Genomic DNA, 288,358 nt, shown 5'->3' with positions numbered 1-288,358 from the left:
TAACCCGCTAAAACAAAAAAGTTATATACTCACCTAAGAGGAGAGAAGATCCTTCGGAGCCTTTCCTCTCTGCATCCCCTCATTCCACAGGCCTGCTCCCATGTTGGCAGTACTGAGCCACTCGTCTTTGGAAGGACTCAAAGACCTCAGTACTTCTTTGGCCTTCTAAGGAGATCCGGAGGCCTCCTTAACATTAAAGTTGGAGGGTGGAACGGGGGCCCATCGGTGGAACGAGGGGGTGCAGGGAGGAACGGGAAGGTTCTACTGGATCCAAAGCCCTCCGTCCTCTTAGGTGGGTATGCAACTTTTCGAGAGACATTTTCATCTTGTGTTGTCATTATGGGTCCAATTGGACGTTACTTAATTTCTATATGGTGCCCATCATTCCGGTCGTCAGAAAAATCGCATAGTGGTACGGGCCTTAAGATTTTCATAAATTAGGAAATTGTCTTAACCTACTTTTGACATGTTTTAATACTAAAAAGGACTGCCTCCAAAATGCAGCTATGGTATGGTTTACTGTTGTGAATTTTTTTTTTATTATTCTTAGGACCTAGTTACCCCTTCCATTTTTTCCCCTGATATTGCTTCCTCTTGATTATTCCAAACAAAGAACCTCAGAACTGTATAAATCCACTGATGACCTTAATTCATAGCCTCTTGGCTTTAGGACAGTCCCACCACACATCTTCCAGTACAGTAATGGGAAAATTGGAAAAGGAGTCCAAAGGTGTGGCCATATCAGAGAATCTGTCACCGATCACCCAGTTCCCTCCCCCAGGAGCCACCAGATCCTTAATTCCAAAAGAACAAGCAGAGAAGGTGGCACTCCACTGGCTGCAAGCTAAGAAGTTTAGGTGTGCCACCTCGTTTCTTCTTTCTACAAAAATAGTTGCCACTTAACGCTTTTTAATGTGTTTTGTCTTCAATTGTAAATTAATATGAATAAAATTAAGTTAAATACTGTATTTTTTGGACGATAAGACTCAGTTTTTTCTCTCCCAAAAGTGGGGGGAAAAGTCACTGTCTTATAGTCCAAATGCAGGAAGTTCCTGACTTGTGAACGCTGCCAATACGAACCTCCAACCCGCCACAATGTCACAGACTCCTTGTACTGTGCCCATGCAAAGGAGGACATGGGGGGATACAAAGGGGCATAGAGGAGAACACAAAGAGGACAGAGGGGGACACAGGAGGACAGAGGAGGACTCAGGGAGGCACAAGAGGTTTAAGGGGGCACAAGATGCCCCATCACCATGGATGCACCAGGTTTAGTATATACATTTTGTACCCCCTGGTTTTGTCCTCTAAATCTAGGTGTGTCTTATGGTCAGGAGCGTCTTATAGTACAAAAAATACGGTAGTTAACTCCTGATTAAGTATTATTATTGGAATGCAAACTCTCTGTTTCTTTATGCTTAAAGGGACACTTAAGGCTATTAAAACAAATGAGTTTTACTCACCTGGGGCTTCCACCAGCCCCATGCAGCTGTCCGGTGCCCACCCAGTCTCGCTCAGATCCTCCTGGCCCCGCCGGCAGCTACTTCCGTTTTCGGCGACAGGCACCGACAGGCCTGGGAACGCGAGTGATTCTTCGCATTCCTGGCCGCAGTAGCGCCCTCTATACTGCTATTGCAGCCAGGAACGCGAAGAATCACTCGCTTTCCCAGGCCTGTCAGTTCCTGTCGACGAAAACGGAAGTAGCTGCCGGCGGGGCCAGGAGGATCTGAGCAAGACTGCGTGGGCACAGGATGGCTGCAGGGGGCTGGTGGAAGCCCCAGGTGAGTAAAACTCTTTTTTTGTTTTATGTTTATTATATAAAGTAAAATATGTTTACAAAAGCATTCAAAATAATATCCATGTTTTTCAAATGTGTATAGACAGAATATAAATGTGTATTTACACTACTCTAAACTAAGCCCTGTTGTCCACCAGCTAAGCTGCACTACACTACACTACTCTAAACTACACTAAACTAAACTCCCCTGATCCTGCTGCCATGCTTCTCTCCCTTTCTCTCTGGTCCTGTAGCTGCAAATGTGGTCCTTCTCTCCTCTGGTAGTTTCCTGTACACCGTGGCCACCTGGCGCTATACATATTTGGTCCAACATTCTTCCTGGCTGTCTCTTCTTCCTGATTAATGGTTCCCGGTGTGACCCCAGCTGCATACATGCACTGGGGTCAAGTATGTTGTACAGCACACGTGTGCTTCTGGGGTCATGCATGGAACCAAGAATCAGTTAGTAGGCCAGGTTGAACAGAGGCTCGAAGATGTATAGCAGCAGGGGGCCACGGTGTACAGGAAACTTCCGGAGGAGAATAGGATCACGCGTGGAGCTGCAGGACCAAGCGAGGGAGAGAAAAGTTTGGCGGCAGGATCCGGTAAGTATAATGTAACGATTGTGTAATTCTTTCCGTGGTCAGCGCACAGGATGCGCGCTGATACTGCGGAAATCCTCCACAAGCGTATAATCTGAGAGAACCCAACAATGGTGCTATGCACCTGTAGAGAGGAATTCCTGCCGGCAGATGGAGCTGTGGAGTGCAGAGGAACAGATCCTCTGCACAGCCACAGATGCCAGATAGGAATTGTATGAGGGGAAGCAATGCAGCGCAAGATAGCCCTTAAAGAGAGAGCACAGAGACAGGGTGTATGTGTGTTCACCAATCTAGTCGCCATCCAGCGACGATGAACACACAACCGTAGAAACAAAGTAGGAACATAATCGCGAGAGAGGCGATTGCCAGAAGTGACACAAGACTGAGCAGGACAGAGCACGAGAGTAGCAAAGGCACAGCAAACAACAATGAGAAGATAAGGAAAATAACAAACGCTAGCTAAACGCGAACACCGCACTCATTCGCAACAGCGAACGCGTTTACGGCGCGGTCTCTGCACGTTAAGCGCAACAGAGACAAGCACGCCACCCTGACTAACGAATGAACACAAATGGACAAATAACAGGAATGCTTGCTAAACGGCTGCCTTACCGTAGACAGCCGCAATCATTTTCTCCAGACAGACAGATGAACGGAAAACAGGAATAGGTCAGATAAGATCCACCGCTCTTCCGCCAGAGCGAGTGCGATCCGGGTTCAGGGATAGGACAGGAAGGATCCACTGCTCTTTCCGCCACAGCGAGTGTGATCCAAGCAGAGAAACAGAGCTAGCAGGATCCACTGCTCTTTTCCATCAGAACAAGTGTGATCCAAGTACAGAAACAGAGCTTAGCAGGATCCACTGCTCTTTCCGCCAGAGCGAGTGCGATCCACACGACAAAACAGACAGAAGGAGTAACCCGTAGCAACCGCTGCTACGGTAAAACTCCAAGACATAGACTAGAGAGATCCACTGCCGCTAACGCTAGGGCAAGTGCGATCCAGGTTCTGGACCAAACGATTCACCATCGCCAACTGCTGGCGACAGTGCAATCGTAAGGACAACAGAAGACAGAACAGGCAATACAAATAACTACAACCTGACTATACTAGAGGGATGCCTAATGCAGTCCCCAGGAATACTCTAAGATAATCTTTAGCAAACAATAGCAAGGCTGACGCTCCAGGAGTGTTTTAGCAGTAACAAACCATGATGACCAGCAAAGGATTGTGGGATCACATGGTATTTATGCTGCAAGCCTTCAAGGGAGGCGACTAGGCAATTTGCATAATTAGTATATGCAAATTCCTCAGCAGCAGAGCAGGTCTGAAGCTTGCAAGCAAAGACAGGTCTATTATCCAGAGACCTGCATCCCACAGACTTAAGGAATGGTCAAACAGCTGTCTGCCTGTGCAGCCAGCTGAGCGGATCATTACATATAAGACACAGTTTTGGGGGGAGGGGAGAAAAGTGTGTATTATATTCCGAAAAAATACGGTATCTGTTTTTTTTTTCTTTTCGCCTCGGGTTTAGTTTAAGTTCTGTCGACACTACAGAAAGTGAATTAGGTGTAGGTTATTATTATTTACCATCAAAGGGAAAATAATTGCTGCTTCTGTTGACTTCAGTATCCATAAAATGACCAAACAAGTTATCTGAATCAGGGTGAACAGATGAACTTTCAGAAGAGGAACATGGCGAAGATAAATGAGGTCAGGTTGATGCTTTGGTGGGACGAAAAGTAATTTCAACCGCTCCATAAACTGTGAGATAAAAATAACAGATGTTTAGAAAGTATATGTGATAGTAGCATATTAACTGACATGGAAACAATGGCATTAGATCTAATTAGCATTGAACTGACTTTAGTTTTAGCCTGCATTCCTTAGTAGCATGCATACTAGTGTTAGGCCTTGTTCATATTGCATTTCGATCGCGTTAGCGTTCGCGTTGGACATTTTTTGACGCAATTTTTTTCGATATTCCCGGCGCTTGGGTGGATGGTGCGTAAGCGATTTTCTAAGCGTTTTTGCAGATCGTTTTTTTCATTCACTCCCTGATGCAAGTCAGGAAGTGAACTCTTTGACCGGGAAAAGAATAAATACAAAGTATTTATTCTTAAAAACGCTCACGCAATCGCTGCACAAATCGATTTTGTGAGCGTTTTGCATTTTTCCTATACCTTCCATTGAGGTGGAATCGCCTCAAAAATGGCCCATGCAGCGCTTCTCTGAGCGGATCGGAAACGAACCGCTCAGATGTGAACTCTCTCATAAAGAATCATTGCACAAGCGTTTTTAGGGAGATTTTGAAAATCGCCTGCGCTTGAAAAAAGGGCAAAGATGCCCTAGATGTGAACGAGCTCTAAAGAAGCATTGGAAAAGTGCTTTAAATGTGCTAGGGAGAGAGGGGCTAAGTGTAGACACCATTACCTAACTATGAAGATGGGTATATTACATTTTACTACACAAAAACATCACAAATAACTGCATTTCTGTATTCAAAAGTATGACTTGTCCTCCTTAAAGGGAAGGTCTGAGCTACTTAAAAAAAAAAAAGATCTACTTACCTGGGGCTTCCTCCATCCCCTGGCTGCCGTCCTGTGCCCTCGCCACAGCTCCACTCCCCGCCAGTGGCCCGGGGTCCCCTCCAGTGCAGATGCCGACCTGCATCTGCAGACAGGCATGGGCTTAAATGGGCTTAAATTCGGATTCGGGTGATCCGGATAGTTACTATCCGGATTTCACCCAGTAATGCTGTGTGGGCTGGGCAGGGGGTTCAAGCTTACCCGTCTGACGTCTTCTTCGCTCGTCCCTCGGCGCCTCCCACGATGCGTTCCATTGCACCGTCACGTGATTACAAACACTTCCTCCTTCAACCCGGAAGGAGGAAGTGTTTGTAATCACGTGACGGCGCATTGGAACGCATCGTGGGAGGCGCCGAGGGACGAGCGAAGAAGACGTCAGACGGGTAAGGTTGACACCCCCCCTGCCCAGCCCGCACAGCATTACTGGGTGAAATCCGGATAGTAACTATCCGGATCACCCGAATCCGAATTTAAGCCCATGCCTGCCTATAGATGCCGGCAGCACTTCACAGAACACTCCGGATTACGTCAATGCAGCTGCGAGCGGCTCTCGCACAGGCGCAGTAGATGCAGACCTGGCAAGGTCCGGAGGGGACCCCGGGCCATCGGCGGTGAGGGGAGCTGCGGCGAGGGCACAGGACCGCTGTCAGGGGCTGGAGGAAGCCCCGGGTAAGTAGCTTGCATCTTTCCTTTAAAGGACAACTGGGTTGATAAGAATATGGAGGCTGCCATATTTATCTCCTATTAAACAATACCAGTTGCCTGGCAGCTGATCTATTTGGCTGCAGTAGTGTCTGAATAACACCAGAAACATGCATGCAGCTTATCCTGTCAGATCTGACAATAATCTCAGAAACACCCGATTTGCTGCATGCTTGTTCCAGGGCTATGGCTAAAAGTATTAGGCAGAGGATCAGCAGGATAGCCAGGCAACTGGTATTGCTTATAAGGAAATAAATATGGCAGCCTCCATATCATTCTCACTTCCGATGCCCGTTAAAAAAACAATACTTTCAAAGTATTTTCAATCTGCTGGCCCTTATACTACATAGATTTGTTAAATCTGTACAACCAAGATTTCATGGTGTGTGGTGAGCCTTAAAATGTCCATACATCAGAAGATTATGGGCAGATTCAACAAAGAGACAAAATTCAATTGAATCTGACTAGAGATAAAATTATCTCTTCATCAAAGCTGCCTATATACTGCAGGCCGATTCCCGTCCGATTTCAGCATGAAATCTTCAGGGAATCGGTTGAGCCCGCAGCGTCTGTCCTGCCGCCGCCGCCCCCCCCCCTAATGTATAAATGTGCGCCAGTGCATGTGCGGAGAGCTGCCCGGAGGTTACAGACACCGTGTGGAGGCTGGCACAGGACAGGTCATGTATAAATGCACACAGGGGGTCGTTTTGTTGAAAATCAGCCGCCATACCGCCGCACTCCTGATCAACCAACTTTGGCCCGACATCTTGCACCAGGCGTGACCGGCTACCGCAACCAATATCGGCCCAAAATTGGTTGCATCGTCGGTTTGGCCTGCACTTGGCAGCACTGATTTTCAACCAATTCGATCATAATAATCAAATTGGTTGGTCGTTCGGCTGCCAAGGTCGTCTGATGTATGGCCACCTTTAGTCTTTTGGTGCCAAATGCCTTAAGGTAGCCACACATGATACAATAAAATGTTACGATTTTACAGTAATTCGATAAAAACGATCGGATATCCTGAAGAAATCGAAAGCTTTTTTTTTCATTCGACTGAAAAATCCGATCAGATTTCCCGTTTTCTTCGATTTTTATCGATCCGGAATGCCGGATATTTTTCTTCAATCTCTCTAAAGATTGTATGGTGTGTATTCGAGGAAAGGTAAAGATTTCTCATGGTAAAGGGGTATCGGCTACTAATTGGGATGAAGCTCAATCGGTCACAGACCCTATTCTCAACCCTTAAAAGAGTTTTCAATACACACTAACTTAACCTGATATGTTCAACTAGCGTTCACCAAAACCTTTCCATATAGTAATATAATGTGACAATAATCCTCATACATTATATTTATTGCTATAAAAAAAGACAGCTCTATCCCTGGGAAGATATTAGCTTCAATGAGGATTAAATACCAATTGAGTGGATAAAATGATAAAAAACAATTATTTGGATAAAATGATAAACAAAGTACCTGAATGCTTTTCAAAGCTGCCACGCCCATTTGAAGAAATATTCCATATAATACAGGCATTGGAATATACTATAAAAGAAGAAAAAGTAGTTAAATATCAGGGGCGTGACTAGAAATCACTGGGCCCCCCTGCAATACTTTGGATGGGTAAAACAAGAGATGGCGCTCTGGCAAGTAAAACACATCCATATAAACACCATAGATCAAAAGTCCATGTACAATACACCTAAAATTCTAAAATGTCCATAAACATCTGAAACTTTGAGGTTATCTTCATCTAATATAAGGTCATGGTCTGCTGCATATGCTGCCAAGATTGCATGTGAGTGGACCACCACCAACACCCTTTGTGTGCCACTCACCGCTGTATTAGACCAACCAATGGTCTATATGCGCCTTGGGACCGTTCCCGGGTCGTCCCCCACCTCTCGATCACAATGCTCTCACAATGGTCATAAAAGCATACAGTGATTTTGGCACTGGCTCTCCCCCGCATTGATGGCCAGACTCGGTGGAGTCTGGTGCGGAAGCGGACCTGGTACGGCTTGAAGTGGTGAGGACGGGCGAATAGGTGTCCCAGCGTCCACCGTGTGCGCAGCAGAGGAGCAACAGGGTCTAAAGCCTGCCAGCCTGGCCACCAATGCGGGGGAGAGCCCGTGCCAAAATCACTCTATGCTTTTATGACCATTTGGAGATTGTAAGTGCAATTGCTTTTTATAATCAAAACGTTTTTAGCAGTATTACGCTATGTGGAGTATCTTTCATTGAGGTGACACTGTTGCTTAAGAAGGCATATCTGGATTTAAGAGAGCATTGTGATCGAGAGGTGGGGGACGACCCGGGAACGGTCCCAAGGCGCATATAGACCATTGATTGGTCTAATACAGCGGTGAGTGGCACACAAAGGGTGTTGGTGGTGGTCCACTCACATGCAATATTGGCAGGATATGCAGCAGACCATGACCTTATATTAGATGAAGATAACCTCAAAGTTTCAGATGTTTATGGACATTTTAGAATTTTAGGTGTATTGTACATGGACTTTTGATCTATGGTGTTTATATGGATGTGTTTTAATTGCCAGAGCGCCATCTCTTGTTTTATATATATCTAAGTGTGAAGAGGAGGCGAACTGGTTGATCAGTTTAATACCTGCTGTGAGCGCTGACCTCTTGTAACAAAATACTTTGGATGGGGCTCCCTCCCCCCGCACACTGAATAGGGACTGTCTACAAATCTTTGTATACAAAACATTGCATGATTCATTATCAGTGGCTTAGCAGATGCAGTTATTAGAACAATTGTGCAGAGAGCAGAAAGCTTTTAGTCTCCATGCCCTTAGTTGTCAGTCTCTCAAGACGGGGCCCTCTGTGGCTTCTGGGCACCCCTGCGGCTGCATCCCTTGCAGGGTCTGTTGTTACGCACCTGTTAAATATATATTTTGTTTCTGTGGAAATGCACTAAAAAATGTTTGTTTCCTGCTTAGGATGTTGTTGCAACGCCCCACTCTTTCTCCATTCTCCACAAACCTTTTAACTTACACATATGCTAACTAGAGGGAGCTGCAGAGGTATACAGATATGCACATCTAAAGGGATACAGAAAAGCCTTTTTTAAATGTCTCCCTCTCCTGCACTGAAGTCACACCCTCCAGAGTATCAGATCAAATGGGGTGAGAAGCTGTGTGGCTCTCCCTATTGGCTGTCTGGCTCTTCCTATTGGCTGTCTGCTACATCTGTCAACTTTTACTGCATAGAGATTTGGAGTTACCAGCTGGTCAGATCGGGAGGTAAATACCAAACACTTTTACTTAAATTAACTGAATGATTTAATCTTCGTGAATTGCAATTACTTGAGTAATTTTCTGCACAAATTGGTAATTTACCTCACTAGTCGGTAATTTTACTTTTGAGAGAAGTAATAGGTTTAGTGAATTGGCATTTGGCAAGGTGAACGGTAAAATCAGCTGTTTTATACATTAGCGAATGTGGTGAATTGAGGCTTATGGCTCTAATTGAATTAACTTTTCTCCAAACTTGTCTCCTAATAGATCATTTTTCAACTTTTGTTTAAAATAACTTTTCAGCACTTTGCAAGTGTCGGGCTAGCCGCCGCAGGGGATCACATGGCCCCGGGAGGATTTTTTAAAATAAAAATTTCTCTATATCCTTCAGCTAGCCCTTTGCTAGCTAATTATGTCCCCCAAGTGCCTCCAGTCCTCACCGATCGCCCCCGATCACCGCCGTAATACATACCCCCCAGGGATCCCGCAATGGCTCAGCCTCCCAATCAGCTCCAGGCTTTGCTATGGGGAGCATCGGGAATGCGCATGATGTCATGTCCGATCGTCGCCATAGCGACGACTGAAGCTGCATTGTGAAGTTGCGGCTCTCGCGGGATCGCGGACGGGTAAATATTACCGGCGACGATCGGGGGGATCAGAGCGGTGGCGGACATAATTAGCTAGGAAAGTGCTAGCTTACACATATAGCGCAACTTTTATTTTAAAAAATCCTCCCGTGGATGCAGCCTCTAAAACTGCGTACCGCCAGGGAGGTTAAATAGGAACGCCAGTGAAAAAAATGTAATGAAAAAGTGCTTCGTTTTTACAATAATTATGTATAAATAATTTAGTCAGTGTTTGCCCACTGTAAAAGCTTTCCTCTCTCTGATTTACATTCTGACATTTATCACATGGTGACATTTTTACTGCTGGCAGTTGATGTCAGTGGAAGTAGCTGCTGCTTGCTTTTTTGGCAGTTGGAACAGCTGTAAACAGCTATTCCCCCACAATGCAACAAGGTTCACAGACAGGAAACTGCCAGGACCCTTGTCCTCACAGTTTCCTGTGGGAGGGATATCACCACAATATCAGCCATACAGCGCCCCCTGATGGTCTGTTTGTGAAAAGTAATAGATTTTTCATGTAAATGGGGGTATAAGCTACTGATTAGGATGAAGTTCAATTCTTGTCATGGTTTATCTTTAAAAGTTATTTTTGATAAGATGTGAAAATATCACCTAGGAGAAAACTTAGGAGAAAAAGTAAAGTGGCTAGTGCCCACAGTAAACTGAATTGAGGAGATTTGGGCGCAGCCGGTGCCACTAAAGGCCGTAATAGGAATTATGGCTATAGCGGTCGCTCAGTGAGTAATTTGGGCACCATCAAAAGATGGAGCACAAATTACTGTAAAAACAAAGCAATAGCTGGCAGCTGAATTACATCATTCCCCCACTATCCATGGTGCCCCGGAGGGGGAATAGTAATGAACGCCGCCGGGACTTGTGCAGGAGAAGGGTAAGCCGTTTATCGTCTTTACCCTGCGCCCAAATCTCTCGGCGGCTAATTCATATGTATGCAATTGAATAAGGACCTATGTTCTTTACCAGTTATTACGTGGTGTAAAAAAGTAGAAGCCTTCAACCCAAAGAACACCATCCCCACAGTCAAACATAGTAATGGGAACCTAATGCTTTGGGGGTGTTTTTTAGCCAATGGACCAGGGAACCTAATCGCAGTAAACGGCACCATGAAAAAAGAGCAATACATGAGGATTCTCAACGACAACATCAGGCAGTCTTCAGAGCACCTGTGGACATTTCAGCATAACAATGACCCAAAACACACAGCAAAAGTGGTGAAGAAATAGTTAGCAGACAACAACATTAACGTTTTGGAGTCCTGACTTGAATCCATTTGAGAATGTGTGGAGGGAGCTAAAGATCAGGGCGATGGCAAGAAGACCCTCCAACCTGAAAGATTTGGAGCTCATTGCTAAAGATGACAGGGCGAAAATAGCTGTAGAGATATGCAATTGTAGGAAGCGTTTGATTGCTGTAATAGCCAATAAAGTATTTTCTATTATTGAGAAGGGTACGAATAATTTTGCACTTGACACTTTTTGCTCAAATGTAAATAAAAGCTGAGAAATGTTTTTTTCCCACAATAATGCCACTTGTATATCATCTTATTATCTTTTGGGAGACTCCTATGTCATTTCCCATCAAAAAATTACTTGCTGGTTGAATAAAAGTAAGTAAGTCAAAATTTGCCAGGGGTATGAATAATTATGGGGAGCGCTGTATTTTCAATTTTACAATGTTTCATGACAGTGTTCCTTTACGTGTTCATTGTTCAAGTACTATTTAATATTCAGAAATACCTTCAGTACTGGTGAAAGAAATACAGAAAGTCCAGTTAGGATGAAGACAACTAATCCAGTTACCCTTTGCTCTCTAAAAAAAATGGATACATTTATCATAATGTTATAATATCAATAACTATGTTTAATCAATAATCAATACATTTAGTATCATGTAATAATGTCCAAAAAAATAAAATGAGGGAAAAAGAAGAAGAGGACATCAGAGGCTAAGATGGCTAGACAGCATAAGTGATGCTATGAACATGCTTATACAACAGCTGAAAGAAGCAGTGACTGTCATGCACCTCTGGTGTGCAGAAGTACATATGGTCACAAAAAGTCAGTCGACTAAACAAATGAGGAAGAATAATGGCAATAATATACTGGGGCTGATTCATTAAGCTGCGCTGCTAAAGCTTAATTAGGGGAGCGCGAGTTATGCGCATGCTACACATTATGGTACAGCATAGCGTGTGCTGCTAACTGTCTCATGCTCCTTCAGGTACAAAATCACATACTTACCTAAGGGCTCGTTTCCACTATAGCGAATCCGCATGCGGGCACTGCATGCGGATTCGCATACTCAATGTTAGTGTATGGGGCTGTTTCCACGTGTGCGGCGGCGGCAGCGTTTTTCGGTGGGGGAAAAATCTGCACGACAGGGTCGGCAGATTTCGCGTGCGGCAGGAATGCGGGCGAATCGCCGCTAATGCATTCAATAGTGAAATCGCATGCGGCTTTGTCATGCGGATTTCCCCGCGATTTCGCATGTGATTTCGCATGAAAGGCAATGGTACTTTACACAGGCAGTGACATGGTTAAATTCGCCTGGCTCCTTGCCATGCGAAATCGCATGCGAAATCGCGGGTAAATCCGCATGGGGAAACGCAGCCGCATGCGATTTCTTCAGCGGTGGAATCCAGGCGATTCCGCACCGCTACAGTGGAAACGAGCCCTAAGAAGAGGGAAGCCTCTGGATCCTAATGAGGCTTCCCTTGCTGTCCTCTGGTCCACCGTTGCTGAGCACAAACCCTCCAAAGAATACTGTCAAGGGCTTGTTGGTAATCTGATCAGGGCCGTGCTCCTCTTCAAGCACAAGTGCGGCCATACTGCACCTGCGAGAGTAGGGACGTCCATGCACAATAAGCCCTGCTGCTGTACAGGCGTGGCCACGCTTGCTCAGCTGCACCAAGGCCGTGCTTGTGCTACAAGAGGAGCATGGCCCCGATCAGCTGGACGGAGGTGCGGGGGACCAGAGGACAGCGTGGAAAGCCTCATTAGGATCCAGAAGCTTTCTTCTCCTTAGGTAAGTATTTGATTCTGAACCCGAGCTTTGGCTTTGATTGTCTTTTTAGAAAGAATACAACAAAGTTTATATAAATTGTATACTCACAACAAAAACCCAGAATGCTAGTTCATTAGAATTAATTGGATGCAAAGTGGACAAACAGAAGAACGCCATAAACACCTTGACAAGTTAATTTCTTCTGTCTCGTTTTGAGACCGATATTCCGTTTATTTAGGGGAAGGGGTGCACCATATAATCTAATTTTTACAATCACGTCACAGTGAGGAAACTACAATTCATGGGGCCCCCAGCAAAACTTTTATGAGGCCCCAAAATTTTCACACCCCTTCCTTTGTCTCTCCTTTGTGCCCTCCATGGCCTTGGTGTCCATCTCACAAAGCTCATAAAACAAGTGTGGCCACAGCCACACCTGATCTGAAGTATAGTCCCCTGTATCAGAGGAAGATAGGTTGGTAGTTGGGGCCCCCACAGTTCTGGGCAGGTGCTGCTACCCTCTAGTTACATCCCTGAATCACGACCACCATTCCTCTTTGACATCTATGGACATCTCAAAGCATGAGTGCTGACTGTACACATATCATTGTGAATATCAGTTATCTCTAGAATGAAAATAAAAGTTGACATTCTTGTACGCCCTAGACTTATTTCTCTTTTAAATGCTTGAAAAGGTGCAGCGAGCAGTGTACTGACTCAATGATGACCTGAAGAACCTTTACAAACATATTGACAGCACAGTCATTGTTATGATCAGTGGCCCTGTAGCAATGAACCAGGCATGTTTGGTGCACCGAATGCCTGACGTCTATCCATAGACCACAATATTGGTTTGCAGCTATGGGTTGCCAGGGGCCTGAGTTTAGGCTTAGTAAAGTGCTCGGCTGTCATGCATCTGATCTGAAATTTGGCGTGGTCATTCGACTATGATGTAGTCGAGCACCTAGAGTGGTGAGGCAAGCGGTGAGGATGGAAGGCACTCTGATTGGTAGTGAGTTTGGCTACATATTACAATAATGGCAAGGGGGAAGGTTAGAGTTAGAAGTCAAGAGAGGAAGGTTGGGATCTGTGTGGCAGGTTAGTCAAGGCCGGATTTATACTTTTTCGCCCCAGGCCAACTTTCTTGCAGCTTCCCTTCAGTGTGCAACACCCCTTCCTATTCCTTGTGCAGCCCCCTCTTTCATGTCTGACATTCATGTACTGCACCCTCTTTTAGTTCTATACAGGTCCCTTGGGCAGCAGCTCTCTATTTCCATGTGTTGCTCCTTATTTGCAACCTCTGCATTCCATTTGCAGCCTCTTCTTCCATATGCAGCAATCCCTTTTCCACCCCTTGGCCATATGCCACCCAAGGCCCGGGCCTTGGTGGGCTTTCCTGAAATCTGGCCCTGAGATTAGTGTCAGGTGTTACAAGAGTGGAAGGTTTGAGATTAGGAGACAGAGAGGGAATAAGACGGGATATTGCCAAGAATGTTTGCCTGTTGCAATTCATAAATCTAAATTTGTGGTAGAAAGCAAAAGCCCTTGCTTCCAACGTATTCATCAAAACTCTTGAGCATTACCTATCTAATATAGTAATCATTAGGGGCGTAGCTAGAGCGGAGCAGTCCCTGGAACTGCAGGTGGGCCCAGAACTGTAAGGGGTCCCCAACTACTACTTTATTTCCTCTGGTAAATGGGTCCTTCCTTCAAATCGGGTGTTTTTGTGGCTACACTTGTTACGGGGTGAAGATCATGATGGCCACACTTGTTTTATGACCCTTGTGAGATGGGCCCCCAGGCTGTGAGGGTCACCAAGGGGTAGGCAAGGGAAACGGTATGAATAATGGGGGTGCCCCAAAGTTTTTCTGTGGGGCCCATGATTCATAGTTACGCCCCAGGTAATCATATAAAATTGATGTTATTAATAAATTCCTTAGACTACGTGAGTTAAAGTTTACCTGATGCCCAGAAATTTGGGCTGCTCTCCTGGAGCCGAAACAGTGGTTTCCATTTTTAGGCTGTTCATGTGAGCAAGAGATATCACCGTAGCGGAGACGTACCATGGAAGACCCATAAAGGAGGTCAAAATAATCAACAGAGCTATGCAGAAGAAGTCCAGATGCAGACCTGCACCTTTCTGTAAGAGAAATACAGTGCACATTGTACTTGGTCATTCATTAAACATTTTCCCCTGTGCAGTTATACATTTCAAGCTAACCTGAGATGAGGGAGGTAAAATAATTCATACTTACCTGGGCTTCCTCCAGCTCCATGACTACCGTTGTCTTCCTCGCCGTCCTCCCAGGTGCCTCTGTTCACCTGCTGTCGGCCCCGGTAATCCGCCTTCAGTCCCATCAGTCGGACTCTTCTGTGCATGCGTGGCCCGGCTGCACGCCCGCTGCATTCATGTCACTGGGAGTGTTCTGCACCTGTGCAGGTAGTACTGTGCAGGCACAGAGCGCTCACGGCAATGTGACATGTGGCCACACATGCGCAGCAGAGCCAGACTGACACTACTGAAAGCGGATTATCGGAGTTGATAACAGGCGATCGGAGGCACCTGGGAGGACGTCGAGGAAGGCAACAGTGGTCATGGGGCAGGAGGAAGCCCCAGGAAAGTATGAATTCTTTTACCTCCCTCATCTCAGGTTCTCTTTCAGTGTTCCTATTCCCTCAAGTGATGTGTGGTCAAGTGTTAGGCGTGTAGCAGATATGCTGACATCAAGCCAACAAACATAGATTTGGGTCAAACCTTTAACGACTAACTGCACGTGGTTTATTGCAAGCTTTCAAACCATCAAAGGTTTCTTCTTCAAGCATTATACAGAATTGTACCATTAATATTCTACTAGTTAAAGAGACTCTGAAGCAAGTTTAAATTCACGTTTTTAACTTTCATTAATGTTAAGCACTATAGCTAGTGCTAAACCACCGCATCCCCGCGGCAAAACGAGGGGTTTATAGCCCCCAAATCCCCTCTGCTAAATCTGGGAATCGCTTCCTGCTTGAGGCAGAGCTTATGGCTGTAGCTCTGCCTCTTCGCGCGTCAATCCCCGCTGATCACCGCCTCTCCCCACCCTTCTCATTCTTCCGTTACTGAAAGGGGCGGGGAGAGGCGGAGATCCGCTGGCAGATTAACGCGCTTGGAGGCAGAGCTACAGCCCTAAGCTCTGCCTCAATAGGCAGCAAAATCCACGACCAAGAAAGTCGTGGATTTTGCACAGGGGATTTGGGGGGTATAAACCCCTCATTTTGCCGCGGGGATGCGGTGGTTTAGCACTAACTTTAGTGCTTAACATTAATAAAAGTTAAAAACATGAATTTAGACTCGCTTCAGAATCTCGTTAAATCCGATAGTAAAATATTGTTCATCTTTACTGATTTACTATGACCTTGCCTAACCTTACCCTAACATTAGCCCTCCCACACTAACCGATCCCACCTGGTGGTGCCTAACACTAAAGACCAACCCCCTTCCTGGCACTGCCTAACCCTAAGGGCTCTTTCACACTACAGGCAGTGGTAAAAAGCTAAAACGCTGCATTTTGGCTGTAGGCGCTTTGAAGGCGTTTTGAAGGCATTTTAACGCCAATACATTACTATCAATTGTAATGAGAAACGCCACTGTAGGCCCAGAAAAAGCTCCTGGGAGCGTTGAAACGCAACACTACAAACCGCGGCGTTAGATGTGAAAGGTAAAATAAAAGTCTATGGACTTTCATTTTACCATGGAAAATGACAACTTCGGCCGTGGCGTTAAAACGCCGAAAAAGCCCTCTAGTGTGAAAGGGCCCTAAGGACCCCCTGGCACTGCCTACCCATAAAACCCCCTTGGTCATGCCTAACTTTAACCCCCCCACACACATCTAACCCTAATGACCCTGCCGCTGCCTAACCCTATCTGTCCATATTTTCAGTGCTGCCATATTCTGGCAATGTTGATAGCTGCAATTAGCTGCTATTAGCAGTGATTTGGGAACCATGTTCACCCGGAGGCGCTTTTTTTACCTGTTTTGGCAATCACAGCATCTAATAGATGCCCAAAGTCTATGTGCCAATAACTACCTCTCCTACTCTGCCTATGTTGGGATACCAATCCTCAAATTGCATAAATACCCCTCGCTCCACTGCTGTTCCCCTTTTGCAGCGATCTGACTTTAATGTCGAAAAAGGGATCTCCGTATAAGGCTTCGTAAGTGATCGGGTCGCCAAGTACTTCTGAAGACGAGTGACTTGTGCATGACCAGTATGGATCCACTCATCTTCAGAACCGAGTACTTCAGAAGCATTCCGAGAAGACATAGGTGTTGAGTTAATATAACAAATAGCGTGCCTTAACTGAGTTAACATGCCTTATCAGAGTTAGCGTGTCTTATCAGAGTAGCATAGCTACAAACTTATGCCTGCTAAATGGCAATGATGAGAGCTCCACTCATCCTGCCCTGAGCCCCTGCGGATCCAATCACTTTAAAGGACATTATCCCCGCACTCTGATTGGCCCAACTGGCTGCCTGTGAAGTTTCCTGTCAAGTGACAGGCAGCCTATTGGGTCAAAGTGCGGGGATAATGTCCTTTTAAGTGATTGGACCCGCAGTTGCAGGACAAGTGGATCCCTCGTAATTGCCAGTTAGCAGGCATAAGTTGTAGCGCTACACTACCAAAAACAGAAGAATCTTAGCCCTCATCTCCCGCAACTATTGGTGGGATGACACATGGCTACAGTTTACCTTTAGCTTGTATTCCTTGCGATTAAGGATGACGGCAGTAATTTGTTGGTCCATGAATAAAAGGATTGTGATTAAAATTGCCGGAATACCAGAGAGAAAGCACACCCACCACGGATTTTCCCCAAATGGACACACGAACCAACTTCTGTTTGGGTTTGTTGGCTTTAAAAGAAAACAAAGAAACAGTCATGAATATAAGAAAAGTGTAGTTTTAATCTATAATAGCAGTGTTGGGTCTATTGGGGTACAGTACATGTTACGGAGAATATAGTTAGTATTAGAGAAAAAACATTTAAGGTACACCTAAAATCTATAGCTCATGGGGGGGCTGATGCACAAAGCAGTGGTAATATTGCTAGGTGCAGACAGCACAAGGCAATACTACAGTTACAGCTGCCAGCAGTGTACTGCGTGTTGCGCAGTTAGCACGACCAACGGTACATGGATAACGTGATTGTTATGCTGATAAAAAGCATTGCGCATAGGGTTGAGCCGAAATTTTCGAAATTTCGCGTTACTATAATTACGCATGCGAAATTTGCTATTACGATGCGAAATTATGGTAGCGTAATTGCCATTAAAATCGTAATTGAAAATACCGTAAGCGTAATTTTCAACGCGTAATTTCGCCTTTCGTTCATAACGTAATTTCGCGTTAAACCATAACGTAATTTCGCGTTAAACCATACCGTAATTTCGCATTTCTTCGTAATTTCGCAAATTTCGTAATTACTTGTTAGCTATAAAAAATTACTTGTTCGCATTAGCCAATCAGAAGCGAATCGGCGGTAGTCAGACGAACGCTAACAAATTTTCGCATATAAACGCTTTTTCGCGTTAAATAATGTAAAAACTAAGCATGCGCAGTTCAAGGGTGTAAACTACGCTTACAAACGTTTGCATGCAAGGCAAACGTAATTTCGCGATACCCACCGTAACGTGAAAACAACGCGAAAATTAACGCTTACAGTAATATGAACTATCGCGAAATTATGTTATGTAACTACGCTTACAAACGGTTGCATTCAAGGCAAACGTAATTTCGCGATACCCACTGTAATGCGAAAATTACGCGAAAATTACGCTTACGTGGAATTTTGCGAAATCCTTCTTCATTACGATTATGTACTTACGCCCATAATCGTAATTACGCGAAATTTAGCGAAATCGTAATTAAGTCATTACGCTCATCTCTGATTGCGCAATTGGCCTAATGTCACTTAAAGAACTACTGATCTGAGTTAGTGCTGACTAGTTCTACACTGTTATTTTAATGATAGTACCAGCTCCTGTTGGCAAAGCAGTATATAAAGTATAACAACAATTACAACCTTTGTCCAGCAGACTTCCAGCAAATCTACAAGAGTATCTGTCTGTGATACAATCAGAGACAGGGATGTAGAGTAGGTACGCTCTACAGGTGATCATTGAATTATCCAAACAAAGAGACCTGATTCAAAGCTAATCAAAAATTAATTCTGCTGCAGACCTATCAGAACTGATCAATGAATAAGTCCTTCTGCAACCTCTCATGCTAGTAAATATTAACTGGTCCCTAAACATGTTGACCCATGTACATAGGCTGCAGATTGTGCGATGTATACGGGATTGGATGGATGGTTTAAAATAAAAAGTTGTGCAGGAATGGAGACCAGATTTGTTTTTGTTTTTTTAAATTGAATTGTGTCATTTAATATAACTCTTTTTTTTATTTCCTAAATGTATCTTTGAACACTTTATTACATGGTTTCTCTGGCCTCTTAAAGGGAATTTAAAGCCGAGGGGAAAAAAAGTTTTTCAGTCATTCACTTGGGGCTTCTACCGGCCCGCTGCAAATGTCCTGTGCTCTCGGCACAATAGTTCTAATGACTGCATCTGCTCAGTCACTGATAATGAATCGTACATAGATTTGTAGACAGTCCCTAATTAGTGTGCAGCAGGGTGTTATATACAGCCCCCAGCCTCTCCACCCCTCCCCAAGTGTTGTGCCAGTTCTGCTCCATCAGAGATGGACAGAGTGAGTGTAATAAGCTGAGGCTGGGAGCACACTCATCTTTCGGTTTTCTGTAAGCATTTTCTGAACATACAGTGTGTCTGTATGTGTGAAAACATGCACGTTTTATCACAGAAGTGAATGTAATTTATAGAGAAAATGCGTGCAGTGCTTCACTGCTGTCTGTTTCTATCTGCATGGGGAAAACACATTCAAGTGTGCCCGGGAGGCCACAGGGGGAGGAGCCCATTCAGAAACTCCGCAAGCCTTGCCTACTCGTGACATGTGAGTGGAATGTTTTAATAAATGTTGTCAGTTTTTAACAATGCTGCGCAATGAAGGCGTATTATTGTCATTGAGGTATTATGCATAGAAGAACGTACTGGTGATTTGGTTGGAAAAAGTGCTGGCAACTGGCAGGTGAAGGAGTTCGAGAGGCAGGAGGAGCCTGGTAATGCCCCAAAAGCTTGTGACGGCCACTGTAACCCTGGCCCATCGCCGCTGGTGAGTGTGGATTTCACAGCGTGAACTTTGTGGAGGTGTAGTAGAAAAGGAATCGCTCAAGGCAGAAGCGTACCTGAAGATAGACTGCTATTTCCTGGGTCTTTTGACCAGGATTCCTAGTTCTTGAGAACTGTGTTATATAGATCACATTGATTGTACTATACCTTCACTCATTCAATTGGACTGATCTGTATCAGATTGATTAGAGATATCATATTGATATATGGTTACTGATTATCTTGAGCGCTGTGTACTTTAGTGTAATAGTGTGCACTAGCCAATTGATTAACATTGGTTCTCAGTTTGCCTGTGCAGAAAGCGAGGGTGGAAGGCCCCATCCAAAGTTTCGCAGCGGGCCCATGATTTCTAGTTCCGCCCCTGCCGACAGGGATTTGAGTGGCAGCAGGGTGAGCGGAATGACGGCTCACCCTGCACCTAACCCACCAGGGGTGTACACATACGTATGCCCACAATCAGGGTGCAGATTTCAACTATGGTCATGTGTACAGAATGAATTAGTGGAAATGTAATAACAGTGACTTCCAGTTCCAGGCACATGCTATTGTATGCTTAGTAGCTGCAAATATTTGCAGCAGTCATACAAATTGGTTTCCTTGGTGCTCAAGGGGCTTCCTTCCCAATAATGCCTCCAAGGGGTTTTTGAGGATCTCTTCCCCATTGTAAAACATTTTAGGCACGTTCACGTATGAGCTGAAATCTGGTGATCATGATTGGTGTGGCATATTTGACTAATCTGCCCATTTATACCACTGCATATTTAAAGAGAGATCGACACCAAGAATTGAACTTCATCACAATCAGTAGCTGATACCCCCTTTTACATGAGAAATCTGTTCCTTTTCACAAACGGATCATCAGGGGGCGCTGTATGGCCGATATTGTGGTGAAACCCCTCCCACAAATGATGTCAGCGCCTCACAGCACTGACGTACTGATATCACACTGTGGGAGCCTTGTTGCATTGTGGGAAATAACAGCTGTTTCAAACTGCCAAAAAAGCAAACAGCATCTCCTTCTAGTGACATCACCTGCCAGCAGTATAAATATCACCATGTGATAAATGTCTGAATGTAAATCAGGGAGAGGAAAGCTTTTACAATGAGCAAACACTGACTAAATCATTTATACATAATTATTGTAAAAATGAAACACTTTTTTATTACATTATTTTCACTGGAGTTCCTCTTTAAATAACAAGAAACTGCCTTCAGCAAAAGTATTGTCGTCTTACCTTAAACTCACTTGGGACTATGAGTTTTGGAGTTTCAAGCCCACAAAAAACGTCCACAGCACAGAAAATTCCGATTGTCAATATCACTGAAAAATCACCAATCAGCTTCCGTATCTGCAGAAAATACACAAACCACCATAGTTAAATTGTAACCAGTTTACCACTGAGGGTTTTTTCCCCTTGTGGACCAGAGCAATTTTCAGCTTTCAGTACTCCTCCCATTCATTTGCCAATAAAGTTACCACTACTTAGCACAACAAAATGATCTATATCTTGTTTTTTTGTCACCAATTAGGCCTCTGTGTCCCATCTGCACCTCCTGTGCTGCCTCTGGTACACTTTAAGGGAAGATAAGAGACAGAGGTGTCAAAGTTTACTGATGGTCTTTGGATTCCTGTCAGGGTTGGAAAATGAGTTACAAAGGGGCTGATTCAACTAAACGATGGTAAAATTGCTGTGAGAAAATAACCAAAGTCTGCGGTCCTATACCACTAATTAGTGCTGCAAAAAGGTTGGAACTTCCCATAGGGACAGTGCAGAAAATATAGTAGGGAAAGTACTGTCACCAAGCCTGCTAAGAAGAGCAATTTAAGCTTACAGTCCTGCTTTGTTCATTAGTCATGGAAGCAGGATAACCGAAACTACATTTATTTACAGGATTCACTAGCTTTCTACATGAAGCAGCTATTTCACTCTGTGTTCCTATCTAGCAGGAAACAGGAACCAACGATCCACGACAGTCTAGGTAATCTTATGCAGGCATGCAATATCACAGTGCAAGCTACAGGCCAAATGTATAAACACCACAAGTCACATTTCAAAATTATTTAAATGCTGTCCCTTACATTACATACCGAAGTAGATAGATATCTGCTTCCTTGGAAGTTCTTCAGTGATGTTGTACACACAAATGTACCAAAGAATAGGATGACAGACATGAGAAGAACATCCGGCACGTAATGGCAACTGGTGCCCTCTAGATGTCCTCCCAGATCTGTGCACTGATGCAGGGTCAGGTTTTCAGAGATATCCTTATTCTGTAGAGAGAAACAATGAGTGGTTATGAATCTATTCACCAGTGTTGAATAGATAGTAAACTAGTTTGAAAATATGGAACTAAACAATATATGGTGGTTTCGTAAAATATCATATTATAAGGAATGTACTTGTTAATAATAAGGTGCCGCCGAGACCCAGGCAGAAGCTGACACTTTATCCCCGCTGCCGGCCCTGTCGGTGACTCAAAGTCCGCACATGCTGATAGGCGGAGGGCGCATTTGCAGTACACCCTCCACAAGGGTAAACAATAGTCAGCTGACCTGCTCAGCTGACTGGAGCGGTGTCAGCTGATCTCCACCTGACAGGCCCTTGCTGTGTGATTGGTTGTGCGGAAGGTGGCCGGCCACTGATTGGAGAATGATTGATATTTAAATGTGCAGAATGCTCCCAGTCATCGCCCGTGATAAGCATAGCTTTGGCTAGTTGCTGGGCGCGCACTCTGATCATTGCTGAAATTCTGGACTTTGACCTCGGATTGTATTTTGACTACTCTGCTGTGATTAACCCTTGCGTGCTTCCTGGAGACTCCCTTGTCTGCTGACTGGTTTGACTCTTGCCTGTTTACTGGATACTCTTCTATCTGCTTCCTTGACTTGACCTTTGCCTGTTTACTTGATACTCTCTTGTCTGCTGCCTGGATTATACCTTACCTGGTTACCACTGACTCTTGATGCTGAGTGCTTCAGTTCCTCTGAGTCCAGGTAAAGACCTTTGTGATACCCTTGAACTGTTGAATTGTATATGTGATACTGCGGAACTGTGTTACTAACCCCAGTAGTAACCTCTGGCGGTACTCTGGCTTTCTCAGCCTCAGCCGTTATATCTTGCACCTCCAAGGCCTGGGTGTAACCGAAGTCGGGCAGGTGTTATTTCCTCACCTCCCTTCAAGCGGGGATAGATTAGAGTATAGTGGCTGAAAGAAAGCAGGAGATCTGCCAGGCATTACACATATGCTGTCCTTTAGATTGTAAGCTCACAAGGGCAGGACTCGCTCACCCTTTTGTGTCTTGGAATTTGTTATTCATTTCATAGCTTGCAATCTGTTATGCATTTTATTCATCAAGTTACATTTGTCGTAATCACCAGCTCTGTATTTTGCACCAGTTGCCATATGTGATGTATATCATTGTCTGTATTATTATGTACCCCTTGTTTGTTTTCCTACTTTGTACAGCGCCACAGAATATGCTGGCGCTTTATAAATTAATAATAATAATAATAATAATACAGACAGTCCCCTACTTACAAACTCCTCGACTTACAACATTTCGGAGATACAAACAAAGTTGTCTTCATCTTCAAATAAGTAGCTTAAAGCGGATCCGAGATGAAAAACTAACTATAATAAGTAACTTGTCTATATATCTTATCTAAAGTTTAGATAGTTTACACAGCAAATCTAGCTGCAAACAGCTGTAATAGAATATGATTATTTCTTCCTGTGATACAATGACAGCAGCCATGTTTGTAAACATTACACAGAGGCAGGCTTATCTGCATCTTGAGCAAAAAAACCTAATCCCCCTCCTCCTCCCTCCTCCCCTCTGCCTCTGAAATCTCTGGCTAGTAATACCTCCTCCTCCTCCTGCCCAGACTGAGCTCCCATGAGCCCTTGCTACTGTCTGAAAGTGCCTTGGCTCTCTGAAAACCTGTGGGCGTGGCTTGTTTAGTTTATTAGTTTATAGGGAATTAGAGTATTAAAACAAAAAGAAAAAAGTATTTGGCTTGAGGAATGCCCTATAAACAATAGAAAAGGAACACAATTATGCAATGAGTTAAAGTCCATCTCGGATCCACTTTAAAACACTTTCAAAGCATGTTAAAAACAACCAAAACCCATAACATTTATTGATAATGTGTACATACATATTAAACTGCAGATCCATAAAGCGTAAAGCACAACAAAACATACCATGTGAAAAACAGAGTCATGGACAGTCATGTTCCACAAAGACCAGTTTCCTACGATAAAAAATAAATATACATGTAAATTGAGACTACATTTAAAGTGGAAGTAAACTCAGAACTTCCTCTCTGCTCTAAACGATTAGCGACAGCATGATAACCTTTATGGAAAAAAGATATTCATTATAATTTATGGAGATCCTAAAAACCCTGAAGTTTTCCTTGGTTTGACTTTTGCAAAGAGCACTGAAAGGATTAAGCCTCAGTGTTTACTGATGTAGAGCAGCTTTGGTAGAGCTCTCCTGCAGACTATTCAATTGCTGATAGGAACTAATTAGACTCCTCAATCTGCCTAAACAAACACAGAACACCTAGTTGTAGATTTCTTCAACAACTGTATAGGGACCTATACACTTAACGATTTTCCCACCGCTATACAGAAGAATCGATCACTGTGATCGAATCTGCTGTGAAATCGTTGCGCAAACGCTGACCGAACGACGTTTTCCGTCCGAAATCGATCATTCCTGTCGATCCGTCCGTGCGGAAGATTTGACTCGATCGATGGCGGGTCGGGAGTGCGTCGATAGCGGCGTTCGAATGTCCGACGACTGACGCTAGCGGCAATACATTACCTGATCCAGCCGGCGCATATCCCCGCTGTCACCGCTGCTCCTTCTCCGCTGGGCTTCGGCAGGCTTCACTTCTTCCTGTCCGGACAGGAAGTTTAAACAGTAGAGCGCCCTCTACTGTTTAAACTTCCCCGGACAGGAAGTACGCTGAAGCTGCAGCCCTGTAGCCCAGAGCGGAGAAGAAGACAGCGGAGACCGGGGGACTTGCGCTGGCTGGTTCAGGTAATGTATGCGGGGGGAGGGGGGCAGCGGCAGCTTCACATATGGTGAATCGATTTCATGCTGAAATCGATTCACAATCTGTTTGCAGTAAAGGCAGCCATACGATCCCTCTTTGATCAGATGCAATCAGAGAGGGATCTATCTGTAGGTCGATCTGATGGCAAATCGACCAGTGTATGGCCACCTTATGCTGAATAAAGGTTAATCTCGTTAAGTGTGCCACAGTTTGAAAGTTTGGGGTAATTTATTGTCCAATAAATATTTTTTGCCTTCATACAAGAGGTAAGTCCACCGCTACCTATCTTTTAAACTGTTTTTAGTGTATTTTATCCTTGTTGGTGCCTCTGTTTACCGATTGTTTGATAAGGACATTTAAGTCATTAGGTCCCGTTTCCATGGGTTGGCTATTCGGCTGTCTGCTTTCTAGATCATTAAAGAGACACTGAAGCGGAAAAAAAATGATGATATTATGATTTGTATGTGTAGTACAGCTAAGAAATAAAACATTAAGATCAGATATATCAGTCTAATTGTTTCCAGTACAGGAAGAGTTAAGAAACTCTAGTTGTTATCTCTATGCAAAAAAGCCATTAATCTCTACGACTTTCAAAGTCGTGGAGAGGGCTGTTATCTGACTTTTATTATTTCAACTGTAAGTGAACTAATTACTTTTTCTCTGCCAGAGGAGAAGTCATTAGTTCACAGACTGCTCTGAAAGAATCATTTTGAATGCTGAGTGTTGTGTAATCTGCACATATTAGAGAATGACTCAATGTTAGAAAAAACACCGTATACCTGAAAATAAAAATATAAGGATATTTTCTTTGCTGCTAATGTTCTAGTAATTATTCATAGTACACAACCAATTCACTGTATCATATATTTTTTTTCGCTTCAGTGTCTCTTTAAATGGAATTAGATCTGACAGCTCATGTAAAATCAGTGGCTTGTTTCCATACTTTTTTGGGTACAACAGAAAAGAAACTAAAAACATGTCACCCACTGCTGTGCATAAGAGCTCTCTGGACGTCTTCCTGGCCTAGTGGAAAACTCCAGTAACGAAGGGGAGATCAGTTACCCATCACTATCCAGGCGTCTTTTGCCAGCCCCCCAACCCATTGGCCATAAGTCTAAAAAGTAGCAAACACACCACACTGCCTGCTGTAATATTTTACTGTACTTTTTTGTTATGTTGAAGAAAGTCTTTGGGTTTCTTCTTCTAATTGCAATGTTCGCCTCTGGAGTTGCTTGCAGTATTCTTAAAGCTTGCTTTAAGGGTCTTCTCATCTTGCTTGCCATACACCAACCTCTGTGTTGCAGCTTTCTAAACAGATGGTCATACGGCATCTTCATACTTTGAGCTCCAGTGCTTGCTCAATTCATATATTCTGGTGAGCCACATGATGATTTATACATGTGATAGAGGAACTTTACCATTTGAATAAATATACGCATAGCAAGTTGGAATATGTCAGTTGTCAGAGCTCAAAGTAAGAAGATGCTGGATTTCATGTACTGCAAGCTAGAAGACAAGGTTCTTCAAGCCAGCTGTAAGAAGACTTTCAGCAGGGTCGAGGAGGACTGCAGGCAACTCTGAGGGCCAAAATGGCAATCGACATAAGGAGACCTAAATCCAGATAGGGTTCTGGAAGAAGAGTCCCCAAAACTTCAACCAACAGAAAGATAAAATAAAATATTACAACAATCAATGTGGTGTGTTTATTACTTTTCAGACTTATGGCCATTGGGTAATGGAGCCTGGCAGAAGACTTCTGTATTTATAGGGAATTGATCTCCCCTTCATTACTGGAGATTTCCATTAGGCCAGGAGGACATCCAGATAACTCCCGTGAACAGCAGTGGGCGCTGTTCAATTTGGGGGTGGAGGGAGAATTTGCCACATAGCCTTTGCAATATACTGTATATCCCCACTGCAGACAGGTGGTACTTCTTCATTATGTGACATTTCCACTGTGACATCTCAAAAAGATGACCAAAAGAAAAGCACATGCCTCCCCTCCCCCATTATAAGGCAGACCCAAACTGCCAAAAGGCACAGGATGGCTATTAAACAGAGCTAGGGGAGCTCACATACTAGCTGATTCTCTCTCTACACAATACCAGACCCCTTGTCTGGAGACAGAAGATAAATTATGTGTGAGTTTGTGTATATGAATTAGACTTTAGATCTCTAAAAGCTCGTTCTAAGAAACTTATAAGCTAAACATTGCCAGATTTGTTTTTACAATGCATTTCAGTCTCTGTAAAGTTGGCTATATGTGGTTTAATTATTTTTTTTCAACCAGAAAAATCTGATTTATTTTTCATAATTTTTCTACTTGATCAACAAAATTTGAAAAATACTGTATACAGTACCATACATTTGAATTGGTTTTTCCAAAAATTAGAAGAAAAAAAAAATCGAACAAAACATTTAGTTTGTATGTCTATTTGTTTTTCCCCAACTCATCTGATCAGATTTTTATTTAAAAGAAAAATTCTTTTTTTCCTCAATCGCAACAAAAATATTTTCCATTTTTGTATTCAATGAATCAATTCTATTTAAAAAAAAACTGAGAATCAGACGATTTTCTTGAATTGTGTATGACTACCTTTGACGTCACTGATTGTAAACTAGTAAAGTTGCATGCGCATGCTTACCTGTGCCATTCAAAACACATTTACAGTTGTACTCTGTTACATCATCTATGGAGTATCTCCAGTTAATAGGAAACTGATCGGCCAAGTGTATCATCTTCTTCACAGCGTCATAAATGAAAATACAGCTTATCAGAGCACAGAAGCTCTCCTCTGTAAACCGAGTGAAATACTGCACCAGGTAAGCAGCATTAGTGGCTACTGATAAAAGGCAAAAAAATGCTACCCACAATCCAATCCAAAGGCGAAATTCCAAATAGGCAAAATTGTAGTTCCTGAAAATACAGACGAATCAGCGGTTAAAAAACACACACAAAAATATACTTTTTTTTACTGTTTTTGTAACATGGCTATAACTGATGTAGTATAACTACATTCATTCTAATATATGTTTATGCTTCTTGCAGGAGATATTGATTAAAATATAACTTTTATTTAACCACTTTCCAACCACAAGTTTTTTCCACTTCTAGACCAGGGCAATTTTCACATAACGCTCCTCCCAATCATTTGCCAATACCTTTGACTTGACTACTTATCACACTGAAACGATCTATATATTATTTTTTGCGGGACAAACTAGGCTTTCTTTGGGCAGTACTTTTTGCTAAAAATTATTTTATTATATATGCATTTTACAGGGAAGAAGAAGAAAAAAATTGCTAAAATTCACCATTTCTCAGCTTTCAGCCATGTAGATGCCATTGTGCCATTGTAGGTAAAACAGACACATTTTATTTGCCCATTTGTCCTGGTTATTACAATATTTTAATTACTTCCCTAGTATAATGTATGGCGATAATATTTTATTTGGAAATAAAGGTGACGCGTAGCAGCCAGCGTGATGATGTGGAGCGTCCCCGTTCCAGAAGACCCAGCCGACCTTCAGCCCGAAAGTCGGCGGTAACGAAGCCGCCAATAGGAACCGGGAGAGGAGTCAGGAGGACGCCGTGGGACCTCGCGGCCTACGGTGGGCCGGAGGAAGCCCCAGGTAAGTACCAGTTTCATTTTTTTGAGGGTCCCTTTAAATACTATTTCCTCTTCGAGCTGTAACAACTTGGAGGAAGATGATGTAATTGGGTCTGGTCTGGTGATCGCTGGATCCCGGGATCACCCTTGTGCGGGGTGCGTAGCATAGCACTAGTGCTATGGCGGTGCCCAGCTTTGGCACTTGGCATTGAACACCAGGCACCGAAATGACCGGCTTCGGTTTATTGATTCAAAGGGAGTGGACTGGTCCAATAAAACGTGTTGTCTTTTGTACTTTGAATCAATAAACTACTATTACCATTTTGGTGTCCTTGCTGGAAGGTAGGCCAGCACTTATTTCCTTTCCTGATCAGTTTTTAATTATCTTCTAATCTTTTGCAGTGCTCTCCGTGTCGTATCATATTTGAAAGAGAGTTGCATAGGCAATTGTTAACAATCTATGTACAGTGGGATGTGAAAGTTTGGGCAACCTTGTTAATTGTCATGATTTTCCTGTATAAATCGTTGGTTTTTACGATAAAAAATGTTAGTTAAATATATCATGTAGAAGACACACACAGTGATATTTGAGAAGTGAAATTAAGTTTATTGGATTTACAGAAAGAGCGCAATAATTGTTTAAATAAAATTAGGCAGGTGCATACATTTGGGTACTGTAGTCATTATATTGATTCCAAAACTATAGAACTAATTATTGGAAGTCAATTTGGCTTGGTAAGCTCAGTGACCCCTAACCTACATACACAGGTGAATCCAATTATGAGAAAAAAAGTATTTAAGGGGGTGATTTTCAAGTTTCCCTCCTCTTTTAATTGTCTCTGAAGAGTAGCAACATGGGGGTCTCAAAACAACTCTCAAATGACCTGAAGACAAAGACTGTTCACCATCATGGTTTAGGGGAAGGATACAGAAAGCTGTCTCAGAGATTTCAGCTGTCTGTTTCCACAGTTAGGAACATATTGAGGAAATGGAAGTCCACAGACTCAGTGCAAGTTAAGGCTCGAAGTGGCAGACCTAGGAAAATCTCGGATAAACAGAAGCAACAAATGGTGAGAACAGTCAGAGTCAACTCACAGACCAGCACCAAAGACCTACAACATCATCTTGCTGCAGACGGTGTCACTGTGCATCATTCAACCATCCGGCGCACTTTACACAAGGAGATGCTGTATTCTAGAGTGATGCAGAGGAAACCTTTTCTCTGCCCACAGCACAAACAGAGCCACTAAGGCACATGTGGACAAGCCAGTTTCATTTTGGAATAAGGTGCTGTGTACTGATGAAACTAAAATTGAGTTATTTGGGCATAACAAGGGGTGTTATGCATAGAGGAAAAACAACACAGCATTCCAAGAAAAACACCTGCTACCTACAGTAAAATATGGTGGTGGTTCCATCATGCTGTGGGACTGTGTGGCCAGTGCAGGGACTGGGAATCTTGTCAAAGTTGAGGGACGCATAGATTCCACTCAGTATCAGCAGATTCTGGAGACCAATGTCCAGGAATCCGTGACAAAGCTGAAGCTGCAACGGGGCTGGATCTTTCAACAAGACAACGACCCTAAACACGGCTCAAAATCCACTACGGCAATCATGCAGAGAAACAAATACAACGTTCTGGAATGGTCATCTCCGTCCCCAGACCTGAATATAATTGACAATCTGTGGTGTGAGTTAAAGAGAGCTGTCCATGCTAGGAAGCCATCAAACCTGAATGAACTAGAGATGTTTTGTAATTGTAAAGAGAAATGGTCAAAAGTACCTCCAACCAGAATCCAGACTCTTATTGGCACCTACAGGAAGCGTTTAGCGGCTGTAATTTCTGCAAAAGGAGGCTCTACTAAATATTGATTTAATTTATTTTTTTGTGGAGCCCAAATTTATGCACCTGCCTAATTATTGTACACTTTCTGTAAATCCAATAAACTTAATTTCACTTCACAAATATCACTGTGTGTGTCTCCTACATGATATATTTAACTGACATTTTTAATCGTAACAACCAACGATTTATATAGGAAAATCATGAAGATTAACAAGGTTGCCCAAACATTCGCATCCCACTGTATGTTGCGAAAGAAAACCACAACATTATTAATGTCTATTTGGGGGCTCATACCATCAAAGATGGCATATCTTTAAAGCACAGTTCCCCAACCCTGTCCTCAAGGCCCACCAACAGTACATGTTTTGAAGAAAATCACAAACATTCACAGGTGGGGTAATTAGTGTCTCAGCAGAGCTGATTAACTACCTGAAGACCACGTCACACCAATGGGCGTGACCCCGGCGGCAGCCCCAGGACCGCCTAACGCCAATTGGCGTCAAGTCCTGGGACCAGCTACTGCAGGAGATCACGCACAGGCTGGGCGCGCATCTCCTGTTTGGGAGGCGGAGCTCCGCCTTCAGTCTGCCAGTGGCCTGGCCTTTAGGAGGGTTTAGCACTGTGGTCCCAAAGTGATTAACTACCTCTGTGGATTTCCACAAAACATGCACTGGTGGGCCTTGAGGACAGGGTTGGGGAACACTGCTTTAAAGGACAACTATCAAAGTTAACTATAATTTTAAATGCCACATATATTTCCAGTAATTTCTAGCACATAGCAATACAAATGCTTTTTTCATCTTTTCATGTTTTATATAAGAAAATGACATTTACTGAGAACAGTTCTCACTGTGGGCATTACTATGGAGGACTGAGTCCAGAACATCCAGCACACAGATACAATCTTCACTCGCTCTAATACTGTGAGTAAAATGTGTTCTGAAGGATAGAAAGCAAAAATATAGCTTCAAATGTGTGTAAATAATCATCAGCTGAAGCTCTGTGTTCCTGTCTGTGTGTCTCTCTCTGTCACGTAGTATAAAGTAAACAGGTTACAACCAGGTTACAGTTCAGCTCTGCCTCCCCCTCCCCCCGATGCCGACACAAAATTGTTACAAAACAGCTGGTAAACAGCTTTTTTTCATACAGGCTTTGATGTGAGGCCTCTGAACAGCATTTTAGTGTTGCTGGCTAAAAGCTCATAGGTATGTGGGGTTTAACCTGCTGGGCGGTCTGGACGAGCTCAGCTCGTCCAGTACCGCCGGAGCCTGCCGCTCAGGCCCTGCTGGGCCGATTTGGCTCAAGTAAAAAGCAGCACACGCAGCCGGCACTTTGCCAGCCGCGTGTGCTGCCTGATCGCCGCCGCTCTGCGGCGATCCGCTGCGAGCAGCGGCGAAAGAGGGTCCCCCCAGCCGCCTGAGCCCAGCGTAGCCGGAACAAAAAGTTCCGGCCAGCGCTAAGGGCTGGATTGGAGGCGGCTGACGTCAGGACGTCGTTTGACGTCCATGACGTCACTCCGCTCGTCGCTATGGCGACGAGGGAAGCAAAACAAGGAAGGCCGCTCATTGCGGCCTTCCTTGTTTATTCTGGGCGCCGGAGGCGATCGGAAGAACGCCTCCGGAGCGCCCTCTAGTGGGCTTTCATGCAGCCAACTTTCAGTTGGCTGCATGAAATAGTTTTTTTTTATTAAAAAAAAACCCTCCCGCAACCTCCCTGGCGATCTTATCAGAACGCCAGGCAGGTTAAAGAAAAACTGTTTCTTTGATAGTTGTCAAGGTCGTTTGAGGGTTCTTTATCCACTTAACGCACAGCTAGTCAAACTTTAAAGGGCAACCCCTATGGGGATAGATACATTTTTTTATGGACAGGGTGTGGTTCACCAACTTGATCCAATTCAAAAAATAGGATAGGAAGGTCAACAGCGAATGGACAGGGTGTGGTTCACCAACTTGATCCAATTCAAAAAATAGGATAGGAAGGTCAACAGCCAATAAACTGCAATTATTATTTTCTTGTACACAGAATTGATTATTTAGTACTTTTAAGCCACTGACCATTGAGAGACAATTGACAACTCCCAGGAGACAGAATTTAGGGTCTAGCATGTTAGGTTAGCTCATTTCATCCTGGACAAGTTGAGACAAGTTTTAGACTTACTTTTAAACCATTTTCAACATTATTATTTTTTGCACAATAATGACATATATAAATAATATCAATAATAACACTTACTTGCTAAAACTAAACAAAAGCCTCTCAAAGACAAGGACGGGTCCTGTGCTGCTTAATATGGTCAGAGGCTGCCCCGCGAATAGACAAAAAACTCCTCCACAGATTGCAGTTCCAATGAAATTTTCAAGAACTCCCTAAAAAAAAATAAAAAATAAAAAAAATCTGTTAATTTTCCTGCTCACGTATAATACACTTTGAAATACATTTAAAGCAAACCTAAACTGAAAATGAAAAGTCAAACTAAACATACACAGGTCATACTTACCACCTGTGTAGTCTACTCATCAATCTCTTTCTCCTCTCCTGCGTCCTGTTTATTCACCGGGATCAATAGAATGCTCCGTCCTCCATTTTGAAAATGGCTATTACCCCATAACAGCTTCCTGTTCAGTACACTATTAAACTGTAATATTGCCCACTTGAGCCATAGGGAAACGTGGACATTACCTTGCTCATCAGTTGTCCTGACAGCAACTGAAATATAACTGACAGCAACTGATATATTTCAGTTCTGACAAAATCCCATCAGAACTGGAGGAATCGTTGTAAGAAGAAAATGGTGAGCTTCTGAGAGGAACTGACGACGAGGTAAGTATATAATATTATTTTGCAGGTATATCATATGTTTGTATTCAATAATTTTACTTGATTCAAGTTCACTTTAAATATGCTTTTTTTTCTGTCTCTGAATATTTTGTCTTTCCCTCAGAATCCTTATATCCTGCTAGAATGTGTTTTCATACTTGTTATGAAGAGTCTTTTGTTCTTTTAAAGGAATACTGTAGGGGGGTCGGGGGAAAATGAGTTGAACTTACCCGTGGCTTGTAATGGTCCCCCGCAGACATCCTGTGCCCGTGCAGCCGCTCACCGATGCTCCGGCCCCGCCTCTGGCTCACTTCTGGAATTTCTGACTTTAAAGTCAGAAAACCCCTGCGCCTGCGTTGCCGTGTCCTTGTTCCCGCTGATGTCACCAGGAGCGTATAGCACAAGCCCAGTATGGTCTGTGCCTGCGCAGTACGCTCCTGGTGACATCAGGGGAGGCGAGGACACGGCAACGCAGGCGCAGGGGTTTTCTGACTTTAAAGTCAGAAATTACAGAAGTGAACTGGAGGCGGGGCCGGAGCATCAGTGAGCGGCTGCGCGGGCACAGGATGCCTGCGGGGGACCATTAGAAGCCCCGGGTAAGTTCAACTCATTTTCCCCCGACCCCCCTACAGTATCCCTTTAAGTGACTCTATTATCTTAGGAGCTGTCAGTCAAGATACAGTGTCTCTCTCCCTTATTACATCTACTTTGCAGGTATCATTATTCATTTTGACTAGTTCACACTTATTTGAATTTGCGTGTGTCATGCGAAATTGTGATTCCCCATTTGTCATACATCTAATGTATTACAATGGCATCGCATTTTACCTGCCTTTTTTTCTTTTAATTGCACGTTTTGCGATTTTTTTTGTGTTTTTAAATTGTGCAGCATTGATGGTTTTTTTTTTTCCTTTGCAATGTTTGATTCACATTTAAAGGAGACACTGAAGTGAAAAAAAAAAGTTATGATATAGTGAATTGGTTGTGTAGTACGGATAATTACTAGAATATTAGAAGCAAAGAAAATATTCTCATATTTTTATTTTCAGTTATATAGTGTTTTTATAACAGTGCATCATTCACTAATATTTGCAGTTTACACACTACTCAGCATTCTAAATGAATTTAGAGCCAGCACAGTCTGAGCCAGCACAGTGTGCTCCCTCCATCTCCCTCTGGCGTAGAATAGTACTGCACCTGCTCAGTACTATCTTCGGCTGGAGGAAGATCGAGAGAGAGCACTGTGCTGGCGCAGAGTGGCCGCGGCTGGCCGAACTTACGGGACCCGGTGCAGAAGACTGGGGACGACGGCGTGGGAGCGATCTGTGCGGATGAGGCTGGAGGAAGCCCCAGGTATGTATAAAACTTTGACTAATTGTCATCTCTGGTTTCCTTTAAAGGACACATCTGGGCTAAAAAAAAACAAAAACCCCAAGATCTACTCACCTGGGCATATTCTAGCCCCTGGCAGCCTATCTGTTCCGCCCCGCAGCTCCGGTCTCAGCTGTTGACCCAGGGTTCCTTCCGTTGCGATTACTTCTGCGTCTGCGTGAGCGTGCGACCACGCTCCTGTGAGTGGGAGTGTTCTGCGCTGATGCAGTACTTCTGAACTGCACAGAACGCTCCAGGCTACACGAGCCTTGGGTTTTGTTTTTTTTTAACCTCAGACATCTCGGCTTCTGGCCACAACTGAAGAGGTGATAACATTATCTTTTGTTTAAATTACTTTGTTGCTGCAATTAGTATACAGGCAGCAGCCTGCTGAAACTGACTGCACACATTGTAGAACCAGAGAGAGCTGAGAAGTCATTCACTGGATACGCTATAACATATAAATATAGCAGCTACTGTATGCAGTAAAATGCAATGGCAGCTTTCAGAGCAGATAAACTGTACTTTGGAAACGTATAATTTGTACAGAGACAATAATATTTGTGCACAAAAGCAAATATGATAACTGTATGGGTAATAAAAAGTAAAAAAAAAAACATTATAATTGAATGTTTTGTTTTATCCCACTTTAAGTACATGCCAAACATACCCACAGATAATCGATGTAGGCACACACGAAACATACCTGCATATTGTCAGTAGCATCTCCCAGCATGCCACCAAAGGTAATGGCATTTGTTACAGTTGCAAGATAGATAAAAAGGATGGTTGAGAAACATTGTATATTGAAGGCATCATAATAGTCACTCCAGTACCATGGAGCCTTTCTTCTTATATCTTTTATAAGCCCACTAAAAATCCTTAAAGTTGAAAAACAGAACATTACTACAGTTTATATTGTGCTTTGTTAGAGCACCTACGTTGCATTTTCTACAGTTCACATCAAAAATACAGCATATCTTCGAGGCAAAAAAATAATCATTTCGACTTGGATCCATGAAACCTGCAATCGGGAGGGTTGAGGAGGAGATCTCGGGGTTGCAAAATTTAAGCATCATAACTACCAAATGCTCAGGTTGCAGCTATCCAGGGAACTTGTGGAAATCACTTTTGTCTTCCTTGCTGTGATACCGAAGGGAAATTTAGGCACAACAGGCACTTTCTGACCCTAGAAGAGGGGACAGAAAGCTACAATGAAAATAAAGGGAGCATTTTTGAATACACGAAAAAAGAGATGGCAGATCTTTAGATACTTGCTCAGGAATACAGTATTTCCATCTAAGCTGACCATATGGCATAACTTTAATGCCCCCCACCATAAACAATAAAACAATTAAACCAGCTCTAATTTGCCTACATTTCCCAGAATGCAATCCATCAAAATATTGATCCTACTAGTGCGTATAAATATTTATTTGGCTAAGCAGACAGCTGATACATGCCAGGGTGCGTAGATTTTTTTTTGTTCTAAAGAAAGGAAAATGTAGTTAAGCCTGCTACACATGCATGTCGCCCTTTGGAGATTGGTACCCGATTCCTCTGGCACCATGGATGGGACGAGGCTGATAGAGGCGTCGTTAGCCTTCAGGCTAGTGTTATGTTACGTGACATCACGTGGTGGGCATGGCAAGTAGACAGGACAATCTCTCTGCCATAAGTTGGCTGAAACGATCCGCCAGGCAGGTCACTGGTCGAGCGAACAAGATAGATTAGGGGCTGCAGTACACATGCTGGATTCTCCGCAGAGGTAGGCGTTATCAGCCAAGTTTTATCTAGCATGTGTACAAGGCTTCAATATACAAATTTTAGGGTTGATTCACAAACTTTATCTCTCTCTCGGTGAATAATTCATTAGATAAACTGATAAGAAGAGGTACATCGTGAAATAAACAGACAAGGATAGATATCTCGTGTGATGCGCTAAGAACTGGTAAGGGCCACGGGGAAACGCTGCCTACCTGTAACATGGCACGGCTTTCAGACTGCGGCTATGCTGCAGAATGGGAGCCACGGCTGAATCGGAAATGGAAATAAGCCCTAAAATCGATGTGCGCAGACAACATACATCAGTGTTACCAGTACTATAGTAGAAGAGCTGCTAGAGTTACCCTATTAGTGCAACATGCGGCAAAGAGACATCCTTTGGGTCGGTCCCCTCTGTTCTGCCGCTGTCAGCTCAGAAATTCCTGTGACTAGAGCTCCAGTCGCACCCACTGCCCATGTGCCGTCCCATTTGTGCCCACTACAGGATCGCAGTTTTGTAGCTAGGAGCATCTGCGCATGTGCAGTTCTCAAAAGAATGAACTACGCATGAGCAGATAGCTCCCGGGCTAAGTGATCATGGAGCGCGCATGAAGCTGCCAGTGGTGGGAGAATGGAGGGGTCCCATAGAACGCCAGTGGAGCTGCCAGACTATGAGGTAAGTTAAAATCCACAGTCTTGCTTACAGTTCAGGTGACCAGGCCATTTTTTACAATACAGGGCTGTGCAGCTTGGTCAGGGTGCTGCACAGCCCTGCAACTCAGCACACAAATCATGTTTTCCTCCTTTTAGTGTCCTTAAAGAGGTAACTGATTGCTGCTGCAATCTTTTTTTTTTTTTGGGGGGGGGGGGGGGGGGGGAGGGGGTGGAGAGGGTGGAGAAAGGGAGGATTTGTAAACGAAGGGGAATTCTTTTCACTGTCAGCTCTAAATAGTCTGCTAGCCGCGATCGCAGCTAGCAGGCTGATCATGGAGCGGAGCTCTGTGAACCAGCAGGGTACGATTGCGCATGCGTGCACGCGTTCCCCGACAATCTGCAGCTCCAGGACTCGACGCCAATTGCCGTTAGGCGGTCCTGGGGCTGCCGCTGCGGGCACGTCCATCGGCGTGATGCGGTCATTAGGTAGTTAAGGCACGTCCACTTGCACAATTGCTGCTGAAGCAGCTAAATTTAGGGAGTTGCCAGCCAGCTGTGTAAGTTACTGTTTGGGTTGCAATATTTTTCGCTGCTCAGACTGCAAGGGAGAAGGCACAGACTGAATCTCTCATGTCATGGCTCCTGAGTGACCACCAGTGATTTACTTGTCAAAAGCCAGTCAAGGAATGCGGTTATCCAGTGACATACAAAGGGCAGATGGATATGAGACTATATGAAGCTATAGTCAATATTACATTATATAAAGCATTGGCTGTTTACATTTTTTTATTAACACTGTGAGAAGTCATACTTAGTGGTCTTTTGCAGTTCTTCGCTAACATGATGGTGCCCATGTGCCAGCTTCTCCTCCTCGTTATAGACGTTGGCATTGCTGTGATATTTAGCTTCTCTGTGCAACATTGATTTCCTGAAAATAAAAATAAAATGATACATTTAGGTTGTGATATACAGTATATCTATGGTGTAAAAGGCACGACTTATTGCCCAGCCCAAACCCATCGACAGAAGTATGAATTTAGGTATGTATATTCCTTTCATTATGTAAGCACCCGCTAAGAAAGGATTTTTTGAAATGACACCTTTAAGAGGGTGAACATGGCTGAATGGACACCAGGTGGCAGCAGAGAGCATGGCAGCTGGGCTCCAGTAGAAGCATTTACAATGTGAGACAGACACAAGAGTGTTGTGAGGAGGAGAGATTGAATAAAAGCCCCATCCACACACTCAACAGCGGTCTTTTAGGCTCTCACAACTTTTTGTGTAAAACACCCCAAAAAAATCTCTTGCTATTGTTCAAGCAGCTGATAAGACTGATAAGAGTTCAATCCAAATGTTGAATTGACTTCTTATCAGTCTTATCAGCTGCTTGAACAATAGCAAGAGATTTTTTTTAGGTGTTTCCCAAGAAAAGTTGTGAGAGCCTAAAAGACCGTTGTTGAGTGTGTGTATGGGGCTTAAAGGGTATCCTGTAGGGGGGTCGGGGGAAAATGAGTTGAACTTACCCGGGGCTTCTAACGGTCCCCCACAGACATCCTGTGTTGGCGCAGCCTCCGGTTCACTTCTGGAATTTCAGACTTTAAAGTCTGAAAACCACTGCGCCTGCGTTGCCGTGTCCTCGCTCCCGCTGATGTCACCAGGAGCGTACTGCGCAGGCCCATTATGGTCTGTGTCTGCGCAGTACACTCCTGGTGACATCAGCGGGAGCGAGGACACGGGCGTGCAGGCGCAGTGGTTTTCTGACTTTAAAGTCAGAAATTCCAGAAGTGAACTGGAGGCGGGGCCGGAGCATCGGTGAGCGGCTGCGCCAACACAGGATGTCTGCAGGGGACCATTAGAAGCCCCGGGTAAGTTCAGCTCATTTTACCCCGACCCCCCTACAGTATCCCTTTAAGGGCTTGCTTCTCTATTATAACAAATAAAAGCTTCAAATATCTCGCTTTGCTTGTAATGAGTCTATTTCATATATTAGTTTCACCTTTTAAGTTGAATTCCTGAAATTGGACTTTTACATGAAATTCTAATTTTTCGAGTTTTACCTGTATATTTTTCAGAATACATTAACTTTAAATATTAATGTATATAAGGCAAGCTATCGAAATCAATAGATATGAAGAGATCGGCACACAATTACAGAGTGGCAATGGGGGTGGATATGGTGTGTGGTAGCTGTGCCTCCGGACCAACCATGCAAAGTAGCGAATCAAAAGGTAAAAGATTCCGGGCCCCAACTCCAGCAGTTGCAATCACCTTACTATTATTTTCATCCACATACACATGGCAATAAGTGCGATATGAATGGCCTAACAGCCGTTTCGCAAGTCTATGACTTGCTTCTTCTGAGGCAACATTCCATACCAATGGGGATGAAAATAAAAGTAAGGTGATTGCAACTGCTGGAGTTGGTGCTCGGAATCTTTTACCTTCTGATTCGCTATTGTAGAGAGTGTTGAAATGTCTTACTCTGTCCCGTGATAGCCCGCCCCAGAGGATCCAGAGGTTTCCCTCCCACGAGGTAAGTATCAAACTTTTTAATTTCTAAAAATCACAGGTTTAAAGGATGATTATGTACAACTGTGATTTACTAACCTTTTTTGGGCTGATGGTACAAATTTTGGTGGTTGGATTCGCACAGTGGGGTCCCATTTGCCAGGTGGTAAAATAGCAACTTCATCTAAGAAATCATCAATCCCCGCTGTTAGCTCATCTTTGTTCACGGCCTTATATGCTATTTTCCGGAACAGCTGGAATACAGTTTAATGTAATGTATGGAATATTTATCAAGTAAATATAATAAATTATGTTTTCACATGGACAGCCGTCAAACGTCTTCGTGCTTTCCTTTACTATCCTTCAGATGACACCAGCTCACCCATATTAAGCCAACACTAAACTTTTATTTGTGTTTATTGGAACAGTTCATTAAGTAGTGGTGATCTTAATCTGCTAATTTCGCAATTACGGTGAAAATTACGCAAAATTACAGTTCCTGATTATGATTAGACGCAAAATTATGATTTTATATGAACTTTCACATTATGATTTTGCTTCGTAATTGCAAATTACCATGCAAAATGACTGTTATGCGAAATGTGTGCTCATCACTATAGTGATGTGAACAGTGGTATAGGTACAGAGCCAAGGATTCCAGTGCAAATTTTATATGGGTGCTTAGAAGTTCTGTGCGTTCTTCCCCTCAGAATCAACTTCCCAAAGAGAGCATAAGTATGGAGTATGGAACAGTCTTTTAATTAATACCTTTATACAAAGCAAACCTACTGTATATACTCGAGTATAAGTCTAGAAATTTAGGTCTGATTCACTTCATAAAAGTATAGGGGTCGACTTATACACGAGTCACGGGCAACACTGAGCGCAGTGAGTAATGTGTGTACTAATAATGACATTCCCATTTGCAGCAATTTACCCAGTGCTAAGTGAGACTTTGAGGAAAGGAAATGCCAAGAAAACCCAGGTGTGAAAGTCCTGGCCAAAACAATTAACCACTTAAGGACCAGGGGATTTTGCCTTGATCGGTGCTGCGTGGGCTCTTCAGCCCACTGCACAGATCACTTTGCAGGCAGGGCAACCAGACTTCCCCCTTTTTTCCCCACTAGGGGGATGTCCTGCTGGGGGGTCTGATCGCTGCCGGCTACCTGCGTTTAGCGTGGGGGGGGGGCTCCTCAAAGCCCCCCTCCCCGGCAATTCCCAGCCTCGCTCCCTTTCCCTCCTCTCCTCTTTCTGGGCGGCACAGGATGGCGATCCGTCCTGTACCGCCTCCAATAGGTTTCAGCCTATCAGATGTCGGCGATCCCCGGCCAATCAGAGGGCGGGGATTGCCGATCTCCTTTACGGCGCTGCTGCACTGCAGCGCCGTATGATGTAAACACAGGGGATTTCTTCCCCGCGTGTTTACATTTAGCCTGTGAGCCGCGATCGGAGGCTCGCAGGCTGTTCACGGAGACTCCCTCCGTGAACTGACATGGAACGGCCGCTCGTACCATGGTAACACCACTTTGACCTGCCGACGCCTATCGGTGTTAGGCGGTCTTTAAGTGCAAGGAAAGGGGTGGGGGAAATACTAGGCTGCATTAAAAGGGAGTGAATAATTGCAGCACTTGGGGCCTGGAGGAGGTATTAGCAGCACCTAAGGGACAGGAGGGGTTAATGGCTGCAGTGCAGTCCCTCCTGAGCCCCAAGTACAGACATTAACTTTGCTGGGTAGACACCCCCTTCCTCCTGAGCCCTCTTGTATTTGCAACCCTCTTCTTCATTCTCCAATTGTTTTGCCACGAGGTATGAAAATGCTCTATGAGTCATTTGGGCTCTGGCAATTGCTGGAGTACAAATAACGTAAAAAACCCGATGTCATATAGGTACCAGCTACAGAAAATTATGTGGGGAGCTAAACAATTAGGTATTCAGTACCGGATAGTTTAAAAAAAGAAAAAAGATTTGGTAGAGCTGGGTGAGGCGTTTTTCAGCTTCACCCTGGGCCCAAATTTCGTGGGGTCACTTTTAGATGAATGCCATAAAAATAGGTGAAAAGGTACTGTCAAAATTATTCCCAACATTCTCTTGCTGGCTGGTGGCTTAAAAGGCATTTTATTGTTAAGCAGTAAAAATATCTCCTAGGATAAACTATGAATTGAATAAGGGCTGAAAAGAGAGAAAAACCTGTGACAACTCCTTCCTTATCCTTCAAAAGACATTGTAAATTAATAATGAGACATTAGGTTCAATGTAACACTTAAATAATACGTTTCAGATGTCAACAAGGTAACTAAAAGTGCACCTGTAGTGAAACTAATATAGAGATCGTCATTGCTGGTTTTCTGAAAATACTGTTAGGACCATAAATATTTGGATAGAGACAACTTTTTTTTTTTCTAATTTCAGGTTGGAGTGAGCTCCGAGGTGTCCCACAGTGCATCACTGCTGAATATGCAAATCATCCTTTGTTGTCCCTGTAAGCTAGCCACACCTCCAGAACCGCTGGAATGCAATGATGTGTCAGCTTGTTAATTGTATAGAGCCACAATAATCCAACATGCATACAGACTGTTTCGGATTGGTTGTTCCTCATTAGTGCATGGCATGGTTTCATTTGGCTCTATGGGGTAGGACTTGAAGCACGGAGAGCTTACTCCAACCTGAATGATCACAAATACCTTCTGTTTTAAGAGGGCAAACATCAGTTTCCCAAATATTTATGGACCTAACTGTACTCGATTCCTGGCTGTAAAATGAATTGATAGCTCTCTATAATACCATATTTTTTTTTAATTATCAACTGTTTATTTGAACATCTAGTACCATTACTTTCTTTTGAATTATGTTAGTAAAGAAAGAAAGATATGGTGGCATCCGTATTCTCATCACTGCAAGTTTCTTTAAATGCTTACCTCATCAGTTAGCAATGTAGCCATAGCCCTGCCAATTTCATGATATGCCTTCAGTTTGTTTCTTGGACCCAGCAGAATAAAAATAAATCTGTAAGAAATATAATATCTAAAATTATAATGTCAAAAAGACAAGACTCAAACTGAACACTGAGTTAGAATTAAAGCATTACTTTTTATTCTATTTAAATTACTACTGTCCATGTAAATTTGAAGGATGAAGGCTATGTAACTTGCTAGCAGCATAAAGAGACTCTGAAGTCTCATAAAATTCACGTTTTTATTTTAAAAATCACTTTAACATCAATGCCCTAACTAAAAGGCTGCATCCTGGCGGCTGAACACTAACAAAATCCCCCCAAACTCCCTGGGGCACACTGCGGGGAGCGCTTCCGTGAGAGGCAGAGCTTTCGGCTGCAGCTCGGCCTCTACACACGTCCATCAGCGCAGATCGACACCTCTCCCTCGCCCCTCTCAGTCTACCTTCACTGAGAGGGGTGGGGGAGAGGCGGAGATAGGCGCTGATTGACGCACATGGAGGCAGAGCTGCGGCTGAAAGCTCTGCCTCCCAAGAAAGTCGGGGGAGGGAGTTTGGGGGGATTTAGTTCGAGTTCAGTCACAGAGATGCGGCGTTTTAGGTAGGGCAATGATGTTAAAGTGATTTTTAAAATAAAAACGTGAATTTGATGAGACTTCAGAGTCTCTTTAAGGGTTGGGCCCACTACGAGCGCTTTGTGGAATTGCAAAGCACCCTCACTTTTCAAAAACGCGGAAGTGCCACAATTTCCAAGAATGATCGCGAATTGCCTTCTGTACCTTCTGATGTGATTGCTCTGGGATTGCCCCCAAACTGCAGCAAGCCAAGTTTTTGTGATTGCAATGCTGCTAGTGAGACTACCCCATAGGTAGGGGCGTAACAATAGACCCTGCAAGGGATTCAGCCGCAGGGGGGCTCCATGGGGGGTGAAGTTTCTTCCCTGGCCTGAGAGACTGACAACTAAGGGTGCGGAGAGAAAAAGCTTTCTGATTTCTGCACAATTGTTCTAATGACTGCATCTGCTCAGCCACTAATAAGGAATCATACAAAGTTTTGCAGACAAAGATTTGTAGACAGTCCCTATTCAGTGTGCAGCAGGGTCTTGTGTACATTGCCCAGCCCCCAACCTCACTACCCCTCCCCAAGTGCTGTGTACTGTAGTGATTGACGCTTGAGGAATCTGGGCACGGAGAGAAAAAGCTTTGTGCTCTCTGCACAATGTTCTAATGAATACATCTGCCCAGCCATTGATCTCAGTTTACCTGTGCAGAAAGCAAGGGGGGGTCAGTAGTTTTGCAGGGGGGGCCAGTGATTTCTAGTTACGCCCCTGCCCATAGGGATCCACTGGCACTTTGTTTTCAAAACATTTTTGATTAGCGGTAAGCATGTTAAACAAACCGGGTTAATGGCGTTGAGTATACAACCTCATTTTGAAAATTATTTTTAAATACTCTGTGTTTAGTCAACAAGTGACCCTGTACAGGGTCTTAATAATGCTTAAAAGAAAAACGCTAGTACAAAATTCCAAACAACTGAAAGTAAAAGTACACAGAACAATAACTGTAATAGTAACAATACCAATAGGAATCATCTTCAAAGAAGAAAATGAAAAAGTAAGTAATAATGAGGCAATACATAACAGAGTGCATCTTAGTCTATCACTGTATTGCCGTGACACAATGTTATAATGTCATGATATAGCCCCACCCTAATTTGGTATCTGCAGGCCAAACCAGTTCAGAATTTCTCATAGTCCCAGTTGTCACTCAGTCTGGGCAATCTATTAACCTTTATATATCACTGGACATAGTTACAGTATTACTCCACAGCTCCCAGTTTCTCAGAAATCTCTCCATGGAGCATACTGCATACATATAGGAGAATATCACATCTTTTAAAATTATCACCATTCTTAACATCATAAATTCATAAAGATATAATGAATCTTCTACAACCACAGTTCGAACATTTTAAGGGTACCGCTACCATTTACCATATCCTCAATGAAGCAGGTTTTGTTAAGTCTTCTCACATCAAAACATGGGAAGAAGAATTTGTAAACATATAGCATAATATAAAAGACAATATGATTTTCAACTAATTTAACACACTGGGCTATATGCAATTAACTTTTTCACCAGAGTTATCTCCTAGGAGATGATTTTCATCTTCTCTTTAAACTAACTTTACAGCATTTTACAATTGGAAATGTACCCAAAAGTTGGTGAAAAAGTACTATTAAATTAATTTTAAGTATTTTCTTGCTGGTTTTTGGCTTAAAAGGCTGTTTACGACAAGTTGTGAAAATATCACCTGAGGGAAAACTCAGGAGAAAAAGGGAATTGCATATGGGCCACTGTGTCAACCACAGAGAGATTTATCAAAAATTATTACTACAATGGTACTACACTCCTAATAGATTGGCTTTATTTTTAATGACCATACAGATAGATGTTGGAGGAATTATTTAGCTAAAGGAAGCATGTTCCACATATGGTGGAGTTGCCCCAACATCAAAAGAACTTTATTTACTTTATCTACTCCTTGACGGGGCTCAGACTCAGGCCATCTCCTGGCCTAGCATTGTTCAATCTAGGTATAAACTCTGTAATATTACCCTTGAGATCTTTGATTGCTAATATATTCCTGCCTACTAAAATAGCCATAGCAAGACATTGGAGGGATCCCAAAACCCCTGAGCTAACAGAGATCTTGCAAATCATCAACACTAATTTCAAATATGAACGCATGATAGCCAACCTAAATAGCTCCATGGCATAGCACTTTGATGATTGTCGGCCATCGGCAAGCGACGCTAAAGCACTCCTAGTGGGTCCCAGCCCTCACACTAGACACTAGCGGTTTGGCTTAGGGATGTCCATTTACTTTGACTATTACTTCCCTTTATTTAGCAATGCATAAATATGAGACTGTCTATCACTAAAATTGGTTGTCTTCTGGGCACCACTGCGGCCCTTTCTATCTATAATTTGCATTTTAAACTTATCTGGAAAATGGCAGTACAATAGAAATAATAGATGCAGTGTGTTTCCAAAGGGATGGTCTCTTGCCTACCCATTGCATCAAACACAAGCTTGTCACGTTTTAGGAAGTCAACTGTTTTGTCTCTATTCACTCTTCCACCTACAATCTAGTCAGCCTCCCCTCCCATCTCACTCTCCTGTAATGGGTTTTCACAATTTCTTCTTTCATCTGCCACCACCATCATTAAACCCTCCTTACCCAATTCCCTGTCCCTTGGTGGACTCCACCTGCTATCTCTCCACTTCCACCAGTTCCATACCAGTTGCCACCACTTGACTCCTTGTCCACTCACTTGTCCCCCCCTCCCTCTCCTCTCTTCCTGCCAGGCCCATCCAGAGCCGGGACAAGGTCCTCCAGCACCCAAGGCTGAGACACCTAGAGTTGAGCTAAAATTTTCGTAATTTCGCATTACTAAAATTACGCATGCGAAATTTGCGATTACGATGCGAAATTACAGTAGCGTAATTGCCATTAAAATCGTAATTGAAAATACCGTAAGCATAATTTAAAACGCGTAATTTCGCGTTTCGTTCATGCCGTAATTTCACATTAAACGTTACCGTAATTTCGCGTTAAACCGTAACGCTCCGTATAATATAAAAAAGCCGCCGACTTTAAGGGTTAATAGCAAAGCCCCCTTAAATGCTAAGAGCCTCAAATTTGGAGAATATATTAAGGAGATCAGGAGGAATAAGAGGAAAATTTTTTTTTTCAAAAAGACCTTATAGTTTTTGAGAAAATCGATGTTAAAGTTTCAAAGGAAAAATGTAAACATTTAAAAACCCGCCGACTTTAACGGTTAATAGCAAAGCCTGCTTAAAGTTTAGGAACACCAAATTCCCAGGGTATATTAAGGGGATCAGTGGGAATAAGAGGAAATTTTTTTTTTTCAAAAAGACCTTATAGTTTTTGAGAAAATCGATTTTTAAGTTTCAAGGGCGAAAATGTCTTTTAAATGCAGAAAATGTCAGTTTTTTTTGCACAGGTAACAATAGTGTATTATTTTCATAGATTCCCCCAAGTGGGAAGAGTTTTACTTACTTCGTTCTGAGTGTGGTAAATATAAAAAAAAAACGACGTGGGGTCCCCCCTCCTAGACCTCTTTAACCCCTTGTCCCCCATGCAGGCTGGGATAGCCAGAATGCGGAGCACCGGCCGCGTGGGGCTCCGCACCCTGACTATACCAGCCCGCATGGTCCATGGATTGGGGGGTCTCGGAAGGGGAGGGGCAGCCAAGCTTTCCCCTCACCCTCCGAGCCCTTGTCCAATCCAAGGACAAGGGGCTCTTCTCCACCTCCGATGGGCGGTGGAGGTGGAGGCCGCGATTTCCTGGGGGGGGGTTCATGGTGGAATCTGGGAGTCCCCTTTAAAAAGGGGTCCCCCAGATGCCCACCCCCCCACCCAGGAGAAATGAGTATAGAGGTACTTGTACCCCTTACCCATTTCCTTTAAGAGTTAAAAGTAAATAAACACACAAACACTTAGAAAAAGTATTTTAATTGAACAAAAAACATAACCACGAAAAAAGTCCTTTAATATTCTTAATTAACCATTAATACTTACCTGTCCCTTTAAATAAATGATCCCTCGAAATAGCCTCGGAAATGTTCTATCAGTTACAATGTAACAAAGTTATTACAATGTAACAACTTTGTTACATTGTAACTACGCCGCACCCGACGTCACTCGCAGCCGCCGCATACGCGTCTGCGCTGCACGGACCCGACAGAGCTCTGAGCTATATAGCTCAGAGCTCTCTAAAGCATCTTTGTATTTGGGCTCCAAGGAGCCCCATTGGTCCTTAGCAGACCAATGGGGTTCCTTCTGATTTGAAGGAACCCCATTGGTCTGCTAAGGACCAATGGGGCTCCTTGGAGCCAAAATACAAAGAAGCTTTAGAGAGCTCTGAGCTATATAGCTCAGAGCTCTGTCGGGTCCGTGCAGCGCAGACGCGTATGCGGCGGCGGCAGTGACGTCGGGTGCGGCGTAGTTACAATGTAACAAAGTTGTTACATTGTAATAACTTTATTACATTGTAACTGATAGAACATTTCCGAGGCTATTTCGAGGGATCATTTATTTAAAGGGACAGGTAAGTATTAATGGTTAATTAAGAATATTAAAGGACTTTTTTCGTGGTTATGTTTTTTGTTCAATTAAAATACTTTTTCTAAGTGTTTGTGTGTTTATTTACTTTTAACTCTTAAAGGAAATGGGTAAGGGGTACAAGTACCTCTATACTCATTTCTCCTGGGAGGGGGGGTGGGCATCTGGGGGACCCCTTTTTAAAGGGGACTCCCAGATTCCACCATGAACCCCCCCCAGGAAATCGCGGCCTCCACCTCCACCGCCCAATCGGAGGTGGAGAAGAGCCCCTTGTCCTTGGATTGGACAAGGGCTCGGAGGGTGAGGGGAAAGCTTGGCTGCCCCTCCCCTTCCGAGACCCCCCAATCCATGGACCATGCGGGCTGGTATAGTCAGGGTGCGGAGCCCCACGCGGCCGGTGCTCCGCATTCTGGCTATCCCAGCCTGCATGGGGGACAAGGGGTTAAAGAGGTCTGGGAGGGGGGACCCCACGTCGTTTTTTTTTTATATTTCCCACACTCAGAACGAAGTAAGTAAAACTCTTCCCATTTGGGGGAATCTATGAAAATAATACACTATTGTTACCTGTGCAAAAAAAACTGACATTTTCCGCATTTAAAAGACATTTTCGCCCTTGAAACTTAAAAATCGATTTTCTCAAAAACTATAAGGTCTTTTTGAAAAAAAAATTTTTCCTCTTATTCCCACTGATCCCCTTAATATACCCTGGGAATTTGGTGTTCCTAAACTTTAAGCAGGCTTTGCTATTAACCGTTAAAGTCAGCGGGTTTTTAAATGTTTACATTTTTCCTTTGAAACTTTAACATCGATTTTCTCAAAAACTATAAGGTCTTTTTGAAAAAAATGTTTTTCCTCTTATTCCTCCTGATCTCCTTAATATATTCTCCAAGTTTAAGGCTCTTAGCATTTAAGGGGGCTTTGCTATTAACCCTTAAAGTCGGCGGCTACCTAACATTGATCCATGCGTCAACTTTTCCGCTTCGGGAGCATGGCCATACGCATTCATTTCGTAATACCCCTTGCAATGCGAAAATTACGCTTACGCGAAATTTCGCGAAATCCTTCTTCATTCCGATTATGTGCTTACGGCCATAAACGTAATTACACTAATTACGCGAAATTTCGCGAAATCGTAATTACGCCATTACGCTCATCTCTAGAGACACCAAAGTGCGCCCCTCCATCCCTGCCACCCCAGCCATCACACACTGATTGCTATTAGACTAAGAGGCGCCACAGGGCCCACAACCTCTCCAACACCTTAATATCTAGTTGTATGGCTTGCAGTCACTGCCATGAATCCCCTTTTCTTATTTCTTTCTGCTTCAAACACAATTAGGAATGACAGCTGAATGAATTCTGCGCCCCTTCTGCACTGCGCCCTGAGGCTGGAGCCTCTCCAGCCTATGCCTCGGCCCGGTCCTGGGCCCATCTCAATAATCCTCTCTACTTCCACTCTCTCACTCCACCTCAGTAATACTCTCTCTGCATAATCTCTCACCAGTTAAGGTGCCCCTCTAGCGATGTACGGGCAAATCATCCAAGAGAGAGAGAGAGCGCTCTCTCTCTGGGCAAATTTGATCAGAGAGAGATCTGTTGGCTGCTCATACACCATAGGGTGATTCCCAATCGATTGAATCGGCCTTGTGATGCAGCTGCCGCCGCTGTCCCCCCAAATGTTAATTTACCCTCCTCCTAGTGCTCGTGTATTCAAATCTCACCTGGTCCACCTGCTCCAGGTCTTGTCTACTGCTTCTGCAAGAGCGACCCACTTGGTTGCCATGTATAGCACGTGACACATGACATGTGTGTGACGACTCGGGGAAGCAGCAGACAAGACCCAGTGCAGCTGGAAAGTCGCGGTAGCTGGACCAGTTGAGATTTGAATGCATAGGGGAGAAGATTAACATTTAGGGAGACAGTGGATGGGGCCTCCGTCGTGTTCATCGGTTGTCGCTATGTTCCCTTCTGTTACCACAGCACATCCGTCAACCACATGATTTTCTGCCATGGTCGATCGATACATTTGAATGATTTCAACCTGGAAACGGTTGAATCGTCCATTGGAAATGCTTACTGTGGCACTGATTTTTTTATCCAATTCAATGAAATGATCAAATTGTATGGTCAATCGTATATATCCCAGTGATCTGCTCAAGTTCCTTTTTCAATAACTCCACCTCAGTAATCTTTCTACTACCACTCTTGCTCTTCACCTCATTAAGGCTCTGTTACTGCTTGAGCGGAGGATGAACATTTTTTGTCTGTTCTCCGCTCATCGCTAAACGGACAGTAAATGGCTCCTATTTTATGAACAGCAGCCATTCACCCTTGTAACGCTGCATCAGATCCGCGGGATCCATTGCAGTAAGCAGTCAGCACTTCTGTGCATTCCCCCACTTAACCTATGGGGGCAACACATCTGCCCCGGACTACAGCTGGACCATTGGAGCAGACATTACACTGTCCACTTCCTGCTGATCCGTCACAAGTTGGAACCAAACCTCAAACTCTCTCTACATAGTCTCTCACTACTAGTTACCTCTCAGTGACTATCTGCTTTTCCTTTCTCACTCATTCTACCTCAGTAGCTGACAACAGCCACAATTCACTAACATCATGCTGGTGATAATAAGGCAAGCAAAAACTTACCACAAAACATCAATCCACATCGCAAATGTCAATTCACTACTAATCTTTATTAAAGTTTTGTGATAAGTTTTCCCTGTGAGAGTGTTATCTTATCACTTCAGTCCTTGAGTTATCACCTCTGTAGTTATCTCTACATACAGAGTCCATATGGAGGGGAGGAGAACATGCAGGCAGAATGTAGCTCTGACCCTCCTCCTGTCTCCTCAGCCAGCCTGCAGGTGTGTTTGTGTGTCTCTTGATCTGTCCTCCCTCTCTGTGTGCCTGCTGTGTTTTGCAGTCTGTAGTAACACTCCACTAAACGACAGCTCAGGCCAGGTGATAACTCCTCACGCACTTTACAATTGATATTACTTGCATTCCTCTCTGTGAATTAGCACCCTGGCTGTAAGTTTAGGATTCAATTCTTAACAACTGAATCCTTAACTTAAGGATTTGACTCTCAACTTAAAGGATACATCCAAGCTAAATAAAAAAATAAAAATCCACTTACCTGGGGCTTCCTCCAGCCCCTGGTAGCCGCCCTGTGCCCTCGCCGCAGCTCCAGTGGCTCCCTGTCTCCTTCGCTGCAAATGCAGCGGACCTCGTCAGGTCGGCTTCTTCTGCTCTTCACTGTGCGGCTCACATGGTCGCGCTAACATCATCAAGACTGTACTGCGCAGGCTCAGTAGTTCTGCGTCTGCACAGTACAGTCTTGATGACGTCAGCGCGACCACATGGCGCGCAGAAGAAGCCATCCCAGAAGCCGACCTGGCGAGGTCGGCATCTGCAGCGGAGGAGACTGGGAGCCACCAGAGCTGTGGCGAGGGCACAGGACAGCTGCCAGCGGCTAGAGGATTTTTATTTTTTATTTAGCTTGGACGTATCCTTTAAAGGACTTCCGAGGCCAAATGTTCAAAAAAGTTAAATACCTGGATCACATTTGTAGGCACGGAGGACGCCGTCCGCGCCCTCCGTGCCGTTCCGCCGGGACCCCGCCGCTCAATAGTCCCCCGGGCCGCTCCCGACCCCACGACCCGGGTCAGGCTCTCCTGCCTGCACTAACATGGCCGCCGGAGCTGGCCGCGGCTGCGCAGTCCACATAGCCGCGAGTGCGGCTGCGCAGCTCTGGGGCCAACCCCCCGATCCATGCAACAGGCTGTTTCTTGTTGCGTGGATCGGGGGGTGGTCCTAGAGCTGCGCAGCCGCACTGGCGGTTATGCAGACTGCGCAGCCACGGCCAGCTCCGGCGGCCATTTTAGTGCAGGCAGGAGAGCCCGACCCGGTTCTTGGGGTCGGGAACGGGCCAGGGGGCTATTGAGCGGCGGGGACTCGGCAGAACGGCATGGAGGGTGCGGACGCCGTCCTCCGTGCCTACAAAAGTGATCCAGGTATTTAACTGTTTTGGACATTTGGCCTCGGAAGTCCTTTAAGGATTGAATCCTTAACAGAAGGATTGCATGAGGAAGATTACTTAGTGAATACTTAAATGAGTTCTCACTAAGGTGATAATAGGAAAAACTTCCATTATAATTATTAAAGACAGGAAATAAGCTTAGTGTTTTGTGGCCAATATTTCTCATTATTGCTGCGAATAGACTGCATAACAGTCATTGTGTAGCCTTTCCTTTATTAGTCATTTTTGGCAAGCTATGTTAGGCAAGTTCGTACAAGAAAAACCATATGCTAGCCGCAATTGGCGCCATGCCTACTGGATACCAGTGTGCCAGCCTAAGATGACATGTCGCATTACCTGGTAGGAAGGATGACTTCAGTCAGAGAGCCCAATACAGTTGCCTCTTTTAACCTGATAAATGCAGCAAAAGGTTGATCTAAGAAGTCTACATCGCCAACCAGAACATTGGCAGCTTCTGTCCCATCCGGTATCTTCTTTTTGAATTTGTTTTTTTGCTGAAAAACAAACAAACAAACAAACAAAACAAATCACTCATTAGGGCTCTTTCATATCAGAGCTTGCGTTGGAGAACGCTCAAAGCATGCGTTTTGTTGTATGCCTTTTAATGCGTTTTGATATGCGTTGCACTGCAGTGAGTGTGCGTTTTTAATCCGTTTTCAATCCGTTACAGCACAGAGAAAAACGCAGGTAATTTTTTTTTCTTTTAGTTTTCAACTTTCTACATTGTTCCTCTGTTGCATTGTGGGACTGATTGCCTGCGTTAACGGATTGAAAACGCGCATAGTGTGCGTTTTACATTGACTAACATTGTAACGCATAAAGCTAGCGTTGGCTGAAAAACTGCGCCTGGGTGCAGTGTAACGCAACGCACAAAAAGGCTGCGTTATATGTGAAAGCTAAAATGAAAGTCTATGGACTTTCATTTCACCTTGGGTAACGCAAACTTTACCCTTTGCGTTGAAACGCAGAAAATCTGCCCTAATGTGAAAGAGCCCTTAGAAACAGGAAATTTTGTGCTGTAAAAAGTTGCTTACTTTTGAACAAGTCATTGCCGACTCACTATTTTGTGCTGTAAAAAATAGCTTACTTTTGAACGACTGTAGAGATTGGAGAAAAAACATAGGGAGATCCAGGAGCCCAATCTGGCGCAGTATCGTCAGATCACCAGGATAGTAAAAAAGGTAACCAAAGATATAATCACAAAGGTGGGTTGCTGTCTGAGGCAACCACTTGTTAGCACCTATGGGGAATTACTGTCCCCACTCGGCCTTGTGTTGTTGTGGTCACTGCTCCAAAAAAAGGAATTTTCTGAGATCCAGAAGAAAATATCCAACTGATCCCCCTTAACATAGGGGTGTAAACTGGGTACTGAAAGGAACTGGAGGCGGCCGTTTGTGGAAAAGTTAGTATATATATATACTGTATATCTTTCTCTCTCTATAGGGTAGCATCCAACAATATTCTAAGAGGTGTCCTACCTTACAGATGTCTCATTCAAGACAATTGTAGTTCAAGGTAAAATACAAACGGTTTTATTTCTGCACTTGACAACGCGTTTCATGGCAAAAGCTGCTTCCTCAGGTCAATAATCATGCCTGATGAGGGAATCGTTATGCTTCTTGTAACTTACTGTAGTTCAACTTACTTTTGAACGGGTCGTTGCTGATTTTTTTTTCAAATTCTCCTTGCCTGACCATAGTATCGTTTTTTTATCACTGATCCAGAACGATTATGTACGTCAGGTGTGTCAATAAAGTTTAACGTTTACGTTTACGCTTTCGTGTTTTTGTTTTTTTGTCAATGCCTACTGTAAGGAGTATATCAAAATGTACAAAGCACAAAGATTTGTTCATTGCACATACATTGTATTCACATTGTTATCTTTTATTACTAGCTGGCTTAATTTAGGGAGGGTGACCAGATAGCACAACATGAGTTGGTGTTGCCCAAAAGACAGAGCCCCACACTTACTGGCCACCTAACCACCATGATTGAATAAGTATTTTCTACATTTTAAAAAAATCTGCATTAACAGATTAAAGTAGACCTGAACTCTTGCACAGGACAGAGGGAAAACATAGATAAATGCACCCTGTATGTATTTAGAGAGTTTAACCTGTTTAATTCCCCCTCATTTTTGTCTAATCACAAGTTGTAATTTCTTTGTTACAGCTGATACAAAGCCTACAATAAATCTGCACTGTTTCTTCTTCCTGATTCATGGAAGCAGACATACTGTCAACATCTTCAAATTAGCTTATCTGCCTTATCTGCCATGGCAGTCAGGTGACAGGGAGGAGATAAAATAACAATTTGTGATTAGACACAAATGTGGTGGGATTAAAAAGGTTAAACTCTCTAAATACATACAGGGTGCCCTGTGTTACTGCGCATGCGCGTGGGCTCAATCTTCTAATGCGCGGCCATGAATATGGAAGAGGAGCCCAGCTGCCCTGATGCGGAGTGGGATAGCACTCACCAACGGTGGGCACAGGACCACCAAGGGAAGCTTTAATAGGATCCTGAGGCATGCACAATAGAATCGGCCATCACTGGGGGTGAGTAGATCCGCCCGGTAAATCACTTGCATGTCGCGGGTTGGGGGCTGCTGTACACACACCTGATTAACGGCTGCGGAGGTTATTAATGGCCGCCTTGAGTCAGGGGTGTGTACGAGGCTTCAAAGGACCTCATTCAACAATAAACACTCTCCATTCATGTCCAAAGTATCTAATGATAACAAACAATTCAAACTATTAACTTTGTCACAGCTTCTACTTCCTCTTACTTAGGCAATGGAACAGGTCATAGAAATATGTTAGCCATTTTTTGTCATAACCCAAAAAACAAACTAAAACAAATGTGTGTAAAATGTAATTGAAGGTCCACTTTAAAGGGACTCCGAGCAGTGCAAAAACTATAGAAAGATGCATATCATTTTAAAGCTCTCTTTCTCCTCTTTCCAATGATATATAAACCGCCGCCCTACGCCTTTTAGTTTTCGCTATTTTCATGACTGAATTTGCCGTGTCCGCAATTTCGATCGCAAAAATAGAGAAAACTAAAAGGCGTAGGGCGACGATTTAGGTGTCGCCAGAAAGAGGAGAAAGAGAGCGACTTTTTCTCAAAGTCAGCAGCTCCATTCAGCAGAAAAAGTCGCCCTGTGTAATACAATGTAACTATGGAAAGATGGATATCATTTTAAAGCTCTTTCTCCTTTCTGGCGACACCTAAATCGTCCACTTTAAAGGGACTCCGAGCAGTGCAAAAACTATAGAAAGATGCATATCATTTTAAAGCTCTCTTTCTCCTCTTTCCATTGATATATAAACCGCCGCCCTACGCCTTTTAGTTTTCTCTATTTTCGTGATCGAAATCGCGGTCTTGGCAATTTCAATCGCGAAAATAGCCAAAACTAAGAGGCGTAGGGCAGCGGTTTATATATCATTGGAAAGAGGAGAAAGAGAGCTTTAAAATGATATGCATATTTCCATAGTTTCTGCACTGCTCGGAGTCCCTTTAAAGTGTACCCGAGGTGACATGTGACAGGATGAGATAAACAGGTGTATGTAGAGGACAAAACATTAATAGCCAGGCTGTTTTACTTGTTTTTGATTTTGCTGCCTGAAAGAGTTAATTTTCAAGCATGGAATTGACAGCTTCTGTCTTGTGGATTGCGTGACTCCTTATAACGTGGACTATAGTAAACATCACTGATAAACTAATTACAGCCATACAAGTTTTCCTGGCAGGATACAACTTCTGAGAGGAGGAAGAGATAAAAAAAGGTCAATAGTTCATGTACTTTCACTCTGGGACACGTAATAGGCTGTCACTGAGCAGAGGCAACAAAACATTCAATCTACTTTGTAAATGTGTAAATATGAATTAAAACCATGGGATAGCTAAAAAAAAAGGTCATTTTTAGGAGTAGGAGGATATTTATATTTATTTATTGTTCATCCTATCGGTTTTTTTTTCACTTCGGTTTACTTTAAGCCGAACTCCAGTTTTTACCTGTTCACGTGAAGGCTTCTCAGAGAGGTCAAACAACCCATGTTTCAAAGTTTTTTTCTCTGCAATTTGGAAAGAAGTAGTCAGTGCAGGTCATTTATGGAACATCCGTCTGCATCTCAAACTGAGTTATTATTAAGGGTTATTAAAAACATACCCAAATAAGCCCCAAAACAGGAAATGTCAGATTCTGAAAGCACACTTATTGTTTGTTGTAAAGGGTTGGTAAAAGCGAGTATTTGGAAGTGCATTTTTACATTAAAGAGTAACTGTAATCAAGAACTTCATAGCAATCAGTAGCTGATAACCCCTTTCCCATGAGAAATCTTTACCTTTTCTCGAATAGATCATCAGGAAGTTCAGTATGGCTGATATTGTGGTGAAACCCCTCCCACAGTGTGATGTCACGACCATGGCCCTGACAGTTTGCTGTCTGCAAACCTTGTTGCATTGTGGGAAATAACAGCTTTTTCCAAGTAATATCTCCCTCTGTGCGCAGAGCTCTCAGTAACGAACATTCCGTACAGATCACTGGGATGAACTAAAGATGTCACCACCAGTGATACAATTGAGAATTTAAATCAGTGAGAGGAAAGATTTTATAATGGGCAAACACTGACTAAATAATGTATAAATGAATAATGGCGTCAATTCACCAGAGGTTACCAACCTATTTATCTCTTGGGAGGTAATTTACCTCCTGTGATATCTCCAAAGAGCAATTCTCCAGAAGTATAGGGGAAAATATCGACAGAGAGAAATGCAAGAGATAAATGTGAGATAAGTATGAGATAAATAAGTGATAGTTAGTAGTTAGTTTTTCTCCAAATCACAATTCACCAGGGAAGAAAGGGGGTGTGGCCATTCGTTATTTTTTCATCTCTTTATCCCCTGAATGAACCTGGAGATATCGTGGTTTTCACACAGCAGCTGCTGCTGTGGAAGATGGAGCCTTTTGAGCTTACTCTGTTAGGCCTGGTGCACACCAAAAACCGCTAGCAGATCCGCAAAATGCTAGCAGATTTTGCAATTTGCAGTTTTGTGAAGCGTTTTTGGTGTAGTAGATTTCATGTATTGTTACAGTAAAGCTGTTACTGAACAGCTACTGTAACAAAAACCGCCTGGCAAACCGCTCTGAAGTGCCGTTTTTCAGAGCGGTTTGCGTATTTCCTATACTTAACATTGAGGCAGAAACGCCTCCGCAATCCAAAATCTGCAGCAGCCAGGGAGTATTGGTTTCTGCAAAACGCCTCCCGCTCTGGTGTGCACCAGCCCATTGAAATACATTACCCTAGCGGATCCGCACCCACAAGCGGATCGCAAACCGCAGCCGAACCGCTCTGGTGTGCACTAGGCCTTAGAGCTTGCTTCTATTATGAGGAGACAAAGGCGCAGGAGGAGGGTCTGTTTAATCGCCCCTCGTATTTTTCATGAGAGAACAGTTCTTGATAATTTTACTGAGACAGAGGTGGTGAAGAAGTTCAGACTCACTCGTGATATGATTTATGATATGATCCGGCAGTAAAAGGCGGGAATACTCTGGTCAGGTAGTGGTAAAACTCCGCCTCCTACCCACAATGCTTCACTTTCAAGCTTACAGAGAGGAAAAGTATCCCGTGTAAATCATTAATACCGATTACCTAACTCTCTGCTTTCTCACACTTTCCTCATGCATATCTCTCCATTATCCCCTGCTATCGAACACTTTTCTCTCTGTCCTCTCACACTGGTGAATTGACTCCAGAGTGTTAAAATACCTCATGAGATAAACTACCTACCTTTTTTCTCTTAGTAAATCCTCTCTGGTGAATTGACACCAATGTCTTGTCTCCAGGCCCAGATTTACATCACAGGAACCTATAGGCACAGATGTTCTGGCACCCTAGACCTGGCCTTCCATGAACCTACATTGAACCGCACCACAAGTGTGCTGGCTGGTCCAACTGTCACTTCTCCCTTACTTCACCTGCCCATCATAGCTAGCTACAGTTGTCCCTTAGCATTAGGTAGCTAGAGGAATCTCAGTATTAGGTAGCTAGAGGTGTCGTTGATTGAACTGAAGGGAGATCTCGTCAGTGGAATGCCGAGAGGCTGGTGAGTAACCTCTTATTAGAGAGGGAAGGGAAGGAGGGAGGCACTAGGGGAGGAGCCAGCATTCCATCATGAGGCGCCTGTAGGCACATGCCTACAGTGCCCTATGGTAAATCCAACCCTGCTTGTCGCTTATCATCCATGGGGCCGTGCTCAGCGACATCAGAATACAGAAGGAAGCCTCAAAATGATCCTGAGGCTTCATTCTCTTTAAGTATCTCATTTTGTACCCGAGCTTTGGTTCCGGGACACATTAATCCTAGAATCCCTCCCTCCCTCATCCCTCCTATTAGTTCTGCTATCTTTCATACTGACACTCTTTGAATTAACAAGGTTTTAGTACAGCAACAGCAGATGCTTAATTTCTATGTCAAACTCACTTCTACAAGACGATGAAACAATATCCTTGATCAGTTCTGTCCGTGGTTTTCTGGTCAGATGAACGTGGTGTTGAAGAAGTACTTTCAGAATATGTTCATTTTCTTCCTGGTTGCTTGTGTTATTTGAAAATCTTTGCTTCAGCACACGTTCTGGAAGACAGTGGGGGAAAAAAACACTTCTTTTATTTCAGAAATCTTTACATGGTTTTGCACAAAGTAATATGACAAATGCCAAAGATGGTGCACAAACAATCGTGCAGCCGACGCAGTAAACTGCGGTAGAGTTGCTGTATGCAGGGAGCAGGGATGGTTTGGAAATGCAGATTTCTGATACCGTGGAAATTCTGATTTCTGCCAATGCAGATCACCAATTCAGTGGATTCCCGGTTTCCGAGAAGTGGGGTTCATTTTTTGCATTCTCTGATTGGCTAAATACTTCTGAGTTGACTCTACATTCTCTGATTGGTCCAATGCTTCTGAGTTTTGTGATTGGGCTAAAATTACCAAGTTGCGGTAATATTTCTGGGGGAAATCCGATTTCCGATTAGAAATACGAAAATTTCAATTCCACAAAATCCAAATGAGCATCCCTAGCAGGGAGCACACAGCAATTTTAGCATTACTAACGCATGGGAAACACCAGCCTCTAACCCAGGGCTGGCGCTACCATAGAGGAAAAGGAGGCAGCTGCCCCAGGGCCCCAGAGCTTGTAGGGGCCCCCAGTGGCTACAAGAAGAAAAAAAAATTTTCAACTCGACCTTATAGTTCCTGAGAAAATCGATTTTAAAGTTTCAAAGGAAAAAAAACCACACATTTAAAAACATGCCGCCTTTAATGGTTAATAGCAAATCCACCTTTAATGCTAGAAACCCTACATTTCCAGGATATGTTAAGGAGATCATTGGAAATAAGAGGTAAAAACAATTTTTCAAAAAGACCTTATAGTTTTTGAGAAAATCGATTTTAAAGTTTCATAGGAAAAAAGTGTACTTTTAAATGCGGTAAATGTCACTTTTAGTACCTAACGGTAGTGTAATTTTACATGTATCAAAAGAAAGAGCAATACATTTCGTGACGGGGTTTCCAGGGGGCCCATACGCAGCCGCAGCGCTTTGACCAGGGATTGCTATACAGCCGCAATATAGCAGCATGAAGATCCCTGCCATTTTTTCCTATTTTCCCAATTTTTTTTTTATGTTTAGAGTGTGGGAATGTTTTTTTTTTTAATTATGTGGGGTCCTCCCTCCTGAAACTTTTTAACCCCTTGTCCCCCATGCAGGCTGGGGTAGCCAGAATGTGGAGCTCCAACCGATTGGGGCTTCACACCCTGACTATACCAGCTGCAAAAAAGGTCCCCTAGTGCCGATTTTTGCTCTGGGGTATCTGTTGGGGGGCCCCCAGGTTTATTTTGCCCTGGGGCCCCATTGTTGCTTAAACCGGCCCTGCTCTAACCCTCCATGCCACATGTGTTACTAGGTTAACACACCCGTTGTTATGTTATAAGTAAAGTGGTGGGGGGGGGGGGTTCACAGCACTACACCAAAGGGGGTGTGCTATGGGTGTGTTAGAAATGTATGAAGACTGAAGAGTAGGGGAGAAGAGGCCACCCATATATGCATGCACATCTCCACTTGAATGACTGAGCTCCGCTCCGTCATCAGTCTCCCTAGTAGACTGTTACACGGCGTAACCGCCATCTATTTACAATGTACAGTACAGTGATCTAAGGCAGTGCTGTACTGGAGACAGCCGTGTGACACGGCGGTCCCCCTGGGAGGCAATGAGAGAGATCGGCTCTCATAGGCTGATATCTATGAGAGCCGATCGCTGGGATTGGCTGCCGGGGGGACGGAGGGTGGGAAATAAAATATTTTAAAATGCACAAATGTATTAAAAAAATTAAAATACATAAATAAACAAACACCCCAGCAGCGATCGGAGCCCACCAACAGACACCTCTGTAGGTGGGCAGAAAAGGGGGGAATCACTTGCTGAGGTGTACGGCCCTGCAGCGAGGCCTTAAAGCTGCAGTGGCCTAAAAAATAGTAGCCTGGTCACTAGGGGGGTGTAAGCCTATGGTCCTCAAGGGGTTAAACCAGGCATGGGCAAACTCGTCCCTCCAGCTGTTACGGAACTACAAGTCCCACAATGCATTTGCCTTTATGAGTCATGACTGTGTCTGTCAGACTCCTGCAATGCATTGTGGGACATGTAGTTCCTTAACAGCTGGAGGGCCAAGTTTGCCCATGCCTGGGTTAAATAAACTCACTAAAAACATCTGCTCTCCAGTGTGCTCCAATGACAGCATGAATAAGTAAATAGAAATGCATACTGTGTGTATATATATATATATATATATATATATATATATATATATATATTATTATTATTATTTAGTATTTATATAGCGCCGACATATTACGCAGCACTGTACAGTGTATATATATATATCTCGTCACTAACTGTTCCTCAAAGGAGCTCACAGTCTAATCCCTACCATTGCCATATGTCTATATTATGTAGTGTAAGTACTGTAGTCTAGGGCCAATTTTAGGAGGAGCCAATTAACTTATCCGTATGTTTTTGGAATGTGGGAGGAAACCAGAGTGCCCGGAGGAAACCCATGCAGGCACGGAGAGAACATACAAACTCTTTGCAGATAGTGCCCTGGCTGGGATTCTAACCAGGGACCCAGCGCTGCAAGGCGAGAGAGCTAACCACTACGCCACCGTGCTATATATATATATATATATATATATGTATATATTCATCATGTTACTTTTGTCACTGTCATTACCAATCCTGTATTTTGTATCTGTTCTGTATTCTGTCACCAATTCTGTATTTCTGTATATTGGTGTATACCATTTGTCTGTATTATTATGTACCCCATGTTCGTTTTTTACTTTATACAGCACCACGGAATATGTTGGCTCTTCATAAATCATTAATAATATTTATAATATAAATCACAAATCCCATGACACAAAATGACTAGCCAAACAACCACACACACATCAGACCAAACAATACTGGATAATACAAAATTGTGCTGAAAATATCCCCTGCTGAATAAAGTTCGTGCAATCAAGGGGTTAACCACCCTGGCGTTCTATTAAATGCACCAGGGTGGCGGCGCAGCACTATTTTTTTTTTTAAATCATGTAGCTAGCCTAGCGCTAGCTACATGATTCCCCCCTCCCTGCGGCGTCCCTCCCACCCTTCCGATCGCCGCCGGCGATCAAGCCCATCCGGAAATCTGAATGGGATTTCCTTTAGGGCTTCCGACGCCATGACGACGATCGTGATGACGTCATCGACATCGTGACGTCATCGGGAGTCTCGATCCACACCTCAGCGCTGCCTGGCACTGATTGGCCAAGCTGCGCACGGGGTCTCGGGGGGGGCCTGTAACGCAGCGGGTAGCGGCGCATCGGCGGGGAGCGGCAGCAATCGGTGTAAACACGCAGCAAGCAAAAAAAATTATCAAAATTGGTCCAGCGGGGCCTAAGCGGCGCCCTCCGGCGGTAATGGACGAGCTGAGCTCGTCATTACCGCCAAGGAGAATAAGATGCTGGTGACAGCGTGAGCAGGGCCGGGCCGAGGCATAGGCTGGAGAGGCTCCAGCCTCGGGGCGCAGTGTAGGAGGGGGCGCACAATTCATTCAGCTGTAATTCCTAACTGTGTTTGAAGCAGAAAGAAATAAGAAAAGGAGATACATGGAAGTGACTGCAAGCCAGATAACTAGAGATTAAGGTGTTGGGGGCCCCGGGGAGCCTCTTAGTCTAATAGCAATCAGTGTGTGATGGCTGGGGTGGAGGGATGGAGGGGCGCACTTTGGTGTCTCAGCCTTGGGTGCTGGAGGACCTTGTCCCGGCTCTGAGCGTGAGGCAATGAGACGTGTATATATCACCAGTGTAGGACAAGAGGGCACCAGGTGGTGGAGCTGGAGAGGGGTAGGCAGTAGGTAGGATGCCATGGTGGACTGTACCACCGGTTCTGCTGGCGTAACCTTGCTTTACCAAGAAGAGACTCTGCAAGTGAAAAACTGGCCTCATAGAAATAGTTAAAGCGGATCCGAGATGAAAAACTTACTATAAAAAGTAACTTGTCTACATATCTTATCTAAAGTTTAGATGGTTTACACAGCAAATCTAGCTGCAAACAGTTTTAAAAGAATATGATTATTTATTCCTGTGATACAATGACAGCAGCCATGTTGTTTGTAAACATTACCTAGAGGCAGGCTTATCTGTATCTTGAGCCATCAGCCTAATCCCCCCTCCTCCTCCCCTCTGCCTCTGAAATCTCTGGCTAGTAATATGTCCCCCTCCTCCTGCCCAGACTCAGCTCCCATGAGCCCTTGCTACTGCCAAGGCTCTCTGAAAACTGTGGGCGGGGCTTGTTTAGTTTATAGGGAATTAGAGTATTAAAACAAAAACAAAAAAGTATTTGGCTTGAGGAATGCCCTATAAACAATAGGAAAGGAACACAATTATGCAATGTGTAAAAGTTCACCTCGGATCCACTTAAAAAAAAAAGTGATGCAAGACAGTGGTAAAAGAAAACCGCAGGACGTCCAATATGCAATGCTGTTGAAATACATTTGATGTGCGACAAAACACAAAATTGCAATAACGCACTAGGCACCAGAATTCTGGTAAGTGTGAGCAAGGTAGAGCATGTTAGTATACTGACCTATTATTTCCCTGAAAGTACACTTTTCTGTATCTAGGAGAATAATTCCTCTCTCTATACATCTTCTCAGCTCAAATAAACTATGTAGCGTAAGGGTGGTGACATGAGGTTTGCTCCATCTTTCTCCTCCATCTTCAGCCTTCTCTTCAAATTGAATCCACCTGTAAAATATGAGTTTATAATTATTAGAAACAAGCTACAGGGGCATGACTAAGGTCAAAGAAGGTTGCTATCAGAACCTAAAGTGGAGACATACTGTAGGCGTCAACTCATCAAGGCTGTTTGATAAACAAAAACAAGTCGGGAAAATATCGCATTCGGTATTTTAGACTTTTGTGTGCTAATTCATCAATATTTTTACAGGTGCGGTAGATGTTTGATCATTTCCCGAAGCCCAGTTGTGGGTAACAGCAGAAGAGTGTGAGCTGTCTCAGTGTTGTTACATCTGTTCTCTGTGCAGAGACAGCATTGCAATAGTAAGAGGCATCCCAACATCTCTTTAGATGTACATGTTTTGTTATACTGCCTCTGCTTGCACTGAATCTGTCTATTAGTCTCCATTAGTCTTTCTTAACATTTTATTTCTTTGCCACAGCTAAGATGAACTTCCAAGAAACTTAAAACATTCCCTGCTTAGGGGATTTCCCCACTAGCAACTCTGCATCTTCAAACAGGAACAAGAGAGTTAAACTGCCGAAGGGAAGCAGGGGAAGCGTATTTTGTTTTGTCTCTCTCTGCTCACTGCCTGGGGAGTAGGAAAACACAACCTGCCGGAGAAGATCCAATCAAAATCACTTGCAGGAAACAGGGGCTGTTACTATTGGCTTCTGCTCCTGTCAGTCATAGGGAATCATCTCTGCTTCTGTGAGTTCTGTGAGTCCCGCACTGATTCCGACAGATGAGAACTGCCGGTAATCATCCAGGGCTTTACTGCTTGCTGTAACCTTGATAATTTGACATTTACTGTCATTTGTTGAGATGTTTACCGCACAAGTTGGTAATTTACCTCACTGCTTGGTAATTTCAGCTTTCCATGTGGTAACAGCTTTGATAAATTGCCTTTTTCCTAAGTGATCAGTAAATTCAGTGTTTTTCAGCATTAGAAAATGCGGTAATGCTTGGTGAATTGACGCCTAAGTCAAAATACCCCTCTGCTCCAAAAGGTTAGCCACACACCATCAGAACTTCTGTGAAACACTTATTTGCTAGACAGTACAGATGAGCATACACTTGTTGATTTTTTGCGGCCGATCGACCATCCAATTACATTTTGGATGATAAACACTCCAAAAGGGTGTACTAGGGAAAAATATTCAACAAATTCCTACTGGAGAAGTCCTGTCATCAGAAAAGAAATAATAAAATATAACCTTTATTATAAAAAAGTTAAAGAGGAACTGTAGTGGAAAAAAAAAACAAAAAACATAATGAATAGCTTATTTTTTACATTATTAATTTATAGAATATTTAGTTATTGAAATTTGCCCATTGTGAAATCTTTCCTCTCTCCAATTTACATTCTAAAATGTATTAGGGTAGGTTCACACTTGTTTTAAAAACGTATCTGTGCACTGGCGTAACAATAGGGGAAGCAGCCCCTGCCCCCGCGGGGGGGGGCACTCATGGCCGTTATTGGGGGGCAGGAGGGGTCACAGCATGAGGGGACTATCCCCCCTCCCCGCTGATGTGCAAAACTCTCCCCTCATGCTGCGACTCCTCCTGCCCCCCCAAAACGGCCATGAGCGGGCCCCAGGGTGGGGTGGGGGTCCCGCTCAAATTCTTGCAGGGGGGCCTGGGAACTTCTAGTTACGCCCCTGTATCTGTGGCTCTTTTATTTTGGCCCAGATTAAAAACGGTGCAACGCATACCAATTTTTAAAAATAGCAGCCTTCTCCACTCAAAAAAAAATTGGATCCGTCTGCGTTCAGGGAGATCCGTTTTGAAAACCTGAATGGACGGTCCGGATTTGCAGCATTTTCATGGACCGCACATGGATCTGGATACAGGGGTACTGGAGGGCAGAGCAAAAACGGATCTCCCTCTACGCAGGCTATTCTTGCACACAAAACAGAGGAAGATCCGCATTGCCTACTGCCTGCTCCTCCCCTTCACATCACCCCAATAGGTGTCCCCCAGGTAGCCTGAGGGGGTAGCAGCCAGGACAGGGGGGGTAGTGGGCACAGCGGCGGGGAGGGGGGGTCGCCCCGTTCCCACTCCCCCTCAAGCTATTTGCAGCAAAAGTAAAGAGCGAGCGAGAGGGGAAGTTTATCTTTCTTCATCTGCTCGCTGTGTGACTTCCGGCAACGCCGCCCACAAGAGGGCGGCATTGCCGGAAGTCACGATGAGCAGAGGAAGTAAGGTGCTTCCCTGCTCACTCGCTCTTCACTTTTGCCGCAAATAGCTGGAGGGGGAGCGGGGATGGGGGAACCCAGGTGACGGGGGGGGGCGACCATCCTCCCTGCCACTGTTCCCGCTACCCCCGTCCTGGATGCCACCCCCTCAGTCTACCTGGGGAAACCTATTGGGGTCCTAGCTGCAGCCTTACGTTTTTTGGGGGAGGAAAGAAAAAGGCTATCGAATCAAAAATGTTTGCTGCAAAATGGCAGCACGGATCCGTTTGCATTCAGGTTTTCAATCCCAGGATCACGGGCCACAGGCTCCTTTCTGCAAATGGGCCTAGTGTGGACCTAGCCTTACTGGTGGTGACCTCTTTAGTTCTGACAGGTGATCTGCACGGAATGTTCGTTGCTGAGAGTTCTGTGCACAGAGAGGGATATTGCTTGCTTGGCAGTTGGAGAAAAGTGTTAGCGTAGTTATTTCCCACAATGCAATAAGGTTTAAAGATAGCAAGCTGTCAGGACCTTAGAAATGACATCACACTGTCGGAGAGGTTTCACCACAATATCAGCCATACAGACACCCCCTGATGATCTATTAGAGAAAAGGTAAAGATTTCTCGTGGGAAAAGGGGGTATCGACTACTGATTGGGATGAAGTTCAATCTTTGGTTAAAGTTCTTTTTTAAAATAACCCTAATAAGTATAAGTGAGAACACGTAAGTGTAACACATGTAAGGATCAGCTAGAATGTAGTGAACGACTTGTTAGGGTTTTGCGAGTATGGTTGCCTGCAGCAAGTCTACAAAAACAGTCCACTGCTCAAGCTCCCCCAGCACCTAATTTTTTTTTAATACCCGCTAGGAGTAATTACAGTAGTCAGAAGGTCTGTGTATCAGTAATATATACCCCAATGATACAGGGCAGACTGTGCATGAGCGAGTCCTGAAACGTGTCCAAATTAGACAGTGTGTCATTCCCAATCCCAACTTCAGGCAAGGCCACGTACTCCATGGCCTAGGGCACCAGGAAAGTAAGAGGCGGGCTGGGCTGATAAGCGAAGGTTTGCGCGCGATCACGGCATTTCACGTGAAACGCGCACGTGATCGCGCGCAAACCTTCCTTATCACGTGAAGTAACTCTGTGCACGTGAAAACCTTTGTGCGGCAGATCGCGTGATAACTGCTGTGATAGCAGTTATCACGCTTTAGAAAATCGAGCCCCATTTACGAACAGAGTCCATCAGAACACCAAGTTAGATGCAAGGCACTTTATTGTGCAGAAAAACCGACAATTGTTTTGGGTCCCCCTTTATCAAGACGTGTGGTACCACAATAAAGTGCCTTGCATCTCACTTGGTGTGCTGATGGACTCTATTTGTATATTGCATGTGGTTTGACATTGCCTATTGCCTGCTTCTCTTTACTCCTCAGCAGCACACAATGCCGCATAATAATGAAATTACTCTGGCGCTCGTGCAAGGGGGTGAAGCTACAGCGTATGCGCTGGCACTGTTCCCGCCCCCACCACTGACACCGGTTCATATGTTCTAGAGCGAGGGAGGCACAGACCCTCCAGATAGTCCCTTTCCCCGATCATCCAGGTCCCCTCCAGCACACTGGAAAAAATGAAGTGAAGGGGGGGAAGTGGGTGATCGGGAAAAAGGATTGGAAAGGGTTAAAGGGTATCCGAGGCAACACACAAAAAAAATAATCTATTTTTACTTAACCTGGGGCTTCTTCTAGCTCCTAGAAGTCACGCCGACCCATCAGGAGTCGGCAGGTCTTCAGGGGTTGCCAGTTGGACCTGGGAGAAGACCGCAGCTGCAGCGAAGGACACAAGGAAGAACCCCCGGGTAAGTAAAAGTGGATTTATTGCGTCACCTCGGATATCCTTTAAAGGGATACTAAGCAGGGTTTAAAAACACAATTTGGACTTACCTCGGGCTTCCCCCAGCCCACTGTAGTCTGCAAGGTCCCCCGGTGTCCTCCTGGCTCCTCTCTCGGTCCTGCAGGCGTTTCCGTTAATCAGCGATTTCTGCCTGGAGTCACCAGTATGAGTCCCCACCACGCACGTTACGCGTCATCACGCCGCCCGCTACGCGTCAGCATGTGCGGTTCTCTAACATTTGAACCACGCATGCACAGGACTCTCATGCCGGCCAGCGTGATGATGCGTAGCGGCCGGCGTGGTGGCACATAACATGCGGGGCGGGGACTCGTACTGGCGACTTCAGACAGACGTCACCGATTAACAGAGCCGCCTGCGGGGCTGAGAGAGGAGCCAGGAGGACACCGGGGAACCTCGAAGGCTACGGTGGGCTGGAGGAAGCCCGAGGTAATTCCAAATTGTGTTTTTAAACCCTGCTCAGTATCCCTTTAAATATCTCGCTGACCATCTTTAATCATCATGCATCACACATCACTTTATGCCATTTTTATGGATTTAAAGGGGAACTGAAGAGAGAGGTATATGGAGGCTGCCATGTTTATTTCCTTTTAAGCAATACCAGTTACCTGGCAACCCTGCTGATCCTCTGCCTCTAATACTATTAGCCATAGCCCCTGAACAAGCATGCAGCAGATCAGGTGTTTCATAGCCGTAGCCCCTGAACAAGCATGCAGCAGATCAGGTGTTTCAGACTTTAAAGTCAGATCTGACAAGACTAGCTGCATGCTTGTTTCTGGTGTTATTCAGATACTACTGCAGAGAAATAGACCAGCAGGGCTGCCAGGCAACTGGTATTGATTAAAAGGAAATAAATATGGCAGCCTCCGTATACCTCTTACTTCAGTTCCCCTTTAAAAATAATTTACATAAATTCCCCCAAAAATACCTTGACGTCTCTGTCCACTTTGTATCTTCGTTTACAGTGACAAGTTCATTGAGTTGCGTAAACAGAAAGTTGGTTTCCTCATTCTCCTCTTCCAGGTCCCCTAGTATAAACTCCGTTATCCCGGGCTCACTTGCTAGATTTTTTCTGGAGTGGAAAATACTGCGAGTGGCTGCTTGAGACAGAATAATGGAACTCCGACTCCTCAACCCTTCCGAGCGGCCGCAGCTCACACGGTCGAATCTCTGTAATTCCACATCCAGAAATCGGTCGGTTTCTTCGTTGTTCATTTGGAGACCTCGGGGTCCTGCAATGCTGCTCCTGCCTGCCTCAGTATCCAAATCCCAATGCAGAACACACATAGTAAACTTTTTTTATACTACGACTTTTGACTTTTTGTTTACGGTAAACAAAGAGGTCCTCCAGGCCCGCTACAGATCGCTACAGTATTCCTGTCCGTACTCACCAGAACAGGCCCCTAGCTGCCGAAACAAAACAACAACAATAGTCAATACTTTAACTGAATGAAAGGTTATGTTTTTCTCATATACAAGGGTACTGTGTACACTAAATAATAAAAGTCATAATGCAGATTGCTCTGTTACACTTTGAGCCTTAGTCAGTTGTTTCTGGCTAAATATTCCTGCTCTTCAGCACAATATACACTCCTTACAATACAATAGAAAAAAATTTGAAAAAAACAAAAAACAAAGAGCGACGTACTGATTCATGCTAATGGTTTTGTGAAAGGCTGAATACACAACTTTAAGTTGTGATTTTTATCAGTATAATGGCAGATGTGAATTGCTGCGTTTCTGGCACCCAAATGCACCTCCTACAGTAGACTAACGCCTATTACCAAAACTCTATAGCCGAAGCGTGCTTGTCTGAAAAGCTGAAGCGCAACAGTGCTCCGCTATACCGTAGCCAAACATTGATTGTAGCAGCACCGCCACTATATGTAGCCATATACGGAAAGAGGAAATTTGGGTGCCACCATTGGCAGTGGGGGCGGGTAAGGTTAGGCATCAGGCAGGGGCGTAACAATAGGCCTTGCAAGGGATGCAGCTGAAGGGGGGGCCTAGCAGCTGTAGGGGGCCGGGGGGGGGGGGATAGAGAAGTTTCTTTTCCCTCCTGTCCTGAGAGACTGACAACTAAGGGCAAGAAGTGAAAAAACGTTCTGCTCCCTTTAGAATTGTTCTAATGACTGTATCTGCTCAGCCTCTGATAATGAATCCTACAAAACTTTGCAGACAGAGATTTGTAGACAGTCCCTATTCAGTAAATAGCAGGGTCTTATGTACAGCGCCCTGCCCCCAGCATCTCTACCCCCTCCCCAAGTGCTATGTACTGATGCTGGAGTCTGCAGAGCCCATTCTGCTCCATCAGAGATGGACAGAGTGAGTGTAATAAGCTGAGGCTGGGAGCACACTCATCTGTCTTCAGTTTTTGTGCGCAATCGCAAATTTTCACACGCAGTTGCGAATTTTCACGTGAAAACGCTGGGGGGCATCCATAGTTTTCCAGGGGTGCACAGTGATTTCTAGTTACAACCCTGGCATCAGGAAGGGGGTTTGCCCTGGGGAGGCGGCTAAGGTTAGGTATCAGGAAGGGGGTTTGCCCTGGGGGGGCGGTTAAGTTTAGGCATCAGGAATGGGGTTTGCCCTCGGGGGGCGGTTAAGGTTAGGCATCAGGAAGGGGGTTTGCCCTGGGGAGGTGGTTAAGTTTAGGCATCAGGAAGGGGGTTTGCCCTGGGGAGGCGGTTAAGGTTAGGCATCAGGAAGGGGGTTTGCCCTGGGGGGGGGGCGGTTAAGGTTAGGTATCAGGAAGGGGGTTTGCCCTGGGGGGGCGGTTAAGGTTAGGCATCAGGAAGGGGGTTTGCCCTGGGGAGGTGGTTAAGTTTAGGCATCAGGAAGGGGGTTTGCCCTGGGGGGGGGGGCGGTTAAGGTTAGGTATCAGGAAGGGGGTTTGCCCGGGGGGGCGGTTAAGGTTAGGCATCAGGAAGGGGGTTTGCCCTGGGGGGGGGGGGCGGTAAGGCATCAGGAAGGGGTGCCAAAGAAAGGGGTTTAAGGTTAGGCGACAGGGTGTGTGTGTGTGTGTGTGTGTGTGTGTGTGTGTTAGGGTTAGGCATGGAGGGGGATGTTTAAAGTTAGGCATTGGAGGTGGAGTTCTTTGTGAGAGTAGGGATAGGTTAAGCTGTAGTAAAATATTTGTAGTATTTTCCGATATTTTACAAATGTGGATGAACGCTTTAAACTAGTCAAATATTCTTCTATTGGCTACAGCCCAGTGCCCATATTTCCTGGCATCTTTATTTCACATACGCACTAAATGGTACGACGCATCTATTCCAACAGCCTAAATGTTGAATAGGACTACAAATGCAAAAGAAGATCGGGGCAGGTTACAGCAGGGCCACCATCACAAATGTTTGGGCCCCATACTAGGCAGACCTGCTGGGCCCCCCTCACTCCCCTCACATGGTAAATCACAGTCTTTGAAGGCCTGAACACACTAACGTCTGTGCGTCCGCTTTTCATGCGCTTCCATAGCTGGGAGCGTTCTGTGTATGCTCAATTCAACAAGACTGTAACTGCGCTTGCGCAGAATGCTCCCAGCTATGCGAGCACGATGGAGGAGACACGCGGCCCGACACAGTGCATGCACAATGCCCCACAACCCAGCTGGATTGTGCGGACTTAATAGGAGTAGCCCGGAAGAGTATCAGGGGAGTTGACAGACTACAGGGGGCTGGGAGGAGCCCCAGGTAAGTAAAAACCCTTTTATCCCAGTTGTCTCAGGTTTACTTTATTCACTAACTGACTAAGGTAACTCTTGGATGAGCCTCCCAGCATCTCTCACCCCATTAATGGGCAGCCAGAAGGACAGACTGAAGCTGGGGCCCGTGTGTGGCACTGTTTGTCGGGCCCCAGAGTCACTCAGGCCCTATACAGCAGTAGGGCCGGCGCTACCGTTAAGGCAAGAGGGGCACTTGCCCCCATGCCCAAGAGGCCAGGGGGCCCCCCAAGCATTTCTTGTTTAAATACGATTTGTCCGCCTGGTGGCGTGGTGTGGGTGGTGGAGGACATAAAGCAGCAGCGACAGGCAGGGCCTCCCCGAGTGCTCCCCCATCCGCAGAGATGCGCAATGGAAAACATCGATGTAACTCGCCAGTCAGCGTTGATCTCTACTTTACACAGTTTAGTGTCTCCTCTCAGTACTGTGCCACTGGAGGAATCAGAAAGGACACACTGTGACTGTGCGACATGGAGAAGATTTGCTGACGTTCTCGATGATGCTGACAGGTGAGGTGTATCCTCGCTCCTCCGTGCTCTGCATATGGGGGAGAGGAAGAGACTACCTAGTCATGGGGTGAGGGCACATCTATATACCTGCCTAGGGACACCATCTGGCTATCAATACTTGGGGGGGGGGGGTTGTCTAATCATGGTTGAAACGTCTGGCTATCTGTACTACGAGGGGTGGCGGGGGAACCTAATCATGCTGTACATATCTGGCTATATATACTGGGGGTGGCTACCTAATCATGGGGACACATCTGGCTATCTATAGTAGGTGGTAGACTACATAAGGGGGTGGAGGGCATGGCCGGCCTTTGACCTGAGCGACTGGAGCGGTCGCTCAGGGCGTCACCTCTCAAGGGCGCATGTGCACAAGACAGTGTTGGCCCCTCGCCGCCCTGCTGTCTCTCCCCACCTCCACTCAATCTGTAATTAGAGCGGGGCTACAAGAAAATGCTTGCCAATGTCCACAAATGCGGACATCAGCAGCCATTTTCTTGGAGACCCGCTCTAACTACAGATGGAACAGAGGTGGGGAGAGAAGAGTGACGTCAGCGCTGGAACGCGGAAGTCAGGTGAGTCATTACCGACTCGCTGCCGCAGAAAGGGGGGACTTGGGGCAACTATACTACCTATACGGGGGCAAATATACTACCTATACTGGGGGCAACTATGCTATCTATACGGGGGCAACTATACTAGCTAACTATACTAGCTACTTATACTGGGGGCACCTATGCATGGCCATTTATTTTGGGGGCACCTAAACATGAGATCCTATACTCTAGGAGATATCTCAGTAGAAAAGGTGAATTGCATATGAGCCTGTGTGTGTGCGCGCGTGCAAAGAGGATGGGGGGGGGGTCACCAAATTCAGATTTCGCTCAGGGCGCTGTGAAACCTAAGGCCGGCCCTGGTGGAGGGTTCCAGCAGTGGTCGGGGGTGTTTGGGGGGCCTCAAAGTTGCTTTTGCCCCGAGGCCCCACTGGGGATAGAACCGGCCCTGCCTGGGTTACAGAAAGCATTGAATGTGGAGGAGTAGCATTACAGCCAGTAAACTAGCTGCTGTAGCTTCCTCCATATCTTTCATATGGCTGCTAGACAGAATGCAAGGAGAAGTAGAATGCTAAAGGTGGCCATACATGGTACAATTTTTCAATTAGATAATTTAGTTCGATTATTCCAGTAGATCGAATATAAAGATTTTTCCAGCATGTCCGATCATTTTTCCCGAAAAAACGGGATAATCGTTCGAATTTCTTGATCGAAAAAAAAAATATTTTCAACTTTCATTCAATTCGATCATTTAGATCGAATAAACGGGAAAATCGAACGTTTTTATTGTACCGTGTATGGCCACCATAAGGAAGATATTTATCCTAAACATTCTGTAGCAACAGAAACCTGGAGCCACAGCATACAGATCTCTGAGTCACCCCTCACCTGACTGGCGCTCCGCTTGTACCAGACATTCCTGTTTTCCAACTTTCAGTTAACTTATGTGGCAATATTTATGCATACACAGAATTTTAGCATTGCTGTTTGAACACTGTAACATTTTACCAGTGTGACTCATGTGACTCCCGTGAACATAATTGTATGTCTGATTTTACAGTACATTAATAATATGCTCTGAGGAGTTTGGTTAAAGGACAACGGAAGTGAGAAGAACATGGAGGCTGCCATATTTATTTCCTGTTAAAGGATACCCGAAGTGACATGTGACATGATGAGATAGACATGGGTATGTACAGTGTCTAGCACACAAATAACTACAGTGTGTCCCTCACTGATAAGAAATCCCAACTATAAAACACTTTCCTAGCAGAAAATGGCTTTTGAGAGCAAGAACGAGATAAAAAGGGAAATTTCTCATCAGTGAGGGTCACACTGTAGTCACTTCCTGTCTGTGTCAGGACTGAGTCAGCCACTTACATCTGATATTTAACTCTTTCAGGCAGAGAAAGAAAAAAGGGAACACAGCATAGTTATTTGTGTGCTAGGCACTGTACATACACACGTCTATCTCATCATGTCACATGTCACTTTGGGTAACCTTTAAACAATACCAGTTGCCTGGCAGCCCTGCTGATCTATTTAGCTGCAGTGTTGTCTGAATCAGTCCAGAAACAAGCATGCAGCTAATTTTCTCAGTTCTGACAATAATGTCAGAAACATCTGACCTGCTGCATGCTTGTTCAGGGTCCAAGGCTAAAAGTATTAGAGGCAGAGGATCAACAGGATACCAGGCAACTGGTATTGTTTAAAACCACCCTGGCGTTCTATTTATTTCGCCAGGGTGGCTGCGCAGCGTTTTTTGTTTTAAAATTATGTAGCTAGCCTAGCGAGCGGCGGCGATCGTTAGAAACACGCAGCAAGCAAAATGCTTGCTGCGTGTTTTAAAAAAAAATTATCAAAATCGGCCCAGCGGGGCCTGAGCGGCGCCCTCCGGCGGTCATTGACGAGCTGAGCTCGTCAATACCTTCAGCTCTCTCTAGCTCACCAGCATTTTTCCACCAGAATTGTCCTTGGGCTTGATTTACTATGTCTAAAGTCTTAAGGCGCGCTAACCAGGGTGCTAAGTAGGTTAGCACCGGATTTCTCAATCAGATCGCGCGCAAAGTTTTGCGCGCAAAGTTTTACGCGCACAAAGTTCTATGCGCGCGCTAAGTCCCATAGGCTTTAATGGGCACTTCGCGCGGAGCGCCCTGCGCTCTGTGCAGTGCGCGCGCAAAACTTTGCGCGCGGTACTTTGCGCACGATCACTACTTCTCACATTTCAACTGAGTTTAGATGTGCTAAGGGCCAGTGCTAAAGTTAGCACTGTTTTGTAAATCAAGCCCTTATCGCTTTAAGTTTTTTTCTCAAGTGCCACTCTCCAAACACCCGAGATACTGTGGGGCGAAAAAATCCTAAAAGAGTAATTGTTTCAGAGATGTCAGCCCCAGCTCTCCTTACACCGACGATCATCCGCGTTCAAAGTCACTTGAATCTTTCGTCTTACCCATTTTGACATTAACTTCTGTGATAACCACATCTCCAGAAGCTGAGCAAATCCTATATAAGAAACTCTGCGTTGTTACATCCCTCTCATGCTGGGAATACACGGCTCGATTCTGAGTTGATAGATAATTTCCGACATGTCTGATCACAGTTCGATCGTTTTGCCGCTCGATTTCTCATTGCAGTGAATTGAAAAAAGATAAGAAAAACGAGCGGAAGATAAGAGAATCAAGCTGGCAAAACGATCGGGCGAAGAATCGAGCACCAGAAACGACCCGTGTATTCACAGCATTAGGGCTTGATTCACTAAGACAAATAGCATGCCTTATCAAAGTTAACACGCCTTATCAGAGTAGCATAGCGAGCACTACGAACCCGCAGGGGCTCAGAGGAGGACGAGTGGATATCTTGTCATTGTCAATTAGCAGGCATGAGTGCGCTATGCTACTGTTAACTTTGATAAGGTATGCTATTTGTCTTAGTGAATCAAGCCCTTAGTGTCTTGACTCGTTTACTTTCAAATAAGGGGTGTCTCCACTGGCGTAACAATAGGGGAGGCAGACCCTGCCCCCGCGGGGGGCCAGGGGCCCCCTTGGGGCCCGCTCATGGCCGTTTTGGGGGCAGAAGGGGTCGCAGCATGACGGGAGAGTTTTGCACATCAGCGGGGAGGGGAGACAGCCCCCCTCCCTCACTTCGGGCTCTCCCCTCTGCACTCCCCTCCTGCATATAACTAACTGTCAGTAGCTGCGGCGGCAGCAGCAGCTATGATTACCTCCATTCACCACCGGAGGTCTCCGATCGGCAAGAGCTTCACATTACTTCCTGTTAAAAAAGGAAGTAATTTGAAGCCCTTGCATTCACCACCGGAGGTCTCCGATCTGCAAGGGCTTCACATTACTTCCTGTTAAAACAGGAAGTAATGTGAAGCCCTTGCAGATCGGAGACCTCCGGTGGTGAATGGAGGTAATTATAGCTGCTGCTGCCGCCGCCGCTGCTGACACTTAGATATATGCAGGAGGGGAGCGCAGAGAGGAGAGCCTGAGGTGAGGGGGGGGGACTGTCGCCCCTCCCTGCTGATTTGCAAAGCTCTCTCCTCATGCTGCGACCCCTCCTGCCCTCCAAAACGGCCATGAGCTGGCCCCAGGGTGGGGGTGGGGGGGCCGGGGACTTCTAGTTACGCCCCTGGGTGTCTCTAATTTTTTGGCCACTCAGTATAATTACCACCCCACTCGCACTCCCATGGAGGACTGCAGGACTTCACTAGAGCTGCCCCAAACCTGTGGAATTTTCTCCCACTGCCCATCAGGCTTGCCCTCTCCTTCAACACCTTCAAACACGTCCTCAAAACTCACCTCTTCAAGGAGGCCTACCCCACTTCAACGCTGCTCTAACTCTCTCTGCTGAGAACCTCTTGATGCAGCCCCATTCCTTTCATGTCAACCCCCCCACCCCCAATTGTAAGCCTTTGGCACTCTCTCCTTGTGTATTATACTTGATTGTGCACTCTACACAGAATAAAGTAAACTTGTATTATTGGGACTACCACTCCAGAGTATGATCTGGCATTGCACTACCTGTATTGTGTTGTATCTTATTGCTTATTATCTGTTTTGTGTTGTCGGTCACCCCATTATCATTGTATGTAAACTTATGCAGTGCTGCTCAAATCCGATCCGGATGCTACTCGGATATTAGTTATCCGGATTTCTCCCAGTAATGCACTGCGGCCTGGGCGGGGGGTTTAATCTTACCTATCATGACGTCTTCTTCGTCCGTCCCTCGGCGCCTCCCACGATGCACTCCAATTTGGCGTCACGTGACTATACACTTCCTCCTTCAACCCGGAAGGAGGAAGTGTTTTTAGTCACGTGACGCCGGATTGGAGCGCATCGTGGGAGGTGCCGACTGCCGAGGGACGGACCAAGAAGATGTCATCATAGGTAAGATTAAACCCCCCACCCAGGCCGCAGTGCATTACTGGGAGAAATCCGGATAGCTAATATCCGAGTAGCATCTGGATCGGATTTGAGCAGAACTAATCTTATGTATTGTACAGCGCTGCGTAATTAGTTGGTACTATATAAATTCAATAAATAATAATATTAATTACCTAAAAGTAACATATTGTACAACATATCGCACTTGATCAGCCCTATTTATAGGACCCATTCTTACTACAGTGGTTAGTGGGCGATTCCTGCTAATTGTCTTAAGTGCTAGTGATTTTTAAAGCGCTAGTGCTAATCTAACCTTATGGCAGTGATCTCAGCGCCGATTGCAAAACGTGTTACCTGCAGCATTTTGCCGTGATTCTGGAGCAATCCCAGTACAGTGCTTAAAGTGAACTAGAGATGAAAATAAACGAATGAGATAAACAATTGGATTTGTCCTTCTACTCCTAAAAATGATTTTTTTAGATATCTCAAGATTTTATTTTATTTATAAACATTTACAAAGCAGATTTAATGTTTTATAGTCTCTGCTCAATTGCAGTGTCTCAAGAGTCCCAGAGTGAAAATACATGAACTATTGACCTTTTTATATTTTCCTCTCACAGTAAAAAGCCCAGGTATCTGCTTAGGAAAGTGTTTTATACAGTAACTGTAATTTGTTATCAGTGAGCCGACTGAGTCCTGACTGGAGAAAAACTGTCAGTTTCATAGCTAATTATATACTCTTTCAGGCAGAGAAAAAAAATAAAAGGAGCACAGCATAAGTGTCTCTATGCTTGCCACTGTATATACACATGTCTATTTCATCATATCACGTCATCTCTGGTACACTCTGATCGTGAGTGCTCTGAATCAGGGGTGCTCGGATACCCTTTTTCAAAATCCGAATTGATCCAGGACCGGATACCCAGTTATCCGGATCCGAATCGGATATTCGAATCCAAACTTTTTGGTTTCCGAGTGAACTCGGATATCCGAACCCAATATCCGGCCGGATTCCGATATCTGGATAGAAAACCGGAAGTGACCTGAAAATGGCTTAAAATGCATCCAAAAGTCTCTTCAAATGGCAAAAAACCCTTTAGGAGGTCTCTCTCTCTCTCTCTCTCTTCTCTCTCTCTCTCTCCCTCTCTTCTCTCTCTCTCTCTCTCTTTCTCTCTCTCTCTCTCTCTCTCTCTCTCTCTCTCTCTCTCTCTCTCTCTCTAGGCCTGGATGCCTTTGAAAGGGATTTTTGCCATTAAAGGTGATTTTGGCTTCTGCTTGGATATCTGAACAAACTATCCGCCCGGATTTCGGATTTCAAATGGGAAATCCGAGTTGGATAGTGCTATTCAGATTTTAAAAAATATCCAAATTGCAATTCAAAGTTCGGATAGTGGAAAAAGTTTGGATTATCTGGGTAGTTCGGATACCCGAATATTGGATGATCACCACTGCTCTGAATCATGGGCGTGTGCAGTGATTTTACCTTGCTAATGCAGAAAATCACTTGCGCAAAAGGGTAGCGCTAAGTGCTACTGTTTTGCGCTTTTAAGTGTGAATGGGCCTTTAGAGCCCATTCGGCATTGTGTGCTTTGACAACCAAGGTTCCCAGCAATCTGCTGTTGTCCGTATGCACTTGGTGTTCTTCCAGCTTCTGAAATGAATGTATTATGCTTCTAGGAAGGCACCTGTTTTAACGTCATTTTTTTTGCATCATTCTGCTGTAAAGGGATCTTTTGAAGACTGTTTCCACACATGCAGCATGAATCTGCAACTGTAAAGCAAGCCGGTTTTCACTGGACTCTTTTAGCTAGACTCAAAACTTTACTGTTTATGGAAAAACAGTTTTGGTTCACATCACTACAGAAAGTGTAACACTTTATTGCGTGCCTCCTGGCACTCTGACATGAGACTGAGCAACACTTTTCTAACGCAAACATTTCTGGATGACAGTCACGTTCCTGCCACACCTCCAGCCACATTTTTGTACTAGAGAGAAATTGGCAGCGCTTCTTATCAGGCTACATGTGAAATGACTACCAACAGAGGTGTGCAGAGCCCCCTAGAGGCGAAATACGCACAGATGAAAGCTATACACTAAACCCTAAACTCAGATTAAAATGGAATGCAAACTGAAATAGCACATGGCTGCAGCTAGCCATAAGCAAACTTACATTTCTATACAGCAGGAAGAGGTGGCAGCGCTTCCCGAGGCAGTACTATGCATTCAGGCAAACCGGACAAAAGGTAGCTTCAATTTCCAGATCACATTTCCTCTTTCTTCTGTAACTAATGTTCCTTCATACTAGCATTGGAAGGCAGACAGCATCACGGCAATGTTATGGGTACAAACAGCAAGGGGAGTACTGCACGTTGCGCAGTTAGCGCACCCAATGGTAAATGGGTAACATGAGCACTGCTATGGATCGCGCGTTAAAGAGGAACTGTAGTGAAAATAACGTAATGGATAGAACTTGCTTCTAACATCTTTAGTCCTGCCAGGTGATCTGTGCGGAATGTTTACTGAAAGTTCTATGCACAGAGGGAGATGCTGCTTGGCAGTTGGAAACAACTATTTCCCACAATGCAACAAGGTTCACAGACAGGAAACTGCCAGGACCACAGCCCTGACATCACACTGTGGGAGGGATTTCACCACAATATTAGCCATACATACAGTGGGATGCTTAAGTTTGGGCAACGTTGTTAATCGTCATGATTTTCCTGTATAAATCATTAGTTGTTACAATACAAAATGTCAGTTAAATATATCATATAGGAGACACACACAGTGATATTTGAGAAGCAGGGGCGTAGCAATAGGGGGTGCAGAGGTAGCCACAGCATCGGGGCCCTTGGGCCAGAGGGGCCCTGAAGGGCCCTCCGTCAACTACAGTATCAGCTCTCTATTGGTCCTGTGCGCCAACATATTACGCAGCGCTGAACCTTAATTTAGGTTACAGACAATATTTAGGGGTGACATACAGCAATATGACAATACAGGAATACAAGAAAACCAGATCACACAGCACAGTATGAGTATAAGGTAATGCTTAGTCAGTCACTGTTTGGAGCATGGAGATTAGGCAAGTTAGGTTCACTCAAGTGCATAGCATGGGTGCACAGTAATGGAGGTGCATGATCAGGTAGGACACAAAAGGAGGAGGACCCTGCCCAAAGGCTTACAATCTGGAAGAAGAGGTAGAGACACGAAAGGAAGGGGACCAGAGTTCAGTTGTGGGTTTAGATCAATTGTGAGGGGTGGTAGGCCAGAGTAAAAAGGTAAGTTTTGAGGGCCTTCTTGAAGATGTTGAAGGAGGGGGCTGCCCTGATGGGTGGAGGTAGAGAGTTCAATAGTGTTGGAGGAGTGTATTATGCTGGCTGCCGCATTCATGATGGACTGCAGTTGGGCTATTCGGGTCATAGGGAGACCAGACAGAAGGGCATTGCAGAAGTCAAGGCGGGAAATTATGAGGGCATGGATGAGGAGTTTGGTGGTGGCAGAGGTCAGGAAAGGGCGAATCTTACAGATGTTACAAAGGTGGAAATTGCTGGACTTTGTGAGGTTTTGGATGTGGGGAGTGAAGGAGAGTGCGGAGTCCAGGGTGACACCAATACAGCGGGCTTGAGAGGTAGGGCAAATGGTAGTGTGGTTAACAGTGACATGCACATCTGGGAGGTTCAGGGATGGCCGGGGTGGGAAGATCATAAATTCCGTTTTGTCTAGATTTAGTTTCGGGAACCTAGCGGACATCCAGGAGGAGATGGCTGATAGACAGGAGGAGACCTTGTCCATGGTAGTGGTCGATATGTCAGGGGTGTGGAGGTAGATTTGGGTGTCATCTGCATACAGATTATAGTTAAAACCCATGGAGGAGATAACCTTGCCAATGGAGGATGTGTATAGGGAGAACAGTAGGAGGCCAAGGACCTAGCCTTGGAGGACTCCCACTGAGAGGTGGTTGGGGGTGGACGAGGACTCATTGAAGGAGGTCGTGAAGGAGCAGTTGGAGAGGTAGGATGAAAGCCAGGTCAGGGTGAGATCATGAATGGCCATGGACTGGAGGGACTGGAGGAGTAGGGGATGATCTACTGTGTCAAAAGCTGCTGAAAGGTCAAGGAGGAGGAGAATGGAGTATTTACCTTCAGCTTTAGCTAAGGCAAGGTCATTGACCACTTTGGTGAGAGCTGTTTCGGATGAGTGGGCAGGCCGAAATCCAGATTGCAGTGGGTCTAGCAGTGAGTTAGCATTGAGGTACTGGGTCAGGCGTTTGTGAACCAGACGCTCAAGGAGTTTTGAGGCAAAGGGGAGGAGGGAGATAGGGCAGTAGTTGGAGGGTAGCGAGGGGTCGAGGGAGGGTTTTTTTGAACAGGAGGAGTGCTGTGGCCTGCTTGAAGTCTGAGGGGAAGGTGCCTGTGGATAGGGAGAGGTTAAACAGGGTAGTGAGGACTGGGGCCAAATCCGTGAAGTGAGGCTAAAGTAAATCAGAAGGGATGGGGTCAAGGGGGGAGGTAGTGGTGTGAGAAGTCTGCAGTAGATGGTTGACTTCCTCAGTGGTAGTAGTAGGAGTGAAGGAGGTGAGGGGAGGATAGGGTGGAGGAGGAGTTGGTTGGGAGGTGGTGGGAGGTGAAGATTGAAGATAGGATATTTCCTGACGGATGGAGACTATTTTGTTGGTGAAGTGGGTGGCTAAATCTGTGGCAGAGAGGGAGGAAACTGAGGGTGGGAAGGTTGGTTTAAGCAGGGAGATGAAGGTGCCAAAAGGACGCCGGGGATTGGAAGCTTGTGCTCCGATGAGCTTGGTAAAGTATTCCTGCTTCGCATGAGCAAGGGCAGTGTGGAACTGCAGCAGGTTAGTCTTGTACTGTTGGAAATCCTGGTTAAGTCGAGTTTTCCTCCATTTCCGTTCAGTGGCACGTGTTTCCCTCTGGAGGTTGCAAGTATGGGTAGTGCGCCAGGGCTGGGGGTTAGGGGGTCGGTTGCGGTGGAATATTGGTGGAGCAGCTTTCTCTAGGGCTGATGAGAGAGATTGGCGATACTGAGCTGCAGCAAGATTAGGACAGGTTAGGGTACTACTTTGAATAGTAGTGATCTCTAACAAACTGTTCCCCATCCCCTTCTTGCTCCTCTGACACTGTGGTTGTCCTTGGCAGGTTTTGGTGCGCCATATCAATTGTTATATATAGAGTGCTTGGGGGGCCCCATTGTAAAACTTGCATCGAGGGCCCACAGCTCCTTAGCTACGCCACTGTTGAGAAGTGAAATGAAGTTTATTGGATTTACAGAAAGTGTGCAATAATTGTTTAAACAAAATTAGGCAGGTGCATACATTTAGGCACCACAAAAAAGAAATGAAATCAATATTTAGTAGATCCTCCTTTTGCAGAAATTACATCCTCTAAACCTGTGGTGTTAAACCCAAATACAAAGTAGGTCGAAATTGAACACTGAGACCAAGTCGCGGGCCTACCTCAATGTCAATTAGCTACCTTATAATGTTCCCTGGTGTCCAATTGCCCCCTCCAACTCCTATATAGTTCTCTTCTGTCTAGTGGTCCCATCCCTCCCCTATACAGTTCCCTGGTGTCTAGTAGTCCTCCTGCCCCTATACAGTTCCCTGGTATCTAGTGGCCCCTTCCCAACCCTATAACAGTTCCCTAGTGTTTAGCGCTTTCCCCCTACCTCTCCCATATGGCTTCCCTGGTGATCTAGGGCTTCACCTCCAATATAGCTTCCCTGGTGCTCTAGATTGGGCCAAACATAATGCAAAGTGGGGAAACCCCTTGAGGGCCAAATTTAATGTCTCTGAGGGCCAGATTTGGCCCGCGGGCTGGAGTTTGACATGTATGCTCTAAACGCTTCTTGTAAGTTCCAATGAGAGTCTGGATTCTGGTTGAAGGTATTTTGGACCATTCGTCTTTACAAAAAATGTCTAGTTCATTCAGGTTTGATGGCTTCTGAACATGGACAGCTCTCTTTAACTCACACCACAGATTTTCAATTATATTCAGGTCTGGGGACTGAGATGGCCATTCCTGAACATTGTACTTGTTCCTCTGCACGAATGCCTTAGTGGATTTTGAGCAGTGTTTAGGGTCTTTGTCTTGTTGAAAGATCCAGCCCCGGCGCAGCTTCAGCTTTGTCACTGATTCCTGGACATTGGTCTCCAGAATCTGCTGATACTGAATGGAATCCATGCGTCCCTCAACTTTGACAAGATTCCCAGTCCCTGCACTGGCCCCACAGCCCCACAGCATGATGAAACCACCACCATATTTTACTGTAGATAGCAGGCGTTTTTCTTGGAATGCTGTGTTGTTTTCCATCCATGCATAACACCCCTTGTTATGCCCAAATAACTCAATTTTAGTTTCAGCAGTCCACAGCACCTTATTCCAAAATGAAGCTGGCTTGTCCACATGTGCTTTAGCATATCTCAAGCGGCTCTTTTTGTGCTGTGGGCGGAGAAAATGCTTCCTCTGCATCACTCTCGCATACATCATCTCCTTGTGTAAAGTGCGCCGAATGGTTGAACAATGCATAGTGACTCCATCTGCAGCAAGATGATTTTTTAGGTCTTTGGTGCTGGTCTGTGGGTTGACTCTGACTGTTCTCACCATTCGTCGCTTCTGTTTATCCGAGATTTTTCTTGGTCTGCCACTTCGAGCCTTAACTTGAACGGAGCCTGTGGTCTTTTATTTCCTCAATATGTTCCTAACTGTGGAAACAGACAGCTTAAATCTCTGAGACAGCTTTCTGTATCCTTCCCCTAAACCTAGATGGTGAACAATCTTTGTCTTCAGGTCATTTGAGAGTTGTTTTGAGACCCCTATGTTGCTACTCTTCAGAGAAATTTAAAAGAGGAGGGAAACTTTCTATTGACCCCCTTAACCACCTTAGCAGTATGGACGAGCGGAGCTCGTCCATTACCGCCGCGGTGGATTGCTCAGCCCCTGGTGGGTTTTTTTTACATTTTTTTTAAAAAACACGCAGCTAGCACTTTGTTTAATTCGATCGCCACCGCTCGCCGCCGATCCACCGCTACGTGCCACGAAAGAGGCCCCCCCCCCCAGACCCTAAGCGCAGCCTGGCCAATCAGCGCCAGGCTGCGCTATGGGGTGCATCGGGACTCATCCTGAAGTCATGACGTCGATGACGTCATTCCGATTGTCTCCATGGCGACGAGGGAAGCCCTAACAGGAAATCCCGTTCAGAGCAGGATTTCCTGTTGGGTATGATTACCGGCGACGGTCAAAGGGGTGGGCGGGATGGCGCAGGGAGGGGGGAATCATGTAGCTAGTGCTAGGCTAGGCTGATAAAAAAAAAAGGTAAAAAAAAAACAGCTGCGGCCGAGCGACGCAAAAAAATAGAACGCCAGGGTGGTTAAATACTCAGGATTCACCTTTGTATGTAGGTCAGGGGTCACTGAGCTTACCAAACCAGTTTGAGTTACAATAATTAGTTATAAAGGTTTTGGAATCAATAAAATGACAACAGTGCCCAAATGTACGCACCTGCCTAATTTTATTTAAACAATTATTGTGTACTTTCTGTAAATCCAATAAACTTCATTTCACTTCTCAAATCTCACTGTGTGTGTCTCCTATGTGATATATTTAACTGACATTTTTTATCGTAACAACCAATGATTTATACAGGAAAATCTTGACGATTAACAACGTTGCCCAAACTTTCACATCCCACTGTATGTCCCTGATAATCTATTCGAGAAAAGGTAAAGATTTCTCATGGAAAAGGGGGTATTGGCTAATGATTGGAGAGAAGTTCAATCCTGGGTTAAAGTTCCTCTTTAAAGTATACAAGAGGCGGAAAGAAAAGTTTTACTTACCTGGGGCTTCCTCCAGCTCCTGGAAGTCTATCAGGTCCCATGCCGATGTTCTGCCATGCTCTAGGCCGCCGCTGATTGGCTGCACGGCAGTAACATTGAAGAGGAAGTGAAAAGGAGCTGTCTTACTTCCGGAATGAGGTACAGTATGAAGATCCACTGCAGCTACTCTGCACCCCAAAGCCAGGCCCCCTTAATCTCCACCCTTAAACCCCGCCTTCCTGGGACTATTGTTACACCCCTGATGATAATCTTGCCTATAAATGTCCCCTCCACAAAGAACTCAGTGTTTATAGCTCTGTCAGCTTGTGCAGTTGTGCCTGACCTTATCTGCAGATATCCAGTTACTTTGGCCTGTCTGACCTTTTGGTTTGTGGTTCTGTTGCACAACCTTGCTTGTTTGACACCTCCTCTTATTTGACCTCTGCCTGTAACCTCTAGTTTTCTTCATTTTTGCAGGTTACCTCCCTGCCCTGACTTGTGGCCTGATTTACACCTGTCTGCTACCTGCCTCTGACTTTCGTCCATTATTGTAGCTGCTTATCTCCTACTCTGCTTATAGGGAACCTAAACTGAAGGTAAAAAAAAGTTTAACTTACCTGGGGCTTCTACCAGCCCCTTGCAGCTGCCCTGTGCCCTCAGCATCATGGAACGATCCTCCAATCCCCCACAGCGGCTCAGTTTCATTTGTCGATGGCTGAACCAGTCGATGGTCACTGCACCTGCATGTCCTCGATCACGCTCTCACCGACGGGAGGGTCCGGCACATGCGCAGTATGAGATTTTCTTTGGAGCATCCTGCGCATGCGCATTAAGAGATTTTTTTCATATTGCTCATGTGCAGGATGCTCCCGGTGGTGGGAGCGTGACTGAGGACACTGCAGCCAGGGCTGCTCAGAAGCAGTGGCCATCAACTGGCTCAGTTGCCGAAAAATGAAACTGAGCCGCTGTGCGGGACTGGAGGATTGTTCCATGATGCTGTGGGCACAGGGCGGCTGCAGGGGGTTGGTATAAGCCCTCGGTAAGTTAAACTCTTCTTTTTATGTTCAGTTTAAATTCCCTTTAAAGTTAAGCTGAAGTGAAAAAACTAACTTCAGGTTTGATACTAACCTAAGTAGAGTGAAGGCTTTGAATAGCATAGAGACTTCTGGGTTCTTCTATCGAGCGATCGTTCCAGTGCCATTCCTCGAGTGTAGGTATTTGACCAACTGATCAAATAGCTCTTTGGAACTCCTGAGGAGGAGAGCATCCATACTCAGGGACGCGAGTAGTTCCGAAGATTGCTCAAGGAATTCTGAAGAGCTATTTGGTGGAATAGCTACAACCGTGGACGATGCTGAAATGATGGGCTGGCTGCGGAAAAGGAAGGCTCTATGCTATCTATAGTCTTCCCTCTACTTAGGTAGGGTGAGTTTTCTCATTTCAGGTTAACTATAAGTAACTTTATCCCAGCTCAGGTATCCTGTATGCTTAAACCACGATAAAGGCGGAATCATGTAGGACTAGGACTAGGCAAAGGAACAGGAAGATTCTAGACTATCAAGAGCCTTCCCTCTACTCAGGTAAGTACTACTTCAGGTTTGCTTTAAATGAAGTGAAGAGGTTTGTTCTTTCTGGATCCATATACCTTTTGTGCATTGTCCATTCCTCTCTTTGACCCTCCCGGTGCCTGTAATCACTCCTATGGACCTTCTGACTAGGTCTAGGACTCAAAAGTCAAACTTTCAGACAGGAAGAGGTGGGCTTGTTGTGAGGTACCCTCCTATCACCCTCCCATTCCTACTCTTAAAGTGTACCGGAGTTTGGCTAATAAAAAGATTTGATACTTACCCGTGGCTTCCTCCAGCCCCATGTGCAGCGATGCGTCCCTCGCCGTCCTCCCATACCTCCGTTCTCCTGGTATCGGTCCCGGTAATCTGGCTCAGTCACACCAGTTGGCTCTTCTGCGCATGCCCCACTGAGTTAGAATGATGCTCCCTACAGAGAAAAGGGCCCTAGTCCAAATTTTACACTGAGCCCCCCACCTTATCATGAGTCCTAGTGCATTTGCATCCCCTATTACTATGCCACAACTTTCTAAAGGCTCGTACACATGTCCGAACAATCTGCACAACTATCATCTAAACTTGGTCTGTTGGAAGACAGTTGGGTGTGTGTATGGCTGGCAAACAAGACAACCAACTGATAACAAGTGGTTTGCCAGATCCATCCAATGGATCAACCTGCCCAACTATCTTGTAGGTTGGCCACGTGTGTACAAGTGGTTTGAACAACAACATTGTTTTTGACTGCGGACATGTTGAGCAGTTTTTGGTTTCGCTTGCACGCACAGTATTTAGGTAAGTTGGTTGTTTAGTTGGTTGGCGTGTGTGTATTTACTTGTATAAACAACTTATCATGCGGTTGGTCATGTTGTGCAGTTGGCTGTGCATTATGTGTGTATGAGCCTTGAGTCATATATTCAGAAGAACTGTACAAACAATCAATCCTGCTCAAAAGGAAAACTTGACCTAAGTATATGTTATATGGTTTTCCTCTGGACATACTAATGATGTTGCACAAGCCAAAAACTTTATATGGCAAATAAATGAATACAGTCATAAGCATTTGCAAGTGATTTTAATGAAAGATCTAGTTAAGGCTATAATTACATCGGAGGACCACACAGTGTGGGTACATATTACTGGCACAGGGTCTGTAAACATTTTCTACAGAATTCAAATAGCAGTATTAGATTGTAGAACTCAGCATAGCATCCACTTCTACTAATTACAGTCCATTGGTTACATCCACGTACAGCGAAGCAGGTAAAATGGGCATGAGGCGAGCCTGGTAATTTGGGCACTGGCATAGGCTGCAAGGCAGTTTGCGGCTATGGCTGTGCAGAGTTTGTAATTTGGTTTGTATCGCTGAGCTCCTGCTAGTGGCAGTGATTGTGGGGGTTAGCCAAACTCAGACTAGCGTCTAAGCTTCGCCTAGTTTGGCTCATTTCTCACTTCCTTGTGCTTGGCTATAGTAAAGTGAGCATTTGGGAGGTTACCTACAATGCTGGATGTTCGGATACAGTGGATGGTGGTTCGGGCATGGCCTCAACAGTGAGAATGGTCATTAGGAGGAGGAGGTGTGTAGTCATGGCACCTGGGGTTTGGCTATAGCGGACGCACGGTGCACAGCTATAGTCTAGGTGTGGTTAGTGTTAGGTGTAAATAGGAGGGTAATGTAAGGCATATGTCCCAACCTTCCCAATTTGGGAGGAACTGTCCTCCATCCCGCCCCCTTGTCCCGTGTCCTGCCTCCTACTCACAGAGTCCCGAATTCCTGATGTCTCTCAGGTCCCCTTCTCCTCTCTGCTGCAGCTGTGCTTCCCCAACATGCCTACCTGCATAGACAATCACTGGTAACTTTGTGAGTGATGGGAGAGAAGCAGAGCCAACTGCATTCAATTTTCTCTGCTGCCACTTGGTGTCCCCTGGGGCTATGTACAGCATAGAGCAGCATTCAGGCAGCCAGTCAGAGGCTGCACTTACATTGTACAGACAATAGGTGGCAGCAGTGAGGATGGGAAGCTCTGCTCTTCTCCTGTTACCCACTGATGTTTCAGTGTCTGCAGTGCTGGTAAGATCAGCAGCCTGGACATGAGAGTGGGGAGGAGAAGGCTGGAGCTGGGAGAGTAGGTGGGAATGGAGATGAGAGTAGGGAAGGGAACGATGGGAGAAAAGCGAAGCAAAGGGGAGGCCAAAAGTAGCCAAATTATAGCCCATTACTGCTGGGCAACCACTGCTACTTGGCACCTACTACCTGTCGGTCACCGACTATCTACAACTTCTTATCCCAGTATCTATTAATACTTGTCACCCACTACTTGCCTAACTATCACTTGCCTACCACTAGAATCCGCTAATCACTATCTGTCTGGCATACCTATGAAATAGCCGCCGGGAGATTTGGGAGCAGAATAATGCCGATATACAGCTTACCCTGCTCCTGCACAAGTCCTGGCAGCGTTAATTACTATTCCCCCTCCAGGTCAACGTGGATGGTGGGGAAAGATGTAATTCCGCTTCCAGCTATTGCTGGCGGCAGAATTACAGTGTTTTAACCTCCCCAGGACTGCCTCACGCTAATGGGCGTGGCTGTGGCGGCAGCACCAGGACCGCCTAACGCTGATTGGCGTCAAATCCTGGGGCTGCATTTTGCAGGAGATCCTCCTGCCTCCTGCTCGGCGGCAGAGCTCCGCCATACCTTCAGTCTCCGAGCGGCTATTGCCGTCTTTACTGTTAGTACAGCGCTGCGTGTCACACGGCTATTCCCTGGGGGACAAGAAAGTGATCGGCTCTCATAGGCAGAAGCCTATGACAGCTGATCGCTGTGATTGGCCGGCTGGGGGGGAGGGAGGGGATTGGAAAAGAAATAAATAAAAAAAATAGTCAAAAACAGAAAAAAAAACCAAACATAAATATTTATAAAAAAAAAAATAAACAACTGGGGTGCGATCAGACCCCACCAACAGAGAGCTCTGTTGGTGGGGGGAAAGGGGGGGGGGTTAATCACTCGTGTGCTGTGTTGTGCGGCCCTGCAACTTGGCCTTAAAGCTGCAGTGGCCATTTTAGTAAAAATGTGCCTGGTCTTTAGGGAGGTTTACCACTGTGGTCCTCAAGTGGTTAAAAGTAATTTGAGCTTCCCCTTTTGACGGCGCCCAAATTACTCCCTGCGCACTGCTATAGCCTTAATTCCTATTATGGTTTGTGATGGCGCCGGCTGCGCCCAAATCTCCTGCGCTTTTTTAACAGCGCTCGTCTGTCTGTCTAACACTAAAATCTAATTATCACTACCAGTCTGTCCCTGGAATCTACTGATCACCACCTGTTTTTCATTAGAGTCTAACTATTTTTATCAATCATTATCTAGTCATTAATTCTTCATGACATGCAGAGCCGGATCATCCACAAGGCAAACCTAGACAGGTGCCTAGGGCCTGAAGAGAGTCTAGGGGCCTGGTTGACACTAGCCCCCACCAAATCTTAGCCCCCCAAAAATCCAGGTGGACATCATGGGCAGCCCCAAAGTTGATACTTGCAATATTAGCTTAATTTATTATAACTAACATAGCCACAGAAAGCACAACGTTTCGGCACACAGGCCTTTGTCAAATGCTAACGGTTAGGCCTGTGTGCCGAAATGTTGTGCTTTCTGTGGCTATGTTGCCACTAATAAATTGAAGTGAACCAGAGATGAAAATAAACTAATGAGATAAACAATTGAATACTTCCTTCTACTCCTAAAAGTGACTCTTTTAGATATCTCAAATTTTCTTTTGATGTATAAACATTTACAAAGAGACTATAAAGTCTCTGCTCAATTGCAGTGTCTCAAGAGTCCCAGTGCGAAAATACATGAACTATTGACCTTATTATCTTCTCCCCTCACTGTAAGAAGCCCAGGTATCTGCTTAGGAAAGTGTTTTTATAGCTGTTGTTGTCAGTGAGCCGACTGAGTCCTGACTGGAGAAAAACTGTCAGTTCCATAGCTAATTATAAACTTTTTCAGGCAGGGAAAAAATAAAAGGAGCACAGCATAAGTGTCTGTATGCTTGCCACTGTATATGCACATGTCTATTTCATCATGTCACATGTCATCTCTGGTACACTTTAAGCTAATACTGTATTGCAAAATCCAGGTGGAGACCCAGCTTTTTCGATTCCTTGCATCTGATTGGACACCCCTGTGGGATCTGGATGTATGCTGATTGACTCCTTGGTGCTACGACTGTCAGTGGTTGGAGATCTGGGGCAATCCTTTTTACATGGTTCCAAAGTTGATACTTGCCTAGGGCCCCATTTCATCATGATCCTTTTATAGTGACACATATTGTGACTAGGGGTGTGTTAGGGGCATGTCTGGAGGTGTGGCAGGGGCGTGTCTAAAGGTGTAACTCTTTCTCATCTCAGAAAGTTTGGAGGTATGGCGTTAGGCAAAGGTAGGGGAGAGGTAATGTGAGTTAAATTAGTGAATTCGGTAGTAAAATATCGCTTACTTTACCGATACTTTACTATCGGCTTCATCCGGCGCCCAAATTATCAGCCGCTTTTTTCCCCATGTACGCATGTACAGATGTGTAAGCGTCTTCTTCACACACACACACTCACACTCACTACGGTTTGTATATATTACAAACAAATGGTTATATACAGGATCGTGACCCTCCCAAATAGCTTCCAATGTCAGTGCCAATTTATCCACAAACCTCCCTTCTTAGGAAATGTATGACTTCACTACAACGGAAGTTTTATACCACAGTATAAATTATCTTAAAACCAAAGTGAGGCATTTTTACTATTGTGTACAAAAGTGCAATAAAATAGTATATAGACGAATACATCAAAGAACTTACATTAAGATTTACACGTATAAGTATTATACAAATATATATACACATTTACAGCTGCAAATATAAACTCCGTTTTGTTTTGTTTTTAGCTCAAAAGCCACAAAAGACAACTACTGTACCTATAAGTGCTTTATGCAAGCAAGTGAGCTTATTTATATTTTTCGCCAATGTATATCACTAAAAAACAAAAACTTATAAATAAAAGCTTTTTTTTAGAGTTTGCTTTAGTTTACAAGCCATTGTCCTTATTCACAGAAGATTATTTTAAGAAGTTTCTTGGGGTTTTTCCAAGTAACTCAAGTTTTGTAAAATCCAGTAATGTCCAGTAGAAACAAAAAAAAAAGTTCAGTCATCTAAGATGAGAATCCAGCCAAAGAGTGGAGGCTAAACTGCAGACACTTGTTCTTCCCCTGAAAACAAAGCAAATCAAATGTTAATATGCAGACACTTGTTCTTCCCCTGAAAACAAATCAAATCAAATGTTAATATGCAGACACTTGTTCTTCCCCTGAAAACAAATCAAATCAAATGTTAATATACAGACACTTGTTCTTCTCCTGAAAACAAAGCAAATCAAATGTTAGCATAAACAAAAACATATCTTAAAGTCATCAAAAAATTGTTATAAAAGGAAGCTGTCCTAGATACCCACAACACCAGGAACAGTACTGCTTGAGTATTGAAGCAGGTTTTATTGGTCAATTGCCCGTCTGAAAAGTTGGGTACCGCCATAGACCACAAAGTAATTTGCAGCTGTGATGGGGCCTGCTTAGGTATTTGGGCGCCGGGATTTCGCTATTACATAGCTGAATGCAGAGGCGAGGGTTTTGCAGGGGGCCCCAGTGATTCCTAGTTACTCCCCTGTTTAATCACCCCAGAGGCGTTTTTACCCTAACGGACAAGAGCGATTTTCACCTTTCAGTGCTCATCCCTTTCATTTGCCAATAGCTTAAAGGGATACTGTAGGGGGGGTCGGGGGAAAATGAGTTGAAGTTACCCGGGGCTTCTAATGGCCCCCCACAGACATCCTGTGCCCGCGCAGCCACTCACAGATGCTCCGGCCCCGCCTCCAGTTCACTTCTGGAATTTCTGACTTTAAAGTCAGAAAACCACTGCGCCTGCATTGCTGTGTCCTCGCTCCCGCTGATGGCACCAGGAGCATACTGCGCAGACCAAAGACCATACTGGGCTTGTGCAATACTCTCCTGGTGACATCAGCGGGAGAGAGGATGCAGCTGCGCAGGCGCAGTGATTTTCAGACTTTAAAGTCTGAAATTCCAGAAGTGAACCGGAAGCGGGGCCGGAGCATCGGTGAGTGGCTCCGTGGGCACAGGATGTCTGCGGGGGGCCATTAGAAGCCCTGGGTAAGTTCAACTCATTTTCCCCCAACCCCCCTACAGTATCCCTTTAATCACTACTAATCACAATGAATTTATCTATATCTTGTTTTTTTTCACCACCAATTGGACTTTTTGGGGTTGATATTTGTTTTCAGTAATTACTTTATTTTCTATGCATTTTAAAGGGAAAAACAGGGAAAAAATGAAAAAAATACACTATTCAATACACTCCAATTTCCTCCCCTATAGTTTTAATATAAACACTGCTACTGTATATAAAACCCACACATTTTATCTGCCTATTTGTCCTGGTTATCACAAGATTTTAATTATGTCCCTAGTACAAATTAGGGTGATAATATAGTATTTGGAAATAAAGGTGTATTTTTTCAATGGTGTTTTTTTCCCCACTATTTTCACGTGCACGTGCGCAGGAATGCATGAGCACGCGCGGGAACGCGCACGTGCACAGCGGCAGCGGCACTGTCTGACTCATAAAAATGTCCTGGAGCCGTTGCTCTAGCAGGATGTTTTTATAAGTCAGGTTGTCATTAAGTGGTTAACCATGAACACTTTTGAGAACACTCCCCTATATAATAAAATGACCAACTATATATTTCCCCCATTAACCTCTTCTTTGCCATTGGTACAGTTCAAGATGAAAGTGGGCAATGTATCAAAACTATATCTTTAAAAAAAAAAAAATCAGATATCATCACCATACATTGTGGCAGCAAAGTACTTGAAGTTTTGTGATAAATGGAATAAATAGCCGAACCAACTTTGAGATTTTTATCTACAGTAGCTCTTTTTATTTTAATACTATAATGGGTGAAAACTGAAAAATAAAGTATTTTTTTTTTCCCATCACATAGAGAATAAAATTATTTTTGGAAATAAAACTGCCTAAAGAACGTACAAAAAATGATATACTGTACTGTATACTGTATATATAACTGTAGTATTATGAATAGCAATAATGTTATTGTTGATTACTGGTAAATAGGGAAAAAGCTAAAATGCTAATACTGCTCTAGTCCATAAAGTGAAAAGAAGGAAGAAGGGCAACCCCCTTGGAGTATACCAATAAATGTTTTTTACTTGAATAGACAGTTTTTAGTGTCTGCTTATTGGAGGTACGTCCACCGCTGCCTCCAAAGCATTTTTAAACTTTTTACCGATTTGATTTTATCCTGTTGGCGCCTCTGTTCCTTTCTACATAGCGACCTATCTACATGGTACAGCTCTAGCCCCGACACCGAGCTGATACACAAGGCTGTGATCAGAGACTTCCAAAATGCTTTCTATAATTGCTAGCTAAAAGCTCTATATTACAGTATGTGGGGTTACAGAAGGACAGTTTCTTTGGTAGTTCCTCTTTAAGGTCCATCTCACATGGGTCATAAAGCAAAAGTGGCTAACATGATCTCCACACCCATAACAATTATAGCCACGAAAACACCTGATCTGAAGTATCGTCCCCTGTATTGGAGGAAGGGAAGGTTAGTAGTCGGGGCCCACAGTGCTCTGCCCCCCTGGGATTGCAGGTGCTGCTCCCCTCTAGTTACGCCCGACACGTGTCCTACAAAAAAAAAACTAACAATGAAAGTTCGCAGCCTAACTAAATGTAAATCTTACCTGTTGGTTCAGTTTTAATACTGCTAAACTGTGTGTCATTTTCTGTGGCAGAATCCAGCTCTGTAAGTGTACCACAGTTACTCTCATAAGTGTCTGGCACAGAGCTGGCTGGTCTCCAGCTTTGATGTAACTGGTGATTCTTCAGGCTGTCTTTTGGGTCTCTTCTACATTCTACATCATCACATGTCTCTTCTTCTGGATAGCTGTCAAAATATTCGGGTTCAGCTTTAGCTATGGTAACATGTTTTTGGCGGTAATTGCTTAAAAGATCCGATCCCTTTTGGCTTTGGAAACCCTGAAAATTGTCATGGGAGCTACTGGAGCAAGATGTCCAACTTCCTCGTCCGCTGTCTCCAGCGTCGACATTGATGTGGTCGTGAGATACCTCTTCACCGCTGGCACAGGTCACAACATTCCTGATGGCAGGGTGTCTTGTGTACAAAAGGCTACAAGAGAAAGGAGAAGCTTTTAAAGGGAAGGTTCAGGGAGTATGTAAAAAAAAAAATCCATATCCACTTACTTGGGGCTTCCTCCAGCCCGTGGCAGGCAGGAGGTGCCCTCGCCGCCGCTCCGCAGGCTCCTGGTGGTCCCCGGTGGCCGACCCGACCTGGCCAGGCTGGCTGCCAGGTCGGGTTCTTCTGCGACTCCAACGACGGGCTCTTCTGCGTCCCACGTGGGCGCGCTGACGTCATCGGACGTCCTCCGGGCTGTACTGCACAGGCGCAGAACTACTGCGCCTGCGCAGTACAGCCCGGAGGACGTCCGATGACGTCAGCGCGCCCCCATGAGGCGCAGATTGGAGCGCAGAAGAGCCCGACCTGGCAGCCGGGCCTGGCCAGGTCGGGTCGGCCACCGGAGACGACCGGGAGCCTCTGGAGCGGCGGCGAGGGCACCTCCTGCCTGCCACAGGCTGGAGGAAGCCCCAGGTAAGTGGATATGGATTTTTATTTTTTTTACATACTCCCTGAACCTTCCCTTTAAGAATGTAAATGAAAGAACCTAAAAACATTTGATAATATTGGTGGCATGCCAACATTCACGTTGCCTGGCAAACGTCTTCACCCCCTTGGTATTGTTCAGGTTTTGTTGCCTCACAACTTGGAATTCAAATGGGTTGTTTCAGAGTTTGCAACATTTCATTGACAGAACATACCTACAGCTCGGAAAATGTATTAATTGGTTTATTGTGAAAAAGACAACAAAGAGGACAAAATAACAGAAAACTTCATCTTGCATTACTATTCACCGCCCTATAATCAGTACTTTGTATATCCACCTTTTGTTGTGGCAATTACAGCAGCAAGTTGCTTTGAATAAGTCTCTCTGGGCCTGATGCACAAAAGCACAGTAATATTGTTCTGCACAGACAGCCCACACAGGGCTGGGACAAGGTCCAGCACCAACAGAGGCTGAGCTGCCCTAGTGCGCCCCCCCCCCCCTCCTCCCTTATTTGGAAAATTGTGACAGCAAACCCACGGGAAACATATATTAAGTGTGTATTGAGTTTGCAGTCTACATATTGGAGTAGAGTGGCTGGCACATATTTTTACTTATATTATCTGATTTCTTATTAGCCCCCGAGGTATGAAGAACAGGTAACTCACGCTGTTTTACTGAGTTACTAATAATTATTATTTTTATTATTTAGTATTTATATAGCGCCAACATCTTCCGCAGCGCTGTACATAGTATATATAGTCTTGTCATTAACTGTCCCTCGAAGGAGCTCACAATCTAGTCCCTACCATAGTCATATGTCTATGTAAGTATTGTGTAGTGTATGTATTGTAGTCTAGGGCCAATTTTTAGGGGGAAGCCAATTAACTTCTCTGTATGTTTTTTGGGATGTGGGAGGAAACCGGAGTGCCTGGAGGAAACCCACGCAGACACGGGGAGAACATACAAACTCCTTGCAGATGTTGACCTGGCTGGGATTTGAACCGGGGACCCAGCGATGCACGGCAAGAGCGCTAATCACTATGCCACCGTGCTGCCATTAATCAAACCCTTGGTCACATATCCCCAAACTATGAATTTTGCTGCACTGCACCTATATTAAACACATGTGGGAGTCTACCTTATAGGTGCAGTGCAGCAACATGTGTGTTTATTATAGGCCTGCAGATCTTTCTATACCCAGTCACAGTGACAGTCAGAATCAAGTACTCACTCATCATAACATGAAATATGGCGAGTGGGCGCCACTCGAATCCTAGCAACTATATCTAGCAGACAGAGGGACATTTACATGGGGGAGGTAACTCACTCAGGCAGACAACACCAGCAGCCAGCGTCAGAAGAAGGGGCGGGACTTTCGCATGATCCTCCAGCCACAGCATAGGCTCATACGTCAGATGCACGCTGCCCTGCCTGGCTCTCTCTCTCTCCCTGCACGAACACGTGCTCGGCTGGAGAGAGGAGCGGCAGTGGCATCATCATCACCATAGCAATCAGTCCAGCGGCAGCCTGCAATTACTCGGGAGGGAGAAGCAGAGAGACAAACCACCCGTACCAGCGCAGCACAATGACAGAAGGAGGATCGGAGACATAGCGTGGGGCGGGCAAGATGGGCATACAGGCTAAAGATAGGAAAGAGAAAGCTAATCTTGCGCCCTCCTTGACCTCAGCGACCCTCGCCCCTCCCCAGCCTATGTGTCGGCCCGGCTCTGAGCCCACAGCAATATTACCATTACTTCTGGCAGCGTGTACCACAAGTTACGCTTTTAACGCAACCATTGTGACGGTAATGAGTGTTTTCAACGTAACACTCGTTACCATAGCAATGGTTGCACTACTCGAGTACTGTGCTTCACATCAATATTACAGCATTTTTGTGCATCATCTTGCCACTGCGATACTTGCTCTTTCCTCAAGGCAAAACTTCTCCAGCTCCTTCATGTTGGATGGTTTTTACTTGTGAAAGCAATCTTCGAGTCTGACCACAGATTCTCTATTGGATTGAGGTCTGGACTTAGACCAGGCCATTCCAACATGTTTAAATGTTTCCCCTTAAACCAATCGACTTTTTGGGGGATTTATTGCAAAGGGGTGAGTAATCATGCACATGCCAATTTTAAGTTTATTACTTCTTTAAAATTTCCTTAACGTTGACGCTACGCGTCATCACACCGGCCTGCGTGACAGTACTGTGCATGTGCTGTTTTCTAACTCTAAACCGTGCATGCGCAGTACTGTCACCTCAGCCGCCATGATGATGTGTAGCGGCTGATGTGATGACGCGTAAAGGAAGTGCCAGGCTGACACTCGGCCCGGGTGTCGTCGGTCGTCAATTCTGCAGCGGGACCGGAGCCGGAGCCAGGAGGACGCCAGGGGACCTCTCGACCCACGGTGGGCTGGAGGAAGCCCCAGGTAAGTCCTGATTTCGTTTATTTTTACTGCTCAGGATCCCTTTAAGACAGCCATTGGCCCATATGCAAGTAACTTATTCACCCGAGTTTTCTCCTAGGTGATAATTTCACAACTTGAAAATAAAATACCTTTAAACCCCTGGCAAGCAAGAAAATACTCAAAATAATTTTCATAGCACTTTACCTATTTTTTGCAACTTTTTGTAATTGCAAAGTGCTGACAAATTATTTTAAATACTCGATGAAAAATTATCTCCTAGGAGAAAACTCAGGAGAAAAAGTTAATTGCATATAGGCCATTATCTCACACTCTACTCTTGCTTGAAAGTGAAATACGATTCTGCAGGTAATTTAATTTTGATGTAGCCTACTGGAATTTCAGCAGATGTATTTTGTAAAATGATTGGTATTGATTAAAAATCTTAGATCATTTATGAAATAAAGGTGTGTATAGTCTTAGCAACTTCTTCAAATAAGTCCTATCAGGAAATTCAAATGTTAATTCTCCTACCAAAGCATCTTTTTACATGGTTGCTGAAGAGCCTTTTTGCTCCTTCCATATGGACCTTTTGGAGGCTTTGTCCAGAAATTTGAAGGACACCTGAAGTCAGAGGCATATGATGGCTATCATATATATTTCCTGTTAAACAATACCAGTTGCCTGGCAGTCCGATTGATCTCTTTGGTTGTAAGTGTGTCTGAATCACACCTGAAACAAGCATGCGGCTAATATTGTCACTAAAGTGAAAAAAAAATGATGATAAAATTAATTGGTTGTGTAGTACGGATAATTACTAGAATATTAGAAGCAAAGAAAATATTCTCATATTTTTATTTTCAGTTATATAGTGTTTTTTATCACATTGCATCGCTCTCTAATATTTGCAGTTTACACACTACTCAGCATTCTAAATGATTTTTACAGAGCAGGCTGTGAACTTTTGACCTGTCCTGTACAAAAGAAAAAACAATATAGTGACTGACAGTTGAGATAACAAGCTTCAGAAGACAGAGATCTCTGCCACTTTAAAAGTCATGGAGCTCAATGGCTTATTTGCATAGATAACAAACTGGAGTTTCTTAATTCTTCCTGTACTGGAAACAATATTAGGCTTATGCCTCTGCTCCTAATGTTTTATTTCTTAGCTGTACTACACATACAAATCATTATATCATAATTTTTTTTTCGCTTCAGTGTCTCTTTAAACATTTCAGCCCGTGGGGATTTTTCACCTTATGCATCAGAGCAATTTTCACCTCCAATTCATTCGCTAATAACTTTATCACTACTTATCACAATTTATTGATCTATATCTTGTTTTTTCCGCCACTAATTAGGCTTTCTTTGGGTGGTACGTTTTGCTAAGAATTATTTTTTTATAAATGCATTTTAACAGGAATATTAAGAAAAAATTGAAAAAAATCATTTCTCAGTTTCGGCCATTATAGCTTTAAAATAATACATGCTACCATCATTAAAACCTATGCATTTTAATTGCCCGTTTGTCTCGGTTATTACACCATTTAAATTTTGTCCCTATCACAATGTATGGCGCCAATATTGTATTTGGAAATAAAGGTTTATTTTTTCAGTTTTGAGTCCATCACTATTTACAAGCTTATAATTTAAAAAATGTTCGTAGTGTCCCCCTTCACATGCATATTTAAAAAGTTCAGACCCTTAGGTAACTATGTTTTTGTTTTTTTTTTAATAGTAATTTTTTTTTTCCATGAAAAATTTTATTTGGGTAATTTTTTGGTGTTGGGAAATAAACAGTTAATTTTTAATGTTATAATATGTGTAAATTGGAATAAAAAAAAATGTATGTAGATGTAGTTTTACTATTTGGCCACAAGATGAGTTATTTTTTTCTCCTTGTGCTTCTCGCTTACTTCTCGCTTGCTGGAAGTACAAAGAGGACGGGGACATTTTTTTTTTTTTTTTTTTAGAAAAACTGCGGTCTCTCATGAGAAACCGTCGGTTTTTCTGCTGGCAACTTAGGTCGGTGAACAGGAACCATGTTCCTGTTCACTGAATCCAGGGCTACTGGGGGACAGCACAGGGACATGGGGGCACGCCCGTGATCGCATGCGGGAGCGCGCCGAAGCGCACCTCTGTAGCAGGGCAGCTGCCTGGACGTGAGAATCACGTCCGGCCGGCTGAAAAAGTTAAGTCCCAACACAGCTGATCTGCATGCTTGTCTCTCAGGCCAGTAGGAGGAATCGCGGTAGTGAATTGTGGAACGCGGCCAACACTTCGCTTGTATGGTGAATGAGACACATAGGATTCCACGGACTTATGGGTAAGTTAACCCCCCTCCCGCGGTCAATTCTGAGTAGCTACGAACTCGTAGCTACTTGAAAGATCATCCCTGGTAATAATAACAATAATAACCATTCTTACCTGCTACAAGGCTGGCTCTGCTCAGTGACAGGCGTAGGGACATATTTCCTCTCTGATAACATCAAGGCATCCACATGATTCTGTCCAGACACTGACATGGAGTCTGCAGAGCAGTTACTGACTGTACTGGATCGTGATGAAATCTCACTGTGGCTGGTGTCCGAAAAGTTATCTGACCTTGTGGCTGATATGAGACAGTAACCTTTAAAACAGGAAATAGAAAAAGAAATGCAAAGTTTCAGTACATCAAGACAGACCGGGCAGCTGTCACTTTGAGCGTTTTATTATATCTTCATGCCACATCGTACATTCGTTAAACAAGTAAGATAATGTTCAAACCTGAAGATACTGGTGCTGGGGTACACAGGGTTGGGGTGACCAGGGAAGGTAGAAGGATGGCACTACAGCCGTTTTGCGCCCACCTGGCGCTTGTTCACGTTCTTGTCCTTGTCAAAAACAGCGCCGCGCGGCTTCCTGTATGAAGTTCAGAAGCCGCGCCTCCGGCGCTTGTGATTGGACCAGGGAGCTGTGTCAGAAAGGTCAGGGGTGAAGGGGCGGGGAATCGCCGTTCTGCGGCGATGTGCAACAAGGAGCTGTGTGCGCTTTGGTTTTCATTGCACCATAGCCGTAGTACAGTGGTGCTTGGGGGCGAAGACTGTCTGGTTGCTTGATGTTTACATGGGCTCGCACACCTTTCTGTAAGAGTACTGAGTGCCGGGTGGTCACCACATCTTCCAGTGTACGAAATGCAAAGTTTACTCATGGTAACTTTAATTACTGTAATACTAGGTACACACCATACAATTTTGTGTTAGATAGATGGTTCGACAGATAATTTCCGTCATGTCTGATATTATTTTCGATCTTTTTTCTGATCAATTTCTCATAGAAGTGAATGGAAATTGATAAGGAAAGATAAGAGAATCAAGCGGGAAATCGAACGGAAAAACAAATCGAAAATCGATCGAACGGAAAATCGACCGAAAAATGCATTGTGTGTATCTAGCATAACATTGAAAGGACTCATTAGTGGTTGAGTGGCAATATGTGATATTTCAAGGCTACAGAAAATGTTGTTTGTTGAAGTAAGCATTGAAAAGCGTTGAAAATGTTGTTCGTTGAGTTAAAGGACTAAAAAACTCTATATGGTAAATCAAGTACATACAGTATGTTTCACTATAATGTGCTGCTATGTCATTATGTGTCCTCCGTTCCCCTTCATCTGCCACCATTATGCAGCTGTATGCCCTGTTCTTAGGTCCTGACTAATTGCTAGTCAGGACCTTTGACCTGGAACTAAAGCCCTCGCGCATGATGTTTAGCCTAAGCTATTCACTTATGCAGCCTTATCCTCCCTGTGCACTCTGGGAGAACGGGTGTTGTTTCTAATTTCAGAACACACAATAAACAAACATTCTGCACTGCTGCTCCTTACCAGGAGGAGTAGAGATGTCGCCACCTGTGATAAATGTAAACATTTACATCAGGGGGAGGTAGGTTTTATAGTGAGCAAACACCGACTAAATAATTACTATGTTATTTTTATACAAAATAAGAAACTTTATTAATAACTTACATTCAGTTAAGTTCCTCTTTAAAGAGAATCTGTACTCTAAAATTCTTACAATAAAAAGCATACCATTCTATTCATTATGTTCTCCTGGGCCCCTCTGTGCTGTTTCTGCCACTCCCTGCTGCAATCCTGGCTTGTAATTGCCAGTTTTAGGCGGAACAAAAGACATGGCCTCTAACCAACATGTGATAGGCTGAGAGTAGCTCAGTCTGTGACTCATACAGAGCCTGCAGGGGGCATGGAGAGGGTGTGTATAGCTTATATTCTATCACAAGCAGGGCTGCACATTCCTGCCTGAGTGTCTGAGCCCGACAAAGCCTTCAGAGGAAAGAAGATTAGATTATATAACATAGATAACACAGCCATTGTGCAACTAGAAAAGGCTGCAGTAATCCAGACCACATTAGATTAGGCATAGGAACTTATAGGATAGAAGAAATAAGGCTGAAAATTTTGTTACAGAGTCTCTTTAAGCGATGTAACTCTTGAAGAGGAACTACAGTGAAAATAACATAATTAATAAAATTGCTCATTGTTTACAATATTCATTTATAGATTATTTAGTCAGTATTTGCCCATTAGAAAATCTTTCCTCTCCCTGATTTACATTTTTTTAGTTCTGCCAGGTGATCTGTACGGAATGTTTGTTACATTATTTCCCACAATGCAATGAGGTTCACAGACAGCAAACTGTTAGGACCATGGTCAGGACATCACACTGTGGGAGGGGTTTCACCATAATATCAGCCATACAGCTGTCCCTGATGATCTATTCGAGAAAACGTGAACATTTATCATGGGAAAGGGGGTATCAGCTACTAATTAGGATGACATTCAATCTTTGGTTAAAGTTTCTATTTGAAGAACAGAAGAATATAGCAGAACGATACTTAAAAGAACTCACCTCTTCCACAATTCTGCAGATGGTTTGTTTTCAAACTGGGTTCGCTAGTCCCGGATGACAAAGAGCTCAGAAGACACGTCTGACTGGAGCCGTCTGACCTCAGTGATGTTTCTGTTATGGTCAAAAGAATATAAATAGTTTATCGGCTAGGGTTGATAAATGTAATAAGGGTTCATGAGTGAAATATGTTACCATCAAACAAACATGTACCCGGCTATAACAAAGGGCAAACATTCCCCATCAGAAAGCAAGCCAAAAGGTTGTTGCTTTTGCCTTATGTCACAGTTGTCGAACTCCAGTCTTTGAGAGCCGAGGTCCTCACACATTTTTGGTTCAGCTCAAACTAATTGATGAGACTTGCCTTATATACCCTATATATAAACCTAATTTTTCAGCACAAAAAAATGTTACTCCTCGGCTTATATGCGAGTCAGTGTAGTGGAACGGATGGTGGAGCGGGTTTTGTTACTGGCAGAGGAGCATAAGGGCCGTGCACTAGTAATCCTGCTCTTGCCAGCCGGCTCCCTGTTGTGTCCGTGCCCCTATCCCCTGCAACATGGTATGCAGAGTACTCTGCTCAATACTACCTGTGTCCCTCCCCTGGCTTGCGGAACAGAGTGTGCAAGCAACATCTCAACTGTGCAATGATCTGGGATTCTACCTATGTGGCAATCGCTGTGTCTCATATCTATGATGCCATCTAGTGGTGTCCTGAGACACAGCTGTATCATCTTTAGGGCACATCTTGCTATACTGGGGAGAGGGCCTATCACTATTTTTGAGTTTCTGAGGGAAAAGTGGGTTCCTCGGCTTATATGCGGGTCGGCTTATATGCGAGTATATACAGGTAATCAGGAAAGGCGTGGTTTCTTTTTCTCAGTCCATCCTAAACACTGGCATGGATTTGGCCCTCGAGAGCTCGACATCTGTGCAGGCTTATGTTCTGCTGAAGTTATAACTTATTAAAATTGATTCAGATTCACAATCGGTGGAAGTCGGTACTCCCATTTGGTCTTGGTCTTTCTTCATATGTTCTTGTGATTCTTGTGATGTTTACATCCACAGATGTGGTGGAACTTATATCATACAATGCAGTAGCTAATCTCTGACTTTATGAATGCATAACTGCAGTGAAGTGGCTTTTATTAAAGTGTACCTAAGGGAACTTGGGGGGGATGATTTTATTATTAACGGCATCACCTGGCGCCCAACTCATGTGGCGGTGCTGCAATACATACTAATTTTTTTAGGTACCAGTGATGATGAACATGATTTTTGCATAATTGTAATTTCGCAATGTCATTTGCAATTTTGACGCAAAATTGTAATGCAAAATTTTGTGAAAAACCTTGAATAAGTTTGTATGTAAACGTAATCAGGAACCAAGATTTTGCAATTTCCGTAATTTTAGTGTCATTTCTTGCCAAATTTAGCAGTTAGTAGCAAAGCGCCCATACATGCGTTCATCACCAAAATTGCTACATATGTTTAAGGGAAGAATGGAAACAAGTCAAAAAGTTTTTTCAAAAAGATGAAAAAAGATAATCGATTTTGAAAATGCAAAGGAAAAATGTTTTTTAAACTCAGAAAAATGTCAGTTTAGAAAACATTTTTCTTTTGCATCGATTCTGTCTAAAAACTACAAGGTCTTTTTGAAAAATTGTTGTTTTTTTTTTTAACTTATTTCCACTTAAATATGAACTTCAGCCTAAACAAACATACTGTCATTAAGTTACATTAGTTATGTTAATTAAAATAGATAAGTATTATAATCTCTTTCCCACCCTGTTTTAAAAGAACAGGCAATAGTTTGTAATTTCATGGGGGCAGCCATCTTTTTCATGGGGGCAGCCATCTTTTTGGTTGAAAGGAGGTGACAGGGCGCATCAGACACAGTTCCAACTGTCCTGTGTCCTGATCAACCCTCCCAGCTGCCCGCGGTAGGCTTCAAATCTCAAATTCAAAATTTAAGAAAAAATTGCACCAAAAACAGCAGAAGGAGAACAACATCATAAATCCCATCATGCTTTGCACAGCATCAGGGGAAAAATGCCCGGGCAGTTTTCTTGTCTCCAGCTAAAAATGAGGATTGGGTACAAAAACAAAACAAAGTTCTGATGCTGTGAAACTGTTAATACCAAGCCTTTTCAGTGCTGCAGCTGCTGAGTAGATTTTTAGTCTGGAGGTTCACTTTAACATACATAGCAAATCAATGTCCAAATCATAAGTAAATATGGCTGTCATTGCGAAAAAATATGCAAATTTTGTGTGATTGTAATTAGCAGAATACAATCATTCATCACTAGACCTCAATCATTTTCCTGCTATAATTCACAACCAAAAGTAAGTGATGGAACTCAAAAGTCTATGCCACCTCCCCCCCTCTCCGATTCCCCCCCCCCCCCCCCAAAAAAAAAAACAAAACTATTGCCCAAACAAGCAGCATATCATGACAATGAACTTTCTATTGCAGAGCTGGGTGGGAGTGCCTGAAGACTGGGATGAGGGCGGGCAATGCATACACAATCAGGCAGAGGAGAGTAAGGAAGGAAATGATGTCAGGATTGGCTTCACTATAGACACAGTTAAAATGGAGAATCCTAAGAAGAATTTTTGTTTTTGTTTTTTTACTGTAGAGAAATCACTAAAATCAAAACGTGGACAGTGCAATACATATTTTATGTAAGTAGAGCAAGTATTTATCAACTTATATATGTGGGTTTTTTTCTGAGATAGTCTGGCTGACAGCTCCTCTTTAATACCTTGAGTATGTTACAAGGGAGATGGCAATACATTCTTTTCTTCTTGTCCTCTCTGGTCAAAGTATGAATCTTCAGGGTCGGGGAAAACTGAACAGGTGACAAGTTCTGAAACAAAAGTGAGTACCTTTATAGACTTCTTGAGGAGAGGCAGCAGGGCTGAAATGTGATATCACAGAATCTTCTCCTGGAATTCTGATGGTGATGTCATCTGAAATGCTCACACTTTTCTGAGGTGAATCTGAAGGTAAAGACACAGATTGTTATTATGTGTCATCATAATTCATTTTGTAAATGCATACTGCAGTATACATGTAGTACTTGGCTCTTTAATTATGGTGACCAACCTTTATATTTTTTTCATTGAGACCTCTTTTACACATGCAGGTAATTTCTATGCTGTATTACCCTATTTTACCACAAGGGGCTGTAAAAGCAAAGAAAGTCTATGGAAAAATTCACACATATTGTGGACCGTTGTGGTGTGCCGCAAGTATCCGAGCCAGATCTGCACATGAACTTTTTTTTGTCCTCCTTTGGTCACTAACAATGCAATTTGCCGAAAGATCGTTTAGAAATTCCGATTTCATTCACCTGATCGGATTGGTTAGGAGATTTTTGTCCATTAGTGGTCCCAAACGATCATTTCCGATCTTTCATATGAAAAATTGTTCATAAATGATCCCTCATCCCTCCTCTGGAATCCCCTTCTAACCAAAACACCTCCATCAGTTTTCAAGCTTTGAAATCTTTAAGTGTTCCCTCAAAACTCACTTTTTCTGACAAGAAAACACTTTAAAGGGAACCAGAGACGAAGCACCCTCATGTATTTTAACATATACATCAATGGGAACATGACAGTAAACACCTACCCTGCTCTCTGTTTCATTCTTCTCTGCTAAATCTGCCTGTTATCAACCCTGATAAGAATCCCCGACTGAGCATTCAGTCTAGCTTTCACCGGAATGATTATAGCTGAATCAGTCTTCTGTGATGTCTTTGCAAACCCAAGTCTGCCTATATGTGGCTCTGCTTTCCTGCTATGTATCCTCTTAGCAGGAAAACAGAGCCAGGAAGGGGCAGGCTTGGGCTTGAAAAGACATCACAGACTCAGTTATAACCATTCCTGTGAAAGCTTGACTGAATGCTCAGTCTGGGATTCTTATCAGGGCTGATAACATGCAGATTTAGCAGAGAAGAATGAAACAGAAAGCAGGGTAGGTGTTTACTGTCATGTTCCCATTGATATATATGGTAAAATACATGAGGGTGCTTCGTCTCTGGTTCTCTTTAACTTCAACCTCTGGCCAAGTTGTACTCTTTACTAAATATAACATCTTTTGTTTCCTCCCTGTTCCTTTAGATTGAAAGCTGGCAAGGGCAGGGTTCGCTCACCCTTTTGTGTTTTGTAATTGGTTATACATTTTATTAATCATGCTCCATTTTTCACTGCAATTACTATGTCTCCCAATTCTGTATTTTGTATCATGTCTATAGTTGGTGTATACCATTGTCTGTATTATTATGTACTTCTTGTTGATTCCTTACATTGTAAAGCACCACTGAATATGTTAGGGCTTTATAAATCAATAATAATAATAATAATAGACATATATATATATATATATATATATATATATATATATATATATATATATATATATATTTACATTATTTTTTTATTTAAAGAGAACCCGAGTTGGGCTTCTGACATGAATATTAGGACACAGAGGCACATTCTGTGTCGGTATAGTGCACCCCCAGGCCCCCCTGCACTCTGCTGTCCCCCAATATAAAAGCCACCACGCTAGCGACATGCAGAATGCCCTTAGCTGGCTGTTTACATTGATCCTGTCTTTTACCTCTGCTCCCCCGCCTCCTGTATATTGCCGCTCCCCTCCTGCATCCCTTCCCTCCCCGCCTCCTGTATATTGCCGCTCCCCTCCTGCGTCCCTTCCCTCCCCGCCTCCTGTATATTGCCACTCCCTGTCTGCGTCCCTTCCCTCCCCGCCTCCTGTATATGGCCACTCCCCGCCTGCGTCCCTTCCCTCCCCGCCTCCTGTATATGGCCACTCCCCGCCTGCGTCCCTTCCCTCCCCGCCTCCTGTATATGGCCACTCCCCGCCTGCGTCCCTTCCCTCCTCGCCTCCTGTATATGGCCACTCCCCGCCTGCATCCCTTCCCTCCCCGCCTCCTGTATATGGCCACTCCCCGCCTGCGTCTCTTCCCTCCCCGCCTCTGTAAGCCGATTGGAGGAAGCTTACAGAGGCGGGGAGGGAAGGGACACAGGAGGGGAGCGGCGATCTACAGGAGGTGGGGGAGCGGAGGTAAATGACAGGATCAACATTCTGCGTGTTGCTAGCGTGGCGTTTTTTATATTGGGGGACAGCAGAGCGCAGGGGGGGGCGGCTGCAGTGGGGTCGCACTAAACGGACATTGGGCATTGTATTCCGAATGTGCCTCTGTGTCCTAATATTCTTGTTAGGAACCCACCTCAGGTCAGTGGCACAAATACAATTCATGAGGCCCCCAGCAAAATTTTGATAGGGCCCCCTCAATGGTCACACCCCTTTCGTTGCCTCTTTTTGGTGCTCTTCATGACCATCAGGCCCATCTCACAAGGGTCATAAAACAAGTGTTGCCATCGTGATCTTCACAAGTGTAGCCACAAAAACCCCTGATCTGGAGTAAAGTCCCCTGTATCAGGGGAAGGAAAGGTTAGTAGTTAGGGGCCCCTGCGATTGCAAGTGCTGCTCCCCTCTAGTTACAACCCTGGACTGAGTGGGGCTTATTGCACTATAAGCTATAATTACAATGGGCCTGATTCACAAAGCGGTGCTAACCCAGTTAGCACGCCTAAAAGACTTTCGGCATGATAACCATTGCACCACGCTGGTGAAAAGCCAGTTTAGGCGTGATAAGTTTAGGCGTGATAAGTTTAGGCGTGATAAGTTTAGATAAGTTTAGATCGCGCGCGAAATCCCGCACGCAAAGCAGCGCCATTAAACTCTATGCGAAGTGCACCAGACTTTGCTAGCGCAAAACTTTTGATCAGCTGTGCACTGCGGTGCTAACCCAGTTGGTGCTATAGTTATCACGCCCAAACTTATCACGCCTAAACTTATCACCTCTAAACTTATCACACCTAAACTGAGTTTAGGCGTGATAAAGGGCTTTTCACCAGCGTGCTAACTGTTAGCACCGCTTTGTGAATCAAGCCCAATATATAAAGTACAGTATATCATAAAGCTATATTGCATTATATAAATGAAATATATTTTTCAGCTCACCATGTGACGTATGATCCTTTGGCGATTCTTTTTTGAGAATGGGATACAAGCTGACAGTAGGGACTTGAAGAACTTGGCTGATCCGGTTTTGCTGATGAACATGAACTTTTGCAGTTAAGTTTGCTGGACTCACGTGTGCCGGAGAGCTTTCTATTTTACCACATCTCCTATCACTCAAATGCTTTGTCACTAGAAAATGAATGTTTACAGTTTACAGTTGTACTGCTAAAAGATCTGCATTCTAATGGATAGTTGTGAGCACAAATGCTATTTCTACTACAGCTTATAACATTCACAAAGGATAAAATAGGATGGAAGAGGAGGGCATGCCAGTGTATAGGCCTAGACCAATAAACCAACAGAGTGCAGCCTCCCGAATGCAGCATGGTGGCATAGTGGGTAGCGCTCTTGCCTTGCAGCTCTGGGTCCCCGGTTTGAATCCCAGCCAGGTCAACATCTGCACGGAGTTTGTATGTCCTCCCTGTGTCTGAGTGGGTTTCCTCTGGGCACTCTGGTGTCCTCCCGCATCCCAAAAACATACAGATAAGGTGATTGGCTTCCCCCTAAATTGGCCCAAGACTACAATACATACACTACACGATACATACGTAGACATATGACTATGGTAGAGATGAGATTGTGAGATCCTCTGAGGGACAGTTAGTGACAAGACTATATATACTCTGTACAGCGCTGCGTAAGATGTCGGTGTTATAGAAATACTACATAATAATAATAATTGTATTGAGTCGTGGGAGCAAAGGCACCCAATCAGTACAGGTAGTCCCAGGTTAACGAACGAGATAGGGACTGTAGGTTCGTTCTTAACCTGAATCTGTTCTTAAAGAGAATATGTACTCTAAATTTTTTACAGCAAGAAGCATACCATTCTATTCATTAAGTTCTCCTGGGCCCCTCTGTGCGGTTTCTGCCACTCTCTGCTGCAAACCTGGCTTGTAATTGCCAGTTTTAGGCAGTGTTTACAAACAAACTAACCAGCTTGTGATAGGCTCACATAAGCAGAGTGTGTGAGTCATACAGAGCCTGCAGGAGGCGTGGAGGGGGTATGTATAGCTTCTACCAATCACAAGCAGCCCTGCACATTCCACACATTCCAGCCTTAGCCCGACTGTGCCGACAGAAGAAAACAGATTAGATCATATAACAGAGATAACACAGCCACTGTGCAATTAGGAAAAGCTGCAGTAAGCCAAAGCACATTAGAACAGGCAAAGGAACTTATAGGATAGAAAAACTAAGGCTGAAAATTTTGTTACAGAGTCTCTTTAAGGGCCCTTTTCCACTAGCAGTCGCTAGCGTTCACGCTGAACGCTAGCGATTGCTGAATCGCAATTACCGGCGATTTCCCGATTTTTGCGGCCGCGATTTTGCTATGCTATGCACTGCATAGCAAAATTGCGGCAAATATCGCTCTGCCGCGCGTTTGCGTTCCTGTAAAAAACGAATCGCGGTAGTGGAAATGACCTACCGTGATTCCTATGTTAAAAAGCAAACCCTAGTGATTGTAAAATCGCTAGCGGTTTGCGACTTTACGATTCGGCCAGCGCAAACACGCTAGTGGAAAAGGGCCCTAAGTCAGAACACTGTGCAATCTCTGTCCCCTGCACCTCTTCTGTGCCTCTTGATTTTCTCAAAAACTGCAAGTCCAATTTGAAAAAAAATGTTTTTGACTTGTTCCCATGGAAACACAGAATTCATGCCATTCGTTTTGGTGGGGCATTCGTAAGTCGGGTGTTCGTAAGTCGGGGGCTACCTGTATTCAAAAAGGCTTTATCTCAATTAAAAAAGCAACAGCTCAGTAAAAATGGAGGGAGGTACAAGCAATAGTGGGGGTCGACAGTTGTTTCGCACCAAGGGTGGGTGGCGCTTTGTCAGGACCAAATGGCAGTTTCAGCCCCTGCTACATCGGGGCTACACAGGTCACCTAATCCTGGGATTTTGCAGAAGGGTCTCGGTAGGGGTTTGTTGGGAATTTCTAGTTACAGCCCAGCTAACAACCATGCATCAAAGTTTCATATCAAAAAACATTTGTTTCTGCAAATACTCACAGGTGCTGTAAGTGGCTTCGCACTGCAGTGACATGATTTGAATCTTATCTTCATCTGTTACCACATTTAAGTTTGAGAGATATTGCTTGACTTTCCTGGCCATTTGCGCGTCCTCGTAGAGTTTTTTGGCATTGAGAAGGGAACTTCGCCTGGCTCTCTTTTTTGGAGCTCCGCCTTGAACGTCCAGCATGTTTGAATTTGTGCTTCCTTGACTTAAGGATCTGCAAAAGAAATAGACAATCTATGACAGAGGTCACTGTATCGTTACTTATAAAAAGTGCTGCAATGACACTTACAATATAGGTTGCAACCCCACTGGTTTAAAATTGCAATGCTCAGTTCAGAAATCTGTGGTTTTTTGACTGCAATCCACACTTATGGAAAAAATGGCAAGCGCAGGCGAATACCATAGACTGCTGGCAGAAACCAGGGCACCTGTGCTAAATTACACAATGGCATTGATCCAAATGAACAGCAACCAGGCACCCAAGCAGAAATATCAGCGTCCGGTACAATGCATTTTATTTATTTATTGTATTTATAAAGCGCCAACATATTACGCAGCGCTAAACATTAGTTTGGGTTACAGACAATATTTGGGGGTGACATAAAGCTACAAGACAATACAGGAATACATGCAAACCAGATCACTCAGTACAGTATGAGTACAAGGTAATGCTTAGTCAGTCACTGGATGGGAGCATGGAGATTAGGCAAGTTAGGTTCACTCAGATCCATAGCATGGGTGCACAGTAATGGAGGTTCACGATCAGGTAGGACACAAAAGGAGGTGGACCCTGCCCAAAGACTTACAATCTAGAGGGAGAGGTAGAGACACGAAAGGTAGGGGACCAGAGTTCAGTTGTGGGTTTAGAGCACTAGTGAGGGGTGGTAGGCCAGAGTAAAAAGGTGAGTTTTGAGTGCCTTCTTGAAGATGTTGAAGGAGGGAGCTTCCCTAATGGGTGGAGGTAGGAAGTTCCATAGTGTTGGAGCAGCTCTTGAGAAGTCCTGGAGGTGTGCATGGGACTGAGTGCAGCAGGGGGTTATCAGGCGAAGTTCATTGGAGGAAAGGAGTCAGCGGCTAGGCGTGTACCTCTGAATAAGATCAGAAATGTAGGTTGGACAGGTTTTGTGGACAGATTTGTAGGTCAGACACTGTATCTTGAATCTGATTCTGGACTGGATAGGAAGCCAGTGGAGGGATTCACGGAGGGGAGCCGCCCTGGTGGAGCGATGGGAGGAGTGGATATTTCTGGCTGCCGCATTCATGATGGACTGCAGCAGGGCAATTCGGGTCATTGGGAGACCAGACAGAAGGGCATTGCAGTAGTCAAGGCAGGGAAATTATGAGGGCATAGATGAGGAGTTTGGTGGTGGCAGAGGTCAGGAAAGGGTGGATCTTGCAGATATTATGGAGGTGGAAGTTGCAGGACTTTGTGAGGTTTTGGATGTGGGGAGTGAAGGAGAGTGCGGAGTCCAGAGTGACACCCAGACTGCGGGCTTGAGAGGTAGGGCTAATGGTAGTGTGGTTAACAGTGACATGCACATCTGGAAGGTTCAGGGATGGCCGGGGTGGGAAGATCATACATTCTGTTTTGTCCAGATTTAGTTTCAGGAATGTAGCGGACATCCAGGAGGAGATGGCTGATAGACAGGAGGAGACCTTGGTAGTGGTGGATAGGTCAGGGGTGTGGAGGTAGATTTGGGTGTCATCTGCATACAGATGATAGTTAAAACCCATGGAGGAGATAACCTTGCCAATGGAGTATTGTTAATATCATTTATGTAGTAACTACAGCATTTTCCATCTTTTTCAGCAGATTTGCAATTAGGAGTCAGGTAGAGGGTTTGCAGTGGGTGGGGAGTAAACGGTTAAGGTTAGGCGTTAGGAAGGGGGTTGGCACCGGTATCATGGTTGAAGTTAGGTGTCAGGAAGGGTATTTGTGCGGAGAAAGGGTGGTGGGATGGTTATAGCAAGGTTTCTGGAAGAGCGTTTTCGCTAGGGGGAGACAGTTAAGGTTAGGCATTCGGTGGTGGTGGGGAGGGAGAGGGTAAGGTTAGATGTCGGAGGTGGTGGTTAGGGTTAGGCATTGAAGGGTGAAAGGATCTGTGTAAGAGTAAGGTTAGGTTTAGCTGTAGTAAAATATTGTAAATATTTATGGATATTTTACTAACGAAAATTAACACTCTAAATTAGTCAAACATCGGTAAATGTTACTGATATTCTATTACTTCTAAATCACAGCACCAAAATATTCTACTATTTGCTATATCCCGCAGCTAAAATTTCACACTGCTGGCAAGTGCGAGAGGTCTATGGTGGGTGAAGCGCACTTCAAAAATGCTGGTGTATGATTTTGTAAATTTAGTGAGCATTGTAAAGTAGATGCAAGTGTGGACCCAGCATTACTGAATACCAAGACTTAAGAAACGAGTTGCAGATGAAGATATAAAATCAGAAGTAATATAGAGTAGAGGGCTGTATTAAGGTAGCCACATACCATACAATTTTTTAAATATCTGTTCAATTCAAGAATTGCAATCAGTTTTTCTGAGTGATAGTAACATTTCAAAAACATGACCAATGTACCACACACATATGTTCAATTTTTCCCCAATTATGATAAAAATGATTGGAAATTCTGAGAAAATTGCTAGGGTGTGTATGTTAATAAATTGACAATCTTACACACACCATACAATCTTTTGAAAAATTGTAGAAAAATTTCCAGCATTCCGGATCGATAAAAAACGAAAAAGACAAAACAAAACGGGAAATCCGATTGGATTTTTCAGTCGAATGATCCAATCATATTTATGGAATTGCCGTAGAATCTGATTATTTTATTGTATGATCTGTGGCCACCTTTATAATCACTGTGGGAGATATCTGTTCTAGATAGTAGAAAATTAAATGTAAGCAAACATAATTTATTGCCATAAGTTCCTTGTCTGTTCCAGACCTATTAAATTAAAGCTTTGTTCCTACTGTTATGAATTATCCTAAATAGGTCAAAAAAAATTTCATCTTGCTACGATAAAACAACACAAAAAACAGCTTGAGTTTCTCTTTCAGGAGGCCCATGATCTCAAACACAAAAGCCTATCAAACACAAACTATAATTGGGGTAGCTCCAGAACCAAATAATAAAATAACTGTCCCATATTGATATAGCGTAGGCCCTGCACACAAGCCTAAACTAAGTAGGTAAAATAATAGGTGTGGCACTGTACCTTTGAAACACCTTTTGTTAACAGCTGCGCAGAATACACAATGGTTAGCAGCAGTAGTGAACCAGAGTGGCCTGACAGCTGTTTTGCGGTGTAACCAACCTCATCAGAGACAGAGACATATACGTGTGTATATCCCCCCTCAGCCTAACAAACTGCATCAGTCTTGTCTGAAACTGAGAGCAGAGAGTGAGGAATAAACAAATCACACAGAGCCTGCAGGGGGCGTGCATAACTTGTATTCATTACAACAGAGGCAGCCCATTCCTCCGCGGGTCGACAAAGCTTGACAAAGAAAATAAGATTATGCTGGGAATACACGGTTCGTTTCTGCCGTGCGTTTCTCCTCTCAATCGTTTTTGCCACTCTTTAGTCGATTCTCTTATCTTCCGCTCGTTTTTCTTATCTTTTTCCATGCACTGCTATTAGAAATAGAGCGGCAAACGCATCGAAAGAGGGAGATCGGACATGTCGGAAATTATCTATCGAACCATCGAATCAATTAAAAAACGAACTGTGTATTCCGAGCATTGATATATTACAGAGACAGTGCAACTAGAAAAGGCTGCAGTAATCTAGACCACATTAGAACAGGTATAGGAACTTATAGGATAGAAGAAATAAGACTGAAAATTTTGTTACAGAGTCTCTTTAAAGAGACTAACAACATTTTCATCCTTATGCCTGCTATCCTATAAGTTCCTATAGCTGTTCTAATGTGCTCTGTCTTACTGCAGCCTTTCCAATTTGCACAGTGGCTGTATTATCTCTGTTATATGATCTAATCTTCTCTCCTCTGTCGGGCTCAGGCAGTCAGGCTGGAATGTGCTTTGCTGCTTGTGATTGGATAGAAGCTATACACACCCTCTCCAGGCCCCCTGCACACTCTGTATGACTCACACACTGACCTACTCTCAGCGTATCACTTGCTATGTCTTTTGTTTGTAAACACTGGATAAAAACGGCAATTACAAGCCAGGATTGCAGCAGAGAGTGGCAGAAACAGCACAGAGGGGCCCAGGAGAGCATAATGAATAGAATGGTATGCTTTTTATTGTAAGAATTTTAGAGTACAGATTCTCTTTAACAATACAATGCATTTAAAGCCACCAGCAAGCAAGAAAATACTCTATAATTTTGATAGTTCGTTTTCAGTTCTTTTTCACCTACTCTTTGGTACCTTTTCAGTTGCAGAGTACTAAAAATATATTTTAAAGAGAACATGGAAAATGATCCCCTTGGAAAAAAAAACTTGAATCGAATAAAGGCCAGAGTGTGTACATAATGAATATATTGATAACCCATTTAAAAAGTTGTCACTTACAAGTCTTCTGTTTATAAAAAATATGCTATGGTCACCTCCATAATAAAGAGAGTTGCTGACATCTCGTAGGAGGAGGAACACTATGGTGCTGTGTACAAAAGTCAAGGCAAATATAAATTGATTTGAGTGGCCTAGTGGCATTTTTATTTTTTGTTAATTTGATATAGAATGATGGCACTGAGACAACGATCACCCCGAGGCATTTACATGTAAGGATGCAGCATGGCAGATGTTCCAGTATCACAGTACGATGTGCTAAGCCTTTGATGAGAATTTCACGCTCTCATTCATTAGCATTACAATAGCCTAGGAGTGTCTTCCAAGTTCTCACAAATGTTGTAACTTAAATTAATCCTCAACTGATTTTTAATCAGATCCTCAACTTAATAACCACTGATAACCACTAAGGCTCGCAGTCTAGTTTATGAAGTGTTTATTAATTAATTTGTATATATTAATTTTTATCTATTATTTTCTTATTTTGTAATACAATATATCACACAATCTACTGCCATCTCCATCATGATTTATTTATTTGTTTACGAGGCACATGCGGTAATTTAAGGCGTACATTTAGGCTGCTTTCACAGTGGGACGTTACAGGCGCACATTAGAGCAGCCAGTAAGGGCCCTTTTCCACTAGCAGTCGCTAGCGTTCGCGCTGAACGCTAGCGATTGCTGAATCGCAATTCCGCCGTTTTCCCGACGTTTGCGGCCGCGATTTTGCTATGCTATGCACTGCATAGCAAAATCGCGGCAAAAGTCACTCCGCGGCGCGATCGCGATCAAGTAAAAAATGAATCGCGGTAGTGGAAATGACCTACCGCGATTCCTATGTTAAAAAGCAAACCGTAGCAATTGTAAAATCGCTAGCGGTTTGCGGTTTTGCGATTCAGCTAGCGCAAACGCGCTAGTGGAAAAGGGCCCTAAGGCAGCCCAACTCACAGTAATGCAAAATCAATGGGCTGTTCACAGTGCCCACGTTACATTGTAACGCTTGACGTCAAGTTAAAGTGCTGTGCGTTATACGTGGCTAAGCCGCGTTAGACTGTTTGCACATGCTCAGTAATGTTGGAGGAGGAGGTCTCCCCTCCTCCTCCTCCGTGGCCAGCCACATGGCTAATTAATATTCACTGCACTGAGTGACGTGCAGTGTTTACTTCTTGGAGCGGCCTCTCTGTGCGGCGATTAGCTGGCGGGACCACGTGATGCGGATGGTCTCCGCATCTTACAGCACAAAAAAGGTGCACCAAGAGCTGCTTAACGCAGCTCTAGGTAGCGTCCTCATCCAACACCACCAGGCGTTGCGTTAGGGGCACGTTATGCGACCTATAACGTCCCCTAAAACGCAACGTCTTGGTGGGAAAAAGGCCTTAGACCAGTGATGGCTAACCTTGGCACTCCAGCTGTGGTGGAACTACAAGTCCCATGAGGCATTGCAATACTCTGACAGCTCTAAGCATAACTCGGGGAGGCAGAGGCATGATGGGATTTGTAGTTTTGTCACAGCTGGAGTGCTAAGGTGTAACGATTGTGGGATATCTCCGTGGGCAGCGCACAAGATGTGCGCTGACACTGCGGAAGTCCTCCACAAGCGTGTCAAAATAATAGAACCCAGCTTTTGATGGAAGCACCAGTAGAGGGGAATTCCCACCGGCAGATGGAGCTGTGGAGTGCAGAGGAATAAACCCTCTGCGCCGCCACAAATGCCAGATGGAAATTGTACGAAGAGAAGCAACACAAGGCAAGATAGCTCCCAAAGAGAGAGAGCATAGAGACAGAATCAATGTGTGTCCACCAAACTAGTCGCCACCCAGCGACGGTGAACACACAACGGCAGAAACAAAGTGGGAACGCAATCGCAAGAATGGCGATTGCCAAATAGTGACACCAGACTGAGCAGGACAGAGCACGAGAGTAGCAAAGGCACAGCAAACAACAATCAGAGGATAAAGAAAATAACAAGCGCTAACTAAACGCGAACACCGCACTTATTCGCAAAAGCGAACGCGTTTAAGTAACGATCACCGCGCGATAGGCGTCCAGTGATAAGCGTGCCACCCTAACTAGCCACAAGTAACACAAATGAGCAAAAACAGACAAGACAGACAAATGAGGTAGCCAGTAGCAACCGCTGCTCCAGCTTACACTCCAGGAACACAGATCAGAAGGATCCACAGCCGCTACCGCTAGAGGCTAGTGCGATCCAAACAAGACTGACAGATGAGGTAGCCAGTAGCAACCGCTGCTCCAGCTTACACTCCAAGAATACAGATCAGAAGGATCCACAGCCGCTGCCGCTAGAGGCTAGTGCGATCCAAACAAGACAGAGCGATTCGCTATCAACCGCCGCTGGTGACAGCGCAATCGCGACAGACAAGACAGGACAGAATAGGCAGTACAAATTATACACAAACTGACTGCACTAACTAGGAATGCAAAGAGCACTCCCCAAGAATTAACTATACTAAGATAGCAGTGGCTGACACTCCAGGTGAGTCCAGCAGGAACAAACCTCTATGAGCAGCAAAGGATTCTGGGATCACATGGTAATTATACTGCAAGCCTTCAAAGGAGGCAGCTAGGCCGTTTGCATGACAAGTGTATGCAAATTGCTCAGCAGCAGAGCAGGTCAGAAACTTGCAAAGCACAGGCAGGTCTCTTTTCCAGAGACCTGCAGCCCTCAGACTTAAGGACTGGACAAACAGCTGTCTGCCCGTGCAGGCAGCCGAGCAGATCGTTACATAAGGTTAGCCATCACTGCCTTAGACTATTTATTTATCTATTTATTTATTAATTTATCTATTTTTTTTATTTTAATCTGACTATTCAGTTAGTTATCTGTTTGGCCCGTCTAATGTTTTAAAATATTATTTTATAATTGAATTTATGAATTATAGTTTTATAATTTGTGTGCTCCTTTATATTAATTATCATGTAATTATTTATCATGCAAATTTGTATTATAATACAAATCTATTGTATTGTACTACTGCCTATTGTTTAGTATTAGGCAGAGACGTAGCAATAGCCATAGCAGTCATAGCAGCTGCTATGGGGCTCTGAAGCAGAGGGGCCCCAGTGGGTATTTAATGTGTTTACCATTAACTTTCTTGTCTTTCTCCACCCTCTGACTTTGTCTCAGTGCCCATGAATGATGTACAGTGTTGACTGCATGAGAATGTAAATTGCCCAAGTAACTCATATCCATAGGGTAGGGGCAGGTGGCATTGCTTAAAGAGACACTGAAGCGAGACTAAATCTCGCTTCAGCTCTCATATATAGCAGGGGCACGTGTGCCCCTGCTAAAACGCCGCTATCCCGCGGCTAAACTGGGGTACCTTCACCCCCAACCCACCCCCGCAAAAGATGGTCGGAAAGTTGGTCGTAGAAAATCTCTTCCTGGAGGCAGGGCTAACGGCTGCAGCCCTGCCTCCAGTCGCGTCTATCAGACGCGCATCGCCGCCTCTCCCCCGCCCCTCTCAGTGAAGGAAGACTGAGAGGGGCGGGGGAGAGGCGGAGATACGCGCTGACAGACGCGCGTGGGGCAGGGCTGCGGCGGTCGGCCCTGCCCCAATGCGGAAGCGCTCCCCCGCATTACGGAGGGGGTTTGGGGGGACAGGGACCCCCGTGAAGCCGCGGGATAGCGGCGGTTTAGCAGGGGCACACGTGTCCCTGCTATATATGAGGTTTGAAGCGAGATCTATTCTCGCTTCAGACTCTCTTTAAGAGTGCCTACATCTGAGGGCCCCATGAAAGTTTGGCTATGTGGCCCCATGATCTCTAGCTAAGCCACTGGCATTAGGACATGATCTATATTTGAGTCTCTTGTGTTCCCCAGATTTTACTCTCTGTACTTGCCTGAAGAAGCAGGATCCTCTCCCGAGCAACACGTTACATACTTATGACAAGTTACTTGGATTAACAAAGTTACAGTTCTTTATCTCAGTAAGGTAAGTCCACCTTTACCGCCTCTTTTTAGGGCCCTTTTCCACCAGGGTCGAATCCGGCCCAAATCTGCAACGTTTCCCCACAGGTGTGTCAGGCGGGGGAACGCTGCCTGTTCCTCTTATGACTTGCCGTCCGAATCGTGCAATTCTGGAGAGCATGCTACAGTTTCCTGAAGCACGCACGGGAATGGCACGGCTAAGCGATTCGGACTGCTGCTTTGCAGCGTGCCACGGGTGCTGTGGCTGAATTGGAAATGGCCACAGCACCTAGTGGAAATAAGCCATACAGTACTTTATTTCACTTTGCTGCCTCTGAACCACATGCACAGTTTAACCCTCCTGAGTTGCTTTATCCATTAATACAGGAGCGACTTTTTAACCCAAGTGGGTTGGGTGTATTCTCCCCTCTAGTGTTGAGCCAAAATTTTCCTAATTTCATGTTTTCTATAGAAACAAAGTTATTTTTGTTACAAAAATAGACGTATTTCATTTCTAATAGTAATTATGCACATTTAGGTAATGACTAAACTCAGGAAACCTCTGCACGTGCTGTTGCTTTAAATGTATCAGGAGGCTCTACCTGCAGGCACTTCTAAGACAGGTGCTCTTTGTCAAGGTGCATTTAGCAGTCATGCATGCTGAGACACTTGGATTTAAACCTTTCACTAATGACCTTCACCAAATCACTTGTGTGCTGAGTTGTGCAGCCCTGCAGCTTGGCCTTAAAGCTGCGGTGGCCAATTTATAGAAAAATGGCCTGGTCTTTAGGGGGGTTCAACATTGCGGTCCTCAAGTGGTCATATAGCCAGGATACCTGCTTTTCAGGAAATTTCAGTCATTGTTATATTTGCATAGGTATGATGGTAGGAAAGTAATTGTGCTGAGGAAATGCAGCATGTCACTGAAGTGATAAATCTAACAGCAAAGGGAATCCATAAATTTAAAATGTTCCTGTTTCTTTAAAAAGGATGTCTCTGGATTTATAATTGTAATACATTAACTCCTTATATTTTTAACAGTGACCTACTTTGTAAGGCTTTACTAATGCTATTATATATTTATGATATTTCCCCTTTGCTGTACACCCAGTGATTTGAAATGAGCTCTGTATCAGACTGTGACTTGCAGTATTTCTGATTAGGAATGCACTCATCTCATTAAACTGTTGAGATTTGTTTAAGTCGCTTGATACTGCCAGGATGTCTGTTACCGTGGTTCCAAATGCACATATAATAACTGACATTAGCGTGGACATTCCATCATTTAACAGATGAACATGTGTATGTGGTTGTGATCATTGTACGCAGATATTTTGATCCATTCTGTTCATCTTTAAAAATGCATGCTCATGAAATATAAATGGACCATATGACCTTGATGCAATATGAATTCCGTTCAGTGCATTAAATGCCTTTTTTCCCCTTTCAGTAATCTTTATACTTCTGATTCACTTGAGCAAACAATGGGGCCCCAGGGCAAAATAAAAATGGGGGGCCCCTCAACACATACCCCGGAACAAAAATCGGCATTAACCTCCCTGGCGTTCTGGGTAATGCGTACATAAGTACGCATTACCCATTTTGTTAAATATTTTTTTTTCCGCGTGCTGTAGCTAGCGGATTGCTAGCTACAGCAGTACGCCATGCTGTTCGCATCCGCATCCACCCTCCCAATCCCCGCCGGCCATACTATTTCCTATCGTCGCTTCTCCCGTCGCCATGGTGATGATCGGACATGACGTCATCGACGTCATGAGGTCATGGGGAGCTCCGATCCTTCCCATTGCGCAGCCTGGCGGTGATTCGCCAGGCTGCGCTAGGCGTTTCGGGGAGGGACAGCCTCTTTAGCGGCGCATCGCGGCGGATCGGCGGAGAGCGGCGGCGATTGGACAGAACATGTAGCTAGCAAAGTGCTAGCTACATGTTCTGGAAAAAAAAAAAAGTAAAAAGATCCCCCAGGGGCTGAGCAATCCTCCTTGGCGTACATGGACGAGCTGAGCTCGTCCATACCGCCAAGGAGGTTAAAGGACCTTTTTTGCAGCTGGTATAGTCAGGGTGTGAAGCCCCAATCGGTCAGAGCTCCACATTCTGGCTATCCCAGCCTGCATGGGGGACAAGGGGTTTAAAAGTTTCAGGAGGGGGGACCCCACATAATCAAAAAAAAAAAAATGCCACACTCTAAACATAAAAAAAAATAATTGGGAAAATAGGAAAAAATGCCAGGGATCTTCATACAGCCATATTGCGGCTGTATAGCGATCCCTGGCCAAAGCGCTGCGGCTGTGTATGGACCCCCTGGAAACCCCGCCAGGAAATGTATTGCTCTTTCTTTTGATACATGTAAAATTACACTACCGTTAGGTTTGCTACTAAAAGTGACATTTACCGCATTTAAAAATATACTTTTTTCCTTCAAAACTTTAAAATTGATTTTCTCAAAACTATAAGGTCTTTTTGAAAAATAGTTTTTTCTTCTTATTCCCAATGATCCCCTTGACACATCCTGCAAATTTAGGGTTTCTAGCATTTAAGGTGGATTTGCACCTTCGGTGGGTTTTTAAATGTGTATTTTTTTTTCCTTCGAAACTTTAAAATCGATTTTCTCAAAAACTATAAGGTCTTTTTGAAATTTCTTTTTCCTCTTGTAGCCACTGGGGGCCCCTACAAACTCTGGGGCCCTGAGGCTATTGCCTCCTTTGCCTCTATGGTAGTGGTTGCCCTGTGCATTAAAACAAGCTTTGTAAATAACATGGGAACATAACATGTATGACTTGTAAGAATTACTGTTCTCCTTTTAAAATACCTAACTAGGTGGATATCTATATACCTTACTCCTGTAAAATTTGTATCAAGATTTTCCTAAGGCTACATTCACAGTGATATACCGTATACTGAAATAGTGCAATATCTCATATACTGTAGGTGCTCCCGGCTAGCTCTACTCATTTTAAAGACACTTTTTGTCACTTGATCCGAGGAAGCGGACTGCATTCCTCGATATGCGTTATCGTCTATGTGTCTGGTTTGCATTAAAAGTTTCTTTTTCATACATTGGCATAGCCCCTTCTTTTTTAGAGGTAAGCCATACCATTTCTATTTTTCTTTGATTGATTAACTTGTATTTTGGAGCACCTCCCCAACCAGTGGGAAAGTCATATCATGCGTTATGCATGCGGTGCGGAGCATACAATGAAGCACACAGTACATTTAAAGGATGCTTCACTGCGACTGTTAACATGCACATTATACAGTAGCGCACGGTATGCACCACATTATGGCAATAGATTCCATCACACCACACTGCTAACGCATTGATGTGCCTTTCTCTATCTCTTGTCTTTATCGCTAATGATGGTGGACTTTGAATTAGGCCCCTATGTGCAGTAAAAGCAACTTGCACATGGGCAGCTATGGAGGAACTCTGCCTAAAGATGAAACACGTAGACATCACAATGTTGTCCATATGGGACAACATCACTTCCCATGGATCAATCAGTGAAGATCACTGGATGGTTGGAAGCAGCTCTCGATCCATGAGACAACTGATGATAAAACTAGTGCTGGAGGACGACAAGATACCAATGGAACTCTGATGCTAGTTTAAACATATTTAATGTTGTTAAAGTGACACTAAAGCAAAAAAAAAAACAACTGATGATATAATGAATTGTATGTGTAGTACAGATAAGTAATAAAACATTAGTAGCAAAGAAAAAAGTCTCATATTTTTATTTTCAGTTAAATAGCTTTTTTTTCACAATATTGAATCATTCTGTCATATTTGAAATTACAAACCACACTCTGTATTTTAAACTATGAAACAGACAAGACCTAATGAGCCTTTGAACTACCCTGCAGTAAAACTGTACGTGAAGCTGCCTCTCACTGTTTCTTTGATGTATAAGAACTTCAGCAAATAGGACTGTCTCCGACCCAAGTTGGGATGTGGAGCTCGGAGTAGCTCTTTTGCATAGATAACAACTGAAGTTTCTTAACTCTTCCTGTACTGGAAACAGTATGAGACTCTGTTCTTTGCTACTAATGTTTTATTTTTTAGCTGTACTACGCATACAATTCAGTATCTCATAAATTTACTTTCACTTCAGATTCCCTTTAACAGCTGAGCTGTGAGCAGGCTCCATTTGTCTACATATTCACAGTGGTCATCACCCGAAGAAGTTCCAGGGCCATATGCAATTCACTTGTTCTCCTGAGTTTTCTACTAGAGAATAATTTTCCATTTAGAATAACTTTTCAGCACTTTGCAATTAAAAAAGTACCAAAAAGTTGGTAAAAAGTACTATCAAAACTATTTTAAAGGGACTCCGAGCTCTACTTAAAAAGTAAGCGGGGACTAGGAGAGGAGCAAGGACGCCGTCGTGGGACCTCCCGACCAGCGCTGGACTAAAGAAAGCCCCGGGTGAGTACAATTTTACTTTTTAAGTAGAGCTCGGAGTCCCTTTAAGTATTTCTTTGCTACTAGTGATTTAAAAGGCAATTAATTGACAAGTTTGAAAATATCGCTTAGGAGAAAACTTTTTCTCCTATGTTCTCTTCTTAGGGATCATTTTCATGTTCTGTTTAAAATAATTGTTCAGCACTCTGTAATTGAGAAAGTACCAGCAGAGCCGGGACAAGGTCCCCAGCACCCAAGGCTGAGACACTAAAATGCGCCCCTCTATCCCTCCCACCCCAGCCGTCACACACTGATTGCTGGCACTCCAGGGCCCCCAACCCCCCCCCCCCCCCCAACACCTTAATCTCTAGTTATCTGGCTTGCAGTCACTGTCATGTAGCCCATTTTCTTATTTCTCACTGCTTCAAACACAATAAGGGAATGATAGCTGAGTGAGTTGTGCGCCGCCCCCTCCTACACTACACCCTGAGGCTGGTGCCTCTCTTGCCTCTGCCTCAGCCCAGCCCTGAGTACCAAAAAGTAGGTGAAAAAATACTGTAATTTTATATATATGGATAGTACAAAGAAGCAGGAAATGGGCACCATCAGTAGTGAAGTAGCAGCATTTATTGAGGTTGATGCATAAAAGACCAGTATCATTGCACACTGTGCGACATTGTTACCGGCCTGTACTGACAATAGTAATGCTCATTGCACTGATAGTGAAATAAGCATTACCATAGCAATCCACATAAACAGTGTACCCGAAGTATGGGAGTAGCATTGTCTCTTGATATGGATATGTACATTTTACTTATAAGATGCAAAAATATCACCTAGGAGAAAACGTAGGAGAAAAGGTGATTTGGATCATGCCCCGAAACTCGATCTTGCAAGTTTTAATTCAGGGGCCGAGCACTGTACAGTTACCTTGCCCTGCTAAAGCAGAGCGATACATCTAGTTCTATGGGGAAGGAACGAGGAACAATGGGGCAAAACATGATAGAGCGTCTTCCAGTAGGAGGGGTAAAGAGGAGAACAATCTCTCCTATGAAAAAATTCAAGAGAAAAGTTAATTGAATAGGGGCCTTAACCACTTCAGGATTCTGCGTACGCTTAAGTACGCCCCTGAATCCTGAAGTGGATTCCATGGAAACGACCACTCGTATGAGCGCCCGTTCCATGTCAGTTCACGGAGGGTGTCTCCGTGAACACCCTGCGAGCCGCCGATCGCGGCTCGCAGGGTAAATGTAAACACGCGGGGAAGATCTTCCCCGGTGTTTACATATATGAGGCGCTGCTGCGAAGCAGTGCCGTAGAGGAGATCGGCGATCCCCGGCCTTTGATTGGCCGGGGATTGCTGGCATCTGATAGGCTAAAGCCTATCCCATCAGGCGCAGGACGGAAATCCGTCCTGCGCCGCTCACAGGGGGAGGGAGAGGGAGGGAAGGGGAAGGAGGCCAGGAAGCGCTGCGGAGTGGGGGCTTTGAAGAGCCCCCCCCCCCCCGCAAGCGCAAGCAGCCGGCGGCGATCAGACCCCCCCAGCAGGACATCCCCCTAGTGGGGAAAAAAGGGGGCGAAGTCTGATCGCCCTGGCTGCTATCTGATCGGTGCTGCGGGCTGGAGAGCCCACGCAGCACCGATCAGCAAAAATACCCCCCTGGCACAGAAGTGGTTAAAGAGACACTGAATTGAATAAAGAAACTGATGATATAATGATTTGTATGTGTAGTACAGCTAAGAAATAAAACATTAGGAACAAAGAGTCTAATATTGTTTCCAGTACAGGAAGAGTTAAAGGGGCACTATGTGTTTTTATAACATTTTTATAACATTGCATCATTCTCTAATATTTGTAGTTTACACACTACTCAGCGTTCTAAATTATTTTACAGAGCTGCCTACTGAACCTTTGAATCCCTTCTCTGCAGAAAAAAAGAAATTATGACAGACAGTTGAGATAACAAGCTTCAGAAGACAGAGCTCTCTACAAAAATCATGGAGCTCAAAGGCTCTTTTGCATAGATAACAACTGGAGTTCCTTAAAGGGGCACGATGGCGACAAATTGTAAAATGTAAAATATGTACAAACATAGACAAATAAGAAGTACGTTTTTGCCAGAGTAAAATGAGCCATAAATTACTTTTCTCCTTGTTGCTGTCACTTACAGTAGGCAGTAGAAATCTCACAGAAGCGACAGGTTTTGGACTAGTCCATCTCATCATAGGGGATTCTCAGGGATTTATTTATTTTCAAAAGCACTTAGTGAATGGCAGTTGCTCTGTCCAATTGCCAAAAAAAACTGTGCAGAGAGCAGGGAAGCTGGCCAGCATCATTATTTAAATTCTTTTTAGGGAATATCTTTATAAAGAATAAAAGCCTTGCTGAAAATCCCCTAGGAAGAGATGGACTAGTCCAAAACCTGTCACTTCTGTCAGATTTCTACTACCTACTGTAAGTGACAGCAGCATAGGAGAAAAGTAATTTATGGCTCATTTTACTCTGGAAAAAAACGTTCTTATTTGTCTATGTTTGCACATATTTTACAATTTTTCGCCATAGTGCCCTTTAAGGAACTCCAGTTGTTATCTATGCAAAAGAGCCTTTGAGCTCCAAGCTTTCGCAGAGAGCTCTGTCTTCTGAAGCTTGTTATCTCAACTGTCAGTCATTGTAATTTCTTTTTCTCTGCAGAGAAGGGGTTCAAAAGTTCAGTAGGCAGCTCTGTAAAATCATTTAGAACGCTGAGTAGTGTGTAAACTACAAATATTAGAGATTGATGTAATGTTAAAAAAAAAATTATATAACTGAAAATAAAAATATGAGAATATTTTATTTGCTACTAATATTCTAGTAATTATCCATACTACACAACCAATTCATTATATCATAATTTTTTTTTCGCTTCAGTGTCTCTTTAAAGAGACTCTGTAACATTAAAAAGATCCCCTGGGGGGTACTCACCTCGGGTGGGGGAAGCCTCCAGATCCTAATGAGGCTTCCCACGCCGTCCTCTGTCCCACGGGGGTCTCGCTGCAGCCCTCCGAACAGCCGGCGACTGTGCCGACTGTCAGTTCAATATTTACCTTTGCTGGCTCCAGCGGGGGCGCTGTGGCGACTTTCGGCACGGAAATAGACGGAAATACCCGATCTTCGTCGGGTCCGCTCTACTGCGCAGGCGCCGGAAACTTGTGCCTGCGCAGTAGAGCAGACCCGACGGCGATCGGGTATTTCCGCCTACTTCGGCGCCGACAGCCGTCAGAGCGCCTGCGCAGGAGCCAGGAAGGTAAATATTACGTCACCGCTGCACGGAGGGCTGCAGCGAGACCCCTGATGGATGGAGGACGGCGTGGGAAGCCTCATTAGGATCCGGAGGCTTCCCCCACCCGAGGTGAGTACCCCCCAGGGGCCGTTTTGTCGTTACAGTTCCTCTTTAAGCCTTACCACTCAACAGGTTCATTGAGACTTATATTCCCTTTTCTACACAAGTATGTAGAAGCTTTCTTTGAGGAAATATAAGACTATCCTAATATGTGTCCAAAAGAACCCCCCCCCCCCCCCCCCCCCAAAAAAAAAAAAAAAAAAAAAAAAAAATTCCTGATAAGAAAAAAAGACATGAGCAGCAAAAATATTATTATGAAAAATAGAAAATAACGTTGCTTATTCTGGTGTTTTTTTTGTTTTTTTTTAAACAGTGGTTTAAACTAGTAGTCCTGTTGCCCATTATCACACGACATGACACCATACAATTTTCCCGGGCGCTGCCTATATTCTTAATCATGTATACTCTAGGACAGAGGTCTCAAACTGAAGGCCTTCCCATGACAGTATTTCTGGTTAAAACATTGTCAGTTGCAGCTACAGCACACACTCACACACACACACACAGTCACACACACACACAGTCACACACACACACAGTCACACACACCACACACACACAGTCACACACACACACACACACACACACACACACACACACACACACACACAGTCACACACACACACACACAGTCACACACACACACAGTCACACACACACACAGTCACACACACACACACGCAGTCACACACACACACAGTCACACACAGTCACACAGTCACACACAGTCACACACACACACACACACACACACACACACACACACACACACACACAGTCACACACACACACACACACACACACACAGTCACACACACACACAAAGTCGCACACACACACAGTCGCACACACACGCAGTCGCACACACACACAGTCGCACACACACAGTCGCACACACACACACACACACCTTTCCCAGTCTCCCCACATTGCAGAGTAGCACAGCGGAGCAGTGTAACATTTAGCTGCGCCTGCGATGCATCAGGGCTCATCTGTTCTTCCCAGCAGATGCACGCTCTATACTTCCGTACCGCCAGCTTCCGAAAGAGCATGTGACTGTTGGGCAGATCAGAGGAGACACAAAGCAGTACTGAAGCAGGCAACCCCACTGCACTACTTTGCAGAAGGAAGAGGAGCGGGCCGGGCACGATCACTATAGCTTTATTACTTAGTTTGAGACAATAAATGTTAAGTCTTAAATAAACAATTTAGCCCACTAAAAACAGCTACTGTATTTAGGAATATGTCAGAGTAACATCCAGGATGTTACTCTGACATATTCCTAAATACAGTAGCCGTTTTTATCATTTAACACAGTAACCAAGCAGCTTAGGGTGCCCTAAAACCACAAGGAGAGTATAGGGGACTAAAAGAGACCGGAAAGCCCTCCTACTAAAAAGCAATGCTTAGTTTGGTTTGCCTTCTTAAAACAGAAGGAATTTACAACTATTCAGCTTTAAGTGAACATCTATGGTTACCCACAATGCACCGCTACTGAATATGCAAATTATCTCTTTATGCCCATTAAAGCCAGGCTAGCATCCAAAACTGCAGGTGTCTAGCAAGCCTATAGCTTTACATTTTAAAGATTTACCATTTAATAAACTGTGTGCACCTTTAACCCATCCTGGTCTTTAACCATTATATTTTTTCTACAATATTGACCTTGAAGAGCTACCTACCATGCTAAAACAAGTGTATTCTGAAGGATGATCTGCAACATACATTTAAAAAATGTGTATTGCATGCAGCTGCATTCCAAATGACAACAGATGACTAAATATATAGGATGTTAATACGTACCCTAGACTTCTCCACCTCTTTTTCCTGCAAGCAAGAGCCACACACATTGAAGCATGGATTTGAACAGGAAAGCACAGGAGAGAAAGCACAAATGGGAATTAGACTGTAAACAAGTAGAAAGCATGAAGATGAAGAAACAGAGATTTTGACAACGATTATGCTGCAGATGACAGAATGGTTTACAATGGGGCTGATTCACAAAGCTTTTCTCTTGAATCATTTCACCTTTTTGATTCAACTATAAGTAAATGCAGTCATACACGGGTCGATTATTGCCCGGTATGCCGATCTGATCGATCACCATCCAACTGAAAAAATTAATGAGTGCTTGACCTGCTTAATTCATAAGATAAACAGGTCGGTCCTGACGCATGAACCACCGGTATATTTTTTATTACCGATACTAACACCAGCAGTGTACCGTGCTATGCGCAATTAGCGCAACCCACCATACACAGGTAATGCAAGGGTTACTAAGGTAACATACATTTCGTTTGACATTTAAACTTATCAACGATTTGTACATCAGGCCCATGGAGCAATAAAGTGTGAGTTGAAGAGGAACTGTTGTAAAAATAACGTAATATATATATATATATATATATATTACAATATTATTTATTTAGTCAGTGTTTGCTTGTAAGATCTTTTTTCTATCCGATTTGCATTCTGAAATTCACAGGTGGCCACATCTTTAATCCTGCCAGGTGACTTCTGTGGACTGTTTGTTTACTGAGAGTTCTGTGCACAGAGGGAGATGCTCCTTGCTTGGCATTTGGAAACAACTGTTATCAGATACACTAATTTTATAAGTGTAGTTAAACAAACCGATGAACGTATGTCAAAATTTATTTTTTGACCGCTATATTGTTTATTTAGTAATAAAAAGGAAAAATATATACGCGTATATGTCCTATATAAGATGTACACAAATACGCATGCTGCCATGAATATACGCTATATGGAAGATGGTTATAATTACGCGTTTACGTGTGACATGCAGAGATTTGTGCGTCATGAGGTAAACTCGATATATATGTCAGTTTAGTTAGAATTACATGTTTACGCGTTGTGTGCATAGATGTACGCAATTTAGATTGATTCTTGCGTATACTAGGTAATCAATTACGCGATTACGCGTACATTCACCTTGTATTTACAACCTTGAATTGAGCTGGAAATTGTGAGGTGTATTAATACATATGAAACAATTCAATGTAACCTTTATTATGTAAATAATATGTTGTAAATCATTGTATAACAATTTGTATTGTTTATGTAAAATCTGAATATGCTACATTTTATTATTATTATTATTTCCTACCTGATTGTATATAATTATATGTCTAAAAAGAAAACTCCAATAAAAATTATTAAAACAGGAAACAACTGTTATTTCCCACAATGCATTAAGGTTCACAGACAGCAAACTGTCAGGGCCATGGTCATGACATCACACTGTGAGAGGGGTTCCACCACAATATCAGCCAAACATAACCCCCCTGATGATCTATTTGAGAAAATGGGAAAGGGGGCATCAGCTACTGATTGGGATGAAGTTCAATCCTTGGTTACAGTTCCTCTTTAAGTCACTAAAGGAGAGATACATCATACATTTATGTCACATAAGGAGAGATAAATCATGAGTTAATAGCCAAGGTGTGATAATTCATAAGATTTTTTTTTTGTGAAGCAGCCCCAATAAGCAATCAACAAAGGCAACAGAGACACCACTCAGGCTGGTCTACTTAGATGTGATTTTAAACACAGTAAGAAAATGTGAATTTATGGCAACAAACACTTTTGATGGAAACTCATGCTGTATGCACATCCAATAGCCAATTAACAATGGTTTTTAGAAAAGATAACAGAATGAATAAAACAATAAAGGCACAGAAAATGAAAGTAACTAGAAGGACTGATACAGAAAGGAAACCATTTAGAAAGTTCGGGTATTTTTAATTTAATTATACTTGTTTCTTGGTAATATGATTTAATATAGCTCACAAGATTGGGTATTTTGAGCACAAACTGTTAATCAATTTATTTATTTTGCAGGATGTGGTTATTAGAAAAGAGAACTGACACTTTTTATGGCTGCTGTTAAAGTGAACCTCTACTGTCGATGAGCACTTTATTTCAATTAACAATCAGGTACTAAGGTTTTTCAAATTAAATTCAGTCTCCATTCAAATGTGTATGCATGTGTGTCATTTAGGTATCTTTCACCCTGAAAGGGGCTATTTGAAGTGAGAGTATTTGGAAAGTGGCCCTCTTGTGCAGAACACAGGTAAAACAGAGTTGCCAATCAGATTAAAACAAAGTTAAAACAAATTAAAATTCTTAACTCCACCTTGAATAATCAACACGAGGTTTGACTGCAAAAATCTTTAATTGTATACTCAAAAATGCAACACATTTCGTAGGACCAAGCCCGCTTCTTCAGGCAATAAAACCTGTGCCAACACACTTGCTTTAATTCTTAATCACCTGTCCCTGGTTTATTGCCTGAAGAAGCGGGCTTGGTCCAACAAAATGCATTGCATTTTTGGAGTATACAATTAAAGATTTTTTGCGGATAAATCTCGTATTGATTCTTCAATGGGAAAATAAGTTCTACTTCCCCTATTTTTATTTGTTTTAACTTTGTTTTCATGTGATTCTCACCTCTGTTTTACCTGCACACTATACATCAGGTCCACCTTGCGTGGTGGGGTCTTGCCCCATTGTCCTCTTTCTATGGAGAGGGAGATCTTAAATTCCTTGAGGGGATTGGGCTTAAATTTCGAACTGCAGTGAGAATAACATAATGAACAAAAGTGCTTCATTTTTACAATAATTATGTATAAATGATTTAGTCAGTGTTTGCCCATTGTAAAAGCTTTCCTCTCCCTGATTTACGTTCTGACATTTCCACACACAGATTTGCATATCATCAAAGGAGGAATCCGAACACAGATTTGCTGGAACACTGTAGGGGAAATGTATTGTTCCATCACACACACTTATGCAATTCACATCCGACCTGATGGCCGACGATCGTTTCGGGGCCGCAGGGGGTCCCTTCTATCAAGGCATAGGCAGAAGAGAAGTGAGAGATTTTAGGGATCTCTCCTTAACTTAAAGACAGAAGAGTTAAGTTTACTATATGCCTTATCACCATGGTGATAACACTAGAAACAGCTCAGAAACGTTATTAAAGACAAGAGATAAGCTTAGTGAACTGAGGCCAATATCAGCCATACAGATTATCCGCTTGAGAAAATGAAAATATTTCTCATGTAAAAGGGGGTATCCTCTACTGATTGGGATGAAGTTCAATCCTTGGTCACGGTTTCTCTTTAAGTTCCCCTACTGCCTATCAAGTGGTTACCTGTAGGCAACCCACACTTGTGAGTATAACTTTACGCTCAGCCTTATCTAATTTTATACTAAATACTACTCTATAGTGGGCTCTTGCGCAGAACAGTTAAAAAGGGTGCAAGATGCATCCTGGTAAAATGGGCACCGCCCCCTAGATTTTGCCACCTGAATCATATCATTCAGGTGGCTTCATGGTAGGGCAGTTCCTAGAGCTAAACATTTCCTTTTGACTATAGTTTTTCCTACCTGGGGTTAGTTACTCTCCTAGACAAATTATTGGAAGGCTGATTTCCAATGTATTAAAAAAAGGCCAATACAGTAGACAAGTAGAATCCGGGCACCAATGAACTGCAAATTCCACGTTTATTTCATCCCACACACAGACAGATACGAGTGCATAGGGCTGGTCTAACAGCCATTTCACAAGCAAACACGCTTGCTTCTTCAGAGACTGCAAGCGCGTTTGCTTGTGTTTGCTTGATTCTACTTGTCTACTGTATTGGCTATACTTATTGCTTGCTGTCCGGAGGCACATGAAGCTTTGACCACTGACCCCCACTAAGGCTGCCAATAGCAATTAGTGCCGCCTCCTCCTCTTCTCCATTGACTGACAGATCTGATCTTGCAATCGGAGGCAGAGCACAGATGCAGAACCCGGAGGCATTGTGTGGAGAGAAACATGGAACGTCTGTGACTGAGACACCTACAGGTACCACAATTGTCCAGGAAGGAAGGAGTGATTGGCAAACCTTCTTGACGGATACGGTGCAAGGGTCAGCGTCCAGCAGGGCGCTGGCTGTGAAGGTGGTTGAACAGAAGGTACGCAAACTTTCAGAAAAAGAAGTACAACTGTTCTGGACAGTAGCCACCCTCAAACGTTATGATGACAAACAGATTGCGGCTAGAGGTTTCAGGAAATACAGTGAAGCTATAGAGTATCAAGACGACCAGGATTTTATGAAGCTTTGGCATGCTCAACAACTTGATAACGCCTTGAAATTGCAGAAAATAGTGTTGAAAAGGAGTGAAGTGGAGTACAATAAGCTTGCAACGGAATTAGAGGAATGCAAATTGGAGTTGAGTCAACTTACTACACCAGAGAAATATAAAGATACCCTGTCAAAAATTGACACCCGTCTAGGGTCTTATAATTTAATACTTATTGCTTGCTGTCCGGAGGCACATGAAGCTTTGACCACTGACCCCCACTAAGGCTGCCAATAGCAACTAGTGCTGCCTCCTCCTCTTCTCCATTGACTATTAAAAAAAGGCTGTGGCCACCAAGAACTGTCAATCAGACATTTATGAAGCAAAAACCAGCCTCACACTTTCATGGTGCATGTCCTGCGATGGCATGTTTGAAGTCAATAACCGAATCCCAGAGTGTGCAATTATACATAGCTGCCTGGCCAGATTTCAGGCAAGGCCACAAAGGCTATGGCCTAGAGCACCAGGTAAGCAAGGGGCGGGCTGTGGGCAGCAGCTGAACATTTGCTACACAGAGTTGCACATAGCTGTGGGCGGCTACCAGCAGTCGGATTTGGCTCTCGGGGGATGAAGGGGCAGTGAAAGAGCACTTAGGCTACGTTTCCATTTGTGCGGCGGCACGCGTCTTGCGAGACGCGATGCCGGCACAACTGCTGCCTCTCGCAGCCGAATCCCTCTAGCCGGACGAAATTATGCTGCAGGGCCTCAGATTTTTCCTCGACCACGAATTCAGATGGCTCTCATAGACTTCTGTAGGCTGCTGTAATCCATCCGAATTCGTGGGCGGGCAATAGGCCGGGATTCGCAGCAGTGGAAACCCGGCCTTACAGTGATCTCTGAGCTGCCTGTCACTTAATATGCTGCTCACCAAGGAGCTTACAATCTATTCCCTGCCATCATGTCACTAACTGTCCTCAGAGGAAGTGTAATTCCTGCCATTTGGGGAGGGGAGGAGTTTAGAGTGTTGTTGTCATGGGGCAGCTGGTAATAGTGGGCCTTGGGCAGTAAAAAGTGCAAATCGGGCCCTGCAAAGCTGTATTAAATAGGGATGCTCATTCGGATTTCGTGAAATTGAAATTTCCGAATTTCCGATAGGAAATCCGAATTTCTGATCAGAACTCAGAAATTGGAAACCGGAACTTGGAAATCGGATTTCTGCAGAAATACTGCATTACTGCAACTTGGTCATTTTAGCCCAATCACAGAACTCTGAAGCATTGGACCAATCAGAGAATGCAGTGTCAACTCAGATGTATTTGGCCAATCATAGAATGCAAAAATTACCAAAAAAAACACTACTCGGAAATCGGAAATCCGAGGTCGTAAATCCCAAAACTCAGTAATCGGCATTGGCGGAAATCAGAATTTCTGCGGAATCGGAAATCGTCATTGTTGCTATTACGGTAGTTATGTCCCTCCACGCACCCTCCGCTCTGCCAACAAGATGAAGCTGGTTATTCCCAGGATACACCTAACATTTGATACTCGGGCCTTTTCCTATGCAGCCCCTACTCTATGGAAGGCTCCTTCTCTGGACAGCTTTAAAAAAAGGCTAAAAACTCACCTCTTTTCCCTAGCCTTTGAGACTGCATAATGCAGGGTCACAGCCCTTTGAGTCCCCAGGGAGAAAAGCGCTATATAAATATTATTGTTATTGTTATCTGCCTATATTTTAATGCAGCACTAGTGATGGTGGGTTATTTATGCTATAAGGTTACAGTAACTCCGGCATACTCCAGTTGTACAATCTGTCTGCATATACATTACTCTTTACCTTTCAGTTAAAGTCTATTACAGTCAGCATATGGTGTTCATGATATGCAAATCCACTTCCTGTTATTAAATGACAAGCCCCCTATAACTAGGATCAGGGCCGGCCCTAGACTTTTTGCCGCCTGAGGCAAACTTAGAAAAAATCGCCAGCAGGAAGGGGGTATTGGGCAGAGCGGCGGGGAGGGGGGTCGGACCCCCTCCCTCGCCTGGGTCCCCCGATCTGCGCTCCCCCTCCAGCTTTAAAAAGTTAAGTAGCTGCTGCTACTAGTAAGAGGCAACGGGCGGGGATCACTCACCTCTTCCACGTTCCAGCGTGCGTTCCACTGTCATCACTTCCTGCAACGCCGCCCACTGTACTGTAAGTGGACGGCGTTGCAGGAAGTGACGTCAGTGGAACGCACGCTGGAATGCGAAAGAGGTGAGTGATCCCCGCCCATTGCCTCTTACTAGTAGCGGCTGCTACTTAACTTTTTAAAGCTGGAGGGGGATTGCAGATGGGGGACCCAGGTGAGGGACCCCGCCTCTAGGCCCAATAGCTTCTTCCTGCCCGCTACCCTTCCAGCTCGCGGCCGCCCCCCCCCCCCGCACCCACGGACAGGTGGGTCCCGCCCCCCCTAGAAGTACCGCCTGAGGCAAATGTTTCTCCCCACCTCATGAGCGGGTCGGCCCTGACTATGACTTGAGTACTAACAAATGTACGCATACTAGGTTGAGTATTTTTTTTTTTCCAGTGGTGGCACTAACTTGTCGTGACAAGATGGAACATAAATACCTATTTCTGTTTATAACTGAGATTGCTTGTATGGCAATTAATGTACATATGGATAACTGAGGATCTTTTTTTTTTTTTACAAACACTGACAATAACTTGTTGCATAAAGAGAGAAAGAAAACGACCCTCTTTGTTTTAACTAAGATGGTTTGCTTGATGAGGACTGTAAACATGCTTAGATGAGAAAGTATTTTTTCGTTTCAGTGGTAACACTAACTTGTTACTGAGACAGGAAATAAGTAGCAACCCCCCTTTATACCTGGGATGACCTGTGTGATAAAAGTATGTGCAGTACGAGTACTTTTTTTCTTTCTAGCACTAATTTGTTGTGAGACAGAAATTACATTACAAAACCTCTCTTCATAAGGCTGTAGACACACTATGAGCGCTTTCTGAGCACTTTTCTTACCATCAGAGCTTTCTGAGCATTTAAAAAAAAAAACGCTCCCCTTGACTTGCATTAAAATTGCTGTAAAATTGCCACAATTTTAACCACTTTACCACCACGCTCCTTTTAACACCCTTTCCCCACCAGGAGCGTAGATATACGCACCTCCTGCCGCTACCGCCGCTGTCCGTGCTCCCGCTCGCTTGTGCGCGCACTCCCACGCTCGGGAGCGTGCGCACGAGATGATCGGAAATGGATTTCCGATCTCCGATTTCCGATTTCTCATTGATCTCGCTCAGAGATCAATGAACGTGAAAAAGCGTTCCCATTCATTGATCTCAGCCCCCTAGCAATGATCAGCTGCTTCTATGAGAAGCAACGCGATCATTGTGAAAAAAAAAAGTTTTCCAGCCTCATTGAACGTCCTGTAAGTGTACTTCCGATGCTTACAGGACGCATGCACAAAAATTACTGTGGCCATCTTGTGGCCAAATAGTAAAACTACATCCAAAACATTTTTCATACACAAATAACCAATTTATTTATTTTTTGTAATAAAAAGAAAAAAAAATTACAATAAAAAAAAAACCATAAACCTTAGGGACTGAACTCTTTAAATATTTATGTCAAGAGGGTACAACACTGTTACTTTATAAACTATGGGCTTGTAATTAGGGATGGACGCAGAACTAAAAAAAAATGCACCTTTATTTCCAAATAAAATATTGGCGCCAAACATTGTGATAGGGACATAATTTAATTGGTATAATAACCAGGACAAATGGGCAAATACATTTCATGGATTTTAAATACAGTAGCATGCATTATTTAAAAACTATAATGGCCGAAAACTGAAAAATAATATTTGTTTCCCACACTTTTCCCTATTTTTCCTATTTTCCCATTAAAACACATTTAGAATAAAATAATTCTTGGCATAATGTCCCACCTAAAGAAAGCCTAATTGGTGGCGAAAAAAACAAGATATAGTTCATTTCATTGCGATAAGTAATAATACATTTATAGACGAATGAATGGAAGGAGCGCTGAAAGGTGAAAATTGCTCTGGTGCTCAAGGGGTAAAACCCCTCAGTTCTGAAGTGGTTAATGCAAGTCAATAGGAGCATCTATTAAAAAATGCTCAGAAAGCTCTGATGTCATAAAAGCACTCAGACAGCACTAGCGTGTCTACAGCCTAGCGGTTTGGTAAAAAAATCTGTGCACATTACGAGTGCTCCAATTTTTTCCAACAGTAACATTAAAACGTTAACATGTTCTACGTAAAGTGGAAGACGAATGACAACCCCCATTTATAGACTGCGATCGGCTGTATTATAGAAGGTAAAGAAAGGAGTTAATAGAGGAACCCCTTGAGAAAGTCACGTGGACGAAACCGGTTGGGGAGGAGCTACAGGCCAGGCGAGGGATTGCGGAAGTACGCGGACGCTAGCTGGACGGCGGTGTTACGTGGAGTGAATGGCCGGTTGCGGCCCGCTATATTTCCTACCCTACGCTTACCTGTATGCCTGTCAATTTTATTAGAAATTTGATTACGCTATGTGGAGCGTTTTTATGTTTCATACTATGTTAATGAGGATATGAAGAGGTTACAGAGAAGAGCCCATTTATGACCAGAGGGGCAGACGTTTGTTTGACACAAGCAGTGTGGTGGTGGAGTTAGAAGATTTTAGAGTTTGTGAACAGATCGGAAGATTCTTGCGCTGTTCATTAGAGACATTATTGTATTATAAAGGGTGTATGCACAGTACGTTAAAGTGCTTAAATTACCAATAACTTTTTTTTGTGATAAATGACACTTTAAAGAAATTACAGCCCCCCTTTGATAAAGGAATGGAATGTGTGACAACTGTATGCACAGAAGAGGTTGTACTTCAAAAATGTTTTTCATAATATATATGTGTAACAGTGGTACAGACTTATACGAAAATGTACTAGAATAGGCCCCACAGGACAAAACATACTTAGGCTGGTTTCACACTTCTAACCAGCATTGTAGGAGCGCTGCAGTGCGATGATCGCAGTCTTAGGTACAAGCTCAGTAGTATCCATGGGCAAAACTCTTCCCCATAGAGGGACAGTGCAGATACGGTGATTGACAACCGTCCCATGATCCCTTGTGCACATCCCAGGATAAAACGCAGATAGGAGGGTGAGTGGAGGCCACAACCATTCCTTCCTTCTTTAGAAAACAAAAAAGGAGTCCATGCTAGATCTCCCTACCATAGAGTACAGCAGGAGACTGAGCAGTGGCATGTGCCACGCCCCCTGCCTGAAGGTATTACAGGATGCTTGGCCATTGCAAAAATGTCTCGCCTCCAAACAATTATGAGCACATGCTCAGATCATGCTATACTCATGCTATACCTCACACAAGGCTATACCTCACAGTTGGAATATTTCATAGTGAGAACATTTCATGAATGGACAGGTAGCAGCCTACAGTATAATGGTGCCATGCTGGAATTCTGAGATCAGCCCATTCTTTCACAAATGACAAGCCCTCTGCATATTAGGCTCACTCCGGGGCAGTTTACATGGACGGTCCGGTCACGTGAGTTTTATCACATGGAAGCCATTGCCTATGTCTGGATAAATTGGTGTATTGTGACCCTAGCTTTGTGCTCTCTATATTGTTTGTTTAGTTTGTAGAAGTATGCTGTATGCCCAGGTGCTTGATTTTATGCACCTGTGTCCATGGAAGTCTTTGGAACACCGCATTTTACATACTGTATTACTAAGGGCTCTTTCACATCAGACAATGCGTGCAGGAGCCATTCTCCTGCACGCATTGATAGCCTGCGGCGTGTCGTCGGGTATCTGCGGTGCAATGTCATGCGGCGGTAGCTATTAATAGAACCCGACGGAAAACGCCGACTCCCGGGTGCGATGGACGAAAAACTGCGCCTGGGTGCATTGGAACCGCAACGTACCGAAACGCAGCGTCGGGTGTGAAAGGTAAAATTAAAGTTTATGGACTTTCATTTTACCTTGGTTAACGCAAACTTTAGCGTTAGGTCAAAACGCTCAAAGTTTGCGCAGATGTGAAAGAGCCCTTACAAAAGATGATGACCAGCACCGGCTATTTTTTTAAAATGCAGAATTGTATTCATGTTAACAACTGTGAATAAACATATCTCTGTACATCCGGCAGCTTCCAGGATGTAACTCTCAAGTATTGTAACTTCTTTTGAACGTTTCGAACGGTTGCACCGTTCTTTGTCAAGTGATTCACTTGACAAAGAACGGTGCAACCGTTCGAAACGGCGTCTGTTGTGTGGGCAGGCCTGGTTGCAATGGGGACCCATCTTACTGCTGCTTGAGGTCCTCGGCACCTGCATGCATCAAAGAGCTTACAATACTTGAGAGCTATAGTTACATCCTGGAAGCTGCCGGATGTCCAGAGCTATGTTTATTCACAGTTGTTAACGTGAATAAAATCCTGCATTTTTAAAAAAATAGCCGGTGCTGGTCATCATCTTTTGTTGGATTACACCAAGTCATTGCTAGCCACGTTGACTAGACCGAGCATGGCTGACGTGGCGGGATAGATGTGCTGTCTGAGAAGAGACATACTGTATTACTAAAATTATATTTATACCTAGAATAATATGAGATCAAATTAATATTGTATGTTTTGTACTAAGCAATATTCCTTCAGAGCAGCATTCTTAACTACTTTAGGACCTTAATGATTGAAATCTACGCCCTGTTTTGATGGCTACCTGGCTTCCATGGCGTAGATCTGAATCAACGGACGTCACGTGTTCGACGCTTTCATCGCTCCTGACGATCTCGCTGCTGTCTCCCCACCTCAGCTCACTTCATCTGCCGTCTCTATAATGGCAGACCCCTGTGAGCGGGTCAGGAGTCGATTTCATTGGCTCCTGACCCTGTCTATCAATGTAAGCAGCTCCCATTGGCATACATTGATAGGCAGGGTCAGGAGCCAATGAAAGTGGCTCTTGACCGGCTCACAGGAACTCTGCAATCATAGAGACGGCAGAGTGGGTGACCCAGGTTCCCGATGTGTGGCGGTGATGGCGATTGCAGCGGGGAGGTGTGGCCATATGCAATTAACTTTTCTCCTGAGTTTTCTCCTAGGTGATAATTTTCATCTTCTATTTACAATAATTTTTTAGCACTTTGCAATTGAAAAGTACCAAAAAGCAGGTACAAAAGTAAAGTCAAAACTATTGTAAGTACTTTCTTGCTTGCTGGGAATTTAAAAAGCATTTTATAGACAAGTTTGAAAATAAAATTTAGGGGAAAACTCAGGAGAAAAAGTTAAATGCATAAGGGCCATAGACTCTAGAGTTTACCTTACATGGGAGTTCCAAGATGGGAACTAAATCGTAATATTTGTCATAGATTCTGGTGGCACCTTTGGTTATTATCAATCCAAAAAAACAACCATTGTTCACTCAAAGTTGCAACATTCTTATGATTTTGGACAGTTTAAAATGTGCAAGATGTGTAGTCTATACTCTCACAAGAAGATGAGGGACCTGATTGGCCACAAAGGCCCATATGCAATTAACTTTTCTCCTGTGCTTTTTCATCCTATCTACAAATAAAACCTTTCAGCACTTAATTGAAAAAAAACAATATCAAAAACTTTTTTTGAGAATTTTCTTGGTTGCTGGGGGCTTAAGAGATATTTTCATAACAAGTAAAGGTCAAATTTTTGGTCAATTTTTGATTGTTCAGTTGAAATGTTTAATCAATCAAACATGGATGGTTACATTTCTCAATTTCTATCTAGTATCTGACTTAATTGATCAATACAAAATACCCTAAAGTCGATTGAAAATTTATTGGAAATCTAGTGTTTTTTTTTACAATCCTGATGTGATTGGGTTGAGATATAATTGATTGAAATATCATTCGCGTATTGATGCTTTGTGTCATGTTTACACGATCAGTTACATTGTTGGATCTTCCATCTCTACATCAATTGAACCATTGATCGAGATTTAAATATGTCATACATTGGCCATCGTATTAGCAGCTTTACAGACTCCACAGGTACACAACAGCACACATATGATTAATACGTGAAGAGAGGCAACAAAAGCTTAAAATCAGTTTACAATGGGAGGCAGTCTTGAACCTACCTCCCCAAGTAGATTCAAAACAGCCAATTGTCAGTAAAAATACTTTATTCATAACAGTAAAATTTTCAATGCGTTTCACGGGTCTCAGCCCGCTTCCTCAGGGTATAACAGGAGTAACTGTTATTTGAGTATGAGACAGCAAACCAGATGGAGGTGCTCTTGCTGGTCCATACTCAAATAACAGTTACTCCTGTGGTAGCCTAAGGAAGTATGCGTTGCAAATTTTGGAGTTACCAATAAAGTATTTTTATTCACAATTGACTGTTTTGAGTCCGCTTGGAGAGGTCAAGTCCACCACTGCCTCCCGTTTTAAACTTTTAAGGTTTTTACTCGTTTTTTGGTGCCTCTGTTCATATATTAGTCATATGGTCTAGTCCACCCTTGGTGAGGGGGGTGTCACCCCATTTTTTCCTGTCTACAGAGAGTGACTTTTAACCCAAGTGGGGCCAGGTCTAATCTCCCCACCTGCCATTACAGTGGTTGTCTTAGTGATAACCCACCTTTGTGAGTACACATCTTTTGTTTACAATATTTATCTGGTATCTGGTATCTTACATACTACACTGTCACGGGCTCTCGATTATCTTTGTTTTGTTTGACAACAGCACACATATACAATCAGACAATCATAACATAAAGAACCCTTGGTGACTGAAAAGGTAAAACCCCCCCTGGGCATTATATCGCAGTCAGTGAATTGCATACCTCTGTCGGAACATTACAGCTGGGTCCATGCTTACTGACGTCATACGGACAACATGGCGGATTTCTTTGGCAATCATTCGTAACTTTTCAAAGTTTACTAGACCGTCTATTCTGGACTCATTTCCTGTGAGAACAGGAATAACAAGCATTACTATTTACAGAAACACAATAGTGATTTTTTTTACTCAATTTTACTAATTTATTTTTAAAATTATCAATAACATCAGACTGCACATTTCTTTACACACAGTAAAATAAGTATTTTTTATATTACTGGTTAATAGCAGAAAATGTTGGTTGATGTGGCTGTGTAATATTTAAAGCTATAGGCTGGCTATACAACAGCGGTTCTGGATGCTTGCCTGGCTTACAAGGGCAAAAAGTGATGATTTGCATATTCAGTAGTGGAGCATTGTGGGTAACTACAAATGTTCACTTAGAGCTGAATTATTGCAAGTTTTCTTCTGTTTTAAGAAGGCAAATTTCACCAAGAATTGCTTATTAGTAGGAGGGCTTTTTGGTCTCTTTTATCCCCCTATACATTCCGAGTGGTTCAGGTTACCCCAAGCTGCTTGGTTACTCTGTTGTACAGTAAAATGACAAACCCTTAGGACCTGAGCACACTAATGCATGTCTGTCCTTTTTTTTTTTTTTAGCAGTACACAAATGTTACAGATGCTGAAAAGTTGATACAAATGTGTTAGTGTGCTCAGGCCCTCCATAAATAAAAACACCAGTCATATATTCTCTTTTTAATTTCCCATATTTATAGCTCCAACCACCTGCCTTGGACATACACTTCACACCCCCTCATGTGTCCCACTCCCCCACCCCTTACATTGTAGGCCTACTCCCCATGTGCGCTTCTCGGCCACTATGTACTGACTCATCCTCTATATTTATCCCCATATTTCAATGGAGGCAGGAAAATTAGGCGCATTTGAGAAGTGGGACATTTGAGAAGTGGGACAAAATTGGCGCTTCCATTCACTCTAATGTAGCCAATTTGGGCGCCAGGTGTTACGCCCGTCAAGCTGAAATTTTTTGTTTTCAGAATAAGTGTTTTGAAAAAATGATTATGAAATTCATTCCGACAATTATTATTTTTGTAAATTATTATTTTAACCTTTCAACATTTTGATATTCTAATTTTTTAAAATTTTTACATTTGTTTTTAGAAATATAATTTCATAGGGTCTTGGGGTTAGGCACCACCAGGAGAGTCTTAGGGCTAGGCCCCACCAGGGGATATTAGGATCAGGCACCACCAGAAGGGGGGTGGTTAGGATTAGGCACCATCAGGGGGGTGGTTATGGTAAGGCACCACCAGGGGGATCTTAGCGTTAGGCATTGGTAGAGGGAGGGTTCTGTGCGAGTTGGGTTAGGTTTAGCAGTAGTAAAATATTATGAATAAATATCAGCGCAACCAAATACAAAAAATAATCAATTGAATGATAAAAAGAGAGCAGCCAAAGTCCAACACTTCAGTATAGTGTCCTTGACAGTAGTATAGAAATCCTTCAACGCTATTCAGGTCCACCACCACGTACACCATAAAAATTGGATGCGCTTACCAGATGGTGACAGACCTTAATTACAGGGTCTGTGATAAAGCAAGATAGGTCAGCGGCTGGCAACTTCCCTGCTGGCCTCCTCTTCCACATAAACACTTCAGCGATATCTCAAATTCTCAATGGAGTTCACATCAAAGGGTCCTTATTACAGGGACCCACAGCAGTAATCGGCATGTAAAACAATACAGGACGCCATCCAACCACACGTCCGCCTCACCCGACCGGTTTCACTGTTGCAGTTTCATCAGGGGCTAATAAAAAACTGATTGATGAGTGATTGATGATTAAATTTTATTCATTGTTTTTAACAAAACGTTTTATTAAACTGAAGATAGATACGCTTAGATGAGTATATCATTATTTTTTCATGCAAACTTTGATGTGCACTCCATTGAGAATTTGAGATATCACTGAAGTGTTTATGTGGAAGAGGAGGCCAGCAGGGAAGTTGCTAGCCGCTGACCTATCTTGCTTTATCACAGACCCTGTAATTAAGGTCTGTCACCATCTGGTAAACGCATCCAATTTTTATGGTGTACGTGGTGGTGCACCTATCTGAATAGCGCTGAAGGATTTCTATAGTAGTAAAATATTGGTAATATTTTTTGGCTACATGTAAGACTTACACATGATTACACCTAAAATATATGGCTTTGGAATACTTACAATCTCCCTCTAGTTTGGAAGCCTTCGGGCAGGGTCCTCCTCCTTATGTCTCCTACCTGATCACGCACCTCCATTGCTGTACACCCATCCTATGGATCTGAGTGAACTCGACTTGCCTAATCTTCATGCTCCCATCCAGTGACTGACTAAGCATTACCTTGTACTCATACTGTGCTGCGTGATCTGGTTTTCATGTATTTCTGTATTGTCTTATTGCTGTATGTCACCCCTAAACTTAAGTACAGGGCTGTTTCTTGGGCACTGGGCGCAGACCGGCAAGTAAAAGACCAGGCAGAAGGACATCACCGCTAGGGAGCTGGTGACGCGTAGTGCAGCCAAATGGAAGAAGAAAGAAGATTACCAGCGCAATCACCTTCCTTGACTCCTCCCAGGATGCCTGCTTCTGATGTTGTCATCATCACGTCACCACCGCGTAATGACACCTGCTGTCCTGTAGCGGTACTGCAGGCTGTCAGTGCGCGGCGCCCATGGAGGAGTCGGCTTTCCGGGCTCTCTTCTCCTGTGTGTTCTCCTGGCCCCTGCTTCCTCCTAGGTGTGCGGTTGGTCACTAGTAAGTAGGCATATCTACTTGTGACCTGTGGCTGTGTGACTGTCCCTACAGAGTAAGGGTTCCCGAGTCCACGGGAGTGGGGTGCAATTTTTACACCCTCGTCCTGGGTGCAATTATGCCTAGAAACTGCCCTGCATATGTACAGCACTGTGTAATATGTTGGCGCTTTATAAATACAATAAATAAATGATAAACAATCATTAAAAGTCACTTTAGAAACAATTGCTAATTTTAAGCCATATTTCTTTGTAAACCGATATTTTAGTACTTCTTACCGAAAAATAATGATTTCGTCTTTATCCTGCACCCTATTTTTAACAACGCCTCCATTTCATGCACACCATTGCGATCTATACACCATTGTTTACTGTTACATCACTATTCTTTGTTCCATTATAAAATGGTTGTAATACTTCTGTACACTAAAGAAAGAACTGACAAAAATATCTTAAAAGACTGAAGCAGCCAACTTTTTGAAAACCAGAATTTGTGCCATACTCAAAACTTTTTCCAGGACTGTAGGTTTCAAAATACCTTCATGGAGAAATGTCATATCTTTCTTGACGACGGGGAAGAGGGGGATGATGGGAGTCTGCATGCTCTGACTGCTCAGTATATTTCTGTACTTTGCCATGTTTCTGGAAGGGTCAAAAAGATCCTGCAAGTCCCGCAGCAACTTCTCGTACTTGCTGGGCAGTTTCTCCCATGTGCCACGCAGTCTAGCCACGGACGCAAGGTTTAACCCACTGCGAAAGATGTAAAAGACAAATATGACACAAAAACAAAAGGAAAGCTATTTATTGCTGTTTCTGAAACACACACTGTAAATATTGTAACACACAAATGCAGAGCCGCATTTACAGTTTAGAAGCCAATAGGTGCAGGTGTTCCGACACTCTAAACTGCACCCTTCAACTAAAGCCACACCCCCATATTAGGTAGGCTTCACTCTTCCCCAGACTGGGTAGCCAGATTTTCACCCAGTATTTGGTAACCCCATTAATCTAGGCAGTAGATGTGCCCCCCCTCAAGTATAGGGAGCCAGATGTGCTCCCATCCCAGTATTAAGTGCCCACCAATAGGTAGGGGGCATTTGGGGAGGGGAGACACCTATCCTGCATAAGGATTACCTTATGGTAAATCCAGCCCTCCAAAAATGTCTATAATTTTGAGGTATCATTAGATCATCAGTATAGAATATACATTAAAAAAGCAGAACATTTGCTGTTTACTACTAAATCTATTACAACACTGTGTAATGTAACGTGGATCTGTTAGGTTAACTTCTAACTCTGTCATGTGACGGCAGAACGCTGGTAACTGATTGTTCAGCAGTATTAATATGAAGCTCTTCCTCCCCCTCTCATTTCCTACAACCCATAGGTGAGGAATGTGATTTTACTATAACAAAGGGATTGTCCTCCTTTAATAGCTAGATGCCCCCCCCCCCCCCCCCCACACACACACACACACATAATTAAAGGTCTCTCTGGCTGGAGAGTGTAATGGTTAAGGGCTCTGCCTCTGACACAGGAGACCAGGGTTCGAATCTCGGCTCTGCCTGTTCAGTAAGCCTGCCCCTATTCAGCAGGAGACCTTAGGCAAGTCTCCCTAACACTGCTACTGCCTATAGAGCGCGTCCTAGTGGCTGCAGCTCTGGCGCTTTGAGTCTGCCAGGAGAAAAGCGCTATATAAGTGTTTGTCTTTATCTTTGTCTTTATCTCACCATTCAGAGCATTTAATGGATGGAACAATATACCATTGCAGTTAGTGTTATTGTGTTATCATATGGCCTACAAATCTATACACAAGTCCTACGCGACCTACATCTTTGACCTGGTCGGCAGATACACAACTGGCCGCCCACTTCGCTCCGCCAACAACCACCTCCTAACCAACCAAAGCATCTCATACTCTAATGCATGACTACAGGACTTCACAAGAGCTGCCCCCATCCTGTGGAGCTCTCTCCCACTGCCCATCAGACTTGCCCCCCTCCTTCAACACCTTCAGAAGAGCCCTCAAAACTCACCTCTTCAAGGAGGCCTACACCACTTCAACTAGCTGCCCTAACTCTCTGCTGAGAACCTCTCGATGCAGCTCCACTCCTTTTGTGTCACCCCCCCTCCCTCTAGATTGTAAGCCTTTGGCAGGGCCCTCTCGCCTTGTGTATCATACTTAATTGTGCACTCTACCCAGAATAATGTGAACTTGTGTTATTAGGACACCCACTCCAGTGTATGATCTGGCATTGTATTATTACCTGTATTGTGCTGTGTATCTTATTGCTTATTACCTGTATTGTGCTGTTAGTCACCCTGCTATCATTGTCTGTAATCTTACGTATAACACAGCACTGCGTAATATGTTGGCGCTTTATAACTCTAATAATAATAATAACTATTATTATTACCCACCATTCCTCTATTGGATCTGCAAGAGCAATGATATTCTCTACAATAAATTCATTTCACCTCCTTGATATGATACACAATGCTTAGCATGACTTGTTGTCTCTCTATTTTTGTTTTTTTGAATGAAGGAACCTACCTTATTATAGCAAACATGGAATTGAAATTTTTGCACTCTCTGCAGTGGAGGGCAATTTTGATGAAGTGCTTTACAATTTTCACCCTTTTCATTTGATTTGACTCTCTTAGAATCTCAGTGGCCACCCAAAATGTTTCTTGATTGATGACCTCCTCAAACTGCTTCAGATGGTCCTCACCAGTTTTGCACTGAAGCTTGAATAGGTCATCGATATACTCTGTGGACTCAATGCTCCGGAAGAGTTCAAAGTCCCGCATTGACAGCTGTGTTGCTACCTCGATGGTGCTGAGCTGGAGAAGAGATATCATGCTCTCTCGAAGTAATTCCTGGGCATCCTCATCAGAGCATAACGTTTCAGTCTCCATATTATTTTTCAGATAATACCTAGAGAGCAAGCAGAAGTAAAGAAAAAAAAAACAATAATAGAATATCTGACTTATACACCAGGCAATAAACACATTGTGAATAAATATGAAATCTTTCAACTTGACTAAAAATTTAGAAGGTTTACAGGACATTCAACCATTGTTGAGAAAAAGGTTAATGCTTTTAGTTTGGCAAAGATTTCTACCCATAAAGGAAACCTGAGACATCTCCTCTGTACTCAACCGCAGAACGCTCCCAGGTACAGGAGCGTGCTGGTTCATGCTGTGCATTCGCAGAAGCGCATGACTGGCCATGCCTGTCCAGATTATTCGTGTCAATAACACAAAGGAGTGGCTGGAGAGGACAGCGAGAGGGCCTATGCACCTCATGGGGCTGGAGAAAGCCCCAGGTAAGTACAAATACAACCATGAAAGCCATCTCAGGTACACTTTAACGTAAATCTGAAGCCGAAAAAACACTCCAATTTGGGTACTTACCCAATTGGATCCTCCGAGCACTGGGTCCCCATAGTTCAACAGAGCTTGACCGCACAGATGGCTTGCACCTCCACAGTAGCATAGAGCCACTGTTCTCTTTCTGTCAAGCCAAATCACTTGTGAAAAAAGGAAAAAATCCACCCACAACAATTGGCTTTGTTCTACTGGGTATGTACAGACCTTACTCATGCATGCCCAGTCCGAATGTCCACAGCTGGGGATGCAGCGAGAAAAGAATAAGGACCCCTGCACTGGAATGTCGAGTTCTACAAGGAACTGGGAAGCTTCTGTACTTTTCCCTCCTCCCAACCTTTTAAGGCTCAACGAAACACTGGAAATATGTTAGTTAAATATGGTTTCCCTAGGGCTAAGTCCTTGAAATGTCTCATTGGTTCACAAATAGATTGTGAAAGTGTACTGCATGACATAAGTTACCTTCCATTTAGCTGTATCCTATCTGCGAGCTTAGAGAACTGGTCCGGGAGCCTCCGCTGTTTAATAACTCCTTCTGGACTGACGGAAACCTCACAGAGAGAGTAAGCGTCTGGTGGACCTGTGAGGCCAAATTCGTGCAGAGCATAGTTCACCACATCTTTTGCTGTAGAGTCTTTACTGATGATAATATAGCAACTCTGTTGGTCTGCTCTGAAGACTCGGATAACTTGGTCGGCAAAATCTAGAACATAAACAATGAATCCATCAGTTACATTAGTTACAAATAAACAGAGCCACATGGTGCAGTTAAACTTGGTTGATTTGTGCCTTCTTAACAAAATCCTGGGATGATTTACCAAAGAAGTGCAGAGCGAGGCTGCTTAGAGGAGATGACCTTTTCAAACATTAAGTTCATCCTAAAACACAGTTGAAACACCTAACCTATGTTACCTTTTTTTGTATAACCCCCTCTCCCCCACAACCCCACAGCTTACGTAAATGTGGTCCCTCCTTTCCCCTAAATATTCTTTCTCATCACCAGAAGGATCCCCAAAGGTTTCAGGGATGACATCACATAGGGACGTCTGTCTAGATTCCCATCAGCTTCTTCAGGCTAGTCACTGTGTCCTCATAGCTGCCTTACCCCTGTGCGACCACTAGGAGGGGGTGTAGTGTTCACACCACTCACCCCTTCCTTCACCACTGGTTGTATGGGTGACATGGCTGTTGTGCCCACTTCCTCTCTTACAGAATACTGAGCAGTGGGTATTGCGTAGAACATGGCTTTGGCATGTAACATTGGAGGGGCACAACTAAGTTGGAGTTAAGCAGGAGTTCCTTGAATACAGTGTGTGTGTTGGGGGAAGGGGGTTATGTGGGAGGGGGAGAAGCCATGATAGCACAGATTAAACCTAAAATGTGCTTAAAGGGCCATGCCAGTCAGGTCAAATGATGGGCCACTTAACATCAAAGTTGCAGACGCTCAGATATTAATATGGGAGAATCTGAGCTTTGTAAAAAGTCAGGTGAGCTGGAGATGGTACATATTGGGTGAGTATAAAAAAATAGAAGTGGGATTTAGTATTAAAGTGATGTCAGTTTCTGGCTGCCAAGCATAGCCAATTGATATTGATTTCCATCTAAGACAAAAATGCAGATTTGCTAGTTGAGTGGCCAATTCATATTAATTTTCTCCATATGAACCTTTTTAAAGGATACACGGGGTGACATGTGACATGATGTGACAGACATGTGTATGTACAGTGCCTAGCACACAAATACAAACTGTGCTGTGTACCTGTTTTCTTCCTCTGCCTGAGAGAGTTAAAAATCAGGTATACAAGTGACAGTTTCTGTTCGGGGCGGGACCAGGGTCCGACTATTGCATAACCGTTACTGATAAGGAATTACAGCCATAAAACACTTTCATGGCAGAAAATGGCTTCTGAGAGCAGGAAAGAGATAAGAAGGTTCAAAAGTTCATAGATTTTAGGTATGACATACTTCAATGCATGTGTCATTGAGCAGAGAGTGAGACACTGAAACAGTAAAAACTTAAAAAGTAGATGTAAAAATAAAATAAAACTTTGGAATATCTAAAAAAAAATTTAAAAAAATCTTTTTTAGGAGAAGGAGGATAGATACAATTGTTTATCTCATCTGTTTTTTTTTTACCTCGTATGCTAATCTTTGTTGAAAGTTAAGGAAAACCCAGATTTGATATACTTACAGTAAAATCCAATAGCTGTGAGCATGTGGGCAGGAAAACACAAAATGAGTCACATAGTTAAAGAATTAGAATACACATTCAGAAAATTCAGAAAATTACTACAGAACCACCCAATGCAGGGACATAGCTAGAAATACAAACAGATGGAGGAGCGCTCCGTAGTGTATTAACATTTTAAGTGTAACAAATGACTAGACCATAGTGTATAATAAGCTCTTCAAGGGTAACAACCCAAATCAGCATCCTCAAGTGGCAAACTGTCCCTCCTCTGTGGCCAGCAGAGTAGTGGTCCTAGGTGACAAATGGTTTGCAGGTGCCGCCACCGGGTGACCGTGTGCCAGTGACTGGATATGACTAGTGCAGTGATCTGCAAACTTTGCTCTCCAGCTGTTAAAGAGACTCTGAAGCCAAGAAAAATAGTGCTTTTTATTTACCTCTTCTCTTCTGCAATACCAGCTAAGATGAATCGCTGCATTCCCACTGCAAAATGAGGTCTGTAACCCCTCTGAACTCCCGGGGCAAATATCCACGACTTTCAAAGTCGTGGACTTTGTTGCCAGGGGAGGCAGAGCTTTGGGCTGTAGCTCTGCCTCCAGTCCAGTCAATCAGCACTGATCGCCGCCTCTCCCCGCCCCTCTCAGTCCTCTTTCACTGAGAGGGGCAGGGAGAGGCGGCGATCAGCGCTGATTAACTAAACTGGAGGCAGAGCTACAGCGAAAAGATCTGCCTCCTCCAGAAAGTAACGGGGGATTTTTGCCGCAGACCTTTTTATGCCGCTCGAATGTGGTGAATCATCTTAGCTGATATTGCAGTAGAGAAGAGGTAAACAAAAAGCACTATTTTTCTTGGCTTCAGACACTCTTTAAGGAACTACAAGTCCCACAATGCATTTGCCTTTATGAATCATGACTGTGGCTGTCAGACTCCTGCAATGCACTGTGGGACTTGTAGTTCCTTAACAGCTGGAGAGCCAAGTTTGCAGATCACTGGACTAGTGAAAGACTGCACATCATTTCCTTTTGCATAGCTAGAAATCACTAGGCTCCATAGCAAAGTTCTGGTATGGGCCCTCCGCCCCCAATGTATCATCAGAGTCAGGGGCGTAGCAATAGGGGTTGCAGACGTAGCGACCGCATCGGGGCCCTTGGGCCAGAGGGGCCCCAAAGGTCGCTCCCTCAACTACAGTATTAGCTCTCTATCGGTCCTGTGCTTATAATATTTACTTCTATAGATACTTTGAATTGTGGTAATCATTAACAAGCTGTTCCCCATCCCCTTCTTGCTCCTCTGACACTGTAGTTGCCATTGGCAGGTTTTGGAATGCCATATCAATTGTCATGTATAGATTGCTTGGGGGCCCCCAATGTAAAACTTGAATCGGGGCCCACAGCTCCTTATCTACACCACTGATTCAGTCACACCCCCGTGTTAGGGCAGCCACAAGCCCCCGCCTCTCCTGACCTGTATTAGGGCAGCCACATGTGTTCCTTCCCCTTAAAGGGATACTGTAGTGGGGTCGGGGGAAAATGAGTTGAAGTTACCCGGGGCTTCTAATGGTCCCCCGCAGACATCCTGTGCCCGTGCAGCCACTCACCAATGCTCTGGCCCCGCCTCTGGTTCACTTTTGGAATTTCAGACTTTAAAGTCTGAAAACCACTGCGCCTGCGTTGCTGTGCCCTCACTCCCACTGATGGCACCAGTAGCGTACTGCACAGGCCCAGTATGGTCTGTGCCTACGCCGTGCACTCCTGGTGACATCAGGAGAAGCGAGGACACGGCAACGCAGGCACAGTGGTTTTCAGACTTTAACCACCCTGGCGTTCTATTAAGATCGCCAGGGCAGCTGCGGGAGGGTTTTTTTTAAATAAAAAAAAAACTATTTCATGCAGCCAACTGAAAGTTGGCTGCATGAAAGCCCACTAGAGGGCGCTCCGGAGGAGTTCTTCCGATTGCCTCCGGCGCCCAGAATAAACAAGGAAGGCCGCAATGAACGGCCTTCCTTGTTTTGCTTACATCGTCGCCATAGCGACGAGCGGAGTGACGTCATGGACGTCAGCCGACGTCCTGACGTCAGCCGCCTCCGATCCAGCCCTTAGCGCTGGCCGGAACTTTTTGTTCCGGCTACGCTGGGCTCAGGCGGCTGGGGGGACCCTCTTTCGCCGCTGCTCGCGGCGGATCGCCGCAGAGTGGCGGCGATCAGGCAGCACACGCGGCTGGCAAAGTGCCGGCTGCGTGTGCTGCTCTTTATTTCACTAAAATCGGCCCAGCAGGGCCTGAGCGGCATCCTCCGGCGGTGATGGTCGAGCTGAGCTCGTCCATACCGCCCGGCTGGTTAAAGTCTGAAATTCCAGAAGTGAACAGGAGGCAGGGGCCAGAGCATCGGTGAGTGGCTGCACGGGCACAGGATGCCTGCGGGGGACCATTAGAAGCCCCGGGTAACTTCAACTCATTTTCCCCCGACCCCCCTACAGTATCCCTTTAAAAAGCATTACTAAGTCTTGTGCACAAGTTAGATAAAAGTCACTTGAAACATCCAACAAACAAACAAAACCGGCACTGCTCTCCTCCTCTCTGCTCCGGACCTTGCCGGAACTACAAACAAAGTGTTGGGCCATATCAATGCGCAGAGAAAAATAGTCCCATTTCACCTGCCTGCCTCTCTGCAATGTCCGAGAGAATGGTGAGGAGGTACTGGCAATCATAGCTGGGCCCATGGGCTCATGAATACAGCACACACATGCAAAAAAAACCACAAACAGGCACATCAACGGGCCTCCTTGTGACTGTTTTAAAACAATCTGAAATTGAGTGTATATTATTGATCAGCTTATTAAATATGTGTGAACACTATGTGATTAACATTTTGCGAATAAAGCAGGCTTTTAGTTTTAGCAGTGTATATCTTGACCTTAGATGGTTAAACTTACTAACACAACAATACTACATAACATGTGAACATTTCTTCAATACCATCTCACTTTTAACCTTGTAGGAATAAACAGCTCGCTTCCAAAAATAACACTGAGAAATACAATCTAATTCTGTTTCTGCTCGTACTCACGGATCTTGAAATTCACTCAATTAATCTGCAAACCATTTCAAATATTTGGACACAGTATGGGCTAAGGGGATGATCATTTCTCTGCATTAATATGAGATTCTGACAGGGCCCCATAGCAGCCGCTATGGATGCTATGGCGATTTCTACACCACTGGTCCAATGTGAAAATTTAAAAAAGCACTTTGAGAAGAAAAGGAAAACATTTGATGTGAAAGACACGCAATAGGAGAGGAGTTTAGGAACAGGGGGAGCGATGCTGTGTCACACAATGGTAGAAAGAAGAATTTTGGTAAAATATCACCTGAAATGCTCACCTGAAGGATTGGAAAAATCCAGCATGCTAGTTGTGGGCTGTAGCAAGTCAGGACTGCTTGAAGAAAGAGTACCTGGGATTGGCATGATGGCAACGCTGTGTCTGCAAGGTCTGGTGCCGACAACACTGTCATCTTGAGACCGCGTAACACTGCTGTCACTGCAATACAAATGTTACATTCACTGTTGTACGGGTCTGATCCAGTTCTGTATAATACCTGAAGCTTGCAATTAACCATGTACAGGTAGTACAGGTAAATTATTGGAATGCTTTGATCTCTCTAGCAGAAAATAAAGAAACTGAAAGCAGAAGTCCTCTGTTATTGCCTCACACTGCCCCCTAGTGGCAAGTGGCCATAAATACACAAATACACATGACAGCAGAACTAGTTAGAAGCAGAAAAATGTAACAAATAAGAAATAAATTGGCCCGGAGCACTTGCAAGCCTCTAAATAAATCAGGGAGGAGGGCAGTAGGGGGGTGAAGGTACTCCTAGGGAAAAAAAAACACAACAAAGTCAACGGGAGCCCAATAGCACATTGTGTTACTAATCCTGGGATGTTAAAATGAAAATATACTCACAAACGTGGGTTGCAGTGAGGGGGACAACTAACCACAAGGAGCAGACGGAGAATACAAACCCGTCTCCACTCGGGCAATCCAGTTTTGACTGAACTGAATGTGGTTGCACTCTTGAAAAAAAGAGTACAGAGGCTCTGCAAATTGTAAAAGGCCCTGTAGGCCACCACACAACCCCCCTAGGGGCATGGGGAGGTGTGATTGCACAACAGGGGAGTCTAGGAGCAATAAAACTTCATTAAAAGCACAATAAAAGCAAAACACGGAGGAGGTGGCTTACGTCTCCAATTACACTAGCGAGGCTTAAAAGTACATTTTATTTGCACAGGCAATGCGTTTCGTGGTTGCGAGCCCACCTCCTCAGGCCAATCACAGTGCCAGAGGTGCTCCAAACCTGTTGGCTTTTTTTTATATTGGCACTGTGTTTGGCCTGAGGAAGTTTTTGCTTTTATTGGGCTTTTAACAAAGTTTATTGCCCCTGGGTGCCTCTTCTCCCCCGTTGTGCATTCTCTAAATAAATTGGCTGCTAAAGGGTTAAAGGTATAACCCAAATCAATATTTGTTGGTTTGATGTTTGACTTCTACTAGGTTTAAACTAGCAACAGCAATTCACTTAATGGGCATTGGGCATTCCCACTCTTGTAAAAAAAAAAATTAAAATGTATATATTTCCACTCTTGTTAAAAAAAATCTAAATGTATATATAAAGGCTACACAAATTATTTTTTAATACAAGGATGTTGTGCAAACTACCAAGGTGACCACTAATGGTAAAAGAGCATACTTTATCTTTATCTCAATCTGTGGAAAAAAAAATCTGCTGTTTCATAATGTTCTCTAAACACCCAACAGCATCTCAACACTGAATCAGCACAACCTGATCCATGCAGTCATGAGAGGCCATGGACATTTTCACTTCCCCAAAACTTGTCACGGAAATGTACATTCAGAGAGAATGTACTGAATTGTTTTAGGATAAACTGGTAAAAGTTTACTTAAAAGAAATGTGGAAGTGTATTTTTCCATTAGACACTCTTTTTCCCTCATAGTTTAAACATTGACATAGAGCTGTGTCCTTTCTATGGAATGTTTATTTAAGAACATGAGTGACCAATTCCCATGGACTTCTGGTGGCATCTCGTTCTGGCGATGCTAGAATCTTTCCTGCAAACGTGGAGTGGTGGGGGTGTCCTGATACCCTGGACAAAAAAAAAAACACAGGAAACAAAAGAACGGGAGCCCAATAGTGCAGTATGTTAAAATGCAGAGGGTACCATAAGGTAAAGTCAATGTACTACTCACAAAGGCCGGTTGCAGAGGGGCAACCTAGCACAGGAAGCAGGTGGAGACAATGAACCCAACTCCACTCAGCGTGGCCCAGCTGGACCTGGATGCAGGCGCTCTCCTTAGTAAAAGTGGCAGATTTCCACTGTGGTTAGGACCACGTGTGGCCTGTCTCAACCCCTCCAACAGGGTATGTTGGGGGTACTTGTGCATTGTGCATAACGATCAGTGCAATTAGAAACACAAAATTGTACTGATCGCTATGCACAATGGCTTTGTGCACAGTTACATGGATATGGCCTAGTAAGGACACACATGCATGCTTTTGTATCCAATATGCTGCACATGTTCAAAGATGTATTACAGAAACTATTTTGTTTTTTAATATCAACTATTTATGCATTTATATGACATGCATGTCGTTTCTAGAAAAAGAACATATGTATTGAGGATCGTCAATTGCTGTTTTTGGCACTGTTAATAGCCTGAGGAAGCGGGCTTAGACCCGCGAAACGCATTGCCTGTGCTAAATCAAAACCCTTTGTTTACACGAAGATCTCGTCATTGAGGTAAGCCACCTCATTTTTTTTCTATTTTAATTTGCTTTTAATAAGTTTTATACACCAGGGCACCTCATTCCCCAAACTGTGTTTTCTGCAAACGAGCAGAGAAGCTTTTAGCATTGGTTACCAACGTTTCATTGTCGTGTTGTGTTATGAGCCTCCCTATGGAGGGCAACGGCTGAATAGTGTGCTGGTTAAGAGCTCCACCTCTGACACAGGAGACCTGGGTTAAAATTCTGGATCTGCCTGTTCAGTAAGCCTGCACCTATTTAGTGAGGAGACCTTGGGCAAGACTCCCTAACGCTGCTACTGCCTGTAGAGCGCGCCTTAGTGGCTGCAGCTCTGGTGAGTACTCCAGAAGAAAAGTGAAATATAAATGTTCTGTGTCTTGTCTTGATGTCCAACTCCAGTCCTCAAGGGCCATAGCCATGCACTGAGGCACTTGACTGATTTACAGACCTTTTTGTATATGCTCCGTCCTAATTGCTTGAAGAAGTAGGGTCAATCCTGCGAAATGCGTTGTATGATCTTGTGGAGTGTATAAATAAACTGCTTTATGATATTACATCAATATTATCTTGTGTTTGCTTGGAGGAGGTAAGTCCACCACTGCCTCCTCTATTTTTAAACCATTTAGATACTTTTATTCTTTTGGCGCCTCTGTATGCCTATAACATAGACATGCCAGTGTTTAGGATGGACAGAGAATTGTGTTCTACTTGATGGACCACACCTTTCCTGATTCAGTCCCATCAATTAATTTGAGCTGTGCCAAAAATGTGTGAGGATCTCAGTTCTTGAGGACTGGAAATGGACATTCTTGGGGACTCGGAAGTGCCCTTGTATAGGGTGGGGTTTCTTCTGTGATTCTTGTAGGGGCCAAGAATACCTAGGGGAGATGTAGGGAGAGTAGGGCCGAGCCGAGGCGGTAGAGGCTCCAGTTTTAGGGCGCACTGTAGGAGGGGGCGCACAACTCACTCAGCTATCATTCCCCTATTGTGTTTGAAGCAGAGAGAAATAAGAGAAGGGTATACATGGCAGTGACTGCAAGCCAGATAAATAGAGATTAAGATATTGGGGGCCCTGGGGTGCCTCTTAGTCTAATATCAATCAGTGACGGCTGGGGTGGGAGGGATGGGGGACACTTTGGTGTCTCAGCCTTGGGTGCTGGAGGACCTTGTCCCAGCTCTGAGAGAGAGACCGGGAGCCCAATGGTGCAGTATCATCAGGTAACGGGAGGATAAACTTATATGGGTATATACTCACATAGGTGGGTTGCAGTTCTTGCAACCACCATATAGGCCTGCAGGGAATTAGCCATCCCTGCTCGGTACTCCAGGTGCTGCTGGATACTGGATGGTCGCTCTCCTGTAGTCCTGCTCAGTACTCCAGGTGCTACTGGATACTGGATGGTCACTCTCCTGTAGTACGATAGACTTTCCAGAAAACGGCAAAGCTATTACCTCCAAAGGAGGTCTGACTGGTAATGGGTAGGATGGAGGCACCCAATGTGTGTTCTGTTTTAGTATTTTAAATATAAATTAAAAAATAATAAAAGAGAGGCAACAGCTTACCTCTCCGGAAGGTATAGAAACCAGCTCAACTGGAAAAATGTCTTAATTGAAAAAGCAATCTGACAACGCGTTTCACGGGTCATGGCCCGCTTCCTCGGGTCAATACAAAATGCCTTGATAGCAAAGGGGATAGAGTGTCGGCGCCTCTAATCTGACTCCCTTGTAAACTCCTGTACCCCTGCTGGCTGCCGCTACAGTGCTGGGTATCCCCACACTTCCCCTACATTTACCTCTACAGTGCCGGGCTGGGTGCCAAAATCTTTTGTACCCCAAAGTACAGTGCCAGGCACTTCAACATTCCTCTGACTTTGGGGCACCTATGCCAGGCTCCCACAGAAGCAAGCACTGCCGCACATGCCACAACAGCTGCTCTTTCTACATGGGACCCCCAGCAAAAAAGCATTTTCAAACATCCTACTGGGATCCCATTGGTCCACTAAACTGTGACTTCACTAAACAGGAAGGCAGTATGAAACTGACAGTTACATAGGGGGGAAATGACTTTCTTGGAGTTAACATGGTCCAATTGAGTTTTTCCCTGCCCTACCTGGCGAAAACTAGTTCTAAAATCAGACTACATCGCCTGATTTTAGAACTTAACAGCGCTTAATGCTGGAAAGTTAAGCAATATCATAGGGCCAAAGGAGTGACAAAGCATGAATTAAGATAGATAGCCTTTAAATAAATTGGCTGCTAAAGGGTGGAGTTGTATTAAAATAAGTAGAGGGGGTATGTGTCAAACAGCATATTTATTGATTGAATGTATTTTTACCAACCTGAACGGCTTCGTTGGCAAGATACTGAAACGTGTTTTGTCCAAAATCTTCCTTATTTTATTTCTTCCCCCCGTTACTGTGCTGGCTTTGGATTTCTTATTGCCCTTTTCTTGCGGAAAGATGTGTTCCACTTCTCCAGGTAGAGTGGGGATAGAATATCTGTTATTTTTCTTCTCAGTATTTTTAGGAAAACAAGGCACGTCATTCTTTTTGTCCTGCTCCATCCTGTTGTGTAGCTCCTTAAACACTGCGGGCACATGATTATGAAAAGAAAAGAAAGACGAGGTCATAAAACAAGTTTAAAACATTAGCCTCCATATTCCTCCCACTTCAGGTGTCCTTTAACTCCTTCTGGATGCATAGCCCTAAGCCCTGATGCCTAATTCTAACTTTCCCCCCAACATACCCCTCTTTCTTATGCCTTATGCCAAACCTAATCTTCTTGTCAATGTAAACCCTTTCCTAATGCCTAACCCTAACCTTGTTCCTCCCCTTACTGATGTTTAAGTTTAAAATTATATCCTTAGCATCAAAAACTAACCTCCCCCTACTCTACACCCGACTCACTCACCTTTCAATGTCACTTTGGCTTTGTCCACTGAACTGTAGCAACAGAGACCTGTCAATAATTTTGTTATGTAGGGCCCAAACCAGCCACTTCATACTGACAATTTAGGTTGCACAGCACAGTTCCTAAACTTAATCTTTCTGCTTGGACATGGTGACCATTTAACAGCATTCAACATGCATTTTGAAATTACTACTTACCAAAAATATTTGTTTTTACTGTAAGTGTAAGATGAGTATTATTCTTCAGAATCTCCATTGCTTTTGCGTACGTGATATTTTCAAAATTCAGTCCATTGACTTCAATAATCTTCAGTGAAGAAAAAAGAATTAGAAAACTAATAATTTTGTTGGCATAACAAGAGCACATTGGCCCATACGCAATTAACTTTTTCTCCTAGGTAAAATGTTCACATCATAGGAGATAATTTTTCATCTTCAATTTAAATTAAGTTTTAACCACTTTGCAATGGAAAAAGAACCAAAAAGTAAGTGAAAAAGTTATGTCCAAATTATTTTGAGTAGTTGTTTTCTTGTTGGTGGTACAAAAGTTATTTTAAAGAAAAGATGAAAAATTATCTCCTGGGAGTAAACTCAGAAAAATAAACATGAATTGCATATGGGCCATGGACGATATGCAATTAACTTTTTCTTCTGAGTTTCCTCCTAGGAGATCATTTTCATATTCTCTTTAAAATAACTTTACATCATTTTACAATTGAAAAGTACACAAAAGTAGGTGAAAAAGTTCTATCAAAACTATTTTGAGTATTTTCTTGCTTGCTCGTAGTTAAAAAAAAAATTATTATTATTAACAAGTTGTGAAAATATCACCTGGAGAAAACTCTGGAGAAAAAGTTAATTGCATATAGGCCCTTGTCAAATACAATACATGTCAAGCCACCAGCAACCAAGAAAATACTCAAAATCATTTTGATAGAACTTTTTCACCTACTTTTTGATACTTTTTCAGTTGCCAAGTGCTGAAAAGTTATTTTCATGAGACGATAAAAATTATCTCCTAGGAGTAAACTCAGGTGAAAAAGTTAATTGCAAATGGGCCATTATGTCAACAGGGTTTTCTCCATAGCCATAAATATATGACCTGCGTTAACATATTATGGGTGGTGATAAGTGAGTGACATTTGTAAGTTTGATCTGGTGGCAATTTGGGACTTTCTTGCTAACCAAACTTTCCTGCAAGAAAGGCCCAGCGATTCACTATGTGGCCGCTTTTTTGCCAAATGAGCACGGGAAAAACTAGGTGGCAGTAGCTTTAACAAAAATTTGCAAAATTTGCAAGGACATTTCCAGTAATCTCTAATTTTACATTTACCGGTTTAATGTAAATGAGTCTTATCAGCTTTAGTTGCGAATGCAAGACTGAACCTGACTGCTACAGCAAGAGGGGTTAACTTACCTAAATCGCCACCTCTGGTTGCCACACTTCCTGCTGTGCTACATTCTCCGGCATCTTCCTCCCTCAAAGCGTAAGGACTTCACTCTGGGTAGGAGCCTTTCTCGGAAGGATGGAGGCAGGTGTGCAGAGTCAACAATGTAGGTGAGTTAACCCCTCTTGCCGTGGCCAGCAGTCAGGTTCAGTTTCCAGTTCACTCCCCCATCCTAAGCTCACCTCTGTTGTGAATCCACACCAAAATATTTTATACATATATTTTATATTTACCCATATTTTCTGCCGTATAAAACGCTCCAAACTATAAGACCTAGGTATAGAAGGCAAAAACCAGGGGACAAAATATATACTAAACCAGGCGTGTCCATGTTCCAGGAGCGTCTTGTACATGTTCCCCCATTTGGTGTGCTTCTGTGTCCCCCATGTGTCCTCCTGTGTCCCCATGTGTCCTCCTGTGTCCTTCATGTGTCCTCTTGTGTCCCTCATGTGTCCTCCTGTGTCCCCCATGTGTCCCCATGTGTCCTACTGTGTCCCCCATGTTTGCATTCTGTGGGTATTTTCCCCCCCAGACACATCAGCTGTTTTATCTATCACTAGGTCAGCGTGATGACCTTATGAGATAATTTAGTAAGACAATTGTTTTGCAATTTGGAATTCTAATACCAGCCGTACAAAATAGGGGCATTTTCTGCCACTTGTTTTAATTTCAATTAAAAAGCTGAAAAAAAAATCAGACACCATGAGGTTATCTTTGGCCACATGTCTGGACACCTGCCAGTAATTCATGATGATATAATTATATCAACTATTTCCTGTCTGTTCTAGTCTCACTATATTAATGCATGATTGGACAGTAAAGCTAGATTATAAAAAATGCAATGTCCCCTTCTGTCCCCCCTTCTCTCCTCTCTCTGCCGGCTCCTCCCGTGTCCCCCCCCCCGTCTGTGTCCGCTCCCCTGGGTGTCTCCGCCCCCCTCCCCACGGTGTCTCCTGCTTCCCCAGTATAGTTAGTTATAAGTGTAGCGGCAACGTGTCTTACCTAATTCATGGCTCCTTCACAATCCGCAGACCTCTTCTCTCCTGCTCTGCTCCTCTAGTGCTGGCTTCTGCTGAATGCGTCATCAGCAGAAGCTGTAACTAGAGGGAGCCATGCAGGAGAAGAGAGGTCAGCGATCCCCACGGGAGCTATGGATTAGGTAAGACACACTGCTGCTACACTTCTGCTTATACAGGGGGAGCGGATACACACGGAGGGGGAGCGGACACATATGGAGGGGGAGTGGACTCACAGGGCGATCCAGAGACACACTGGGGACAGAAGGTGGGACAATGCAGGGAGTCCCCGACGTGGTTAATATCGGCGGGCGCTCGTAAATCGGGGATTCTCTGCATTCGCTGTATAAGACAAATAAACTTTTTCTCCCCATTTTTGGGGGAGAAAAAGTGCATCTTACACGGTGGCAAATACGGTATGTTACAATATTATTTTTTTGCAGACTTAGGGAAATTATTGGTTGTATAACACAAAAAGCAGTATAACGTACCTGGTCTCCTCGTTTCAGTCCTGCCACGATGGCTTTAGTCTCAAGCGCTTCCACAAAAATGCCGAAGCCTTTATCGCTTCCGCCAATGAAAGCAAAGTGTAGGGGAGAGTCGCACGAGGTTTTCAGGATAGTCACTTGTCTCCATTTAGCCTTTGCGGCACAAGCGATGTTTAATAGCCTGAGGTGTCCTTTCATGCCCTGAAAGCAGCATGAACAATGCAATTACCATGCATTCATTCATACATAGGAAGTCATGAAAACATTATTGCTGAATAAATAAGCTGAACTATTAACATTGCATTGATCAATAATGTGTAAATGTTACAGCCAGAACCAGAAGTCTGGCCACTTCGGGTTCTAGCCGGTCAAAACTAGAAGTGGCAGTCTCAATGCGGCCGATGCCCGAAATGAATCGATACCTGGTAGCTCCGCTCTCCTCTTACAGCTCTGGCTCCTCCCCCTGCCCCTCCAATTGGCTTCTGGCAGCTGCATTTCCGATTGGAATTAAAAAATCGGAATTCCGCACAAATCACATTTACCGCAACTCGGTAATTTTAGAACTCAGAAGCATTTGACCAATCAGAGAATGCAGAATTTTTTAGCAAAAATTGGATCACTGCGGTAATCTTAGACAAATCACAAAACTGATTTTCCGTTTTTCCGATTTCCGTTTTTCCAATTTGTACTGCTCGAAAATCAGAAATCGGAAAAATGAAAAAATTGGCATTGGCGGAAGAGGGAATTTCCGCGGAATTGCAAATAGGCATCTCCTTATGGGAGATTCTCAGTATTACCTTTATTTTGTACAAAAGCACTCCCTAGAAAAGATCTATAGAACTATGTCATCCGGCTTCCCTACTTGTTTGCACATTATTTTGGCAATTGGACAGAGCAAACTGCAGATCCGTAAGCGTTTTTTCAAATAAAGAAATAACTGAGAATCCAATATTATGCAGGAGAACAGAGGCGCCAAGAGGACAAAAGAAAACTAAATGAGCCTAACCTATTTTGGTTCCTGGACGTAGTTTCTACGTCCAGGAACCATGCGCGCTACCGCGCGCTCCCGCGGCCGATCGTACGCGTGCACGCGCACTCCCGGCCTACGGATTCGGTAGCCAAAGAATCAATGTATCGGGCTATGGTGCCCGATCACTGATTCCTCTTCCCCGCTGAAAAAGCGACAGCTTCTCTCGGAAGCTGTGCTTTTTCTGGCTGTCTCCTTCCCGATGCGTCACTCTAAGCACGTGCTACGCTTAGAGTGACGTCATGTAAACAAACTCATGGCCGCCATCTTGTGGCCAAAAAGTAATACTACACCTGAAAAAAAAATAAAAAAAAATTAACACACATTTACATTATAAATCTATTGTTTACCTCCCACCCTCCCAAAACTACCCAAATAAAATGTTTACTATAAAAAAAAAACCATTACAATAAAAAAAAAAAAAAACTATTTATTTATAGTATATATTTACCTAAGGGTCTAAACTTTTTAAATACCAATGTAAAGATGAAATATTTCTATATTTTTTTTATTTTAAACTTGTAAATAGTGATAGATGCAAAATGGAAAAAATGCACCTTTATTTCCAAATAAAATATTGTCGCCATACATTGTGATAGGGACATAATTTTAACAGTGTAACAACCGGGATATATGGGCAAATACAATACGTGAGTTTTAATTATGGAGGCATGTATTATTTTAAAACTATAATGGCTGAAAACTGAGAAATAATGAATTTTTCCATTTTTTTCTTATTGTTCCTGTTAAAATGCATTTACAGTAAAGTGGCTCTTAGCAAAATGTACCCCCCAAAGAAAGCCTAATTGGTGGCGGAAAAAACAAGATATAGATCAGTGCATTGTGATAAATAGTGATAAAGTTATAGGCTAATGAATGGGAGGTGAACATTTCTCACGTGAAAATGACAGAACGCGAATGGGTTAAAAACCAAATTCTTGGTAAATAGAGGCGGTAGTGGTGGACCCACCTCCTCCAAGCAGACACACGACTGTAGTAAAGACAGTCAATATATTTTATTTATTAACTCCACATATGCAACGCGTTTCGCAGGTTTGATCCCGCTTCATCAGGCAATAACAACGGAGCAATAGCATATGTGGCCAGTAGAAGAGCCCGGCACCTCTGTTAATCCCATATGAACAGATGGACTTGTCCAAAACCTGACAGATCTGTAAGATTTTCACTATCTACTATAGTGTAAGTGGAAGAGACATAGGGGAAAAAAAGTAATTTATAGTGCATTTTACTCAGGGAGAAATGTACATTTATATGTATGCATTTTTTACAAATTACACTGTTCACTATAGTTGTCCTTTAAAGGACAACTGAAGCGAAAGGGATATGGAGGCTGTCATATTTATTTCCTTTTAAGCAATACCAGTTGCCTGGCTGTTCTGCTGATCCTCTGCCCCTAATACTATTATCCATAGCCCCTGAACAAGCATGCATCAGATTAGATGTTTCTGACATTATATCCAGATCTGACAAGATTAGCTGCATGCTGATTTTTGGTGTGATTCAGACACTACTGCAGCCAAACAGACCAGCAGGGCTGCCAGGCAACTGGTATTGTTTAAAAGGAAATAAATATGGCAGCCTCCATATTCCTCTCACTATAGGTCTATTTAAAGCTTTTTTTTTTTTAGGATACTAAGACCTTCAGATCAGTTCTTATTTCAAAGAGCAAATAATATGCATTACATCCAGGAATAATCAAAATTTTATGTCCAGTTGTTGCCATTTCAGAGTTATGTAATACTTACTGCACTTTCAAGATTCTTTTCAAATTCTTCCAAAAATCTAGTCATTGCTGGGTTCCCTTCAAAGTCATTAAAATGGTTGTTGACCCAAAGAAGTACTATTCTTGTTACCTACAATAAAAGACATAATTAAACACAGAAATAAATATAAACAGGTTGCAGAGGTTGTCGGGTGCATGCTCCTGCTCTGTTACACACACTGTACTATTGACCTGAGGAAGCTGGCTGCCGCTCCTGTTAGCTTATGAGCGGGCGGCTGCTTCCTCCCTTATATTCCCCAATCCCATAGCGGCTAGCCCCTCTCCTCTTTGCAGCATTTATTACAGCAGCGCTTTCTGTGCGGCTGCTGTAATGAGAGAAGGAGGCGGGGCAGAGGTTCCCATGGTAATGGCGATCGCCGCTACAGAAAGCCGTTGCCCTGCTTCCTTCTCTTCCTTACAGCAGCCGCGCGGGAAGCGCTGCTGTATTACGAGATGCTGCAACCGAGGACAGGAGCGCCTGGGGGCTACCTGTACTTGCTATACTGGGCTAACTTTACTTGCTATACTGGGCTAACTGTACTTGCTATACTGGGCTAACTGTACTAGCTATACTGTGTTAACTGTACTTGCTATACTGGGGTAACTGTACTTGCTATACTGGGGTAACTGTACTTGCTATACTGGGCTAACTGTACTAGCTATACTGTGGTAACTGTACTTGCTATACTGGGCTAACTGTACTAGCTATACTGTGTTAACTGTACTTGCTATACTGGGGTAACTGTACTTGCTATACTGGGGTAACTGTACTTGCTATACTGGGCTAACTGTACTTGCTTTACTGGGCTAACTGCCGCCGCCACTAGCCACGCCCCTCCAACCCCCCCACCCCCACCCCGGGGAGCCCCAGAAAAAATTTTGGTCGGTATAGTGGGCCCCAGGCTCAAAAAGGTTGAGGACCCCTGCTCTAGCCCATTCTTTGAGGTTCCTCTACCAGATACACCCAACAGCATATGGGTGGACTGGATAGCAACTACTGGCACCAGGATTTATTATTAAACACATGGTGTGGGGGCAGAACCGGGACAAGGTCCTCCAGCACCCAAGGCTGCGACACCCCAGCCGTCACACACTGATTGCTATTAGACTAAGAGGCGCCCCAGGGCCCCCAAACCCCCCAACACCTTATCTCTAGTTATCTGGCTTGCAGCCACTGCCATGTATCCCCTTTTCTTATTTCTCTCTGCTTCAAACACAATAGGGGAATGATAGCTGAGTGAGTTGTGCGCCCTCCTCTACACTGCGCCGAGGCTGGAGCCTCTCTCGCCTCTGCCCCCCTCCTACACTGCACCCTGAGGCTGGAGCCTCTCTTGCCTTTGCCTCGGCCCGGCCCAAGGGGGGGGGGGGGGATTCCCATAAGTAAAAGCACAGTCACCAAAAATTGGCAACCATTTCCTAACATATTGTATATCTGAGAAGATGTTAAAGCAAATCTGAAGCGAAAAATAAAATTGAATTTTACATGTAGTATGGATAATGAATAGAACATTAGTAGCAAAGAAAAGAGTCTCATATTTTTTTATTTTCAGATATATAGCTATTTTAATAACATTGCATCATTCTGTCATATTTGCTGTTTAGAAACCACACTCGAAATAATGACCTTATGAACTTTCCTGCAGTAAAACCTCATCCAAAGCTGTCTCTCACTGTCTCTTGGCTGTTTAAGCTCTTCAGAAAACAGGACTGCATTCAACCCAGTGGGTCAGAAAGCTCAGAGAAGCTCTTTCGCATGGATAAGAAATACATTTTTTTTTAACTCTTCCTGTACTGGAAAACAACATGAGACTTTTTTCTTTGCTTCTAATGTTCTAATTCTTATCAGTACTACACATACAAATCATTATATCATACATTTATTTTCGCATCAGGTTTTCATTAACTTGTGAAGAAAATGACAGGGTCACTTTAAAATATAATGTATTATTATCTTTTTTTCCACAATAAAATGTATTATTATCTTTGGCCTTGAACTTGGCATTTTCATTGGTGAAAACCAAAGACCACCAGGGCTTAGCTGACATAATCCTACTGGGAATTTTCTGAGAACCTCTGAAAAATGACTATTTTAAGACTCAAAGAGGTGGACCTCAAGTAGCTGACTTCTTTCAGTCAAAGTAGAATTTTAAGGTCAAAGTTGTGAGTACTTAAGTTTAATCAACTGTCTGATAAATATAATAATTGTACTACTAACCTTGTCCCGGAGACTGTCCAATTGGAACCATTCCAGAAGCTGGTTCCCAACTTCCACTGGGCTTGATAGAAAAGTTCTGAATGTTAGAAGAAAGTCTTCTATGTAAGTCGGGTCTACAACAGAATGCTCCTCAATCAAATGCATGGTTAATCTTTCAGGGGTTCCCTAAAACAAATGAAAGAAGTTGAAAAGTGGTTGTTGGCTGTATTCCATTAGTAAATATTTTAAAATTCTTACAAGAAATTTGAACTTTTTGCCATTACATATCCCAGTGAGTCCCTGTTTCATCTGTGTCGCAAGAGCAATCTGAGGCAGAAAAGATTAAAAACCTGAAGGACCATATCCATGACGCAATTTTTTGGAATAATTTTTTTAACATTTTTTTTAGATATCGCGCAACATTGTTTAATGAAAATTCGCTAATTGATGCATCACCACCCATGCCACCCACGGAGATTATTGGTTTTTGAATGATTGCTCTGATCCTCAATGACTTTCGCAGGTTTTGCTGTGATAGTGTAAAATGATCATTTACACGATCCTTTGTTTACGACGGAATCAGATTCAGTCAGATGGTTCGGGGAACGTTCGTCGGAGATCCCCAATCCATCTGCCCGTGTGTACTTAGCTTAATAAGCCAACAGTTTTTTGTGTTCATTTTACCCCGATTTATAAGGATGGCTATTAGATTGGTGGACTTTCACCTTTGCTTTGACACATTAGTCCTAAAATTTGACACTTTCTCAGTCCTATAATTAATCTATTACTGTGATTAATATAATAAAACCTCTATGTCCCTGCGTCCGCTCATGTCCCTGTGTTTGTGCCAGTTCGCAGACTTGGGACAGTAGGAAGACGGGTGCAGGGGGGCGGGCACGCTATGGAGTGTGGCCCTGCAAATGCACGCGAGGAGCAAGGCTGTGTGCATGCGTTGGGGAGCACAGCCATTGCAGGGGGGGAGGAAGTTGTGGCAGAGCCCTAGCGCCCGTTTTTAACCACTTAAGCCCACAGGGTTGTACATTTTTTGCATCTGAGCATCTTTCACCTCCCATTCATTTGCCAATAACTTTATTACTACTCATCACTGAATTGATCTATATCTTGTTTTTTACGCCACCAATTAGGCTTTCTTGGGGTGATACATTTTGCTAAGAATTAATTTATTTGAAATCCATTTTAACAGGAATATTAAGAAAGAAATGGAAAAAAAATCATTATTTCTCAGTTGTTGGCCATCATAGTTTGAAATGAATACATGTTACCGTAATAAAAACCCATGTATTTTATTTGCCTATTTGTCCCGCTTATAACACCATTTAAATTATGTCCCTATCACAATGTATGGCGCCGATATTTTATTTAGAAATAAAGGTGCATTTTTTCAATTTGCGTCCATCACTATTTACAAGCCCATAATTTAAAAAATTATATTAATATACTCCTTTGACATGCATATTTAAAAAGTTCAGACCCTTAGGTAACTATTTATGTAATTTTTTTTATTGTATTTTTTTGTAATGAAAACATTTATTTGGGTAATTTATGGTGTGGGGAAGTAAACAGCTAATTTTTAAATGTAATTTAAAGAGGAGCTGTTAGGTATAAGGTCTCAGAGAAAATAAACACATATATCAGTAGCTAAAGATTGGCTGTACTTACATTACATATGCATTTCACTGTCCACGTTTGGATTTCACAGAATTTGTATATAGTATATGCAGAGATAGATGCTCCTGACAGCTCATGGCAGGCTCCATGTTTTTCTGTCAAATGTGTCGTCATGTCCTGCCTGCTTCCTGATCACAGAAAAGCTCGTACTGAATAACACAGTGTGCAGTGAATATTAATGAGCCATGTGGCTAGGAACAATAGCTGACTCCTGCAGTGTACTCTGCCCGGAGATTTATCAGTGCTACGCGCTGGACTGATTACAAGCTGCTGTAACGTCTCATTAGCAGCCGAGGGGAGGGCCCCAGAATGCTTTGCAGTATAGTATGCGGCTTGCGTCCTCTTGGGTCTAATTAGCTTTGCTGATAAGCACACATCAAAGGTAAGAGAGATTTTTATCTTCACTAATGCCTTTCTGGCTTCCTTCTAAACTGTTTAACACAGGAGAATAGAGGTTTAAATTAGCTTCTGCAGCCTGACAGTTACTCTTTAATGTATTTCTTTATTAAAACATGTATGTGGGTGTAGTTTACTATTTGGCCACAAGATGGCCACAGTCAAAAAAGTCCTGGAAGCATACGATGACGCTTCCAGGAAATAGAATGAAGACGGGGAACTTTTTTTGCAGAAAGACCACGGTCTCTGTTAAGAGACCGACCGTCGGTTTTTCTGCGGGGGACTTAGATCGGTGAATGGGAATTATATTCCCATTCACTGATCGGGTGGCTAACGGCGGGAGGCGGGAGCCCGAACGTGCGCACCGCACACTAGAAGCAGCACAGCCTATCTGAACGAACATATTCGTCCAGATAGGCTTAAGTGGTTATATGGGAAGGCTTATTACTAGTTCTACTTATAAAGCATGCTAGTTTTTAATATTTGCAAACCACCTCTTTTAACTTAACTTCTCCGTAGTCTTAATTTGTTGCCCTTTATAATAAAAAAAACTGCTTACATAAATTTCAGACCAGTTTGATTACTTTGATCAAATCTGCCAGTTATCTACTGTGCCAACATTCAGTTGATTCACTTTTTTAGTAATCATCATGTTTATTAAAAAATGTGTGTATTGTCCAAGGGAGTGTAAGAACATAGTTACAGACAGATATACAGTTTAGAGATAAAACAACTTATTTTAAGCCCCATAGCAGTTGCGCTGCTATCTGTATACATAAATAAGCAAGTTTTCTTCTGACATTTCCAGACCTTATCAATAAATTGTCTTGGAAGCCACCAACAAGCAAGAAAATACTTGACAGTACTTTACAGAAAATACTTGGCTAGGGAGGTAGAAGGCTCTTGGTCCTATAGAGAAGCGTTCCCAAACCCTGTCCTCAAGGCCCACCAACAGTACATTTTGCAGGAAACCACAAACATGCACAGTTGAGATAATTAATGTTGCAGCAGAGCTGATTAACTACCTCTGTGGATTTCCACAAAACATGCACCTTTGGTAGGCCTTGAGGACAGGGTTGGGGAACACTGCAAGCATTCCCACTCCTCTCATGCTGCCCTCGTTCCAGCGCTTGCTTCCCCGGTAGCAATATAGTCGAATACTGCTCTGTGTCCCCTCAGGAAACTTTGGAAGTCTTCAGGAGCCCGTTTGCTCCCGGAGATGGGCTGCTCCATACTATGCCTGCGCTAGCGCGCTCTCTCATGCACTCACGCCCACTGGTGTAACAATAAGGCCTGCGGCCCCTGCCCCCACGGCTGCAGGCCGGGGGCTGGAGGGGACGCAGCATGAGGGGAAAGCCATGCTGCACTTCTGCGGGGAGAGGAAACGGTCCGCCCCCCTCCCTCACCTCGGGCTCTCCCCTCTGCGCTCCCCTCCAGCGTTGAATAGTTTGTGTATTCAGGCGGCAGGCAGCGGCAGATACATACCTTCTGTGCGTTCCAGCATGGACGTTTCTCCCTTTAGTGTCTGACGCAACTTTCTGTATAAAACTGCCCCAAGCAGGCCCCGGTGGGGGGGCGCTTAGTATTTCTGCAGGGGGGCCTGGTGGGTCCTTGTTACGCCCCTACTCATGCCTGTGCAGTATGGAGCCACCTGTCTTTTGGAGCACTCGGGCTCCTGAAGACTTCCTTAGCCTCCCATGGCGGGGGATTCAAACGGGGGTGACATCGCTGGAACGAGGGGACTGTGGAAAGAATGGGAAGGCTCAGTAGGACCAAGAGTCTTCCCTCTCCGTAGGTGAGTATCTGTTTTTTTTTTTTATTTACATTAGCATGAAGCTTGGCACCATGGTAAATACTTTTATTTTCTTTATATTCATTCTGGATGAGCGTCCATTTAAGGAAGACCAGTGAGACCACAGTGTGACCTTTCTTCTGCCCTTCCTTTTTTCAGCAAATTACTGGAATGCAATCTGTACAATCCAGTGAAATTGGAAGAAAAATTTCAAGTACAAGTGCAAAAAAATTTAAAAAATCACATAAAAATAGCAATCACATAAAAATTACTATTGCAGTAAATCTACTTCTTCCTAATCATCATCAGTCACAAAGGAAGTGCAGGTTCAAACAGGTACATACTTCTGAATGTGCAATTATTATTTATTGACGGAAAATTATTTACATATCAATGCTATATACGGTAGATTTTTTTTTTTAAGAAGTGTTTTATTCCTCTTTAAACACAGTTTTCTAACAGGGTAACATTAAGTATTTTTACTAACTAAAAAAAAGTATACAAATTCAAACAACCTATGTGCTCTGATTTGTAAAGATTTACTTCCTCCGGAACAGATCTAAAATACAGAGATAAGTAACCAAATCATTTTCAGCATGCCAATAAGAAACTACATTTTTTTTACGTTTTCTCCTACCTGTATCACAACGTGTCCTTTCCGGGTGCCAGTGCGGTCCAGTTCACGGTGCTCATTGACCATAACAATCTCCCCCTTCTCTTTGACTTTGTGGATATTCTTTTCCACGTGGTTCAGTATCCTCCAGTAGTCTTGTTGTGCTATATAAACAAACTGTCCCAGAAAAATATGGGGACAGGTTAGAAATCTGTAGTACAAAATCACATCCTCACCTACGAATACAGGACATAGATAGCTAAAAATGGACAAGTCCTTTAACCCTGGATCCTGCTTTACTTGCTTAGTTTCCTTTGGTATCATTGTGACGATAAGTCCAACATAAAATAAGCAATACAAAAAATATTAAAAAAGCTAAATCATTGTATTTGAGAATGTGGAAATGAAAATGTCTGATTGAAACGCTGTAAAAAGATCGCCTGTTGTTTCCTAAAAGCATACATGCAAAACATGAAGTATATCTGCTGACAGTTCCCGAAGTGAGACAGCTTCCTTTTTTTTTTCTAAAACCACACTGTGCTAGAGTTTACATAAGATATATTAAGAGATGTTTTCTTGTGAATTTTTGTTTGTCTTAAAATTGTCAATGACAGCCTTTATTTAATATACACAGCTGAAAATATGTTTGCAAAATATACTGTATATAAAGCACAATACTGTGCTAATGAGAGTTGAGACATTAACCCTATCCAACCACTTCCCCCCCCCCCCATTCCCCAGCGCATTACATTTACAGGGTGCTGGGGGCAGGGACGGATCTAGACCAAGTTGCGCCTGGGGCAAGGTCAGGTTTTGGCGCCTAAAGGTCAGGTTTTGGCACCTAAACTGCCATTCCCCATCCAGTTTTGGCGCCTAAAGGTCAGGTTTCGGCACCTAAACTGCCATTCCCCATCCAGTTTTGGCGCCTAAAGGTCAGGTTTTGGCGCCTAAACTGCCATTCCCCATCCAAATGTTGCCGCCTTTTTAAGAATTCAACAAACTGCGCCTGGGGCAAGAGACCCGTCTGCCCCCCCCCTAAATCCGTCCCTGGCTGGGGGGCGGGGGGCGTAGGTAATTGGGGAAAAGGACTGTTGGCTGTTGTCTGGAGGGTCTGTACTTCCTCACACTAGTGCAGTGGGGTGACCCAGTAGCGGGGGTATCTCCGCCCCCTTGCACGAAAGCTAGCATAATTTCATTATCATGCGGCACTCCGTGCTGCTGGAGGGGATCAAGGTGTCAGACTTTGTCTGACACTTTGATCCACGTATGGGGATGCCGTGCTAGACCTGATCTAGCCCCAAACTTGTATAATCCTATAATCCTAGCATTTGTATAGCGCTATTCTTCTGTTGGACTCAAAGCCCTCAAGAGCTTCAGCTGCTAAGGCACGCTCAAGGGGCCACCCTGCAGTGTTCGGAAGTCTAGCCCAAGAACTTCTTACTGAATAGTTACTGACCCTAGCCAGGATTGGAACCTTGGTATCCCATGTCAAAGGCAGAGCCCTTAACCAGTACACTATCCAGCCACCACATATAATCAATCAAAATGCATCTAAGCAGTGGGAGAGATGCTCGACATAGTGGCGGGGAATAAGGCTGGCAGCAATCAAAATGTCGCACATGGCCAACTCTTTGTTCAGGAGAAGATGATGCTGTGCTGGATTTTCTCAGCAACAGCACCATCTGGCCCCTATTTTGAACTATACAGTGGGTTGCAAAAGTATTCGGCCCCCTTGAAGTTTTCCACATTATGTCATGTTACTGCCACAAACATGAATCAATTTTATCGGGATTCCACATGAAAGACCAACACAAAGTGGTGTACATGTGAGAAGTGGAATGAAAATCATACATGATTCCAAACATTTTTTACAAATAAATAACTGCAAAGTGGGGTGTGTGTAATTATTCAGCCCCCTCAATAGAGTGCACCTGTGTGTAATCTAATGTCAGTACAAATACAGCTGCTCTGTGAGGGCCTCAGAGGTTGTCTAAGAGAATATTGGGAGCAACAACACCATGAAGTCCAAAGAACACACAAGACAGGTCCAAGACAGGTCAGGGATCAAGTTATTGAGAAATTTAAAGCAGGCATAGGCTACAAAAAGATTTCCAAAGCCTTGAACATCCCACGGAGCACTGTTCAAGAGATCATTCAGAAATGGAAGGAGTATGGCACAACTGTACACCTACCAAGACAAGGCCATCCACCTAAACTCACAGGCCGAACAAGGAGAGCGCTGATCAGAAATGCAGTCAAGAGGCCCATGGTGACTCTGGACGAGCTGCAGAGATCTACAGCTCAGGTGGGAGACTCTGTCCTTAGGACAACTATTAGTCATGCACTGTACAAAGTTGGCCTTTATGGAAGAGTGGCAAGAAGAAAGGCATTGTTAACAGAAAGCATAAGAAGTCCCGTTTGCAGTTTGCCACAAGCCATGTGGGGGACACAGAAACCATGTGGAAGAAGGTGCTCTGGTCAGATGAGACCAAAATGGAACTTTTTGGCCAAAATGCAAAACGCTATGTGTGGCAGAAAACTAACACTGCACATCACTCTGAACACACCATCCCCACTGTCAAATATGGTGGTGGCAGCATCATGCTCGGGGGTGCTTCTCTTCAGCAGGGACAGGGAAGCTGGTCAGAGTTGATGGGAAGATGGATGGAGCCAAATACATGGCAAACTTGGAAGAAAACCTCTTGGAGACTGCAAAAGACTTGAGACTGGGGCAGAGGTTCACCTTCCAGCAGGACAATGACCCTAAACATAAAGCCAGGGCAACAATAGAATGGTTTAAAACAAAACATATCTATGTGCTAGAATGACCCAGTCAAAGTCCAGATCTAAATCCAATCGAGAATCTGTGGCAAGATCTGAAAACTGCTGTTCCCAAACGCTGTCCATCTAATCTAACTGAGCTGGAGCCATACTGTCTCAGAACCCCCCCCCTCCCATATTAGTAGATAAATACTTGCTCTACTTACATAACAGATGTATTGTACTGTCCACGTTTTGATTTTAGTGATTTTTCTACAGTAAAAAAAAAGAGAAAATACTTCTTAGCAATTCCCATTTTAACTGGAAATTATGGAAATAAAACAAAAAAGGACAACCCAGCATGTCCTGCAACTTCCTTTTTGTGTACCAAATTTTGTGTGTACCAAATATGAGTCAGATAAACTGGGGAATGATCATTTATCAACAAGAAAAGTAATAGTGATTTTAACTTTTGGATTACCTGGTTAGCATCCTCATTACTTGTTTACCAGATAAACATAAAGAATTGTTTTTTGATTTTATGCCCGACAGTTACACTTTAACATTACCTCTCAACCAACCAATAACTCAAAAAACACCAAAAACTCTTATCCAGCCTCAGCCAATCGCTATTGGTGCCAGAGGTGTAGCTAGGGTTTTAAGCGGCCAGGGACAAAGACAGTTTTTGCACCCGCCTCTGGACAAGATGGGCGTGGCCACACATCAAAAAGTGGTCATGGGTGGAGTCAAAAATTATTTAGATAGCTATATGTGCCCCCTCACCCAATTCAGATAGCCAGATGTACCCCCCCCCATTTAAATATCCAAATATATGCCCCTTTAGTTAGCCATATGTGCCCCCTTCACCCTTTTTAGATAGTTAGATTAGATGTGCCCCCTTTAGATAGCCTTATTCTGCTGCTGTTAATGCTTCTGCACTCCTCTGCAGAGGGAGGGAGAGAAGCAGGGGCAGCCAGCGAGCCGCCTCTCACACATGTGGGGGTGCAGCGACTGTGCTGAGCGCCCTCACAGTGCTGCGCCCGGGGACATATGTCCCCCCTTGCCCACCCATAGCTACGCCTCTGATTGGTGCTGGATAATGGGTATTTCATTGTATATTATTATTTATTGTATTTCTAAAGCGCTAAAATATTACGCAGCTCTGGACAATAAATAACAAGGTTATACAAAATAGGACAAAGCGGTACAAGACAAACAGGGTGTCAAGAACCGGCCCGCGGCACGCCTGCGTATACGGTTCCCGACTGCGGGTTTGATCAGATTAAGCGGGGAACAGCCTTATTTAAGCTACAAACAAGGCTGGAACCCCTCAAACACTTCCCACTGCCACCCCTAGCGTTGCTAGACATGTCCCCTCAGCTGTCGAGGGCTAAACACGCAATCTGCATTTTCGTATTTGGGTCAGCTTTGCGCTTAGGCCGAATACGAGAACGCCACGCACCCACACACACAGTACAGTTGTACAGTAACACAGCACAATCAGACAATGATTTGTAATGCAAGTTACACTGTTGTGCAGCAAAACCACTAACAGTCGTTCCGAAAGATACTGTTAGACTTCCCACTCGGCTGTCGAGCGCAGAAGTGCCACACACACACAATGCAATTGCAATTTCATATGGTAGTGTTGCTCAGACATACAATTAGGCACGGACTTATACACAGCTACACTGCAGTCTCCTCTAGGCTATGAGTGTTAGTTTAGTACCGCAGAAGTCAAGCTTATTAAATAATGATTTAATATTCCATAAAAACATAGAACAATGCAGAACAGAATATATACAAAAGATTACAAAAAACAAAGTAAAAAAGTTACAAGATAAAAGTTACAAAAATAAGAGGTTACAAAGATAACACACACGGATATTTGCGTAAAAATAAACGGGGGGGGGGGGGGGAAAGAACGTTACCAGCTTAGAACTTTGACGGGAGGACGCCGTTTCGACCAGGAGTCGAGATCATCTCTAGCTAAAGCGCTACCTCCAAGAGAAGATTCTTACTAGGTATCTGCCTCTGCTTTTTATACTCTTGTAGCAAAGGAGAGCAAACAGATATCCGGGCACCAGCCAGAAAAAGTACTGCATAAACTCCTTTATTCCTTCCCCAAGATCCCTGACAGAAAATTGCAAGGCCTAACAGCCGTTTCACAGATAAATCTGCTTCTTCAGAGGCAACAATAAGCTTTTTATACTCTGAGCTACGCCTGGAGGCTGCAACTTCCTTGGGGAGGGGAGGAACTAGGTTTTAATTAAATCTCAGACATATTCCATTTCCAGGTAAAAGTCTATACATCAAAGATTGTGAAGTGAGGCTTTTCAACTCCACCAATAATTTAATTTCCTCACAGTGAAATAGTTTTTCTTCACCACAAGTTGACATGTGTTAGACTTTTCCTGACTAGGCTTGCTTTGTGTATTGAGACAATGGGCCATCTCCTGAGTTCAAAAAGCCAGGCAGATAATCCCATTAGCAGAAACTCAAAGCACCTCATATGGTCAAGACAATACCCACTTCCTTGCCCCAAGCAATCAACGGCCACAGCTCCCTTCTAGCAGACCTACATGGAACACAGGCAGAAAAATGAAAGAATATGTTCCTGTTATCCTTACATCATAAGCACCCCAATATATTCCTGACACAGGGTACAAGATACACGATGATGTGATTTGGGCTAGTTAGGTAGGCCCAGTAACAAAGTATAAGGCCAGAGCCGGCACAAAGTTTCTCCAGCACCCAAGGCTGAGACACCAAAGTGCTCCCCTCCATCCCTCCCACCCCAGCCGTCACACACTGATTGCTATTAGACTAAGAGGCACCCCTGGGCCGCCAACCCCCAACACCTTAATCTCTAGTTATCTGGCTTGCAGTCACTTACATGTATGCCTCTTTCCTTATTTCTCTTTGCTTCAAACACAATAGGGCAATGATAGCTGAGTGAGTTGTGCGCCCCCTCCTACACTGCGCCCTGAGGCTGGAGCCTCTCTCGCCTCTGCCTCGGCCCTGTACAAGGCGATCATACACGATCATGTAGAATACACTAGGGAATGGAGGACCCTGCCAAGGGCTTAAGGTGGCCACACACCATACAATTTTTAAAATATCTGTTCAATTTAAGAATTGCAATCAATTTTTCTGACTGATTGTAACATTTCAAAAATCTGACCAATGTACCACACACATATGTTCAATTTTTTCCTGAATTATGATAAAAATGATTGGAAACTCAGAGAAAATTGCATGGGTGTGTATAATAATAAATTAACAATTCAACACACACCATACAATCTTTAGTAGAAATTGAAGAGAAATACCTGGCATTCCGGATCGATTTAAATCGAAAAAAATGGGAAATCCGATCGGATTTTTCATTTGAATGAAAAAAAAGCTTTCGATTTTTTCGAGAGATACGATCGTTTTTATCGAATTACTGTAAAATCGGATCATTTTATTGTATCATGTGTGGTCACCTTTACACTCTAAGGGTGGGGGAGATAGACACACTAGGTAGGGCTGTGAAATAAGTATTAAATGGAGAGTTACTGTGTGGTAGGGGGTGGGTAGGCCATCTTGAAGAGGTGGGATATATATATACTGTATATATATATATATATATATATATATATATATATATAGATATATATATAGATATATATATAGATATATATATACACACACACACGCACAGAGGTAAGAAATAAACATACCTGACAGTCATCTACTTTTGTTTGCACAATTCCATTCATGTACTGTTTTTCTAAGGTTGGGCTGATTCCAAAGCTGTTACCCATGCAAAGACTTTCAGTTCTTCCATCAGAATGTAGTATCTCCACTGTGCCATTGAGGATTACATACCATAAATCCACCTATAAAGAAAAAGCAATATAAGTGATTGGCCATGACTTTGTTATGAATCTACAGATATGAATAATGAAGTGAAAAAAAGGGCTTTAGCCACAACAGAAGCAGCTGAATGGCAATGAAGCGAAAACGGATCCGATTGACCGGTAATCAGATCAGTTGTCACTTAATTGCCAGTGTGAACTGGGCTTAAATGTTATTTGTCTTGACATGTCTTTGCTACTAATTAGTGCTACTGAAATGTGTATGCATGGCCACTTGTCAATAGGGGGCAGTGTGAGGCAATAACAGAGGACTTCTGCGTTCAATTTCTATATCGTCAGCTAGCAGAGAAACATCAAAGCATTCTAGGAATTTACAGAACGAGTTCTGCCTGTTGAGGTCAAAGCAGTGCACTTATCTCAAATGAGATATTTCCTTTGATGCTGCTAGTGGGTTAAAGATAAAAGTTTTTACTTTGTTGCAAAAAAAAAAAAAAGCTATCCCTGCAATAATGCAACTGCTAATTCACTAACCTTTCAGTAACCTTAACCCTTTCCGGAATGCCTGTATTAGATCCTACGCCGCACTTGTAGCTGCTCTAGGCTGATGCAGCGTAGGATCTACGCCACTCACTGTTTCCACTCCTGACACGATCGTGCGCAACCGAGAAGGGAGATTAAGCTGTCATATGACAGCCGGCATCTCCCCTCAGTGATCATTCAGCAACCATCGCATATGGCTTCTGATCACTATGATCGCCGGCGGATCTTAGTGATCACCAGTAACAGCTGTGGTGGTAGGGGGGAAGAAAAAGATCCACTCACCTCCCTGCCATTCCTGTGACGATCGGCGCTCCCCACCGCTCTGGCCGGCATCCCCGCTCGCTCTGATATCAGCTCCAGGTCCCAGCTTGATGACGTCATCGAGCCGCGACCCGGAACTGATTGGTAGTAGGAGCAGAGATGCTGTCCGGAGCAGAGGGGTCCACTGCGGCTCATCGCTGGAGCCTGGAAGGTGAGTGAAGGCTACTGCACACAGGGAGGACACCTGGCTACCATGGGGACACAAAACCCAGCACGCAAAACTGGGGATCCGGCTGCCTGACCCCCTAAACGCGTGCAAAAACGCCTGGTCCGTAAGGGGGGTTAGGCGGACGGTCCCCAAATGGTTAACTTACAACACAAATGTGGGGCCTTAGATGTTTACCTGTCTAACACAAGACCATTTTTATAAAGTCCAAAGGTTTGCAAGATTACTTATGCTTTTTCAGTGCTATAATTGTAAAGCACAAATGGCTTGCTGATCTTCAATAAGGAATGACTTACTTCTTGACCATCCTGAAGTATGATTGTTCCCGCTTGCTCCACCACCTCAAAAATCATGACAGAGCAAAGTTCTCTCCGTACGGATAACGTCATGTTGATAAAGGCAGGTAGCTGATGCATAAACTCCAAAAGCAGTTCTGTACAGCAAAAACAAAAACATACAATGAATAATATAAATCAATTCTGCTCGTTTCATATCCCTTCAGGAAAAAAATAGAAAACTTACTTTGTAAGACAGCAGAGTTGCAATGTGAGGCTACCTAGATATATAGGACTCATGTCTACCAGGTCACTGGGCTCCCCGCAAAACTTTGGATAGGGCCCCATCACTACAGGACACAGCACATGGTGAGTGTAGAAAGGCTGGGGGTAGAACAGCGCTGTACACAAGACCCTGCTGAACACTGAATAGGGACTTTCTACAAACCTTTGTCTGCAGAACTGTATGATTCCTTATCAGTGGCTGAGCAGATGCAGTCATTAGAACAATTGTGAAGAGAGCAGATTTTTTTTTCTCTCCTAGCCCTTAGTTTTCAGTCTCTCAGGACTGGTCCCACTGTGGCTGCATCCATAGCAGGGTCTATTGTTACTCCCCTGATGTCTACCCAGGTCTTAATAATGGCATAGACTTTGCATGTTTTCTATATCATTTGACTGTGGTCCTGCCCTGGGGTGCTGAACCGGATATTGGTTTCCCTATTGATGAAGCCAAAGAGATTTTTTCTCCTTTCTTATAATATTATTTTTGCTCTAAACAAAAGATGGAGGTGGCAGGCGCGTCCCAAGACAGTCTGCATCTGATTGACCAGCAGCATGTGTAAATCATTTTATGGCCAGCTACCCCCAGGTTCACACTATGTTTGTTTGTTAATTAGAGGTTGGGGTCTCTTCCATAAAACATACCTCAACGCAGTGGAAGAGTCTAGTATGGAAAACTCTGCACACAAACTGTTTTGGAAGCCAACATCCTCCATTTTGTTGATTCTGTTTAGAATGCAAGTTGTGTAACCTGCCTATAATTAGGTTCTGCCCACCTATGCTGGTGGTAAATCAGATGCAGCCTGTCTTGGGAAGCGCTGCCACCTCCGTCTGCTGTATAGAAATGTAAGTTTACTTATGGCTAGCTGCACCTAATTGTTGTTCCAAGTTTGCATTCCATTTTAATCTGAGTTTTGGGTTTAGTGCATATTTGCATCTGTTTTGAATACAAAGTGTGTATTTGCCTCTGGGGGGCTCTGCACGCCTCTGTTGGTAGCCATTTCCAATGCCGCCTGATTAGGGGTGCTGCCAATTTGTTTTTCCTTTTCTCTAAAAAAAAGTGTAAATTATTTTTGCTTTGTCAATTATATTGCTACCTATATGTGTTAGATGTCAATTTATAATCATTTGACTTGTGTTTTTTCCCTGCTTTTTCACCGAAGCCTTATTGGCTCCACAATTCTGGGAAATATTATTTTTTTTATACAGTATATCTTTATTGTATTATTTGTTTGCTGAATTTGAACAGATGTCCTTCCCGTCTCTGGGGGCCCTGTCTGAGTCGCTGGTTTATGCCCCCTCCCATTTATGTGTTTGGCAGAGGGATGGATTTCTGGTACCTTGGTCCCGCCCCCTGCCCACCCTTTCCCTTTTGGTAACTTTGGATTGTATCAAAGCTCCCAAGGGATTCCTTGTGTGTACTCTTTCCCTTGAGTGTCCTCACTAGTCCACCACTCAGTGACCCAATGCAAATCATGTCTATTGCTATGAAGAAGTACGCTGTACACACTGCAATCTGAATTCCCTAAGGCAATTTTATTGACTTGAGGAAGCGGGCAGAAACCCAAGAAATGCGTTGTCCTTTTTAATTGTGCTTGAACAAACCTTACCTGATCTAAATCCTTGTTTTTCTCGGTTGGTTCATCTGGAGAGGTCAGAGATACCTCATGTAAATTTATGTCTTTATAACGTATACTCTGATAGTTATTTTTGGCCACCTCTATCCTTCTTCATTGCCCACTACACCTCCTTTGGAGGTGTCCTTCCCATTAGTGTGGTGCCATTCACAGCTAGCAAGGACCCCAGAATAGCAACCACCCAGTTCTAGCAGGACCTGAAGTACAGAGCGGGAATAGTGTTTTTCCCATAGGCGATATACGGTAGTTGCAGTCTCTGCAACCCACCTTTGTGAGTATAACTACTCTTGTAATACTGAGCTAATTTTATCCTACAGTACTGCACCATTTGTTTACTGGTCTCGTCATTGTCACACAGGCTACAGTGATTCCACACAGTGACCGTCCCTTCTTCTCGGTCTGTTGCTAGGCAGGATTCTCATTGTTTTTTTGCTGTCCAATGGGAGCCTGCTTCTGCCAGGACTCTGATCTGTATACCTGCGAGTGTCACCTGCAGTGGAGCCGAGTGAGGTTGGCAGCAGCAGTGGACCAGGAGACACAGAAGAAAGGCGAGAAGAACTTATGAGAATGGCCACTGCCCGGTATAATAGGCTTGCATTGATTTTGTCGGCATCCACTTCATCTGTGTCCTGGGAATTATCATGCAGATAACAAAATACCGCCTATAAAAAGATACCAGTGCGCACTCCACAGTGATCAATATCTGAAAAGAAAGCACAAAGCTCCCATAGCGTAATACTGTAACTGATAAAAGGCAGGGCCGGATTTGTACTCTTTACCGCCCAAGGCCACTCACCAGTACAGTCACCCTTCAGTATAGGTAGCCTGATGACCCCCCAGTATAGGTAGCCAGATGACTCCTCCCCCTTCCCTCTAGTATATGTAGCCAGATGACCCCTCCCCCCTTTCTCTCCAGTATAGGTAGCCAGATGACTCCCTTAATCCCTCCTTTTCCACACCCCCCCTTCAGTATAAGTAGCCAGCTCGCCTTCACACCGCAGCAGCCATCTGTGTCACTCATTTCTCAGCTCGTCTCCAGTGCAAAAGCTTCCTTCCAATTTAGCCTGCTGCTTTGGTGCCCTTGCTCCTGTGGTGCCCTAGGCCATGGCCTAGGTGGCCTTGGTCTAAATCCGGCCCTGATAAAAGGTCAGCAGCACACAATGACCATAACATCGAAATCCTCAATCAATAAGACAGGGGCTTAACAGATAGTTGCCAGTTGCCAACTCATACACCAGTTGGATCTAGCGCTTAGGCTGTCATCCAGCCAGTAAGGATAACCCAGGAACGATTCCACTGATAAAAGTTTATTACAGCAAGCATCCACAAGGATCCATAAAAGATAAGGTGCACAGCCTTTGATGAGTCTTATTGGACGAAACGGCGTAGGGAGGAGCCAGTGCGTGTTGACGTCATTACACTTGAGGAATAGATCGCTCGTGTAGCTTGTATGCTCCTGGGAAAGTTCACTGGCGGGACACCGCGGTGATCTAACGTGCTGGTGTATAAGGCGCCAATTATCTGGTGAGCCCCTGTCTGATTGATTGAGGATTTTGATGTTATGGTCATTGTGTGCTGCTGACAGTTACAGTATTACGCTATGGGAGCTTTATGCTTTCGTTTCAGATATTGATCACTGTGGAGTGCACACCGGTATCTTTTTATAGATTGTATTTTATCCTGGAATCTTATCTACGTGCTAACCCACTATCAGTTGCTGATACCGGACTCTCTATGCGGTTGGCGCAGTGTAACTGAATGTCTGAACAAAATACCGCACCAGATCAAACAGATCCCTTGCAGACTGACTAGTGACTAGTGTTCACAGATTCTAAAAATAACATTGGATCCATGAACATGTCTGTTTTTCTGATGTGGATATGGTACATTTTTTTGTGCTAGGGGCCTAGATTTCTCACCACTTCATATAAAGTAAATGTCAACCAAACTAAAATAAAAACAAACAAAAAAAAACACAGTTACTTACCTATGGAGAGGGAAGGCTCTGGGTCCTATAGCGTCTTCCACGTACCAGTGATTTCAACCCAACGACAGATCGGTCGAATAATGCTCTGTGCTGCCGCTGGATTCTTCAGAAGTCTTCAGGAGCCCGAGTGCTCCCAAAGACGGGTGGCTCCGTACTGTGCATGCGCAAGCGCACTGTCTAGCACGCTCATTCATGTGCAGTATGGACTCGCCCATTTTTGGAAGCACTCACAAAGACTTCCAAAGCCTCCCACAGTGGCGGATTGGAACGGGAATGACAGCACTGGAACCTGGGGACCGTGAGAGGAACGGGAAGGCTCTATGCAGTGTTCCCCAACCCTGTCCTCAAGGTCCACCAACAGAACATGTTTTGCAGAAAACCACAAACATTCACAGGTGAGGCAATTAGTGTCTCAGCACAGCTGATTAACTACCTCTGTGGATTTCCACAAAACATGCATCGTTGGTGGGCCTTGAGGATAGGCTTGGGGAACACTGCTTTATAGGACCCAGTATAGGACCCAGAGCCTTCCCTCTCCATGGGAAAGTAACTGTTTTTGTTTTTTTTATTTCCATTTCCATTAGCTTTAAATACAAGGGTTTTCCCCACCTAATTCATGTTTCCAGTTTTATTGCCTAAAATGTAAGTCTGCTGGACACGTGTCTTTTTTCAACCTAGATAACTATGTAACCATGTAATTGATGGAAATCTTTTCATTAATTTTTTAAGAGGGACAATTTTCTGACCTCCTTTTGGCATGCTTTTCTTGTGTTAATATAGATCTATTTGTAGTTACAGAACATATTATCTCTTTATGCCACAGAGGAAGCCAGTGTTGAACCACAAAACATGCATCAAGCAGAATTCACTGGAACATTTCACCGTGATATCTTTTTACATGGCTTCAGTGGTTTTTATAGGTTTCCTCCCATGCATTCCCTAACCAGCTCCTGTCCATCTCCAACTCAGAAACAGGTCTCCGACCTTTTCTCATTTAGGACACAACTAAAATGTTAATACATGCTCTAATAATATTTCCTCTGGACTATTCTAATAAAGTACTTTGTGACTACCAACTAACAGACTGGCACCGCTCCGATCTGTAATGAACTCAGCTGCTCGTCTCATTCATCTCTCTTCTCTCTCTTCCTCTGTTGCTCCTCTCTGTCAAGCACTTCTTTGGCTACCAATTAGGCAGAGGCTCCAGTTCAAACCCTTACCCTAACCTACAAAGCTCTCCACAAGCTTGCTCTACACTAGTTTCCAGATACCAACCCAACCACAATCTCAGATCTACTTCTTCTATCCTCCTCTAGAATCACCTTCTCGCATTCACATATATAAAATTTTGCACGTGCTTCACCCCTCCTCTGGTACCGCCTGCCAAAACACCTGTCACTCTCGAACCTTTGAAATATTTAAACGTGCCCTCAAAACTCACTTTTACCTCAAGCATACACTCTAGCTTAGCTCAGAAGATATGGCCTGAACTTTTCACCGGCGAACAGTTCCCGGCAAATTTCCGCTGCTCACGTCCGTGGCGAACAGGGAACATTTGGCGTGTATGACCCGCCCCTATCCATCATCATGGAACTAAACTTTGACCCCTTACTTCACAGTCAGCAGACACATGGCAGCCAATCAGCTAGCACCCCCTCCTGGACCTCCCACCCCCCTATTAAAATGCAGTTGGAGTGGCCATATTGGATTCATTCTCTGCTGACTGCTGTTAGTGAGAGCAGGGTCAGACCTGCTGCAGATAGGCAGGGAAAGCATTAGCTAGGCCTGTGTTCTTGTTCATCGCTGACTACTTGCTGAAAACACCCCAAATAGCCCTTTTGAGGGCTAGTACATCGGTCTCCTGTTTTTTATTTTGTGTGTGACACGCCACAGCCCACTGACACACATAGCTTTGCACACTACTGCTGTTGCCCCATTCTGTTCCAAGCATAGTTGCACTTCCAGTGCATTACTTTAGACTGTATTCTGATAGTATTATTGAATTTCTCTGTATGTGACACTTCACAGCCCACTGATACCCAGAGCTGTATGCACACTACTGCTATTGTTTGCCATATTAGTAACAAGCACAGTACCACTCCAGTGCATTATTTTTCACTGTATTCTGATAGTACTATTGCATTTCTCTGTGTGTGACACTCCACAGCCCACTGACACCCAGAGTTATGCACAGCTGTATTCACCCATAGCTGTGTTCTGAATGTAATGTGATTTCTGCCCTTTAGGGATTAAAACCTGACTCTGCGTCAACTCCATAATTTTTGGCGGGACTTTTGGCATGGATCCCCCTCTGGCATGCCACAGTCCAGGTGGTAGACCCCTTAAAACACATTTAAATCACTTTTGTGGCCAGAAAGAGTCCCTGTAGGTTTTCAAATTCGCCAGCCCATTGAAATCTATGGTGGTTCGTTGGGTTCACATGTTTTGTGTGCGAACCCAAAATTGGATGTTTGGGCCATCACTATAAGGCCAGTTCCCCTTTCGATCTCTGGCCAAGCAGCATTTTTCGTACTAGATAACCTAAAACACACTCCCTCTAGGTATGAATATTGTATACTACCCCACCTATTGTTCCTCCATTCCTTTAGATTGTAAGCTCACAAGGAAAGGGCTCTCTCACCCTTTTGTGTCTTAGCAGTAACGTTTCAAACTTGCCAATAAAATGCATTTTAAACCAACAGCAAGCAAGAAAATACTCAGAATAATTTTGATACTACTTTTTCATTTGCAAAGTGCTGAAAAGTTATTTTAAATAGAAAATGAAAAATGATCGCCTAGGAGAAAGCTCATGAGAAAAAGCTACCAATAATTACATATAGGCTTGTGGTCTCCCAGAATGCTCTGGGAGGAGAATTCCGCATGGCTAAATAGCTTAGGCTGTGACATTACTGGGAGGTCGGAGCTTCATATCAATATACAGCAATACTTAGATAGAGGAAATGTTTCCGATACTGAAACCGGGATAATTAACGTAACAGTGGGTATCCTGAATGATTTACTACATTCTACTATATGTCACTACAGTGCCTCTTTAAATTAGTAATCGCTAATTACGTCAGAGTCAATATTAAACTGTGCAGAAACAAAATATACTGTACCAATATCATCATCTGTTCGGTCAGCAGGGTAATTCTCCAGGCACTCTCGTACAATATCCCGACATAACAGTATCTCCGACGCTCTGTCAATATCTTCATCTTCTTCATCTTCAGAGTCTACAGGAGCTTCTGGTAACCCTGTTAGGTCTACATCTCCCATTTCACTCTCTGTTGACTAAAAACAGATAAGCAATTGTGAACATACGAGGTAGTCTGCATACAGGTGATAGTAATAATAATTCCAAAATTTGCATAGAGTTTTTCTTAATTATGTGGCTGCACGCATGGCAACCCAAACACGGGAAAGTACCACATTTAGCCAATTCATCATGAACAGGTGTGCCACCATATTTGTCTCGTCCAATCTTGTCTCTAATAGAAGGTGCCCTTTTAAAAGAAAGTAAAAGAAAGTAAAGTAGGGTATTTAAATTCCATAACCTGCGGAAAAGACTGCTGCAAGAGACCCCAGTGTCTCTTAACAATAGACTTCAGTTGACAACTGCAAGTATTGTATGTAGAGAGAAAGGGGAGTCTTAGATTTCAATTGCGTTTAGATTTCCGTGTCTTTCTCCTAAGAGTGTATTCAGGATAGCCCTTCTGTCTAAATTTCATCATCATCTCCTGTAGACGTTGATCACACACTTGTGCATCCAAAACAAACCTCTCAACCCGAGAGTATTGACCCTGTGGTATATACTCTCTAACAGAGCAGGGGTGAAAACTGGAAAATTCTAGAAGTGAGTTCCTATCGGTCGGCTTAACAAAGAGGTCGTTGACCAACAGTGTCCCACTGCGGATGACCATAGTGTCCAAAAATGAGATCCGCGTGCAATCAGCATGGGCCATAAGCTTAATACAAGGGCAAAGTGCCCCAAGTTCTTCAATAAACAAACTGAGCTCCGAACCCCTTCAAACACAGAATGTATCACCACCAACATAACACATGTTGGCATAACAAAGCATTGCGATACACGAAAGTCTCTTCATAGAGACCCATAAAGAGGTTTGCATAGGAGGGGGCCACATTGGCGCCCATTGCTGTGCCTCTAAGTTGCTTGTAAAAAATGCCCCCCAAAAAAGAAATAGTTCTACAAAATAATACGCAAAAGATCAATAACAAATTTTCTCTGTGGAGGATATAAGTCAGAGCGGGTTAACAGAAACCAGTCAACAGCCTTCACACCCCCATCATGTGGGTATGGAGGTGTAGAGGCTTTCCACGTCAAGTGTCACAAGCAAGACCTGTTCGTCACCAACCTCCAGCGAGCCTAACCTGTCCAGGAACATAGAGGTGTCTTTGAGATAAGAATCTAATAAGCCAACAAAGGGCTGTAGCAGCCTACCCAAAAAAACAGCATGGGGCACAAACACAGAATCACCGCCGGCCACAATGGGTCGCCCAGGTGGCCGGCATGGATTCTTGTGGATTTTTGGAAGAGTGTAAAGGGAGGGCGTAGCAGTTGTTTGAAAAAAAAGCAATATATGCACCTCCATAGGTCTCTCACCTCGGGCCATATCGCCATGACGTCGCCATAGCGATTCCGGCCGGGGGTTCTGTACTGTGGTATGTGTGCTGGCAGAGGTTGCATGCAACCCAGCCAGAGGAGTAAGTATGAAATCGCGCGCACTATAGTGCATTACCAAGGTTGGGCTATATTCGCAATTATAAAAGTTATACTCACAAGATTGACAGTAAAAAAACGCCTCTCAGCGGTACAGCCAACCGCTTCACTCCCTGGCAGTGTGTCGGCGGTGCGCTGTGGCCAGCAGCGCGATCTCCGGTGGACTGGAAGCCGTTTCGCTCTAGGGGTGGGTGTGGCTGGAGGTCAGCGTGCGTAGGACGTCATGACGTCGCGCTGCTGGCCACAGCGCGCCGCCGACACACTGCCAGGGAGTGAAGCGGTTGGCTGTACCGCTGAGAGGTGTTTTTTTACTGTCAATCTTGTGAGTATAACTTTTATAATTGCGAATATAGCCCAACCTTGGTAATGCACTATAGTGCGCTCCATCTCTTCCTTTAGATTCACATTGCCTTGATCCTTTGGAGCAGCACATTACAGCACACCAAGGAGTTGGGAGGAATTGTGCATGTGATTATACCCCTCACATTGGAGCGCAAGAGATTATTTCTTTTTCGTTTTTTAAAGTATGAAATCGCCCCCGGGAGACTTGGGCGCAGGATACAACCGATATATGGCTTACCCTGCTCCTGCACAAGTCCCGGCGGCGTTAATTACTATTTCCCCCCCCCCTGCAGGTCCACGTGGATGGTGGGGAATTATGTAATTCGTCTTCCAGATATTGCTGATGGTCAAATTAATATGCTTTAAAAGTAACTTCAGCTCCATCTTCTGACGGCACCAAAGTTACTCACTGTGCACCGCTATAGCCGTAATTCCTATTACGGTCTATGGTGACACCGGCTACGCCCAAATCTCCTGGATGCCTCGAAGGGCACTTCCTCAGCTACAGTATTAGCTCTCTATTGGTCCTGTGCTGGCAATAATCACTTCTATAGATACTTTGAATGCTAATAATCATTAACAAACTGTTTCCCATCCCCTTCTTGCTCCTCTGACACTGTGGTTGTCCTTGGCAAGTTTTGGTGCGCCGTATCAATTGTTATGTAAAGAGTACTTGGGGTGCCCCATTGTAAAACTTGCATCGGGGCCCACAGCTCCTTAGCTACGCCACTGGTTGGAAGATATCTGCTCAGTTCTTGTGCATATGAAACCACGCACCCTAATTTCTTAACATGTTATTATTATTTATAGGTAGGTAGCCAAAGGTGCACTACCCCAAGTATAGGTGGCCAGGCCACCCCAGTATTGGCAGCCACCCCCAGTATAGGTAGCCAGGGTACTCCCAGTGTAGGTAGCCACCGCTAGAATAGGTAGCCAAGGTGTGCCTCCAGTATAGGTAGCCTCCCCGAGTATAGGTGCACAAAGTCGTTGTCCCCATAGTATTGGTAGCCAAGGTGACCCCCCCCTCCAGTATAGGTAGCCACCCCCAGTATAGGAAGCCAAAGGTGTGTCCTCCCATAAGACATTGGTGTCGGTGGGGGTATGTAGCTTCCTGCTGCCTTCTCATCCCCAACACTCAATGACCTACAGATCAGCAACGACTCAAAGAGAAGAGAGCAGCACACTGTACCAAGTGGCACATTCAAATGCAGGAAATCAGCAATGACCTCACTTCTGTATCTGCAGTGTACTCCATGGTCTCTCTGCCACTCTTCCCTCTCTTCACATTAGTGCTGATCTGAGGTCTGTGTGTGAGTGGTGGGGAAACGGTGGGGACCATAGAAGTCACAGACAGGGTGGCTCTGGCAGTATGGGAGGCCCCTGCTGTGGGTGAGGCCCCAAGCAGCCGCTTGGTTTGCCTGGGCCAAGCTTCACCTCTGGCTCTATCCAAACTAACAATACATAAAAAGTTTGGGTAGAGTTTGACGTTTAATGCCTAGGAAACAATATCTGTCAATATTCAATTTTTAAAATAATTTTTAGTTACCTGGTAGATGTCGGACAAGCTGCTGCTTCCGGAGTTGCTGGCAATACTGCATCCTGAATGACTTGATGACACATTGGCAGCTTGTGCGTGTGGGTTATCTGTGTGTTGCACCTTGGACATGTCGGCAGGAAGCTGAACAAATATAAAACACAAAAAAGATCAGGCTTCATTAAATTGAAAGACAAAAGAAGTCAAAGAGTCCCAATAGTGCTGTATGTCTATTCATTAGGAAATAAGGTAAATGGAAATATCCCTGACCCCACTCAGGTTAAGAATGTCACTCTCCGTAGATGTGAAAAAAGGGGGAGTTTAAACACCCCTCCCCCAGGTGTGGACTCAAGAATAGAATATTTACATAAACAGAGGTGCCATATAAGGATAAAAATATTTAAAAATCGTTAAGGGGGGGGGGGGGGTGTAGTGGTCCCAAACAGATCCGACCAGCCCAAATTCACTGTAATTCAATTCTTTAATTTAAAAAAAAACACCCAAAAAGTGCAACGCATTTGATGGGATGCATCATCAGGCATTAATAGGAGCAGCTGATAGTAGTCTCGGCTTGGAAAAGCGCCTCTGTTAGACTAATAAACTGTCAGGAGGCGTCAGGGAGGAGCTTCTACTAGCCAAGACTATTAACAGCTGTTCCTATTACTGCCTGATGATCCCGTGAGATTGAATCCAGTGAATTTGGACTGTTCGGGTCTGTTTGGGGAGGTAAATCCGCCAATACCCCCCATGTTAACGATTTTAGATTGTTTTATTCTTATCTGGCACCTCTGTTTATACAATTATTCTAGACTTAAGTAAATGGATACAAGTGTGGCTCCAAAAACATATATGTAAAATATTTATCCTGTGCATTCAACAATAAAACAACAATCAGCAGCTTGGAGACTTCCATGCTTCAATTCTGTGCCTCACAGCTTAGCGACTGATAAGGCCACAGTAGAAAATGAAACTAAAACTATTAACCTTTTGAGGCTTTTTTGTTTTGTTTTGTTTTTTTGTTAAGAGTTTGTGCTTAGACTTTACAATAGTGTGGCTAATCTACTGGAGCAGAAGCAAAATGTTGACCATAGTCTAAATAAAATTTTTGTATATAAAGTTGTTAGCGTTTCATAAAGTGGCAGTGACCCAAATTTGATTTTACAGATATTCTACCTGCAGATATTCCACGGCACCCATTTTGCATGTATTTGCTCCACCAGCCCCTTTGACAGCTATAGAAGCGCTCTGAATAGTGGTGATCCTTAAACTGTTCCCATCCCCCTGCCTGCCACCCTATAGAACTGTAATTATTGTGAATTAGCAGGCTATGGCACTTCTTATATATACAGTACAGATCACAGCTTCTTAGTGCTAAAATTGCATTGAGATCAACAACTCTGTAGCCGTACCATTGGTTCTTTTACTCAATGGAAGGAATTCCAGGAAGAGACACATGACTGCAATTTTTTAAAAATCATACATCTTTACTGTTCATGAATAAATCATCAGAGATGTCGGTGTGGCTGATATTGTGGTGAAATTCCTCCCACAGTGTGATGCCAGGGCCATGGCCTTGACAGTTACCTGTCTGTGAACCTCATTGCATTGTGGGAAATAGGGAAGAGGAGGGCTTGCTCCATTACTAGTAGCAGGCTAGTGCAGGGAGGTGCCTCTAAACGTGACTCGGGTGAGAAACCTGTGTTCGTAACCACCTATAGTTCTGAGTTTGCAGAGGTAAAACAGATTATTGCCAAGTATTTACCCATCCTAGAGGGTGATGGTGAGTTGCGACCTTTCCTCAAGGTTGGGGTGAGATACGCCAGCAGGCGTGCACCCACATTATGCAGCCTTCTGTCCTCAAGCCTTTTTGACTCTACTTCCTGGTCTTCCACCTGGCTGTCCACACTAGGGTGGAGCATCCACATGTCACTACTACATTTTCCACAATAAGGTGCAGAATGTTGTATCCCTCACTAATGGTCAAAAATGTTCTATGAAGCATTTCATCAATTGTAATTCTAAAAATGTAATTTATTTAGTGACACGTAGTAGATGCTCCTTACAATATGTAGGTTGTTCTACTAGACCCCTTAGAGCTAGGATTTCCAAACATTACCTAGAGGCAGGAAGGGCCACAAACAACATCTCAAATGTTGCAAAACACTTCCGCCTTGTACATTGGGGTTATATGTCCGGTTTTCTGTTTCAGGACATTGAAAAACTTTTTATGTCCAAAACAGGAGGGGACCTACAAGCTTTAATTCTTAAAAGAGAAGCTTTATGGATATTCCGCTTGGGAACCAGAGCTCCGCATGGACTAAATGCAAGGTGGGATTTAGCCCTGGTTACAACGTAAAATAAGATGGAACATTAATCCTCCTTCTGTTCATGTATTTCCTTGGTTGCCTCTCTTTCTGTAGCTGTATTATGTCTGGAACATTCTATACGAGTGGAATATGCTCCAATTCCATCTATGTAAAAACATTTGATTGCTCCATTGTACTCTATTGGGTTTTAATACGATTTGTATTTTTATGCACAGGAGGTGTCAATCTGGGGTGGGCGGAACCTTTCCTTATTGCCTCCCTTCGGGTGGGGTGGTTCAGGCCTCCGCCGTTAGACACCTTTCCTTTTTAATGTGCAATAGCTGTAAGAATTGCAATGATTAAGGACCAGTGAGACCGAAACATGTCAGCAAGTTGCTCTTTGATGTTTTGGGATATGTTCTAAATAAATTTGTTTCCTGTTGAGATCAAGTGCGGACCAATTAACTTCTATCCATTGTGGGCAGGCATGAGCTTCCGAATTCCACGGAAGCCAAAATACCGAAATTCCGCCGAAATTGGGGTTTCCGCATTGTTCCGCGGAATCTGGAAACGTCAAACCGGAATGCGGAATAATGCGGAATTCCGGCAAAATCGGAATTGGAATGAATTGACCAATCAGGAGATGCGGAATGAGTTGACCAATCATGACAACAGGCTCATGGACGCGAAATTCCGCCTGGGCGCCACCCCCCAAACAGTGCGCATATAAAAAAGCAGCATTTCCGTAATAAAAGGCTGAAATTTACAAAAAAGTACACTTTTCAATCACGTTTCCGTAATATACAACAACTTTATTGACAATAGACAACATAGACACAATCTTTCGAAAATTACGGAAGTCCGAATAAAAATTACGGAAAATACATGCGGAATACCGCGGAATACCACGGAATAGCGCCGGAATGTGCCGGTATGCGGATTTTCGGTATGACGGTATGCGGAATTGTCCCGGAAACGGAAATGGGCTCTTCCGACCATGCCTGATTGTGGGAAATAACGGCTGTTTCCAACTGCCAAACAAGTAGTATCACCCTATGTGCATATACTGTCTATATATATATTTTTTTTAAGAAAATACCTTTTAGCCTATTGCATTTGTAGTAGGTGAGATTATAGATAATGGCAGTTGGTGCTGTTTTCCTTTTTGTCTGCCAGCAGTAAGGATGATGACCAGCATGCTCAATGTGGACCAAACAATAAGAATGAATTACAAAGCGAACATGAATCATTTCTGGGTCTATCTTCTGTTTTTTTTACTTCTCACTTTGCAACGTATTGATTGAATAATCCTATTTTGACAATTCCTTTTTGGATGATTTAGAAGCAGCGAGGATTTCTTTCACACCATGCTGTGCTGCAGAATATAAGCCTGGGCTGTGTGTGACTGCTAGACAGAGTTCACAGCAGGTCAGCTTACTGTCCTCATCTACATTGCATGCAGCCCTCCTCGCCTGCTTCTGACATCCATGGCAGATGCCAACCCCTCTCTCTGCATTTTGTATTACCTGTCCTTCAGCAGCAAGCTGTAAAATAAAGGCATTGCCAGGGAGTGCAGGATGATACAGGAGATGCCTTCTATATAGCAAAGTAGTGCAACTTGAGGGGTTGTCGAGTGGCTTCAGCAAATTGATATAAGTCAGAGGAGGCATCTCAAATTTAACCTTCCTGGCGGTAACCCCAAACGTAGTTCGGGGTAAGCCGCGCAGGAGGTTTTCTTAAATTTTTCCGATTTTTTCTCCGATTTTCTTAAATTTTTTTTTGCTGGACGCAGCTAACACTTTGCTAGCTGTGCCAGCACGCCGATCGCCGCCGCCCCGCGCCCGATCGCCGCTATCCATTGCGGCGCGTGCCCCCCCCCCAGACCCCGTGCGTTGCCTGGCCAATCAGTGCCAGGCAGCGCCGAGGGGTGGATCGGGACTCCCAATGACGTCACGACGTCGGTGACGTCATCCCGCCCCGTCGCCATGGCGACGGGGGAAGCCCTCCAGGAAATCCCGTTCTTTGAACGGGATTTCCTGATCGGAGATCGCCGAAGGCAATCGAAGCGGGCGGGGGGATGCCGCTGAGCAGCGGCTATCATGTAGCGAGCCCTGGGCTCGCTACATGATATAAGAAAAAAAAAAAACTGCCGCGCTCCCTCCTGGCGGAATTTTTCATACCGCCAGGAGGGTTAAATAGCACAATCAACACAAAAAGGAAGATATTTGAGCCCCCATAGGCTTGATTAGGAACTCTTTATTAAAGCAGTAGGAACAAACAAACAGATAGGGCCGGTGCACACCAACGGTTTTTGGTAGCGTTTTCAAAACCGCTGCCGCCTGTGAAAACACTTGGCTAATGTATCGCAGTGGGATAGTGCACACCAGCGGGTTGAGGTTTTTAGCAAACCGCAAACGTGGCTCCTGCAGCATTTTTGCTGTTTGCAGATGCGTTTCTGCCTCAATGTAAAGTACAGTATAGGAAAAGCTCAAACCGCTCTGAAAAACGCTACATCAGAGCTGTTTTCCAGGTGTTTTTGTTACAGTAGCTGTTCAGTAGCAGCTTCACTGTAACAATATATGAAATCTGCTACACAAAAACACTCCAAAAAACGCTAGGCATGTTTAGAAAATCTCTCTAAACATGCCTAGAATCGCTCTGAAAATCTGCTTCAAAAACCTCTAGCGTTTTGTGGATCTGCTGGAGGTTTTTGGTGTGCACTGGGCCATACATATGTAGATAAATACTTGTTATACTTACATAAGATATGTATTGTACTGTTCATATTTTGATTTCAGTGAATTGTATATAGTAAATAAAGAAAAAAACTGTTTAAGGCATTTTCCATTTTTACTTCTTCTGACTGAAGCCAATCCTGATGACATTTCCTCCCTTACTCTTTATTTTCTCCTAGAAACTCCACTGTCATATCTAGCTTGCTTTGTAAACATGTGAGCACAGCATAGATCAAGTTTCAGCAGCTTCACACTGAACTGCCCTCAGCCATTCAGTGAGGAGCAGGAATGTGGGAGGGGTGATGGCAAGCTTCCCTCTCCTCAGCAATGTACCAAATAGAGCCAGGCTGACTGAGATAAGATTTATTACAGCAGAAACATTCCTGATTAGACCAGAGAGCTTGCAATGCAGGGTAAGGCTACAGGCTGCATAATTAACACAGAGCAGTGGGTACATGGAATTTGATAATGTTGCTGACAATCCTGCTTTGATAATTACCGTACTCATCTCTAAAAACAGTGATTTCTCCAAAGTGTGCATATACAGTGGGATGCAAAAGTTTGGGCAACCTCGTTAATCGTCATGATTTTCCTGTGTAAATCGTTGGTTGTTACGATAAAAAATGTCAGTTGAATATATCATATAGGAGACACACACAGTGAGATTTGAGAAGTGAAATGAAGTGTATTGCATTTACAGAAAGTGTGCAATAATTGTTTAAATAAAATTAGGCAGGTGCATAAATGTGGGCACTGTTGTCATTTTATTGATTCCAAAACCTTTAGAACTAATTATTGGAACTCAAATTGGCTTGGTAAGCTCAGTGACCCCTGACCTACATACACAGGTGAATCCAATTATAAGAAAAAGTATTTAAGGGGGTCAATTGTAAGTTTCCCTCCTCTTTTAAATTTCTATGAAGAGTAGCAACATGGGGGTCTCAAAACAACTCTCAAATGACCTGAAGACAAAGATTGTTCACCATCATGGTTTAGGGGAAGGATACAGAAAGCTGTCACAGAGATTTCAGCTGTCTGTTTCCACAGTTAGGAACACACTTAGGAAATGGAAGACCACAGGCACAGTTCAAGTTAAGGCTCCAAGTGGGAGACCAAGAAGAATCTCAGATAAACAGAAGCGACGAATGGTGAGAACAGTCAGAGTCAACCCACACAGACCAGCACCAAAGAACTACAACACCATCTTGCTACAGATGGAGTTACAGAGCATCGTTCAACCATTTGGCGCACTTTACACAAGGAGATGCTGTATGTATAGGAAGCCTTTTCTCCACCTACAGCACAAACAGAGCCGCTTGAGGTATGCTAAAGCACATTTGGACAAGCCAGCTTCATTTTGGAATAAGGTTCTGTTCACTGATGATTTGAAACTAAAATTGGGTTATTTGGGCGTAACAAGGGGCATTACGCATGGAGGAAAAACAACACAGCATTCCAAGAAAAACACCTGCTACCTGCAGTAAAATATGGTGGTGGTTCCATTATGCTGTGGGGCTGTGTGGACAGTGCAGGGACTGGATTTCTTGTCAAAGTTAAGGGACGCATGAATTTCACTCAGTATCAGCAGATTCTGGAGACCAATGTCCAGGAATCAGTGACAAAGCTGAAACTGTGTCGGGGCTGGATCTTTCAACAAGACAACGACCCTAAACATTGCTCAAAATCCACTAAGGCATTCATGCAGAGGAACAAGTACAACATTCTGGAATGGCCATTTCAGGCCCCAGACCTGAATATAATTGAAAATCTGTAGTGTAAGTGGTCTATGCTCGGAAGCCATCAACCCTGAATGAACTAGAGATGTTTTGTAAAGACGAATGGTCCAAAATACCTTCAACCAGAATCCACACTCTTTGGAACCTACAGGAAGCGTTTAGTGGCTGTAATTTCTGCAAAGGGAGGATCTACTAAATATTGATTTCATTTCTTTTTTGTGGTGCCCAAATTTATGCAACTGGCCATTTTGGTTTAAACAATTATTGCACACTTTCTGTAAATCCAATAAACTTCATTTCACTTCTCAAATATCACTGTGTGTGTCTTCTATATCATACATTTAACTAACATTTTTTATCGCAACAACCAACATTTATACAGGAAAATCATGACGAATAACAAGGTTGCCCAAACTTTCGCATCCCACTGTAGGTATCATTCACACACCAAAAGACAAAAGACAAACACTTATATCGAGCTTTTCTCCTGGCGGACTCAAAGCGCCAGAGCTGCAGCCACTAGGACACGCTCTATAAGCAGTAGCAGTGTTAGGGAGACTTGCCTAAGGTCTCCTACTGAATAGGTGCTGGCTTACCGAACAGGCAGAGCCGAGATTCAAATGCAGGTCTCCTGTGTCAGAGCAGAGGCAGAGCCCTTAACCATTACACTATCCAGCCACCACATGCACACATCCCCACCATAGTATTCACTTAGTCTGTAGAAAAAATGGACCCTACCCAGGGGCAAATCAGAGGTCAACCCAGCAAAAATTTAATGGGCCCCCCCAATGGTCACACCCTTCCCCTTGCCTCCCCCTGGTGAATCCCCCAGCCTAGAGGCCCATCTCACAAGGGTCATAAAACAAGCATCGACATCATAATCTTCACACCGATAACAAGCGTAGCCACAAAAACACCTGATCTGAAGAATGGACCCCTTTATCACTTTTGGGTTCCTCTGCAGACGCAGGGGCTGCTCCCCTATAGTTACGTCCCTGACCCCTACCCCAATCTCCCTTGTGTGTTGGCCAACTACCCTTAATGAACAATCTGCTTTTCTAATTGATGACCAGATGGTCAAAGTCCAATGGAGAGCACAGTTCTTTTTTGGGATATTTGCCAAACAGTGAATGCAAAAAGTCTTGCAACATAATCCAATGCTGGACCCAGTCGTAGCCCAATATCAGCATAGATGCACTAGTATATGGAAACTTGATGTATACAGAGTCTATGATATGCATGTTAGTGGTTCCGCATTAGGCTCTCTCACTGCCCAATGTCAAAGATCGTGTCTCACTGTGCCATGTGCAGTGGATCCAAGGGACCAATCACAGCCTAGTCCACTAAACTAAAATACCCACCATCAAGTATCCCACTGTGACAGCAAGCCATGTGCAGATATGTTCCATTAACTGGTTTGGAAGTTCATCAAAAGTTCTTCACATTGGGGAGATCTCACCAATCAATATGCGTGGTCCAACATAGATTGTCAAGATGTTTAGTGCATGAGCTTTCCACCGTCGGGTCTGCAGATGACTAACTAGTTTTGCCGACCTTCCAGCATCACTCGGGGTCACGGTGAGCTCATACACTGAGCAAACATCTTGATAATCTGTCTCTGACTAAAGCCATAGTGGACTTTTGAATGCTACAGGAGAGGTAAGCAAGCTATAGCAGCTTCAAGCAAAATGTTTCGTTTGAAAGCTGCAGTGCATTCTAAACCTCTGCCGGCAAATCTTGTTTGACAGCCAAACGAGTGGGAGGCAGGGAGCAGCTATGGTTACCTGTTCCAGATGGCTTGTTCTATTCCTCCACAGGCAGCTCTGAACTCCCGACAGGTCTTCTGGGTCCCGATCACGATATGTAATCGGGATCTAGGAGAATGTTTCAGTGTTACACCGCCACACGGTGGTGAAAAAGGGGTGATGGAAGAGATGGACGAAACTCTGCCATCACCCCTCTTCCACCACTGGGTGATGCCATAACAATGTCATGGTCTTGTGAATCGTGATCACATGATAACATGTGATCAGAACCGAGAAGACATGTCAGGGTTACATCGCCACCGGAGTGGAGGAAGAAGAAGCCTTAGCCGATCCAGCCATCCGGACAGGTAACTATAAAAGCTTCCTGCCGCCCACTCTGCATACCATGCTGAGCCTGGCAGGCTGGGGAAGGCACAGTTCCTCAGCAGCAGGAAAAATGTGTCCTTACAGCCAAATAAAGTTTTACTTTGTCTGCTAAAGGGTTAAACTGTTTTTAATGCTTTGATACATTTTTTGGGCCAATCCATCCACTTGTTAACCCTCCTGGCGGTATGAAAAATTCCGCCAGGAGGCAGCGCGGCAGTTTTTTTTTTTTTTAAATCATGTAGCGAGCCCAGGGCTCGCTACATGATAGCCGCTGCTCAGCGGCATCCCCCCGCCCTCTTCGATCGCCTTCGGCCATCTCCGATCAGGAAATCTCGTTCAAAGAACGGGATTTCCTGGAGGGCTTCCCCCGTCGCCATGGCGATTGGAAGTCCCGATCCACCCCTCGGCGCTGCCTGGCACTGATTGGCCAGGCAGCGCACGGGGTCTGGGGGGGGGGCCCGCGCGCCGCAACGGATAGCGGCGATCGGGCGCAGGCCGGCGGCGATCAGTGTGCTGGCGCAGCTAGCAAAGTGCTAGCTGCGTCCAGAAAAAAAAAATTAAGAAAATCGGCCCAGCAGGACCGGAGAAAACCTCCTGCGCGGCTTACCCCGAACTACGTTTGGGGTTACCGCCAGGAAGGTTAATATGAAAACCGCTAAACTGTCTGCTCTCTGGCCCCACTCATACTGCAAGGTCATAGTGGAGCAAACGTCACAAATTCCATGTTCACTTGATGTTAACCTGCTTAGACGCTGAACTTTTACAGTCTAATTTTGAAGGTGAAGAGGTTGAGGCGTGTGTGGACCAAAATTGTTAGAAACTGTATCCCTAGGACCTGTCATGTCCAACCCAGGACCTCTAAAATTTGGCGTGCCACAAGGCTCAATGCTAGCCCCTCTACTATTTTCAGTCTACGTTACCACTTGGTAAAATTATCCAACAACATGGCCTAACTTACCACTGCTATGCCAATGAAAAAGAATTGAAGAACTAACGAAATAAGGAGGACTTTGCATAGACAGTAGTGCGTCAGGTTTCATTGAACACCAACTACTGTTCCTCACATTAAAAGTAAGCACTATTTAAAATGTATAACTTTTCATAATATGAATAAATGTAAAAGCACTTTAAAAAGTCAAGGAGACAAGGTCATAGCAACACCCTGTATATTCATTTTTACATATGGTATATCAATCAGCACCCAGAGAGAGATGCTACTAGACAGTAAAATAAGTGGGTCATCTGCATGAATTAGAATGTGTATAGAGCAGCACCTAGAGGTTGCTTTGAATATAGATTAGAAAATAGTAAATTGTATTTCTGTGAGATATGCGATTACATAAACCTCACAGCCATATATATGTCATAGATGAGTGGCAGGGGTGTGAAGTGAGAGGCTGCCTGCACGCGGTGCACCCTGCTAGTGACATAATCTTCTATTATGTCTGACCTAACCCTCTCGCCTGAATGTTGCTGAATGTATGCAATCCCTGCTAGATTTGGTAATGTAGACACGAGTTTATACCATTGCACTTGATTGGCTGATGGCAGGCCTGGATTTACATCACCAGAGCCTATAGGTACAGACGTCCTCCTGGCACCTTAGTCTTCGCCCATCCGTGAATCTACAAACCGCCGCCTAGCTGTACCGCAAATGTGCTGGCTGTCCCAGCTGTCACTTCTCCCTTACTCAACGATGCAGACCCAATCTGGACTCAACCAATCATCACATGTAGGTTTCTTCAAGAATTCATATTAAGGCCATAAGAGGAAGAACGGAAGAAAAAAAGAAGAGAAGTAACAGAAAGAGAGACAAAAGATAAGTAAGTCCTTTCCAGTAGTTGCTGCAGGGCTGATTCTTGGGCAGGGCAGACCGGCAAGTAGAAGAAGGCAGAAGAACATAACCGCTAGGGAGCTGGTGACGCGTGGTGCAGCCAAATGGAAGAAGAAAGAAGATTACCAGCGCAATCACCTTCCTTGACTCGTCCTGGGCTGCCGGTGTCAGACGTCAAGTCATCATCACGTCACCACCGCGTGATGACACCTGATGTCCTGTAGCGGTACTGCAGGCTGTCAGTGCGCGGCGCCCATGGAGGAGTCGGCTTTCCAGGCTCTTTTCCCCTGCGTGTTTTCCTGGTCCCTGCCCTGAGTTGCCCCTAAGGCAACCCGCCTCACTATTTTCCCAAATCAAGCAGGTCCTTAGAAATTGTATCACCAAGTAGTGTACGGATCAGATCCAGAATCGTAGTAACAGTGTGCAGGACCAGAAGGTGTGACATTCACAGCCATGGGGATCCGCATGCATGACCCTTTTTTAGCTACATGTCATCCCCCCCCCCCTCCACCGCATGCATGCCTGGATTTCTGGAAAGGCCACAAAGGCCCAAGGGGGTGGCTGGACATGGAAGAGGGGTTGCTGCATATGGAGGAGGAGAGTGCAAACAGGGAACAACACATGGAGGGGTTCTGCTGCCCAAAAGAACTGTACATGAAGGAGGGGGGCTGCTGTTCATGGACATTATATATGGAAGAGGGGGTCTGCACATGGCATGGGGGACACTACTGCACATGGAAGGGGATCAGCAAGAAAGACGGCCTAGAGGTGCTAAAAGTATAAATCCGGCGTTGTCTGCATGTGAATCGGATGGTAGCCTATTGATTTCAATGGGCTGTGTTTCCTCGTCTGAATTTTCACGCCGGGGAACGCAGCAAATTGCCCCTAGTGTAAACTATAGTCTTGTCATGTACTTTGTTTTTCCATATTTGGCAAGCTGAGTGATATACCCAACCAACTGTAACACACAAGGCCGGTTCTAGAAGCAAACTTGTGAGGATCAACCCCACCAGCTCATCACAACAACACACTGGATGCGGGTCTGTGACAAACAAACTGCTCACCCTCAACCAGTTGGCCGTCCTTCATTCCTCATCAGTCAAGACTGCAGTGCCACCTCCTACCTTCTGCTGTGCAAGTCAAACGAAACAGTGCTGCTCTCCTGCCTCCCCCTCCCCTCCTCACTCACTGTCAGACTCCTCACACAGCACAAAAAGCTGCTGTTCCCTAATGATGACCGACCCCCTCCTCACTCACGGTCAGGCTCCTCACACAGCACAACAAGCTGCTTTTACCCAATGATGACCTCTCCTCTCGCTTCTCCTTCTACTTTGACTGCATGCTGTAAGTGTAAACATAGTACAAACATGCTGTCCCTGTCATCTCTGAGCCTCAAGCAAGTGTTTCACCTTCCCTCATGAGAGAACCGGCTCTGGTAACATTGTCTTGCTGGTCCCATGCTAAGAAGTTCCATCTTAGTAATGCACACCCATGAGAACATTTCCATGATGGCTGCCAATTATCTTCCTCATAAGCTAGTACTCAGTGGTGCTCAGCAAGATTTCGGATATCCGAATCCAGCCGGATGCTGAGGTCGGATATCTGATTCGGATTGGAAAATTTTAAACTCAGATATCCAACCCGGATCGGATATCTGGGTATCCGGATCCAAATTAGATCCAGATAGTGAAAAGTGGTATCCGAGCAGCACTGTTTAGTACTAGAGTATTATGGCTTTCGCACCACCAAAGCCTATATCTTTCAAGTGAAAGAGAGGCTGTTTTTTCTTCACGCATAATCCATAATGTCAGTATCCTTTGAAGATAAATGGGGTCCTGATGCAATTACAACTATCGTTAGTGTTAAGGGCTGGCGATAGCCGCAGCAGCCAATAATCAGGCCAAAGTACATTTTCCTGACCTAATTAACAAAGGTAGTGCTATGCAGATCTGCTTCAGCACGGACAAGTGATAAAAAGCTTTCCTGCCTAGCGACAGTCGTCAAGACCTGATAGTTTAATTTCCTGATTCAATTAGTGCTGTCAGATGTGCGTTGTTTAAAGAGACCCTGTAGTGACATATGGTCAAATGTAGTAAATTAATCAGGATACCCACTCTTACTCTCCTGGGTTTCAGCATCAGAAACACTTCCTATAGATATACAGTATATTGCTGTATATTGGTATGTAGCTCCTCCCTCACACTTAAAGAGACACTGAAGCGAAAAAAAATGATGATATTATGATTTGTGTGTGTAGCACAGCTAAGAAATAAAACATTAAGATCAGATACATCAGTGTAATTGTTTCCAGTACAGGAAGAGTTGAGAAACTCCAGTTGTTATCTCTATGCAAACAAGCCATTAAGCTCTCCGACTTAAGGCCCATACACACGTCGGATTTCCGCGAACGACGGGTCGTTTGAACGTCCCGTCGTTCGCCCGCTAAATCGGGCATGTGTACAGACTATCGTTCGTTCGTTTGATAAGAGTGAGTTTGAGCGATCCGCCGGGCTGTTATCTGACTTTTATTATCTCAACTGTTCCTGGACTATTTACTTTTCCTCTGCTAGAGGAGAGGTCATTACTTCACAGACTGCTCTGAAAGACTCATTTTGAATGCTGAGTGTTGTGTAATGTGCACATATTATAGAATGATGCAATGTTAGAAAAAACACTATATACCTGAAAATAAAAGTATGAGAATATTTTCTTTGCTGCTAATCTTCTAGTAATTATTCATAGTACACAACCAATTCACTATATCATATTTTTTTTTTTCGCTTCAGTGTCTCTTTAAGCTTAGCCTAGGCTGTTTATAATGCGGAATTATCCCCCCTCCCCAAGAGCATTCTGGGAGATCAGAGACCTTTTCTACTGCCTTTAGAGCTCTCAGTAAATAAACATTCTGCAGAGACCTTCTGACAGTACTAAAGATGTTGCTGCCTGAGATTCTTTTCATGAAGTAAATCAGGGAGAGGAAAACTTGTACAATGGGAAAACACTGACTATATAATTTATAAATAAATAATGTTAAGAAATAACAGTTCCTCTGTAACATAAAACTTGCTGTATGCTGGCGAGAAAAGAAATTGTCCCACTCAGGACTGCACCTTTTTCACACTAAAGTCTACATCTTTGTTTCTAATTATTTTTTCAAGCGTTTATTTTGTTTTTACATTCAAAAAACAGAATTCCCAAATCTTTTTTTTTAAACTCTGAATCATCATGCAAGTTTATACTGACAGATTGCAGCCAACAGGGAGGGTACTCTGTATGAGAGAGGTGAAAATAAGTGGGCATATCTACTGATACTGTTCGTTTTTTAAAGTGTGAATAGTGTAAAATATCGTAATTAAATATTGGTAAATATTAACGATATTTTACTACAACTTAACCTAATCCTACTCTCACACAGAACCCCCTCCGATGCCTAACCCTAAAACCCCCGTTCTTGATGCCTAACCCTAAAAGTCCCCTTGCTGACGCCTAACCCTAAAACCCCCGTTCTTGATGCCTAACCCTAAAAGTCCCCTTACTGAATCCTAAAACCCACCTTCCTATTGCCAAACCCTAAAACCCCCCTTCCTGACGCCTAACCCTAAACCCCCCTTCCTGTTGCCTAAACCTAAAACCCCCCTTCCTGACGCCTCACCATAAAAAACACCTTCCTGACACCTCACCCTAAAACCCCCTTCCTGTTGCCTAAACCTAAAACCCCCCTTCCTGACGCCTCACCCTAAAACCCCCTTCCTGTTGCCTAACCCTAAAACCCCCCTTCTTGACGCCCTATCCCCCCTTCCTGACGCCTAACCCTAAAACCCCCCTTCCTGAAGCCTTACCCTAAGACCCCCCCCTTCCTGACGCCTAATCCTAAAACCCCCCTTCCTAACCTTATAATGTTCAAAACAATACATTTCAAAACAATAATTTTTAAAAATAAATAATTTGTAAATACAACTACAAGGCATTAAAAACGTTCTAATTTTCAAAACTATAAAAAATGTCAAAAACTATAACGTTGCAATTTTGATACCGATAATTATCGATGCACCCAAATTTCTGCTAATAGCCGATACTTACATTAGCTCCAGTTAATAAGCCCAAATCTTCCATTAGCTGCTGGGCGCCCAAATTTCCTGCTTCCGGAAATGCCCCCCTAACCCAGCACACTTGATCAATACCTCACCCTTTCTATAAGGATTCTGCTTGGCTAGATAGGGATGTTTTTGCCAGGGATTCCAGTCCGGAAATAAGCTCCTCCTGTCGTCTTACCCTCCTATATAATCTACTCCATTAACTTCCTCCTACATGCACATTTAAAGCAGTAGGATCAGCCACACTATGCCAGGGGGAAAAACACATATATAAGTAGATAAATACTTGATCTACTTACATAACATATGTATTGTACTGTCCACGTTTTGATTTCAGTGAATGTTATACAGTAAATGAAGAGAATTCTGTTCCTGGTGGGGCCATGTTTTTTGCCCACAGTTTAAGGCTAAATACTGATGTCATTTCTTCCCTTAACTTTTTTTTCTTTCCTCCTCTAATTGCTGAGTCACCTCAGCCTTGCTTGTAAACACAAGTGTGCAGAGGATCATGTTTCAGCTAGGCAGCTAGGCAGGGAAATAAAGGGAAGAGGAGGAATATATTATAGATAAAAAGAACCCCCAGCATGCAACTGTATGGCAATGGCTATTAAAGGGCAAGTGCTCCTAAAGTATGTGATAACTCCAAACCATAACAGCAGAAAAAGTTTTCAATGTAGGATTAGCATCTTTATCACTTAATACACTCAGACTACTTGCTGTTGAAATGTGATTTTTATGGTGACAATCCCGCTTTAAGACTTCTCACAGGCTTCTCCTCTCTTGTAGAACTCTTTTCCACAAGTCATTTGGCATACCCTGTCCCTAAAGATCTTTAAAGGCAACCTGAAGTGAGAGGAATACAGAGGCTGGCATCTTCATTCCCCTATAAACAATGCCAGTTGCCGGGCTGTCACATTATGCTTTTGGCATTAGTTGTTTTTGAGTCACACTCCTGCAACAAGCATGCAGCCAGTGCAGTTACACCAGAGTCACAGCATCTGATCTGCATGCTCATTCTGGGCCAGTGACTGAGCATTAGAATTGCCCATTGTGCTGGCCAGGGACTATAGCATTAGTGCTATAGCGCCTCCCAAGTCAGGCACTACGCGGCCGGTGATGAAACCACCTGCTTTTGAATTTGGGTGTTCTTTCACTCCCTATACTGGGGAGGGCGTACTTATAAAGGGGTGCATCTCTCACTAACAATATGGAAGTGGGGGGTTAATATGCTAGGAGACATCTCTCACTATCTATACGGGGGGAAGCTAATTATACTGGATGGATACCTGTCACTGCCTATACTGGGGGGCACTTATACTGAGGGGCGCCTCATTACCTATACTAGTCGGCTACTTACACTGAGGGGGGAGGGATACCTCTCCCTCCCTATGCTAAAGCGGGCTATTTATACTGGGGAGATAACACTAACTGCCAGTACTATGTGGGCAACCCAAACTGGGGGCTACCTATTCTGAGTGGACTGCCTCTAGCTACCTACAGTATACTTGACTTGAGTACTACCACTGGGTACTTATACTGGTGGGGCTAACTCTAGTAACTTATACTAGAGGGGGGGGGGGGGGAATTTATACAAGAGAGCATCTCTCACTACCTATACTGGGGGAGCTTATTATACTGGATGGTCACCTGTCACTGTTAATACTGGGGGGCTATTTAGTGATTTATATAGGCGCTATGTTACCCAGATACACCTCTGGCTCTGTCTGCACAACCTTTCAGGAGTGCGGCCCACGGCGGCATGCAGAGTGCACAGCGCATGTACCCCACTGTGAATAAAGTTTTCCTCACCTGAGGTACACTTTACACACCCATAGCTCCCAGCTTATTCCATGATGAAAAAATGCTGCTGCTTTAAATGGTGGAAGCAGCAATAGAACACCAATTTCTGTCTTGTAGTATGCACAGTATAGGTATCTGTAGGTATCTGTACATTATCTGCATTATACGGCAGAATAACAAAGCGGAACCATGGAGCTGAGCGACGTGGCTACACTTCCCTCCATGGCCTGTTTCCTCTTAGCATCACTACTGGTTATGATGATTGATTGGAAATCCCAAGTGTCAGCCAGAGCCAATCAATGCTTTAAACTCCCAGTCGCATCACTGCTGTTCTAGTGATCATTACAGGAAACAAGTAAGCAGCTGAGACTACGGTGTGCTGCTGGGGTCATAGCATTGTCTTTGTTTTTAGTAGGCAACAGAATGCAAAGGCATGGAAACTGATCCCAGCTAAAAGGTGCTTGTAGCAGACGGGAGGCTGGACTGCCCAACAAGTGCACAGCCATCTGTGGAAAACAGGCCAAACACATCTTGTTGAAAAATCCAGCAGTCCATAAAGGTAACTATGAGGTAATAGGTCCTGCAGACATGAAGGACCCCAACTGCTTTCCCTCTCCCCATCTATACAGAGGTGTTGTTGTGGCCTCTAGTGACGAGCACAAATATCGCATAATCATAATGCAAAATCGTAATGCGAATTTTTAGGAAAAATTGCCATTAATTTCATTTGTAAAAGTATTCAACTGTAATTCACAATTTTGCTTAATTTCGTGCTGACTTTAGCGGTTAATAGCAAAGCCCTCATACTTGCCATTGTCACCAAAATTGCTACATGTGTAAGGAGGAAGAGTGGAGATAAGTAAAAAAAAAAATTTTAAAAAGTCCTTTGTAGTTTTTGAGAAAAAAAGTTTTAAAAATGCAAAGAAAAAATTAAACTCAGAAAAATAACAATTTAAAAAAGATTTTTCCTTTGCACGAAGACTGCCTAAAAAATAAAAAAAAGATGTTATACATACCTGAGGCTTCCTCCAGCCCCATAAGCCTAGATCGCTCCCACGCTGCCATCCTCCGCTGTCTCTATCGCCGGTACCGGGTCCCGTCACTTCCGCCGGATGCGGCCAGTATTCCGCATCCACAGGTGCTCCCTCCGGCTCTGTACGCATGCGCCTGCGCAGTACGGAGGGAGCTCACTGCGCTTGCGTCGACTGGCTCGACTGGACGATTTAACGGGACCCGGTACCGGCGGACAGAGGCAGCGGAGAAAGGCGGCGTGGGAGCAATCCAGGCTGATGGGGCTGGAGGAAGCCCCAGGTATGTATAAATCTCTTATGTTCTTGTCTATGGTTCTCTTTAACGTACTTAGCAATTTTGGTGACAACAGCTTTACTATTAACTGCTAAAGTCAGCACGAAATTACATAGAAATTACATGAACATTATGCCAAATTACGAATGTATTACATAAAATCAATTGAATGTCCAAATCATAATTATGTGCAGCCATGATTGTGAAAATGTATGCATAATTTCACGTAATTGCAATTAGCAGATTACGATTATCGCTAGTGGCCTCCGATGTTGTGGGTAAGGCAGATCGTGATTAAAGAGAAACCGTAACCAAGGACTGAACTTCATCCCAATCAGTAGCTGATACCCCCTTTCCCAGGAGAAACCTTTTCCTTTTCACAAGCAGACCATCAGGGGGCTCTGTATGGCTGATTTTGTGGTGAAACCCCTCCCACAGTGTGATGTCATGACCATAGTCCTGACATCACACTGTGGGAGCCTTGTTGCAATGCGGGGAATAACAGCTGTTTCCAACTGCCACAAAAAGCAAGCAGCTTCTCCTTCCTCTGACATCACCTGCCAGCAGTAAAATGTCACCATGTGATAAATGTCAGAATCTAAATCAGGGATAGGAAAGATTTTACAATGAGCAAACACTGACTAAATCCTTTAAACATCATTATTGTGAAAATTAAGTACTTTTTTTTTTCATTACGTTATTTTTACTGAAGTTCCTCTTTAAACGATTCCTGGCAGACGGGCTGTCAGGCCGTGGAGGTTGCCATGGCGGAAGGGTAGGGAAACTTTGGCGCTGGGTCCTATAGACCCCTGGACTAAACAGCCTCAACATCAGAACCACTCCAATTAAAATGAATATTAATTATGTCACTACAATTGCACCTATCAAAGGGAGAACTGTTATGCACTATGTGAATGGTCAGGTCTTGAAGGTGATGTTCTGAAAGCTGGAAAAAACAGACCACAGAGCAATAGAAAAAGGTCTTTTGGTCTGATGAGTCACATATTCTTCTGCCTCCAGATTCCACAGATCTCAGCTTGATTGAGCATCCGTGGGTTGTGCCGGAAAAACAGGTCTGATCCATGGAGGCCTCACCTTGTAGTTTGATGCCAACATCTTGATGCCAAATACCACAGGGAACCATCGGAGGACTTGTGGTGTCTTTGCCTCGACAAGTCAGAGCTGTTTTGGCAGCAGAACGGGAACCTAAACAGCCATAGGCAGGTGGTGTAAATTTTTTGGTTGATTGGTGTATAAAGTTTATTTGATAGCATAGATTTTTTTCTTCTTTAAGGAATGCAGAGTTATATTTTAAGTGTAATCTCCTTATACTAATATCATTATAAATGGTAGTGAGATGACAGTCTTCTCAGCCTTTCCCTGCATAAGTGTTCTTTTAGTGTTCCGGACAGTAAACACAGTGCCAGCCAGTTTAAAGGGGGTCACAATGTAGAAATGTTAACAAAACCTGTTGCTCCACATGGGTATCTGCCACCACGTCCTTTGACATAGAAGCACGAGATACACACAAGCAGGGCCGGGCCGAGGCATAGGCTGGAGAGGCTCCAGCCTCAGGGCGCAGTGTAGGAGGGGGCGCACAATTAATCCAGCTGTCATTCCTAATTGTGTGTGAAGCAGAAATAAATAATAAAAGGGGATACGTGGCAGTGACTGCAAGCCAGATAACTAGATATTAAGGTGTTAGGGAGGTTGTGGGCCCTGTGGCACCTCTTAGTCTAATAGCAATCAGTGTGTGACAGCTGGGGTGGGAGGGATGGAGGGGCGCACTTTGGTGTCTCAGCCTTGGGTGCTGGAGGACCTTGTCCCGCCTCTGCACACAAGGCTAAAACCTGGCACACACTTTTAATTGTGATTGGCCAATCACTGACCAATCTTTCCACTTCCATGGTAAAAGGGGCCCATACACTGGTCGGTTTCAGCCTTCGATCGATCGATTCAATCAAATCGATCGGAAATCTATTGCCAATCGATTGGGTGATCGATCGATATGCAGCTGATTACGATCGATTTGATCTATCTGACAGGATGGAAGATCTAGGTCGATCTGTTGCAGGCAGATCGATGGCCCATACAGTTGCATTGGATCTAATGGTCCCATTATGCATTTAGATCGATTTTCAGTAGATTTCGAATAGATTTCATTCTGAAATCTATTGGAAATCTGTTCCTAGTGTGTGGCACACATCAGATAGATTCCTGTCAGATTAGACTTGACAGGCATCTGACAGAAATCTATCTGCTGTAAATCTATCAGTGTACTACAAGGAGGTGGTAAAATTAGTTAGTGATTGACCAATCATAATTGAAATGGTGTACGAGGCTTAAAGCCTGGTACACACATCCAATTTTGATTGGCTAATGACTGGCCAATTTTACCAGCTCCACAAGACACGAGGGCCAACAGATTTACTGTGAACATAATGGGCTCGATTCACAAAACTTCTCATACATGACTTATGTATCAGAGGCGCATTATTTGTGGCTACAAGCACTATTAGGCACTGCTATTTGGCCTGAGGAAGTGGGTATGCACCCACGAAATGCGTTGCCAGCACAATAGAATTCTATTAATACGTGAATTTGTCTTCATTAAGGTAAGCCGCCTCACTATTTTTTAATTTTATTTGTTTCTAACGCATTTTATCTTCTCTGGGTGCCTCTTTCCCCTTTATCCTTGTTGCATTGTGGGGAATAACAGTGTGAAATTAGAAAGAACCCCAACACACACACACACACACACACACACACACACACACACACACACACACACACACACAGACACACACACACATAGACACACACACACACACACACACACACACACACACACATAGACACACACACACACATAGACACACACACACATAGACACACACACACACACACACACACACACACACACTAGTATTTAGTGTGCATGTATTCACAGGTTATCCAGAAACACACTACATATAGCGAGTTCGGTTAATGCAATCCATTACAAAGCGCAGCTGTGAACATGCCCATACGATTGTAAGGGTGACAAGTACACTTTTGGTATTATGGCAAAGCACCACGCGCATCGTGTGAATGCACTCTTGCACAGGAGACAGGGAAAACAGAAATGCACCATGTGCGTTTTTAGAGAGAAAAGCCTGTCTAATTCCCCCTCATCTTCAAGTAATCACAAGTGTAATTTGATCTCTCCCAATGAGCCTAAAATCAGCCATGCTGTGTCTTATTGAACCAGAGTATGGCCCAATATAAATGTCTGGACTTTCTGAAGAAGTATACTGGTGCTGCTTGGTCTCAGACCTTAGAGATGGCCTTGCCAGTCAAACATCACACCTAGAGCAGTATCATCCACAAGGCGACCTAGGCAAGTACCTGGGGCCTAGTGGGTGTGAAGAGGAATGAATTCCAGCTTGCCAGGCCTATCTCCCACCTCAGCTTATTAAAGCGGTATAAAACCCTGATATAATATTCAATGAAAACATGTTTCCTACTTTTTATATGCTATACGGTTATCATATTTGCTTTTGTGCATAAGTATTATTCAATTAGAAATTACAAGTTTCCAAAGTACACTTTTTATGCTCTGATAACTGACTTTGCATTTTATTCATAACTGCTTTATTCATCTTCTAATGTAAGCAGAAATGCTTTCTGATTGTCTAACTGTGTTCAGGAGAGTCTGCAGTGTCAGACAAGTGTTTACATTCCTCACTTGATACAATTAAGCAAATACAAGATAACATTATCTCCAGTTTGGATGCATCCAGCTTTGCTGGCAGGGAGCTTCTAAGTCCTGTGTTTAACCCTTTGAATGCTGTTCTAGTAAACCAAAATGGTGGTAGTATATAATATGCTGTAAATAATTTGTTAGAGCAAAGAAGAAATGCTGGGTTTCATTCCGCTTTAAAAGGATCATAAGGGCAGCCCTACCTAGGGCCCCATTTTATCTTAAAGTGGGATAAAACTCTGAGATAACATTCAATAAAAATGTGTGTTTTCTGGATGTTTCCTGTTTATTTGTATTACTGACTGTTTTCAATATACTTTTACCATAAAAAACAAAAAAAATGTTATCTGGCTTTTTACTACCCAGTCACTTACCATATTTGCTTTTGTGCACAAGTGATATTGTCTGTTTACAAATTACAAGTTCCCAAAGTACAGTTTATCTGCTCTGAAAGCTGCCATTGCATTTTATCACATAGCTGTTGTATTTATATATTAATACCTGTCTAGTGATCACTTATCTCCTCTCTCTGCTTCTCAGCTCAGTGCAGTTCAGTTTCAGCATGCTGCTGGCTGTATGCCAAATGTATCTAACAAAGGAACGTAAACAAAAGATAACAGTGGCGGCTCCAGCTTCAAATTTATTTATTTTTTCGGGGGGGGGGGGGGGGGGGTGCACAAAGGGGGCACGGTGGCTGACTGGTGGTGGGGCACATTTGTCTGATCAAAATGTATGGCAAACTTTAGATTTTAGATAACTCGGGTGATAAAATGGGCTACTTGGCTAGTTTGCTGGCATGCTTTAATATTTACTTGCTAGCAAGCTGCTCCTGTGTGGACAGATCACAGACAAATCATTCCAGCCCCCAGCCTGTGTCTCGTGACTCTGCAAGCAAGGGGAGAGGGAGGAGGCAGGAGGTAAAGAAACACTGTGAGCGTAATTCCTTAGTAGCTAAGCATTGCTGGAGACTAAGCTCTAGTTTATTGGCTAATTTAAAAGAAAATCAGTCAGCTTTCAGCTTGTAAGCCTTCTATAGACTGTATTCCTGTTGACTAACAAAGTTAGAATATACAGTCAGAAGGAGGTAAGAGAGATTTATTTTGCAAATATAAGTATGATTCAGAAACATGAATTACAAGGGATCTTGCAGGCATTGTAAGGTATTCATGGCAAATCGATAAGACCATTTGGTTTGCTTACATAGACTCAGGCTGACATGGAAAGTTTTTGTAACAGACTATCCTCTTCACTGTACGCAGCTGGAGCTGGGAAACGGTTAACTGTATGTTACTGAGCAAGGGGGCACTCAGTGGGGGGGGGGGGGGCACGGTGATTCCTGGGAGGGGGGCAGTGCCCCAGTGTAGCGGCGCCCATGAAAGATAATGTTATCACCTCTTGGGATGCTGCCAGAAAGCAAGGAGCTTTCCACTGAAAAACAAAATGCTGTGTTTAACTGTTTGAATGCTGTTCTGCTACATTTTTACATGGTAGTAGATTCTATGCTGTAATCAATCATTTAGAGCATAGAGGAAATGCTGAGTTGCATACCACTTTAATCCTTCTCTGGTCACACCTCACTGAGCTATGTGGACTTCACAACTGCAACATATGGAAATGTGCAAGAAAGTCTGCCCTGCTAAATGCTTGCCAGGTCAGCTGGAGGTCATTTCTAAACTCGCCTCCGGCGGACCTCTGTTTATGATCAGGCCAGAGCCCTGCAGTCTGTATGGTGGGCACGTTCTCACAACACGTGTCACTGAACTGATCATCCACCTCTTTGAAGCTTGGACAGGGTTGTCAATCTTTGTTGTTTGTGGTTTCTTGTTAGGGAGCTTCAAAAGTAATTGCCTGGAGAGGTCTGGTCTCTGGAAATTCTGGCAGAATTGGAGCAAGTTAAAGAAAAAACTCTGTCCCCATGTTGTGTGCGTCTTCCTAAAGGGGATCTCTGCTTGTCTGTACTTCCGCTCTAATCATCACAGAAACGACTTTAAAGGAGTATTGTAACCCCTTCAAAAAATCTAAAGATCTGAACTTACCTGGGGCTTCCGCCTGCGCCGGTACAAAACGATGCTTCAGTCCCCCACCGTGGCTCACTTCCTGTATTTGCGACTTTAATATTGTAAGCCACTACTCCTGCGTGGCCCTGGCCGTGCGTGTCCTTACTCCCGCTGTCGTCATCGGGAGCTTCCTGCGCAGGTGCAGTCCGTGTAGTGCGCCTGTGCAGGAAGCTCCTGGTGATATCAACTCACTTCCGGTATTTCCCCTTTAATGCTGCAAGCCACTGCACCAGCGTGTCCCGGGCCCTACACATCCTTGCTCCCGCTGACGTCCCCAGGAGTTTCCTGCGCAGCGCTGACGCTGCGGTAACGTCAGCGGTAGCAAGGATGCACATGGCCAGGGCTGCGCAGGCGTAGTGGATTGCAGCATTAAAGTCACAAATACTGGAAGTAAGACACAGCGGGGGACCGGAGTATTGTTTTTGTAGTGGCGCAGGCACAGGACGTCTGTGGAAGGCCGGTAGAAGCCCCATGTAAGTTCAAGTTTTTTAAAGGGGTTACAGTACTCCTCTAAACAGAGCTATTAGGCTGCTTTCTTTGATTTTACATGAACCCATTGGCAGCTTCAATAGTGCCCTTTCATTTGAGATAATTGTACTGCTTTTGATGTCAGTTGGCAGAACTTGTTGTGATGTAAATTCTTGGAATGCTTTGATGTCTCTCTGCTAGCAAAGGGTATAGAAACTGAAAACAGAAGTCCTCTGTTACTGTCTCACACTGCCACCTAGTGACAAGTGGCCACAAATACACATTACAACAGTACTAAGTAGAAGCAGGGAAATGTAACAAAGAAGAAATACAAAATCTGCTAAAATAAATTGTTCTGGAACACTTGCACACCTCTAAATAGTTTGGTAAAAGATGAAAGTGAAAACCGAGGTGAAAAAAAACTGATGAGATTAAGAATTGTATTTATTCTCCTTCTCCTAAAAATGACTTTTTTTTAGATATCTTATAGTTTTATTTTATATTTAAACATTTACAAAGTAGATTGAATGTTTTAAGATCTCTGCTAAAGGGCAGCCTATTAAGTGTTCCAAAGTTAATATGCCTGAACTATTCACCTTTTTTCTATCTCTTCCCTACCCTCAGAGGTTGTAATCTGCCAGTAAAACTTTTATGGCAGTAATTTGCTTATTAGTGAGGTTTACTATATTCCTGACAAGGTACCGACAAGAAAGAAGCTGTCACTTGCATAAAATAACTCTTTTAGGCAGGAAAAAAAAAAAAAAGATAAAAAGCCTTGTTATTAATATGTTTTGCACTGTACATGCACATGTTTATCTCATCATGTCACATAAAAATGACAGCGCTCACAGGCTGCAACTGGCTTATAAACCATCAAGGGGCATGTACAGACCCCCAGGGGCTAAATACACGCCTTGAATCCAAATCAGCAAATTTGCACTTAATTTGCATAATTTTGCATCTGATTTGGATTCAAGGCGTGTATTTAGCCCCTGGGGGTCTGTACACGCCCCTTGATGGTTTATAAGCCAGTTGCAGCCTGTGAGCGCTGTCATTTTTGTTTGTCTGTCTTGAAGAGATGTGTATACCATTGTATGATAAGTCGCACCAGGTAAGTTATGCTTTTAATGTTAGGTTAGTGGTATGTCTTCCCCGAGGGGGCACGTCAACGCCGGGGGGAAGTCTAGTAGGAATGATTTGTGCACACATTATTTGCTGAAGCTAACGCCCTCCATTGCTGTACCTGTTTGAATGCATGTTGTGTAATATGGTCCATTGGAGCTCTGCACTTCTTCGCAGCTAAATCAATTCAGGTGCAGCCTTCTGTATTTGGATGCGCTGCCTACACCTTCTTCTCTATGCATCATGTTACATGTCGCCTCGGGTAACCAATAGGTCATCTTTTTCCTGTTTCTAGTATGACATCTTAAGGACGCAGGGATTGGCGCTAGTCTAGTTTAGGTGACTGTAAGGATCGGTGTCAGCACACAGAGAGAATCTGATTATTGGTGATCTGCAGTATCACCAAGAATACAGATATATACCTAAAACGGAAAACCGAGAGCCCAATATAGTGTAGTATGTCAGGAATGATTGATAAAATGATAAGGTGAGAATGATTATACTCACAAACATGGGTTACCGTCCAGGTAACCACTATAAAGGCAGGTGAGGAGATAAAGCCTGTCCTCACTCAGGGCTAAGAAGTCGCTCTCTGTAGAATTGAGAAAAAGGAGATAGCACTCCCATCCACCAGGAGTGGACGCAATGTATTTGTATGTTGTACAGAGGCGCCAGCAGGATAAAAATTCATAAAACTTTTAAAAATTGCTTGGAAGAAGTGGTGGGCTTGCCTCCTAAAAGCAAACAAGACGTCCTGTTTTTATGTAAGTAAACACATTTATTATACGATACCCCAAAAGGAAATGCAACGCGTTTCGCAGGTCAAGCCTGCTTCATCAGGCAAACAAGGGGTTAACAGGAGATCTGTAGTGACAGGAATAGCGCCTCAGTACTGTCTTGGGTGTGAGGTCCGTGGTCTCAACAACCTGGAACTAGTCTGAAGTAGAACAGAATGATAACACAAGTTCCCTAGTCTTGGGTGTGAGGTCCGTGGTCTCTACACCCTGGAACTAGTCTGAAGTATAACACAATAATATACAGTAGTAATCTGGCTCAGTGTGAATTCCCAGGTCCTCCTGGTTCAAACACACTGTAGGATCTGACTAAGGTCTGAGTGCTTCCACGTAGTGTTCGCAACGGCAGACAACTTGTGACTGTCCAGCCGTAACTATATATAGAGTAGCGCTCTCTGGCGCCACCCTTAAGTGATAGACCAATAGACACTAGTTCTGAGGTCAGCTGACCAGCCTGGTCAGCTGATCCCCCCTTGGCCGTCATAAAAGTTCTGCCTCTCAGCGCGTGGGCGCGTATTCCTGAATCTGTGTGAACTAACAGACCCAGCCACACCAGCCGCATGCTGCTGCGTGCAAACCGCCGCACTGGACGCGGAACCAGCCGCCCCGCTATCAGTACCTGCGGCGGCTTTTCCGCGTTCACTCCCAGTACCAGACGCATGCCTCTGTGTGCAAACCGCCGCGCTGGACGCGGAATTAGCCGCCTTGCTGTCAGCACACGCGGCGGCTTTTCCGCGTTTTCTCACAGTGACCCAGCAGGAAACCTCAGAGGGAGCAGTTCTCCAATCACAGCACCCTCTACAGGACAAAGCGTTTTAATTGACCGAATAGTCTAAGCATTCTTTACTACAACCTATCTGAAATAAGAGTTTGATAGGGTGCTGTCTACCCAATCACGTCAGTGGAATTTCTTTATGAGATTTTCTACTGGGTCCCCTAAACTGGACACCCAGAGATTTACATTTCACCATTACATACATAAGTATGTTATGTGAGGCAGACCATGTATACTATTTATAATAAATAAACAAAAAACTTTTACAAGTTGTCATTTACTTTTAAAAAAAGTAGACGAGAAGGAGCTAGAGTGGTTGAGGACATACTCCTGGAAACCTCATAGGGAACAGTTCTCCAATCACAGCACCCTCTACAACTTGAAGCATTCTGATTGGCCAAATAATGTGGGCGTAGTCATTACTAAAACCTATTTAAAACCTAAAATTTCTAGAGGGTGCCGTCATTTGAGGACTGTTGAAACAGCAACCAATCACGTTAACTGAAGCTCCCTACGAGGTTTCCCGGTGGGTCACTTCCACCAAATTAGCATTGAAGAAGAATCAAGGTTGGGTAGGTGGAGTAGGATAGTTTCAGCTTTGAGCTCTAACTTCGAGTACCTCGTTCAACTAGAGATGGTCAGTGAGATGCTAACATTTCTGGTTGGCATGAAAATTCGATGTAGACTGTATCCATCTTGGAGGTGGAACAATCAACTTTAGCAGCTAGTGCATTTGATTAGCCCCAGGGCGTAACAATAGTCCCTGCGACCCCTGCCATTGCAGGGGGGCCCGGGGGCTTGGTCTTGTGCAAGTTGAAGAGCAGCAGCAGTGTTCATACATCACTTTTTTCCAGGGGAGCAACATGTCCTTATTCCGCTTCACTGTAGCAGCTGTGCAGCCTATCCTTGCAGCTCCTGTCATGTGACATGTCATGTGACATGCATCAAGAGCTGCAAGGAGATAGAGTGAAGAGTTAGAACATGTTGCTCCATGGGAACAAGGTAATGTATGATGCTGCTGGGATTTGCAATGTGCACAGGCCCTTAGCCCCCCCCCCCCCCAACAAACACACACTGCAATCTTTGGGGGGTGGAATGTAAGGGGGGCCCTGGCTGGCAGATTTTTGCAGGGAGGGGGCCTGCCATGCTCATGTAGCGCCTCTGATTGACCCATTTCCAAGCATCATGCAAATTGACATCTCATTGACCATGTCTACTTACAACACTTTATAAGATCAAGCAGCCCAATGTGTTTCCACCAACCTAAAATACATTAACAGGTTTCTCTATAACACAATACAGCGTTTCTCTATAAGGGCATGTTCACACTGCAGGCGTTTTCGGTTTTTTTTACACAGGGGTGATTTTTAAAATCGCCTACCAAACGTTTGTGCAAAGAATGTCTATGAGAAGGTTCATATCAGCGCGGGTCGTGTGCTGTCCGTTCAATAAAGCGGTGCTTGCACCATTTTTGAAGCGATTCTGCCTCAATGGAAAGTATAGGAGAAACGCAAAACGCTCACAAAATCACTTTGTGTAGCGATTGCATTTGCGCTTTTAAGAATAAATACATTGTATTTATTCTTTTCCGGGTCAAAGAGTTCACTTCCTGACTTGTGTCAGGGAGTGAATTACAAAACCACTCGGAAAAAACGCTTAGAAAACCGATAAGCACAAACGAATCGCCCATCCAAGTGCCGGGAATCGGAAAAAAAAGACGCCTCAAGAACAGCCCAAAGCGGATGGACACGCAAACGGAACGCAATGTGAACAAGGCCTTAACCACTTTGTCTTACTTGACGTAGTTCTACGTCAAGGAGGACATGTGCGCTCCCGCGACCGATCGCGCGCGTGAACGCAAGCTTCCAGCCGCGGAACGTTAGCCCAGGAATCAATGAATCAGGCCATGGTGTCCGATCACTGATTCCTCTCCCCCGCAGAAAAAGTGACAGCTTCTCTCGGAAGCGTCGCTTTTTCTGACTCCTATGTCCCTCTAAGCGTACATGTTACGCTTGGAGTGATGTCATGTAAACAAACTCAAGGTTGCCATCTTGTAGTAAAACTACATCTAAATGTAGAAAAAAAATAAAATACACATATATTTACCCAAATTAAATACTATTTACATCCCACCCTCCCAAAAATACCCACATAAAATGTTTAATAATAAAAAATAAAAAAAACATTACAATAAAAAAAAACAAAAAACACAAATATTTACCTAAGGGTCTAAACTTTTTAAATATCTATGTAAAGATGAAATATTTCTATTTTTTTTTCTTTTATAAGCTTGTAAATAGTGGTGGATGCAAAATGGAAAAAATGCACTTTTTTTTCCAAATAAAATATTGTCGCCATACATTGTGATAGGGACATAATTTAAACGGTGAAATAACCGGGACAAATGGGCAAATACAATACGTGGGTTTTAATTATGGAGGCATGTATTATTTTAAAACTATAATGGCCGAAAACTTAGAAATAATGAATTTTTTCAGTTTTTTTCTTATTCTTACTGTTAAAATGCATTTACAGTAAGGTAGCTCTTAGCAAAATGTACCACCCAAAGAAAGCCTAATTAGTGGTGGATAAAACAAGATATAGATCAGTTCATTGTGATAAGTAGTGATAAAGTTATAGGCGAATGAATGGGAGGTGAACATTGCTCGGATGCATAAAGTGAAAACGACCGAGGACTTAAGTGGTTAATGTGCTTTTGGGGTTCATATTCTTTAGGCCAGTTTTACACTTATTTTTTGGGTTGCGGTGGGGATGCGATGCTTCTGCCGCATCCCACTGCAACGCAAAAAATTACAAACACCTGTATGACCCTGCAACAGAGTGCGGCAACAGGGTCATATGTATAGCGCCGCCCCCCGCTCAGTGACGTACTCTCTGCTGGGCAGGAAGTACATCACTGGGGTTCCCGTTGGTCCGTGCATGTGTGCCGCAACTCACCGTGCTCCCGTCTATGAAATTCCTGCAACACCCAGTGGGCTTGATTCACAAAGCCGTGCTAACTGTTTAGCACGTGTGTGCTAAACAGTTAGCACGTGACGTGCCGTTCGCGGACTTTTGCGCGTGCAAAGTACCACGATTCGCGCGATCGCGGACTTTTGCGCGCGCAATTTGCCGCTGAAGTCTTACGGTATCACATTGCAGACTTTACGTAGGCTTGGCGGCAATTCGGAAGCTTCCGGCGTAACACGACACGGTAAGGTTGCTAGGCCCCATATACTTGCATTGCCGTTACGTTACCTTGTGGTAAAGCAGGGTAGCGCAACGCACACTTGCAATGCAAGTGTAAAAGGGTCGCAGGCACAGAACGCTCCCAGCCACGGGAGCAAGATGGAGGAGCGCACTGCGCATGCGCCGAGTGGCCGAAATGACCAGACCCGATATCGAAGATGCAGAAAGCTGAGGATGGCGGCGTGGGATTGATTCCGCCGGAGGGGGCTGGAGGAAGCCCGAGGTATGTATAAACGACCCCAGGTATATTTAAACGGCTCAAAAAATCTACCAGCAATCGGTCAGATAAAATGGATGAATCTGCACAACTATAAAACGTGTCCACTAAAGATGCAATCATGATTGTACAATCTTACTAAATTTATGTAGTATGGTAAACTGACCAAATATAATTTAAATGGATATTTTAGGTAGTCCCTCATATTACACAAGTGGTAAGATTGTACAATCAAGATTGTATCATTAGTGGGCACCTTAAGGGTGCCTACACACATCCAATTTTGATTGTCAAATTTTACCACCTCCATATATTGTGAAGGCCAACAGATTCTGAAAACTATGAACGGACTGTGTAGGCAAGCTCCCATACTACATGGAAGTGGTAACATTGGCCAATCAAAATTGTATGTGCACACGTCCTTAAGGTAGCCATACATTACTCAATTTTCCACAGAGTGAGTAAGTGAACGATTTTATTATGCAGTCATCAACAGTGTGGTTGATCGACAGTCGATTGACTAGTGGCCCACACACTACAAGCAAGATCCTATGCGATTCTACTTCACTAATCGATCTGAACAATGTTGTGCTTCCATGCTCTGGATCCACAAACTGAATATGTGTCGATCGAATTGGTGAGAACAGTAGCCGATTCCTTTACGACCAACTTATATTTTCAATCCTGCTAGATCAAGTAAAGTGGTCTATTCGACCAGTTATCGTCCAGTTTCCATCGATCAAGCATAATGGGACATAATCAATTCTACCCCCACCCAATAAAATCTAATCGATTAGTCGATTATACAGCAAAATTGCATAGTGTATTGGCACCTTTACCTACTTATAAGTCAGACAGTAAATTTGTTAATTCTAGAACCACCACAGATCATAAACGATTGAATCAATGATTTCTTACTTTTGATACCCATGGCTGGAGACAGTTGGCGTAACACCTCAGAAGGAATGCCATTTCTTAGAAAGAGCGAATACAAGGTACTCCTGTTTGACAAAAAGGGTTGGCTATATTTCCACAACTAATCCCAGGTGTGTAACCGATAGGCAACACTTCTTCTTCGTTAAATCACACCAGCACAACCAGCAGAGTGTGTTTAATACTGCTGCAGTAGTTTCCTTTGGATATGCTAGACATACTGCGAGAAAGGAGAAGGTATCGTAACGCGACAAGAGACCCAATTCACAGTATCAGTGTCTAATTCCACCAGCTTCTCCGAAAAAAGGTTCCTCAGTTACTTCACATGGTCAGATCCCAATCCAGCTGCGAGGAGTACAAATGCTTGACATGTAATCCAGTTCTCCATCCACGATTTGCATTCTTGATGCCAGGAAATCTTCAAGACATGTTTCCGAAGGATGCCAATATCGCATCGTCGGACGCAAATCCCACGCAGGCTTTTTGTCCGGCGGCGTAAAGTGGCGTCTGCAACTGCATTTTTTTGTCTTCTTAGGGTGTGGATGGTTAACTAGGCTGCAAGGAAAATGAACAGAAGGAAACAAATGTGCAAAAGCAATTTAAAAAAAACAAAACATAACATAAAATAAACAGTCTAGATCATCTTATAGACGAGAACAAAAATGAGCAGAGAGCTAGTCAAATACTCTTTTTGTTTTTTTTTTGTTCATAACATCAATGAAACTGCCCAAGTGCCTGTCTGCCACTATCTGTTTCTAAGCTAGCTGCTCCTAGCAGTTCCCCAAGGAAAAGCTCCTATTGATTGGATGAAAGCAGCAAGATGAAATACCTAATGGGGAGGGGGAGAAAGGGGGAGGAGGAAAGGGCTAAAAAGGATTACATCACCTGCCTAGGAAGAAAAAAACACACTGGAAGGGCTGCATTAGAACAATTGACCAGAGGACTATTATTGAGCTGCTGCCAAATGCAACATCTAACAAAAAACGGTCTCTCATCAGCTTAATCTACAGAAAGGTTACAGAAATCATGCTCGGTTGTCTTCTACTGCAAAGTGCCAAATTAAACAACAAGGCTAGAAAATAAAGCAAATCCACACAAAGCACATTTTCTTCTGTCTGTATATCAGAGACACAGTCAGAATCCCAGCATTGTTGTTGTAACACCGGTATCTCGAAAATCCTGACGGTGCTGACAGGCACGACTGCGATTAAACACAGGGAGGTCTTTGCTAGACTTCTTTTTACGTCTTCTGTATTGTAAAGGGTGAATGGTACCTTGCGGTGTGATTGGATTAGCAGTTATGGGCTTTGTATGGTTGATGTGCCTATTGTTTTATTTACCTAAAGCCATAGCAGCCAAAGAAAATGTTTTTATACTGTGTTAACCGAGTTGAATTATGGAGGTAGGAAAATCAAGATTATACTTTGTGGCTTTAATTAGGGGCGTAACTGGAGCCAAGTAGTTCCTGTGATTGCAGGAGGGCCCAGAGCTGTGTTTGTGTGTGTGTGTGTGTGGGGGGGGGGGGCAAACTAACCTTTCCTTCTTCCGATACAGGGGACTGTACTTCAGATCAGGTGTTTTTGTGGCTACACTTGTTTGGGTGTGAAGATCATGATGGGACCCAAGGCCATAAAGGACACCAAGGGAAGGCGAGGGAAGGGGTGTGAACATTTGGGGGGCCCCGTCAACGTTCCCCTGGGGAGCCCCATGAATTGTAATTATGCCTCTAGCTTTAACCACTTAATGGTTTTAAGACAGTATATCTACGCCCCTGGAGACTTCATCTTAGCTCCAGGGGCGTAGATATACGTATCTTGCTACGATCGCTGCTCCCGTGCAGTCCCGCATGCACTCCTGTGCACGATCACTGGCATCAATGAGATACCGGTGGTCATTGTCAAAAGTGAAAGTAACACATACACACTACTTCCTCTGTGTACACAGTTTACACAGGAGGAATAAATGGGGGGGGGGGGGAGGCATCCAGTGGCCAAACAGTAAATTACACCCTAACACATTTATTCAATTTAAAAAACATAAATCCCTTATTAAAATTAACCCCTTACCTATGCTCCCATAGTTAACAAAGGAAGGAGGGAGGTTTTTTGGGGGGGCATTTAAAAAAGATGCATAGTTACCGTAGGGGCTTAACTTTTTAAATATCTATGTCATGACTCACGAGGTTATATTACTGATATTTTTGCAAGTATGGGCTTGTAATTAAGTGATGCAAAAACGTAAAAAAATACACCTTTATTTCCCCCAAAAATACTGTCGCCATACATTGTACTAGGGACAAATTTTAAACCTTGTAATAAGCGTAACAAATGGACAAATACAGGGAGTGCAGAATTATTAGGTAAATGAGTATTTTGACCACATCATCCTCTTTATGCATGTTGTCTTACTCCAAGCTGTATAGGCTCGAAAGCCTACTACCTATTAAGCATATTAGGTGATGTGCATCTCTGTAATGAGAAGGGGTGTGGTCTAATGACATCAACACCCTATATCAGGTGTGCATAATTATTAGGCAACTTCCTTTCCTCTGGCAGAATGGGTCAAAAGAAGGACTTGACAGGCTCAGAAAAGTCAAAATTAGTGAGATATCCTGCAGAGGGATGCAGCACTCTTAAAATTGCAAAGCTTCTGAAGCGTGATCATCGAACAATCAAGCGTTTCATTCAAAATAGTCAACAGGGTCGCAAGAAGCGTGTGGAAAAATGAAGGCGCAAAATAACTGCCCATGAACTGAGAAAAGTCAAGCGTGCAGCTGCCAAGATGCCACTTGCCACCAGTTTGGCTAGTTTTCAGAGCTGCAACATCACTGGAGTGCCCAAAAGCACAAGGTGTGCAATACTCAGAGACATGGCCGAGGTAAGAAAGGCTGAAAGACGACCACCACTGAACAAGACACACAAGCTGAAACGTCAAGACTGGGCCAAAAAATATCTCAAGACTGATTTTTCTAAGGTTTTATGGACTGATGAAATGAGAGTGAGTCTTGATGGGCCAGATGGATGGATTGGTAAAGGGCAGAGAGCTCCAGTCTGACTCAGACGCCAGCAAGGTGGAGGTGGAGTACTGGTTTGGGCTGGTATCATTAAAGATTAGCTTGTGGGGCCTTTTCGGGTTGAGGATGGAGTCAAGCTCAACTCCCAGTCCTCCACAGCGTGGCTGGCAAGAAAGGGTATAAAAGAAGAAAAACTAATGACATGGCCTCCTTGTTCACCTGATCTGAACCCCATTGAGAACCTGTCGTCCATCATAAAATGTGAGATTTACAAGGAGGGAAAACAGTACACCTCTCTGAACAGTGTCTGGGAGGCTGTGGTTGCTGCTGCACGCAATGTTGATGGTGAACAGATCAAAACACTGACAGAATCCATGGATGGCAGGCTTTTGAGTGTCCTTGCAAAGAAAGGTGGCTATATTGGTCACTGATTTGTTTTTGTTTTGTTTTTGAATGTCAGAAATGTATATTTGTGAATGTTGAGATGTTATATTGGTTTAACTGGTAAAAATAAATAATTGAAATGGGTATATATTTGTTTTTTTGTTAAGTTGCCTAATAATTATGCACAGTAATAGTCACCTGCACACACAGATATCCCCCTAAAATAGCTAAAACTAAAAACAAACTAAAAACTACTTTCAAAAATATTCAGCTTTGATATTAATGAGTTTTTTGGGTTCATTGAGAACATGGTTGTTCAATAATAAAATTATTCTTCAAAAATACAACTTGCCTAATAATTCTGCACTCCCTGTAAAATGTGTGGGTTTTATCCACAATAACACATTTTATTTTAAAACTATAATAGCCAATAACTGAGAAATAATGTTTTTTTCTATTTTTATTATTATTATTAAAATGCATTTAGCATAAAAGAATTATTAGAAATACGTACCACCCAAAGAAGGATTAATTGGTGGCGGAAAAGAAACAAGATATAGATCATTTAATTGTGTGACTGTAATGATCGGTGTCAGCACACAGAGAGAATCTGATTGTTGATGATCTGCAGAATCATCAACAATACAGATGTATAGTCGATTATGGATGATCTGCAGAATCACCAATAATACAAGTATGACTAACCTCTGGACACCTAATGAGTAAATGTATTGGATGAACTGTAGGCTATCTCCCGAGGAGCGGGAGATATAAGAGACTCGGCCAAGAGCCACCTGAGGGGCAGGTGACCCCGGGCAGTGCAGAAACTATCTCTTGATAGTGAGGACCTGGTAACCAGGGATAACAGTATTAGATGGTGAACTGTACTGCAGCCAGAGGGAGAGACCACTGGCTGCTAACAGGCCGGACTCTCTGAGGAGCGGGAGTCCCGGTTGCAGCTGACACCTGATGGAATGGTTTCACTGCTAATACTGATAGGCTGAGCACTCAGGGAGAGTGACAGCTAGGATATTCTGGCAGGCCAGGTCGGCAACACACGAGCAGATGAGGTACAGAGACAGAAGACTGATTCGGTAACCGGTACAGGCAGGGTCTGGCAACAGGTAGACAGATATGCAGAGGTACTGAATCAGAAAGCGAGAGAAAGGTCAACAGAGCAAATAGTCATAACATATAAATATAACAGAGTCCTAGACTGGGGTGTGAGCTCCTTGATCTCGACACCCGGGAACTAGTCTAGAGTAACACAGTAATGACACAGAGTCTCTAAGCTTGGGTGTGAGGTCCTTGGTCACAACACCCCGGGACTGGTCTAAAGTATAACACAGCAATGACACAGTATCCCTAAGCTCGGGTGTGAGGTCCGTGGTCTCAACACCCTAGGACTGGTCTAAAGTATAACACGGTAATGACACAGTTTCCCTAAGCTTGGGTGTGAGGTCCGTGGTCTCAACACCCTGGAACTGATCTAACATATAACACAAACGTATTCTGGCTAAGTGTGAATTCCCAGGTCCTCCTGGTTCTAACACACTGTGGGATCTGACTGGTCTGAGTGCTCACACGTAAGTATTCGCAACGGCAGACAACCAGCAACTGACAGGCAAGACGTATATATAGAGCAGCGCTCCTCAGCACCGCCCAGCCCCACTTAGCCAATCACCTACTACGCTGGGATCAGCTGATCGTCCTGATCAGCTGATCCCTCTCCTATTGGCATAAAGGTCCTGCCTCCTAGCGCCCGCGCGTAGCTCTCCATCTGTGTGCACTACTAGGCTCAGAAACACCAGACGCACGCTGCTGTGCGGAAACCGCCGGCCGCGCGGCGGTGTCTCCGCAATCCATTACAGTGACCCCATTTTAGAAAGCAGACACCCCAAGGTATTCCGTTAGGTGTATGATGAGTTCATGGAAGATTTTATTTGTTGTCACAAGTTAGTGGAAAATGACACTTTGTAAAAAAAAACAAAAAACAATTTCCGCTAACTTATGACAAAAAAATAAAATCTTCTATGAACTCACCATACTCCTAACAGAATACCTTGGGGTGTTGTCTTTCTAAAATGGGGTCACTTGTGGGGTTCCTAAACTGCCCTAGCATTTTAGGGGCCCTAAACCGTGAGGAGTAGTCTGGAAAGCAAATGCCTCAAAATGACCTGTAAAATCCTAAAAGTACTCATAGGACTTTGGGCCCCTTAGCGCACCTAGGCTGCAAAAAAGTGTCACACATGTGGTATCACCGTACTCAGGAAAAGTAGTATAATGTGTTTTGGGGTGTATTTTTACAAATACCCATGCTGGGTGGAAGAAATATCAAGTCTTTGGCGAAAGTCCAAAATGGCGGTTGCCATGCGGCCAACAGGCCTTTGTTAGAAATAGTTCCAAGATGGAGGTTTTGGCCCATGTCCTTGCGGGTTGCCAGGATGTTACTCGGCGTCAGATTAAAGGGTAAAGGACCCAGAGATTTCTGGGCTCTTTCTGGTTATATCCCCCACTCCAGCAAGGAGGGGTTAGGGGGCGTGGATCACACACCTCTTTGGAACAGGAGATCTACCCGCCCCTCGCATGAACACTAAAATATGGCATGATATGTGTGCTAATCTTCAAACCATACAGGTTATGTTAAATCTAATAAAATTTTCAAGTCGATCAGAATTTAACGATAACAATGATATCAAACTTGGGGGGTTTAGAGTGAACGGTGACCCCAAAATGCATATCTCTGCTTTGGCAGGGCTTACCTGTAATTCGGAAACATCCAATTGTGTGGTTGGTTCTGAATTTCATAATAAGCGGGTTCTAAAGGCCGTTGCCTATTTGGAAAGTCATCTTTATGACAAAAGACGGATTTCATATTTGTGAGATCACAGAAAGGTCAGCTGGGAGATGGATTCTCTTTGATCCTTCAGCTGAGGTAATCCTGAGAGAACCCCCTGCTGTGATCGGTTCCTACCAGTCTGGGGGAAGGGGCGGTTTATTAGCTTCTGTCCATCTAATCTCTGATGGATGAGTTATAACCTTTCCAGGGAGGCTGGTGGGAACCGCTTTAACACCGAGGTGAGAAGAGCTGTAATTAGAAGCTACCAAAGAGCCAGGGTTTGTTAGCAGTCAGAGAGTAAGAGAAAAAAAAGGGGATTTTAAACCAACAAATGTCAGTTTGGTTGGTTTGCGAAGAAACTGGCGTTCGTAACTCCATGACGCATTCGATATGTCATATCGAAGGCGTCACACTCTCTGCCACCAAAAATTAAGCCGTGGAAAGGCCAAGACCCGCGTAGGGACAACTACCTTACGAAGGCACATGATGACAAAGCACAAACTGCAATGGGATGACCACCTGAGGAAAAGCAGCACACAAAAGCAAATACACACACCGCAGTGGAAGATACCAGGCCGCAATTATTTCTCAAAAAAGGTGATACCCAAACTGTACCATGATGTTGAAAGGCAAGTGGTGTCATCTCTGGCACACAGCGTGTGGGTCAAGGGTCCATCTGACCATGTGGTCTGCAAAGCATGGTCAGGCCTGCCCGAAGACTAAGTCAGTCCCCACACACAGCATCTCTGCCTGCACGCCGTGTGACTGCCTGCCCCAAGACTAAGTCCCCATACAGCATCTCTGCCTACAGGCCGCTTGACTGCCTTCTCCGCCACCACCAACAGGGTCCAGGACTCCAGACGGATTCCTAAATTTTTAAGGCCGCTGCTAGCAGCGGCCGCTATAAAAAATTTTCTGGTGCGTGTACATGCCTGCCTAATTTTTCTGGCTGCACTACAGCTGCAACAACAGATCAAAAGGCATGTACATGTGTCAATTCCCCTTCGTGATCGTTACCTTGCCGCGGTGAAGGGGCTTGCGTATCACAATGAAGCAATGACTGCCAGCTATATAAGTGTCTCGGGGGGGGGGGCACACCCACGATAATAAGGTCGTTGCTTTATTGTGGACAGACCAAATTTGATCAGCTGGACAGTCACTGTTCTGTCATTGAGCTGCCTTAGCTCGGCGACCATATGGGCTGGTAAGCCACCATCACCTGTACTCTCGCCATGGTGCGCACCAGTCCAGCACGGCCGTCACTACACAAACAGCTGTTTGCGGTGCGTTACACACTGAGTTTGGTCTGTCAGTGTGAAGCAGTACACTAATTACACTACCTGATTGATGTATACACATGAAAGATGTTTTAAAGCACTTTAGGCCTGCAATGTAGCATGCAATGTGATTTCTGCCCTTCAAACGCTGCTGTGCGTCAAATCCAGATTTTTCCCCGGGACTTTTGGTGTCTACCCCACTCATCCATGCAAAAACTCAGATGTTAGACGTCTTGACACATCTTTTCCATCACTTTTGTGGCCAGCATAAATGTTTCTAGTTTTCAAAGTTTGCATGCCCATTGACGTCTATTGCGGTTCGCGCGAACCAAACTTTTTGCGGAGGTTCGGTTTCGAGGTTCGCGAACTGAAAATCAGAGGTTCGAGCCATCTCTAGTTGTGTCTACTGCCAGTTAGCATTTGGTGCCAACCATACTCATTTCTTCTCTATATTGTAATGCCTTAATAGTTCCGAAGCTAAATGTACTTTTTTTGTTGTTAGTCGTTCATGCTGGTAATCATTTCACATGCCTGTCATTATTATTGATTTAAATAGTGCAAACATAATCTGTGGCGATGCACAAATAAATAATGCCTTTCACATCAACCACATTTAACAGCCTGATCTTGTTTTTAGTCATATTTTCCCCATGAGACAAAACAAACGTGTTCATCAGAAGCAATTTATTTTTATTCTGGCCACAAGATGATGGCTGCGAACTGCATAAATGTACTACATGTGCTTCTAGAAAGTGCACAAAGACAAGATTATTAAAGAGGAACTCCAGTGAAAATAATGTAATAAAAAAAGTGCTTAATTTTTGCAATAATTATGTATAAATGATTTAGTCAGTGTTTGCCCATTGTAAAATCTCTCCTCTCCCTAATTTACATTTTGACAATTATCAAAGTGATGTCAGTGGAAGGAGATGATGCATTTTTGGCAGTTGGAAACAGCTGTTATTTCCCACAATGCAACAAGGCTCCCACAGTGTGATATCAGTACGTCAGTGCTGTGAGGCGCTGACATCACTGTGGGAGGGGTTTCACCACAATATCAGCCATACAGAGCCTCCTGATGATCCGTTTGTGAAAAGGAAAAGATTTCTCATGGGAAAGGGGGTATAAGCTACTGATTGGGATGTAGTTCAATTCTTGGTTACGGTTTCATTTTAAACAAAATAAGCACCAAAATTAAAGAAGTTAAAGGAATACTATCAATACCTAAGTGTTCTAAAATGACAATGTACAAATAATGTCTAAGTAGCTGTGTAAACATTTTCCTACTTTTCATGCTAAATATCAGAGGCAAAAGCTGTAATTTATTGAGGGTAGGATTTGGCTATATTGGGACAAATCACTTGCAGAAGGGGTGTCTGCTTCAATGCACAGCCAGAGTTGCATATCAGACTACAGAAAGCAAATATCAAACATATCAAACTCTGAAAGCAAAAACAATATGAAAAAGCTGTGACAAATAGTTATATTTCCTCTCCTCTCTTCAGACACTTCAGTCAGAAACAGAGCTCCCAACAGCTGCAGCTCCTGTGTCCTGTCTCTCTCTGTCACACACAGAGCTACACATAGAGTTAACTGATCAAGTGTGAGGGGAATTTCCCCTCTCCTCATGGCTCAGTCAGCCGTCAGTTTTGGCGTCAGTAAACTTTGAATGTATTTTGCTAACAGTAAACAAAGAAGTTGCTACTAAAATGTATACACCAGTACTTAGCAGCACTTCCCAAACAATTCCTGTGTCAATTGAAAAAAATATGTGAATCGATAGTATTCCTTTAAATTCTAAGGGCCATTATGTTGATTAAATTATAAGAATTAGAGCTGAACTTTTTAAACAGAAAAATCTTTTGATTAAAGTGAACCCGAAGTGAGAGTGATATGGAGGCTGCCATATTTATTTCCTCTTAAAGAGAATCTGTATTGTTAAAATCGCACAAAAGTAAACATACCAGTGTGTTAGGGGACATCTCCTATTCCCCTCTGTCACAATTTCACCGCTCCCCGCCGCATTAAAAGTGGTTAAAAACAGTTTTAAAAAGTTTGTTTATAAACAAACAAAATGGCCACCAAAACAGGAAGTAGGTTGATGTACAGCATGTCCACACATAGAAAATACATCCATACACAAGCAGGCTGTATACAGCCTTCCTTTTGAATCTCAAGAGATCATTTGTGTGTTTCTTTCCCCCCTGAGGGGGGAGTGCATAGCAGAACCACAACACTGAAGAACTTGGCAGCCTTCCAGACACAGGCTGACAAGTCTGACAGGGGAAAGATACATTGATTTATTACAGAGACTGTGATAGTACAAAGTGCTGCAGTAAGCCAGAACACATTAGAATAGCTTTTGGAACTTGTAGGATGATAAAAAACAGGATGCAATTTTTGTTACGGAGTCTCTTTAAAGAGTAACTGTCGGGCATAAAATCAAAAATCAATTCTTTATTTTTATCTGGTAAACAAGTAATAAGGACCAGGTAATCCAAAGGTTAAAATCACTATTAGAGATGGCCCGAACCTCCGATTTTTGGTTCGCAAACTTTCCGCGAAAGTTCGGTTTGCGCGACTTTTCGCAAACCACAATAGACTTCAATGGGGAGGCGAAATTTGAAAACTAGAAACATGTATGCTGGCCACAAAAGTGATGCAAAAGATGTTTCAAGGGGTATAACACCTGGAGGGGGGCATGGCGGAGTGGGGTAGACGCCAAAAGAAAAATCTGGATTGGGCGCAAAGCAGCGTTTTAAGGGCAGAAATCACATTGAATGCTAAATTGCAGGCCTAAAGTGCTTTAAAACCTCTTGCATGTGTATACATTAATCAGGGAGTGTAATTAGTGTACTGCTTCACACTGACAGACCAAACTCAGTGTGTAACACACCGCAAACAGCTGTTTGTGTAGTAACGGCCATGCTGGACTGGTGCACACCACGGCCAGAGTGCAGGCTGTGGAGGTTTTGAAGCCCATATGGTCGCCGGTCTGTGGTAGCTCAATGAAAGAACAGTGACTGTCCAGCTGATCAAATTTGGTCTGTCCACAATGAAGCAACGACCTTACTATCTTCGATGTGCTCCCCCCCCCCCCCCCGAGACATTTATATAGCCGGCGGTCATCGCTTCATTGTGATACGCAAGCCCCTTCACTGCGGCAAGGTAATAATCACGAAGGGGAATGGGCACATGTACATGCCTTTTGTTTTGTTGTTGCAGCTGCAGTGCAGCCAGAAAAAATAGGCAGGCTTGTACACACACCAGAAAAACTAGTATAGCGGCCGCTGCTAGCAGCGGCCTTAAAAATTCAGGAATCCACCTGGAGTCCTGGACCCTGTTGGTGGTGGCGGAGAAGGCAGTCAAGCGGCCTGCGGGCAGAGGTGCTGTGTGGGGAGGGACTTAGTCTTGGGGCAGGCAGTCACACGGCGTGCAGACAGAGATGCTGTGTGTGGGGACTTAGTCTTCAGGCGGGCAGTAGCCCTCCAGATCCATGCCTCATTCATTTTGATAAAGGTCAGGTGCTGAACACTTTTGTGACTTAGGCGACTTCTCTTCTCAGTGACAATGCCTCCAGCTGCGCTGAAGGTCCTTTCTGACAGGATGCTTGAGGCAGGGCAAGACAGAAGTTGGATGGCAAATTGTGACAGCTCTGGCCACAGGTCAAGCCTGCGCACCCAGTAGTCCATCGCTGCTCATACTGTCGATGGTTCTTTCTCTACCATTGTTAAAGAAAGCGTACGGCCGGGGAGTCAGGGCTCGATTCCAGTCCAGAGTTGGAGCCTGAGAAACGGCTACCACCACACATCCAAGGAAGGCAGCAGGCATGGCATGCAAGTCCCGAGGTAGTGACCAAAAATAACAATACAGGAGGACTTTCGAGGCCTTGCTGTATATGACACTGATCGACTTTACTACAACGAGAATCTGTTATGGAGGGCAAGTCTGCCATCCATTTAAGTGAAAGGTATGCACTGACTGCCAGGTATAATACAATGTGCAGTCACAGATGCAGTGAAAGGTATGCAGTGACTGGTATTACAATACAATGTGCAGCTGTCACACAGGTGCAGTTAACAGGTATGCTCGGAGTGGTATATTACACAGCGTGCGGTCACACAGGTACTGTGAACAATTATGCAATGACTGGTATTACGAATGTGCACCTGTCACACACAGACAGGTACCGGACAGGCACAGTGACACTGCATGCGCTCACGTAGGTAGGTGGGTGAACTGAAGTAAACAACAGGTAGTAGGTATATGCAGTGATGGGTATTACAATGTGCACCTGTCACACACAGACAGGTACCAGACAGGCACAGTGACACTGCGTGTGCTCACGTAGGTAGGTGGGTGCACTGACTAAAGTGAACACAGTTAGGTATATGCAGTGTTGGGTATTACAATGTGCACCTGTCACACACACACAGGTACCGGACAGGCACAGTGACACTGCGTGCGCTCACGTAGGTAGGTGGATGCACTGAAGTGAACCAACAGGTAGTAGGTATATGCAGTGATGGGTATTACAATGTGCACCTGTCATACACAGACAGGTACCGGACAGGCGCAGTGACACTGCGTGTGCTCACATAGGTAGGTGGGTGCACTGAAGTGAACAACAGGCAGATATATGCAGTGATGGGTAATACAATGTGCACCTGTCACACACACAGGTAGTCACTGAATGTGCTGGGCCTGGCAGTGGCACACACAGTAGGAATCATTAAGGCTGTCTATGCAACACAAGTGTCAGTGGGACACACACACAAAAAAAAAATATTGATCACAAGAACAAGATTAGCTCTCAAAAGAGCTGTTGAGGGGTGCTTTTTGGCAATAAGAATCAGCAAGGAGCAAGCTAAGAAGCCTACAAGAGCCTAACTAAGCTTTCCCTTCTCTAATTAATGCAGGCACACGAGTGAGTCCAAAGCCTGACGCTGCCTGCCTTTTATAAGGGGGGGAGTGGCTCCAGGAGGTAGTGTAGCCTGATTGGCTACAATGTGCCTACTGACTGTGATGTAGAGGGTCAAAGTTGACCCTCATGATACACTATGGGGGCGAACCGAACTTCCGGAAAAGTTTGCTGTTCTCCGCGATCGCGAACCCCAGAAGTTCGCCGGAACCGTTCGCCGGCGAACCGTTCGGGCCATCTTTAATCACTATCACTTTTCTTGTTGATAAATGATCATTCCCCAGTTTACATGACTGTTATTTGGTACACACAAAATTTGGTACAAAAAAAGGAAGTTGCAGGGCATGCTGGGTTGTCCTGTTTTGCTTCTCTACTTTCCCTCAGACTTAACTAATGCAGCCTGATTGGCTGAAGCCTCTTTCCCTCCTGCCCCCCCCCCCCCCCCCCCAACCACACACACACACTTCTGTTCCTCTCTGATTGGCCAATATTTCTCATGCTGAGACAATGCACTTTCTAAAGTGAAGGGTGTGCAAATCAGACAAAGGAGGGTAAGGGAGAAAATGACATCAGGATTGACTTCAAAATAGCCACACTTAAAATGGGAAATGCTAAGAAGGATTTTCTCTTTTTTGTTACTGGAGAAAAATCACCAAAACCAAAACGTGGACAGTGCCATACATATGTTATGTAAGTATAACAAATATTTATCTACTTATATATGTGGGGTTTTTTTTCCCGAGATAGTATGGATGACAGCTCCTCCTTAAAGATGAACTCCAGTGAAAATAATGTAATAAAAAAGTGCTTCATTTTTACAATAATTATGTATAAATGATTTAGTCAGTGTTTGCCCACTGTAAAATCTTTTAAATCCCTGATTTACATTATGACATTTATCACATGATGAAATTTTTAGTGCTGGCAGGTGATGTAGCTGCTGCTTGCTGTTTTGGCAGTTGAAAACAGCTATTTCCCACAATGCAACAAGGTTCACAGACAGGAAACTGCCAGGACCATGGTCCTCAGAGCTTCCTGTGGGAGGGGTTTCACCACCATATCAGCCATACAGCGCCCCCTGATGGTCTGTTTGTGAAAAGGAATAGATTTCTCATGTAAAAGGGGGTATCAGCTACTGATTGAAATGAAGTTCAATTCTTGGTCACGGTTTCTCTTTAAACAATACTAGTTGCCTGGCAGCCCTGCTGATCTATTTTGCTGCAGTGGTGTCTGAATCACACCAGAAACAAGCATGCGGATAAAATAAAACACCTGATATGCTGCATGCTTGTTCAGGGTCTATGGTTAAAAGTATTAGAGGCAGAGGATCAGCAGAACAGCCAGGCAACTGGAATTGCTTATATGGAAATAAATATGGCAGCCTCCATATCCCTCTCACGTAGGGTTCACTTTAAGCATGCTTGCTGCAGCTGCGCAGCAATTATTCACACTGGTAATCTCAAAATGTTAGCAAAATTTTGTAAAGCCATTTTCCTGTGATTTTTCACTGCACAGGAAAGCTATTTTGTAGCAACCGCGTTTTGTGATTCTTTAACATTGATATGCAATCACTATAAAATCACACAAAAAATGCTACATTGTTATAATTTAGTATTTATATAGCACTGACATCTTCCACACCGCTGTACAGAGTATATTATCTTGTCACATAACTGTCCCTCAGAGGGGCTCACAGTCTAATCCAGGGGCGTAACTAGAAATCACGGGGCCCCCCTGCGAAACTTTGAATGGGGCCCCCTCCCACCTTCCCTCCATGCCCAGACTTCTCAGCATTACTACAGGACACAACACTTGGGGAGGTGTAGAAAGGCTGGAGGTAGAACAGGCTGTACAGAAGACCCTGCTGCACACTGAATGGGGACTGTCTACAAATCTTTGTCTGCAAAACTTTGTATGACTCCTTACCAGTGGCTAAGCAGATGTAGCCATTAGAACAACTGAGCAAAGAGCAGAAAGTTTTTTCTCTCCTTGCCCTTAGTTCTCAGTCTTTCAGGACAGGGCCCCCTGTGGTTTCTGGGCCCCCCTGCAGCTGCATCCCTTGCAGGGTCTATTGTTACGCCCCTAGTCTAATCCCTCCCATGGTCATATGTCTATGTATGTATCATGTAGTGTTAGTACCATAGTCTAGGGCCAATGTTTGTGCAAGGGTCATTTGGCAGCTCACCCTGCTACTGCTTAAATCTTGGCATTAAAGGGAATCTGAGGTGAAAATAAACTTATGATATAATGATGTGTATGTGTAGTACAGCTAAGAAAAAGAACATTGGTAGCACAGAAATAAGTCTAATATTGTTTCCAGTACAGGAAGAGTTAAGAAACTTCACTTGTTATCTATGCAAAAGAGCTTCTCTGAGCTCTCCGACTAATTTAGTCAGAGAGGAATGCTATTTTCTAAAGCACTTATACACCAAAGAGACAGTAAGGCCTTGTTCACATTGCGTTCCAATTGCGTGTCCACTTGTGTTGGGCTTTTTTGAGGCAATCTTTTTTTCCTTTCACGGCACATGGGTGGGTGATGTGTTTTTGTGAAAAGCGCTTTTCTAAGTGCCTTTCTCAAGCGTTTTTTGTTAAAGGACTTGCGAGGCCAAAATCCGGCCCCCAAATGTAAAAAAAGTTATCTACCTGTATGACTTTCTAAGGCACGGAGGACGCCGTCCGCGCCCTCCGTGCCGTTCCGCCGGGTCCCCGCCTCTCAATACGACCCCGAATGGCTCCCGACCCCACGGCCAGGGTCGGGCTCTGCTGCCTGTATAAAGATGGCCGCCGACCCTGGCCGCGGCTGCGCACTCCGCATGGCCGCTACTGCGGCTGCGCAGCACTAGGGCCAACCCCCCGATCCACGCAACAGGCTGTTTCCTGTAGCGTGGATCGGGGGGTTGGCCCTAGTGCTGCGCAGCCGCAGTAGCGGCCATGCGGAGTGCGCAGCCGCGGCCAGGGTCGGCGGCCATCTTTATACAGGCAGCAGAGCCCGACCCTGGCCGTGGGGTCGGGAGCCATTCGGGGTCGTATTGAGAGGCGGGGACCCGGCGGAACGGCACGGAGGGCGCGGACGGCGTCCTCCGTGCCTTAGAAAGTCATACAGGTAGATAACTTTTTTTACATTTGGGGGCCGGATTTTGGCCTCGGAAGTCCTTTAATTCACTCCCTGACGTGCAGACGGGTCCCGACCTCAGGCGGAACATAAGTGAGAAACCACTGCGGGATGAAACAGAGGTAGCGGATGGCGTCCTCTGAGGATAAAACTTGCAGCCAGGTAGTTAACTTTTTTTTTACCATTCTCGCCTCAGAAGTCCTTTAAAATACAGAGTGTGGTTTGTAAATTTCATACATGACAGAATGATGCAATGTTATAAAAAAGCTATATAACGGAAAATAAAATTGAGACGCTATTCTTTGCTACTAATGTTCTAGCAATTATCCGTTCTACACATACAATTCATTATATCATAAGTTTTTTTTTTCGCTTCAGTGTCACTTTAAATATTATTACCCCTCCAAGTTGTAGGAACTTGGAGGGAGATATAATTCCGGGTCTGGCGATCGGGGGGAAGCCAATTACCTTACCTATACAGTGGCTTGCAAAAGTATTCGGCCCCCTTGAAGTTTGCCACATTTTGTCACATTACTGCCACAAACATGAATCAATTTTATTGGAATTCCATGTGAAAGACCAATACAAAGTGGTGTACACGTGAGAAGTGGATCGAAAATCATACATCATTCCAAACATTTTTTACAAATCAATAACTGCAAAGTGGGGTGTGCGTAATTATTCAGCCCCCTGAGTCAATACTTTATAGAACCACCTTTTGCTGCAATTACAGCTGCCAGTCTTTAAGGGTATGTCTCTACCAGCTTTGCACATCTAGAGACTGAAATCTTTGCCCATTCTTCTGTGCAAAACAGCTCCAGCTCAGTCAGATTAGATGGACAGCGTTTGTGAACAGCAGTTTTCTGATCTTGCCACAGATTTTCGATTGGATTTAGATCTGGACTTTGACTGGGCCATTCTAACACATGAATATGTTTTGTTTTAAACCATTCCATTGTTGACCTGGCTTTAAGTTTAGGGTCGTTGTCCTGCTGGAAGGTGAACCTCTGCCCCAGTCTCAAGCCTTTTGCAGACTCCAAGAGGTTTTCTTCCAAGAATGCCCTGTATTTGGCTCCACCCATTTTCCCATCAACTCTGACCAGCTTCCCTGTCCCTGCTGAAGAGAAGCACCCCCAGAGCATGATGCTGCCACCACCATATTTGACAGTGGGGATGGTGTGTTCAGAGTGATGTGCAGTGTTAGTTTTCCGCCATACATAGCGTTTTGCATTTTGGCCAAAACGTTCCATTTTGGTCTCATCTGACCAGAGCACCTTCTTCCACGTTTGCTGTGTCCCCCACATGGCTTGTGGCAAACTGCAAACGGGACTTCTTATGCTTTTCTGTTAACAATGGTTTTCTTCTTTCCACTCTTCCATAAAAGCCAACTTTGTACAGTGCACGACTAATAGTTGTCCTATGGACAGATTCCCCCACCTGAGCTGTAGACTTTTGCAGTTCGTCCAGAGTCACCATGGGCCTCTTGACTGCATTTCTGATCATCGCTCTCCTTGTTCGGCCTGTGAGTTTAGGTGGACGGCCTTGTCTTGGTAGGTTTACAGTTGTGCCATACTCCTTCCATTTCTGAATGATCGCTTGAACAGTGCTCTGTGGGATGTTCAAGGCTTTGGAAATCTTTTTGTAGCCTAAGCCTGCTTTAAATTTCTCAATAACTTTATCCCTGACCTGTCTGGTGTGTTCTTTGAACTTCATGGTGTTGTTGCTCCCAATATTCTCTTAGACAACCTCTGAGGCCCTCACAGAGCAGCTGTATTTGTACTGACATTAGGTTACACACAGGCGCACTCTATTTAGTCATTAGCACTCATCAGGCAATGTCTATAGGCAACTGACTGCACTCAGATCAAAGGGGGCCGAATAATTATGCACACCCCACTTTGCAGTTATTTATTTGTAAAAAATGTTTGGAATCATGTATGATTTTCGTTCCACTTCTCATGTGTACACCACTTTGTGTTGGTCTTTCACGTGGAATTCCATTAAAATTGATTCATGTTTGTGGCAGTAATGTGACAAAATGTGGAAAACTTCAAGGGGGCCGAATACTTTTGCAAGCCACTGTATGTTTTGGGATGTGTCAGGAAACCAGAGTGCCTGGAGAAAACCCACGCAGAGACATGGGGAGAACATACAAAGTCCATGCACCATGTGTAAAATTTCAGCACATTATTCCGACAGAGCCCACCGTACCACCGATGAGAATATACCATAGAGATACAATTGCATTGCGTTGGGATAGAATAAGAATGGCTTTCTCAAAACACCCTCAGAACCAATTTTTTTTGTTGGTGTTGTGTATCTACTGATTTCACGCGAGTTTTGCCTTTTTTAATTTTTGCTGTGTGTGACGTTGTTATACCTCTGCAGGGCTGTAGTGAAGCAAGCACACTCTGGCTTCCTGCCATGAGGCAAAGGGGACTGATGCACATTACATGTCTCACATATCCAAGGAAGTCAGGAACTCCTCAGGCATACATGGAAAATAGGCGCTTGGAAAAAAGGAGGCAGGGGTTTGCCGCTAGTAGAATCTCGCTAAAATGTATTTATTTTTATTTAAGTATTTATATAGCGCCGACATATTACGCAGTGCTGTACAGAGTAATACAGTAGAATCTCTTTATAGTAAACTCGGATATAGTAAACTACTTTTCCTGGTCCCTTGACGTTTACTATAAAGGCATTCTACTGTACTGAATTTCCATAATAGAATATAGTACCTAACACTACTCTCACACAGAACCATGCCTCTACCAATGCCTAACCCTAAGGCCCGGTTCACATTAGCGGTCGCCGTCCGGAATCGCCGCGCCGGAGCCGGACCGCATGCAGAACGGACGGAACGGACGCACGGCATAGCAATGAAAGCCTATGTGTCCGTTCACATGCGTCCGTTTCGTCCGGACCGGATCCGGACTCCGGCATAAGACCCAACATGCGCTATTTTTTGGTCCGGCTCCTCCGGCAGCCGTATCCGGAGCGGAGCCGGACTGCACCATCCGGCCAATACAAACCAATGAGAACCGGAGAGCGCACAACACACTGGCTAAAAATCCGGATGTTCTACCCCACTTCCTATGCGTATTGTAGCGGCGATTTTGGATGGGGACACATGGGCAAGCATTTTGGAGTGGAGCAGCAGTGACTTTAAACGTGCTGGAGATGTTGGCAGTATGTCGGAGGTGGAGGTGAGTGCTAAACAGCGGAGGGCCTGATTCCACAGGTCCACCTTCTGCTGACCTCCCAGACCCCAACATTTTTATTCTATTTCTACTATCTTTTGCCAAACGGATCCGGATCGCATCCTGATGAACACCTGATGCAACCTGACCGGATCCGGATCCGAACCGTACGGTTCCGATCCGGTCAGGTCATCCGGTCCGTTTGGCAGAGAACCGCAAGTGTGAACCGGGCCTTAACCCCCCCTCCATGGTGATTACCCCTAAGACCTTTCCTGGTGGTGCCTAACCCTCACCCCCCCCCCCCCCCAGTGGTGCCTAACCCTTAGACCCCTCCCTGGTGGTGCCTCACCCTAAGACCCCTCCCCAGGAAAATGTTTCATAATTCCTGGTGGGGCTAATCATTTTGGCCTCAACTGTATGTGCATTTTTGTAATGTATTGCAATTACAATGCTGTGGTGGCAATTTTTCTTTTAAGTGGTGGTGTTCGAGATTAGGCTCAGGTCTATTAAGCTAGGTTCAAAATGTTGCATTGAATATCCTGCAAACAGGATTGCGATAGAGGGAACGTTGCATCGTGTGTTAGGCATGTGATGCATATGGTGAAGCATAGTCCATGAAAAGTATGTTTCACTGCAGCTGTAAACACGCACATTCTATGATACTGCACTGCATGCCTTGGGTTATGCCAATGGATTCCACCGCTAACATGCCAATGTGAGTATACCATTACAAGATAATTACATTGCATTAAAGAGAACCCGAGGTGGGGATCTTAGAATGAAATCTATACACAGAGGCTGGGTCTGGCTATAGTGCCCAGCCTCTGTTGTTAGTTGAATCCCCCCAAGTCCCTCCTGCGCTCTGCTCTCCCCCATAAATTACAGCTGCGCTGGCGACACACAGTGTGGCTGTATTTACCTCCCTAGTGTCACTCACGCCGGTCCCCGCCCACGTCCCTTCCCTCGCCACTGATTGGAGGGAAGGGATGCAGGCGGGGACCGGCGCTCTGCAGGAGGCGGGGGAGCATCGTGAGTGACATTAGGGAGGTAAACATTGCCCGAGAGCGCGGCTATAATTTATGGGCTAGAGCGGGGCGCAGGGGGCACTTAGGGGGGATTCAAATAGCAACAGAGGCTGGGCACTATAGCCAGACTCAGCCTCTGTGTATAGATTTCTTTCTAAGATCCCCACCTCGGGTTCTCTTTAACAATACTATCATATTGTTTCACTCAACTTACCACCCCAGTAAGGTCCCTTTCACTTGGGCAACTGACATTCACTGCCTGTCAGTGCATACTGATTAAATCGTCGCCGGGAGACTTGGGAGCAGGATACAGCCGATATACGGCTTATCCTGCTGCTGCACAAGTCCTGGCGGCGTTAATTACTGTTCTGCCTCCAGGTCCACGTGGCTAGTGGGGAATGATGTAATTCAGCTTCCAGCTATTGGTGATGGCCAAATTACAGTGTTTTAAAAGTAACTTCAGCTCCGTCTGATGGCGTTAAAGTTACCCACTGTGCGCCGATAAAGGCGTAATTCCTATTACAGTCTATGGTGTTGCCGGCTGCACCCAAATCTCCTGCACTGCATTGGACAGGTTCTCCTGTCAGTTGCTCTCCTACACCGGCCTACTACATGTTAGTGCTCAGTAGCAGCAAGGCTTGGTATACAGTGGCGCCAGAGTAGAATAAAAACGTTTAAAAACCATCTAAAAGAGGGGACTTTTCAGGTGGACTTACCTCCCTCAAAAATTTAAAAGTCAATTGAGTCACAATATATCAATACAAAAATGTTATTTAACTCCACTTAGTGCAACGCATTTCGCAGGTGTGGTCCTGCTTCATCAGGCAAACAGGAGAATAACTCAATAGGTCTAAATGCAGAAGTGAGCGCCTCTGCTGAAATCTTGAGTCCACCCTCGGTGGAGGGGTGCTACCCAGTTTCCTATCTACAGAGCGACATCTTTAAAACCTGAGTGGGGCCGCTCCGCAGGCTCCCGGTGGCCGACCCGACCAGGCCGGCTGCCAGGTCGGGCTCTTCTGCGTTTCAAAATGCGCCTCACGGGGGCGTGCTGACGTCATCGGACGGCCTCCGGGCTGTACTGCGCAGGCGCAGTAGTTCTGCGCCTGCGCAGTACAGCCCGGAGGCCGTCCGATGACGTCAGCGCGCCCCCGTGAGGCGCATTTTGAAACGCAGAAGAGCCCGACCTGGCAGCCGGCCTGGCCAGGTCGGGTCGGCCACCGGAGGGGACCGGGAGCCTGCGGAGCGGCACCGAGGGCACGTCCTGGGTGCCACGGGCAGAAGGAAGCCCCAGGTAAGTGGATGGGCATTTTTATTTTTTTAACAGCCACCCTGAACCTTCCCTTTAACAATACTACACCATATTGGACTCTCGATTTCTCTTTGTTCTTCCAAGCTCAGTAGCAGCACCCAGCATGCATGGTGTTACAACTGCTGCGATTCGTCTGCATGTAAATTGTATTCCAATTGCACTGGTGGGCGGCGGTCAAAAGACTGAACCACTCAAACAGAGTTCAGTCTTCCGTCTGAAAGAGGCCTTATACTGGGAATACACCATGAATTTTTCTTGGCAGATAGATGATTTCCGACAGGTTTGATTTGGTCTTGATAGTTTTTCTGATCGATTGTCTCATAGAAGTGAATGGAAATTGATCACAAAAACGATCAGCCAGTAAATCTGCCAAAGAAAAAACTCAGTGTATTCCCAGCATAAGAAAGTGGTCTTTGTACAGAAAACCCAGCTGTTCAAGCACTGACATTCTGATTTACTCCATGTCATTTACATTGTTGTGGACCACCACTTAAACATGTACATAATAATCCTGTACTCAATGTGTGTGCACTGAGTGCAGGTAATTAGCATGCACATATTTATAGGTCGTTAGCCAGAAGGCACTTTGAAATGCCAATGCAGGAAATTTGGGTAGTAATAGGCCTGGCACATGGATGGTCAATGAATTGCAAATTCGAAGATGTTCAGTTGTATAGAGTAGAAATTAGGCAAACAAAAATCAATTGTACTTTAGTGGCCCAATTCAAAAGCTGCATAACATTTCCATGTAGGGTATCGCCATTTGCATCTGATTGACCAATCCTAGTGCAAACCTACAATCAAATACCAACACTGTTCTCAAAGTGTTCTGGGAGGGGGGAGGTGGTGTTGAAAGACCGCTTGTCGACAAGGTTAAGCATGCGCAGTAGTGTGAACCACTCAAGCTCCAGTGAAAAAAGCCAAGCTTGACTGGGTCCGGGTTACTGCACATGAGCGAGCCACCTACACAGTAGCACAGACCCAACTGGCGTTTTCCATCAAAGCTCGAGCTGATCCATGCTGCTGCACAGGCTTTGGGGGTCTCATCTCTGGATTGGCCTGGCTGAGGAAGATAGGGTTGGGGGGACACTTCTCCAGAATCCCAAGGCAAGTATCCAAAACAGCCCGTAGCAAATCTCACAGGTTTTCTTTAAGATCCTTTTAGACTAGCATGCTGAGTTTCAGAAGAATTGCAGCTCAGCCAAAGTCACACTGCAGCTTGTGCGTTATTTCTGTAGTGACCGCAGCACTTCCGTCGCATTGCAAACAGTGTTGCAAGTCTCATAGACTTTAAAGAGACTCTGTAACAAATTTTTCAGCCTTAGTTCTTCTATCCTATAAGTTCCTTTGCCTGTTCTAATCTGCTCTGGCTTACTGCAGTCTTTCCTAACTGCACTGTCTCTGTAATAAATCAATGTATCTTTCCTCTGTCCTGTTTGTCGGGCTAAGGCTTGATTGTGCAGGGCTGCTTGTGATTGGTAGAAGCGATACACACCCTCTGCAGGCCCCCTGCACACTCTTAATGACTCACACACTATGCTTAGCTGAGCCTATTACAAGCTGGTTAGTTTGTTTTTAAACATTGCCTAAAAACTGTTAATTACAAGCCAGGATTGCAGCAGAGAGTGGCAGAAACAGCACAGAGGGGCACAGGAGAAAATAATGAATAGAATGGTATGCTTTTTATTGTAAGAATATTAGAGTACAGATTCTCTTTAATGGCCACTGCAAAGAGCTGCAACGCATTAAGTGCCAGGAGCACAGTGGCATAATGCATAACACTTTCACCAGATTGAGTCTCAGCCAGGGCAATGTCTGCATGGATTTTGTATATTCTCCCCCTGCCTGTTTGGGTTTCCTCCCTCATCCCAAAAACAGAGACATTACGCAGTACACTCTGGACGCGGGATTGACAGTGGTGCAGTAGAGGACAACCTTTGCACTGGCAGGGACCCCGAGACGGCAGCTGAGAGCGAGCTGCAGCATGGAACAAGTCAGCTGCAAGGGGCTAGAGGAAGCCCCGGGTAAGGTGATTGTTTTTTTTTTTTAAATTTGCTCAGACATTCCCTTTCAGTCTATTACACACGCTTGATTTAAAGGTACCCTTACCTGAGAGGGATATGGATGTTTTCTTTTAAACAATACCAGTTACTTGGCAGTCTTGCTACTCTCTTTGGATGCAGTAGTGGCTAAATCACACACCTGAAACAAGCATGCAGTTAATCTAGTCTGACTTCAGTCAGAGCACCTGATCTTCATGCTTGTTCAGGGGCTGCGGCAAAAAAAGTATTAGGGCCAGTTTCCACTATCGCGAATTCGATGGGTTTGCCGCATGCTAATTCGCATAGCCAACACAAGTGGATGTGACCGTTTCCACTTATCAGGAGTCCTTTGCGTTTTTTCTGTGCAGGAAAAAAAAAAAAAAAAAAAAAATCTGCCCTCAGAATTTGCATACCACTATGCGAATCGCATACAATGTATTTAATAGGAAATTTCGCACGTGGCATTGGTATGTGAATTTTCATGCGATTTCACATGGAATCAATGGAAAAGCACACAGGCACTCTATGGTTAAATTCGCATACCAATGCCACATGCGAAATTTCCTAATACAAACGCGTGCAAAATTCGCATCCGCATGCGAATTTTTACCACGGCAATTCCCACCGCACAAGTGGAAATGAGCCCTCAGAGACACAGGATCAGCAGGAGAGAGTCAAGGAACAAATCCATATCCTTCTCAGTGTAGGTTCCCTTTAAAATGAGTTATCAGGCAAAGAAAATAAGTGCTACTTAACCAGGGCTTCCTCCAGCCCCAAGCTCCCAGCATGTCCCTCGCTGCAGCTCCATCCCAGTCCCCAACGATGACGGCAGGGTGACCTCCAGGTCAGCCTGTACGAGCGGCGCTGGCAATCACCGCCACGTAGGCCAGAGCGGACTGCGCAGACCTACTGCACCGTCCTCTCCACGTGGCGGTGATCGACAGCACCGCTCGCGCAGGCCGACCTGGAGGTCACCCTGCCGTCATCGTTGGGGACTGGGATGGAGCTGCAGCGAGGAACATGCTGGGAGCTTGAGGAGGCCCCCGGTAAGTAGCACTTATTTTCTTTAGATTGCTTGATAACTCCTTTAAGCCAGCAACCCCCGAGCGGTTCAACTCACACCCAGCGATGACAATCCCATTGTTAGAGCTGCTTCCACGCACCTTAAAGGAAACCTTAACTGAACGGGGGGGTAAAGAGTTTTACGTACCTGGGGCTTTTACCAGCCCCCTGCAGCAGTCCTGTGCCCTCGGCGCCGCTCTGGAATCCTCTGGTCCCCCGCTGTCACTCAGTTTCGTTTTTGACGACTCACCAGTCGCCGGCCGCCATGCGTATTATTTGATGCATATCTACGCGTGCGAAATGCGGCAACGCGTATTTTTGTATGCGTTGCGGTCCGCAATAGCGCTAATTGCATTGGTGAATGCGTCCAAAAATACGCATAGCGGGCGGAGACTGGTGAGTCGTCAAAAACGAAACTAAGTGACAGCAGGGGACCAGAGGATTCCAGAGCGGCGCCGAGGGCACAGGACTGCTGCAGGGGGCTGGTAATAGCCCCAGGTAAGTGAAACTCTTTACCCCCCCGTCCAGTTAAGGTTCCCTTTAAGGCCTGAACCCACTAGAAAGCACAATCGCTAGCGATTTGAGATAGTGTTTTGCAAGCGATTTTGGGAGCAGTTTCCCTGCTCCTATATAATTAATTAGAATGAAAACACTTCAAAAATGCTGCATGTCCTGCGATTTCCATAATCACAAATGCTCCAGTGAAATCCATCCCATCCATTTACATTGGCAGAGCGTTTAGGGATATAACTAGTGATTTAAAGCGCTCCCTTAGGGCTCAGCCACTCTAAGCGCTTTTCTGAGCACTTGATTAGCACTTTGAATGCCAATTAAAAACAAAAAAAAACCCCACTTACTTTCATTAACTGCCTAAGGACTGCTCCATGCCGATTGGCGTGAGCAGCGCGGAAGCCCGAGGACCACTCCCCGCCAATTGGCGTGGACGGCTTGCAGCGGAGATTGCAGGGGATCGTGCACACATCCCAGCTTGAATGACGGAGCTCCGCTCAGTCATAAGCCTCCCAGCAGCTGGCGGGGTGAGGAGGAGGCTATGAATTTTTTTTTTTTTAAATAAAATTTGTAAAACAAAAACACCGCTGGGAGCAGAAAAGAAAGGGGGGGTTAGAAGAAATCACTTGTGTGCCAAGTGATTCGGTGCAGTGAGGTCTTAAAGCTGCAGTGGCCTGTTTTGTAAAAATGCCCTGGTCACTGGAGTTGTTTAAGACCAGTCCTCAAGAAGTAAAAAAAATTGTCACAATTGCGCATGCGTAAAAAAACATACGCGATTGCAGAGATTTTTACTGCGATTTTAATGAAAGTGAATGGGAGAGATTTTTAAAAGCGCTCAGGGGGCCATAAGCAATTCACTTTTTCACCTGAGTTTTCTCCTAGATCAGGGGTCCCCAAACGTTTTGAGTCGAGGGCCGGGTCAACATACTTCAGACTGCTGGGGGGCCGGATTATACATAAAATGATGTAGAAGTCTTTGTGCACCAGACAGTGAAGCATACCCAGGTGACAACCTATAGTGCAATTTCAACCCAAATAACTATGTAATTGGACAACAGTGTCACCTAAGGTGGAATTTGATTGGAAATCAGCGAACTACTGCTTTTTGGCTTCATTCTATATGCGGACCACTAATTAAAGTTGTAGCTGACCGCATCTATAATACATTTTGTGTGTGGGGGGCCGGTAAAAAGGCCTCGGGGGGCCACATGTGGCCCACAGGCCTTAGTTTGAGGACCACTGTCCTAGATGATAATTTTTCATTTAAAATAATTTTTCAGCACTTTGCAACTGAAAAAGTCCCAAGAGGTTGGTGAAAATATTATAAAAATGTTGAGTATTTTCTTGCTTGCTGGTGGTTTTAAATGTATTTTGAAAATATCACCTAGGAGAAAAAAAAAAAAAAAAAAAAAAAAAATTTACGGGCCAGAAAGCGCTAATCAATCAAAAGCGCTCAGAAAGGAGCTTGTAGTGCGACTGAGCCCTAAACGCTGAGAGAAAAAACAAAAAAAAAAAAAACTCTAAAGCAGGGGTCTCAAACTCAATTTACCTGGGGGTCACAGGAGGCAAAGTCAGGATGAGGCTGGGCCGCATAAGGAATTTCACAATCACGGCGCATCGCCGCCTCTGCCCGCCCCTCTCACTCTTTCTTCACAGAGAGGGGCGGGGAGAGGCGGCGATCCGTGCAGCGATTGACGTCAGGGGGCAGAGCTGAAGCCTCTGCCCCTTCCAGGAAATGCCGGCGGATTGCCCTCCGGGCGATTTGGGGGCTCTGCAGCCCTTGTTTAGCGGCAGGGAAGCAGCAGATTAGTTGGGAGCACTGAAGCGAACTATAAGGAAGCTTTTGCCAGGGAGGGCCACAAAATATTGTATCGAGGGCCGCAAATGGCCCGCGAGTTTGAGACCCCTGCTCTAAAGGGTCCCAAGGTTTTATAGGGGAATGGGAGTCCCTTGCAGGAGGCGCACCCACTGCCCCCTCTAGTGTAAGAAACACCCTCTTCCCCAGCACTCAATGGCCAGCTCTGCCTCTCCCATGACTGACGAGACAGAGCTAGAACTGCAGTCATGACCCTGGGTCGCAGCTAAAGAAAAAAAAAAAAAAAAAAAAAAAAAAACACCCTGAAGGATTTCTGGCCACAGGAGCGCCGTTAACTGAAATTATTTGATCCAGCTAGCCCCCCCCCAGATCAGGTTGAATGTTTGTTTTGACAAAAATATTCCAGTTCAGGCTCCCTTTACCATCTCCTTAAAAGCAAGTGGTAGGATCAGTACCGCTCATCCCTTTGACAGATGTTAGTCTTTTAAATCAGATTAGATTTTATTATAGCAGGTTCATAAAAATGTTACTACACAAAAAGATCTATCTAGACTGTACAGAAAGTAAAAAAATTCCATAACTGTGGCACATTGTGTGATAACCAACAGCTATTAAAATGTATTCATCATGACATTGCGCCACTAATTCATTCAAACATACAGAATAAAACTCCATATGAAATATTGTTTTTGTACTTTAAAATGTGTCACACTTTTGATGCAAAAACACTCCTTTGAGGAAATAAAAATAAAAGCAAACAGTAAAAATGTACAGCTATATACAAAATGAAAAAACACATTTTAAATAAAAAATGTAGACAGTACACAGGACAGATGGTCTTCAAGACAGGAGCCATGTATAAATGGGAAACACACATTATTAAAAAACACAGGTTTTCATGTTGAGGAAGATTGATAGATAAAAGTCATTGAGGGGATGGCTTAGAGTGTATGAAGGAAATCCTTCACCTGCAAAACAGAGAAAAATGAGTTATTTGCAAGCACTATGCAATGGAGTCAGTTTAAGACTACATGAGCAAGGGAACATATGAGCATGGGAACAATTGAGAACTGTATTAAAGACTATAAAGCCTAAAAACAAACATGGCATGTACAGTATTTTAAATGCTTACCTGAGGAAAATGTATGCGTGCTCTAACACCAAGTCTTAACCCTAGCAAGTCTGGCTCAATTGGCTATTCATGAGGCAATGCTCATGCAAATATGCATTTGCTTTCGCACGCCAAACTATGCAGGGTCAAAAAACGAATACCGCAAAGCGGTCGCCCTTTGGAGGCAGGTGGAAGATGGCTTGCTCTGGTGGTGTGAGCCCTGGAGTGAGTTGTTTGCACCTGTCCTCCCCCCCCCCCTCTGGAGTGTTGTGTGTGAGCCAGCCCTGAGCTCTAAAGCTTGGGGTGACCCATGCTTCACTCCTTTCTCATGTGGTGCCCCCAAGTTAATGCGCATGTAGCAGAACGCAATGGACGTTAAGGTAAGTGCCTGTTTTTAATATTGGGAGGTTGGAGCAGACTGCTCCCCCCGGCGCTGGGCACCCTTTGGGGGGGGGGGGGGGGTGTTGCGCAGCTGCGGTTCCTAGGCGGTGAGAGTGCCTGGGACCCCGCGGTCCCCCGGTTGTATGGGGGCATTGGGAAGCCTCCCCGTGGCGCTCCTGGATAGTGCTAATGTGGCATGAACTAATTCCCGCAGGGCGACCGCTTTGCGGTATTCGTTTTTTTGACCCTGCATAGTTTGGCGTGCGAAAGCAAATGCATATTTGCATGAGCATTGCCTCATGAATAGCCAATTAAGCCAGACTTGCTAGGGTTAAAACTTGGTGTTAGAGCACGCATAAATTTTCCTCAGGCAAGCATGCATTTTAAATCACCTCTCCCTCCCCAAAAAAACCCCACCGATTTCCAGCGCTTAGCCCAGCCTTCTTAGACAGGCGCAGTGGTGCTTCCATGGAACTCTATCTTCGATAAGAGATCCCTACAGCGCTGTATATAAGGGGGTGGGGCTAAATGTGGAAGTCAGCGCATGAGGGGTCTTGGGAGAGTTAAAAACACAAAACAAACTGCACATCTCTACAACCAAAATCTGTTGACGGAAACTGGGCTTTAAAATTAGTGGGTGGGGGGGGGACCTCCCACCTCCAGCACCAATATGGGGATGAGCACCTTGTCCTGGAATTTATGTATTTATATAGCACCGACAACTTACACAGCGCTGTACAGAGTATATGTTGTGTTGTCTCTCAGAGGGGCTCACAATCTAATCCCTACCATAGTCGTATGTCTATGTATCCTGGAAACACCAGCCCTACCTAACCACTATCTTCATCACCCTCAGCACTTTGGCAAACATGTCTTTGCACTGCACTGGGGCTGCTGCATAAGCCACCAGCACAAGCTACATTTGGTGTGACAGGTGGTACTGCCTGGGCTTCCTTATCTACTGGCAGTCATTTCCTACCCTCATTTGCCTCCCCTCACTTTTACCCTTCCCTCCTCCCCACAGCCCCTTTACTGAAAGCATGCTGCATTACAAATGACACTAGGTGGCAGCAGTAACAATGGCTGCAGACAGTCGCTTCCCTATAGCTCCCGGCAAACTTCAGTGACACTTCTCTCTGCACTGTGATGACAGATGGCACGGCCCAGCTCAGACCAGCCTGTGGCCCGGCAGTGGGCCGCGGCCCGGGGACCCCTGGTCTAGGGCCAATTCAGAGGGAAGCCAATTAACTTATCTGTAGGTTTTTTGGGATGTGGGAGGAAACACACACACACGGAGAACATATAAACTCCTTGCAGATGTTGACCTGGCTGGAATTTGAACCAGGGACCCAGAGCCGCAAGGTGAGAGCGCTAACCACTACGCCACAGCGCCGCCCTTTGAGGAAGGGTGGGGGGGGGGGGGGTGACCCTCACTGATAAGAAATTCCAACTATAAGAACACTCTCCTAGCAGAAAATGGCTTCTGAGAGAAAGAAAGAGGTAAAAAGGTAAATTTCTAATCAGTGAGGGTCACACTGTAGTCACTTCCTGTCTGAGTCAGGACTGAGTCAGCCACTTGCATACCTGATATTTAACCCTTTCAGGCAGAGATAAAAAAATAATAAAAAAGGGAACACAGCATAGTTATTTGTGTGCTAGGCACTGTACATATACATGTCTATCTCATGTCACATCAGTTCGGGTATCCTTTTAACCATGCAGGCTGGTATAAATGAGGTCGGAGCCCCACAGTCAGTCTTACCCGCACTTGTGTCTGGGGTTTGTAATTAGTAAAATAGTATCTGGCTGCGCTCCCCTAGTCGTATGTAAGGTGCAACGATCCAGCCACCAGAGCACCAGGTGGCAAACAATTCAATTTGTATAGCAGAAGGATCAGCACACTCAGTAATACGTTGCAAAAAAAAAAAAAAAAAAAAAAAAAACCACAAAAAAAAAAACTTTAAGCTCTTTCAATACAAAAAATAAGTTTCCAAAAATGCACTTAGTGTACAAGGACCAGCTGCTTGCAGTAGATAGGCGCCAAAGACACCCAAAGTCCATAAAATTCCTGCTGGCCAACTTGCATAAAGAGTCCGTGAGTAGAGTCCAAGATCCACACTTCCCAGAAAAGACATTGGCCTAGTGCAAGTGTTTCGGACAGCAGCCCGTCTTCAAGCCAATAAATGTGCACTCGGCTGCTGCCCGAAACAGCATTGGGCCAGTGTCTGTCGCCATGCTTTGAGACATCTTTTCTGGGAAGTGTGGATCTTGGACTCTACTTCCTCTTATGCAAGTTGGCCAACAGGCATTCGATGGACTTTGGGTGCCTTTGGCGCCTATCTACTGCAAGCAGCTGGTCCTTGTTGTACACGAAGTGCATTTTTGGAAACTTTTTGTATAAAAAGTTTTGCAACATATTACTGAGTGTGCTGAACCTTCTGCTGTACAAATTGGGGTTTGTAATTAACCTCTTGACGACCAGCTAACGCTGATTGGCGTAAAATGGTCATCTGCGGGTTTCCATGGAAACGGCCGCTCGTTCGAGCGGCCTTTCCATGTCCGTTCACGGAGGGTGTCTCTGAACAGCCGGAGAGCCGCCGATCGCCGGCAAAATGTAAACACGCGGGGAAGAAATCCTCTGATTGGCCGGGGATCGCTGGCCTATGATAGGCTGAAGCCTATCCTTCAAGCGCAGCTCACAGGGGGAGGGAGAGGGACGGAGTGCAGAGAACGCTGCGGAGGGGGGCTTTGAAGAGCCCCCCCCCGCAAAGCGCAGCAAGCCGGTGGCGATCAGACCCCCCCCCCCCCCCCCCCCAGCAGGACATCCCCTAGTGGAGAAAAAAGGGGGTAAGTCTGATCGCCCTGGCATAATCCTGATCTGTGCTGCGGGCTGGAGAGCCCACGCAGCACAGATCAGACAGAAATCCACTGGTCGTCAAGTGGTTAAACATTCAGGCTGGGAACACACTAGGCGGTGCGTGAAAGGCTGCATTTTGCTGCATATGCGGTTTTGTCATAATGAAGAGCGTTTTGCATGCGTTCTACTGCATTTCGCACATATGAAGCGCTAGTGCGGTTTTGTATGAGTGTTGTGCACATTTTTTGAAATGTGGCTAGTATAAAAATATTTTCAATATCCTCTTTGGCTCATCATTAGGAAGTGGAAATACATCAAACTTGTTTTTTATATGCATAAAGAAAAAAGCTACACCTCTGCATCACCATTGACATACATTATGCGCGTTTTAGAAAATATGCAGCAAGTTCTGCATTTCGAAAATGCACATTGCAGAGCGCAAACAAATGCGGTTTTCTCATGCGCCCCATCGAGTTACGTAATGCGTGTTAATGCTAGAGGTTTACGCAACGCTACCGTTTCTGCCTGGTGTATTCTACCCTTAAACTCTATACTGGCAGGAAGTTCAGTAACTCGAGTCTTACTTTATCAAGTAGTGCTTCTTGTCTGATCTTGTCGTTTTTGAAGTCATCGTTGACATCCAAAACGAGGACTGGCGTTTGGCGAAGGGACTCAAAATCAAGTCTGTTTCAGGAAAAGAGAAGGTTAAAGTAAACAATTTACAAATCCACTGAGGAACACGGAAGAACTGAGTAAAAAAAAAACAAGTGACCATTAAACCCAACAACAAGCACAAGATGATCCTGTAGTCCCGTCTCAGAGGTGGGGTTTGGTTTCAGCCTCATAACTCATAGATTAGCCAATGTCAAACAAATCATTAAAGTCTATTTCCTCATGCAGTCTATGGACTGCGGTTCAGGTGGCCAACCTCAAATCCCGCAGCTTAAAATTTTAAGAATGGATTTGAAGTGGTCTAATAGCACCCCCCCCCCACACACACACACACACTTTTAGGCATTTTCGGCTTTCAGATTTAGAGTATTATTTAGTTGACTTAAGCAGCCAATTTAGAGGCTTGCAAGAGCTCCAGGTTGATTTATATTAGTACTTTTCCCCCTTTCATCTACTAGCTACTAAATAGTACTGCCGTCATGTGTATTTATGGTCACTTGTCACTAGGGGGCAGTGTGAGGCAATAGAGGAGTTCTGCTTTCAGATTCTGTATTTTATGTTCGCAGGATGAGATCAAAGCATTCCAGATATTTACAGCACAACAAATTATGCCAACTCAGGTCAAAAGCATTGCACTCATCTCTTACGAGATAACTATTGCAGCTGCTAAAAGTGTTACAATGTACCTGAACTCTTGCACAGGACAGAACAGAAATGCACCCTGTATGTATTTAGAGAGTTTAGCCTGTCTAATTCCTACTCATCTGTGACCAATAACAGCTGTAATTTGATCTCACAGCTGTAGCAGCTGGCTGCCTCAGCAGAGCAGCTAATAGGGAAACACAGGATGCTAACCCCATGTCTGCTTCCATGAAAGCAGGAAGTAGACACGCTGCAGATTTATATCAGTTATAAATCTGGGATCTGGCCGGCCAAAACACGACGTGGCCGTGCCTCTGCAGCCAATGTTAGAAATGAAATGATTCCCGTAAGATTCATGTATTTTCTGGCAGTCTTGCTGCGGCCAAATGTATCAAAAGTGAGTTTAATTAAAGTGGAATATAACCCTGCATTTCAACTTTGCTCTAAAACATTATTTACAGCATATTATATGCAAAAAGCATTTTTTTTTTTTTTTAACTAGTTAAAAGTTCCTGGAGAGATATGCAGAAGTTCAGATTGTTACATTCTATTTAGTTATATGTATCTATTGAGAAATGTTACACACTCTTTGGCTGTCCTCCAACTCAGTCAGAGAGATGAGTCACAATCAACACTGAGGGCCCTTTTCCACTAGAGCGATTGTGATTGCTGAATCGCAAATCGCTAGTGATTCGCTAGGGTTGTTACTTTATCATATAAATCATGAGAAGTATTTTCCACTACAGTGATTCGATTTGGAAATCGCTAATCGCAAATCGCAATCGCTTGCTGGAGCGATTTTTATAATGATAATGCAATGCAAATGAAAATCGCAAATCGCAATCGCATAACAGAATTAATGAAAAATCGCAATCGCAATCACTGGCGTTTGTGATTTGTGATTGCGATTGCTAGTGGAAAAGGGCCCTTAGATACATTTTGTTTACATAAATGTATCTATGTCAGCTTCGGATGCATCTGCAGAAATCTCCAGGAACTTTAAAGCTCTGTGTAACCCTTCCAATGCTGGTCTAGTAAAAAGAAAAGAATGCTGGTTGCATATAATATACTGTAGATAAGGTTTTAGAGCAAAGTTGAAATGCAGGGTTATATTCCGCTTTAAATGAAGCCGGCGGCAATGTAACAGATGAAGCTGTCGGCTTCGGCTCTCTCCAATACTGGCAGCCGGGGACATGCGTGCAAGCCCCGCCCCCCCAGAGTCGATCGTCGCGGCAGGGAATCGTGCCAGTCGTTCTTGCAGAGCAGGTGCTTGCAGAAGCAATGTCTGCAGCCTCCCCGCTCTGCTTGTTTCTTGTGACAAACGACTCGGAGACACGAGTGTCCCCCAGCTGCCCAGTATAGGAGAGAGGCGGGGGGAGGAGAGGAGGCAGAGCCAAAGCCGGCAGCTTCATCTGTTACATTGCCGCCAGTTTAATTCAATGAACTCACTTTTGATACATTTTGCCGCAGCGAGACGGCCAGAAAATACATGAATCTTACAGGAATCATTTCATTTCAAACATTGGCCGCACCAGCCGGCCAGATCCCGAAGGGGCCAGACATTGGGCTCTCGCCATACACATACATATATGCTATCAAAACAATCCCCTTAGGTCAGCTCTTGCAAGGGTTAATAGCAAACCTAAAATGTCAGTGATTACTGCGTCCCCATATACAACTTATTTCACAGGGAACAAACTAGAATGAGGGGGTCGTCAGTCCGGAGCAGTGCTTTTCAGCAGCTAGATTTGGGTGCAGCTGGCGCCCCCATAGACTGTGATAGAAATTACATCTATAGCGGCTCTCAGTGAGTAACGTCAGCGCCGTCAGAAGACGGAGATGAAGATTTTTTTAAAGACACAATAATTTGGCCTCCAGCTGGAGGGCAAATTATCTCATAATTATATCAAATTATATCATTACCCACTATCCATGGTGGCCTGGAGGGAGAATAGTAATTGTCAGCCATATACCGGCTGTATCCTGCACCCAAGTCTACCGGCACAGATTTCAAATGTATGCTGTCATTCTTATGGCAAAACTGGTCTTTAAAGTGCAATTAAACTCTCTAAACTAAAATTTAATATTCATAGGTACATAAAACATTTGAAAGCATTCCCTGCATGTAAAAATATATTTCCAAGTTTTTATATTTACAAGTTTGTAATGCTCTGCTAAACTAGCAAATGTAATAAATGCTGGCCAGGATAAGCTCCTGCCTTATTTTTTCACTCTGCTCCCCTCCTTCCTCTGGGTGGTAAGACACATTGCCATGGCAACTACTGAGTTACTTCAGTGGAAGGGAGGGTAGGCAGAGTGAGGAGACCAGGCAGATAGCTTCTAGCTACCAATTATTAATTTGCAGTTTTGTACCACTTTCTGTATCGAAAGTAAAAGTTTTTACATACAGGGAATGCTTTCAAATGTTCTTTTGTGTACATAAGAGAAGGCACTTCAATTTTAGGAAATGTAAACCAGCTTTTAGTAACTACTGTTATTTCTATGGTATACCCACTTCTAGTACTATCGCCAGGCCTTTTTTTTTTTTTTTTTTAAATCTGCTGCCCACCCAAGAATTCTGATACCAGGCTGCTGTGTCTTCCTCTATATCTGAAGCTGCACATCAGCAATGGAGAGCAGTCTCCAGAGTGAGAGTGGAGGTCTGATTTTGGGAGTAGAGGCACATGGGTAGGCGGCAGCCAAAGAGGGTGGAAGAATGCAAAAGAGGAACTCCATGCACTCTTCTCAGTATGCTTTGCTCCACTGTATGCAGCTTTTTTTTTTGTCAATTAAAAAAGGTGTAAAATTTACTTACTGCATTGATCGGTCATAAAGCCACTTCTCGTGTCTAACATGCAAGCTTTCCAAGTACTCCAGCGCAATTCCTTGCTCCTCTTCCCGACCGCGAGAATGTAACCTGGTCATACATTTCTGTGAAGGGGAGAGAAAGGAAATCGTGTCATTTGGTTATACAGCAGGGTTCCTAGTATTTGGAGAGGATGGCCTGATGCCAGATACATGTGCTTGCCGCTTACTTGAGCAACCCGGCCTAAGAAGCACAAACTACCCCCCCAATACTTACAGAGTCTCCAGTGAGCAGCCTTCCTGCAGCACCTAGCGGGCTCCTACTGGCTTTCCAGCTTTCCAAATGCACGGAAACTGCTAGGCGACAGGTCAACTTGCGTGCTGCAGGAAGGCTGCTCAATGTCGCTGGAGGCTCGGTAAATATTTGAAGAACTTCAAAACCCGGGAAAAACAAAGTCCCTGCTATCCCTCAGGTATGCTGCTAAGTTGAGACTTCCAGGATAACCAGGAATTTGCTGTATATGGGGGTGGCTATTTTGCTTATTATATATATGCAGGCTCACCTTCCTGTCCAGCAAAGCCGCATGGTAATTCTGTATTTAAAGTAGCCCCATTTCTACTTCTTACATGCGATAGAAAAGCAGACCTAAAGTCTGTATGCCACTACCTAATGTACTCTGAAATCTCCCCAGGTCCCAGTCTGTGCCCACTTCCATCTGAAGCCACACCCACTGTTGGCAGATTTATAGTCTGCAGAGCTTCCTCCGATATCCATGTTCTATATAATCCTGCTTGCCAGTGCTGTGCTAACACACCCCTCAGACGGTTTTCTTCAGCCCCCTATGTTATCACTGTCGTGTGACAGATGCAGATTTATGGCTGCAGGCAATCAAGTCCTTCTGCACTAGTCTCAGCACAGAAGGGCTTGGTTATCTGTCACTTACAGACAGCATTTACAATCTGACAGGTTTTAAACCAGATCATTTCCTCATGGGAGTTCTCAGCATTTCCTTTAATCTTTACAAATAGTCATCCCTGAAAAGAATCTTTACAAAGATGCAGACCGGCCTTCCTACTTGCCTGCACAGTATTTTGGCAGTTGGACTGAGCAACTTCCATTCAGGACACACCCCTGAGAATCCCATGAGGAGGAGATGTGCTTGTCCAAAATATGTCATATTTTTACAATCTACTGCAAGTAACAACGACATAGAAAAAATGCACTACTGTACATTATTTTCCTCTGGAACAAAATTACACTATACATTTAAAAATGTTTAGGTCCTTTAAAGTGGGTCCGAGATGAACTTTTACACATTGCATAATTGGGTTCCTTTCCTATTGTTTATAGGGCATTCCTCAAGCCAAATACTTTGTTTTTCTTTTAATACTCCAATTCCCTATAAACTAAACAAGCCAAGCCCACAGGTTCAGAGAGCCTTGGCAGTAGCAAGGACTTATGGGAGCTCAGTCTGGGCAGGAGGAGGTGTTACTAACCAGAGATTTCAGAGGCAGAGGGGGGGGGGGGGGGGGGGTTTGCTCAAGATACAGATAAGCCTACCTCTGTGTAATGTTCACAAACATGGCTGCTAGGCCTGAACGATTTTAGGAAAAGATTGAATTGCACGATTTCTGCCAGAAATTGCGATTTCGATTCACGATTTTCTTCAAAATCAAGCTTTAGTACTAAATTTACAATGTACAGTAACATTTGCAAAAATGCATTGTCAGAAAATGACATCATACTATCTAATTGATAGTATGATGTATCATTAGATTGTAAGCTCGCAAGGGCAGGGTCATCCTCCTAATGTTTACTGTTTTTGTAATAATATTTGTGCTGCTTGGAACTCTGCTGTATATTTGTTAGTTGTATCTATGTTCCCCTTGTCTTATTGTGCTTTGTAAAGCGCTGCGGAATATGTTGGCGCTATATAAATAAAAAATAATAATAATAATAATGATGTCATTTTCTATCATTTTTGTAAATGTTACTGCAGTAACATTGTGAAGCTGTTATTAATCCTAGCCAATAAAAATTGTGCCTAGTTTCAGGCTTGATGACTGGCTGAACAGTGGCTGACAGGCCAGTGCTGAGTCTCAGAGACCTTAGGCTAAATTTCACACCAGGACGTTGCGTTAGAGGGGGCGTTAAGGTCGCATAACGTCCCCCTAACGGAACGCCTGGTGGTGCTAGATCTAGACGTCAGAGTGAACCGCGTTGTGCAGCTCACTCTGGCGTCAGTGATGCGCACTCTTGTGCGCATGCGGCATCACGTGGTCCCGCCGGCCAATCGCCGCACAGAGCGGCTGCTCCAGGAAGTAAACACTGCACGTCATAACGTGCAGTGCATATTAATTAGCCATGTGCCTGGCCGCTCTCCGCTCCTCCCCAACATTTCTGAGCATGTGCAAGCAGTCTAACGTCCAAAGTACTGCATGCAGTACGTTGTCTTGTGACGCAGCGTTACAATGTAACGCAACGTCCGCACTGTGAACAGCCCCATTGATTTTTCATTACTGTGCGGTGGGCTGCGTTACAGGCTGCTCTAACGTGCGCCTGTAACGTCCTACTGTGAAACCAGCCTTAAGGAAGGACTCTAATCCTAGTAGCCTAGCTGATTAAGTAGTGTACTAACAGTGTGGTGCAGGGGCGTAGCTAGAAACCATGGGGCCCCATAGCAAAATTTTGGTTGGGCCCCCCCAAAAAATTAAGCACTTCGCCCCCTTTCACCCACCCCAGCTCTACATAGCCAGTATGCCTTCCCCTTAGCCCCACCTCAACTGTTGGTAGTACTCAAATCAAAGTAGCCAGATGTAACATTCCCTTCCCATCCCCAAGCACAGTACGCGGATGGAGCATTAGCTCCCTTTTCCACTAGCCGCTTAAATAATCTGTTTGCTGGCGTTTTGCAGAGGACAATCGGCAATGAAATTAATGAACAGTAAATGGTGATCCAGTCTCACTAAGTAAATATAAGCAGGGTGTTTAAGTTTTGTTGCAATAAAGCAGAGGAGTAGGTGAGATAACTATGGAAAAGATCAGAGTGGAGGAGAAAACAGCCCATTTAATTACCTGGAGAGCAGTTTGAAAGTAAGGCCAGGACAAGACAGGCATCACCACTTCAGAGGAATGCATCAGAGTTATAATTGATTTACAGCTTGGTTTACAGCCCAACGCTGCTAAACAGCTCTGTTTCTGAAGTCTATGGGATCCCCGGCAGCTTTACAGATGATTAGGGCAGCTGATTACAGCTGACTAGTAATCTCCTAACCCCTTACTCCAGAGCTGGAGCTGTACTGTCCTGTGTGATGTCGCCGCAGATCAGTAGGTCTGTGTGCGCACTGGGAAACGCATCAGGTTAGGAGGCAGAGAAGCCAGAACTCCAGCAAGTTGGTAGATGAGAGTCAGGGGGAGACAGATTACAGGACCTAAGCAACAGTAAACTGCATTGGAAGCTGGGACAGGCAGACCGTCTGCCCGCCTTCCGTACTATTGAAGACGCAAAAATGTAACTTGGGGAGTGGAGCAGCTTAGCTAGTGAAACAACTAAACTGCCGACAGACCTGGAGGCTCACAGAGAAGAGGTCTCCGATGATTAAGTGGAGCATGACATGAGGTGCATGAGACACTGATACTACAGAAGGCACCGGAGGAAGCGGATCACATGACAAAAGAAAATCCGCTCTGAGCATCAGGGAGCCCGCAGCGTAGGCGGAGCTGTACAGAGTAGGCACAGCTTCTGCCAATCACTGCATCTTCATGATATGACGGTGGTGGTAGGCGGAGCCGCACGGACAAGCACAGCTGGTGCCTGGAAAACCGTAGGTACTGACGATCCCTGTATCGTCTTTGCAGGAATCGCGGTTACGGTTTAAAACCGCCGAACCGTTCAGCCCTAATGGCTGCTCTCATTGTATCACAGGAAGAAAGAAAATCATTCTATTAAAGCGGCTTGCAGCTAGATTTGCTGTGTAAACTATCTAAACTTTAGATAAGATATATAGACAAGTTACTTGTTATAGTTAGTTTTTCCATCTTGGATCTGCTTTAAGGAGCCAAAAGCATATCAAAATTACGTCATCACGGCTTACAAATATGAAATAAGTAACTGCTTAACATTTGTACTTTAGGGATTGGTAGAGGTCAATAAATGAAAGTCAAATTTGCAAAGGGACCTCCTACAGATTTTTTGCCTTTTAGTACCTCCCCCCCCCCCCCCCTTCCTTTATCCACACATGGTGTATATGGTGGTAAATTAAGCAGAAATTTATCTTATAAGAAAATAAATTTAACTATAGAGGTTAAATGAGGACAGAACTAGCATTCTGGTGGCAGTTTCACTATACCTATACAAACAATTGAATAGAGATGGCAAAGATTGCATTTAGCATCTTGGACACAAGGTGTCACTGCTGAGCTCCATCCCTGCTCATTACTAGCTGTTCAACATTACAGGAATTTTTTTTTTCTCTTCTTTTGGAAGAAGCACCAGTCACCCAGATTAAAAAGGATATGGAGGCTGCCATATTTATTTCCTTTTAAACACCTGGTGGCCCTACAGATCTATTTGGCTGCAGTAGTGTCTGAATCACACCAGAAACAAGCATGCAGCTAATCTTGTCAGATCTGACAATGTCAGAAACACCTGATCTGCTGCATGCTTGTTCAGGGTCTGTGGCTTAATGTATTAGAAGCAGAGGATCAGCGGGATAGCAAGGCATCTGGTATTGCTTAGCAGGAAATAAATATGGCAGCCTCCATATACCTCCCACTACAGTTGTCCTGTGAGAGCTCCTCCATGGGACTTTGAGGATTTTATGAACAAAAATAAAACGAGGCAAAATGATGGGATGTACGGACTGGACACCTTAAAGCGGAATATTATTTCTTTGCTAAAAAAAAAAAAAAAAAAAAAAAATTATATATATATTCAATGCACATAAATGTGGACCCATCCAAAGTTTAGTTTGTTACTTTGTGTTTACTTAATTGTATCAAGTGAGGAATGCAACACATTGACTGTGGAGAAGCTCCTGGACACAGACAGACACTCAAAGCATTTCTGTCTTCAATACATAATGAATAAAACAAGCAATGAATAAATTTTTGCTTTCAAAGCAAAAACTGAACTTTTTGGCAATGAATAATAATACTTATGCACAAAAGCAAATATAACCGTATGGCATATAAAAAGTAGGAAAACATGTTTTTGTTTATTATGTCAGGGTTTTATACCGCTTTAGGCTGCCTTCACAGTGGGACGTTACAGGTGCACGTTACAGGTGCACGTTACAGCAGCCTGTAACGCAGCCCAACTCACAGCACTGAAAAATCAATGGGCTGTTCAGTGCCCACGTTGCATTGGAGTATAACGCTGCACGGTAAATGAAAGTGCAGCATGCTGTGCGTTATACTCGTATGTGGCTGCGTTTGGATGTTTGCACATGCTCAGTACTTTTTAATTTTATTTGCCGCATGCGCCGTTTTCGTCCGATAGTATGCATCAAGAGGCTCTATATATCGTCCAACTTCAAAGCTCACATGCGTTGCGTTTAGGGCACGTTATGCGACCTTAACGCCGCATCTAACGCAACGTCTTAGTGGGAAAGAGCCCTAAATGTTAATGTGACTTATGACTTTTTTTTTTTTTTTGGAACAAAAACACAGAAATTCCAAGTTTACCTCTGGTGATGCCCGAAGATAAATAATACCATCTAGTTCAATTTCCATCTGAAACTGATTTAGAAGCCAGGTATGCCAGTCTTGATAAATCGCCCATTCTGTTTCACTAATGCTCCCATCTTCAGACAAGCTTGATGCAAAAACATACCTAGACAGATAGCGCAAATATTTAGTATAAAAATGTAATACAAAAAAAAAAAAAAAAAAAAAAAAAAGGTTTCTATTACCTGTCACTATACACCGATCGTTCAAAAAACTGCACAGGGTGCTCTGCTTCTTGCAGTTTTGGCGAGATTGGCTTTAGTTGTGCCCTGACACGGCTCAGGCAGGCGTAGGTTTGGAAGGTGTACGCCCATCTAGTGGGTTTGTCATACAGCATCTGTAGGAGGTTTCCTCCATTCTTCTGAGACGTTGACAGTTCCTGCAAACAAGTTTTGTTTTTTTTAAAAGGATTAATATATAATACATTCACACAAATGACCTGTGAAAAGAGGACTAAGCAGTTTTATATTTTACTGTGGCAACAATGGAGTACAGGTAGTTCCTAACCTGTATTTGAACACTGTGCCATCTCCATCCTTTGTACCTCCCCTTTGGGCCTCTAAGGGCCTGTTTCCACTACATGCAGAAAAACTGACTCCAATAAATGCCTATGGGAAAATCTGCATCAGAAAAATCACGTTTAGGCTGGTTTCACAGTGGGACGTTACAGGCGCACGTTAGTGCAGCCTGTAACGCAGCCCACCACACAGCAATGAAAAATCAATGGGCTGTTCACAGTGCCCACGTTGCGTTACACAGTAACGCTGCGCCATAAGTCAACGTACTGCATGCAGTACTTTGTAAGCGGCAGAGCCGCGTTAGACTGCTTGCACATGCTCAGTAACATTGGGGAGGAGCTGAGAGCGGCCAGGCACATGGCTAATTAATATTCACTGCACTCAGTGACGTGCAGTGTTTACTTCCTGGAGCGGCCGCTCTGTGCGGCGATTGGCCGGCGGGACCACGTGATGCCGCATGCGTCCAAGAGTGCACATCACAGCATCACGGACGCCAGAGTGAGCTGCACAACGCGGCTCACTGACGTCCAAAGCAGGGAGCACCAGGCGTTGTGTTAGGGGCACGTTATGCGACCATAACGTCCCCTAAAAACGCAACGTCCTGGTGTAAAACCAGCCTTAGTGGAAACAGGCCCATAGGCATTCATTGGAGTCAGTTTTTCTGCATACATTCTGCGTGTAGTGGAAACAGGCCCTAATGCTACATACACACTTGAGATATAAGTCTTTGGAAAAGGCAAGATGAACTCATCAGATAAAAAAAAAAAAAAAAAAATTGCAAGATGCTGTACACCTGCAAAATGCATTCATATTCTATGATATATGCAGATCCTCACACACCTTGTTTAACAGACTTCATCTGCATATCTGAAGATCCATCCTGGTGGATCGGATCTGCAGATTAATGTGTATTTAACAAGGTGTGTATGAGGATCTGTAGATATAGACTATGAATGCATTTTTCAGGAAATGATCTTTTGAATGTGTACAGCATCTTTTTGTGCAGCATTTTGCTAAGTTTTTATCTGATGAGGAGTTCAGCTCCATAGAAAAGACTGTAGGTATGGCTCTCATACTACATGGAAGGGGGTAAAATTGGTCTGTGATCTTGCCTTTTCCAGACATTTATCTCAAGTGTGTATGTAGCATTAGTGTCCTCAGTGCCACCTGTTCCCCCAGCCTTGCTTATCTCCCCTTCCAGATGGAATCCATCACTGTGCATCTATCCACTCAGCCTCCTGTGCCTTTTAGTGCCAGCCTTCAAGAATCAAAGGTTTGCCCAATCAAAAAAGTTAATGTTTATTTAGAACTCTTGATAAAATGACATCAGTACAAAACTGGTCTGCAAAATAATGACGCACACGCGTTTCGACCTCTCAAATCACTGCAGAGTCTGACGTGATTTTAGAAAGAAGGGTTGAAACGCCTGTGCGTCATCTTGCAGACCCGTTTTGTACTGATGTCATTTTATCAAAACAGTCATAAATAAATGAACTTTTAGATGGTGCGGACCTTTGATGATTCTAGAAGATTCCCTCTGCAACTGAAATGAAGACAAACAGAGGCATGCAGAGCCCCACATTTAGCCCCCGTGGGGCTCTGCATGCCTCTGCTCATCTTCATTTCAGTTGCAGCCTATGAGCGCTGTCATTTGTTTGAAGAAAGGTGTATACCCTTTTATGATTAGCAGCACTAGGAACAAAATTATGTTTTTATCATTAGTCTAGCGGTAGGTCTTCCCCGCAAGGACCCGACATCGCTGTGGGGGAAGTCTAGTAGGGAACAATATGCGCGCATATTTATACTAAAGCTAATGCCCTCCTTTGAATGCAAGTAGTGTAATTTTGTCCACATTGTGGAGCTCTGCACATCTACTGCAGGTAGTCAATTCGGGTGAAGCCTTTGGAAGCGCTGCCAATGTCTCCTGCTGTACAAAACTAACGTAAGTATACTTATGGCTAGCTGCATCCAGTTGCTTCAATTTGCATTTAAATTTTATATTAGGGAATAGTACATAATTTGCATTCAAGGCATGTATTTAGCCCTGTGGGGCTCTGCATGCCTCTGTTGGTCTTCATTTCAGTTGCAGCCTATAAGCGCTGTCAAGAGCTTTTGCCACATTTCATTGGCTTCTGATTAACCATGTCTGGTATTTAGATACATGTGATGTGTACTTGGCTTTTGTATATACACACACACACCATAGCTTGAGAAAGGAGCTCATGCTACGAAACGTCACTTATTGTGCTGTGATGTCTAACTTGAAAAGAGAGCAATAATACTAACCTGGATGGTGCCAGTCTTCTGCTTCAATTGATCGAACAATCATGTGTGCTGCCCGATTTACCTGACACATCCCAACTGCTATCCTGAGAAGTGCTACACTATCGCTTTCTATGTCAGCAGCTTCCGTGTATCAGACAAAACAATTGGTTTCGGACATAGGGCAAAAACTAGAAGCCGCCGTAGCAGTAATGTTATACTGTGTGGGGCGGGGGAGGGTAATTAAGGCTTCCAGCGATCGATTACATCTTCCACTGAGTTGCTGTGACTCGGTGAGGTAAATGTATTTTATGCCGCCAGGGATCTGAGCAGCAGCAACAGGGTGAGCTGTCATTTGGCTCACCCTGCGCCCAGCTCACATAAACATATGCACATAAGGTGATGGTTACATTGTCGATTTTAGAACCAACACTCCTGGGTTCTGCAATTACCTACAGCAACCCCCCCACAACGAGCAATTTAATTACAGCGCAGGTAGATTTGACCGCAGATGTAATAGGAATTACAGCTGTAGCAGCACACTAATTCCAGCGCTGTCAGAAGACGGAGCTGAAGTTACTTTTAAAACACAATAATTCGGCCTCCAGCAATAGCAGGAAGACAAATTAATTCATTCCCCACCATCCATGGTGGCCTGGAGGGGAAATAGTATTTAGTGCGGCCGGGACTTGTGCAGCAGCAGGATCAGCCCTATACCGGCTGTATCCTGCGCCCAAGTCTCCCGGCGCCGATTTTATATGCATCCCCCACCAACCCCCAGTGCTGAAAGTTAAACATAGTAATGTTACCTGATGCTCATCCTCCGTAGTCTGAACGTTACACCACTTGGCGATTGGTTCAGGGACAACCTCCCACTCATCGTTTGCTTGCTCCAGACATTTGACAAACGTAGACTTGCCAGCAGCTATTCAGTTCAAACAAACACATGGGGAGAAAAAAAAAAAAAAGAAAAAGTGTCAACACTTCAGTCAAACTGGTGCAGCCCTACAACTTGTTAATGACAGCCCTGTTACAGGAGTGGAGCAAGACTAATGTGTTCTAATGACAGCGTGTAGCTGTAGCTCTTCGGATTGCAAAACCTGCAGAACAGGGGGAAGTAGTTAGCAAGCAGAGCGCTAGTTTGTCTTCAGAAATCTGCATCTGAGCCATCAGCACACATTGCTGGCACTAACAATCAGTTTTACTTCCACCCCAGTCATAAGCTCCTCTAACATAATGCACTAATCCCCTTTATGTAGAGCAATCCCTCCCCCCTCTACACCCCCAGCCAACACACACTCTCCTCCCCTACCCCTCCCAGTGTGTCACACACACACACACACACACACACACACTTTTCCCTCCATGTCCTAGCAAATCCCTGAACAAGCATGCAGCAGATCAGACGTTTGACATTGTCAGATCTGACTGCATTAGCTGCATGCTGGTTTCTGGTGTTTCAGGATTGCAGCAGGGAGTGGCAGAAACAGCACAGAGGGGCCCAGGAGAACATAAGGAATAGAATGGTATGCTTTTTATTGTAAGAATTTTACAGTACAGATTCTCTTTAAATGGAGTCTGGAGCCTTGAACGCTGTTTGCTGGACGTAAATTTTGTTTATGCCAATTTTTTTTTGTTTTGTTTAAGAATTGTTCCCACATGTAGAAAACATGCGGAAGATTTTTAGTAAATGTGAAAAAAAAAAATGCTGAAATGATCACTGCCAGTAAGAGTAGGTTCACACTTGGTCCGTAAACATATCCGTAACACGTTTTCCGGCCGTTTTAACAAGCCACAGATACCTAGGTTAAAAATAGCAGCCCTCTTCGCTCAAATTAAAAACCGATCCGTCTGTGTTCAGGGGAATCAGTGTTCAAAACCTGAACGGACCTTCCGGATTTTCACGGACCCCAGATACATGGAAGGGTAGTGAAAATGAAGGGAAAAACTGATCCCCCCTCCACACAGGCAGATTTGGACACAGAAACTGATCCGTTTCTGTGTCGCAGCCGTGGGGTAAAGCAGGGAGGACGGGGGTGGCAGCGGTCAGCCACCCCCTCCCGCTGCGTGCCACAAAACTTGATCAAATGTATAGCCGTGGCGAGCGGGGAGCTTACCTCTTCCTTCTTCCTTTGCTCGCCGCGTCACTGCCTGCAATGCTGCCTTCCAAAGTATAGAGGGCGGCATTGCAGGCAGTGTCGCGGCAAGCGGAGGAAGTGGAGAGAAGGCAGGCTCCCCACCGCTATACATTATAACAAGTTTTGCGGCATGTAGCTGTAGCGGGGACAGGGGACCCAGGTGAGGGGGGGGTGGGGACATCCCCCCTCCCCGCCCTGCCTGCTATACCCCTCCAGCATGGTGGCCGCCTCTCCCCCCCATGTATGCTACAAATGCATTTCTGGAAAAATGGATCCGATCCTGAATGGACCAGTGTGGACCTAGCCTAATAGAGCGGTAGAAAATCTCTTACAGCATGTGTGATTGTGAATAGAGCTCTGAGATTTTTTGACAGATATCTTGCCAGCCTGTCCGATTTTCCGTTCACTTCCACAGAAAAATCAATCGGACAAGAAATCTTCCAGAAAGTGTGTGTGTGTGTGTGTGTGACCATGTGCCAGACAAGTCAAGTCGGTAACAATACATTTAAAAATAAGTTGAAAAACCGTGCAGCGGCATGACCAAATACAGCATGCTCCAACTAATTACATTTTGAGGGCAGATTTCGGCCCGAGGCCGAAGCTCCAGGATTTTAAACGCGATTCTTGAGTATGAGATGGAGCTTAACACTTGTGCGTTGCTATTACGCATCCCTCTACCAGTCCTTACACAGCTACAGCGATTTAATGTGTTGTCTGAAAATCTAGTATCCAAACAAGGGGTCCACACACAGTCTTAGTGAAGCAAGACATGATCACATTCCAAAAACAATCATATGCCCATGGTACATTCACATCGGTATAACGTGCAACATGCATTGCCCTTATTGGGCAACATGCACATAACAATGGCAGTAAATCACACTTCTAATGCCTGGTACACATCATGCAATTTCCCATCAGATTTCAGGTCCAATCCGATCAATTTTTCGATCACTTCTGTACAAACAATCAGAAATCAGATTGGACCTGTCTAAAAGTATTATTCTGAAAAAAAAAAAATTATGTGAAATTGTATGGCGTGTACAGGTGCCCATACATATAACGATGACAGCCATATTTGACCAAGAGACAAATCTCTTTCTGTCCAAACCTGACTAAAGACAGATGTCAGCTCTAGGGAGAACAGCACCAAGGGTTTCATCACGCATCCCAATATCTCTTGCCATTACCACCGTGCAACCGATCAACCATAACAGCTCAACATCTTGCAGCATGGCCAGTTGATACATGAGACCGATTTCTGCCCAAAATTAGTCACATAATCAATCAGGCATGCTCTTGTCAGCACAGATTTTCATCCAATTCAATATAATCAAACGAGAGTTGATTGGCCACCAAGTCGAGAGATACATGGCCAGGCATTACATACTTTATTCTCTGGTTGAACTCCAGGAATGTAGGTCTTGTTTCCAAACTATGTATGATAGTTTTTTGGCACCCTTGTGATCCTATCACAACCTGCATACAGCGAAAGGCGATTTAACTTAAAAAAAAAAAAAAAGTTGCTTATGTAGACTGCTAACATAATTACAAGCAGAAGCATGCCGTTTGCACTAACACGTGACATGCAGTGCTAGAATATTTTCTATTCCAGAAACTGAAGCAGTTTCCAAGCACATTGTCCATAGCTACACTTTTCACTGAAGGTGAGAAGAAAGACCTGAATGAAGCCTCGCTCACTTACCGATATTCCCTTCAATTGAGATCTTCTTGTACCTCTTCTGGAAGCTGTCATCGAAGACGGGACTGTAGCACATTCTCTTGGGCGGAGTGGCCATGTCAGGGTAGGCTGGGCAGCAGAGCTCACACTCACTCGCCGGGGTAGAACAGGCAGAAAAAACGCGCTCTTTACTGTCTCCCGCACTTTACATATTCAGTTATCGCGCCTAGCTTGACGCGTAGCCAATCAGCGCGAGGAGGAGCTCTCAGCCAATAGGAACGCGAGGTTTACAGCGCCAACTTCTAGCAGCGGAGAGAGAGGCGGATAGGGTGGGGGCGTGGCGGGATAGAATGTCGCAAGAGTTGCGTCACGTACAAGTTGTTGGATGTGCCTGACTGCTTCCTTCAAGACTACGTCTTTTCTTTTTCCTGTGTTTTTTTTAATATACCTAAATATATCTTCTTTTCTTACTCCCAGTGAAAGCTAGGTAAAGGCTTTCAATTACTTTTGATCTGAGAGATGTTTTATTATTGGTGTAGGAGGGTTGATGTGGCCAATGGCCATTCACTTACTTAATTTTCTCAGCAGATTTGATCATTATGATCGAATGTGTCAATGCTGCAAACTAATTGGCGCATTGCAATTTTGATCTGTTTAAATGAAATGAGCAGGCTAGAAAAATCTTGCTTGGAGGTTCAGTTCCCCCTTGGCTGTGCAAAGTGTTGGCAGCAGGGCACATACAATAAAGTCCCCAAGTGATGAGCTTAGGCAAACTGAAGTCTCAAATAACTGTCATGCCTGAGCGGATAACGATGAGTTTGCTTTCAGTGGGTTTTGAGGGTATTAAAGCGGGATTGTCACCATAAAATTCAAATTTCAACAGCAACTGCTCTGAGTGTATTAAGTGATAAAGATGCTAATCATGCATTCAAAACTTTTTCTGTTGTTATGATTTGGAGTTATCACATACGTAAGGAGCACTGGCCCTTTAATAGTCAGTGCCAAACAGTTGCATGCTGGGGGTTCTTTTTATCTATAATATATTCCTCCTCTTCCATTTATTTCCCTGCCTAGCTGCTTATCTGACATAAACAAAAGAGAGGGAGCACCGTTTCCAAAAAAGAGTATGCAGCGTGCCCAAGGTCTCTCCCCAGTGCCTCCTGGGAAGTGCAGTCCAGATAAAATAGAAAGGACCGGCACCGCTGTCTTGTATCAAAGCTCTTTAATTAGCACCAAAGTGGCAGCAGTGACAGACTGCTGTTTCGGTTTACACCTTTCTCAAACTTGAAAATGGCTTTGAGCAGTTTGAGAAAGGTGTAAACCGAAACAGCAGTCTGTCACTGCTGCCACTTTGGTGCTATTAAAAGAGCTTTGATACAAGACAGCGGTGCCGGTCCTTTCTGTTTTATCTAGCTGCTTATCTGAAACATGATCCTCTGCTCACTTGTGTTTACATGAATGGCTGAGGTGACTTAGCAATTGGAGGAGAAAAGAAAAAAAAGTTAAGGGCAGAAATGACATCAGGATTTAGCCTAAACTGTAGGCAAAAGACATGGATCCAACCAGGAACAGAATTCTCTTCATTTACGATATAATATTCACTGAAATCAAAACGTGGACAGTACAATACATGTGTTATGTAAGTAGATCAAGTATTTATCTACTTATATATGTGTTTTTTTCCCTGGCATAGTATGGCTAATCCTACTGCTTTCATATATTTACAGAGCCTCCAGCGATCTCCAGCAGCCTTCCAATAGCCCCTAGTGGGCTCCTACAGGCTTCTGGCATCCTTGTGCGCAACTTGGCATGTCACAGGACCCGATGCAGGTCAGGTGACACAGCGGCTTGCATGCACGGGGCAAACCACTATGAGCCAGCTAGGTGCTTTACAAAGGCTGCTAGGCATTGCTGGAGGCTCTGTGAGTATTTGGGAGTGGGGGAAAGAAGTTTTTTTTGCTGCAAGCACATGCATCCGGCATCAGGCAATCTCTGCTGGTGCCGGATACCAGGTACTCTGCTGTACTCATCTCTCCGCCTGGGGTGCTCCTCCCTTTGTCTTTCTCCATTGCTTGTGTCCAGTAACCTGATGGCATGTACACTCACCTAAAGGATTATTAGGAACACCTGTTCAATTTCTGATTAATGCAATTATCTAATCAACCAATCACATGGCAGTTGCTTCAATGCATTTAAGGGTGTGGTCCTGGTCAAGACAATCTCCTGAACTCCAAACTGAATGCCAGAATGGGAAAGAAAGGTGGCATGGTTGTTGGTGCCAGATGGGCCGGTCTGAGTATTTCACAATCTGCTCAGTTACTGGGATTTTCACACACAACCATTTCTAGGGTTTACAAAGAATGGTGTGAAAAGGGAAAAACATCCAGTATGCGGCAGTCCTGTTGGCAAAAATGCCTTGTTGATGCTAGAGGTCAGAGGAGAATGGGCCGACTGATTCAAGCTGATAGAAGAGCAACATTGACTGAAATAACCACTCGTTACAACCGAGGTATGCAGCAAGGCATTTGTGAAGCCACAACACGCACAACCTTGAGGTGGATGGGCTACAACAGCAGAAGACCCCACCGGGTACCACTCATCTCCACTTCAAATAGGAAAAAGAGGCTACAATTTGCAAGAGCTCACCAAAATTGTACAATTGAAGACTGGAAAAATGTTGCCTGGTCTGATGAGTCCCGATAGAGTCAGAATTTGGCATACACAGAATGAGTACATGGATCCATCATGCCTTGTTACCACTGTTCAGGCGGGTGGTGGTGTAATGGTGTGGGGGATGTTTTCTTGGCACACTTAAGGCCCCTTAGTGCCAACTGGGCATCGGTTAAATGCCACAGGCTACCTGAGCATTGTTTCTGACCATGTCCATCCCTTCATGACCATCATGTACCCATCCTCTGATGGCTACTTCCAGCAGGATAATGCACCATGTCATAAGGCTCAAATCATTTGAAATTGGTTTCTTTTTTTGAAAATACGTTTTTATTGAAAATTTTTCATAAACATACATAACAGGTATTTCTCTCATAGTTACATAAAATTTGCATATACAGTATAGGGATGAAACTACCGGTACAATTCTTACCAAAAATGGTCAAGAGATAAGGTTAGCCGTTATATATCCCAATGAGTATTAGCATGAGAGAGGGAAAAAGGGGGGGGGGGGTCAAGGGGGAGGGCATAAGTGGGGGAGAGGTGTGTGGGAGGGGGGGGGGGGAGGGGGTGAATGAGGAAGGAGGGGGTGGGACAGTAGGAGGTAAAGGTAGGTAGGTTAGAAACATGAGGGATGGCATTACCCAAAAAAAAGCCTTAAAGATAATGTCATTTCACACAGATATTGTATGATCTAATTTTAAACAATCACTTACTCCTAATCATTAAGTGATAAAAGCTCCTATTATTAAGAAAGCATAGCGTGCGTACCTCCTTACCGAGATTTGTTATAGATATCGGGGGGGGGGCGTAGGCCTTTTCTAGCTGTCCAATTTTGTCTACTGTAGGAAGGTTTTGGCCTTATCTGATTCTCTATAGTCTATCCAGATGGCCCATCTGTAAACAAATTTTCCCTGGTGCCCTTGTGCTGTCAAACATAAATCATCTAGTCTCATTAGTTCGTTCAAGTGGGTAAATAGATCCAATATAGAGGGGACTTCGGGGGGAGCGCCATTTTCTAGCAATTAGGGTTCTAGCCGCGGTGAGAATGAATCTAAAAATTGAGCCCTTGATGGAGGCGAATGACCCAGGAATAGCTGAGAGCAAAGCAATTGCAGGAGACGGGGGGATAGGTGTTAGATATATTTCTTTATGAAGTTCAAAAACTTTGGTCCAAAAGACCTGTAGTTTATCACACTCCCACCAAACATGCATAAATGTTCCTTTATGGGTCTTACACCTCCAGCATTGAACAGGGGTTGCGGGCTGGAAAGTGTTCAATCTGACTGGATCCCTATACCATCTCGAAAAGATTCTGTAGTTCCTCTCCTGGTGTTTAGTGGATGTTGAGAGTTTATGGGAGAGTATGAATACTTTTTCCCAAGATTCTGCTGGCAAGGGGGTTCCTAAATCTTTGTCCCAAGTGTCTGTTATTTTTAACAGGGGCTGCTCAGATCCTCTCGAGATTAGTAGGTTGTACAACTTAGAAAGGGTATGATCTATCTTGTCTGTGGATGAGCAAAGGTTCTCGAAGGGTGTCAAGGATCTGTGAATATTGGGTCTAGGTTGGAGAGAGTTGTAGAATTTATCTAATTGGAATTTAGTGAGCCAGGTAGGTCTGAAATTGGGGGCTGTGATGGGCCAATCCGTTATATTTTTGATATTCTGCTGTGTTAGGTAGTGTCTAATTTGTGGCCATTCAGATCTGGTGTTACCCAGGACTGATGGAGCTCTAAAGCCTATTTGGAAGTCTGGATTATCCAGCAGGGGAGTGAGAGGACTGGGCACAGACGATAGATTAAAGGTAATGTGTAGCTTATCCCATAGGGTAATAGTTTTCCCAGTCCAGTAAGGTAAATTGGTGACTGGAGATCTTTTTGATTTATTTATCCATGGTAGTGCTCGCAAGTCTATGCCCATTTCTCCCTCCTCGAGCTCAATCCATTGTTTTTGGATTCTGCCGTGGAAACAGTCAAGTATTAGGAGCAATCTTGCTGCTTGGTAATATTTTGTGATGTCGGGGAGCCCGACACCCCCTGTTTCTTTAGGCCTGGTGAGGAGACTATAATTAGTTCTTGGTCTTTTCCCTGCCCAAATAAATTTGGTAAGGGTCGCTTTAAGGGTTTTTAGTGTGGTACCTGGGATATGAAGTGGGATAGCCTGAAACACGTATAAGAGCCTGGGGAGTATGTTCATTTTCAGAACATTTATTCTGCCTAACCAAGACAGTCTCAGCTTGTTCCATTTAGTAAGATCCTGTTGGATCTTATGTATAAGTGGGATATGGTTTAGGGTGAGCATTTTAGTGAGGTCTGTGGGTATATTTATACCAAGATATTTGATGTGATCGGTTTTCCATTTAATGGGGAAAGATTGCTGTAGTGTCTGTACTGTTTTATTTGTGAGGGAGATGTTTAGAGCTTCGGTTTTAGAGATATTCATTTTAAAGTTGCTGATAGCAGAGAACCGTTCGACTTCCCGTAAGAAATTTGGGATGGAGATAATTGGGTTGGTTATATATAGAAGCAGGTCATCTGCATACAATGCTAACTTATATTCTTTATTGTGGGACTTAAAACCTGAGATGTTAGTGTTATTCCTTAAGGCCGTTGCAAAATGTTCCATACACAGAACAAATAATAGTGGTGACAGGGGGCACCCCTGTCTTGTTCCGTTATGAATTTTAAAGGCATCCGACAGGACCCCATTTGCTCTGACTCTAGCAGTCGGGCCACGATACAGGCCCAGTATTCTATGTAAGGCCTTCTGACCCATTCCCAGGTTTCCAAGAACACGTCTGAGGTAGCTCCAGTGGATCCTGTCGAATGCCTTTTCTGCATCGACTGACAGAAGACACAGGGGTACCCCCTGTTTCTGGGCCCTCGCCAATACGGATGTGGTTTTGAGAGTGTTGTCTCTTGCTTCCCGTGATTGTGTGAACCCTACCTGGTCTGTGTGTAATATGCGGGGTAAGGAGGATTTAAGTCTTTCTGCTATGAGCTTGGCGAATAATTTAATGTCAATATTGATTAATGAGATGGGTCTGTAGTTGCTGCATATTGAATGGTCTTTGTCTGGTTTTGGAATGACTGTGATGTACGCCTGTACAGATTGGATAGGAAAGGGGTTGTCAGCTGAAATGGAGTTGAATGAGGCTAGCAGGAAGGGAATTAAGTCTGGGGCAAAGGCCTTATAAAAAGCGGCTGTGAAGCCGTCCGGGCCTGGGCTTTTCCCCACTTTTAGGGATCTTATTGCTGTTAGGAGTTCAGTATCTGTAAAGTCTTCCTCCAAAGCCTCTATCTCATCCTGCTCAAGAGGGGGTATATTAGAGGATTGTATGTAATCATCAATTTTACTGTCTAGTTTAGTCTGAGGAAGTTGGTGGTATTTACCCCGGATCGAATATAGGTCTTGATAATACGATTTAAAGGTGTCTGCGATGTCAGTGGGTTTGGTTTTAAGAGTGTCATCTTTCGCTCTAATAGAGGGGATGTATGTGGGAGGTTGTCTTGGATGTATGTAATTTGCCAGTAATGACCCACATTTATCTGCTTTTTCGAATAGTATACCCTGAAATCTTTCCCTCTCTCTGAGAGATTTTTGGTCTAGGAGGGATAGCAATTTCTGCCTTGCGTTTGATAGTTGAAGGGAAATACACTCTTGACTACCTTTATCTTTTTTAAATTGCTGTTCCAGGGTGGCTACCTCTGTAAATAAGGATTCTATTTGCGTTGTTCTCTCTTTTTTGAGTCGTGTCCCGTGTGAGATTAATATACCTCTTAAGGTGCATTTGAGGGCTTCCCATTTCAGGGGGGCTGCTGTTTCATCCTTCTCATGATTCCTTGAGAAGTCTGAAATGGTGCGTTTGAGAGCAGCTATACATTCGGGGTCTTTCAGTAAATTATTGTTAAGACGCCAATGGAAGCCCGAACGGGATTTCTCAAAGATTCTCATTGAGCAAGACACCGGTGCGTGGTCAGACCACACTCTCGTGCCTATTTGTGAGTCAGTGACCTCATCTAGAATAGAGTGAGATAGTAGCAGGTAGTCCAGTCTGCTAAAAGACTTGTGGACTGAGGAGAAATAGGTAAAGTCTTGTGTTTTGGGATTGAGAGTTCTCCAGCAGTCAGCGAGTCTTAGTTCAAATAGCTTTTGTTTGATGGCTACCAGTTTGCAGTGAGGCACCGAGGAGTGGCCTGTAGAGGAGTCTTTTGCAGGGTCGAGACATAAGTTGAGGTCTGCCCCAATTATGAGTTTCCCTTCAGCAAATTTCTGTAATTTAGACAGAAATTGCAGCAGCCACTTGCCCTGGTTGGTATTGGGTAGATACAGATTTTCTATTGTGTAAAGGGTACCATACAGTTCAATATTGATGCAGACAAATCTGCCTTCCTCGTCTATGAGTTGTTTCTTAAGGATAAAAGGGAGTGTTCTGTGTATACCTATAGAGGTTCCTCTAGCTTTAGTGGTAGGATTAGTGCTGTGAAACCAAGTAGAGTATTGCTTTGTGGGCATTTTGGGTGTATGGTTCAGTTTAAAATGTGTTTCTTGTAGGAGAATGATGAGGGATTTTTCTTTGTGCAGATAATTTAGCAATTGAGCTCTCTTGGTGGGGTTATTCAGGCCATTAACGTTGTATGTGGTTACTTTTAGTTCACCCATGATATATTAGTGGGGATAAGATGAGTGTTTTGAAGGAGAGTGATAAAGGTTTTTATGAGTGTGAGGTTTAGCGTGGGTAGTGCCATAAAACAGGGGGGTAACAATCTTACTACAATCAACAGTATAACTATTATGAAAAGGTGTCTAATGGACACCGGTCTGTGAGGCCCTGTCCCATCCGGGGACGGATAATCCTTCCCGGGTGGGAGAGGGCAACCCAGAACAAGAATTGACCACATTTTGGTCTTTAGATCTTAAAAAAGATCTTCCTATCGAGTGGGTGGGGGGGGGGGGGGTGAAAGCCCTGGAGGGAGCAGACAGTGCTTCCCTAAGGCCAGGACCCTGCACCCCCGATCCTGCTTAACTATAATTGACAGTTGCGCATGAGTAGAGGCTTTATATCTTATAACTATATAACCGCTATGGGGATACTGCTTTTGCAGCGTCATCTCCCAACAAAGCTAAGAGTAACCTATGAAAAGGTGCACTTCCAGTGAATAACATGTCAACATTCTGCTCAGCCCCTTAGTGTCTAATAACCACTCATTACTTATTTAATTTTTAACATCACAACAGTTCAACTATACAGATTTTTGCATGTCTGTAGGCTTTTACCTACATTGCGGATGAGGAATGAGCCTTTGAGGGAAACTTGCCCTTCGTTCTTTTGGTGCTGCGACCGTACGGAACAAGATATGCAATCATATGAGAAAATGAAACATTATGAGAAAGGACAGGGATAAGTCTTTGCTGTTAACCAGCTTCGCGGTGAACTGTTCCATATGGTCTGTGTTTAAATGAGCGGGGTGCCGCCGGTTAACCGGCCCTTTATGACTGCGGTAGTTCATACAAGTATAAGTGGGGACTGGTTCACCACGCTACATCAAGTGTCAGTGATGTGGCGGTCTTGACAAAGTTTAGGTGCAATTAAAATATTGGGATAGTGATTAGATCTGTACCAAGGGGCTTAAATGTACGAAAGTGAAATATGAAGTGAAAGTCACCTGGTCTCGGAAGAATCCGCTGCAGACTTCTATGAGAGATCACTACTCACACTGTGAATTTCTATTGTTGCGGCGGGCGTTCTTCCAGTGGGGTCTTTGAGGGAGCTGTGTGCTCTGGTCCGAGTCCTCTGAATGCAGGGGCCATTCTGTTATCTCGAAAGTGGAGAGATCCAGAGCTTCTTTAATCTTAGGTGCGTCGGATGGGTCTTTCAAGATGTGCGTCTGGCCGTCATGCCTGATTTGCAGATTAAAGGGGTATCCCCATTTGTATGGGATGTTCCGTTCCTGGAGCAGTGAGAGAAGTGGTTTTAAGGACCTCCGCATCTGTAAAGTGAGTTTGGAGAGGTCCGAGAGGAGTGTGATGCGGGCTCCATCAAAATCAATGCTGCCTTTTTCGCGTGCTGCAGTCATGATGTCGTCCTTAATTATGTAGCGGTGCACACGGCAAATGAAGTCTCTGGGCCTGTCTGGGTTCGTGCTGATCGGTGCTAAGATCCTGTGTGCTCTATCCAACTCTATGTTATAGTCTGCTTGTCTCCCCAGAAATTGGTTAAAGATGCCAACCAAGGTGTGTGCTAAATCAGCTTGTTTTGTGGATTCCGGGATGCCTCTCACTCTGATATTGTTTCTTCTCTGTCTGTTCTCTTGGTCATCAAGTTTCATGTATAGCTCTTTAATCTGACTGTCATGGCGATTTAGTACAGCTTGCTGTTTTTCTTGCGTGCGCGCCATTTTGTCAACTTCTTTTTCTGTATCATCAACTCTGTTCCCTATTTGCTTTATGTCGCTTTTTATGTCCGCCATCTCCTTTCTGTAGGTAGCTTCTATTCTGCTGACATAGTTCTCTAAGTCATTTTTGGTAGGCAAAGCTCGTATGTAATCATGTAAGTCCATCTCTATGTAAGATCCTGAGCTGCCAGAGTGTGCTGGGGATAGCGTTATGGTAGGTCCCTCTATTCCCACCATGTCGGTTTCTGGGGAAACTGGCTGGGATACATCTCCCCCTTTGTGCTTTGGTGTCATTGCTATTGTAGGAGTGGTATGCGGGTAGCTTTGTTTTGGACTTACCGAGTGTGTCGGTGAGGGTGAGGGTATGCCACCCGGGTCTGCTCTCTCCGAGGTCGTGCTGTGGGTCGGAGAGGCCTGTATCTTTCTTCCGGTGGCTTTGCGCGGCTGTGGTCGCCCTGCAGCCTGTGTCTGCTGTGGGGAGTTCTGGCCCGGGTTTGGTGCCTGTGAGGTCTGCTCTTCTTGGAGTCCGCCATTGATGGGAGTGTTATGCTCCGGCGAGCCTGCAGGCGTACCTCTGTGTTCCTGAGCAGGCGCCATCTTAGATGAGTGTGGCGGGGTGAGGTTCGTCACTAGTGGCTTCAGGAATTTTTTGATCTGTGAGCTTCTATTCCTGCCGGGTGAACGCTTAGCTTGTTTGCGTTTAGTGCTCCCCATAAATGTTAAATTCAGCCTCAAATGTATGCAGGATCGGGGTCTACAGCCGTCCGGGCAGCGGGAGCTCTTACCAAACACGTCCTATCCGCGCCATAGGCAAGCCACGCCCCTCCGAAATTGGTTTCTTGAACATGACAATGAGTTCACTGTACTAAAATGGCCCCCACAGTCACCAGATCTCAACCCAATAGAGCATCTTTGGGATGTGATGGAACAGGAGCTCCGTACCCTGGATGTGCATCCCACAAATATCCATCAACTGCAAGATGCTATCCTATCAATATGGGCCAACATTTCTAAAGAATGCTTTCAGCACCTTGTTGAATCAACGCCATGTAGAATTAAGGCAGTTCTGAAGGCGAAAGGGGGTCCAACACCGTATTAGTATGGTGTTCCTAATAATCTTTTAGGTGAGTGTATGTAGTACCATATGTTCGCCAGCGGTGATGGAGAAAAAGACACAGGAGGAGGGTCATCCTGCCGGCAGTGGAGAGAATATTCAGTAGGAGCTGCCGACGGTCAGGTGAGTGTATGCTCTGCTGCAATACTCTACGGGGGGTCACATTAATTGGGGAAGGGGCCTGGAGGGCCGACAGGGGGTGGTGACTTTTTATTATAATTCATGCTGTAATAATCTATTGGATGCAAGACTAAATGAGTTAAAATAGACAAGGCACCTGGCCCGGATGGCATACATCCTCGGGTCCTAAGGGAATTAAGTTCAGTTATCTATAAACCCCTTTATCTTATCTTTTGTGACTCTCTTTCAACTGGCAGAGTTCCTGTAGATTAACGTACAGCCCACGGTTTCCCATTATTTAAGAAGGGCAAAAAAATCAGATCCGGGAAATTATAGACCTGTAGTTAACACCAGTTGTGTGAAAACTATTTGAGGCGTTACTAAGAGATACTATACATGACTTCATAGTAAAAAATAGTCTTATTTATCAGCATCAGCATGGATTTACTAAAGACAGGTCCTGTTTGACTAACATGCTCAGCTTTTATGAGGCAGTGAATGCTAATGTGGATATTGGGAATGCTCTACATGTGATATACTTGGACTTTGCAAAGGCCTTCGACACTGTTCCCCACAAAAGTCTGGTGCAAAAGTTGAGGATGCAAGGACTGGGGAAGAGTTTGTGTGCATGGATAGGGAACTGGCAAATGGACAGAAAACAAAGAGTTGTGGTCAATGGATCATACTCAAAATGGGTGACTGTTAGCGTTGGGGTCCCACAGGGGTCTGTACTGGGTCCAGTGCTCTTCAATTTATTTATTAATGATCTAGTAGATGCAGTAGAAAGCAATGTTGCTATTTTTGCAGATGATACAAATTTGTGAAGAATCATCAACTCTCAGGAAGATAGGGACATACTGCAACAGGATCTGGATAGGATCACTATATGGACACATAAATGGCAGATGAAATTCAATGTTGAAAACTGTAAAGTCATGCATTTTGGTGGTACCAATAGTCTAGCACCATACAAAATAAACGGAATACAGATGGGGATATTAGACATGGAGAAGGACTTAGGAGTACTCATCGACAACAAGTTAAATAATCGTATTCATTACCAAGCCGCTGCAGCTAAAGCTAATAACATTTTGGGATGCATTCAAATGGAAATAAAAACTCGAGATGCTAGCATAATATTGCCCCTGTTTAACTCTCTAGTAAGGCCCCATCTGGAATATGGAATTCAGTTCTGGGCACCACATTATAGGAAAGATATTGCAGTTTTAGAGCAGGTGCAGAGACGAGCAACAAAATTGATACGTGGGATGGAAGGTCTCACTTACCAAGAAAGGTTAGATAAACTGGGTTTATTTAGTCTAGAAAAAAAGACCCCTTAGAGGGGATCTAATTAGCATGTATAAATACACCAGAGGGCAATATAAAAGCTTGGCAGATGAGCTTTTTGTCCCTAGGCTTTCACAAAGTACTAGAGGACATGATCTGCACATGGAGGAAAAACATTTTAGCCATTTATTTAGGAAGGGGTTCTTTACAGTAAGGGTGATTAAGATGTGGAACGCATTTCCACAGGAAGTAGTTATGTCAAATTCTATATGTGCATTTAAATGTGGCTTAGATGCTTTCCTTGCATGGAAAGACATCCATGGCTATAATTAATATGCAATGCCCAGTGTGTTGATCCAGGGATTTTATCTGATTGCCATCTGGAGTTGGGAAACAATTCTTTCCCTTTTGGGGCTAATTGGACCATGCCAGGGTTTTTCGCCTTCCTCTGGATCAACAGGGATAAGTGAGGGAGCAGGCTGGTGTTGTACTTTGTTTTCTGGTTGAACTCAATGGACCTATGTCTTTTTTCAACCCAAATAACTATGTAACTATTGAACATCTTTATACAGTGTGTGGCAGTAATAGATCCTTATCATCAGTGAGGGATCTATCTGATGATTGAATCTGGTGGCCATCTATAAGTGTATGTTCACCCTGCATGTGGCACATCACAGGGTAAAATGAATGTCTTCTGGTAACGTGCATCGCACGACAGCTTGTCTGCCATTTATTTCTAAGGTGAGTGTAATGTACGCGTTGTCTGGTAGTGCTCAGCTCGGCTCGCGTTATTGTGACGGAATCCGACGTACTGCAGAGATAATGCAAAGATGTGAATGGGTGGACCAGTTGAAATAGGAGGGAGATGCATCATGTGGGTAAAATAGCGGGTGTCTCCAGTGTCCGCTATTATAGCCAGCGTTCTTTTAACTAAAATGCGTCCTAGCATTAAAGTTAGTTTAAGGTTAGTTACCCACGGAGGGTTCAGGTTATTTGCCCATGGAGGTTAAGGTTAGTTGCCCGGGGAGTGGTATTGGGCTAGTTGCATAATTGGGGGAGGGGGATTAAGGTTAGACACCCACCAGGGGTTACACCAGGGGAGGGTTCTTTGTAAGAGTAGGGAGAGGTTAGGTCATCTCACTAATATTATAAAAACGAAAGTTTGGATGTTTGTTACTCGATGCAACAATGGCTGAATGGATGTGAATGAAGTTTTCATAGTATCTATAGAAGTGATTATTATCAGCACAGGACCAATAGAGAGCTAATACTGCAGTTGAGAGAGGGCCCCTCTAACCTAAGGGCCCCAATGCAGTTGCAACCCCTATTGCTATGCCCCTGAGGGCGCCCTCAAGCCCTGAACAAACACATGAATAGTTGCAGGCAAGGAGAGAGGAAAGGTGGGGGAAAGGCTGCGCATCCCTAAACACATGTTGCAATTGAATGGTTAATCGCATAGGCATACACCGCCTCTATTAGACTGAAAAATGCATGCCCTGCATCCAAGACAAGTGCTAACATTTATTAAACTAGGAGGAACTTTAGCTTCCAATATGGTTTGCATGGTAAGTATATTATACTAGACACTTGCGCCACGGTGAGGCAAACCTCCGGGCAAGTGACCTAACCTAAATTTAACCCTCCTGGCGGTTAATTTTTTTTGCCAAAATGGCAAAAATCCTTTTTTTTTTAATTTTTTTTTTTGTGTTTCATGTAAAGCTACCAGAGTGGTAGCTACATGAAACACCACTAGAGGGCGCATGTGTCCCTCTAGTGCGATCGTCGCCGGCATCAATAGCAAACAGGGGAACGCGTATATAACGCGCTCCCCTGTTTGGCTTCTCCTGTCGCCATGGCGACGATCGGAATGACGTCATGGACGTCAGCCGACGTCCTGACGTCAGACACCTCCGATCCAGCCCATAGCGCTGCCCGGAACTCATTGGTCCGGGCAGCGCAGGGCTCTGGCGGGGGGGGGGGGCCCTCTTGCGCCGCTGCGTACGGGCGATCGCCGCAGAGCGGCGGCGATCAAGCTGTACGCGCGGCTAGCAAAGTGCTAGCTGCGCGTACAGCATTTTAAATGGAGCAAATCGCTCCATCAGGGGCTGAGATATCTTCCTGCGCGGCATAGCCCGAGCTCAGCTCGGGCTTACCGCCAGGAAGGTTAAAACCTCGGGAGCAGCTAAGCAAATAAAATGTGTAACTTACATTTGGTAGAACAGCGAGGAGAACGCCAGCGCATACCACTAAGGCTGCATCTGAAATGACCACCAGCTCAGTGTGTAGCACCTAAATAGATTTTCTGCACACTTTGCATGCAATTCAGATGCAACTCATATGCAAATCTGCTGTTTGCAGATAATAAATGTTATTAATAAATGTTAGCACTTGTCTTGGTTGCAGGGCATGGCTTTTTTCCTACATGCCTGATTGCTTCCTTCTACTGGGCATGTGTTTACGTCTATTCCTGCATACCCAATCAGGATGTGATCACCCACAGCTAGACCACAGCTCCACAACATGTGCAGTGGCCATTGCAGAACGCATTGTATTGCAACATAGAAGGAAAAGATAGAGAAATGCACCCTGTTTGTGTTCAGAGAATTTAGCCTGTCTTAAGGACCACTGTCGTGAAAAAAGTAGGCAGTTAAAGGGGCACTACGGCGAAAAATTTTAAAATTTAAAGTATGTGCAAACAGACAAATAAGAAGTATGTTTTTACCAGAGTAAAATGAGCTATAAATTACTTTTCTCCTAGGTTGCTGTCACTTACAGTAGGTAGTAGAAATCTGACAGAAGCGACAGGTTTTGGACTAGTCCATCTCTTCATAGGGGATTCTCAGCAAGGCTTTTATTCTTTATAAAGATATTCCCTGAAAAGGATTTAAACAATGATGCTGGCCAGCCTCCCTGCTTGCTACTCAGTTTTTAGGCAGTTGGACAGAGCAACTGCCATTCACGTGCTTTTGAAAATAAATAAATCCCTGATAATCCCCCATGAGGAGATGGACTAGTCCAAAACCTGTCACTTCTGTCAGATTTCTACTACCTACTGCAAGTGACAGCAACATAGGAGAAATGGTAATTTATGGCTTATTTGTCTATGTTTGCACATATTTTAAATTTCACAATTTTTTCGCCATAGTGCCCCTTTAAAATCTGGCAAAACGTACAGGTTTTGGGCCAGTCCATTTCCTCATGGGGGATTCTCAGAGTTTTCTTTGTTTTCAACAGCATTTCCTGAACAGCAGTTGCAAAGCCTAACTGACATAATAGTGTGCGAGTGAGTAGGGAGGCCGGCTGGTATTTTACTATTTTGGCAGTTAAACTGCTGTTCAGGAAATGCCGTTGAAAACAAAGAAAACCGAGAGAATCCCCCATAAGGAGATGGACTGGCCAAAAACCTGTTGGTTCTGTAACTGCCTACCTTTTTTCGCGATAGTGGTCCTTAATTCCCCCTCATCTGTGACTAATCACCACTGTAATTTGACCTGTTCAGCTGTGTCAGCTCAGGAATCTCCTCTGCCATGGCAGAGCTGCTAATTTGTAAATACAGGATGATAACCCTATGTCTGTTTCCATGACAGCAGGAAGTAGACACTCTGCAGATTTATTGCAGGATTTGTATCAGCTGTAACAAAGAAATGTTTTTCTTTAAAGGTTATTATGCTGTTGCTTATCTTTTAGAGCAGCGAGGAAGTTCTGAGTTCAGGTCCACTTTAAGCTAAGTACACAAATGCGAGAATTGTCTCCCATCGGGGTTTGGGAAATGTTCCCTTAGGGCTCAAACCCACTAGCAGCCTTTTCTAAGCTCTAGTGATTTGAAAAGCTCTTGATAATGCAATGCTATGGGGGACATTTATAAAATCACATCGCTCTAGTGGGATCACACCCATAGCATTACATTAGCAAGAGATTTTCAAATCACAAGTGCTTAGAAATGGCTTAGTAACATACTGCTAGTGGGTTCTAAGTCTCAGATGACAATTCAGGGAACGATGCTGTACAGACACATCTCTAGCCTTGAGGCTAGCAATGTGTGCTGTTGCCATGGAGGGGGGGGGGGGGGGGACGATGATTGTCGGACAAAGGAGATGCTTCAGGCCAAAAACCCAGTAGGAATAATTTTCTGATTACTTTGCGATTTGAAAACTCTTGCTAATGTAATGCTGTGGGTGTGATCCCACTAGAGCGATGTGATTTTATAAAAATCCCCCATAGCATTGCATTAGCAAGAGATTTTTGAAATCACTAGCGCTTAGAAGTCGCTCCTAGTGGGGTTCTGGCTTCAATCGGTCAGCGGAGGTTGAAAATAGGATTGCAATCAGTAATGCAAGAACATTGGGGGGCGTTAATGATGCAACAGGACGGATCCTTAACCAGCTTAGCGGCTGGATTGCTCTGGCCCTGGTGGGCCGATTTTCATATTTAATTTTTTTTAAAACACTGCTAGCTGCGTGTTTATACCGCTCGCCGCCAATGCGCCGCTTCCCGACGCGTAACAGGCCCCCCCCCCCCCGAGACCCCGTGCGCAGCCTGGCCTATAAGCGCCAGGCAGCGCTAAGGGGTGGATCGGGACTCCCTCCGACGCCATGATCGTCGCCATGGCGACAGGGGAAGCCAAACAGGAAATCCCATTCTGAACGTGTTTTCCTGTTTGCTCTGATCGCCGGAGGCGATCGGAACGGGTGGGGGGATGCTGCTGCACAGCTGCTATCATGTAGTTAGCGCTAGGCTAGCTACATGATTTAAAAAGAAATAAATAAAAATAAATGTGCTGCGCCACCGCCCTGGCCGTTCTCATAGAACGCCAGGGTGGTTAAAGGACACCCGAGGTGAAAATAAACTGATGAGATCAACAATTTTATCTATCCTCCTCCTCCCCCCCAAAAAAAGTTTTTTTTTTTTTCGATCTCCCACAGTTTTTACTGTTTCTGCTTAATGACACATTCATTGAATTATGCCAGAAAATCAATGAACTATTGACCCTTTTATCTTTTTCCTGCTCTCAGAAGCCATTTTCTGCCAGGAAAGTGTTTTATGGTTGTAATTCCCTATCAGTGAGGGTTACAGTGTAGTCTGACTCAGTACTGACTCAGACAAAAACCTTTACTCGCATACCTGATGTTTAACTCTTTCAGGCACAGAAAGAAAACAAGGAACATCGCATAGTTATTAGTGTGCTTGGTGTTATTAGTGTGCTTGGTGTTATTAGTGTGCTTGGCAACGTACATATGTCAATCTCATCATGTTACGTCACCTCGGGTATGCTACAACGATGCCCAAGCAGTCTAGATCGGTGGCCGCTGTACACACATAATGATTGTCGGCTGAAATAGTCGTTATTGGCCGTGTCAGCTGACTGTTATCACATGTATGTACGTTACGTAACTTTAGTCCTGCTTCCCATTCACTTATAAAAGAAGCAAACACAAATCCAAGCAAATAAAGTGCAGGAAGCTACCAGGGTTTAGTTGGGCTTTGACTATTCTGGCAACTTTGGACAACAGTTTGGATTCAAATCACCTAGGGTTTTTATTTATTTATTTATCTTAGTATTTATATAGCGCATATTTATATGGGATGGGAAAAGTGTGCAACCTTTACTCAGGGCTGGTGCACACCGAGCGGGTTTTCTGGCGTTTTTGCAGCCGCTTGCGGCTGCGGATACGCTTCGTCAATGTATCTCAATGGGGTGGTTCACACCAGAGCGGGAGGCGTTTTGCTGAAACGCATACTCCCGGGTTGAGGCATTTTTTGGATTGCGGAGGCATTTCTGCCTCCAAAGTAAAGTATAGGAAATACGCAAACCGCTCTGAAAAACGGCAGATCAGAGCGGTTTTCCAGGCGTTTTTGTTACAGTAGCTGTTCAGTAACAGATTTACTGTAACAATATATGAAATCTACTACACCAAAAACGCTTCCCAAAACCGCAAAACACTAGCTGAAACGCTACAGAAAAATAAGAAAAAGCGTTTTAAAATCTGCTAGCATTTTGCGGATCTGCTAGCGGGTTTTGGTGTGCACCGGGCCTTAGTTCATATAAAACCATGGGCTGATCTTCTGAAAAGTTAAGAAAATGTTTGCAGTGGTGCATGCGCCTGCACTTAGACATTTCTGTAATAGATCCAAGCTGCCATGGATCTTCTTACAAAAACATCTTCCTGTGCAGCTGCATGCACACAACTGAAATTGCTGAGCTGTTTCACTGACTTGTTTGGCACTCGCTTTGGTTTGCAGTGACACAGGCAAGGCTTGCAAACGCTAACAGCAGATAAGTGAATCAGCAAACCTCTATCGGGCCTTCTTTCCAAATAGGTCGAATTCAGCGCAGGAAATTTGGGCACAGCTGGCGCCACCATAGGCCGTAATAGGAATTACGGCTATAGCAAAGCACAGGGAGTAACTTCGGTGCTTTTAGAAGAGGGAGCTGAAGTTACTTTTAAAACAATGTAATTCGGCCACCAGCAATAGCTGGAAGCCGGATTACATCATCCTCCACCATCCATGGCGGCCTGGAGGGGGAATAATAATTAACACCGGTAAGCCGTATATCTGTATCCTGTGCCCAAGTCACCCGGTGGCGATTTCACTCATATGCCTTTTTCCCTTTCTTCTTTGAAGTCTAAGGCCAATTTTAGGGGGGGGAATTAATTAACTTATCTGTATGTTTTGGGAGGAAACCAGAGTGCCTGGAGGAAATCCACACAGGCACGGTGGAGAACAAACTCCATGCAGATAGAGCCTTGGTTGAGATTCAAACCAGGGAACCAGCGCTGCAAGTTGAGAGAGCTAACCACTACGCCACCATGCTGCCCGATAGTTATGGATTAAAGAGGCACTGTTACAACATGTAGTAGAGTGCACAAAATGATCCATGGTTCACACTTGTACGTTAAAAACCCTGGTTTCAGCATCAGAAGAGACTTGCAGAGTTGACGTGGTGTGCCGGAAGTATGCAAATTGCCGCAATGCTGCTGCAAAGGCTGCAGTTTGTTGCCACATGATCTGTGTCTACCGCATGGATTATGCAGCAATGCAAGTCAATGGGCAACGCAGCAAGTGTGTAGTGCGATGTGCATGCGCAGACCAATGGGAATCCCAGTGATGTACATCCTGCCCAGCAGGAAGCACATCAGTAGCCTGGGGGGCGGGCCTATGCATATGGCGCAGGGTCATAGTAAGGTCCATTTCTGCAGTGCGGTGCTTGCACCACTAAGCTTAGTTGTGCACCCAGCCTTAAACTACACACATGCGGTAAGATTGATGAAGATTGTACGGTGTGTGGATGGACTGTGCTCACACCCCTAATAGCAGCATTTACTTCACATATACATCTTCCTTACAGAGCTGAATTAAGACTTTTCAGCACTTTTCCACGCCCCGAGATGTGCAGTAGTGCTTGAAAGTTTGTGAACCTTTAAAAAGTACCTAATGTAACTATAAGAGATGGAGTATTAGTAAGGTGCTAGGGTTAAATACTTACCTTTTCTGTCATCATCCCTCCAGGCAGGTGATGATCACTCAGAGAATGGACCCTGGCGATTTTTAAAATGCCGCCGAGGCTCTGGCCACACCCATCTGTGTTGCCACAGCCCATCCCCAGCTCTGCAAACGCTGCCTTATTGGTGGCTGCTGAGCTGAGGGTGGGTTGCAGCAATCCAGAAGAAGGATTCCGGTGTTGTGTCTGATTACGCTGCCTGTTGATTTGCGCTGCCCCGCATGCGCAGTAGGAGGCTGTGCGGCCACATTTCCTATTGAATGATGCTGCTGGTGGTAAAATACTAAATATCTCCGCTCCCACACCTCTTACACTCCCCAAATTTTCAGGGTAGGGAGGAAACCTTTATATGAAAGGAAAAGTGCGCTCCTCACGGCAAATATGTGGATAAGATCACCACCACTCCAACACTGTATGGGTGTAAACACCACTACTCAAACACTGTACACTCTTTTGCCTGGTGCGCTGTAATCGGTGAGGTGTGTATGTCCTCAATGCAACAATTTATATTAGAAATGATATTAGCGCTCAGCAGGACTCCAGCATGTTAGAATCACATATATATATCAATAGAATACTCAACCAGTACCTAAAATTAATGAAACCATTTCATACAAAAGACCTAGTTTCCAGGACCTAAAACTAAAACAATGTATTAAGCCTTCCCCACACTTCCCACCAGTTCTGTGTGGGGCGTGGGTAGATCACTAAATGATCTGAGGTCAATTATTGCATAATTATTGTCCCGGCAAAAGTCCAAGTTACAAAGTCCTAAAACAATCAAAAGGGTCCCAATATGTAAAAATTCCTTTGTTGGTAAATCTGGACACTTGCTATCCTTCTAAAGACAACCGATTATGCTCACCAGATTTCAATGCCAATTGTAACAGTTGGCATTCACCACAAGCGGCCCAGCCAGTAAGTCTCAACGGCAACTCCAATGCGTCTCCAGCCTTGTGCAGATCATATGGGGAAAGAGAAAAGCCTCTATGGCGTAGTATGTTTATTTGCTCACCACAAAGTGCTCAGCACATATCCTCTCACAATCCGTGACCCAACACCTTTGTATCCTCCTCATACAAACATTCATCAACTGCAAAAGGGTGGCCTCTTACCAGATTGCGTGACTGACCATTTAAGACCAGCAATAATAGTTGTTAGATCAGCTTGAATCTGTAACTGCAGCACAAGGGACTCCACAGCACCTTAAACTTAGACAGAGACTCGCATAGCGTAATACTGTTTTATTCCACTTAAAAGTAATTAAAAGTGCACTTACAAAAGTTCAGTTAAAAAGCGCATATCAGATAAGAACATCCACATGGCTCAGCGTCTTCCTCTGTGGTTAGGCTCCGCCCAACTAGTTTCGTCATAAATGACTTGCCCCTGATGAGTCATTTATGACGAAACTAGTTGGGCACTGGTGGGGATCACCCAGGACCGGTCACCACCTGCTGCCTGTCTCTAATCACTACATGCTTGTAACAGAAATATACCTTATCATCTTCCTGAGACTGGTATTCTTTGCCAGGGGATGAATGTTATCTGTTTGTCATCAGTAATATCCACATATTATTGGAATTTGCCTGTTATGCATACTTAGAATGTATATATATTTTTTGCATTGAAGTCTGTTTTGATGTGTAATGTGACATGCATGTGTGTTTGTGGTAAAGGGAGCATGATACA

General features: G+C 44.1%; 3 protein-coding genes across 6 annotated transcripts in view; all 3 read right to left on the bottom strand.

Moving 5' to 3' along the window:
• Positions 1-68,245, bottom strand: part of LOC137562417 (electrogenic sodium bicarbonate cotransporter 1-like) — a 74,882-nt gene extending 6,637 nt beyond the window's left edge. The window contains exons 1-20 of the mRNA XM_068273760.1: positions 67,959-68,245; positions 62,787-62,947; positions 58,085-58,238; positions 56,583-56,592; positions 55,621-55,677; positions 51,940-52,097; positions 42,374-42,461; positions 39,558-39,712; positions 37,762-37,878; positions 35,239-35,413; positions 32,577-32,710; positions 27,533-27,804; positions 24,025-24,074; positions 21,908-22,090; positions 21,054-21,167; positions 17,305-17,466; positions 14,536-14,714; positions 11,311-11,383; positions 7,148-7,216; positions 3,970-4,143 (exon numbers count right to left, since the gene is read on the bottom strand). Coding sequence (XP_068129861.1) covers positions 3,970-4,143; positions 7,148-7,216; positions 11,311-11,383; positions 14,536-14,714; positions 17,305-17,466; positions 21,054-21,167; positions 21,908-22,090; positions 24,025-24,074; positions 27,533-27,804; positions 32,577-32,710; positions 35,239-35,413; positions 37,762-37,878; positions 39,558-39,712; positions 42,374-42,461; positions 51,940-52,097; positions 55,621-55,677; positions 56,583-56,592; positions 58,085-58,238; positions 62,787-62,947; positions 67,959-68,245 — 2,772 coding nt within the window. The remainder of the gene's footprint in view (positions 1-3,969; positions 4,144-7,147; positions 7,217-11,310; positions 11,384-14,535; positions 14,715-17,304; positions 17,467-21,053; positions 21,168-21,907; positions 22,091-24,024; positions 24,075-27,532; positions 27,805-32,576; positions 32,711-35,238; positions 35,414-37,761; positions 37,879-39,557; positions 39,713-42,373; positions 42,462-51,939; positions 52,098-55,620; positions 55,678-56,582; positions 56,593-58,084; positions 58,239-62,786; positions 62,948-67,958) is intronic.
• Positions 68,246-86,658: 18,413 nt separating this feature from the next.
• Positions 86,659-221,049, bottom strand: LOC137564345 (rap guanine nucleotide exchange factor 6-like). Of its 4 annotated transcripts, none has more exons than XM_068278114.1 (24): positions 220,263-221,049; positions 188,991-189,122; positions 185,481-185,655; positions 178,480-178,616; positions 177,019-177,177; positions 170,558-170,710; positions 166,065-166,229; positions 163,833-163,940; positions 161,043-161,240; positions 158,286-158,394; positions 157,518-157,764; positions 152,743-152,900; positions 147,639-147,879; positions 146,341-146,724; positions 144,325-144,536; positions 140,980-141,103; positions 127,857-127,880; positions 109,774-109,994; positions 107,705-107,893; positions 104,542-104,655; positions 101,656-101,766; positions 99,179-99,380; positions 93,407-93,852; positions 86,659-90,838 (listed from the first exon to the last, which is right to left on the bottom strand). In XM_068278114.1, exons 1-24 carry the CDS (start codon positions 220,314-220,316, stop codon positions 90,813-90,815), a joined length of 4,089 nt encoding a protein of 1,362 aa, XP_068134215.1. In that variant the 5' UTR covers positions 220,317-221,049; the 3' UTR covers positions 86,659-90,812. The 4 variants fall into 4 exon arrangements, with proteins under 4 accessions (XP_068134215.1, XP_068134218.1, XP_068134216.1 ...); XM_068278117.1 differs by lacking the exon at positions 220,263-221,049 and adding an exon at positions 205,625-205,699; XM_068278115.1 differs by lacking the exon at positions 220,263-221,049 and adding an exon at positions 203,802-203,874.
• A 26,517-nt stretch (positions 221,050-247,566) lies between these two features.
• Positions 247,567-267,824, bottom strand: LOC137564348 (deoxycytidine kinase 2-like). Its single transcript, XM_068278122.1, has 7 exons — positions 267,607-267,824; positions 264,573-264,688; positions 261,169-261,362; positions 260,942-261,089; positions 255,266-255,381; positions 251,721-251,820; positions 247,567-247,755 (listed from the first exon to the last, which is right to left on the bottom strand). Exons 1-7 carry the CDS (start codon positions 267,698-267,700, stop codon positions 247,729-247,731), a joined length of 795 nt encoding a protein of 264 aa, XP_068134223.1. The 5' UTR covers positions 267,701-267,824; the 3' UTR covers positions 247,567-247,728.
• Between the last annotated feature and the right edge of the window lie 20,534 nt (positions 267,825-288,358).

The sequence above is a fragment of the Hyperolius riggenbachi genome, chromosome 3 (genome assembly GCF_040937935.1).
Source record: "Hyperolius riggenbachi isolate aHypRig1 chromosome 3, aHypRig1.pri, whole genome shotgun sequence".
Classification (NCBI taxonomy): Eukaryota; Metazoa; Chordata; class Amphibia; order Anura; family Hyperoliidae; genus Hyperolius; species Hyperolius riggenbachi.
This window is presented reverse-complemented; position numbering and strand designations above follow the sequence as displayed.

Bases quoted from the DNA above. Each gene is read 5' to 3' on its own strand.
- LOC137564348 (XM_068278122.1), bottom strand. From the start codon at position 267,700: ATGGCCACTCCGCCCAAGAGAATGTGCTACAGTCCCGTCTTCGATGAC. The intron at 255,382-260,941 runs GTAAACTTGGAA...TCCCCTTCACAG, and splicing joins ATCTTCGGGCATCACCAGAG to AAATGTATGACCAGGTTACA. The intron at 247,756-251,720 runs GTAAGACTCGAG...TCTGTTTTGCAG, and splicing joins AAGAAGCACTACTTGATAAA to GTGAAGGATTTCCTTCATAC.
- LOC137564345 (XM_068278114.1), bottom strand. From the start codon at position 220,316: ATGGCATTCCTTCTGAGGTGTTACGCCAACTGTCTCCAGCCATGGGTA. The intron at 170,711-177,018 runs GTATGTTTATTT...TTTCTGGGACAG, and splicing joins CAAAAGTAGATGACTGTCAG to TTTGTTTATATAGCACAACA. The intron at 101,767-104,541 runs GTACTCACTTTT...TGACCATAACAG, and splicing joins TCCTCAAGAAGTCTATAAAG to AAACATCACTGAGGTCAGAC.